At 38.8% G+C, this 280,491-nt stretch overlaps 1 protein-coding gene across 2 annotated transcripts; it reads right to left on the bottom strand.

Moving 5' to 3' along the window:
• Nucleotides 1–66,831: 66,831 nt before the first annotated feature.
• Nucleotides 66,832–178,981, bottom strand: FUT9 (fucosyltransferase 9). 2 transcript variants are annotated; one of them, XM_054818811.1, is made up of 3 exons: nucleotides 178,839–178,911; nucleotides 85,523–85,602; nucleotides 66,832–75,915 (listed from the first exon to the last, which is right to left on the bottom strand). In XM_054818811.1, the coding sequence occupies exon 3, from the start codon at nucleotides 75,905–75,907 to the stop codon at nucleotides 74,828–74,830; it is 1,080 nt and encodes a 359-aa protein (XP_054674786.1). In that variant the 5' UTR covers nucleotides 75,908–75,915; nucleotides 85,523–85,602; nucleotides 178,839–178,911; the 3' UTR covers nucleotides 66,832–74,827. The 2 variants fall into 2 exon arrangements, with proteins under 2 accessions (XP_054674786.1, XP_054674787.1); XM_054818812.1 differs by lacking the exon at nucleotides 85,523–85,602 and having other exon boundaries at nucleotides 178,839–178,981.
• Nucleotides 178,982–280,491: the final 101,510 nt, after the last annotated feature.

The raw sequence follows: 280,491 nt of genomic DNA, 5'->3' as shown, positions 1-280,491 counted from the left end.
CTGCAGCTCAGCACTGATAGTACAGCTTTTAATCCCCAAACCTTTCAGAATCTCAAACATCTGTATTATAGAAAATAAATTCACAATAGAGAAGACTGATTAAAAGTAGAGGAAAATTGAAATAATTTATAAATTTATAAGTTAATTCTGAAATAAAAAGAGTTATCCACTTAAACACGTTTGCTTTTCTGCATGAAGTAACATCTACAAATTGGAATCAAAGCTTGGATTCTCATATTCTATGAATCTAAATAGCATTGCTTATTTGTATAAAATGAAAGATCCCTGAGGTAGTGAACATATTTCCTTCTGGGTTTTTGTTTGCTGTTTTTATTTTTTCCATGGCCAACCAGCTGCCTTAGTAGAATGATTTTGAGGTGAGTAGTATGACTGACAAATCAAAGGGACTGACACTGTATAAGAAGAATAGAAAGGGAAATCTGAGACCACAGACATTGGGCAAAACCGTACATTAATGTGATGGAAAGATTTACATCCCCAGAGAACAGATGAAAATTTTCTTAAATCTTTTAAAATGCGAGATCTGTCATAGAAATTTGTTTGGATCAGAAGTCAGAATTTGTAATTCCTGCAACGGTGTATTTTGTCCATGCTTCCCAGTGGGAGTGAATTGATCTGGATCACGCAGTCTACAGTTACCCAAGATGTATAAGAGATGCAAGAGCTGTTTGTTTCCTTTAGTACTGCATTGTCAGAAGTAGTAAAGCTGTGAGTGTTGAACAGGCACAGCTGACCTGGAGCAGAAAGTTGGTCATCCTTTTTTATGTATTTTAGTTCTTGACAGAGTGCTTATCAGGAATATTATGCTGATCATCTCAGTTCCCCTAACTGAGCCCAAAAGACACTAACATTGTTCTACTGTTCTCCAGTTCTCTGTTGAATAAAGAATCAAAGCAAAGGTGAACATGAAGAAAGGATAAGCGTGCTAAAATCTTGTAACTTTTGAAAGTATCTGGCATGTGAGGTAAAGAGCAATTCAAATGCTTTAATAAGGACATGTTTAGAAAACAGCCCTTTTTGCAGTTGAAATAATGGCTCTGTAAACCCAGAGAAGGATTTGCCTCTGCTTTTCTAGCCATGTGGACAGTGAAGCCCTTTCCTTGAGGGTAGGGTGCAGAGGGAGTGTATGTCCATGAAATGTCCTCATTCACATAATGTGTTAATTATCTTTCTGAAGAAAACAATGATGTTTTCTCTTGTATGCCTGCAATCCCACTGAAATCACCTTCCAGTCCCATGAAAATGCTGTCTGCCTCACCCTATTAACTGAAAGTCAGATATCTTTCAGCTTCATTGAATCAAGGGTAAGTTCCAAACCGTAACTGCTGAAAATCCCCAGCTGTGCATCCAAACACCAAAGTGGCTGTTGGGTTAGCTGATTTCAACTGCTGGTGAAAAATACGAGAACAGCAACAATGGCTTCTAACCACACAGGGAATTATAGATCAAAACTGTTATCTAAAACAGCTCTAAAAAATGATGCACTGAAATAAATATGGGCCTGAAGAACTTCATTATACTGCCACATGGAATACAGCAGCACTGCCATTGCTCAGTGGAAGCAGAAAAGAGTTGCTGGGAACACAGACCCAATACTCTCTTCCCTGATCCTGTAAGATGAAGGGAAATTAATATTCCTTCCACTATGCAATATTAGAAATACATTCTATTTTCTTTAAACAAATAAACAAAACCCCAAACCCCCCAAATCCACACACCCCCAAAAGCCACCTAAAACTTTAATATACTCAGATTTAAAGCATTAAAGCTTTTTTTGAGGAAAAAAAAATGTTTTGAGAATATACTACTGCTCTTAACTGCTGGTATTTCATTCTCCCAGGCAGCTACCTTTTGGATTTTACATGTTAATTCTATCACTGGGTGAATCCCATCATATTTATACTTCCCTCTTAGTTTTAACTCTGGAGAAAAGGATTGAATATGAAACATCTGTTATAAACAGTGTGCAAGAGCATCTATTATAAACGGTATTGCAATGTAAATTAAAGTCTTAGGAAAATGCTAAATAAGAAATATGAGTTTGGAGGGATGATGAAGAGGAAGGGGAGTGGAAGAGTGGTCCCTCTCAAAACTCCCCCATTGACTCCACAGCTTCTCATCTTTCCCTGATGATGTGTCAGTGTTAAGACAGCTTAGTTTAAATTGGATGGAAGAATCACACAGGCCAGTTAAGGCATTCTCTGTCAGTCTGCTGGTTTCCTGAGGCGCTCTGAACTTACTGGCCACACTACATAGCAGCACTCACCTTTGCTACTGATCTGTGAGTCTTTGACATCTTTCTTCTGAAGGGTATCTGTGAGTGGTGAGCAGGATGCAGGGAGGGCTAAAAGGAGGTAGGGAAATTGGGCAGAATGAAGGATCTGCAGGTCAGGTTTCAGTTTCAGACATAAGTGAAATACCCTCTGAAGGAAACGCCTTCAGTGATATCATCTGATCTATTTATATTTAATTAAATATTTATCCAGTCTCTTCAGGGGCGTGGGCAACTGCGCATTGTCCGGATCATAATAAACCATCTCCTGCACAGCTAATTCCCTCAGAAATTGGATACCTCTCTCCATGATGGTCCACTTGCCTGGCCGACATACGACATCTTTGCTGAAAGGATACCTTTCCCTCACACTTGACAGAAGTCGCCTCCAGAGGCTGAGGGCCTGTGCCTTCTTCCCAGTTACCTTGTCAATACCCCCTTCCCTAGACAAGGAACCTAGCTGCTTGGCCTCCCTGCCCTCCAGTTCCAGGCTACTGGCCCCGTTATCCCAGCAGTGGAGCAGCCAGGTAATAATGTGTTCCCCTGGAAGGCGGCTGAAATCTTTCCGCATATCTCGCAGCTCACTCAGGGACAGGGATGGGGTGATCACTTCTGGTTCTGGCTCTTCTTGTTCTCGTGATGGTCCTGGTTCATCATCATCTTTCACTAAGTGAACCGATTTCTTTGTGTATTTCTTTTTGTGTATAGGGGCGACTGATACTGGTATGGGTTGATCTTCTTAAAACAATTTTTGCTAAATGTGTGTCCCGGTGTTTGAGGGTTCCACCACCCATTGCTCTCAGGGTAGTTTTTAGCAGTCCATTGTACCTTTCAATTTTCCTAGAGGCTGGTGCATGATAGGGGATGTGATACACCCACTCAATACTATGCTCTTTGGCCCAGGTGTCTATGAGGTTGTTCCGAAAATGAGTCCCGTTGTCTGACTCAGTTCTCTCTGGGGTGCCATGTCGCCACAGGACTTGCTTTTCAAGACCCAGAATAGTGTTCCGGGCAGTGGCATGGGGCACAGGATATGTTTCCAGCCATCCAGTGGTTGCTTCCACCATTGTAAGAACATAACGCTTGCCTTGGCGGGTTTGTGGGAGTGCGATGTAGTCGATTTGCCGTGCTTCCCCATATTTATATTTCAACCATCGTCCTCCATACCACAGAGGCTTTACCCGCTTGGCTTGCTTGATGGCGGCGCATGTTTCACGTTGATGGATGACCTGTGAGATGGCGTCCATGCTCAAGTCTACCCCTCGATCACAGGCCCATCTATATGTCGCATCTCTTCCTTGATGGCCTGAGGTGTCATGGGCCCACTGAGCTATGAACAATTCACCCTTACGCTGCCAGTCCAAATCTACCTGAGCTACTTCAATCTTGGCAGCCTGATCCACCTGTTGGTTGTTCTGATGTTCCTCAGTGGCCCGACTCTTGGGTACGTGGGCATCTACATGACGTACCTTTACAACTAGCTTCTCTAGCCGGGCAGCAATATCTTGCCACAATGGGGCAGCCCAGATGGGTTTGCCTCTGTGTTGCCAGTTGCTCCGCTTCCACTGCTGTAACCACCCCCACAGGGCATTGGCCACCATCCATGAGTCGGTATAGAGGTACAGTGTTGGCCACTTTTCTCTTTCAGCAATATCTAAAGCCATCTGGATGGCTTTCACCTCTGCAAACTGGCTCGATTCACCTTGTCCTTCAGCAGCTTCTGCAACTCGCTGTGTAGGACTCCATACAGCGGCCTTCCACCTTCGATGCTTTCCCATGATGCGACAGGACCCATCAGTGAAGAGGGCATATGGTTTCTCATCTTCTGTTAGTTTATTATACAATGGGGCTTCTTCAGCATATGTCACCTCCTCCTCTGGCAACATTCCGAAATCTTTCCCTTCGGGCCAGTCAGTTTATATTTAATTAAAACTTGTTTTGCTTATGGCCTCTGACAATCGTGTCTAAAGTAACTCTAACATCATGTGCTTTGTGATCCTGGAAAATGGCATACAGGTGGGATCTTTTCAGAAACATACCTATATCTTTTAAAATTTATTTCCCCTGTGGACTGAGTTTCAGGATAAGTTAATCTCATCACTCACTCTTGTCACTGCAACTCATCAGCTCTTTGTCCTCCCATTCTCTCATTTGCTGAAGTAATCAGAGATGTCTCTGGGATATAGTTAGTTCCTTCCTGCCACAGTTAGTGATAATTCCTCATGTGAATCTGCTGTGAGGCTTTGGAAATATTTCCTGTGTGTCTCACTTTCTCTTGTCCTTTTTCCCCCAGTGAGCTTTCCATTTCTCTATCTAAACTTCAACTTTTTTCCCAATGTTCTTCTGTATATTTCAAAGAATGAAATATACACTCAGACTAGGAATCCATCAAATAAAGGATTAGCAAGGGACTAGATGATCAGCATCTAAGTGACTGCATAGTTTTATGCTGTTCTTATAGAAGAGGGGTTTGATCTTAGTAGTCTGCTCAGTTCCATGGGTTGGTAATAGCTGTCCCGAACACTGTTGTAGAGGCACCAGATCTTGCCTTACTCTACAGGATATAAATAAAATAGTGATGAACATACTGTAACTAGTGAACAGAAATATGTGAATGGAATGAATGGGCAGAATTTGTCATATTTCCTTTTAAATTCATCTGGTCTGGAAGACTGTTTGCTTTCCTTTGCAAAAGAGAAAGCTGGCCTGAATATTATGGCAGATGCAACAAAATTGCCAATACATTGCCCCATTTGGCAAAAAATATAACTAGTGCATTGCCTGTGAATCATTTCCATACTGTTTGCGCCAGCGTACGCAAACGGCATTTTCCAGTACCATGCAAACTGCTGCAGATTGGTTCTGTAGGTTGAAATAGAGTCTGAGCATGTGCAGCCCATTGACTGATTATGTCAGACCAGGCCAGGTGTCTATATAATAATAGACATCCCCAACCATTGCAGTGATATAGGAAGAAAAGAGATAACTGTACCCAGATATGTGCATTAATCATTGCCCGTCAAACCTGTTCTTATTTCGTTTTGTCTCCTGTCCATTCTCTGGGGTGCCTATTATTTGGAATGAAGAGTCTGCTAAAGTAAGACTTTTTGCCATGTCCTTTAAAGTTTCTTGTGTGTATTTATACACTTTGTAAGGAAGGAAATTATACACAATATAATGTTATATTATAGCTGGTCACCATCAAGTAGTGAGGAGAAGAGTGGTTCAGGTAAGTGATGTAACTAAGTAGACACATCTGCGTGCTTCAGGGTTTATGTACAATTCAAAGTGGGATGTGACTGTCTGAAATGGCAGTGGCAATATTGGTTTTGTCAGGACCATAATCATATATATTTATGCATTTTTATATATCAGCCTGTATGATTTCTTACATTTAGTAGTCTTAAGGAGCTTAATTTTTCAAGAGATTAGGAGGAATGGAGGAAGATAAAGGAATGGCTGCTGTCTCTGATATCCCATCTTCACCCAGGTCCCATAAGGAATATATCAGGTAAATTGTTGACAGTTTATTAACATAAACACCTACCCTCCTTGTCCCATTCCTAGCAATCCCCAGAGGATATTGTATGGGACTGATTGGATTTCCTGACAGCATGCCTGTAAAACATATGTTACAAACTTACTCTCTTGCCTGTCACAAGTGATTATTTTTTCTATCAGTAGTGGTTATTTATAAAGCCTCTAGAAGGAAACAGGCAGAATAATCTGCTTTGCCTTGTTCTCACCTTCTCCATTCAGCATTCCTATTTTTTTTCACAGGAGGAGTCAGGGCACTTAACAGGCAGTTAACAAACAATATTTCTTAAAAAAGGAACAGCATCCTATTCAGGAACAGTTTAATATCTACTTTAACCACTGCCTTCAGTTCCTGCTCTCTGAGGACACAAAGCTACTTAAGACCACAGCATAGATCCAAAGTCCAGCACTATTAACACTCTTTCTAGCATGATTTTTGTCCATCTCAGGTAACAGCTTCTCAGACTTTCTGGGCATGGTCTGGAGAGCGGTACAGGCCAGGGAGTGTTTCCGTTTTTGAATGAGGCCATCCTGTTTGGTGGAAAGAAAATTCAGCTGCATGATTGCAAGTTGTACTTTGGCATATGCCTCTGTGACAGTAGTCTCTCTCTAGTGCAGGCAACAGAGGCTTGAGTCCACTCATTAGGAGAGAGCTGACCACAATCCATGCTGTAAATGCTCAATTTTACACTAAGGGGCCAAATCAGTCCAAGTTCTAGAGCTTCCTGGAGAAGAGAGAATCCGAGTGTGTGTGGTTCTGCAGAATGACTCTTTTAGGTGCAGTCTGACAGAGTAGGTATGTGAGGCTCAATCACCTATTGAGCGGGAAGTATGGGGAGCTGCCTCTTCTTCAGCTACCACCAGCTGTGAGGATCATGTTGCTCAGTGAACAGACACTTTCTTCTCAAGCCTGTTCTCCACCTCGCAGTGTAGACAGAAGCCCAGGTAAGGGAATGGTGGCTAGTTCAGTCAAGCAGTACCCTGGCATAGAAACAGCCTGAAAACAACTGGCTTAACCCTTCTGCCTCAGCAATCAAATATAGTAAGGATTTAGTCCTGTCACTCACTAGCAGGCAGAAGAGCTGCAGATCAGCCTGTTACTGGGAGCATGGCCATGCTGAGAGCTCAGGGGAGCTAGAAGCCACAGATTTGACAACAGGACATCAAAGGGAAAGGAAAGAAAGATAAGGTGATGTTGGAAAAAAATAGTACTTGAGTGTGAAGAAGCAGTAACACTATTGTGGAGGGGAGAAAGAAACGGGAGATTTTTCCATCATATTCCTATTTCTTGTCCCAATTCAGCTTGTTAAAACATGCATGAAAAAGTATTACCTTGTAATGATTGTTGCTTACACCTAATTGAAATCTATAATCCCATTACAAACGCATCCAGACACATTTAATCAAACCATATCCTGTTGCGCAAATTGAGATCCAAGTTCATAGCTCATTTCTAAACAAATTACACACAGTATGAGAGTCCAGGCACTGAATTAGGCATCTTGTAGCAAATGGTGCCAGCTCCTTCAGGTTATCTGAGAAACTGGGTTGCTGCTGTTTGCAATTTCTAAAGCATAGCAGGATAACTCATTTTCCAGGCTACCTTGGATTTCCAGTTAGGCTACCTCATGGGGATATTTTGTCTTCTGCAATATTCTACTGATGGAGAGAGAGAAGCTTAAATATACTATCTTTAAGACTTTCTTGAAAACTGTCAGGCTTTATCATCAAAATTGAAGGCAAGGCTGCTCAGCTAGAACATCTCTTACTCTGCTGACCATTATTTTGCAGACCTGGAAATTGAACTGGAAATAAATATGTTTTTAAAGTATTCTTATAAAAGTACATAATATCAGCTCCGACTTGCTTTCCCATGCTAAGTTCCACCGTTCCACCTTTCAGCATAAAATCCGAATTAGTCCATTACAGATTTTGTAAGGAAGATACTTACAAAATTCAAGTTGAAGATTACCTGCTACTTGCTTGTCTGCTCTCTCACCTTTTCCTGCCACATACTCCCCTGAATACAAACACCTCCACCTTATTCTACTTCTTAAAATAACCACACGAATAAAATAATTTTGCTTGAAAGTTAGTCTATTATCCATGTTTTCATAATGTCACAATGTAGAACTCTAGGTGGCAGCATATGTGAGTGAATATTAGATGTTTGTGCTAACTACTAGTTTCAAACGTATCTCAATCAATAACCATTGCAGACTAGTCTTCCTTAAAAGCACTTGATTCTTTGCTCCTTTTAGTCTTTATTTTCATCCTATAAAACCTAGTAATGTACGTAGCATACAAGTGTTGAAATAGTTCAGATTGCCACGTTAACAGAGTGTTCCTGATGGCTCAGAGCAGACTCCTGTTCTTTACTGCAGCTTGAGGCACAGATGAGGGACAGCAGCACAGGACATTCAGCCATCCTAGTCTGGAACTGAATGGACAATGCTTGGGTCAAAAATGTGCATTTTTACTGCTGTCATAGAAGGTAAGGTGCATCTCTGTGCCTTGGCTCTTCAGTAGCTGCTTATGCTGTAACAGATGATGCCTTGTCAGGGTTATAAAAGGCTGGGGGCATATCTATGCAAGTCTTTTCCACCACAAAAACTAATGCTTAGGGGCTTTTCTAGCTGTCCCTGTTTAAGTGTACTGGAAGTGAAGGAATGTTAGAGAATGTCTGTGAACTATTTTTTGCACAATGTCCTGATGTCAGATTGGACAGGTGGATATTGATCTCCTCTAAGAAAAAGCCTTAGGGAATATATAAAGGATTAAGCTGATTGGCACTGCAGAAACAGGGATCTCATTCCATGCTCATTCTTTCCTCCCAGTATGCAAAGCTTTTTCTGGGATGGGAAGAAAGTCTCCATTTCTTCTTAGCTCCCACCAAGTATCTGGCTAATCTGATACAGAACCAGGTCTGACTAGTGAAAGGTGTACTCGGGTATCAGCAGCTAACAAACAAGGACAGAACCATTTTTAAAGACACGCGTTGAAACTAGAACAGTAGCAGTGTATTGTACTTGGGGTACGTGACCTTTCCTTTCCGCCTACAGTGGGTTGACCCCAGCCAGAAGCTGAGCGCTCATGCTCATAACAGCAGAGAAAAGTGTTAAATACTAGAAATTCATTTTGTCTAAAATAATTCTGGGTCTACTATGAAAAAGACTGATGTAGTACAGTAAGGGAATAACAAGAGTGGGGCTGTTCCACAAAAGAAAACAAGCCAGGAACAACAGTGCGAAGAGGGGCAGCATCCAATCCAACAGAGGCATAGACCTGAGAAATGTCGGGATGGTGACAATCAGAAGACCCATTTGCAGTCTAGTGATGATCTGAGATACACAAAGCAACAAGCCAAAACAAGCCAGGAGCAGAACTGAACACAAACATATCTACAGCATAATTCAGGCAAGGAGCTTAACCACAGTTCCTGGACCAATGGGTATGGGTGGAAGTCAAAGCAATTAAAACCTGTTGATGCACTGAGGGCTGTGACAATTAGTTATCTAATTCAGACTGTTAAACTACTAAAACTTTAATTGAAATAAAAATTTTTAGCTTCATTTATATGGTGTTACCTTTTGCCCACAACAAGAGTTTGAGTGTGACAGCATCTCTTTTAATCCAGCAGCTACACCTCTAATTATAGCCCTGTTGCGACAGGGCAAATACATGGATAAGCCTGTGCCCTGATATAGTATAAACATGACCACTCTCACTACATGGGTAAATCTCTTTTGGGCTGTTTCCAGTGATACTGTGTAGTGATTAAATCCCTTATTTAGAACATTTGTACAGATATTGCCTTAGGCCTGGACGATTGGATCCCTGGGTGCCATGAACACAGCCTCAGAATAGTTTTTCTGTAGGAATATGGAGTTACAATGCCACACAGCACTACTGGCACCCAGGAAAAAAAAAAAAAAGGAAAAAAATGTGTAGATAGGACAGCAGTCCAAACCCTTATCCACATGTGTACACACACACATACAGCCACATAAAATAAAACAGATGATTAAATTTACTTGCTTGATGTTCCAGAATGGGCACTGAGAAGGGAGTGAGCCTGATATGTGAGCAAAATCTGTTGAACTTTGATTACCCTCAGCCAACACTCCTGCTCACCTACCTCCACATTTATGTAAACAGAAAGCTACTCTCTGCAACCTATAAAACATGAAATATATCATCTGCTAAAATTCATATTTGTCCATAAAAATTTCATTTGTCTCAGGAAATATCTCTGCTTTTCATTAATACCAAACAGGCAAGGACTTAAAAATGGCACGGATACTTTTTTCCAGCTGTTAACATCTGTTCAGTCTTTCCATCATGATACTCTTGCTTCTGTGATTAGCATATGGCTGGGTGTGCATAGATTTACACACTAGAATCCTCAGGATTCCTATGCAGGAGGAACAACAAAATATACCACATACCTGTGTTTGCCTCAGTCTTATGCTGTAGGCAATAAGCAAACAATCTGATGAACTTTTCAATATCATCTAGCTGAATGCTGCTGTATCACGTTTTTTTGTTCTGTAATATCTTCATTGCAATCATTAGGAGTATGCTCAGTGATACTGTGCAATTTTATAGGATTTATTTTGTACATGGAGCACAGCGCATATACATTATATTTTCATTTGAATATATACAGTATTGAATAAAAGGATGTTAAATAGTTTGTATACATGTATACATATATTTAAATAATAATTAAAAGAGGTTAAATGGGGAGGTTAACAGCAAGCATTTCTTGGGAAGTAACAAGCTCATATACTTTATTCAAAATATTTCTTTCAAACTCTAAAGATTGTCATGCAGAAGGTGGAAGAATATTTCAAGTGATGCCTGATGCAGAATACAAAACATTGGTCTGAATTCTGACTTGATAAATGGATACTATGCTCAAGGAAGCAGTAAGCAACATAGGCATAAACTGGGTCAGCTTCATAGGAAGAAGTTAGTCCAAAGAAGCAAACCAAATATGAGCTGTCAGTGCAATACTGTTAGGATTATTCCCATAACCATTACTGCCATAACCATCCTTATTTATGTCAGAGCCTTTCACAGAGGCTCCTTATTTCACTTACACTGATTTGCTCATACCTAGACAAGAAGGTGAGATATAGGTCTCAATCAAGTCCTAGTATGAATGCACTAACCTATTTGGTCATATTTGGATGTGGGTCTCTGTTGCTCTTAATGAAATAAACTAAAAACCAGAATCTGAGCTCCCTCAAGTTATGAAAATCAGATTCTGGTTCTTACTGAGGAGAGCCTAAGGCATAAGCCTCTCCCTGAGAAAGGAGGTTTTTATTACAAAAGACCTCCTAAATAGACACGCTCAGGCTAACGTTGCTCAGTCATCCTCAATTTGTTTATGGAAGATTATCCATGCAGCCAGAAGCAACAAAAAAGTTATAGTTAATGTTCTCTCAAATATAAGCTATGTCATGTGTGCTAGATTTACAGTCCTAAAGCTGTTGGTTTGGTGCTTTGCTGTAGCATATAGCACACATAAACACATAGATTCTGTGATGATGAGCATGAGTGAAACTATACAATTAAATAATTGTGTAGAGTAATTATATAGAATTTATTTATTTCCTTGAAAGTCACTGAAAACACCCTCAGTTGCTTCTAACTACTGTTGATAGTTCTAAGGCTTTTTAGCTGTTGCAGAGCTCAACAGAAAATTCTGGACCAGACGTGTGTGTGTGTGAGCACGCATGTAATGCAACAGAGGGTCAAGAAAACAGTATGATACAAAACGAGAACGAGTTGGTTTTTCATTGTCAAAATAATACTAACAATATGAAAGTATTTGCTGCTGTATGTTGGAAAATGGGAAAAAAAATCCATTCCTTTACAAAGGACCTTGCAACTTTCTCCTCCACACTTTTTGCACTTAGTCTAGGTAAATATATGCCTGTGTGGTTAGCACAAGGAAGCCTTACTGATGGTACCATGCAAACACATGAATGCATTATTACTCTGCAAGCTATTTAAGGCTAGTAAAGATGTATGCATGGAAACATCTTACATGTTCAAACAAATTACCGTGTTTCTTTCAACACCAACCCTAATGCAAGGTGAGCCTCAGAAAAAAGCATGCCAGCCCAGTCATGAAAAGTTTCTCAGGGGAGAATTTCATTTTATTTCGGCAGTCCATTCCCAGTCCCCCTGCAAGCGCAGTTATGAAATTTCTTTCTCAACCCTAGCCTTAGACAATAACTCTAGTTTGATCCATAGGACAGGGCTAACACTCCAACCAACAAGAATCAATATTCCCAGGAAAAGGATTTTCCCATTAGTCTTTACTTAACTGTAAAAGATGCCTCTGAAGTGTCATTCTAGGGTTTCTCTTTCTCACAACAGTAACCAAAGCCCTAACACCAAATCCTACACCTCAGCTGAGTGTCACAAAAGGCCAGATGGACCTTATCCATACTCACAATTGGCCAACAGAATTCTTTTTTAGAACTCCCAGTTCCCTTTGGCAACTCCTTTCCAGTCCTTGTCCCTCTGAAGCTCCAGGCTGCTTCTTTTCCTCAACAAACCTAACCTTAACTGTATACCCTAAGCCTAGCCTGGAACACAGGAGAGGAAACTCTTTCCATTCAGAAATATGCTTAGATAAATATGATGCAATTCCACAGTTGTGGCACAAGCTTTTACTTAACAGTGGAGGCTATGTTGCAGTCCCACTATAATTTCATCTCTGGGTTCCCTTCTTCTCTAAACCTCCTCTAGCTCGAACACAAATGCTTGGCTGATGCACATGCCAAAGACAGTGCTCCATGCAAAGATTCAGTGTTTTTCTGTGGAGGATATTAGAGTATGCCCATGGGTTTCTTTGTCAGCTGCTGTCCAGATGCAATCAAACTTAGCTGTGGACTTTCAGTCAAAAATAACCTTAACCCAAACCCTAAAATGAACCTTAGCAAAAACATGCCACTGAAGATGAAAAATTCCTAAGGAAACAATTATTTTTGCACCACTCAGTTCCTTTAACAGCTCTCTAATGATTGAGAGAAAGAGCCTAGAGCTACAGCTTGAGTGGTGCAGGAGAAGGACTGTCTGCAAAAAAATCCTGTAGGCTAGATTTCCCCCTTGAGTAAATCCTTTTCTGGGTAACATGAAGGAGGATAGTGTCTAGGCTTGTTTTATGGTTGAGATTATATTTAGGAATAAAATTACAGTTAAGAAAAAAAGAGAAACTGTGGCATAATTGTGTTTAGGAGTCTGGAAAATCCTCTAAGACAACGAACAGCTGATACTTGAATCTTTCTTTCAGGAATGTGAAGCCTCTGATAGGAGCAGGAACCAGGGCCAGGGCGGTCAGCCTATCACTTGGAATTCTTAGGATTCAAGAAAAAAATAACTACAGAGATTGAGTGGGAGTGGAGCTGCAAAGGGACTGCCACAAGAAAGATGTAGGCTGCAGAAAGACTCGTTCCCTGGAAAACTTTTTCATCTGGGCCATGGCACTGGTTCTCAGCCAAAACAAAAGCCAAGGCCAAGGGTTTGAAAAGGGAGAAAGCCACAACTGGAGTGCAGCTGCAAAGGGCTGCCCAAGGAAGGTGTAGGCTGGAAACAAAATTGTCCTCTGGGAATCTATTCACCTGAACTCTGGCTCAGTGTGTTGGGATAGGATCCAGACAAGGCCAAGGTCAAGATTAAACTTTAGGATTATGGTTAGGAAAGAGAGAAAACCTAGTGCTGCGGTTGGAGTGGTGCAGAGGGGCTGCCAAAGGAAAGTGTGTGCTGGCAAAGAGTTGTCCCAGAGAACTTTTTCATCTGGGGGATCTTTGGCAAAGGTTCAGCTGATACTAGGATTAGGACTAGGAAAGAGACAAACCATCAAATTAAACCATCCAGTTTAAGATGATCCCTATGCCAAGACTCAGTGCTGTGACCCAGATGAATAAATTCTCTGGGGAGAATTTTTTATGCAGCATACACCTGCAGGCCCACTGCAAGTGCACCTCAAGGCTTTGTCTCTTTTCTAGCCTGAACCTGAACCCTAAACCTAGGCCTTGGCCCCATGACCCACATCAACAAGGTGTGAGGGGAGAATTCCTTCTGCAGCCTATGCATTCCTGGGTGGCCCCTTTGCAGGCCCACTCCAGCTCCAGCTGTAGGACTTGTCTCTTTCCTCACCATAACCCTCTGCCTTGGCCCAGGCCATATCCTTGGCTGAACCCTAGCTCAACACCCAGTGCCACAGCAGGGATGAGCAAGTCCCAAGAGGACAACTCTTTTGGCAGCCTCGTTTGGTCAACTTCTCTCTAAGCACACCTGTAGGTTTGTCCCTTTCCTAACCAATACCCTAAACCCTGATGCTGGTCCTGGCCTCAGCTGAACCTTTGACCAAGACCCAGTGCTGTGGCCCAGATGAATGAGTTCTTAGTGGACAATTCCTTTTACAGCTTTCCCCCTGCTTTTTCAGCCTGTTTGCAGCCCAAGTCCAACTGGAGCTCTAGGCTTTCTCTGTCCCCTACCCCTAAGGGAATCCTAATCCAAATCCTAACCTAGCCACATGCTGTACTTTATATCCATGTTCCCAGACAAAGCTGAATTTTCAGGGAATTTACTAATTCTTTTACCCACCCTTTCCCCCCTCCCCCTTTATTTTGGCTTTACTTTGTAGCCCTGTTACAACAAGAGCTCTAGATTTTCTCTCTTTCTTAGACCTAACTCCTAACCATTGCACTTGGTGATGGTATCAGCTTTGTCACAAGTCATAACCTGACCGTGTCCTGACCTTGTTGCTACCGTTTCTGCTCTCATCCCAGACTCAACAATTTCCATACCAGAATTCTTGCATCAAACTGTCCTTTTTAGTTTGCTGGAACTTTTCCAGAGCCCTTAAAGCTGTACCTGTGGGGTTTCCCTTTCTTTCCTTACTTTTACGGACCGAGAGACCAGTTCCATCACAGGTGCTGTATTCATCTGAGGGCCGTTCTGTCTATTCAGCCTCAGCTCTTATTTTCCATTGTAGGATCTTCTTCTTGCCAATGTAGCTTTGAGTTTTCTCTTTGTCTCAAGTCCAACCTTAACCCTAAGAATAGAGGGAGATTATGGCAAGGAAATTCAACCCTTGCCCAGACAAAATTTTCTCAGTACAGAAATCATTTTGCAGATCACACTTTTATTTGTCAGCCCCTTTCCAGACCCCTTCCACTGGAACTCTGTATTTTATATTTTTCTTTTATGTGTACTAATTTGTTAACCTACCCCCAGCTAGCCAGTGTGTGTGCCGTGTCCTAGTGTGCAGTGTTTGTAGGTATGAATTCTATGTGTTCATAATTTCTTTCTCCAGCTCTATCATCCTACAGTTGTATCTCTAGGTGTTATTTTTTTCTTTTAACATTTTACTTCCATTTTAAATGCTACCTCTGTGACATTTTAATAATTACATGTTGCACTGTGACAGCATTGTATGTCATTAATAAAACCAAATGATAAAGAAACATTTGAGGGAGAAGCATGGATTTCTGTTCGGGTTTGGCATCTTTGCTCCTAGGGAAAAACTGTCTTTGAATTCCACTGTAGGCTGCGCTCTGTAAGAAAGACGATCATGCATGTAGGATATTTGGGAGCCCTCAACAGCTCCAGCCAGGTCCTTAAATCACTTAGTTGTAAGGCTAGCACGCTGTAGTACTCAGTTATAAGAACCATCATTGAGATGTGGAAAGTGATGCTGGTTTTTGGGTAAAATTAACACTCTTTGCTGCCTTGATATATGGGTAGAGAAGTATGCAAAATGTTTTTTCTTTCAATAAAATCTGTTCTTTTCTTTTTGCTTCTTTTGTTATCTGCTTATGAGTGGTTTTCCACTGCTAAATTATTGGTTAATAGCACTTTTCATTTAACTCCCAGCAAGTTACGTTCACATCTGTGGGAAAGTCCAGACCTGTAGGGCTGTCAGTACAGAACAAAATTAAGTATCCATAAATTTGAATCTGTGATATTTTCAATTTGACTTGAGGGGATGAATTTTTGATGGAGTAAAGAACTGCACAAATATTTTTTTTCTTTCTGAATTGCATAGAAATAATGTTATGCAAAGCACTTTTCTCTGGTTAGGCACCTTATTGATAGTATTTGCATAATATTTTTATTCTTTTCCTACATAACTAACTAGAATGTCATATTTTGTTTAAATGGCTTGACTATTTTGAAGCTTAGGAGAGAATTATGGGTTGGACTGTGGCCGTTGGCAGTGCTAGCTGGCATATTTGAAGAAGCTTTCCTTTTAACCATTAGGTATAGTCAGTGGCAGGAATAAAATTCTGTTAAAAGTTTACTGAAGGAAGGGTATAGTTTTATCTGTGTTTGAGTCTTCAGTAGTGCCCGTGGGAGGTTTGGTCAAAACTCTTAAGAGAATATAGCTAATAAAACAAAGAATATTTTCCTTTTTCCTGCCCCCCCTTTCCCATCTCTTCCCTGTCCCTTCAGATTCCCTCAAAATATAATCTTTCTATCTGGAAGTGGTCAACCGCCATAGCTGTAAGGAAGCTGGGATTTCAGCAACAGTGAGGTGACTTCTAAATGATAAATTAGTTACCTTTTCACCCAATGCCTCAGCTTGCGTAACTTGTTCAGATACCTGCATATTTTCATGCATGTCATTCCTCCCAGGTGGTGTTAGCTTCCTGACAGAAGTGATTATTTTGAGCAAGCAGGTGTTTTCTCTGAATTACGTAGGTCCTTGCAAGTGTTATACACTGTGTGCAATTTCTCAGCTATGATGAGACAGAGTTGATTTTTCCTTGTTAGCAGGTACATGAAAATACAGAAAAATATTTCAACATTTATCTGAAGAAAGCTAGTTCAAGGAATACAAAAGAAGCCTGGACTCTTGCCATTGGAAACTGGGCATGCTGTGCATCTTTCTTCCATGTTACATTTCCAAATAATTGCATTTAAGGATTCTCAAATGAAAATCAAATCTAACTTAAAACACATATATCTGTGTCCTTTATTGTCTTAAAGATTTCCTTTATTTATAAACTGGATCAAGCACTTGAGAAACAAGTAGGACGATCTGAATCTTTCACCAAGTGAACTTTTGCTGTGACACTTTTAATATTAGTTGTGATTTCATCATGAAATAGATATAACTCAATGAAAATTTGCTATGTTTTGAATCATTGTTCAAGAAAGCAAACTAAAACTGTATATTGTTTCCCCTTGCAAAATGTTTCAAGATTTTAATGAAAGCTCCATATCGCTGTGGCACATTCATTCACTTGATATCAAAGATCTACACTATGAATTTCATGTAGTGTCCAGAGATGAAAACTTAAACTGCTTTTGATTAGCAAGGGTTGCACTCAGAAAAACTTGCTTTTTTACAGAGATTACTATTATAATTTTAGGTAACATGGCAAAAGGGGATTTCAGCCTTCTCGACATTCCATTTTGTTCCTCAACCTTTCCCAAAGATCAGTACAACTTTATATATTTGAATTACCTATATTCTGCAACTTCTGTTAATACAAAAGGGTTAGTAATCAAAATTGAGGTAGATTCTTAATTTCTAACATAATATGGAGAATAATTATTACACTAATTATGTTCATATAGTAATACATACTGTGCTATTCATTTCTCGTGGTCTGAAATATTAATTAGATCTTATTTGTAGAATTACAGTTCACACATAAGATGACTCAAATTCTTAAATGGTTTCAGATAATAGATGTCCAACAACATCTCTGTATCTATTAAAAATATACTTCCCCTTAAGAGCTGTATTTGCAAAGAGTATCTGTTGAGAATTTTTTGTCACAAGCCTTTGGTGTAAATTCATACATCCTGTTACACAGGAATTATGTATTGTATGTCTATATGATGTATACATATGAACATACATACATTTGAGCAAAGATAATGGGGTTTGGTTTTGTTATTTATCGAGTAATTTCACAGGAAAAGTTCATTAATGACTTCTGTTACTAAAACCGACTGGAGAACTGTCCAAAAAAAGTGCCTTGCATGAGCACTGGGAGCACTATCTCCTAATGGTGTTAAGTTCTGCATGTAATTCTCCTAGGTTAAGTTACCTCTTCTTGAATATGAAAGAGTGGCCACTGCAGCCCTTTAAACCCAAGCCTGTCAAAGGTCTTTACAGTTTTCTGTTTCCACAGCAACATACCTTATGCTCTTTAAATCTTTAATTTAATTTCAAATGCTCTTGCTTTTCTATGAACTCCTTCAAGTTTGTCAGCACCTCTTTTTTTAAAATCCTGGGAGATGAGCATGGAGTACACCACGTGCTATCAAAATCCCGTGCCTTGTTGTTCCATAATGTGCTGCATTTGCGAATACAACTCTGAATTGTATAAATCTGTTTTGCAGCCATATAACACTGCCAACCCCAGTCTCATTCACTTTCAGCTTTCACCCTTGGGACTTCTGTATCATTAATCTTACCCAGACCTCTCCACCAGACTAAGTATTCTTGTATCCGCTTTTAATTGGATTTCCCCAGGTGTATGAGGTTGCATTTTTTTTGGAAAAGGCACAGTTTTCCAATCTCTCTAGGTCTCCTTGTGTCATGTCATTTAACTCATTGCTTTTCACAGCTCCGTTCAACAGGACTGTTTTCAAATTACTGTCCTGTTCACGCTATCTACCTCATCACCCGTGAAGAGCTAACTGAAACCAGCACTAACTGATCTCCAAAGCCAATCAGTAGGCCATTACCTTTCACTCCTGTTTAGAATCTGTTAACCCACATGACAACCATTTTTATACTACCCAATTTTAATGATTCCTCAAAGCAAATTCAGTTTAGCTTCCCCCGCTCTGTATTCTTTCTCATTTCCAAGTATGAATGAAGCCATTCTCTATCTGTCTGCCGAAATGAGCAGCATGCCTCTAAGTCAGTCTTCCAACATGGGCTGAGAACAGTATAGAGCACATTTCAGTTCCATTACTGAGAGTTTTACATGTGCTCTGGCTTCCATACCTGGTTTGTAAATATGCATCTGAAAGACAGTAAGATGAGTACAATGATGGAAACAAACAATGGAAGTTAGCAATCATGAATTTATTATCTTCATTATTAGTTTATGACTGCAAGTCATGATGAAATTGCCAGGTTTTGCAGTACTAAAATGTCTTCTGTGTCCAGAATATCCATTATGTTATATGTTTGTAGTTATTCCTGGATGATTAAAATATAAATGGGGAGGAAATAATCTGATTTGCATAATAACATGAATGACTGATTGTTGGTTTTTGTATATCTGTGAACGGTAATGGTTTTTTATTTATTATTAAAAATTCATTTTTTCCTGACATTTAAGTGAGACAAAGGTTGAATGCGAAATGATGCTTGTGCTCTTCAGCTGGAACACCTACAATATAAAGAACTTATTAGAAGGAGGAAAAATGTGGAAAATTTATTTGATTGAATAACTTAAATCTTTTATCTGATTAATATTAATTGCTCATCTTATTTTAATTGGATACATAGAAAGAGGTGAATAAAATCATGTGAGATTTGAACTAATAAAAGGTATCTGTCTTGTAAAGTAAAATTTTAATTAATCTGTTAGTGTACCAACCTTTTCATGATAGTATTCTGCAGCTTTGGAGTTATTCACTTTACCCAAAAGCTATATAGGCTGGTTTTCATCTGTAAGTGCTCCAAATCTGCAACACATCACTTGGTACTAGCATTCTCCGGTTTAATTCCTGCGCTGGAATGAAAAGCCACAAAATATTGCATTGTGCTATACAATAATGCGGAAATGATATCAGATGTTATTTGCAATTTCTTTTTTCTTTTTTTTTTTCTTCTTTTTTTTTTCATCTTTGGAGGCATGGTTTGGGTTCTGACCTGCTGCAAGGCTGTGTGATGCCTTGTTGCCATGCAGACATTAATTATAGTGAAGATGGGTTGCAATTGCATTGAACTAGACTGCCCATATTCACTTTTGGTTATTATCTGCATGTGGAGTGTTTTCATTAACTACGTGCTGGAAACATCCTGCTTGAAATACGCATCTTCTGCTATTTGATTTGTGCCTATGTATGTGTGTATGTATAACGATTACTGTGGTACTTAGAGGAATGCCACAATAGCATGTAGTCAAATGTGAAATTCACCTCAGAGAAATTATATACTGTCAAAGAAATCAGTTTCTGCAAAACCTTTTAATTGCCAAGTAGTCAGAAAGAAACCATCAAAACATCCATAGCAACCACTGTCAGGGTTGCTGACCAAGTGAAAAAGTCTGCTGTGAGCTCTGTTACTATGGATATATATGAAATACATGCAGGAGTTCCTAGTTAAGTTTCATTTCTTATAAATTTCAGACTGCTGGCAAGTTACTTATAGCCAAAATGGAGAGCCAGATCTTTGATTGCTGCATCTGTCTCATTCATCAGCTCCACAAATCCAACAAAAGGGCACCAAAAAGGAGTAGGTGACAATTCACAGGGAGAGGGGAATTCTCCATTAGGATATGGTTTGGAAAGGTACAGAAGGGAAGAGGAAGCAACTTAAAGGTTTGTAATAGGCAGAAGCAGAGTGAGACCTCAGATGAAAGTAAAAAATGGATAGCTGTATGACATTGCTGGAGGACTGAGACATGTGTCCCCCTTAAACACGGCACAAGTGTACTCTTCACACCTGTGTGATACCATATCTGGAGAATACTTCTCAGGTACATACAATGTATAGAGGAACAAACTGGTCTGCTTTTGATACCAGGAGGCTTGTGAATGCTGATGGATCTGTCCTTTGGGAACTGAATTTACTAAGAAGTCCTCCTACAACCAGCAGCCTGCTGCAAATAACCTTGCATAGGTCTCTCAGCTCTGTAGGATACAGAGAGTCTCACAATTTTTGTAAGGTACTGAACAGATACATCAGGCTTTTGTGTTATGAGGTGGCTGGAAAATATTGGATGTATTAATGATTTATATTTTCTCGTCTCTGAGTTCAATGTGTGAAACACTAATGCATTAGCAATATTTATGGATGGTAATAAAGAAGATTAATTCACTTGTAACGACCACTGATGAGCTGTTTTTCCTTAATGCTTCCTTTTTAATAAGAAGATTTAAGTAGCTAAGACTTTGTATTCTGTGGAGAAAACACAAGAACTTTATTCTCTTCTTGTATTATTCAGTATGGGCATGAAAGAAGGCTAATGGCATCCTGTGCTGCAGCAGGCAGAGCACTGCCAGCAGGTCAAGGGAGGTGATCCTTCCCCTCTACTCAGCACTGATGAGGCCACATCTGGAGTACTGCATCTGGTTCTGGGTTTCCCATTAGAGGAGAGACATGGAGATACTGAAGAGAGTCCAGTCACAGGCTACAAATATGATTATGAGACTGGAGCAACTCTCCTATGAGGAAATACTGAGAGAGCAGGAACCGTTCAGCCTGAAGCAGAGAAGGATCAGAGAGATCTTATAAATGTATATAAATACCTGAAAGGAGGGTGCAAAGAGGACAGAGCCAGACTCTTTTCAGTGGTGCCCAGTGACAGGACCAGAGGCAATGGGCACAAACTGAAACACAGAAGGTTCCCCCTGAACATCAGGAAACACTTTTTTGCACTGTGAGGATGACCAAGCATGGGCACAGGTTGGCCAGAGAGGTTGTGGAGTCTCCATCCTTAGAGATATTCAGAAGCTGTCTGAACATGATACCGGGCAACCTGTTCTACGTGGCCCTGCTTGAGCAGGGAGATTGAAAGAGATGACCTCTGGAGGTCCTTTCCAACCTCAGCTGTTCCATGATTCCATGGTTAAGCTACAGCGGTATTGGTGAGGATGGGGTTTCGGAAGAATTACAACAGACTCCTACCCAAAAATGATAAGCATACACGCTGAAATTCTTCCAATGGGACGTGGTATATGGCTTCTGCTCGTCTAAAAAGAAAGTCACAAATACTTCAAAGAATAAAATGTTAGGTGTGGCTTTGTATGTAAATATTTGCCAAAACATGAGGAATTTCCAGTATGTGTGAAAAGCCTTGCAGATCCCACTAATTTTGTGAATTTTACCACAAATATTCATTTATGCTATGTCCTCTCATCAATTGAAACTCTTCTGTTTGCTTTCTTCTTTTTCACCAACCAAGGAATGAAAAGTAAAAATCCCAACAACAGTTCACCTGCTTTCTATGAAAAATAAATTCAACTACCCACTGTGTTCAGCTGATAGATGTAGCACTTTCTATTAAGATTTGCCCCTTGTTTCTCTTCCTTTATAAATCCTGCCCAGAATATTCATATAGTAGTCAGTAACCAGACTAAACCAGTTAATAGCAGACTAAAGCAGGTCATACCAGAATAGCTTTATCACTGTTCATATGTTGAAAGATTTAAGCAGCTGAAAGGATGCCCAAGTATAGAGGTAGCTCACAATAAGAATGCACATAGTGGCCAAAACAAAAGACCGGCTGGCTGGAGTCCTGTTTTTGCTTTCCAGTAGTGTATGACTAAAGCAAAAAATTATTAGAGACTGTTCCTTCTTCATGCCTTCTCTTAGTCAGTAGCGCTGCAAGCTTCCTGAGCTGCAAATTCCATCCAATTCAATGACTTTAACAGCTGCAGTGAGTCAAATATCCTTTAAACCCAGTATGTTGTAAACCAAACTGGTTTGCTGAGAGCCCTTGCATAAAATTACTTGTCCAACTACTACGGATGATTTGATAACCAATACTATGGCTGGATTCTTGATCTTCTTTGCATAAATTGGAGCAATTCTTATCAAGAACACAAGAACAGCAAATAAAAATTAGTACTGCTGCCTCACTTGCACCTCATTTATATTTTACATTGCTAAATGAATGCATGCAAAATGTCTGCTTGACCATAAGGGTTCAGCATGCTCCACACAGGCATATGTGGTGGTAATAGAACTGGCCTTTGATGAGTTACTGACGTTACAGAAGACAGCCAACTGTCTCGTACTCATTGCTAATTTGCCCTGAGAAACCTGGAAAGGCATATAATTTATTAAAAGGTTACTGACTCATTTAAAACTAACTCTAGGTTTGAAGGGTCCTAGCTATTATATTTTAGTACAAAGCCCTCTCAGTTCAGACAGAAGAAAGAGTCTCCTTGAGACTACAAGTTTGTGAGCATAAAGACGCAGGTTCTGACAACCTGAATTCCACTTCAGTCTCATTGTACAGTGCTTCCTATTAGCCACTCATCTCTGAGGACCTTCCAGCTGGGAACACAAAATGCTGGGCAGGAGGATTTGAATGCAATTTATGCCACCAGAATCTGTGCTCATGCAAAAGTCGCAATGCCTATTGTAAGCTTTCAGAAGTCTTAAAAGACATAAAAAACAAAGTCGACAAAGTGGAAAATCAGTCTTGGGAGAGATGCATGATAGAATAAGACTATCTCAGAATAAATATGTACCACACTTGTTAAAAGATCATTTCTCTTGAAGAGAGAATATCAAACAAAAACTTACTTCTGAGGGGAAGAAAGGAAGACAGAAACATCATTAGCAATCTATGTTTGTGATTTGTGGGTTGCTGGAGGCAAAAAACAATATTTTTAAGGAAAGACATATGATGTGACAATTTTATGATAAAAAATGGAGTGAAGAGAAACAGAACAAACAATACATCTTGGTTTTTTCTAAAACCTATATCTCAGGCTCTGTTTCTGTCACCACTTCTAATAAGTTTGGTGGTCCTTGTTGAGCAAGGGTCATTGATGTGGTTTCACTTACAGAAGAAAAAAAATCATTGCTGAGCAAAACTGAAGAGAAGACAGACAGAAAGAAAAGAGATAGGGCAAGGTCTTACCACTCCCGCTGCTCTACCCATCTTCAAACAGGGAAGTGTGTAAAGCTGAGGTATGGAAAAGAAGCCCAGTATGTTTTAATTTCTGGATGTGAAAGAGTTTCAGGGCTTCCAGCCACTAGTTAGAAAACAGGATCTCAGAGAAGGACCATCAGTGGCTTTTCCCAGCTGAGGAGCTGGCTTGCTGCATTACTGTTTTCAAAGTTTGGTGAACAATTTAAAGGTGTGTATTGCTGTCTCACAGCTGTACACCCAAATGGGCAGCATCAGCTTGAGAAAGGGTGCTGACGTGCTGAAGCAGCGATTTGCATATATGACTACTTGTTACATTCAGTGAAACATCCTTTGCCAATGGGAGCTCCACATTCCTCCTAACTGTTAGTACAATTTTATGAACTCAAATTAGATCCTACCTTTGAAAAAACCAACACTGTTCCTGGACAATTCTTAATATTTTAGCTTCAACTCCCCTCTGGTACTATTGTGGGTTTTTACTACTAATCATTTGTGCTTACTGTTTATTTTCTTCAGGTATCTGAGATATGTTTTGTTTTGTCAGTTTGAGACAGGGACTGAGAAAATACTGAAGATGCTTTGCACTTATTTATAGTGCCTTGAGGTACTTTGCAATTATTAGTTAACACTACAAATAGTAAAGATTCGAAATGTTGGAAGTCTCAAGCAGTCATATGAGTTTCAAACACTTGTTCAGTAATTAATTACCTTACACATAACAACCTCACAAGTGTTTACTGTAATCATATATCATTACATTCTTATGTCTTCTGCTGGTTTTGCAGTTTAAAGTTGTTTTACGAATTATTCCAAATTATCAGTGTCCCAAGTGCGGAGATAGCAAGAGAAATTGTAGGTCCACTAAACGATATTGAGAGACTGATTTGTGGTAGACCCTCTCATCATAAATTTCATGGATGTCTTGTTTTGGAGATTCACAGTTCCCAATGAGTTTGTGGCATTTCCAGGAAGGTTCAATGACATTTTTCCTATCAATCAGCTGCTATTTAGCTGCTATTACAGAGGGGAAGTCATGTACTGGTAATGTGCAGGGGATTACTAAATTACTGGTCCAGAAGGAGAATCAAAGCTACTGAATATTGGCAACACTGCTGCTTGCTCGTTTACCCTCTAGTAAACTTTACATTAATTAAAAATTCTGGAAAATTCTTAAGGAAAGAAAGCATCCAGCTTGCAGCAGCAAGCTGTTGAAAGAGAGACTGAGAAGCCAATGTGTGGCTAGATTGCTGGCTACAGTTGCAGAGTATCTCTAAGTTTTAATAAACAGACAATGGGCCATCAGAAAAATGAAACTTCTTATAAATTACTTAACATTCAGTGCAAGAAAAATAGTAGCAATATTCAGTTTTGCGATATTCATGCTAAGGAAGAGACTGTGATTAACAGCTGAATGCTACAATCCTGAGAAAAAAAGTCAAACAGCTTCAGGCTGAACCACCAAATATCTGTGCATAAAAGCAATGGATACAAGAGTTGAGTCTGTACACAAAGCTCCCTGTGATAAAGATTTTAAAAAATTGAGATAATACCTTTTAAATATTTTGATGAGAGAAAAAAGAAAGCAAATAAATGGGATACCATTGTTAGAAATGGTGTCTGAACACAGGAGAGTGCAATTTGATGAGTTCTGAGACAAAAACTGCAGATCAAAAGATGTTCCAAAAACTTGCACAGTTAAGAATTTTTCCATTCCTGTATGATTTTAGAGAAAAGAATCTCTAATCAAAGGCTGAATCTTTTGTGGAGTGTGTGAATCCAGCCTACCAGGGAGATTTATGAGAGGAGCAGCTTTATCTCTATAAAGATGTCTCCTATTGAATTTCAGGGAGAGCACTGAAATAAAATAGCCGTCAGTTTGGAACAAGTGTATCAAGCTAAAGGAAGACAAGAAATAGCACAAAGATAGAATAATGGAGAAAACAACCCTCAGAAAGAACAACAAAAAGTTCAGGAAGAGAAAGGACTATCCTCTGGGCTATCGCATAGAGGAGGGAGGGAAACAAATCCAAGTCAGATCCTAAACTGCAGGTAGCCCAGGGATAAAAAATTCTCTATGTACACCAACTGAAAATGCGGAGCTTTATAATGCACAGAAGTGCATGTCTAGCAGATCTATATGTTCTCAGTGCACAGACTTTGCTGCTGGCAATTCTACTGACGTATTTAAGATCAGTCCAGTGATCAGTTAGATTCTTGCTGGATAGTTCAGCCAGCTCTAACATCATCTCAGCGATAATGGTAAGTGGTAATGTTAGCTTAGAAAAATGTGATGAAGTGGTGTTGATATTTAGAAAGCACTGTTCTCTGGACAAATAAAGATATCAATAAGAATTTCATATAATAATAAAAAAATTGCTATGCTTTGGGAAAAGTTTTTTATTCAAATTTCCTTACAATAGAAATTTGTTCAAAAAATTCGGATGTCAGCTACCTTAAAATATGCAGAAGCTTTTCTTTTAGACATAAAAATAAAAGAGAAATTAAAAATCAGACATTTTATGTTCAATATGCTTTCTTTGTTTGTGTACTAATATGGCCTTTGGGGTTCTGCTGTTCTCTGATAATTTTTTATACACTTGATGATGACTAGCATTCAGAGGCAATTCTCAACTGAAGAGTTTATCTTTTCATTCCTAGCAAAGAAGTGCTCTTAAAGCAGCTGGCTAAATTCCCTGTAGAGTTAAGACAGAGGAGCAGGTGCCTTTAGAGATCACTGTGAGGAGAGATCTTGATGACCATAGTTTGGGCATGAAAGTTAGTTGGACAATAAGTGCTTCTAAAAGCCTTCAGAAACACCTACTTCATTCCATTCAGTCATTATTGTGCTAAAGCACTTAAACAGCATCACTAGGTACCTAAAACTGAGGTGTAAATGACAGGCTTGAATTTGCTTGACTAGAGTGCAGGCTAGTTCTCCAGTTTCATGAAAATAGGTGGATAAGTGACGGAAAAGCACTTTGCATATGCAATACCTGAGGCAAAAGCACCTCTAGGAGCTCACCCAGTGGAGCCACTGGACAATCCATGTGGGAAGGAGATTGAATTTCCATCTGAATTCAGTAGTTTTTTACATACCAAAATCTATGATATAGGTTAAAAATTCATGGGAAGCCAGGCTTCCTCAGTGCTGGAGCCTGTGGAACTACATGCTTGTTTGGAGTGAATTTTTACTTTGTCATAAGGCTGATCCATAATGTAGTTGACACCGATGATGGAGTATGGCAGAATTACACATATCGGTAATGGGAAAGTACCTATCCAGTGGAGCAGCTTGAGGTGCTACATTTGTCACTTGAACTGACTGCTGAAGCACATGATATACTTGAATTGTCTGATATACCTCAAAGAACTGAACCTCATCAAACCTTCTGTATTTCACAAACTAATACATTTCATTTTTCTGGAAATGTTGAAGGCTAATAACTTGTTTTTAGCTATGTCAGTGGTTCCCAGGCAATCCAAGATGAGATCATGAACACAGAAGCAATGTTACCTAAGGAAACTTTGGAAACTGTTGGACTGAAACATTATTTCTCTTGAAAATGTCAAGTCTTCTGAAGAGAGCGAGGGAGGGTGAATTCACCATTTCCCTGCTGTTTAGCATGTTGCAAATGTAAGACTTTTTCCAGTTTGAATGTGACTGGATTTTTCTGTTAGATTTGAGAGATCTTTAGTAAATCAGCATCATTCAGAAATGCAGATACAGCCTGAAACAGTCACCTGCCATCTGAACAGGGTCTGCATCCACCCTCTACTGCAGTAGTTGACTCAGGCAGTGGGAATCCTAAGCCCTGTTCACAACTGCTGTGTCCGCAAAATAGTCCCTCCTTCTGTACTTCTGTACCTTCTGTATTGCACCTCCTACACATTTTAGTGTAACATATCCTGCCTGAATGGACTTCAGTTTACTGAGCAATTTATCGAGTGCGATGGTGTTTCTTCATCATTATTTAGCATTCCACTTACCTCTGCATCATTTGAAATGATTTTATCAGCAGTGGTTATATGTTATTTCCGTAACACCGAAGAAGATACTGATTAGTGCCAGCTGTATTGTCAAACCCTGCAGAATTTCCATAGAAAATAGGCCTAGACAAGTATTTTTAAAGGTCTTTTTCATTAGATTATATCAATATGTTAGAATTAGTAATCCTTCATAGATTGTGCTGGTTTCAATGAGAATTTTGCAGCGAGATTTCTCAGGCTCAGGAGCGTGTAATGAAAATGAAAGATAATAGAATTGCCTTCCAGAATAATGAAAAATACACCTCTTCAGAATTTGGAAAGTCTAGGTGCAGATTTCTCTTTTTCTTGACTCAGTCTAAGCACTGGATTTCAACCCAGATTACCCACATCCCAAATGAAATCTCTTACCACACGGTAGTCATTCTTAGAAGCATCGCAATACCTCTTTTCTGCTTTATATATATATAGCTGAATATTCACTGGGTGAGAGGGACAAAATCCTCTCTGGTGAGAAGTCTGTCTAATTTTGTAACAGTTTCTACCACAAAATGCTAATGCTTTTTACTTCGCAATTGTCAGAGATGGGAAAGCCTTTCCTATTCTGTTCCAGTAGAAGCACTAAGTGACGTTCTCCACTGACTTTTGGGCATTTGTCAGTTGGATGATTCTTAATTCATTGATCATAATAAATCATAATTTTTAAAGCAGAATTTTAGATGACAATACTTAACTATTCAATTATACATCTGCAGTTATCTTCATCAAACCTGTAATCTCAGCCAAAATGAAATCTTATTCATTTGACAAGACCTGTTTTCCCTCTAGCCACACAAAGTGACATTAAATGTATTCTTATCCTTTAATTCTTTCTTAACTGCATCTTGTTCCAACCTTTTCATAATAGCAAAGGCAAGGGGCATGATTAAGAAATGATGAGCTACTTTATTACATCAGATAGGAAACATGATGCAGTAGAGGATGAAATTGCTAAGAATAGAATGCAGTGTAACGAGAGACATGACTCTCACATTCTCCTTCAAATTTTCCAAAACAAAAGGAAAAAAAAGCAAGAAAAATATCCTGTAAAGTGTGTTTTTTTATAATTAGAACACTGCTGAAAGTTTTCCAGGAATTGTCTCATTTTTGAGAAAGAACTCTGGTGTTAGAAAAGCAAATGCATAGGAAAAGTATCAAAGAACATAAAAAGACCTCTCATCTCCAATTTTCCTACTGGACTGATTAGAAGATTATTTTTCTCTGTCTTTTTTGTTAAGTGGGGATAAAGCATAAAGCAACAACTGCGTGACCCTTTGTTCTCAACATAGCCTCAATTTTATTATGCTTTGATATGTAATAGTTCTTTGCTGATGTGATTCTATAAAGCTCAGATAAATTGATTGCTCAAGTGAATTAGCTGCTTTAAATCAGTTAGTAATCCAGCCTGAAATAGATCATTTCGGTTACAGTTTTCAAGCATCGGAATACTCCAGCCATGTTGCCTTACATCATGCCATCTGAGTTTTTTTTAATAGTCCAGCTATTAACACCTGTCCTGCCTTTCTGAGACAGTGCCTCACGTAGAGGTTCTACACTATTATTTCCTGCCAGAATCAAAAGGAATAAGTTCTTTCATTCTATATAACTATCTCCTATTCTCCTGCATAGTCTAAAATCATCAACTTGCATCACACCAAGAGACGGCCAGGAAATTTTTGTTTTGTTTCTTTTAGGTAGAGGAACACAACTTATACAAAGCATAAATTTTCTATAAACCCATGTTTTTATGTTTGTGATTAAAAAAAAAAATCCATTAGGAATACTTTAACACTTCTTTTTGCCAAATTTGAAATGTTAGCTTCAGTTCAGCATTAGCCTGGATCTCCCACTGTCACTGAAATTTCATAACATCTGTAGATTAGGTGCTTAGAGTCCTGCCTCTAGACAGTCTGTAATCTGTGTTCCCCAGATGGATTATAACTCTCATGATGCCATATAGTAGCCTTTTGATTGAAACATGTGAAGATTCATAAGTGTCAGTACATTGTGAAAGATGGAGTCCTGACACTGAGCACTGCTTATGAAGTAGATTATGAGCTGGTGATGATACAGCTCCTGTGAGACCATGTGGGATAGCAGATAATCCAATTTAATGTCAAAGTGACTCATAACACAATATTTAGCTATTTCTGAATCAGAGTTTTTCTGAACTTTTTGATGAGGAAAAAACTCAATATTTTGACATTGATTTGCAATGAGAAGATGCTTTTCCAAAGGATTAGAAATTCAAACTTTTGCTTATATTACTTTTGCTGTATAACGTGATACTCCAAGGGCTACAAAATCCTACTGAAAGGGCAACCTGACTCACAGGCTCCCTTAGATCATCTTATTCCCTCCTTCTCCATCATCCCACTAAATCTTTTTTTTTTCTTTCTTCATATTATCTTCCTCCTACTACTTAAGTGATGAATTTTGCAGGCATCAGGAGTCATGCCTTTCTTCCTTTCCTTCTTCCCTTTACCAGAAAAAGCTTTGGTCAGTGAAAGTAACACAGCCACATTTGAAACACTGTTAAGGGAACCTACCAGCCTAGGTGGAGAATATATTTATTTTTTTCCTATTTGAAATATGACAGACCGAACTTAATTCAAAACTACTACTCTCTTTTGCTTCCTAACCGGTAACTCTTAGTGGGAAATTGGGCTTCTGTGGTAATTCCCAATTGAAATGATGAATGAGCTACTGCAAACAGAAAAAATTTAGTACAGCATAATCACAGAGAAAGGGTCCAAAAAGGTCTGAAGAGCCTTGCTGCAGGATAATGACTGTCAAATAGCGATAACTCTTGCTGTCAACAAATAACATTAACAGCTCCTATTTAATGAATAGTAACATGAACTAGAGTGTGACACTGCAGAGATTAAAAAGCTGAACAGTTGCGCAGTCTACAGTTCTGTTTTTGTAACTGGACTGCAATTTGCAATTTTGACTGCTGGATCAGGCCTTAAGTTGAAAGGATAAAGGTTTCTAACAACAGTAGCTTTCTATGGTTTGGGTTAACAAAGGGAAAAAAACCCACCCTTTAAAATGAATCTGCCATTTGTTTCAGGCATCGAATAAAAGAAATTATATGTTATATGGAAATTGGAGCATTTGGATTTTTTCCTAATGTTATTTAAAAAAAATAGAAATTAATTCCATCATCTAGCATATGTAAAGCTTTAGAGTTCCTGAGAATATTATATATTTTTAGATGTTTCTATCCAGATTCCATACAGGAAATGCTTAGCTGTCAGCTGCTCTTGGCCTCCCCCACAAAAAGATTGTAATCTCTGTGGCCAATTTTAACTAAATTTGACAGACAGATAAAGGTCTGAAAGATATTTGTTTCCTATAATTGCAATGAAATAGAAAGATAAGAAGAAAGTGAACCAGAGTAGTTCTCCACTAAAGGAAAAGGTGAAACCAAAGATAAACTTTACTAAAGACGCCAAAGGATCTGTATGGGAGAAGGAGGTAGGAATTAACTGCAGGAAAAGCTTTTAGCAAAATTCACATTTTCAGTACATGTTGGCTCATCCAAGGACAGGGCATAGAGCCACAGGAAACCACCATGCTCACAGCTACCTGTTCTGGTTTCACGTTGGTCATGACATAGAAAAAGCTGAAAAAGTTTTACTTGGGCTTCTGGGACAGCACTTAGAAATTTGCTGTATAAAGTTATTCCAGTTAGTTTTGCAGTTCTCCAAGATGGAGGAGTGAGGCAGGAGGTGTTTTACAGTGTATCCTGGTCAGCAGCTGGGTATTACTGGGGGAAGGAGGAGTGGGTCTTCATGACAAGAGCACCACACTGTAAGGGATCCCCACAGTTACAAACAACTTTCTCATGCCTGCCGTTTTAAAAGGCTGATTAAACCTGAGGCCTTTCATACCAGCTGCCAGAGATGACAGTTGCTCAGCAGCTGAGGTCTCAGGTGCCAAGATTTGAGTTTCCAAGGCTCATCGTAAAAGCATCAACATAAAAGTGAAAAGCCTTCAAGGTGTTTTATCCCATCTATATTATCTTACCTATTGTCTTTGCACACTACACATCTCTATGGCACCAAGCTCTTCATATATCAATGCTAAATCAAGCACCACAGATGGAAGTAGAGCTGAAATTAAAGCTCCCCTCCAAAAAACCCCCCAAACTAACACCACAACTGCCTGCAGATATCCATAAAGAGTTGGAGTGCATACCCTCATTTTGGAAAAAAACAAACAAACAACACACCACCATGTGAATTCTTGCATATCACATTCTTGCAGTCTCCTGTCTGTGCCTTCCCATATGGAAAGCATGGTGCGTTAGGCTTCCTTCTCCAGTATTTTATGTAAAACAATTGCCACTCCATCTATCAAGAAGCTCATTTTAGTGGGGGTTGAGGGCACTCACCATCTCAGTGAATCAGGTCTTTGGTTCTGCTTCTACCTTTTACTCTGGGAAAGTCCAACAGGAAAATTATTTAATAATCTTTTTATTTAACTCTGTTGAAAGGGAAGTCTTGGAAACTGAAATTATGAAGAAATAGAACCTTTTTTTAAAAAAAAATTTGCACTTATTCTCACACTTTTCACTTGTGTAACTAAACTGGTATTTTGTTGTTTTGTCACACAGTACTAATTCTCTCTCTTTTTTTTTTCCTTTTTCCACTTCAGGTTTACATTAAGGAAGCAGTAGAACTCAGACTGGACAGGTGATATTTTACCAGTTTCTTCTGATTTCTTCTTCTTCTTGGCATTTTTTTAAAAGGTGAGAAGTTCTGACACATAAAGAGACAACTCTATACTTGTTTAACAGAATGAAAATTATCTGCACATGGTCAGACAACATCTGCCCTCTCAAGTACTTAATATTCTGAGATACATAATGCAGCCTTATGAGTGATTTTCATGTCTAATATTCTTTTACATGCTAATAGTTTGATGGGAAATGCGAAGTCCTGCACCTGGGGAGGAACAACCCCATGCCCCAGTATATGCTGGAGGCTGACCAGCTGGAAAGCAGCTCTGCAGAAAAGGACCTGGGGGTCCTGGTGCACAACAGTTTGAGCATGAGACAGCAAGGTGCCCTTGCAGCAAAGAGTGCCAACAGCCCCTGCATTGCCCACAGGTAGAGGGAGGTGATCCTTCGCCTCTACTCAGCACTGGTGAAACACATCTGGAGTGCTGGGTCCAGATGTGGACTCCCCAGTACGAGGGACAGACAGGAGAGATTCCGGCAAAGGGCCATGAAGATGATAAAGAGATTGAAGTGTCTTTCCAATGGGCAGAGGCTGAGGGAGCTGAGGTTGTTCAACCTGAGGAAGGGAAGGCTCAGGGGGATCTGATCAACGTGTGTAAATACCTGATGGGACAGTGTAAGAAGGCAAAGCCAGACTCTTCTCAGTGGTGCTCACAGACAGGAACAGAGGTAATGGGCACAAACTGAAACACAGGAGGTTCCATTTAAATGTAAGAAAAATCTTTTTTACTGTACCTCTGAGTGTGACTGGCAATCAAAATACCACTCTTTTATCCAGAGCTTGTGCCTATGCAGACAGAGCACAAAGGAACTACTAGCTATTGCAGGGCTTTCTGAGGGAAAGACCTCACTTGAACAACCAGGACCGTGTCTATGTTAATGACAGGAAAAGAATAAGACAACTTTGAAAAAAAATCTGTGATGGAAAGCAATTATTCTGCAAGCATGAACACTGCTTAGCATAACTGCTTGTGTACCTAATATTGCCCTTGCATGTTGTATATTCTTTTCCTCTGTTGCATTTAGCTGTGTTGGGACATACTCTCAGGAAGTGCTTCTACCAGAATTTAAACTGGCCAGAGTAGGGTGCCAGGGTCCCATGGTCCCATCTTCTGCCTACAGTCACATAGTTCCCACATTCCCCTCTGGGGCCACTGGTGCTGAGGAAGCTGTGTGGAAAACTGACTATATAGCTGGTTTGCCCCCACAATATATACCTATATAAGCGCAGGCTGAGTTAAATCAGATCACTGATCTGGCTCCTTGTTTTCATGAATGCCGGTGTAAGGGGTGGGGAGACAACAGGTTGGGGAATCAGGGATACTGCAACTCACTGATTTAAATCAGCTGGAACCGCACTTGAATCCATTGCCCCAACCCTTTAAAGTCATGTTAAGTTGTCTGTCAGTCTGAACAATGAGATTTTGATACCAATAAAGACTAAGCAGGCAGGGAAGTTGACACATGATGTAAAGCCAGTCATAGTCCTTCTTACAAACTGTCATTGCATGCTGGTATGGGGAATGAACCAAATCTCATTTTTCTTCAGCTGCCTCTGACCTCTCCTTGCCTTTCTGCTGAGGCTTTTCCAGCCCATAATTCTCACACAGGACCTGCACACTCCATAGCTAAGCCATTGCTTGCATATATAAAAAAATGAACTCTAGTGCAATGTAATATACATTTTTATTATTATTTTCTAAAATACATTACTCACGAATGTGGTTTTTTTGCATTGTTTGATTAGTACTAGCCAGGAAATGTTAGCTCTCAAAGGAATAAGCAGTGAACTCACACACATATCTTCTAGCCACTTCTTTGTTTTGTATCTTTTGTATCTTCATAAAACAAAATCCTGCCTACTCTAAAGCAGGCTGGACTTGAATTTTACTGTAGGGTCCTTGGTTTTTTGCAGAATTCATACCCTGAGATTCCTGTTGCAGAGGCTGGCAAATATAAACAAAGGTTTTATTACCACGAAGAGAAAGACTATAATCCCTCGTATCTCTTTTGTTATGTACTTTGTGCTAAATTACCACAGTTCCCTGCTCCAGTGAAGAAAATTAGTTCTCTTTTGCTGGTGACAGAAACTTCCCTCATGAGAGCAGTCATGATTTCCTACGGATTTGTTTCTTTGTTTTGACATCTAATAAGGGGTGAACTTCAATGCGGTGGAAACACAAATGGGAGATGTCTCCTCTACTTGGCTTGTCCTCAACCCCACCCCCAAGCATGTCAGAAGTGAGTATCTTTGAGCTTTTACCTCTTTGTCAAGTTTGGTAGAAACTGGCCTCTGAGTTCAAATACTTTCAATGATAGATACGTAGATCAACACAGAGACAAGATCACATAAGCCTTTTTTCCTCTGAAAATGAAGATGAAAAATGGATGAATCTTGGTGCAAAGGAAAAACCCACTCTTAGAGACTGATCTTTAGGACTAGAATAATCCTAACAGCAACATGATGATTATCCTAAGAGCTTTGACAGGAAGGAGCTGATAGTACCTGCCTAAAGAGGAAAAATCTGACAATGGGCTAGTCCAGGTTGCAAAGCATGCTGTGAGAAAAAGGCAAATGAGAGGTGGATAAAAGTATCATTTCCTTCATTCTTTGGTAGAATTTCACAGAAAGACAAAGCATAGTGAGAGAGACACTTCTGAGGCTGGATCTCTCTCTTTCTTTCCTGGGAAAAAAGTGAAAATGTCACTTTCTCTGTTTACAGTCTTCTCAAACCACTTCAGATAACCTATGTCTCTGTGTGTGTGTGTGGGTAAGAAATACCTGCCCACACATGCTGATATATGCATGTGCACAGTCAGACTTACATATAAGCATGTGGTATGTTCTTCTATGCCAAATATTGCCAGTGACAGATTGCGATTAAAGATTGACGAGGCAAAATGATGATTAACAGCAACAAAGAATATGTTGGCTCGTTCTCTTTTAAGCCGAAGTGTTTGATGCTTTGCAGATTTTCAGTTTGTCTTTTTATTGAATTTTTCATTGCTAATAACACTAAATTCAATACAGTTTTCAGGTATATATCTAATAAGATATCCCAGTGATATTCTCACTATGGTGTCAAGCATCGTATGAACTAAAGAACCTTATTTTTTAAGGTACATTCAACTACGTGAAATTAGCACTGAAGAACCAAATTTGATTTGCCATTCATGATCAGAGAAAGCAGAATGGTGAGATGAATCCTTATTCCTAATATATTAATCTCAAGTTATATGCCTTCATCTGGATTCTGTTTAAGTTTTCTTGAAAACAGCTTTCCAGATGTTTAAACAGATGAGTATCTGTAACTCCAGGGACAGAAAAGTCAAATTTTTAAAGCTTCATAATGTGATAGTTTAATATAAACTAGAAAGATGCACCTAACATTTTCCATACAAGGTTAGCACACATTGTTCTTCACATGGAATCATTAGCACTACTGGGAGACTGTCTCACTGCACCTATGTCTGTTTACTTTCTTTTTCCCTTGGACAATAAGATCATTCCTCGTTGGCATCTAACTCAGTCTCTCTTCTTTCCGATTCTGACCCAGAAACTATGCCTTATTGCCAGATTATGGGCTTAGTGTGATGTTGGCCTCTTGTATTTGTGGTAAACAGTTGAAAAAAGAGCCAATTCAAGATAAGGATCAGATGGAAATTTTTTGACATTACATGCTGGTTTGGTGAAATCTAAATGTTTCTCAAAAATAGTTCTTTTCACAGAAGTTCTAATGAAACTGTGAGATAGATCTAATGACCCCTTCTTGACAGATAGCCTTCAGCTGGAAATTTGCCAGGTTTTGCCAGTTTACTTACCTGATGGACTCCAGCTCTCAGGCTCCTCAGCTTTGGAGCACAATTCCTCCAAAATAACGGACTACTGTAAACCTGAAGCTGGCAACAAATTGTGAATTTTCTTTTCCAAGAGGGGAAAACAGCATCATTTGAAATATATCTAAATGCTCTTTTGTGCTTTTGCCGTCTGTTAACTGTACTGAGTCCTTCTCAGACTGATGTCAGCTTATGTCTTTAAACTTAGAAGTCCCTGTTTCTGACATACAATGAATAAACCCAAAGCAAATGTTTATATAAAAAGAAGGAATGCATACATAAACTTCAGTTTTGTCTTGTCAGTGTCAGGGTGCAATGAGGGACAGCTCAGGAAGCTGAGGATGACACCAGCCCAGGCAGTGTCCTCACTGATGGGGCACCATCTCACAGGGTCTGAGTATGGTGGGGCAGAGCTGGGTGCTGGTAACAGGGTCCATCAAGAGCCCCCAACTTGGCAAACAGAGAACCAGGTCCAGGGTCCAGCCAGAATATCCAACCAGGAACAGGAGACCAGGCCAGAGTCAGGACAGCTACACAGCTACAACGTACAGCTGAGGGGTCCAACCTAGAAGCAAATTACCTACAACACAGGGCCTAGGTTCATCCAGAGGCCTAGGACAGACACAGGGGTGGAGACTGGTGCTCCTGTGGCATTGCTGGGGCAGGGGCTGATGACTCCAGACTCAGGAGGAATGGGGCTCCTGGGCCTGTGGGCAGGGGATACATCTCCCCTGAATCTATGTTAGAAGACTGTGCAACCTATTAGGATCAGATTTGTAGAGCTGGTGCCCAGAACCCAATCTGCAAACTGTTTATGTACCAGGGGATTTCACATCAGACTAAGTGTAGTCTGGTTGTGTGTACTGACTGTGCTTTAGTGGATAGAGCACTTATGGAGCTCATCTCCTAATTTAATGTCACCTGAAAGAAGTCCTGTTCCTGTATTTTGAGTCTGCTTTGCATTGTGAACTGGAGCATGGTAAATGGGGACAATCTGGAGATTTTCTTCAAAAATGCACTCCTGACCTAAAATAAAATGCTAAAGTAGACCACCCAAAATCCCTCTTTAACTTTCTCCCACCAAAGTTTTATCTCTGGCAGTTTTCTTCATGGAGGAGAATGGATAAAGCTTTGAACAGATCCACTAGCTTCTCTTATCTCCCGATTACCTCTATTATTTGAACTTCAGAAATACCATAGAAGAGCACCCGGAAAACTAATGCTTAAATCATACTAATGCAATCTCTGAGACATCTTGTGCTGCCCAGACAATGCTAGGCTGAAAAGCAATTCCCTTTGTTGTAAATATCTTCAAAAGGCAGACCAATTAGAAACCAAAAAAGGAAGCAGAAATACTTAACAACGATGCAATCAGGTAACGGCAGGGAGAGACATAAGTGGTGTCTGTTCCTTGCTAAAGGTTGGAACTGCTGCCACCTTTGAACCTTTTAGCTCAGACCTCAAACTTAAAAAGTGAAGAAATGCGCACAATGGCCCTCAGAGGATTTTAAATTCTGTGGGTCTCCTGAAGCTCATGCTGAACTTCACAGGCGGAGGTCAGGTGTCATCCTGCTTACTTGGCATGTCTCTCCCAGACCTGCAATCCAACAGTGATCCATCTGGGTGGGTTGTTTTGCAGGCAGTGTGACTAACTTATCTTTTCCATCCCTATGTAATTTATTTGAGTCAGAATGAACTTTATGAGTTTGGCCCAGAAACAAGGCAAAGATTTGGGCCAGCTTCTTCTGCTGTAGGGGGTGGCTCACCTCTACTCATTTGCAACCTAGGAATTTATTAATGGATCCAAATATAGCCAGTGACCTTCTGTGACAGATGGTGAATCATATCTTACTTCCAGTGCATAAATTAACATTTTAAAAGGATTTTTAAAACACTGTTGACTTTAGCGAGTGAAACATAATAACAAGGATTTGCTGAAGTCTGATGCCATAAGTTTGGATACGTTGAAAATTCATTATCTGAGGAAAAATCTAGTATTAATGTGCCATTAACAAGGACATCAGAAACTGCCATTTGTTTTAGAATGATGTATGGTTTATGATGCTGAAACTGCCATCACAGACAAGACACGATGATTTGCCTTGAAGATGATTTATGAATCTTGACTCTAGAGGAAATAACTTCTCTCACATAGCTAGTTGGAAGTCAGTTCCCTTGGCATTTCCTTTCATCAGGAAGGGTATCTCATGGCTCTCACAATTTTGATCTAGAACCTCCTGAATCGCACCCCTTTGATTTAATAAAAAGTAATTTCCCCGTTGATTTGTTCATAAAAGGGTTAGTTACACTTTCTTTTAGCTCATTTTTTTTCGTACTATGTTTAAGCAATATTACCAAAACATGGTAACGCACAATGACCTAGATAAGATGTAGATAACTGTGAGGAGCTCAAGTTACGTATCTAAGCATGAGTGTGAAGTAGAGGATCTGGTAAACAAATATAAATGCAAATGCCTTGCAGCATTTTCTCTCCCCTTGAAAAAAGTTACATTTGCACAATAAGAACAATACATACAGACTGAGCCCTAAGCAGCTATTCAAACCACAGGGCACAAGTGTTATATACAGCTACTATAGTTTTATTATGTTGTTTCTCCATTTATATCATATGTGGGATAATGCCCATCATTGTCCTGTCTCATACTGGAACAACAGCCTGCTAATTTTGAATGCCAGCAAGAACAGAGAACAACAAAATGCACATTCTTGCCCTTCCCTCACTCCTCTTCCAGCTGCAGGTGGGAGGATCTTTCTCTTGGATATGGAAATGTTGTCTGATGAGATCTGGATTCTTTTTCTTCAACTTAACTACATCTTTGTCTGAGTCACTGAGATACTTTCATGAACTGGTGATACGTGAAGCCTGGAGGAAGTGCAGAGGATGTTAAGTATTTTCAATTTAAATATAAGCAACTCAGATAAAAATTGTATTTGGATGGATGTAAAACTATTCCGTCCCTCTCTTTGTTCTACATCCAAAATCACAAAATTCAAATTATAACAATGAGCTTGGAGATCTAATTACATTGCAGAGCAAGAAATCCCAGTAGAACTGGAGTACATTGTATATTGTATATAAGATGTGGAGCCCCCGAGAAATCCTCACAAATTCCTGCACTCCTTTTCCTTGGTGAAAGAAATGCACCTATGCCAAATTGTCAGGATGCTGAAGAAGAAGCGACAAGATCTGACCTAAGGCAGTTTGGTGCTGTTATTAGTAAACATGAAGTAATGACAGAATATGTATGGACTTTTGTGGATTACAGTGTAATTACACTAAGCAGATATAAAAGTAATTAACTAGTAAGCTGCAGTGCTGTTTAGAAGACAGAAAAGTCATATATTCATCTCATAGTCAGATGGATACCACAAGAAAATTAATTATCATGTAATTATATGATCAGTATTTGCCATATTCAGATAGTATTTGTGCCCCTTTAATTTGAAGTGCCACTTTAATTTTAAAATATTAAATTAATAAACCTCCTGTGACCGTGATCTAAATCTAGACTAGCAATCGCTGTGTGTGGTAAAGCACATAAGAAAAAAAGTCACTGAATGCCGAATGACCCAGTTCACTTTCTACATGCACAAGGGAAAAAAACTTGTGGCTGATGGAATTTCACTGAGTGTCCCTATTTTGGATTATTTTTTCATGTTCTCTTTAAAATATTTCTGTTTTGACAGACCTAGAGGTTTAATCTAGCCTAGCTCAAGACAGCAATCAAGCATATGCTCAAACCCAGCTAATCTGCTTGCAGACAGGAGGTTTAGAATATACTTTAAGGTCAGGGCAGGATTCAGTGCTCTGTTACACAGGGGTAACTCATGGCTCTCTGCTTATGTTTTCTCAGAGGTAGCACAGCAATGTTCAGCAGTGCTGGCAAAACTCAATACGCTGCTCTAAAAAGGAGGTTCAGGTTTTGGCCGACCCCAGGTTACTCCTGCCAGAGAAACAAGAGGAACAGAAGAAAGGGGACGGAGATGGATGAGGAGCTAAGGGACAAATCCTGGGGAAACTGACTTGCTGTTCTAGTCGTGACAAGAGGGATGGCAATGGCAGACCACAGGGTTTGAAGCTTTTATGGGGGTCAGAGCACCAAGCAGTGGCCTTCACCTTTCAGCCTCTCCTGGGTGGCAGCAGCAAAGCAAGATGATTTTTCAAGGCTCTGAAATAGTTATCGTGAGCAGTGAGCCATACCCAGGTCATCCTCCTCAGCAGTGTTCTGCCCAGGGCATCTGCCTGCTTTGCCTGTGCCTTGGGTCTGACCTGTCTTCTTGGAGCGAGAAGTATTTTGGCTTCATGTTGCTACCGTACAGTTGCTTTGAATTTGAGATCCTGGGTAGTGGCCTGTTACCATGTCTTGGCACTGGAAAGCAGAGGTTGCTTTTGGGGTTGAGAGGAAAAACTAGTCTCTGTTGTCACTGAAATTTAAATGCTGTGAGAATGTGTTTATGATGAGAATATCTGCCCTATAGTAATTTCTCTGACACCATCAGCTATCACTGATATTTGCAAGGTGATAATATCCAATCATTCATCAACACTTTGGGTATAGGACAGAAAGTCTTTGCCCGCCCTGAAAAAACTTTGAAAATTAATACAGCAGCAGCACAGAGCAAATCATTGACTTGGATCAAATGAAAACAGATGAACTAAAGTGGAAAAGTCTGTAACACTGTGTCTGAAACTTTATAAGATTTCCTCCTGCTCCCCTACTTGTTCTTAATACCTAGTTACAAGTGCTATGTTCCATCAGTGCTTTGCATATGTGGACACTTGCATAATGTTCCACACAGGTGAAATTTGGATGACTGCACACAATGCAAGGCAGCAGAGAATGAGGAGGATGCCTTTCCAGGATTCTGAAGAAGAAATGCAAAATTCTTCATTGCTCATTGTTCCTCTAAGGCATTATACTGTTCCTGACCTCTCTTTGAAATCTACATCATCCAGAGCTTCTGGAGAGCAAGTATGAGATGTACAGAAAATCCAAACCTAGATATGTGTGATATTGCTGGCTACTCCTAAACTCTCTTGATCTTTGGGAACTGAAATTCCAGGTCATGATCTGAAATCTACTTTCAATAACTGCAAAATCAAAGGCTAGAGAGGACTGTCATTTTCCAGAGCCAGCTAGAAGTGATATCACCCCTGAAGCTCCACTTTAGTATACTTCACATTTTGCTGGTTTTAACTTGTATTTTTCTTAATCGTCTCTTTTTCTTGGACATATCTTTTGAGCATTTTTTCCAGTTTGGATATAGTATATGGAAGTAGCTATATGAATGGCATTATTCATTATCCTTTGAGTAGCTTATGAAGACATCTATTCAAACACATGGGTAGGTCATCATTTTTGTGCTGACAGCATGAAAGGAGGTACAGTGCTGGGCAAGAAAGCTAAACTTTGTATGGATATTCATGGTTTCATGTTTTTTTAAAAAAGGAAGAATGAATGAAACCCCCTTCTCAAGCAATTCTGAGTGTATGAATACAGAGTGTCTTTCACCCCTTACTTTTTCAGCTCAGAGTCTTGCAATTTCCACACTCAACATTCTCCTGTCAAATGAGATTCATTTTTCATACTGGCAACTAACAAGCATGGTAGATCAAATCCTTATATAAAATCAATAACTTTACTCAAGTTAGACCAAAATTAATTGATTTTACTTACTGCTTGTGGTCCCAAACTCTCCTAGCTCTCAGTGGGGGATTTGTTTAAATAAGGCTTGTTGTATGCCCTCTCCTTTGCCTTTCACCGTTTTAATTATTCTCTGCTCTGAAAATCTAAGTTATTAAGCCACTAATTTCTACGGCCTTTCTGCATTGGACTAAAGAATGTTATGTTTAAAAAACCAAAATGCCACTCATTAATCATCAATAGAGTGAGAAAGTGGCTTCCAATTACCTCTAACAATGAGCAATGAGTGGGATAGAAAGAATACTTTGAAATCACACTGTGGCTTTTAAATATAAACTCTTGTTTACTCAAAAAGTACTTTGGGATTAATCAGAATGACAGTTTCTTTACGAGTCCTTGTGCTTGGGAAATTATTTGTTCACTTTGTTCTATTTATCACAAGCTGATCAAGGGGTAGAAGCTGTTCACAGTTTTGTTTTCTGAGTGAAATTTTGGAGGACCAGATCAAATATTCAGTTCGGGTGGCCATATTTAGATAGAAATCCAAAGGGATTGCTGACTGAGGATTTACGGTAGGTTTACAGCAGTACAAAGAGCAGAACTGTGGTAGGATGGGGAATCTGTATTTGTATGTGTATGGGAAGGCATTTATCAAATGGTGTACAGTATGAACTGGCACATTCACATACTGATAATGAGCTAACAGATGTGGACCTCTTGCTAATTTTAAGTCTTTTGCTGTTTAACACAGCTCAGCTCAGTTGCTTATCTTTGAATATTAGAAAAAAGAATGATTTTGAAGCATATATGCCATTTTCAAATTATCAGTTAAAAAAATGAAATGTGATTAAGCATATAGGTCAGGACAATTTAAAAATGAAGGCAGGCATATATTTTGGCATTCTTGATTGATTAAATCCATACTTGTGAAGGTGAAACAATCTGATATGAGCTGTTGATCATACATTAAAAAGACCACATTATATGGAGTTGATGTGGGATGCTGAAAACTCTTGCTGGAACCCAGCCTTATAAAAAGTGAGCAGCAGGAAGTGATGTGCTTTTTCAGGCTCTTATACAGGCTCTTGTTTTGCAGTAATGCACACCACTTTTCTCCTTCAAGTTCTTTTGCCTGTGTTCTCTAGTACTTGCTAAGGCATCTACGTAAACTGGCAGGATTTCCAGGTGGAGCTGGACTTTAAGGGCAATTACTATTCCTGAGTATCTCTAAAAAACAGGACACTTAGATAGTTCCGTAATTCTTATTGTTAAGGCTAATATTAAGATTGAAAAACTTTCATTACAGTCTTTTGGAATTCTTCAGATCGACAATTATATTCCCAATTTTGCTTAGTTTCTATTTTCTCATCTAGGCTTCTTGAACATAGGAACTGCAGGTCATAAAAATACCATCTGCTGGGACAAAGAGACAGCCTACTTAATTTCTGAGAAGATGGTGCAGCTACTGCCAGTACTGCGACTGTGTCTTACTCTGGGTAATGTGTGGCAATTAAGGATATGCGCTTGAAAATGCCATATAGCCTTCTGGTGGCTTTTCCACAGACATGATAAGAGACAGCTTTTACATAGAATTACAGAAAGGTTTTCACTTAAAGTGGTTTTGGAGACTGCTGTTTCTGGAGCTGAAAGACATCAGAATTACATTCATTTTATGTTCTTGACACCGATTTTATGCACCCTTATTTTGCTGCTGCTTAAAAATTTCAACAAAAGCACAGCAACAGAATTAAATCACAGAGGAAGGTAATATTCATACTAGAGAAAAATACGTATGTAGTGACACTCAGGGTGATATTGTTGCCAAAGATTGTATTCTCATTTGCAACAGCATCATCACACATTTATTAACCTAATAATAATATTAAGGACTGTATCAGCAGAGTACTTTGACACTCAAAGCTTTGGCTGTGTGGAACATACTGCTCCACAAAAAGAAAATGTAAACCACTTTTACGGCATAGCAGAAGGAGTCAGTGTGAGACAGCACCTTTCATCTTTAAAACACTTCATAAACAATAACAGACACTGTAAATATCACTACCCCCATTTCTATAGATGACGAGAATATAATTTACTTTCACACTGTTGTGAGTCATTCTGAGCAATTTCAGGACTGCTCAGTTTCAATTTCTGTGCCCTTGACAAAAACAACATAGTGACGAACAGACTAATATTACAGCCTCTCGAACGTAATTATTTCAAGCTACAGTCTACTTACATTGGACAATGTGAGTTATGTGTATACAAAAAAATTAGAAGGTAACTCAGCACATGTACTACGTGATATTCATGCACATGTAAAACCTAGGGAGAATGAATTAGATGTGTAAATTATTTGTTCTTTATCAGAAGCTTTAAATTTCATATTCACAATGTTAGTTATTTAATCCAGACGTTTAATGCTATAGTTATACAAAGAGTTACATTTAACTTCATATTTATTTAGTCAATTATATTTAAAGATAATTAGTCATATGAGGCATATAGCATTTTTAATCTAGTCCCAATAACATTACTGCCCTAATAAAAATACACAGATGATATCACAGGACAAAAACTGACTCCTACAAAAGAAGTTAATAGCTTGCTTTATTATTTATTGACGCATATATAAATGATCTTTAACCTCATTATCTTTCTAGACATGGTCAAGGTATCCTGCACTTCAATATGTTTTTATGTTAAAAGGCTGGAAAACCAGGAATATATTTATGCAACCTTTTCATATGGTAATGATTTCAGATTTTCTAATAATGAATTGTGCAAGCACTATTAGTTGAACAGATAATATTAGTAAATCTAATGTTAGATAAACTGATTGAGCTAGCCAAACACATAACAGCTAGATTAAAAAGCTTGCTATGATACAATATCTGTTACTTTTTTTTTTCAGATCAGTAGAAATTACAGTAACGTAAAGTTCCTCTTGAAAAATCTTTTTACTTTACTTGCTTTATTCCAGGCCACTTCTATGCAATTATTCATAGGGTAATTTCCCAAAGTTGAGTTAAGGATAGGTTGGAAGCAGGGATACTCTAGTTTATCTGGATTTATTAAGATTAAACTACTTTCTTTTTAGAATTTTGGTTGATTTCAGAAGAACGTTTACTGCAATAAGATGACTGTGCATTTTGAGTAGAAAGACAAATGACTGAAAAAGCCCGTAAGACTTGTTGAGCATAGCTAAGTATTTTGCTACATAAGTGGAGTGCTTCATAAGCAGGAGAGGCTGAGGGTGATTTCATTTAGCCACATTTAGAATTCATGACAGGTTCACTTTACAACACCAGATCTCCGATGGCAGTTCTGGCTTCATTCTGGGTCTCAATTCCCTTTTAACAAAGGCACAATACCTGTCATGGCTTGATGAGAAAAGAAAAAGTTTTAACAATATGATCGCTTCACAAGGCTACAAATGATGGGATGTTTTATTCTTTGAAAGATTTTTTCTTACATCTAGATCAGAACAAAGTGTGTAAGGAGACTACACTGTAGCATGATGAGGTCTATAAGGTTTTAGCAACATTAGTGTTGGAAGCCGACATGAGTAATCAGACTAAAAGTCAATCATTCAGGTCACGCTGTGTTTTGATACACCAGACAAAGAAAAAAGCTTCAAAGATTTTTAGAAGTTTTAAGAAGACTTATAGGTGCCATTTTTATAGCTATCTTCACATTCAGGCCATCCAAACTAATCACTCAAAATGAAGCTGGGGAAAAAAAAAAAGGAAAAATGATCAAAAGCAGTACGTATGCTCTTAGACATATAATAACCTTGCATGTTTCATTAATGATGTTTTAATTTTATTTTTTTTAAAGTATACTTATATGTGTATGTTAGAGACCAGAGTGAGTAAAAGAACCAGAAAATGTGATTCACTGTAACCAATGAAGAATTCTATGACTATTTAGATCTATAAGTTTCTGTAAGTTTGTTTCTTCTGTCTTCCAACCAGTCTAATACAGTTGCTTTCATTTGAGTAGAAAGCTTTAGAGGTAAAGATATATTAGAAAATTCCACTAAAATTTTGAACCATATCACAAATGTATGCATGTGTTATATATAAAATATTCCATTAATACTGCAGCAGATTGTTTTCAAGACAGGTTTTTGTATCTCTATAGAAACTTTATAACAGTCATAATTAATGTATAGCAAGTTATAAGGAAGTCTGCAGTAGCCCTTCAGTCTTTCAGTCTGGATATATCGTAGTGAACTAGAAATATCTGGTAAGAATACAGGATTTACATGTTAGTCTACAGTAGAACCTAGAAGCTGACATAGCTGGCCAGATAGTAACTCATCTACCCAATCCATTGACCTGTGTCAATGGAGTCCAGAGCTGCAAAGTCCACGCAGATACTAAATAAATCTGTGCCACATTTTGGAAATTCTCCTGCCTCCTGAGATACCTCCTGAAAAACCACTGCAAGAATGCTCCTGTAGGCAAGGAGTATGGATGAATGCAGATGTGGCCATCAGCCTGACAATATAGAGACAGCCATTGTACTCAGATAAAATACATACCAAGTAGACACCAATTATGTTTTTGGTTTTTTGGGGGAAACTTGTCTGCAATACAAGTTCTGTGTTCACGTGAGTAAGGCTCCATATGACAGCTATAGCCCTAAACTTGAGCCTCAGGTAGGATTTTAAAATATCAGTAAAATCCTGTAGCTTGACATTGTGGCTTATCACGTTAGACTATAAATATTTCTATACATACTTTTACAGACATATTTTTATACTTTTACAGACACTTGTTCTACCTGTGCTTTAACCCGACAGGATACTAGCCAGCTTTAGACTGAAGGCACCATGCTTGGAGTGGTATTATCAGCCTTGCTCAGAGCAAAGTGCTGCCTAACGAAGCTATGGGGTTTCTGGATGAGACCTTGCTTACATCCATCCAGCTCCAAGTATAAGCAGAACAAGCTCAGAGCTGTCTGCAAAAGGTCTGGCAGATCCCAAAATAAGGCAAATTACAAACTCTTTACTGAAAACTTGCATAATGGCTAACAACTCCCCGGTTTTGAGAGCAAGAATAAGACCAAACTGTATTTGAGAAACAGTAAACTTAAGCCAGTATTTTCACGTAATTGGGGGTCCAGTGCTGCATCCTACTGCGTGAATACAGCATAGATATAACTGAGGGTGATGAACAGACTTTGGTTTAACAAACATAATTTTTGAATTATTTTTAATATTTTTAGACATCCCAATTGCTGTAATGTGGAAGGTCTTTTTGGGCAGCAATATGGAATTTATGTATGTCTGTCCTTGTGTGTATGTGTAATGCATCCATGTATTTGTACTTCTCCTTGCCTATATTTGTTCTTATTCATGGATGCTCCAGCAGAAAAATAATGAATGCATTAGAATAACAATTGGGAAGTTAATGTAGACACTGGAGGCAGAAGGCAGAATGCTTTTAAGAGTGTCAGGCGAAGGTAAAGCTAACTTCCTGATGTAAATTCTGATGAATAGTCCATTATTTGTTTTTCAGTGTTCACACTTGCATCATTCATCAGATATTCTCTTACTGCAGGCAGAAATCATGTGGGGAGAAATCCTAAAATCCTTATGCTTTAGCCAAGCAAAACTGTCAGAGTGATCAATTATTCCTGACCGGATTCAGACCAGGAAAATATGCTTGTTATCTGTTGTTTTCCACAAATTCCATAGGATATTAATATGCTGAATGCAGATTTTGGGCATGATTAGGTCTTGCTGTGCAGAGAAGTGCAGCAGAGGGGGTTGGACTCTTTGATGCCCAAGGCCTCATCTCTTCACGCCTTTCTCCTCTCCACACTGCATTAGCGTAGGGCAGCTGATGGAAGGGGAAGGGAGAGTCTCTGTGACTAACGTGCTGATTTGGTTGCTTTCTCCCAAAGCAAGACAACCACCAAGGATTGAATTCTCATTCTCTGAGTCTCAAGATGCAGATTGCTGTGCTCCTGGGGCAGTACAACTGCATGCTGCTGGCTATTCAGGGCTTGTCATAAATCGACAGTCCCAGCCTTAAAAAATGCTGGATTTTCCTAAAGTGAGGAAAAATACTGTTGGAGAGAAGAGGGACACATTTCAAAGTGCCATAAATAGCTTAGCTCTGTTAAACTTGGTGGAATTTGACTGCTGACACCAGTTCAGAATTTTGATAATATTTTGGCAGAAAGGAGCCTTGAGGTTCAGCCATAGTGAGTTCATTGTTACTGTTATTTTCTCTCCAGGTTTCACAGCAGGGAGAAATGAAATGAGTGTGAAATCTTGTTAGCTATCTGAAAACCATCTGTATTTTCTTAATGAATGCTGCACTCCTCTTGGAACCATGAAATATGCAATATAGTATGTTGATTCTAAAACAAATTGTGCAGAATTTAAACTTTACATATACACTGAGCCTTCCTTTATTCAGCAGATTCTCCTGTGAAAGCTACCAATGTGATATTAATCATTTAGCAGCTGCTACAAGACAGCTCTTAGAAGGCTTGGCTTAATGTCTTGCATTGGAGTAATTACTTAGTGGCTATAGGCACTTGATTCTATCCAGTAAGGAATTCTGAATTTTAGCTCATTACGTTTTATGACGACTATGCCCTTTAGTGTAAACCTTTCATTGGTTGTAAGCAGCCTATCCATACTACAGCTATAAAACACAAGGATGGGGGAGGAAGAATTATATGTGCAGCCTACCAGAAATCCTTTGAAATCCTTTGAGGAAACCTTCAAATAGTACCAAATGTTAATGCAGATTAACAGTAAAATATTCAGCTGAGTTTCACAAATGAAAATGGGTATTTCGTAAGTGTCCCAGAAGACCTATGAAATGTCAAAGCTTATAAGTCATTAAGTATTAGGCTGCTTAGATTCTGAATTCAGAATTGGTGGGGTTTAATTTTTGCATTATGATTAACACAATGATGCAATACATCGAGGTTTCACAGAACCTTTTAAAAAAACAAGATGGCATAGAATGCGGTTGGGGGGACAAGAGACAGGCTGTGCCAGAGAATCTCCACTGCTCTCACCAAAACAATTGACACTTCATTATGTGAATATTGTGGGTTCTGGAACAAGTTCGCAACTCCTAAGAGCAGATGCACATCTGAGCTGCAGCCTCACTCCGTGCTGGAAAAGGAGACAGGCATGAACCACCCCTATACAGCTGCTTGACTGTGGTTTCTATGAAAAGAAAGTTTGCACTACTGAGTGGAAGACGACCTCTGCTGCACTTTCCCACAGCTGGACAACGAGGGCTCATGGGTGAGAAAGGTGCCACAAAACATACCTGCACTGTGAGTTAGGTGGCCAGGGAGACAAAGAACTTTTTGACAAGTCAAATTAAATTCTTTGCTCTATGTACCTAACACTTGCTTGACCTAGTCTACTCATTACTTGAAGAAATAGGATAGAACAGTTTGGCTTTATAATCTATAAATTGCCAGCTTTATAAGAAACCACCAGCTATAAATCATGTACGGGAAGGAAAAACTTATATGAAGTAAGGATTATAATAAAACCTGTCAGGGACCATTAACTTTAGGCATTGTTACTGCTCTATGAACATTGCAATTAAGCATCTGCTTAACTTTGAAACATTTAATGGATCCAAATCAAATGAACTAACTGCTTGCATACGCAACACTAAGTCTGAGTATAAAATGTCTGCAAAACTAGCACCACAGTGGTGAATGTAGGCAGCTAGTTTTGGTTATAACTTTTTCTTACATGATGAAGTGAAACTTTTCTTATTAATTTGTATTCCTGGACATGGGACCAGGCCTCAGAGGAAATGCCACATCTGCTTCTACATAAGTGGAAGGTATGGAGATTAGGGCATCCTACAATACCTCTGCATAACAGAACATTTAATTCTTGAAGAGACCTTACCATTTGATCCTTGAGAAGCACAGGTCCCACTGATGAAGATCCATGGTGACGTTTCTATAGTAAAACATCACAGAGAATAAAAAAGGAAAGGAGCCAGGGGTTCCCTGCTTAGCCATTTGACACTGATAATCAATAAAGGAGTAAACAAAATAGTGGCAAGAAATAAATAGTGTGTGCTTACCCTCATTTGCTTTTGATGTCATAGTCCTTTGTCTTTGTGGAACTAAGCACTGTTTCTGACTGTAATAGTGTTGATCTGAGAATTTTATTGTAATGACAAATAGAAAGTAGATGTATATAAGGATTTTTGGAGTGAGATGGATCTGGGAGACTCCAAAATTTTGTATTTTTCAAGAGAAACCTTTATATGTGCTTGCACAATAAAGGATCTGTTAAATATTGACTTGTGCGATACATGCATTCCACAAAGAAAGCTGATGCATTTTGGAAATGTAGGTGTAGAATTTGGATATGTTCAAATGAACTGCCACATTTGATAATTACAACTGTTGACATCTCTGCTTGGGCTATATATATAATTGATTTTTTGTTCAATAACCAAACTGAAAAATTAAAAAAAAAAAAAAAAAGAAAAAGAGGAAAAGAAGATGCATGTGGATTTAACTGAAATGAGCATGTTTTCATGTTTCTCACTGAAAACAAAGCCAATGCAAAGTTTGCATTTAATGCTAAATGAGAGATTTAGTTCCCTAGTTGGGTCATATTTGGCAAAAACAAATCAATGGAAATGTCAGGTAAAAATTAGCTACCAGGTAAAAGCTCTGCTCAGTGTGGAGGCATTCCTTTTACTGAATACAGTAATCTTCTGTTGCTGCTGTCCTCATGCTTGATCTCTTCTCTGTGATGAAACGGGATAGGGAACAGGAAGGGGGAAAAGAAGCATCTCATATTTGAGTAGGTCTGGCAGTTCCTCCTCCTTTTCCTTCTCCTTATCTCTGTTTGACCTTGAAATTCTCCTTCACAGAAGTCCCTCACTGAGAAAAGGAGTGCATGAAAATCAGACAGAAACCCTGAGGTCCCCTGCCACACAGGACACAGCACACACCATTTCAGAAAAGGACAGGATAGAGAATTTGAAGACAAAGGGATAAATTTCTGTCAGGGAATGGAGACATTGCTTGATGGGAGGAGTGGATGAGAGGAATCTGTAATTGACTCATTTTCTGGTGAGCAGAAATGTTATATGAGAATATAGACTTCAGGGATAGGATCCTGACTCACCTCTGTGCTCATCATCTCCAGGCACAACCTGAATGGCAGCACTCCTGGGCCTCTCAACCGGAAACTGAAATCTGAAGTTGGCTCTAATTCAGAGCGGGGTCTGCCTGGTGACTCTCCTTGCTGCTGATCATACTCTCCAGTGTGGCTGCAGCAGGGAGGAGGTGCCTCACCACAGCTTTGGTAGGTGTGTATGCCTCTATGGTGACGTTACCTGAAGAAAAAACTGCTGCATGAGACAGAAGTGAATTTCCCCTGTTGGGCAGCCCCTGGTTCGTTCCGATACACAACTTTCCAATTAGCTGTGATGGTGTTTTCAGAATTGGGAGCTATTTCACTCTGCCTCTCCCTGGAATTTCCTGACAGTGCTTAAAAGGAGCATTTGCGAAGAAAATCTGAATGCTTTCTGTGGCTTGACTTTTCATCACACACTGCAATGTGCAGGGATTAATCTCTTAAGTGAAATCCTGTGTAGACAGGAGATCTGTTTAGACTTACCCACAACGTGTATATTGTAATATGTATAAGCTGGGGAACTGTGTCATGGGATGTTGTTTAGACCATACATTCATTTCTTGTGATATGTGCATTGTTAAATTCAATAATATTAGGTGCTTGAGGGTAGATAGGATTAGTTGCAGGCTTGCTTTTTACAAGCAGGAAGCAGCTACTTAGGATGTATACGTGTGGGTACTGAAAGTGAAATGAAAAGTAACAACTGGTAATGACAGCAGTTCACACTGAACGAGAAAATAATATCCAGTGAGGCTTTGTTGAGTTTTCTGTTTGAATTAGCCTTTCCTTTTAACTGTTTGGACCTTCCCAGGGGGTATGGGGGTGCTGGTGCAGACCTGATGGTCTCTGCAGACCATACAAGGGGCCCCTGTGAAGTGGGCTTTTGTACCACATACTGGCTCGATATCCTTTCTGTAGAGTTCAGAAATCCTTAGCCTTCCGTACACCTTATTGCAACCTGCACCTTTCCCCATCCCCACAGGCACACATGTAGCAGAGTGATGGAGAGATTTATTTCCACATGCTAGGAAGGATTTCATCTTGTGAGCTGTTGGATGTCTATATCTCGTCTCAAAGTCAATCAAAGCTGAGGGCACTCAGGCTTCTCCAAGATCAAATAAATAGAAACCACAATGTCTTCCTGTCTTCCAGGAAGGGAAACGAAAAAAACCTCCATATTAGCCCCAATCCTGCTCTGTTTCTAGGGTTAGTAATTCTTTTGAAAGAGCACTGGTGCTGTTTTTGTAATTTCTAATTTACAGTAACAATATAATTTTCCCTCCTAACAATTCATTTGGAACTACTCCTACTAACAATGTACAATTTTGAAATGAAACAGGACTGTGAAAAGTCACTCTACTTTAAACTGAAAGCTAGGAATTAAATCAGGCCAATTCAAAACTATTGATGTCATTCTGAAGGCTACCCCTACAGTTAAGGTGATTCAGATGTTAAGCCAACTGTAGTGTTTCTGCCCATAAAATGTCAGGTGAAAATCTAACATGCTGATTAATTTGTTATTTTTGCTCTCCATTCACAACACTGCAAAGCCAGGCTGTTTTTAGAACTCTGATGTTTTATTCATAAATCCACCTTTAAAACAAGAATAAATTTTAAATGCTGCTAAAGCAAAAATCATTTAAGCTAGAAGCAGCTATAACTACTTCCTTTCGACCAAAAGAATTAAATAGAGATTACAGCATTATTTATTTTAACATAGTTGGAATTATGTTTTCCCATATACAGGCTTTTCCCATTGATTACCTGTATTTTAAGTTAAAGAGAAAACAACAAGAAAAGATAAAAGTCAAGTGCCCATCAGACAGCATAACTTCGCATAGAGTTCAGAGCACAAAGAATGAAATGGAAACCATCTCCGCGGGAAGAGTGCTTCATACTTTAAAAGTGAAGTATACAAAAATCAGCTGCTGTGTGTTTACTGCCTCATATGCCATATGAAGGATGTTATCACTCACACTTTTTAAATAGCTCTTCAAAATGGGCTTGTTCTGTATGGCTTGCAGCTGTTTGTATTTTTATAGGTCTGGAGGAAATGTACAAATTCTGGATGGATTTGCACCCATTCGGCTTTGTATCTGAAACATTTTTTAGAGATAAGGCCAATATAAAAACAATTCAGCAAGGAAAAACAAGCTCGGACATGCTTGACTTGGCCTCACAGAAATGGTACAGCAAGACAGCTAGGTTCCCTTTTCATCACCATTAATTTATCGGATTGTATGTTCTGAAAACTCAGTGGATACTGATAAGAACATGTACACAGAAATTGGGTAAGAACATTAGGTTGGCTTTTATCACCGATGATACAGGAAAGGGAGAATTCAGTGCTCTAAAACTCAGTGCAGGTCCTGGAAGAGGTACTTAACTGGTTCCAGACACCAGAAGCAGTGTAGTTTAGCTAACGCAATGCCTTTCAGCAACTATTGTACTATATCTAGTGACAGTACACTTTGACTTTCAAATCCCACGCTGCATTTGTCAGTGAAACCCCAGCCCCATTTGACTTAGAAGACATGATACAGTGTCAAAGTGAAACACACCTAAAATGCTTCATTTTGCAATATCTTCTCAGACTGCAGCCTCATCTTAAACATTATAATGGTAATTTTGAGTTCACTTAGTTTCCAAATAGCCCTCAGGTACAACTAGTCATTTCACTTTTACCCTTCAAAACTAACAAGCAGAAAGCTGTTTGCATCTTGATTCTACCCCTTGCTCCAGAAAATTAACATTCCCACAGAAAATCTTCCTCTCCAATTTACTCTATGTTCCACTCACATCATAATCCCTTTCCCGCCCCTTCCACTCATTAATCCTCTCTGCACACTACAACAGTTCTTTGATCATTCACCACTGAAAAGTCTGTGCAAATCAAAATGATGATATTTCATGCTGGACTTCTAAGGCAGGATTTGCTTCATCTAATTTAACTGCCCAGAATTTATATATTTAGACTTTCAGCCATTCATCTAAACTTCATTTACAGTCAGTGGAGAGAGACCGGCATCTTCAAGTATGTATTCATCCTACATATCTAAAATACATATCCTATTAATCATTCCTTGGCAGTATTTGAAAGGAGAATGTCTAGGTGACAGGATCGACATGTAAAGCTGCATGCCCAACCTTTAGACAGCTACGGTTAGGTGAAGTAATTTTACCAAAAGTCTAGATGGTTCCTTCCTAACTACTCATTCCAGTTGGGAGGCCACTGATCCCTATACATTTCCAAATTACTTCCTTTTTTTTTTTTTTTTTGTCTTCTAAGCTAAATCAATTTGTGCAATGATATTTCCAGCCAACTTCTTTATTGCTGACTGTTGAGATGAGAAACAGTCAAATTCACATCATAACATAACTAAGGATTGGCTAGAATAGATAGCTTCTTGTTGTGGATAACAGGAAAGATGTTACACTTTCAGAAAAAGTGATACCTTCGGGGTTGCTCAGATCTACGCAGCTGCTGAGTGTTTATATTGCTTATGACCTAGAATTTTTTTTAAGATCTTTGATTTTTAATAATAGTTGATGTTTAAATACCCTTAGAAATTTTGAGTGCAGAACAAATACTGGAAATAGCAAAGGTACTGCCTGTATATTATTTATTCCTTTAAAAGAAATGGAAATAGTTTAATAAAAATGCAAGACTTCTATTTAGACAACAAAATACAAATCATTATTTTTATTCTTGAAGGATTTCTTTCTTTTGCTTAACTACTGCCCCGCCCAGCTGAACTGGTAATTTGAACATAGCAAATTTTATGGATCACAAATTGTCATTTCTAAAAAGGTTTTAGTTGGTTTACACTTCCCTGTTACATGCTTCTGTTTGAACTCGTCCAGGTTCTATAATTTTTAATCATTTTCACTCCTGTCTTTTTCCCATATATACCTATTCCCCAGTGTTGCTTTCTTCTGCTTATAGTTCTCCTATAACCAGCAACGAGAAGCTCATAAACTGTCTCGTCCCGTGTTTCGCTGCTTTGACTCTGCAGTTGGTGTGTTCCCAGTCCTCTCTTCCCGTGCAAGAGGCAGGGAGCTGGTGCTGCGCGGTGGTGCTGCAGGAAGAGGTGTCTTCTCTCTAGCTGCAGCTGTGCTTCATAACCCCAAAGGTTGAGGGAGGATGTGGTAGGCAGAAGTGTTCCCTTGCCACGTGGTGGGACATTAGGAAAGATAATTCTTTATTACTTTACATACTTGCAGCTATTCAGTCTTATTCGTATTTCTGCAACAAGTACATTTTTGAAAACTATACGGTCTTTGGGTTTAGGCCCATGCGCTTCCTCAGCTGTAACGCTTCCTTTCCTGGAGCAAACTGACAGGTGATGGGTGACAATTCTGTTTCACCCTTCCCACCACACAGAGTTGCTAAATTCATATCCACATCTCCTGGGCTGAATCAGGGCCAGAATATTCATCAGCTCATAGGACAGATCCTTTGATGAATGTACATGATGAATACAGCATCCAGCCCGGCTCACCATATTATCATACAAATAACTTCAAAGAGAAAGTCATGATACTAGCTTTCCAGTTTTAGTTGCATTTGAATTTTATCAGTGAAAATCTGCCGAATTTAATAACACAGCAATAAATAATAATGTAACCAAAGAGAGAGGCCAGATTGCATTAAATTTTGCCTGTCCTAGCTGCTAAGATTTGTGGAGCAGCCTGTTAATTTCACACTGTGATGCAATGCATATTTAATTGTCAAGCCTTCACCACATCAAGCGATACAGAAACACAACACAGAGAATGGGCTATTTAGTCTGGGAGGACAGTTCAGGTTGGGTTCCTCAGCCTTTTCCTGATGCTGTTAAAATAACCTCATTAATGATCTGGATAACAGAATAAAGAATAAGCTCATTTAAATTTTAAATAATGCCAAGCTGGATGGTTTAAAAGCACTTTGGAAGAATCAGAACGATCAGAATTCAAAGGTTCTTGATAAATTGAAGAAATAATCTGAAATCGAGGAGACAAAATGCACTAAACACAAGTGTATGGTTCAACACTTAGGAAGGCAAAATCAAAGGTGTAAGTACAAAATGAGTAACAACTGAGTTGTCAGAGATACCGCAATGAAGGCCATGAGAGTTGTAGAAGATCACAAATGAAACATGAATCCCCACTGGTATGTTATAACGTGAAAAACTGTATCTCATTCTGTGACATATTAGCAAGAATAGTGTATAAAGGAAACAATTGCTTCCTCTGCTAAGTGCTGGTGAAAAACTGGAACTTGGGCAACACATTTAAAGAAGGATCTATAAAAAAACTAGGGAAAGACCACTGAAATGAAAGAAAAAAGCACTTTTGAAGCAGTTGGGCTTATTTAATCTAGACAAGAGAACAGATGGGAACATGGCAGCAGGCTGACTAAAATATTAGTATAAGGATATTCTCCACAGTTATTTTGCAGCAAGGAAGATTCAAGGCAACTACTCAGGGGGAAAACCAGGTTTATCCCCACTTTGGAGTTTGGGAAGGTCCTTCCTGTGTGATTTCTGGCTTTACATTTGGCAGAGATAATATAGTTGCGATCAGTTTACCTATAGATACCACATTCCATTCTTAAGTTCCCTCTCTGACAAAAAAGCTTTTGATTCTATAACATAATGTGTGAAAGTAGTCAGCCTTTTAGAACAGTGGCTGTTTTATTTATTTACTGTGAAAAATGTTTTAAAAGAGATGAATATAGATATAGAACTTGAGAGACAATGCAAGTACAAACAGAAATATATGGAAGCTACTCATAATTTACTGTGGGATCTTGCCAAGGTGAATTACTTCCTTCCAAAATATTTAGTTAAAGGATGAAACAGATGGGCAGGGAATTTTTCTTGCTATGTGTCTATTAAATTATAATTTATACTTACCAAACTATGCACTTTGTCCAACAGGGGACCCATATATGTGCAGATTCAATTCTACTCATAGATCATATTCTTAATAGATAAGTAGGTGGATATCAACCGAAAATCAACACAAAAGAACTTAGAAAACTAAGACCAGAAGATATGCTGACATAATTTTGGAACAAAATTCAGTGAAATTATCTTTATATAATTTTGGCACCACAATGGATTTTCTTCAGCAGACTTTTTTTTAAGCCACATGGATCCTGTGCTATTGCAGGATAATCTAGTGTGTGGTAACAGTATGCCCTCCTAGCGATGTTCCTCAGTGAATGAACTACATATTCACTTAAAAAGGCTGCTTACCCACAATATCTTGGATAAAGAATTCTGTTTGAAGGTACTGCCAGTGGTTTGAGAAGCATAATACGCCTGGAAACTGAACAAATACACACACAAAAAAGGGACTAAGTAGAGTATTTTCCTTGATTAATTCAAGAGAAAAAAAAAAAAGTAAGCAACCTGAATTACAATAATCAATTATCCTCCAGTCTCGCCTGCAGTTGTATGAGGGTTTAATATTATGTGGAGGTATAATCCTGCTGCAGTCACATAAAGTCCATTCAGGAAAAAAAGTAAGTAAATACATCCCTACTCTCAGCATCACCTCAGAGTTTATGAGTAGTGTGGGCACAATTGACTGTTGCCATCCCAAGAATGAAATAGAAGGCCTTTGTCACTGTATTGAGGTTTCTGCCAGAAAAGTGAGGATAACGATGGGATCTGAGGCAGAGACAAGAAGTATCTTAAATAAAAATCTCAAAATATACACCTTTCATTCACATGGTGCTAGATATCAGACGGTGTCATCTTGCTGACATGAAGCTGATTCAGAACAGCTTGGGATACTGGACATAAATTCAGCTCAGCATAACGTGATTTTTTTATAAAAGCAATTGTTCTTCTAGCCAGCTCTAACCAACTCTCATATTTAAGCGGAAGCTGTGTTGTGATGCAGATTTCTTTTACTGAGTTTTGATGATAAAGTCATAACCCTTTATGACTTTAGAGAAGAATCTTGTGCCAGTGAAGAGTTTTGGACGGATTTTTTTTTTTTTTTTTTTTTGTACTGTGAAAATTGGAACATAAGGAAATAATAGTGAGGTCATAAACACACTAGCACTGCATTTCTTTTGTGCGTAGCTTTTAGATCTTAACTTTTAGATCTACTAGATTTTATATTCCTTACTCAAAACTGCAAACAAACAAAACAATACAATGTATGTTACACTGTTACAGTACTATTGTAATCTGTATTTTTGGGGATTTTTGTGTCAAAAGGTATGACATTTTTTAAGGACCTTTACCTGGCTAATGAATTAATTTCCTAACTTCCTTTTCAAAAGTGAAGTGCAGTATGTGAAATAATAGGTGAATTTAGAAGGGCTCTGAACTTCCATTCAGTTATGTTTGCAAACATGCAAATGTTCATTTGATTCATTAAAATCCTTTCATGCAGGGCATCCAACCTGCCATGGGGCATCCTTTTCCTGTGCTTTATAAACATATTCAGTCCTCATTTGACTCATTAAAAAATATGTCCCCAGATTCAAGGAATTTCAGCAGATTCTTATCAGAGGAACAGAATTTCTTCTGCTTGCTTTTGTTATTTCTCTTGCTTATCAGTTCCAGTTTTATGTAGCCCATAATTTGGAATATGAACAGAATCTTGCCTTCTGTTTCAATTATATGGAAACTATCCTTTTTGAGAAGGAACAAATTCTATGAATAGATATTTTGTGGTGGGGTATAATGAATGAACTCTTTAATCAAGAGCTATCTAATCTCTAAATAACAGAAAAAGATTGAATTCACTCTTACACAGTTGAACACTGCAGGGGGACTTTTGCAGTAATCAAGGGAGGGAAGGTGATGAAACAGGACAAAATTTAGACATAAATTAAGTTCATATTTTATGTAATACTGGTTGTAAAATTTTGTTTTCATTAAGAAGAAATTGCCACTAGAAAGGGGGTAAATTCACAGTAAATACAGGAATGTGAATTGTGAGAATGCTGCTGCCAAATTGATCATCCACTGAACTGTAACGGCAAAAGATTTTTTCCTAAATGAGTTTATAGCTCTTTCAGTGTAACATGATTACTATCCCCAGAGAATATGACAATGCCTTTTTGCAGGTGGTGGGATTTGATACTGTTTTTATTCATGAAAAAGACTTGGTACAAGAATTTAAATAAGCATGTAGTATTAAATGCTTAAATCTGTACTTACCTTTAACTGCATTTTACTAGTGAAATACGTCCCTGGCCATTCTCTGGGACTAGCCAGTGTACACACTGGTCAAGTCTATCCTCCAGAACAGAATAGTCTCATATTAAGTGCCTCTTCGCAGGAGATGACTCCTGAAATGTGCTAGGGAGGTACTGGGAGTGCAGCAGCTGGCCTGAGGATCACTCCAGCAATGTCATAGTATACATCAGATTGCAAAGTCTGGGACATGATGGAAAAAGTGACCTTATATATCTAATTCCTACTGCCTGTGTCTGCCTTTAAGTATTTGGCCCACAGTTTCACTAAAGGCAGATTTCAGAGAGATTTGAGCATTCCCCAGTCCCTTTAAGGGCAGGCGAGGAAAGCATTTCCGTGGGGCTGAAAGCTGTGGGAGTGCACACACCCAAACAAGGACAAGTCTTCTGATGTTCATCAGAGAGCACTGACGGATCTGTATTCACTCTTTCACTCATCTGTGGCTACCAGAGGTTAATGCTGGCTCTGGAATTAGTTAAGGGAAACACGTCTATATTTTGCAGAGAAATACGGTACCAAAAAAATCTGCTTGTGATTCCACATAGTGTCGTGATGCTGACAGTAGTAGTGATATAGCTCTATCCACACGCGGCTGCCTCTGAGGTGTGCAGCTGGCTTGCGCATCCCTGGCAGCATGTTGGTTAGCACTTCTGTGAGTTAATGTAGGTACAGCCAGATAAGCTTTCAATTAACTCACACGACAGACTTACTTTGAGAGAAACGATGCCGTTAGACAGCCTGCCGCCTGCTGCCATATCTGAGGCTGGCTGAAGGAGTTGCACGCCACTGGGGTTGCCTGAAGAGCACACACAGGCTGTTGGGTATCTAAGAAAGGGATTTTAGAAGTTGGCCGGTGAATGTGGTGCTGCCGTTGGTCTCCAGGAATGAAAAGCTCTGGCACCTGTGAGTCAGTTTTCAGATGCTGTCATGGAAAGCTCATCATGGCACTTCTGTGTGAGGACATAGGAAGGATCAAACTGGATTAGACTAGGGGTCTATCTAGCCTGGTGGTCTGTCTCCAAGAGCAGACACAAGCAGATGCCCAAGTGTGCAGTATCGTAGCCTGCCTAAAAATTGTTTTTTAATAGCTGTTTGGCTGCATGCTTATTTGTGAGCAGCTTGTGTTTGAGCGAACAGTTGGGGAAGGGTTGTTCTGTAGCAAAAACTCTTAGCTGTCATTCTCATGTTTAAAAAAAAATTATCTGGACACTTGGGGAATATAGTCTTTGTAGGTGAGACAAGAAGAGAAATACTGCATGGAAGGAACTTAATGTGATTCTTACGAAATCAAGACAGTCTGAGGAAGAAGGAAGAGGTTTGAAATTGGATTAAAAGTGAAGCAGTAGTTGTTTCAGCAGAGAGGCTGACTTTGTCATATTTCTCCATGGAAAGTGAAAGGTTGAACTTATGTTTCTCTAAGGGTGTGCAAATGGTACATATTTATACTGATGCATATTGGAAGGAGATATGTATCAGATATTTTAGACATTTCCTAAGGATATGAGGCCTAAGTGATTACTTTCCATCTCTGCCTGTCTCTACCTCTGTTTTCCTTTTTGGCTGTCTCTTTCAGACGCCATAACTTACCAGCATATTTCACAGAGTGTTAGTAGGTGCAAAGATAATATGTTCACATAATGTTCATCAAAATGGGCAACTAGATAGTTCAAATAGACCTGTAAAGTCTCCCTTCTGAAAGAAAACCAGACTTATGAATGCAACCCTCCAGGGACATCAGGGAATCCACAAGAGAGCGCTATTATGAGTGTCCTGATTGTGAGAAAAGCTTTAATCAGACATCACGCCTAATTATATGCTAAAGAATCCAACTACAAGACCTGAATTCATAAAACTAGGCTTCATTGCTTCCTCTGCTAAAGGATCTTAAAAGAACTAAATGTCTATTAAGAGGATGGGGCTCGTGATGAACTTCACAGAAAGACTGCTGTGGAGAGGCATTGTTATGTTTAGTAAATAGAGTGAGAAAGAGCAGCGTGTTGTCTCGGTTGAAAATGGTGGTGGAGAGGGATGTTTTCAGAAACTTTTTAAAACCAGAATGCATTGTGAAGCAAAAGCCACAGAAGTAATTAACTTCAGAGGAGATAACAAAGCTTACTAAGCATGTATTCTTCTGTCTTGGGGGGTGTAATATAATACAACGGAGATATTACTGCAAGTATTAGAACAATGCAATCAACAATGCCTTGAAATTAATGTTTCTGGACTTCACAAGCAATTTCAATTATATTATGTTAACATGTTAATTAGGAAAACAAAAGTTATGTAAGGCTTTTAGATAACTTTAGGGTGCTGAGCTGGTAAATGAATGAAGGGAATTCTGTAGCGGGAATAAGGGACTGAGAAACAGTTAAGGGAAATGCCCTCAAACTGAAGCAATCAGCTATCAGAAGAACAATAAGAAATCACTATAAGACCAGAGACATCACTAATAAAGGTCTCTTTGGGGAGGAAGATGGAAAAGGGATCCATCATTTTAGAGAAGTGCTATTGAAGCTGCTACTACCAAGCATCTAAAATACTGTGTAGCTGTCTAGTCACTCAAATTCAGGAAGGATAAATTCCTTCTGACAGCTAAGGATATAAGGGCATGGCAAACCCATGAGGTGAAAAGCAAATGGAAGAGCAAACTAAAAATGGAGAAGGGGTGCAACAGTATGAAAGCACATCATGAAGGTAAGCTTAAGGGAGAGAGAAAAGAGTTTCTTCCCTCTTAAGGTGAAGAGCAGTGCTGTCACAAGATGAGGTGGGCTTCCATGAGAAGGAATAGTTTACCTACTGAAACACTGAGATTTCAGAGAAGCCAAACAGTTTCACTTTAAGCTTAAGTATGAAGAGTATGCTCAGGTTTGTTGAGAGTTGCTAGTTCTGAGTGTTCTGGCCTAGAATGTGTCCTTTCCAGTCCAGTCTTAAATCTTAGATATCAGGTTGGCAGAAACTGTAGAAAAAAGACAGAAGTCTATAGAGTAGAAAAACAATTGGTAGGGAGAAGACAGGTACCTCTGCAGTAAGGATTTTAGTATTAAAAGTTTTCCAAAACATCTAAATGTTTCACTGAAGACGAGTTGCAGTTGCCTTAAAATGATTGTGCTGAGATTTTAAGAGAAGAATCTCTGAGACATCTCTATTAATGATGTGGTCATCTGTAAAGTCAACTGCTTTGTAAAGGTATGCATTAACATCCACCACAGGGAGATGCTCCCAGGTAACTTAGTCACAGGTTTCATTACAGGATTAGGAAATTTAGAAAACCGCCTAAGGCCTGTTTTCTGACTAACTTTCAGGGAGGATTCTAGAGATTTCCTGAGCGGAAAGGTTTAGCAGATCCCTGGCAGAAGTGCAATGGCTCGAAGTGAGCTCGCGCAGGTACTGGCACAGTGCAGGCAGGTGCTTATATTGCTGTACAGCATAGCTGTACCACTGCCGAGCTAGTTCATTCTGCTCATGACGACAGCAGACAGCACAGCTAGCTAAAGTGCAGCGTGTCATTCATAAACTCTGCCTCACTTTTTTAATGTGGAAGATGAAAACATGAGTATTTATGCAAGGCACTAGTTTGTCTGGAAAGTAAAGGCCTTGATTCTGCAGACACTTGTGCAGATGCTTTACTTAAGTATGGAAGGAGTCTCAAAACCATTTAAGTCTACCATTTGCATCATCAAGGAAAACCATTTTTATAAATGCTGAAGGGTCAGATTTATTTCACTAACTCTTTGATCTCCTTGGTTAAATGGGATTGGAGCAATGAGAATTATTATCATTATGGTGTACCTTCCTGCATATTTTTGCTGATAAGATAGAGCTCTTGAACCGTGTTTTCATTTGTAAATACATATTTGAGCCTTGCAAAAAAGGTAAATGAGCTCTGTCTTGCTATACAATAAGTTTATCTGTGAAAAGCATTCATCTTGAACACGAACGAAAATGTAATGCATCAGAGACATATAAAATCACTTCAAAGATTAAGGTTTTGGTTCTGTAATTTTTGTAAGAGGTTTTGGGTGATAATATTAAGTGCCATTGCATTCAGAGCTAGTGGGAAAGAAGATGCTTTTGAATATCAAACAAATGGAAGATAAAAGAATTTTTCAGACATGCGACATGAAAGACATGAAAAAGGACAGAGACAAAGCAAGCTGCACTTTTCAACACACTCTCTTGTTGACCTAGATCTTGTATGGCCAATGGGCGACCTATAGGCTCACTCCTGCTTGCCAGGCAGTGCTATCCAGCTCTCGGGAATGCTCGGAGGTGTATCTGCACTTTATTATTGCCGGGCAGCTTGTCCAGGGTGCCGGAGAGCTCTGCGGGTCCATATGGTGCTCTGCGCTAGCCAGAAGCCAGGAGGCTAGGTGCAGGCTCAAGGGCTGTGCTGAGACAGAACTGAGAAACCCTGCTGAACATGAGCTGAGCCTGTGCAGGCAGATACCACTGTAATAAATTACATGGTATGTCTAACCCTAGCTGGGTTTTTTCCTATTAGTCAGGGCATCTCGGATAACAACTAACTGAATGGTTATCCTGTGCTATTGCTCTGTCCCCTCTGTATCGCTTGCTGTCTTTGAGCTCAAGACTGGGTCTAGTACGGTATAACCACATGACAGCTTGGAGCTATATTAGAATAAAAGGTTTCAAGGGTAAAACCGCCACTCTGGGTGTAATTGAGACATCCAGTTGATTGCATTACAATATATTTGGTTGACAAGCAGAACTAATTAAAAAGCACCTGATTGCCCATGTACCTTGTTACATTTCATTTCAGTGCACTTACAGTGAATTAAATCTAATTTAGTGACAATGAGGGGGCAGTGGCGTGAGGGTGCAGGGCTCACTAGTTCAAGATTACAGAGGCTTGAATTATTCTAGCTGGAAGTAGATTTTTTTTGGTCTTATATCAAAATGCTGATGGAGAATGTAAAAAGTTGGTGTAGAAGGACAGAGCATGGTATGGCTGAGGAAACCAAGAGGACATAAGGTCGAGACAATGTCAACAAATGCCAGAAACTGTAATGGTGCTAATAACAAACCTGTGCAGCTTAAAAACCAAAATGGACTTCATAACTTGAGAGTACGTGTCTGAAAGATGGCAATCAGCTGTTAGATGGAATAACATGATTGTGGTATAGCAGCAAGTCTGTGACTATATAGAAATTATTTTGAAACCTTTTGCAACATCTTTTCCATTTTGATTAACCACATCCCACTTAGTATGTCTTCTTCACACATGACAGAATTCAGATGACAGAAGCCAAGAGAAGAAAGAAAATGCAGTTGATGACATTTTCCTCATTCAGGAATCCTGTCATTGAAAAACAGTGTCCTTTGGGAAAAAGAAACATCTCAAAAAAAGTGTTGAAATTAGTTTGCAGTTTCCCAAATTAATATTATTTTAGCTATGACTGAAATCTTAAGTTTTTGATTAAAGGCAAAAAATTTGGAAGTGATTTTGGTCTTTCATGAAAGTATCAATTAGAACATCACGAACAACTGAAAAAAATGGAACCTGATAATTTTTCACCTTTCAACACAAGCAGCTTTGTTTTCTTTCATTTTTCTGATTCATTGCACATCAAAATCAATTGCAATAACAATTGTCATTGAACTGGTAGTTAATATGTTATTTTTTAATGTGTTCTATAGGCAGGATTAAAGATGAAGACACCCCAAGTAGGTGAGCTGAGTTGCTCCATTTACTTTTTAAACTTGTGAACTCCTTTGCATGTAGTGGGAACTCAGAAATTCACCGCACCTCTATACACCTACGTGTAGATAATCTGCTCTGAGATATCTTAAGCTACAGCCAGGTATTTTGCCTAAAGACTTGTTATCCTATCCAAAGACTTTATTGGAATTAAAATATACGTTGAGACAATATATTTCTTGAAAGGAAGCTGCTGTTTTAGTCAGTGTGAGAGTTGATATGGGATATTTTGTGGTGTGGTGAGCCAGGATGCAAACAGCTAACGGACCCAGCAGTAGCATATCTGTTTGTCTGTCTCACCTTCTCCATTAGCCTTGCTGAGAGGTGCTAGCCTGCCCTCAGACTCACACCGGCTGCACGTTTGGTTCAATGAACTGTTTGGTGCTGAAGGACCAGCCTGTGTAAAGCTTATGTGGGGCTTATTGCTTGTTTCGCTGCGTGAGGAAGTTGTGCATGCAGCAGCCTTATCACCCCCAGATGTGGTTTCAGCATCTGTAATAGCTCCCTATTGCTGGCAGTGTTAGAAACCCGCACACCTTCTGTGCATGACCTTTTTTTTTTTTTTTAGGTTTCACTTCAGTGCTGTGCTTTCAGAAGCAGATTGGCTGCTTCTGACATTCAGGGGCAGAGAGGTGGCTTTCCAAACACACGAGGCTTTGTGTCCAGTAGGTTGGTGTATCCAGGGGGAGCTTGTAAGTGGGAGGAAGAAGAAATGGATCATTTCAGAAAAAGAAAAAAAATCTGCATTAAAGACAGAAAGTTGCATGTTCTGTCCTAAATTGACTTTTTGATGTGATATTTGAATGTAAGAAGGAGAAATGGGGGGGGGGGGGAATGAATGAAATGTGGCAGGGACTCCTTTCCCATGTACTATTAAAAAATCAGTCTGTCTCTCTACTTGTCAAGGATGAGTTCAAGATGTTGATAAGTTTGGTTTGAGTAAATGGCATAAATTAAATAAACTTTTAAAGAATGTATCCCAATTAGCAAAGTTTTATTAGCTCAGGAGAAATGCAAATTTGCCTGATAGAAAGGAAAAGGATTTTTGAAGACCCCAACCCATTCTTCAAGCTGCACAGTAGCCAGGCATAATATCCTGTCTCGGATAAACTTTGCGATTGCTGGGACCAAATGTTCTGCTCAACTGGGAGTTCTGCATTATTTATTACATTTATTTCAGTGGCAGCTATTTCAATGTTTTGCATATATATTTAAAAATAAAACTGACACCATTGTTAACCATTTACTATTTTAAATACAGTTAAGCTCTGCAAATGTAGGTTATTTGTACAGTAGATAAAGCAATGAAATATGAGCATGTAAATTACTACTCTACTCCTCTGAGAACTTTTAGATTTTTTTTTTGGTAAGATTACCTTGACCTAAAAAAGCTCATTTTCCCGTAGAAAATATCTTGTAAATTCAGAAAACTCAAATGAATGCTCAGAGTGCTGCATAATTATGTTGCTAATGCAAGGCAAAGTAACCTCAGCTGTAGTACCATACCGATTCAGCTGCGTTGCTTGCTGTACACAGCAAATTCATGCAAGAGTCCATATAAACTCAGTCTGACCCTGAACACTTACAAGAATTTCATGTGTAACAGCTTAAAAGGAACTAAAATGTTGTTTGTGAGATCTCAGCCAGAAGTCATGGGGATGACTAGAAACAACCTTTAGAACAGGCTCTTGATGAGAACTACCACAAGAAGAAAAAGAATGACATTGGACCTGTGAAATAATGATCAAAGACTATAGTACACTTAGAATGTTCTCTTTTTATTTTAAATATACCTATTACAATAATTCGTTAGGCTTGTATAGAGCACTATTATTTACATAATTCAGTGTTTATCCTTTGGGGAGAATTCCAGTGCTCAATAAATAAGAGTCAGTGAGCTGCTTGTTAACCATCTTGGAATCAGAGTTCTGAAATATTAATTTCACATAAATGATGAAAGTCCTTGAAATGGTTACAGTTACCTGTAGTTTTATACAGTAGGTGTCTTCTGACTGCAGTCAAATTGTGTTGAAAACTCTGAACATAGCTATAGGTAATCAGAAGAAAGTTTAACAACATCAAATTAAAAAAATGCTGAAAGACATCAGTGGTTGAAACTCTACATTTTTCTGATGCATCTCAGGGTGATGATATTGTTCAAAGGGAACAAAGAAATGGTTTGGTAGAACCCCTGTTATAAAATGTCTATATTATGGGGCAAAATATACAATCATTAATAAATTAAAACCACAACTTTTTACAAGATCTCTTTTTAACATGGCATCTTAAAATGTGCCTGCAGGTAAGAATGGTTTTCATTATTTTTATTAAAATCTAATTTTCCATGGTTACTATTTCTACACATGAATTTATGCCTTATATGAATACACTATATAAAACACATAAAAGATTAAGTTGTCAGTACAAGGAATATCATTAGCTGAGAACATGAAGCAAGGCTTCCTGTCTGATCTCACTCAACGCTAGGTGTGTAAGCTCAAATACTCAAGAAATGGACTTTGGTCCTGATCTTGCACCAAGAGAGTAAATGTGGTCCCATGTTTCTACATACAGAACTTACTACCTTTACTGAGACCGTACCAGTTCTACGCGCGTCAACCATCCCATTTTCACGTGACCCACCGCAGAAAGTGGGTTTGAATCAAGACAAGCAACTTAAGGGTTTTTCTCCTATTTCTCATCAACGTATTTCAGAGGTCAAGTCCATGGCACATTATGTGAGTGGCTGAATATCTATGACATTCAGCTATGGCACACAGTTTCATTTCCCCAACATACAGAAAGATAGAAGGGAAACGCAGCTTGTAACTACCAGGCATTTATCCTGGTAGCGAATGTAACATTATCATCATCATCATGGAACAGGAACTATCATTTATTGATAGTGTGTCTGCTTGTTCAACAAAACATCTTCGATTTCAGTAGCATTACAGTTTGGCAAAGAATAGTTTCTGAATGATTTTTGTTACAGTTTTGAATCTCTGGCACATTTAAGACACCCACCCACCTATTCAAATAATATTTTAAAGCAAAATTAATGTTTGATATAAAATAACAGTTGTGTTGTAAATGTGGAAAAATAGTCTACAAAAAATAAGTATAAAAGTGATCTCAGATTTATGAATATGTTTCATATAAACAAGTCCAGGTGACTAATCTGTGTATTTGAAATGATCCTTGGTAGGCTGTGTCACGACAGTACATCAATCACATTTTTCACAGTTTACAATAACACAGTTAGATTCACAATGTGATGACACCTTATATAAGAAAAATAGTATTTTACAAACTATACATTTGGCATCTATTTTTAGATTTTTTTCTGTTTCTTTTTCAGTTCCTTTTTTCTTTTTCCTTTTTTCTTTTCTTACAAAATAGTGCAAAATTACAGTGCGTTAATAGAAGATTTTGCAAATCCTAATAAAAAGTCAGTGTATTTAACTGTTCTGTTCATCCACTGGAAACAGTTTGGCACAATAGGATTTTGTATAGATGGAAAAGCTTCTCACTTTCTTCTCTTCAGTATATCCACTGAATCTTTAAAACATTAAATCGCACCAAGGGAGTTAACTTTCCCAACTTTTTAATCTCATCTCTTAGAACATGTTTGTTACAAAACAAAACAGCAAAGGAAAATGCAGATTTTATGGTTAATTTATTTGCCAAACAGCATTTATCAGACTGGCTTTTCCTATCATGTTATAAAGAAAAGGATTGATGGGACCATTTTTCATCTGGCGACTGCTAAAGTGTTTAGTTACAGCTTCAAGTCTCTATGGGAAATTTATCCCAACTCTCTCTCTCTCTCTCTCTATATATATATATGTTGGTTTACCGTATACCTTTCAAATTTTGCTGTCATACATGTCCCTGTATCTGGAACCAAACAGGCTGTATCAGGTCAGGGGGATAAGGTTTCATCAAAGCCTGTCTTCCACTGGACTAATTCATACAAAGAATAACAAACAATTGCTTTTGCTGCCAATTTGCAATGATTAAATGATTTTCCTACTAATTATTTACTTAGGAATGTTAATGAAGAGTTCCCTCATGTATGAATACTTCATTTGCACAGACTGGCACAATATGTCAAAAAAATGCTAATGCTCTTACTTCTTGGAACAGCCAAGTCTTCTGCGTAATCATAAACAGGCATGGTACAGGCTGCAGGAGTGAGACTATCCTAAGCCACCCCGTGAGCATGCCAAAAAATGCACAGAAGATGTCAGATGAGTCTCGGTTCAGTTCTTTGCCTCCTTGGCTGAAAGCAGGAGTGAGAAACCTGACTGAGATCACCGAGTCATCTACTAGAAGTTGCCAGACAGCGGTCTGTACCAACCTACTCATAATTCAGGCTATTAACCCGGAGGTGAAAGGCTCTCTGCCACTTGAGCAAATCTCTGAACTATTCACTGCACAGAAGCTGTTGGTTTCAGTTAATTGCGTAGAGAATATGGTGACATAAAAGATTCCCAATTAATTACCTTTCCAACAGAGTAATGAAGTGACTTTTTCCAATATGAAAACTTCAGGGTGATGTCCCTAGGCCTAATTATTTCTCATGAGTTTATGGTTTTATCATCTGTATCACTCTGTGGCATTTGTGCCGTGAATTAAAATTACTACTGCATGGTTTATTTAATCAATTTATTGGCATTTCTGTACCTTTTATGAACATACCTAACCAATACGAATTTTACACTGGTTCTCTGAAGGTAGAATTGGCAATAGCACTAGAACTAGTTATTCAAATATTAGAAGGGAAACATCCATGAATAAGAAGGTTGTTTTTTACCCCAGCTATTCCACTTAATTAACTTTCACCATTAAGTTTAAATAGGTCAGGAGCCTGCGCAGACATACCTCTTGTGCCCGCTTCGCACTCACAGTCTCATGTAGACTGAACCAAATAATTTTCCTCCAAGAGGAAAATCAGGTATGGCTGAGACTGACCCTCTCTAGGGCACAGTCAGTCCAGATTAAAAGGATGCACACATGACCAGGTTTTACGCTTCCTTCCTAGGACAGTCCTTAAAGTGCTATCTCAACAAGCCTCAGCTCCTTCTGCCACACGCACGTTCGTTCACCCTGCACCGCACAGGGATGCTGTAAGGAGGAGTGCCGCGCTGAGTGGATAGCATGACACAATGGTGGCGCACGTAGCGTGCTGAAGCAGAAGAGAAGGGTCAAGGTGTGTTGGATAGACACTAAGCCAGAATTAGTCCAGTTTTCAGTAGCCAGTCCGCTCACAGGATGGACACACATGATGCAAAAGAGGCCATACAAATTGGTCTCTGTTGGCTATAGGTTGTGCTGCCTGGCGCAATTCCCAAAGGCAATAAAAACATACTGGTTGAAGCCCCAATGCATTAAAGCAATTAAGATGCTCTTAAATTTAAACACGTGCTTGAATCTCATGGTCATATGCATGTGCTTAAGGTCTTTCTTGAATCAAGCCCAGAAAGTATTGTTGCGTGAGGACATGAAGATTTACTTCAAAATCAGAAAAGAAAAGAAAAGAAAAGAAAAGAAAAGAAAAGAAAAGAAGAATAAGGATTGTTGAAAGCAGATAAGAAATATGATTAGCTTACTGTCAGACTTCACTCTTTCCCCCAAATATTACTTTTTATCTAATAAGAGATAATACAAGGCCAACAGGAGATCCATGCTTGAATAATCAGCAACAGTTATTGGTTATTTAACTGAAGCTTGCTTGATTAGAGATGGGAGAAAATTTTGTGGGGTTTGTTTTTTTTTAAAGTCCAGTTTGAGAGACAAACATGAGTAGCTAGAAACAGTAGGTAGCTGTTTACTGTGCTCAGTGGTGCCAATTTCCCATATCTTGCTCAGCCTGCATGAACTCTACAAATCCCCACGTTCATGCTCTCTCAGTCCAACTTTCATTTTATTTGAGCTGTTTCTTAAAAGACAAATATGTTGCCGTCTGTGTCTCGCACATTCTGTGGGCCTCGCGCAGGCTGCTTGTTCATTGTGAGTACAGCCATCTTGGATGGCAAGAGGTATTCAAAGAAACTGGCAACCAGGATTCACTAAGGAATGGAGATCTCATACTGAGCAAGAGCTGCTGTGGTCCTTGAGTGTCTGTGAAATGAAAGGAAAACTCTGCTTTAGAAGGATCTGCTGCCAGTTTTGTCTGATGGATGTTCACATTCAGTGGGGTAGCAATGCATCTGCAGTTAGTATTTTATCTGTTTTGGATCTTATTTTCCACACTGAGAAAGGCAGTAATGTTGATATCTCAGTGCACGACAGAGAGCCTAAAAACATCCAAAAGAAGCCATTGTAAAAGAAAGAATAATGATTACTCTCTGTCTTCAGTGACTGCCAAGTTAACCTGTGACAAGTGCATATGCAAGGTTATTGTGGGCTGGCAAATAAAATAAACTGAATGCCTGAAATAAAATTGTTGAGAAAATAGTAAAAATTGGTGTGATTTCTCATCTTTCATTTCTATTGTCTTGTACAACTATCTTCTTTTGCCGGTGGTACCAAGGCATAAATAATACCTTGTTCTTTATTTTAACTAATTCCACGTAATTTACCCTTCCATAATTAATTGTTTTTGTTCATTTTCCTTCACAGTGATTTACTATTTGAGTCTATTTATGCTAACTGTTCGTGTAGGGTAGCTCACTGACAGAGCAGAGACATCACAATGCTTAATGTTATGTATAGACTAGAATCAATCTTCTGTGAGTTAGGTGTATAGGTCTAGGTAGATTGCCTTTATGCATACATGGAGTTCAGATGTTTTACATCCATTGCTTCCCATCATTTACCACCTAGGCTGGACATGCCTGAAGACACTTCATCTTCTGTCAGCAAAGCTCTTTATATCCAGAACAGCTTAAGACTTGATACTTGTAGATCACCTTAAACTCTTCATAAAATGTCTGGCTCACATAGGATCCAGCCCACACTCTTCAAGACTGTCAGTGAAGCGTTAGGGTCATGTCTCTTGCTTAGGATTTGGTCATGATTCTTGGTCATTTCTGTCTGGATTAGATTTCTCTCCTGTTTTATCAGTCTTTGAAACAATTTTAGCAATGCATCCTGAATGCAAAGTATACAAGCCTTTTGTGGAGTTTTTGTGAAGAGAAAACTCTCTTGCCAGTTCCTGCAAAAGACTTTCACATTTCTTAAAATTCAGCACAAGATTAGCCATGCTGACTGGATCCAGTGCTCACAGAGGTAATGACATTACTTACAGGCTTAAAATTTAGCATGTATTTCAAAACTTTCCTGTGTATACACCAATTAATATTTGTAGTAACAAGTCATATATCTTATTATTGTGCTTAGTTGTTATTAATACAAAAAATTATTGGCTGAATCTTGATGCCAAGAAACCAGTCTGATTTACCATAAGGCCTTGTAACACTCAGCACAGCTCCCATTATCTGAAATGAGGAATGAAATAAGGGGCTGTGCACGTTCACCAAGGGGTCAAGGTACTTCCGCTGAGATCAATACAAAGAACTTCCAAATTCCAGCATCAAGGGAATCAGATTATCCAGCCAAAGCAGTGGCATATTCAGTGACTGAGAATTCCACAGCCCTCCCGAAAACAAAAGATATGATGTCCTATAGGACAGACCATAGGCAATAGCCACTTGCCTTCAAAATGACAGAAATACTACTCACAATACATCCCTGTCAGCAGGGGTTTTTTTTTTAGAAGACTGGGTTTCATTATATTGCATGAATTTGCAAGGTAAGCTCATCTTGTTTCGTACTGGAATGCTGGTGACTCTAGGAGGTTCACAGTATATTGCAAACTAGCTTTTAAAGACAGCAATAAATAGTATAAATAAACATCTGGTTCGGAAAACAACTTTTGAAGCCATAGGGAGAGCACAAGTGTTTCTATAACCTTTCCATGGAACTTCCTGTTTTAGAAATGCAACTACATTACTCTTACAGCCTTCTGTGTTTCTATTCCAGCCTGGGGTAAAAAAACCCCAAACAATCTGACAAATCGTCTTGTCTTTTGCTAAATGTTTATCACTTTTTACCCCTTATTCCTTTACTTCAGCAATGTTGTTGTCTGCAAGTTTAATCTTAAGTACTTCATCAACAACATTGCTTCATCAAGGCCTTACACATCACATAAGCTGATGTTTTTCCAATTAATATATTTTTTTTCCTCCAGTAGAAGGTGTGATTTGTAACATTTTGACCTGAAAAACCAAGCTGATGATTGGCTTTCTCTTGATACCAAAACACATCCAAACATTTATGTCATTAAACTAACTTTGTACACATGAATATATATACCAATCAGGTATTTAAATCTTAGCTGGAAGAAAAAAGTAATAAAATCAAATGACACATTTTAAAAGAAGACATTTTAAACAATCATGACAATCATCACATTTTCATATTTGCTATCAGAGCAAATTTAATACTTAAGAATTTATTTATATATTCAAATTTTGATAGTAACTGCTGCTCTTAAGAGTGCATTTGTTTATACCTGTCACATATAAACTATTTTCAAAACCTAAAACTCATTAGCTTGAAGAGTTGAATGGTTGAATATGTCAGCGTGATAACTTATTTACTGAATTTCAGCATATTTCTTTCAGAAAATAGACTGTTTAGTCACTTTTTTTTTCCCACATTCGTGAGCCATAACAGCAAGTTATCCAGCTACAATTAAAATTCAACAGATCTTTATAGAATTGGGGGTAATTTCACAGTTTCACAGAAATTATATGAAAGAAATTGATAAAATTTTTTAACAAGCTATTTCTAAAAATCCATTATTACCAGCTGAATTCAGTGCATGAGGCTGATGTAATCAAATGCCTATGTTAAAATCTGGTTATCTCTATCAGTGTAACACCACTTACAGCCCTGGTTCAAGTAAACAACACTTGAGACACAATGAGACTTAAAGGACATGCTGCATTTAAATAAACTCAAAAATGGGATGAACCTGGGCTTTAGTCACTAAGGTTGTTCATCTTCTCTATATCTGACTTCTTTATTCTTCGGAGCATGAGAACAGACATATTCCTAAAGTAACTTCATGGAGCTATTTGTTAGGAAACATCTTCTTTTTTAGAAACAAAGACTGTCTACTGTTGTAATACCTTTTAAAAACTATATTTCTAGGTTGTTCACCCTTAAAAAGGGGTGCAACTGATCACACTGGAATAATGGTACTTATTGAACTTTACTGTGTTCTTAAAATGTAAGACGAACCATAAAAAACTTTACTGTCTTTTGAAATATTACACACATTTCACACTGGAACAGTAAATTATGTTCTTAAAATTCTCTCTGGCATTTAAAAGTTGTGTCCTCATTTTCCAAATAGGTTAAACAGCAAATGTAATGTTAAAAATAAAAAAGAAGTGTTAAAAATGGCTACTTTAAGTGTACGACTGGGACATATTTCACAGAAAACGTGGAAAATCTTGTTTAAAAATTATAGTAAACAATCAAATATTCTTCAGTGCACATAATTAGTATGTACATTATAATTTAAAACTGAGTATTGATGACTGCTGCTGCTGATCTTTTAAAATCTCTTACAAAATATATATAGGGTAGCCAACAGAGGATAGTTGATAAACCATGACATAAAGTTCTCTTTTTCCTCCTTTTTTTTCTCTTTTCCTTTTCTCTCCACTTGGACTGAAGTTTCTTCTGGCTTCTTCAAAAAAGTGTGTGTGCGTGTGCGTGCACACACACATATGCACACACACACACGTGCACACACACTCACACGTGCACACACGCACACACAAATTAATTCCAGAACCAGTTTTCTAAATTTCCAATGGACTTGTATTCCTGGTGTCTTTTCACATGATCACAAGCGAGACATGCGTGTGATTCCCAGAACCTAGGAAGATGCACTGAGAAATCCTTCTTCCAATTGAAATAACTAAGGTACATCTTGTTATTTTTGTCAAGCATCAGAAGATATTCTGCCAGCTCTCTGGGGGAGAGAAAATCTTCGACGTGTATGAAAGAGTCTGCTGGAATGTAATTCTCATAGTTTTCTCTGGAAGGGCCCAGTACAACTGGTACCGATCCGGCCAGAAGAGCATTGTAAAGTTTCTCAGTAATGTAATCTTTGTGGATTGAGTTTTCAAAGGAAAGGTAGAATTTGCAAGTGGAGATAGTTGGAATCAAGTTTTTATCGTTGACGTAGTCTCCAAAGGCTTGTCCATAGGTATGGATTTCAATGTATTTGCTAAGCTCATTGTAATACTTGACTCGAGCATGCTCAGGGTTCCAGTTACTTACAACCCAACAGACCAAATTCTCCTTACTTGGCACTTCAAATGTAAAGGAACTTGTACCGACCATCATGAAGCCATAAGGCACCTGAATATCTGAATCACGCCGATAAGTCAGGGTCAGGTTAAAGAGGTGTTCAATGCCACTCTTTTGTGGAGTATGAGTTGGAGACTCCAAGTTCATCCAAATCCACTTCTGGAATGGTGGCCTGGCTTGCTGAGGTAAATTGGTCAGATCCCAGCTAATGTCCCTGTGATGAATGAGAACAGCATGGGATCTGTTATATAGTGAGCGGTCAATAGTCAGATGGCACCCATGGATATTGAACATTGTTTGGCAGGATGTTAGATCGAATGTCTGACCAAATGGCCAAACCCAGATCAAAATAGTAGTCTCATTAAGATTATCAGTTTTGGAAGAAAAGAAGCTTTTCATTTTCAAAACTGAGCTGGCTGATTCTATAGGACCAGAGATCCAGCTATTTGTTGGTTTGATATAAATCAGTATAAATGCCATGAAACAACCAAGGACAATGAAGATAATAAAAAATGGCCGGAAAATTCCTTTAGATGTCGATGTCATAATTTGTTCTAAGAAAAAAGAGAGGAAGAGAAAGAGAGAAAATAATGTCAGGCATTAAATTACATATATATGTCCTGTTAAAGCAATCAGACATCAGACATCAAAATGGATAGAACTTCAATATCACTGAGCTGTAACCTCGGAAATTTCCTTTGAGTGGAGAGGGTATGGGTTCTTGCATGCTATTCATGACAAACTGACAATATTTCTCCTCTTCACATTAAAAGCTAATTGACATAAATTAAAAGCAGGATTTTAATGCATCTCATACTTGATATAAATCAGTACATATCTTGAGGACCCTTTGTGCTTAGAACCTAGGCCAAGAGTTTAAGACACTTACAAGGCAGATAAAACTACACTTTGATTCTATCCTTCTGTCTGTGTAAGGGATAACATGCTGCAGATTTGGTCCATTCATGTTTGTGATTTGTGATAGGATTAGAGGAATGAAAAAGGAAGGGAATGGAACTTTAGTTCTGTAATCAATAAGACTGTTAGAAAACTAGTTCATGCCTGATGGCTACATGGGGATGAACATTCATGCCTTCTCGAGAGGACTCCTAAAATAGCAAGGGAAGGAAAGCAGCGATAGAGGTCCTCAGCTCCTCTGTTCCCATGTACAGCCTCCCATAGTTCTCACATAAAGAAAAATGAGTAAAAAGATATCCTTAAATATTTGATTATGTTTTTATCCTACAGCTCTGTGTTAAAAATTAGGAAAAGTAGAGATATGCTGCATCTTTGTAAGGTACCATTTTTAACATGGGGAAAAAGGGGTGAGGAGGTCATACAGCTGCCTTTGTCCTCCCTCTGATTGCCTCTTCCTGAAAGAAGTGATAAATCTCTTCCCAGACCTTCTCTTCCATATGGTTCTTGTAAAACCTAGCAAAGTTAGGGGTTGCTTATTGCTAACCTTTGCTCCTGAATGTAGCCCTAGAAATCAGAGGCGTTCTAAACATAAAAACAGTTAACCATGTAAAGAGCACTATGACATAGGAGGGAAAAGGAGTGGAAGTTAGTTACCAAAAAGAAGTGTTCTGAATATACTAGCCTATTTTAGAAAGGTAATTCTGCAATGCATTTCAATCACTGTAAAATTTGTCTGGCTTTCTTTTTCTGCATTTTTTTTCCAATTATTTGGGGTTTTTGTGTGATCTTTACTAGCTGGCTCCACAAAAAAATGTGTAAAAATCTCACCCCTAAATACATACTTAAAATATATAATATAAATAAATAAATAAAAATTCAAGGTCGCAGAAAGTAGAAAGTGAAATTCAGTCCTTTTAAGCCCATTTCATAGCTCCTCTCCTCTAACCTGTGAAATAAGTAGTCAAATTCAGAATGAATACATGGTAGAATATGATTCAGAGGTCCATTAATGCAACATAACTCTGCTGCTTTGGGAGTGTAAAAAACCTGATGTGTGAGTATAGCACTGCAATTACAACAAAAACATTTTCACATTCATTGTTGAGGAAAGGAAAAAGGAGGGAATGTCATGCTTAGCTTTACTCTAACATTACATCTTGAGGAAAAAGGAATTTGCCACAATGTCTCCTTCATTTTGTGAAGGCAGATGGTCTTAATTCTGGTTTTAGCTATTGTGGTGGGTTAACCTTGGCTGGTTGTCAGACACTCACCCAGCCGCTCTCTTACTCCCTCTCCTCAGAAGGACAGGGGGAGAAAATAAGATGAAAATCTTGTGGGTTGAGGTAAGGACAGGGAGATCATTCACCAATTACTGTCACAGGCGAAACAGACTCATCTTGGGGAAAATTAATGCAATTTATTGCCAATTAAAAATAGATTTGGATAGTGAGAAACAAAGACAAAATTTAAAATAATAACTCCCCCCTCAACTTCTTCCCAGGCTCAGGTTGGGGAATGGAGGTTTGTGGTCAGTCCACAATGATTCCTCTCAGCCACTCCTTCCTCCTCACACTTTTCCCCTGCTCCAGCATGGGTCCTTCCCATGAGATACAAAACATTCAGGAAAAAAATCTCTGCTCCTGCGTGGGCTCTCCATGGGCCACAGTTCTTTCAGGGCATAGCCCTCTGCTCTGGCATGAGGTCCTCCCTGGGCTGAAGTGTGGCTATCATCTGCTCCACTGTGGTCCTCCATGAGCTGCAGGGAATCTCTGCTCCAGCGCCTAGACCACCTCCTCCCATCCTCCTTCGCTGACCTTGGTGCTCACTGGGCTGTTTCTCATCCTTTTTTTCCCCCTTATTCCTCACTACCTGTGCCTTTCTTAAATATGCTTCCACCATTGTGGCTGCGGGGCCTAGCCGTGCCCTGTGGTGGGTCCTCTGAAATGGCTGGAACTGGCTGTGGCCGTCACGGGGCAGCCCCGACCTCTCCTCACAGAGGTCACCCTGCAGCCCCCGCTGCCAGCACCTGGACACCCAGTACAGTTATATAAAATACAGTGGTATGTTGAGTCTGACTCTTGTCTCGGCCCCCTTCTTTTGGACATAGTTTAGCAGGTCCTCTCTGCTTTCAGCAAAATGATCCTGAAGGGAGTAAAGGGGAGGAACTGTTGTGTCCATGGCTTTTCCATTTATCCTCATCAGTTTAAATTCCTCTGAAAGAAGTAAGTGGTTTTACAGCAATGTCACACTGGCTTTTTTTAGCCTATGTTGATTTTTGCTGGAAAATATGTCTAGAGGGGAGGTTATGACCCACGAGAGCAGAAGGCAGCTTCCCTGCCTTACTGCAGCAAAAGTCAGAGCGGCGTCTCTGAGGAAGAAAGGATTTAGGTTGAGCAGCTCTAGGAGATGAAGCTCAAGGCAAAAACAAGAGACTGAGCTGATCTTCATGTAACTCTGTTCTTTGTTTCTGTGCTGCTGAAACCAACACACGGAATAGGTACGGCTTTTCACTGAACGGATAGCGTGAGCTGAGTTTGAACAATAGGTTGGGAAACGTGTCTATTCTCAGAGACACTTCATTTTCTAGGGACTGAAGTGGATGACAAATCAGAAAAAGACCTTAACATTGCACCTTATAATTTAGTCGCCCTCCAGTTAAAAGCCCTTTGACACAAGTGTCTCTGGTAGGGATTATTTTACACTAAGCTCTAACTAATAAACCCCTGCATCATCACATGGCAGTTCTTGCTGCATAGGAGATGACCAGATATTATGTAGTCTGTTCTCTGCTTGAAATTCTGGTCTGTCCACGGTGTTGCATTTGCGTAGGAAGCTTTTGAATTGTAGTGACAATGTGAGGATAAACATTTGCTGATTGTGTCACCCAGAGTACCAATATTAACATCTCACAACATTAAACGGGTGATTTTACCTATTTTATCCCTTCCAGATCTGCTTCCTTGCATTGCTTTGCTGCCCTGTGAAATCACGTGCCCCCTCCTGATCTGGGATCATGGTTCTTAGATTTTGCCTTTCACCAAAACACTAGCTGACAGTCAGGATAGTCCTTCTTAGTTTCCCATCCTTTGGATTCAGAGAACTAACTGTTCATTACGCAGACACATACATCCGTTGAATGTATAGGCATCACTGGCATTCTTCACTTTGAAGCTACTGCTAATGGGATGGTGGAAAAGGGTTGTAAAAGCAAGACCCATTAAAAGCTGGAATGAGAGGCTTGCAAGGAAGCAGAAGACCTGAGCAGACTCCTAAAAATACCACTTACCTATACCCCAAGAAGCTGGACAGGATTTTGTCATGGAAGTCTATTTTTCTATTCCATTTTGTGTTAACTCCAGTAATAACTATTAAGACGTGCACTGGGAATAGCAGTAATTTTTCAGGATGAAGTATTAACCTCAGATACAAGAACATCTGTGCTTCATAAAGCAGATTGAGGAACCTGTGGAATGGACCAGCAAACTCTGCCTTCATGGCTTTTGGGACTGAGTACTGCACACAGTACAGTGAAGGCATATGGTAGCACCTGTTGACAAATACTATTTTCTTGAGAAGTAGCTTGTCCATACTGCTAGGAAGTATAGGTTGTGTGTTTTCGTTTGTCCACTAGAATTCATGAAATATTTTTTTCACAATATTCTGCAAAACGTGAAGTCTTTTCCACATTTATTTATTTCCTTCTTCACTTTTGTGCCTAAGACAACCATGGATCTCCTGCTGCGATTCTCACTGTAAAGGTGACACTAAGGAGACATTTGTTACAAGACATCCAGCCAAGTAACCTTAGCTCACCCTTCCTCTTTCATGGCTTTCCTTCTACCACAAAATCACAAATTTCCTTTTTGTGGATCCCCTCCCCCATCAATCTCTGGCGTGCCAGACTCTGAAAAGAAAACTTTGTCAAAGAAATGTGTTTACTGAGACTTTTGCCAACTGGAAGAATTTGGTACTTTTGATAGTTTTGTTATAAAGTACATTTCAGAGTGTTGTGACATAGCAACTATTTTCTAGGTGCTTTTTTTCCAAGTTGAAGGTATAGTATTTCATCAGTACAAGACTATTGCTCTTGGTACAAAACTTAGCAAGACTCCTTTTTAAGTGCAAAACTTGGCATTCCATCAGCAAGCAACTCCATTTAGTAGCAACACAAACAGGCAGATAGTAACAGGGTACCAGTAGCGTTAACTCCAAGTACACCAGGCAAGGCTTGCAAAAAGATATCTATTTTGCAAATGCATCATGTTCCCTAAGAAATAAAATGGAATTTTATAGGAACTGTTTTATCATGGCTTCATTACAACACTGACTTCTCAATCACTCCAATAATTTTCTGGTTATGCAACACTGCAGGAGGGAGAAAATGTAATCTTTTTGGTCAATAATACCAATGCCTGTTTCCCTGGTATATTTTTACATTACTTGCTCTGGTATACCCTCAAGATTTTGCCAGTAGCCCAAAATATATCACTACTTGCAGAGGTATAAATTTCATTACTAGTGTAGTACTGAGATTTTCCACAGGACAAGGACGGTATTTTAAAATTAAGCTGGAGCAAAGATTTTTGAAATCATGGACACTGAATAATGAATAAAAAAATCACTTGTTACTTTTCTCACCTTAGAATTCTTAAGTGTTCAGTGCTAACTCTTATCTTCATCATCACTCAGTCTCAGAAGAAATACTTAACAACCTGAAGACAGATAGTCTCTGAGGATCCCTCCCGGGATCAGACTGGGCATTTCTGGCACACAGAACTTACCAAGATTGAGGAGCAGAGGAGGCAAACAGAGGTGTCAGAGGTATGCCCATTCAGAAGCAGAGAGCTAGCTAGGTAGATACTTTGGGACTATTAAAAGGACAGTGGAATGCAGTGGGAACTGATAGGAATCATGAGTGAACAACTTATTGTTAGAAAGAAGGCTCATTTGAAATTGCTCTCCCTGTCCTCTGGCATGTTTCACAGCCTCAGCCATGGCATATCTGCATTTATGCTAAAAGCTGTGTTTTCTTAGACCACACTTCCAATTAGCTGGAGCTTTTTCACCTGCAGTATTAAAAGAAAACTGATTGCCTCAGGATAGCCTGAGTGTGACTTCTTATCTCCAAGTCACTGCTATGTGGACATGCCCTAAACTGCTTTTGCTTTAGCTCTCAGAGACTGAAGAATTCTTCTTTTTATTGGAATTAACTCTCACGGCTCCCAGTTACGCCTCCTCTGTAGCAAGGGGAATGGTGGATTTTTTTCCCCCCACCATCCAAACATGGGCTTGCTTCCACGCCTTTCCATGCCTGTCCCACAGATTTCTGAAAGCAGCCCAGTATGAAAAGGCTCAACAGAGCTGCATACAGTTAAAGGCTGAAAGTTGAATGAGCTGCTAATCTCAGACTGCATATTTTTATTCCATTGTTTGCAAGATTCTTTTTCTTCCCCTCTCCACCTCCTTAGTTTTCGGGTTATTTGCTCAGTTCCTCACATTCCAGTTCTGTGTATTTGCACTTTGAGAACAGTATAGTATCGTTTTATTCAACAGTGGATATTTTTATTTTGAACAGTTTTAGCAAAATGATCTAAGAGCACTCCGAGGACAGGTAGCTATTAAGACAGATTGCTTAGGGATGGTGCTGAACCTATGACTGGAGACTGCAAAGAACAGGTTAGACAAGCATCACTCAGCAATGAGAGATCAGATTCTGCCTCCAGGTCCTGGGGCTGGGCTAGATGACCTCGCTTGATTCCTTCCAGCCTTGTGCTCGGTGAATAATTTTAAACACAGATTCTTGTAAAAAGCACCTAATAAAAACACAAATAGGCAGTCTAAAACTGCAAAGAATTGCTGAATAAATGAGTAGAAAAATCCCCCATCTTGAAACTGGTCTTGCAAACTGTGAAATAGTCATACTGTACACAGTGAAAATGTGAAGGAAACTGAAAAATCGCATGGACAACAACAAAAAACTCCCTATTTTCAAAGGCAAAGCGTAAAGCTTCGTGTCAATTCCTAGCTGGGGTACTGCTGCTTTTTTGAGAATGTCTGAATCTTGTCCCCTCAGGCCTTGCTGAGGAAAACCCTATTCTCAGCTCCCTTCTCCCAGTTGCTGTGCAATGCACGGCGTGCTGCTATGGCTCAGCAGCCCCCAGCCTTCCCCTGCGACTGCCATCTATCCTCTCCTTCTCCCCATGGCAGGCACACGCTGTCACTCTCCAGCTGCTTAGGCAACAGCTCGGCCGTTCCTTTCTGCAATCCGACTGTACAGCAAAAGGCATTAGCCAGGGACGCGGAGTCTCTCAGAGTGACAGAGGGAAATGGCCGCAGCGTTGCTGTGCGTACTGGAGCGACCCTGTCTCCACCCCCACTGCCAGATATGGAAAAAAGAAAAGAGAAGTGGAATTACCCCACAATCCTATCGGCAAGGAACTTTTCCAGACAATCTGGCATTAGTGTCAGGACACCCCACTTCACACTGCGGCTGTGTCACCTTCTATTTATGAGCTTTTATGTTTGTCTCAGAGGGAACGTGGGTACTATTGGTTCCCTCCATGGCACAATTGGAAAATACATGCATGCAAAGCTATCAGAAACCTCAGCAGCATTGCCAGCCTTGGTAACATGCAGAGACAAGACCTTTTTTACCTTAACTTCCACGTTGACTTGTCCACATCACAGCTAGTTTATGACCGATGGCTTTCTGTGAAAGGGGTAGTGGCTTTCCATACTGTGCTAGCTACAGAAAAAGGAGTTCTTCACCACTGTAGCTTAGCAGCAAACTTTATCTGCCTTGCCTGGAAAGTGCTTTTTATCTTCCTGAAGATAAAGCTCATCCTAGCTATGCATCACAAGCCAGTCCACACTTCTTTGAAAAGCCCTGAAGAGGCCCTGCACCAAATGAAGTTGATCAAAGAAAAGCTGCTCCAGAAGCAAGTGGTCTCTTTCTCCCTTCTTTCCATGTGCTTTGGGGACAGCAAACTGCTGTTCTCTCCGATTCTGCCAGAACTGCAGAAAGGGCTCTTCAGTAGCTTTGTGGCTGGCTTGTAAAACTGCAGCCGACCAGCTGAAATATGAATAACATACCTGCACAAGCTATGTGTTTGGGATGGCCACCAGCCCGCCAGAGAGCCCTAGTTAACTCACAGTAGCTGTGAAAACAGTGTGAGCTAAGCCAGAGATGGAGCATGAAGTGCCAGAAGAATAATCATGGACTTTACTGTGCATGTGTCCTAAACTCCACACCCCAGAATCACAGTTGCTTCTGGCTTATTTCCTAGTGTCCTCTAGTACAATGGAAAAACACCTCTCCATGCAAAGCAGACAAATCAGAATCAGAATCAGCAGAGAGTGCCTGCTTAAAATAGTGAACGCTTACTGTAGGGGCCATTACTTCTGTGGCAAAGCAAGACTTTTGGAGCTCTAAGCACCAGCTGTTTGTGTAGATATGATTAGAGGCTGTGTGCAGTAGTTACACTGCTGAATCTTGCTGCATAGGCAAGCTTGAAAATTTTAATTGGGATTTAATGCTGCTTTTTTTGCAGATACAACTGCATGATGTGGAGGATTCTGCCAGTGGCAGCGTAACTCCTGAGGCAGCTCTGTAGCCTAGAAAGAAAGCCTGAGCAGCCTCTAAAAAATACCATAAAATCCTCATAATCTGATCTCTACTTAACATTTCTCTTCTCTGCCTGCCTAGCACCTTAAGAAACTCATTATACCTCTGGGTTTGGGATCTGTACTGGTGTAACTGTTTGGTTTTTTTTTTAGGATGCAGGTCAATGTTCTTGCTTTAATTTGCAAAGTCTTAACTGCTATGGATACTAGTTGCCAGAGAGACAACTGCCCTAATGAGAAAAGAAAGCAACTGAAGTGCTCAAATCTGTTACAATCTGCTCTGTATCTGAAAGGGAGAATGACATTTACTAAAACAGTCAGAAGGAAAGTGGAGAAGAGAGGTGATGATTTATAGGCCTGTTTTTTTTAAATATGCCCATATTCTTTGCAAATAAGCCCCTTTTTTTTTTTTCCCCCCCTTCCTCTCTCGGAGTGGAGGATCGACATTTGTTTTAGAAATCCAGGCAACTGAATTGGATTTCTTGACTATTCTGAACAAAGAAGTCAGTCAGTGTTGGTCTACAGGACTCATGATGGCCAAGAGTCCTTATCCAGATTCTGCTAGTTGCTGTCTGCATGATTTGAGCAGAGCTGCTCACTGCTCTAGCTTTCATGAAAAAGCATCAGTGACTCAAAGATTCAGGTACAGTCTGTGTATAGAAAATACAAAGCCTTCATATCATCAGATACTGACTGCCGAAAATGATAGTTTATTTTCCATCTGGGAAAAGTGCAATTCAAGTAAGTGATATAATGTCGAGCACTTGTAAGTGTAAGGACATCAGCACTAAATTCATGGACAACTGGAAAAATGGAAGAATAGTACCGATCATTTTCCCATTGCACACCAGCAGCTATGTTTTCAAGGTGACTCGTGTTGGTAGTGCTAAACATTTTAAAGAAAGAGGCTGGTAGGTGTAAGACAGAAGGTGATTATAAAACAAGACTCTTAAATGAAGTGCTTTGTCTTGCTAGAGCAAACAAATTAGTAAGTCACTATATAGATTAGCCAAGTTTGGACACTGAAATGAAGATCAGAAGACTTTTAAAAGTCCAATCCAAGTGGCTTCTTACTCATGCACAGAGAGAGAGGAAGATCCATACAAAGTAAATTCAGAATCATTCCTAATAATATTCTAAGAAGTTTAAACATATGCACACACACAAAAAGAAACAAAAACGTAATCCCCCTCAAACCTAAAACATTAAATAGCAAGAATGAAAGTACATTTTAAACAGAACATATATTTTAGATAGCATATATTGTACAGCCAGCAAAAATAACAATCCCTAAACCTCTCAAACTGCACACTCCTCTGAGAAAACAAAATCACAGTTGAGAGAAACCAGTGGTTAATTTCTTGGAGAGTCTCTTTGTGTGCATAACAAAAGGAAGAGCAGAGAGCTGGAACTACTAGTATAACAAGCTGAGAAATACAAAGCTTAACAAAAAGTCACTGAAAAGACTTTTTCCATAGAAAAGAAAAAAAGAAATCCTTCAGTCAGGAAATAGCAAATACATAAGAGGAATGGGTTGAAGGAACAATAATCTGAAAAAAACCTCCAGTAGTTACAAACACCCTACATGTTCTAAGATTATGTTTTCTTGTTACTACTTACCGTCTGGGTTAACATATGCACCGATGACTCTGAGAGCAACTCAAGGTTAGAATACGGGAATGAAGAATATTCTGCACAGGCTGTTGAAAGTACATTGTACAAAGCAGATCAGTAGTTAGTGCAGAAATCATACTTAATTTGAAAAGACTCAGGCTTTTGCTATTTCTTAGCTTATTGTCTTCCTTTTATGCTTGTTAAAAAGAGAATTTAAATATTTGCAGTGTAAGTTAAAGTAGTTCATTCTGATGTTCAATTACTGGATTTTACTGTCATACATTATTCTACTCTTAATAGAGCAAAAATTCCATAATTAATTAATAATTTTTTTACCACTACAGTAACAATTTAATGTAAAATTATTTACTATATCTTGGAAATACAATTTGTCAAGCAGTCTTTTTCCCATCTTAAGGTTTGCAGTCTTTCTCTGGTACAACCCTACTGTGCATATTAAAAACAGGTATTTAAACAGAGGAAAGAAAGAGTTTTCATTTGTTCCTACTACATGAGGAAGACCTTACTCAGAAAGTAACTTTCTAAAGAAAGTCAGAAGAGATAGGTAGCAGAAAACAGAAGGAGAAAGAGAGAGAGCAAGGGAAATAAATTGGGAAAGGGTAAAAAAAAAGGAGCTAGATATGAGGTCAGCAGCACTCTATTTAATTCTGTATTCCTCTGCTTTAAGGACATTGGGGTAAAGAAAACCGGGGGCAGGCAGTTGCCTTTGCAGTCTGTGAATCCCTGCAGTTAACGCAGTTTAGCAAATGTGGGTAGGACTAATTTGATGCCAAGAACGGTAAGAGGGACCTAAATCCCTGGTTGGTTAGGCTATCCCAGTCCTAGGGAGCCCCGAACCAGAAACAGGCACTATTAGTAGGAAATGCTGGTATCTGGCTCCAAAACTGCAACCCTGAAAAACCTCTGTTCTTCTGTCTCTTAATGCTGGTCATGCCTAAACTCTCCCTGGCCTTCTGCCTTTCAGGCTCCCGCGCACTTAGCAGCCTGGTGCCAGCACATCCCCAGAAGGGGCTCATTCTTCACAGGGAAAGGCCAGTCAAAATCGATAAACTAGCTATTCCCCCAGCTCTCAGCCCTGAGGATGTAGATGTGCCGACAAGAGCAGCCTCCATCTTAAATGCGGTGGTAGCGTCTGCTTTTTGTTTGTCTGATTTTAAAGAAACAGGCATAGGATGAAGTCCTTTTATGCAGTAATTGAAACGATGACCTCTTAGATATGAATCCTACTTCAGCCTGAAGTGATTCAGACCTAGATATTTCACTTTCCTTAAAGATTTCCTGCCTTCCAGGTGACAATGGCTGTCGATTTTAAAATGTGTGAAGAGCTTTAGGATTAGAGGTGAAGAATCCTTTCCTCCTTATCGGTGCCCTAGCTGCTAATCGAGACACTACTGTTTTCCCTTGACCTCTTTCTGTCTCTTGCCTATTGACTCCCTAATGATTTATGCCCGGGGGCACATCTGCAGCAGAAGAGGGTGGAGTCGGCTTCCTTCCCTGTGCCCTTTACAACCTTGCAAAGGGAAGGTGGCCAGAGGTGGTTTGAATCTCCTTTGTTGGAAAGATCACAAAAGACCCGATCTCAATTCTGGGTGAATCCTCCCCCGGCTGTGTTTCAAAAGGTGTAATTCCCTAATTTCTTCATAAAAGAAAGGGGCTAGCTCCCTGATCTTGAGGGAGGATTCTCAGCTCTGAATCCCAAGAATGACCCACTCGTTCAGAGCGCTGGATGTGCCTTGGTGAGGGACAAAGACACATTCCAGTTCTTTTCTGGGCAACCACTTCCACTGCTTGTGCTGTGTGTCTCCATCCTTAGGTGCCTAACTAATTTCCTGCACTAGGTATGTGGTCTAGGCACCCTAACGAGGCTTTTGGGCTGAGAGCCAGCCATGCTAATGCTCGGTGCACAAGCTAGTTTTCGAGCGCGGCCTTTGGTCCGCATGATCAGATGCGGTCAGATGTCACGCCAGAAAACCCCCAAATACCACAAAGTCTCCATCCCAGCCAAAATAAATGTGATTTCTCCTACTTTTCTCCTAAGTTCTCATAAAGGGAGTGAAATCCAAAGCAGTAATAATAATAGGAAGTCTTGATCTTACTGAGCAGCATCTTGATCTAACGAAGGACAGCGTAGTTTTGCCAGGGCAATTGGAGCCTGCTGGTGACTAAGTCTCATATATGGGGCAGAGAATCAAGTGGTAGGAGGGCTTCCTGGCTATTCTATCAGTTTTACTCGAGTTTAGTTGAGTTGAATTTAATTTGTGTTAATTTAAGTGTTAATCACTTTCCATCTCATTTTTGACACCTATAGCATGAGATTAATGATATTTTTCCTCCTTTAATAAAATACTTTCCCTCCTTTCATAAAATACTCTAAAATCTACAAATTAAAAGCACCATACAGCAAAATAAAATTCTGCTCTAGTAATAACAATGCTTCCGCTTCTGAAATGCCTTCCCTTAAAGAATCTTTTTGACTTTTACAAGCATTAATTAAATTTTAATCACAGCACAGTCAGAAATTATTACTAAAACTGCTTTACGGGGAGTAAAGGAGGGATGGAAATGAGGTCCTAGAATCATAAAGTGATTTCCATAATATCCTAAAGATTTTAACAGATATTTGACAACGATGACTTCAATTTACATCAAAACAGTTGAGTCAGTGGGATAGAATATTTTCCTTCAAACAAATGTCACCAGAAACTAGTCATATCACGTTTATTCAGATCAGATATCTCTGGCATGTATCTTTGTTTCAAATCTCTGAAAACACATCCTAATCTTCCTGATTGTAGTAAGTTAGCAAAGAGAAATGGAGGATTTAATCAGATTAAAGTCAGTGACCCCTTGATCTGTACAATAAGAAAAACCACAACCCTTTTTCAGAACTATGGTTGAAACTCCTTCAGCAAAGCTGGATTTGCTGAAAGACAAGAAGAATCAGAGATGAAATCTTGCTCACAGAAACACTGGAAAACCTTCTATTAATTCCAGTATGGTTAGGGTTTTGTTCTTTCAGTTGATTGCAGCAACATGTAGGAAGTGAGAAAAAGAGCTCAAAAGCTATTCCTTTGTGATTAAAGTTAACTTAGAAATGAAAAACCTAAGGCAACTCAGGAGACAGCAAGACAGATGTAAGGCAGAGCTCAGGGAATCTAAACACTGGAACAAGTTACAAATAATAAACACTCTCCCATGTACACCATATACACAGACACACACAATCTGTAACCTTAGGAAAGAATTAGTCACCTATGGAAAGTGTGTGTCAGTTTTCATACCTACAACATGTTATACCTATAAGTATATAAATATGTATACATACATACACATATATATACACACACTCTCTATTTATGTCGTATTTGTGACACACTTCATTTCTTCGATTCCCTGAAACGTGTCTTATCAATTCTGCTTTATACATCTTTGTATCCATACCCTTACATACACCTGTACGTATGTAAGTACATACACATGCACACGTATGCTTATGGATATATAGGGAACTACTGCCAAGCTGCTGGGCGTGGACAGAGGCAGTGGTCCTCGTGAGACATGCTACAGCTTTGCAAAGTGACAGCCAGCAGGTGCAGAAGGCGATGGAGCGACTGCTCCTGCCATGCTGGCAGACGTGAGGGAGAGAAACAGAGCGCTGAATTCGCTGAAGCGCTGAGCCAGGGAGGGGTGGATGGGAAGAGGCGATGCAAAGTGGAGACAGTGATTACTACAGATGAGAAATAAAATCTTTTTCTTTCTTATATACCTTAACCCTTTTGTCAGAGAGGACATGAAAGACAGCATTGGTCTTAAATAGTTCCTTCAGCAAGAAGCACAGCAGCAAGCTGAATCAGTCTTGAAATCCTGAAGATTATTTACAGCATGAGATGCATGAGACCTTTGTATACATATCTGGAGATGGGAAATCTGCCTTTACACTTTTGGAAAAACTCTGGCAAGGAAGAGAAAGCAGTTGCTCAGACTAGGATGCTGATGAAATATGTCATGGAGGAATGGGGTGGATTTACTCAAGAATATTTCCTAATAAGCAAACAAGCGTGTTTATTGACATAGTTAATATGAATAGAAAGCTTTAAAGATAAAGGATTCTTAAAATCCAATTTAGTTTTCATTCGTATTCTGCTCCTTTTTGCATTTTCAGTGTCAGCAATGATTATCAGCTTCATTTTTATTACCAGGCAGTTTCTTTCAAGTTTTCTGTGCTTTTAGGTTTTGAGTCATGAATATGACAAATATGATAATTGTTTTCAACCAGTTATTTCTATTGGATTAATTTTAACTGCCAATACAAAGGTCTAAGATTTATGTGTGTGTGTGAGTGTTTTTTATAAAATAATTCTAAGGACATTTTGAATAAACTCTTTCAAAGGTTTTTTCCCACATATCTTCTGTTTATTTTCTGAGCTATTCTGTTTAGGTTCCAATGTCATGCCTGACACCTTAGCATCTGGTTTTGTTATTTATTGTTCTGAAATTATGCTCTGCAATGCCAAAAGGGAAGATTAAAATGTAAGTAGAATACATGGGAATTTATTCTATTTAAATGATTCTGTACTCAAAGAGGTGGTTGCTTTGCTCTGTTTGGCATGTGAGAATGAGAGGAGGATGACCTGGGTGCACACATTCAATTTGCTTCCTTAGCACTGCTGAGACTAGCTGCCTGGCTTGGAAAATGTATCTTCAGCAGAACTCAGCTTCTGCGTCGGACCAGTCTCTTACTGACTGGCTCCTACTGCGGGACCTTCAGCATTAGAGAGGGTTTCTTTTGCAGAGCTTTATTCATCCTGCAGACTGATTTACCACTAGAGAAAGTTTGGCCAAGTCAGAAGAAGGAGGGAATTGTACCAATATATATGAAGATGGGAGGAGATTTTGTAACTCAGTCTTTGGGATAATCAGCAAGTGGCAGCTAATGTGTGCTTATGTGATAGACACTGTATGTAATGTACATATTAATATGTATAAACTGTATCTTGCTTCCTTTAAACAACTAGAACAAAAAATGCTTGTTTCAAATTGTTAGAAGTTAGAAATATTCATTAGAAACCAGAGGCTGAAAACCTAGCTGTGAGTCATTTCTACCTTATGTCAATCTCTTTGAGCACGTATTTGAAGTGAATTCATGATTTTATTTCTCGGATGGTGAAGGAGTGGAAAACAGAAGACATAGTTGCTGGTGGCAGCTGGCAGTGAAGAGGAAAACATACCTAGCATGTTGTGAAGTGGATGGTCCTTTATAAAGCGTGAGAACCAGAGCAGCTCTGGCTGTTTTGGAAGCCCTGTTGCTGAATGCAGGTAGGGTTCATGCTGCAGCACCCCAGGGTGATTAAGCTCTTGCCTTGGTTTGGAGCTGAATATCCTTGTATTTGGTTTGTGTGCCAAGGCGGTGGCTTCTGCGAGGAGCTGCTAGAAGTTTCCCCTATGTCCAATAGAGACAATGCCAGCTGGCTCCAAGATGGACCCACTGCTGGCCAAGGCTGAGCCCATCAGCGACGATGGTAGCACCTCTGGGATAACACAGTTAAGAAGGGGGAAAAACCCTAGGAGCAGTTTTTTGCAGCCAGAGAGAGGAGTGAGATGTGAGAGGAACAACTCTGCAGACACTAAGGTCACTGAAGAAGGAGGCAGAGCAGGTGCTCCCTGCAGCCTGTGGAGAAGAGCATGGTGAGGCAGGCTGTCCCCCTGCAGCCCATGGAGGATGATGGTGGAGCAGATATCCATGCTGGAACAGGTAGAGGACCCCACACCGGGGCAGGTGGATGCCCAAAGGAAGCTGTGACCCCCTGGGAAGCCTGCACTGGATCAGGTTCCTGGCAGGGCCTGTGGCCCCATGGAGAGAGGAGCCCACACCGGAGCAGGTTTGCTGGCAGGATTTGTGACCCCGTGGGGGACCCATGCTGGAGCAGTCTGGTCCTGAAGGTCTGCACCCCATGGAAGGGATCCAGGCTGGAGCAGTTCGTGAAGAACTGCATCCCGTGGGAAGGACTCACATTGGAGAAGTTCAGGGAGGACTGTCTCCCGTGGGAGGGACCCCATGCTGGAGCAGGGGAAGACTGTGAGGAGTTCTCCCCCTGAGGAGGAAGGAGCTGCAGAGACAACGTGTGGTGAACTGACCACAACCCCCATTCCCTGTACTCCTGTGCTGCTGCAGGGAAGGAAGGAGGGAAATCAGGAGTGCAGTTAAGCCTGGGAAGAAGGGAGGGGTGGGGAGAAGATGTTTTTAAGATTTGGTTTTATTTCTCATTATCCTACTCTGATTCGATTGCCAATAAAGTAAACTAGTTTCCTCAAGTCGAGTCTGTTTTGCTCGTGACGGTAACTGGTGAGTGATCTCTCCCCGTCCTTATCTCGACCCACAAGCCTGTCGTTGTCTCTCCCCTGCCCAGCTGAGGACGGACAGTGACGGAGCAGTTTTGGTGGGCGCCTGGCCTCCAACCAGAGTCAACTGACCACAATCCACAGGAAGCTCTGGAGCAGTTTTGAAGCAAAGCCTCTGATTATGTCTTCTTGGAAAGGAAAACAGTTTGTGCACGCCTAAATCTCTTTAAGAACTGAACTAACAGGCAGTGAGGGGAAGCAGTCAGGAAATCTGTTTCAGAATTGCAATATGGCTTCAAAGCAGATCACTAACGCAGAAAACAACCACAGCAACAAAGTCAAAAAAATAATTAACCATGCTTGATTCTTTTTTTGCAATCTCAACAGCAAAATATGCCCAGACCTGGTATGTTTACCAAAGGAACAGAAATAAGCTGACATATTAGCTGTATGCCTAATGGTCTATTAGCATAGTTAGTGTATCTGCAAGTAATTTCTGCACTTGTTTGTAGCTCCTAGCGAGCTCCCAATCGCACCTATTACTAGCAACTGATACAATAGAAGAGGAGAAAGACTATGTTTAAAGATCAGAGAAGGACTACTTTTAAAGATTGAGTTACTCTGGATTTTTAGAGGTGTAACTACATGCAGAATAGTTTTTCTATATTCCAAATAATGTAATATTAACTGGAAAATACAGTTTTTCAGGTACTCACAAAATATTTAGAAAATGCCTTACAGTTTAAAGGAAGTATTCCTGCTTTAAGCTGTTTGTTTGAATGCCAAGCAAGCATTTATTCAATGTCCATGGTGTAAGCATTTAAACAGAGAGTAAAAGATTACTTAAAGGAAGTTGTGTGCAATTGACAGATATTGGAATTTTACTGCACTTCTGTGCTATTTAAGATGATAACAAATGAAATGTGTGCATCCGGAAAAGCTGGTTTTGGATGGATGACCTTTACTTGCTGATGAAAGTAAAATGAAATAAATTACATTTCAGCTTCTCTGAAACTGGTGTATAATGCTGAACTGAACTGTAAGTATTTCGCTAGGAGACTTCTAATAGGTTCTCAAAGATGTTTACTTTTTTTTCTAAATAGAGAATAAAATATGATAATCTCCCAGGAGACTTCTGGAAAGATACTTTAAATTGTCATTTTGTGCAAGGAAGCAAGAAAGAATTTTGCAGAGCTGATGTGTTGATAGTATGATTGCTCTAGCTAGATTTATTTTTCCATTGGGATTTTACATCACTGTTTTATTTAACTGCCACATATAAAGGAAATTACATATAAAGGGGTAGTGTTCAGGCAAATGTGGCACAGAATTTAGGTTTGGAATACCTTGATTTACAAAACTTAAGAACAATAGAAATGTTTCCACTGCTATTATTGTTTGAAATGCAGAGGAAAGTTTTTTGTTTCTTTTACAAATTCTGGCAGCGTATAAGCTGTTGTTCTCTGCTACTGGAGGATAAACTCAGATTTACTGGACAGTAAGTATAAACTATGGTAGAAATAACTTTCTTGTTTTCATTGGACAAGATGAATTAAGTGGCCTTTGTTTCCCATTCTTTCTCCGTATATTGGTTGTCTAATGATTTTGGATCCTGATACATTGGGCATAAAAATATATTTTCATCTATGAAGGTTCAAGGAGACTTGATCACAAAATGTTTAATAAAATTTCTTTCGACCATTATGTTTATCAAAACAAAAACTTATCTCAAGAATGTTGGTTTTGTTAACATTTTCTCAGAGTTGGTTTTTTTTTTTTCAGACTTTGAACCAATTTTCAGGGAAGCTCATAGCTGCTTTAATACCAGATGACCTCATTAGGGAGGAAATGGGTTGAAAGATTTCAAATTTGCCCTGATAAATATGAGAACATTGTCAACATCACAAAAAATTTGCAGAAAGAAAAAATCATTCCGTCTATCAATTTCTGATACCTTTCATGGCTGGAAGATTTCCCATCCTCTGTCAAGCCTGGAGGACAGGCACACACTGTCACATGCTGTCAGGGTGGGATATGACAACAGCATCACAGCGTTCTCCTGAGCTGTACAACCAGATTACCTTCTAAAGGAAAGTAAGGGTGGAAGAAATACATGTCCTGTTGATGCAAACATAGCCTGAGTAATTAGTAGTTTCCATCAGAAGACAATCCAGCAACTGTTGCTCTAGCATCAAGCATCCGGAGAGTACCATGCTTCCCAATGTCCCCTAAGCTGTTAGGTAAGGATACCTGGAAGGATCTGCCTCAAAGAGATTGTACCTGTAACATGCACATGTAAGATGTCTTACAAAAATTTCAGTCTCCTCAGTGGTCCTATACCAGTCATGTCTACTAACAGCATGACTATGGTGAGAGCTTCATGGTCTCAGTCTCAGACATCATGATTCCTACTAAGAACAGCCTCAACCCACTCCCTTCTTTTGTTCCTTCTACTGTTCCCTTTACTTCATCTTCTGACCCTGTTTCCATCTTTACTTTGTTCCTTTTGGGGGCAATATCACACCCTTTCATTTCTCAGAATTAGCAACAATTAGGGGAATCTGGCAGCACCAGGAACATCCTAACAAGTTATTGAACCAACTAAATAATACTGCCAATGTTGCTTTTCCTGTCCTTTGTCCTCATTTAGAATTCACTATATGCTATGTATTTGCCTATTTTAAGGCAGATTAACAGAACTTTGAGTGTTCTTGATAGGGCCCAGCATGTTAGTCCAACAACAATTATTTACATAAATGGAAATTGCTGAATAAAAGCCCATGAGAAGACTGGGAAAAAAGCACCTGGAAGCAGTGCATTTTTTCTTCTGGTACTCTACTCCTCTGAGAGAAGGGAAGGATTATCAGTGCTCAGACAACTAATGCTTGATAAGGAACTGGAAGCCTTAACACTTCAAGTGTGTTCAGGAAAGGCAGGACCTCCAGACTCACCCAGATTAAAGTCTGCAGAATAGAGGCAGTTTCTTGATAGTATTATGTGTTTGTTAAAGACATTTTTATTATATACATGTCCTACTGTGTTATTTAAAATGGGTTCAGACTTGAAGAACCATGGCTTTACCATGTTATCTGCTATGCAAAATTAATTTCCATGCCTACAAATGTATACTTGACTAAGGACGCTACAGTTACTTCCATGGAGACATGGTACAGCATGTATTACATCCCTGACATTTTCTGGAGACTTCTTAATCTCACATGTATTTCATACCAGCCTCACTCTGCTTTTTATTCACTACCAGAGTTATTCCTTGTTCCCCCAGCAGCAGACACTCTGAATTAAAAAAATCTGCAGGATCCAGATCACTGATGCTTTCAGGTGAAACCTTCATACGATTAATAAGCATGAATTAAAATCCCATGAATTTGGTTATAACACTGGTGTTTAGCATACATTTTCTGGACCTATGATTGCAGGCTTCATGTAGATTACTATGTAAATATCTCATTTCATATAAGGGGCATTATGTTCTTCCAGCTGTGTTCAGCTCTGTCTGCTCCCAGTCCCAGTTTGCTCCCTGTCCTGCTTCTCAGGTCTTCTGAAAGACTCTGGATGCAGGTGACAGCACTGCCACCAAACGATGCTGCTCTGGACCACCAAGTCACTCTTTCCCATGCTCCAGGGTATGCCCATTCCAGAGCCCCGCTCTGGCCCGACATCCAGCCGACACAGGTCCTGCTCTGATGTTTAGTGGGACTCCATGCTGGGCCTCACTTTTGACATGCTTCTTACCTTATCAGTTGGGAATCACTGTTCTTGGAAGTTTCCCTAATGGTTCATCACAGTATAAATATGACCACTAAGCTATCAAGATGTCTGTACTCCAAACCAGTCATGCTATAATGTCATAAAAAGCAGCATAATAAACAAAGTCACAGCATGATATAGAGAATAACTAATACCAAACTGAATACAGTACACTAAAGTCATTCCTGCTGTAGCTGCTAAGGAGAAAAACCACTTAGATAAAGCAAAGCAAGGGAAGCTTGGTGGATAAATGATACAGTGAAGGCAATTCTTAGTCCTCCGTCTTTTGACTTTAATGGAAAAGCCTCCTAAGCAGAATAATTCCAAATGGAGGGTTGAGGAGGGGTAACAGAAGGACTTTCTTCTAAGGGCAAAAGGATACAGGCACATATGCCACAAATTTCCTGGTCCTCAGTCACCAGCATGTTGCCTTTTGCTTTGCAGCTTTGAAAGCTGTTGTTATTCCCTGAATAATAAGTCCCACTTTATCTTAATAACGGTGGCAGATGTTTGCTACTGTGCATCATAAGTCTGAAGGTATATTTCCATTGTAAATACAGAGTATGAAACCCAGTATTTGAATGTCATTCCCACAGCTCGACTAACGTTCTGTCACTGTCATTTTAGCATCCTAATTACATCAACATTGTCCTTTGTGACTCATACTGCAGATTTCCAATCAAAATGTCTCTGATGAGGGAAGTAGCATTATGGCAATCAAGCAGCAGAACAACATCTCTAAATAATCCTAGCTTGTTCAACATCCCAACTGCACTGTAGAACATAGATCCGAACAGCTGAACATGGCAGGAAAGTACACGTCACTGTAAACTGCTCTGGCTTAGATAGCTATTAAGGAGCAATTAAATATGGATGAGAATTGCCAGACATCAGTGCACCTCACCCCTGGAACCCCATAACATTGAATAATGGTAAAGAAACAGCAAAAAAATATAACTTGTGCCTGTTTGTATCTTCCCTGTATGTTTGTATACATGCAGATGAATTCACACATAAAAAAATTCTAAACTTATTAGAAATGTTTTCACCAGTTGTTTCTCATTCAAGTGTGCGGGAAGCCTAAACCCAGGAAGCCTCAGGTTCCTGGCTACGTCAGCATTGTGAATGCACAGAGCTTCCATTTTCCCAAGGAATGACAGCTGTAGAGCAAAGCTTGAAAAAGTAACCTAGTGTACCCCAAAAACTAAGATGAAAAAATACAGTACCGATTACAAGAAATTTTATTCTGGGACTGTGGGAAAGCAGCTCCTGAGTTTCGCTGTTTGGTACCTCCAATAGAGTTTACAGAACTCGCTTCTTTTCTCTCAAGACAGAGGACTTTTAATGTGGAAGGTTTGAAACAGTGTCAAACAAATGCCCCTTTTTTTTTTTTTTTTTTTTTACTTTTTTTTCCTTTTCTTTTGATGCCACCTGGATCTGAATAATGACTGCAGACTACTTTGTGTCTGGAGCAAAATTATGCTGAAAACACTTGTCTGCAATGCTTCATTAGGAACTGGTTTAGTAATTGAGTAGGCCCAGAGTAGAAAAATGTTTGGGTGATATTTTCTGTATTTTGGAACTTATCAGAGATGTGGAATGGATATGATCTGAAGCGCTCTAGCTCTATTACTGTCACAGGATGACTGCTATAATTTAGAGAAATTTGCCATTGATTAGATGCTCCCGTGCTGTTTTACTGCATGTTAGGGCTATGCTAGTTAGTATGTGCTGTGAGGTATTTTCTGCAGTTTTGGTTGGGTTTTTCTTTGGTTGGTTTTTTTTTTTTTTTTTCCCTAAAATGATAAATGAATATTGGTAGTGGAGAGTCCCATCCTCTTTTCGGTACTCCAGGACTAGGACACTGGTAAAACAAAGAATGCTGCTTAGGCTTGTCTCTTCGCTGAGAATGGTATACCACCACTGTCAGTAGAGGATTGCCATTTGGTAAAGAAAGCAATGATTGTGGTTTGCCAGCAACCCTAAAATTGCTGTCCCCACTGCTAAACCATGAAGAAAGATGAAGAACAGGTTTATTTTGTGGTACTGCAAAAATACATAGAACTTTTATTCTGCTGGGGAAAGATATGCCAAAAAGAAAAAAAGAAATGTTTCAGAGCTACTTCTGCTATAAATAGCTAAGTGTCTCTTTTCTTATTTTGTTCAAAAAAAAAAAAAAAAAAAGAAGTCGTCAGGATGCTTACAAAGCTTACAGATCTGGGATCTGTTCTTGGGCAAGAACCTCATCCTCAACCATCAGAACTGTCTGTTCGGAACAGGACGTTGATCTGCAGCAAGTCTTCCCAAATGCACGTGTACTCCCCACTCACATTCTAGTCTCTTCCACAGATTCTCCTCTGATTCTCAATCTTAATACTTAATGAAAGTATCAGTTTTTAACATTGCTTCCAAAGGACTGAGGACTGTTACAGCACAGGTTTGGAAATGCCGGTATCTCTAAGTCATAGTTAGACAGGGCTGTTGCCTGTAAACAAGCTTCTTTTTCAGAATAACTGTGTAAGGCATAATGACTGCGCTGGTATTAAATTTTACTATGAATGAAAGATTTATCTTATATAAATAAAATCTTCCTCTAGACCAACAGGGAGAGTTATATCTCAGTGTAAACTCATTTACACATTAAAATATCATTTAATCCCTTTACACAGACAAGCACACTTTAGACTACCATAAAAGAGAAGCTATGATGGTAGTTTTGACAGATATTGGAAATGAGAGCAAACTATTAGGAGGATACTCAGAGTTTCATTGTGGAGGACATTGTATCATCTGGTTTGCTTTAGTGGTGGGACAGGACACAGTGACACTGGCAAGTCTGATCTTATGCCTGATTTAGTTTCCTCAAACATAAAGTGGAGTTAAAGAGACTCACCTTCTTTGTACAGTATTCTGAAAGTATGTACAGAAATTATCATGTAACTAGGACTGGTTTGCTTGTACTGACTGAATCCACTGTTAAGTGAGTAACTAGGATCTGTGATGGCTTTGGGCTTGCAAATCAGCACAGACGAGATCCAGCAAACTGGAAAAATAAAAAGTGAAATGTGATCTATCAAATTTCTTCCTAATATCAGTGTCACGTCAAGTGCATGATGTAGGTTGTACTGATTGCAGAAGAAACTCTGATTTGCACCACTGGTGGGTCCGTACCATCAGATTATAGCCTTGGTGTGTTTACCCTTGAAATAAACCCAAAGTAAGCCATTTTAGTTCAGATATCATGTGAGCACAAGCTGTAATCTATCATCTGAGCTAATATACCCAACCTTTCAGCATGACTTTGGGAGGGCTGACTGCACTGATGCCCTTAAACACAGCCCAGAGTAGAACCGGTTCATGCCTTGAGTTCGGCCAGAGCAGTTATATAGCATAGATCTTATGCAGCATAGACATTGTGACAGTCCTCAGAACTTCAGTTCATTAGCACTTCTATTAACTTGTGCAAAAGGCCAATGAGGTCAGAACTTTGCTCACACAAGGCCTGTACAGGTATAATACACTGCATAGCACTTGTGTGTAATGTAAAGGCTTCACCGTCTGAAAGATTGCTGTGTACTTTCTTTGATGGACACCAAGCTTTTAGGTTGGTAAAAACCAACTTCTATTCTGGTATGACTTGAGTACCTGGAAGAAGCAGTTCTTAGTCTCAAGATGATATAAAGAAGAGATGGATGGAACTGATGGATACAGAGGAAGAGCAGAGTAGGTAAATACACTCCAAGCTGATATGCAGTACAGCTATTATTTTTACTTTTCATCTTCCTTTGTATATTGTATGCTTAGAGACTTTGTGAAAAGACAATCAATATGCTATAAAAAGTAAATGTTAAGTAAAAATATATTAATCAGAGGAAAATGGCTGATTCTTTCATTCCATTTTCTGAAATACAGGAGTAGGTAGTCTCTGTTCATCTGTTCATTACTTTCAGTGATGTTTCAAATACTTTTTACCTGGCTTTAATCTAAAAAAAAAATGAAAAAGAAACTAACAAAAAAGAGTAGACTCTGAGAGTTGTACATTAGTAAAAAAAAAATATTTATGGAGGTCTGTCCCATGTTAACTCCTTACTGCATGTTACTGTTGTATCATGCCATTGTAGCATGTTGCTATTAAGACACAATAACAAAGAAGTATTTTGGAAAGGATTATAAAGTTTCTGCTTGTGATGGACTCTACTATCCCCAGGTAAAATTTACCCTTACTTCCATCCTTAGTTCTCTTCTCTCAGATACTTCAGATTATTTTCCCAAATCATGATTTCCAATTCAGAGATGTTTTGTTATGACATACGAATTATAGCTGTGATCACAGGTAACCCCTTTTTCTATACAGTAATTTTGAAATTGTCCATTGCAAATCTGTAAGAGCATCCTCTTTGTAAGCTCATAATATTGTTTTATAAACTTAGTCATAGTGACAATAAGGATGACAACCAGAAGATTAAATATTAAGGGTCAGCAAGTGTTTCCATTCCTCTCTGCATAGACTTATATATAAAATTAGCTTTTTAAAGCTTCTTACATAGTATTTTATAACTGTTTCGCATAGTATTTTATAACTGTTTTACACAGAGTATAAGCAAATCACTGAAGTTTAGACTAGTAATTAAATAAATATAATGAATTTTAATGGAACTTCTCTACACAGAAAAAATTGTTAACTCTTACAATTTGCATCTCATAATGATGGCCAAATTAAAATTCCTCATTTAATACACCCTAATGGTTTTGAAAACAGGTATAATTTAAGCTACAGCTATACATCTTAGTTTTCCCATAGAATCCTTCCTTGAAAAATTGAAATACTGAATTTAGCTTGCAGAATACGTTGCAAAATTCTGAAAAGTACCAAGTTAAAACAGTAAGGTCAGTGAAATGCATTAGGGTCCTATTTGCAGAAGTGCTAGGGGCACACTTTCCAAGAGCACCCGTCGTCTATATGTTTTAGAAATCCATCACCATTTTCAAAACTAACCTAGGCATTGTAATTGGGACTTCAATCTCCTAAAAGTTAGGTGTCTGTTCTAAGCTGGTTGCATAATCTACTTCTCATATTAAAGGAGAGAGAGAGACATCTCAGTAAATAATTCAGCTCATCATAAGATAAATGTCTGGGAGGGAGAGTAGATCCTTATTTCTTATTTTCCTTTGGGATGCAGAGTCTTTAATCCTCTTTTGGAGTCAAGTGGATGAAGCAAGGTCAGTCCTTTCTGGGTTGGCAGGTGGGGGATGTAAGAGGCAGCTATCTATAACTCTGTTCTGGAAAGCAGGAGAATCAAATCCAAATCCCTTCTGTGTTTGATCTGTTTTTCTGTCTTCTAGGAAAGAGGCCTAACTACTAAGCTGTAAGGAGGCATTCAGAAATAAAGGTCTTTGGCCATCCCAGGGTGAAATTTAAATACTTGACTACTGTAGCAGAACATGAACTTGACCAAAACACTGTGGTTGTGCAGACAAACATTCTCTGTTTGTGATGCATCCTAGAATGTAGCAGCTTCACATGAAAGCCTTCAGAAGGTGTACATCCCTGCTTCAAAACTTCCACCAAAACACATTTTAACCGCATCTTGCAATATCGTAGGTGAGTACTTTCAGCTATACGTCAAATAGATGTCCTCCCCCTGTCTCCATGCTGACTCATGCGGAGCTCAGGCATGCTTGATGGGGTCCAAGTACGCAGGTACCGCAGCAAAACCCCCTTTTGATTTTAGGATCCTATCAGGGTAATGGGCCAAGCCCTGGGCTTTGGACAGCTCAGTCATGGTAGAAAGCTGCGTGGTTTCCTCAGAGCTTAGGAGACAGTCAACTTCTATGCTGAAGACTTCACTGACAAAAACTTGGATGCAGAGGTCTCCAGACATGGGAAGCCTATCTGGCAGCTGAGAGGGTTTACTGTCTCACAGGTACCTAAATGTTTGCATTTAAGAACGTGAAGCAGACACCTAAGTCCCTGTGTTTTAGTTTTAGAATCACTCATTTTCAATGAGACTTTGACTCTTTAGGCTCTACATGAAAAATTTCCATAGTGCCTATAGGTCAAATGTGTTCCTTCTATGTTGGAGCCTAAAAATTCAGTTAATGTGCCAGGGGAATTTTTGAAATTTTCTGGGTACTGTTCAGTGATTAACATTCATATCTTCAAATTCTACCCTCTCCGTACCTTGTACTTGCTTTTGAAAATGAGATTTTAGAAATTGTTATTTAAGGTGCTTTTAAAAAATACCCTCCCTTTTCTCTAGGAAAATGCAGAGTTTTTGTTGGTTCAAACAGTGCTTTAATTTTCATAACAACAGGTTTGCTTAAAATGTTATGGATAAGAAATAAAAAGAAGGAGAATGTAAATGTTAGTCTTTTAGGGCTTTGATATGTTTGGAAATGGAATCCAATTAAACCCCCATATTTGCTAATCTTTGTCTTAATAAAGTTGCTGTGGGTGTTATCGGCTGTTTATACCATGAAAACATGGAGAAACAGCATGATCATTTTCAGATTTGTGTTTAGATTTTTTTGCCATCATAATCGCATGAGAAAAACTGCTTGAATGTATTCAATATTAAAATCAGCAAATAGTTTTTAAAGGAGAGAAGGTAATTAACTTCACTTCTTAATGATGCATCTAATTTAGACTATGCATGAGCTGTATCGTGAGTGAGAGAGATGTTGCAGAAAAAGACTGTTCTGTGGCTAAAGAACCAAACTGGGAATCAGCGGAGTTTGATTCCATTTTCACATCTTCAGCAGACTTACTGTGTGACCTTAACCAAAGTATTTAATTATTCTGCTCTGCAGTTTATCTATAATATGGAAATAATGACAGTCAACTTGCTGAGAGTTTGTGGGGATTAATTATTTAATATTTATATCTTCAGATAGAATTGCAGAGTATGATGAATGATTAACATTATTTTGCTATTACCAAACTCTGAGATTATAGCCTGGCTATTTTATTGTACAAAAATCTTCACTGTTTATAGTGCTGCATCTGACAACTACCCTGCCTGAAAAGTACTGAGCAACAAATGTAAAGTCCTTCTCTTGGCTCTTAAATCTATTAAATGCCCAAATTACTCTCAGAAGCAACAGAGAACAATAATGTGCAAGTGTACCTTTGTTGTTCACACCTGCCAGTTTCTCAGAAGGATGAGTAAAGGGTATCTTCCAGATAATGTGTATTTATCATATTCTAATGGTTTAAAACAAAACCCAAACCCAACACAGAGCACACTGACTGCAGGCTTAGCATGCAGGTCCTGGAGAATGAAAAAACCCCAAACTTTCTGCTTCTGGTTAGAGTTGGAGAGTATACTCATGGGCAACCAGAAAGATTTGTTTTGAAGGTGATGGGCTCATGAAGCACAGATCTGGCCTACACAGCTGCTGAATCAGGCTACCTCAGATAGGATATTAAGCAAACCTCTCAGGCAGTAGTTAAAAGAAAAAGGCTGCTGCATATATGCCCCAGAGGTGTGCCAGTGCACTCTAATTGATGCTGATAAATTGCTCAGAGAAATTACAGAGTAATATTCATGATGTACAAGTACTGCCATTTTGAATCAACAAGTAATTACCAACAAATGTCTTTAAAAATTTCCTACATAGTTCTATTCACTATACAGAGGTAAATGGTCTTTTTAATTCAAACACTTTCTTGCCATTATTGGCTGTACTTCATGAATTATTACTTTGAATTGGGGTGTGCTGACAAAGGTCTTCAACTTCTTTAAACATCTGATACAGCTAAGCAAGTTGAACCTCCCACTTGATTTATTTGTCACCACAAACTAGAAGGCGGCGGCATGTATCCTTTCTGGTATGAAGAGGAATGAGACGTTGAGTAGATGATTGCTGTCCCTGTGACCATATCCTAAGATGAGTCCTGCATGCCAACCTCTGCTCCTGATCACAGGCAGGGCACACAGCAAAGCCCGGGTTAGCTCACGGCTCGGCTGTGGTCTCTCCCTACATATGTGCAAGGAAAAGTGATTTTAACTGTAGAGCTGAGCCACAGTTTGGAGAACAAAGGCCTCATGCAACTACTCTGGATGAAAAAAGAGAAAGCAAGACTCCATTCTTTCCTAGCAAGGCACCCAACAGATTTAGAATGGACAAGAGACAAATGCAATGATTTTATCTATGCTACTGTTATGTCTGAGGATGATGCCACTAAAAGAAGAGTATATCAGCCTCATAGCTTAATATGAAATTTCTACAAATGCATTTGATTCATGTCTTCATGAACAAAGAGGTCCCCTGTGAAAGGAAGATTAATTGCATGAGCCTTGGGAGACCATCCACTGTGGTGTTTAACCCAGGGGTAATAGCCATGAATTAGCCTATGATCTTGCAATGATGCTGCAAGCAAACATTACATTATGCGAAAGAAGCAGTCCGTGAAGGTTCTTGAAGCTTGAACAAACTGTCTAAATGACTTTTCCTATTTCTTCACTTTCTGTGAACTTAGTTTCTGAGTGTGGCAGTATAAACACAGATAATTTTTAATGCCTTAACCTGCATAAATGCTATATAGGAAAGATCTTTCACCTGTGTCTTGAATCTCTCCTGATAACTCTATATATCCGTATCACCTTTGGAGTTGGAAGCTTTGTTTCTGAATAACCCTAGATCCTGCCCTGCAGTAAACAAGCATTATCACCCCAGCTGCCTGGGGAAGCTTGTATTTCTTGGTCTTGATGAGCAAATGAGAGTCCTGCTAGTTCTACAACACGAAAAAGAGTAAAACTAGGAATAGCTCTGAAGCAGCTCAATTCTTGTATGACTGCTGCTCAGATATAGAATCATACATTAGGCAGCCAGTAAAATTAACACAAAATTTCACTACATTTTCCTCACATAAACCAGAAATGAATGTTTTGAGGGCAGCTAAACCCCCACAGAGCCTTATTCCAACTCATAACAGCAAAAAAAAGCACCTGATCTGCCAGTCTAAAATAAAAACAAACTCACTCAATTGTCTTAAATGACAGAACCAAGTTTTCTGATCCGGCTGTTGGTCCCAGTCAATCGTAGAATCACAGAACCATAGAGTGGTTTGGGTTGGAAGGGACCTCAGAGATCATCTAGTTCCAAGCCCCCTGCCATGGGCAGGGACACCCTCCACAAGACCAGGTTGCCCAAAGCCCCATCCAACCTGGCCTTGAACACTTCCAGGGATGGGGCATCCACAGCTTCTCTGGGCAACCTGTTCCAGTGCCTCACCTCCATCACAGTGAAGAATTTCTTCCTTATATCTAATCTAAATTTATCCTCCTTCAGCTTAAACCCATCACCCCTTGTCCTATCACTACATGCCTTTGTAAACAGCCCCTCTCCAGCTTTCTTGTAGGCCCCTTTAGGTACTGGAAACAGCTGCTATCACCTTACAAGATCTTACTATGGCCTGACAGGATATATAAAAGGCAGGGAAATCTGAGGATCAAAAACTCATTAGGTATCTACCCGCTCTTTACTTCTTGAGAACAAGATCCCGGATGTGGTGATCCCCAATGTGAAAAAAAGTCATCCTAGGGCTAAGGTCTTTTTGTCCAGTAAAGAGAAAAAAGGAATTCGCATGTTCATGTAGAAAAGTCTACCATCATTATAAAAAGCATTTTCTTTAGCATGGAGAAAAATCTAATGCTATCACACAAAATATGTAACAAAAAATAAACCCAGTGGATTAGGATACTTTACTTTCCTATCTATGTATAATCTCTGCTCTGTGGAATTCACATAGTTGTATTGTAAGCATATGATGAGCAGTAAGTATGAAACGCAATGACATCAGAAACATTCTACACCTCATCTATAGACTAAGTTGAACTGTATGTATAACCTGAACTGGTATAAACAGGGTGCAGGGCAGCATATAGACACCTCTTGTCTCTACATATCTTCTCTACCTTCTTTCAAAATAAAAATCTAAAGGACAATGTCACCAGCTAGGATGTTGCAGAATATGAGCAGCTTTTTATTGGTCAACTGCCAAAACCCATCCAGGATGTAAATTCCATCATGCAAACTGGCCATTGCAAACATGAAATTACAAAAAAAAAAACCCAAAAAAACCAAAAAAAAACCTGTCCACAATAAACACAGATCCAAATATGGTTTATGGTTATGGTGTTTACTTATTTGGTTAAAATGATAATTTCATCTTTGGCATTTAAATGGTAGTATTAACATGCAAAACAACATGCAAAATTATAAATAACTTCTACTGTGATGAAGAAACCCAATGTCTTTTCAGGACAGAATTATAATCTTTTTTATCAAGCTCAAAGAGAATTGAACATTTGTCAGTGTGAACATTCCTAAATTCACAAAAAATAATATAAGGAGGAAAAAAATACAATTTCATGTTATTGAGTGACAGCTATGGACATCACAGCCACTGGCCATGACAAGTGAAAATGACAGATCTGAACCATGTAATAAATAAAGTCCAAATGTGTTGAGTAAACTAAGAATGCAAAGAAAAAAACACCACTATTTCTGACTTACAGGTCAAAAAATTGAGAATGCCCTGAGGAGGACAAGATGCAGATACATCAGACCAATATGATTATATTTTTAACACATGTCAATTACATTTACAGCCCTGGATACACATTTTCAATCTATCAGATTAATCTAACTAAGTAAGTGTCAGATGTGATTTGAAGCAACAGAAGGAAGCAACGCAATTAGAATATCAAAAAGGCACAACATGTTTAGCCCTTTTTTGCATGTCATTCTGTCCAACTTTCCCATGTGTTTGTCACACCTTTCTGGTCCGAACCCCAGGAGAAACAACCAGACATGCAGAACATGACATATCTTATTTTGTAAACTCATAGCCTTTTTTCCCCTTTCCTAGCCATTTTGAACCCATTAAATATTTCAGTTGTAGTTTAGGTCTTTTCAAATTTAAAGAGTTTCTTGTTTTGTAAAGGTTACAAATGTTGAAAAAAAAGCTGATTTTTGTATGCTTCATGTACATAAGATTTCACTTAGTTCACTGTCATTGACTATCTCAGTAAATGCCTCAGTGCTACTCTTGATTAGCCTCTAGTTTTCTCCGGATTATGCCAAATTCTCCTTCAACACTGAGGTCAAACCCTTTCGAGTATTCCCAGCTTGCTGCTGTGTAGGGCGAGGATTTCAACCGAGTGCTGTTGCTTGTGTTAAAACTGGTCTGTTTGCTCTGCTAAGGATACAGCGAGGCCCATGCCATGTACACAGCAGGTTTTGGAGCGCGACTCCAGGAGATAACGATCATGCTGCATACCCTTACCTTCAAGCAATTGAAGAACTCTTGGGTTAGAGAATTTATTAGATATGTGCTTGTAAGGCCAAAATTGTACCGTGGGAAAACATACTAACTTAAAATGGAATTAACAGCTACTTGCTACAGTGAGATTTCCCAATGAGGGACTCTCCTGGATACCCTGAACAGCTTCTTACAGAAAATATTGAAAATAGATAGCGCAAAACCTCTCAACTCTATGCACTTACCGGCTGCATTTTTTTTCCACCCTCTCTCCTCCAACAGACATTTCTCTCAGTGTCTCTGTTTACCCCCTCAGGGAAATCAAAAGTGAGTGTGTGTCTTTGTTCCCTATTGCTCCGTCTCATATCGCATCAGCTCTCAGTCACCTGCATTCTCATGAGCTCTCAGTCTATATCTCGTCTAGGAATCATACTCATTAACTCAGCTGAAACAACAGTTTAGAAAGATATCACAAGTATAATGTATGTAGTACAGAGTCAAGGTCAGGTTGCTCAACGTATGCATTTGTTCGGGTGTTTTTGACTTCTTGCAAATGTGAGCTTGGGGACTAGGTTAGTAAGCTTGATACTCTCAGAGATCATAAATGGAATAATTAAAGTTAAATTTCTTCAGCTGAATCTGTGAAACTGGGTTTTCAGACCGGGCTTTTAAGATTTCTTGTTGCTGTTTTAAAGACCTTTTTTTTTTTTAATGTCAGCTAATATGTAGAGAAAAGACATAACAACAGAATGAATAAGGATGGACAAGTTCCAAGGTGATGTGCAATGGGAAAAACCCCAAAGGCTGACTCTAATGTGGTAGGAAACTCTTTCCTATCACAAAGTAGGAAGGTAGAGCTTCAGAACAGAGGAAAGCATTCCATAATAACCGACATGACTATTTTGGCAGCTGTATTTTGTGTGAGCAGAAGAATGCAGTGAGGAGACTGGTTAAAAACCCAAGAGAGCAGATCAGGGCTTTAGCAGCGATAGCAGAAAAACGCTGTGTAAACCCCTTTGGAGGAACAAGTGGCCACAGATGGCCTTATCATGGCAACAAAGGCAATGGAAAAGGAGGAACTGAAAATTTTCTCTAGCAAGTTTTTTGTACCATTTGGCTTGTCCAAAGGCTGCCAGTAGGGCCTCATGGCAATCCAGTCTAATGGTTGAGAAGGGGTAGGCCATCTGGGTAAGAGAAACGTAGAATATCCCTGTGCCCACGCACTATGTCAATGTTTTCACTACTGCTTCTCAGTTTATTCGCTTTCTTTCCAGTGTACTTTACAATTTTTCTATTTAGCAAATATTTCCCAGCATGGTCTTAAGTCTCCCCAAGCTGATTTCTATTTTCTCAGTGCTTGCTGAACCCCCTGAATGATCCAAATTCTTTAAATCTAATTGCATTATTTATTAGCTTAGTGCTTTTTGAGTAGACAACTAAGTTTGCAATAGCCTCAGAGGTGTTAGAACTCATGAGGATACTGTCTTAGCTGCCACGGAGGCCAACATCATCTTCTCTCTTCCCTTCTGCAGTGTGGCCACCACAATCAAGGTGCTCTCACCTTGACCCTTTCAATGAAGGGACTTTCTCTGCAGGATATGCCCTCTTTGAGCACAAGTGAGGAGAGAGCTTTATAAAATGCATTTGAACTCCGCAAGTAGAAGTTAAAAGGCACATATTGCCAACCCCAGGGATGCTGCTAGTACGAATTATGTCTCAATAATTGCATTGCTCCTGAGTTAAATCATTTCCTTATCCATTTTTCCATCAGCTTTCTCCATCAAATCATAGGTACATTATCTAAATGCAAAATAGCCCCAAAATTACCCTAGCATACTACAATCCTTTCCCAAACTGAAAGTTTCCATCCCAGATTGCATTTCACAAATCAGCTTTCCATCCTGCAACCACTCACTTCTCTTCACTTTAAACATTAATCTCTGAGGTGAAATAATCTTAAACACATTTTGAAATAAATCCTGCACAGGAGTTAAGTGTAGTTTCCTCTTAGAACTCATATACATCTTCTATGCATTTTTTCAGGCAGCAGAGTGGCCACTTTTTCTGGCTTTTTCTTTCAGTAGTAGGTTGATTGTAATCCAACTCTCAAGGCAATTTTTTGTCATTATTTTTTTCTAGCGAAAGGGAAAACTGGAGAATGGGAGAATACAGTGCTCAGTGTCACTTGTCTTGAGAACTGGAAAAGGGTGCAGGCAACTACATTTTAATGCTGCAATGCCTACTACTTACCCGCTCAGAGCCAGGAGTAATGTTTGCACTGAAAAATGCACTGTGCTAGTGAGAAGTGGAGCACCTGGAGTGGGATTTGCAATATAAAGTCAGGTGTCTGTGTTCCCTTGAATGAATGGGATGTCTGGAAGCCTACAACAGGGATTTGCACCTGTCAGCAGGTGAAACACTTTGATGCTTAAATCGGTCCAGAGGAGGCTGAATCTACAACTCCATTTCTGTTGCAAGTAGGCATCTTAAGGTGATGATAGGTAGTCATGTCTCTTAAACTAGAATATAGACCCTGACGCCCAGCTCCTGAACTTGGCTACCAAACTGGGTGTTGACTGTCGTATGATGGGAAGGACAAATGACTGAGTACAATACTCAGTTGCAGTGAGTAGTCTCAGAAGATTGTCCAAAATAACAAGCAGTGACTCATTGTGGAAAGATGTTGGTGCTATAACATTTCTTTTTTTCCCCTTTGCAGCTTGTCACCAACAACGTGAAAGACATGGAGTCAGTTCAAGACCAAAGCCTGAAAGGCTTATATCTTGCATATCTTGGGAGCACAGAGCTTTGTTTACAACGTTCACCCAAGAACGTGTGCTGGAGGTCTCCTGCCAATGTGCTTAATTGTAGTTACTCACTAAATATATTGTGTGACCTGGAGATGATTGAAAAGATAAGAAGTAAATTCTCCCTGTTTTGAGGAGGCCTAAAGCCAGCATTGTTATGTTACATTAAAACATTCATCTTCAAAACAGAAGAAATCTTCTGTGAAGCTTGGATGCTACCTTCAATTTAGACTTGGAAATGTTCGGATTTTTTTCCATTTGAACCTTCTGAGTGTTCACACTTAAACTCAGCAGAACTACCGATGAACTGAGCACATGCAAAGTATTTGGAAGGCCACGGACACAAAATCAGGTATATGATGGTGCCTAGGTGCTCAGTAACGGAGATGGGATTTTCAGGAACACCTATCCAGATAGCATAGACTTGTGTCCCTTACCTTCTAACTCATATATACAGCTGGCATGGCTACTTCAGCTCCACATGACAAGGTCCCTAGCTGCTTCTGGTCTGCTGAGAAAGCCCTTCTCTTCGGGAAAGATCTTTGCAAGTCTTGTATCCCTTTCTAGACTTTCTCGAGCTTCATCCGAGAAAACCTATTTGGTTTTGATCTTGACACTATATAAGTCCTCTTGATGGGAATCAGGCTGCATGATACTTTCTATAATGGGACTAGTCTGAGACCTGAAAACCCTTCTACAATGAAGTGCTAGTTGTTGATCATTTCTTTTTAGGGTCGCAGAGGCACAGAAGTACCAATGAACATCTCTGTAAATTCCTGTAAGGTTCTAAATACCATTGAAAAACTGATCGAGACTTACAAGTGTTTTATTAAAAAAAGTTACACTATACTACAAGATTGTATTTATTAAGAACTAAAATGCTTCACAACTGTCTAACATTTTATCTCCTTTTGGTGTCTTAAGTTAAGCTGGCATATAAAATTAAGTCATTTAAGAAAAAAAGAAAAAAGAAATTTATGACTAAAGTGAACGTATAGTCATTTTATAAAACAAATCTGCCGCTTCAACCTCAGGTCGTTTCTCTTTCAGCATCTTTAACCTGATTGACAGCCAATCCACATTGTTCATCAGAAAAGCTGAGAGCGCCATTTCCACCACAAATTCTTCTCTGTTACTTTTAAAAGATCAAATAACTTCCTTTACCTTCCTATCTATCTGAAATGGCATTCAACATATCTAAGTTTTTTTTTTTTTTTGCACTTGTTATACACTGGTTATCCTAATGGGATTTTTTTTTTTAGTCAGTTTTCTGCTTCTTTTCTATTGTCCCAATTTATTGTGATTCTGCTGTTGTGTTTTTTTTTTTTTCCCCTAGAAGTGATCTTTTTGCTATTTCATTTAGTCTGTAATATATTTTTTCTTATGTTCTTTCATATGCTTTTATTTAACTAGCTATGATATAAAACTACTCAGCTTACACAAAGCCTGTTTAACAATACTTTCTTAGTTAACTTACTTCAAGATACAAAATAGATTCTAATATAGTTTGCAATATAAGCCAAAAATTTTGTATAAATAAATAACTAGAATCACTCTGTGTTTCTCCACTGTTCAAAATACTATAAAGATGCTAGTATTCCTTAATGTACTAAGTTTCTAAAAGAACTATAACAATCATTTTTGTTAATGCATGTTGGTAATTTTACTGAAGTGTTATTCACATGTGTAGAGTTAAGCACGTGCAAAAACATTTCACAAGGATAATTTTAAGACAATAATCACCTTTGTGTAGATATTTAGGGAGCATTGTTCTGGAACAATTTGGATTCAAGTGCCAGGTTTTTGGTATGTGAAAGGCAAAACTAAGACACGTGCACATCTTTCTTCACACCTGCATATGAGTACTAAAATTTTTGGCACCTCCATCTAAACAAAATGAGCATCAGTTTCAAAAGCTATGTGGACCATATCATTGTAGCTTTTCTATATAATATATTAAAAAAAGATATGTGATTTCCTTCTGGAAGTTCTGCTTGAATGAAGAATTCATGATCCATTCCCAAATCAAGGCTTGTAAGAATATTGGCCCCAGCATACGAGTTTGTACCCCATGTCCTTTGAATACACTGCAGCTATGTGTAGGTAAATATGATAGACAGTAGAACAGGCTTAATAAAAAACAACAACAAATTTGTTTGAATAAGGATTGCACAATCAGGTTATTTACTAGCAGACTGGCAACTATCCAAGTCTATGGGACCTTAGAGGGAAAGAATACTCCATGCAAACAATGTAGACAGGCTGAAATTTATGGAAAATATTATTTCAGAATTTGAGAACTGTTGTCTCAGGGATCTATTTCTGCTATATTTCTGCACTGCTGCACACTACAAGCCTGACCTGTGCTGGCCCTAGAATTTTCATCTGCATGTATCAGGGCAAACTATATACCTCACAGCTATTCCCTGCTCATTGTTTCCTGTTATTATTCCTTAAAACAGGGACATGTGGCACACGAGTTGGCAGTATTAGAACTAGCACAAGATAAGTGACTTTTGCTGCTTTTCTCTCTCATCCACCTAAGAAGATTAAGTGATGTAGCATAGATTTTGTATGCAGAAGACATTTCTTGCAGAGAATTATAAAATGCTTAAATCCACTTGTATGAAACTTTTCTCTGAAGTGAAATGCTCTTAATATTGCAAATGGGCAGTTCCAACCTGCTCATGTCTGTCCTTTTGTTAGTGTGTCCTTCACATAAAAGTGATTTGTGCCACTAAAAGAATGATATAGCTAGTGCAGCCTGTAACACTTATCCAAACAAAATAGTTGCATTGCAAAAAGAATCTTTTTCTGTGTATATGCATAGGAATTAAACTATTCCACCGCTATGAAAACTATGACAACCTTGTTCCTTCCTGACACTATTGCACTATCAAAGATACTATTGCCCTATAGAACAATCCAGATTCAAATACATGAATAAAATGAGTAAAGAAGATTATCTATAATTAAAAAAAAATAAAATAAGTGTTCCTTAATCTTTTGGGGAAAAAATACATTGGTATTTCATTATAATCTGGCAGTGGAGGATGAGAAAGGGAGTAATGAGGGAGAATAAATAAATAAATACATAAACCACTTAACATTATTTATTGTTTTAAAGATTGTTAATTCACTTTTAAAGTTACAAAATTACAAAAGTACGACATCAGCTACAAGAACTAATAGTAAAGTTCTCTATGATTCAGCTTTGCAGTTCCACCCACAAGCAGCACTACTCTGTATTTGCCAGCTCTTTCAGAGAGGGGTTGCTTAGTTTTAAGTAAAAGAATGAAATAAAATTAAAAAAATCCCGTTAGTTTATAGATCATCTCTTGATACATTTAAACTCACCAGTATTTATGATCATTACTAAGCTACAGATTAATAATCTAAAGTGTTTAGTGGTTGTATGAAATGCTGGTTTGGACCTCTTTGTAGTTATATCACTCAAGTCTCGTTATCTTCATAAACCAAGATTATCACTTAACACTTCTGCCAGTTAAGAAAACAAAGTCAAAACACAAAACAAAAGCAAAAGTCTAATTTCACTAGCACCAATATGTGTTTTTCCACAGACTTGAGTGAGAAAATTATTTGGCTTGGCTACTAAACCTTTCCTATCTGCTACCTTTACGATACTGAGAAATGATCAGATGGAAACAGGGAACTACAGAGACTAAGCATGGTCAGAATCAACGCTGTGACAACCATTGCCTTATTTTCGCCAAAGTTCTTTACAATAAAAAAGACTCCATTTCTTGAAAGCAGAGCTGTTCATTTTTCTCAATGATCCAAAGCCCACAAGAGTAAATGGTTTGCCTGATTTAAATTAGTTTTGCATTAATTTCTGTGGAATGAAAATTAATGGTTAAAAAAAAAATCAAAAGCCAAGTTGTAGTGAACAATTCTTGCGTGGAAGTACATCATGAAGGGTGATGGTCTCTGAAGTACCATATTAATTTTTTTTTCCTTCAAACTTGGCATTTTTTATATCTTTAACAAATAAAATGAGCTGAGAACTACACGGAGTTCAGACTAACGTGATTTCCATTGCTTTCTCTAAAAATTATTAAACAGTGAAGCTGCAGCCTTTCATGTGAAGTTTTGGTTATGGGCACATTTAGGCTACAGTGCTAGAAAGGTTTATGCACCTGCTTGCCATTTTGCATTGCAAAGAGCCTCATTGATTTTAGTGAGTTAAACTAAGCCTCTGAGCGTGCCTTTGCGGGATCAAAGCTTAGCTGCTTCAAATTTCGAAAAATAATAGCATGACATGCCTAGGTCAAACTTCTCTTCTGTTTCAACAATCTGTTTCTGTAGGTTTTTTTTGTTAAAAGTACTCTGTTCTTTATCCTACCTCACATAATTAAAGTTGTAGCTGAAACTCGTACTCAGCGATATATTAAAATAAAACTGAAGCTAGCTATGCTAAGCAACAGGTTTTGACAGAAAAACGCAGAATGATTAAAGCAGGTCAAAATTTTTGCAGGTAAAATAAAACAAAAACAGGTCAGGTAGCAATAAAGAAAACTTGAAACTTAATTAAAGGCACACGCATAAGAAATCTTAGAATGAAACTAGAAAGACAGAAACAAAATAGTTTTCTCCCAGATTAAGTGCCTACAAATTGCACAAAGATTGCCTAGCTATTTCAACTTAGAGCAGAACATAGCTATTTTTCAAAGCCTGAAATAGCTCCATAACTGGACATAAAATAAGTAATGGAGTAATGCAGTGAAAAAGTTTCCTTGTTTCCCTCTAACAGAGTCTGAAATTGCAGGCAACTCAATGAGAATCACTTTAAATCATTTGCAGGAACCTTACCACATGACTCTCTCATCTCGGAAGATTTTTCTTCTTTTCATTTAGACCTATTTTGTGTGTTCATATCATACTCGTATGCTAGGCAGAAAAGTCAATGTCTTTAAAACCGACTTTCTGATTTGGGAGCTTTGCTTTGTAGATTCAAGGGACAGTAGTCAGACTTTATGTCAGGCACTCATGAATCAATTTGACTAGGCCTGTCTATGACGGAGGTTAAACTGCTGATTAATTACAGATAGAAGTAAGTTTTACTGGCTGGCATAGCATCTAATAGGTTAGAAATGTCCAAGAAATCTCCAGTTTATGAAATAGCTATAATAATCTAAGGTGGATTAATCTTGTCTCTTTTTTAAATCCAATCAGTCTTCAATTTGATTATTAGCTTGGAGAATATTACGCACAAGAGACAGTCTTTGTGTTCTTGGTCCCCGGTGTCAGAGGACAGTGACCTGTAGGATCTGGGAGAAAAATCTGTAAGGAGAGTCCTTTTTAGTCTGCACAGGTCTGGCATGTCACATTCTCAGATTAACTAGTTTTTTTTTCAAAGAAATTAGTAGCTACGCTATTGACTTTGTCTGAACTGAAACACCTAACACAGAAAAATCCAGTTCAAATGACTGAAATTTTACAAAGTGACAAGGAATGGGGGGGGGGGGGGGGCGGAATCTTTTACCTGAATATATCAAGTATCAGAAATGACATGACCTTGAGACTTTGGAAGCTGACTTTTAGGCCACTGCTTCACCTCTTCTTTTGCCTTCCGGGAGACATTGTCAAAAATCCTGGGTGATGGCACTGATTACTTTTGATTTATCCAAGATTTCTTCTGGAGTGAGCGAGCTACATACTTGGCATTCTTTCTCAGATCCTGCCTCCTGTCTCCTGGTTTTGGTGATCTATGGACTCTTCCAGATGGTGAATAATCTTCACAACATAAGGCAATAAATCATAATCAGAGAAAAATACCTCAGTCTGAGGTTGAAGGGAGCCGTGTGGTTTCCTGTGTCTAATAATTTTCCAACTATGCTCCATATACTGGAACTACCTGCTCATCCACAATATACTTATCTTACTGTTGCCATGCTCTATCTTCCTAGCACCGAAATTAGCAGCACTTTTGTTTCTCAGCTGCTCTACTGACTAGCAATTAAATACAACTAAAGCCAATTACTTACTTTATAATTTGTCTGTGTAACTGGGCTGTCTTATCATTTGTTTCAAACTGTGTATGATAATCTCTATCATCAAATACAATATGGAGGAAAATTTGTGGTGGTGCAGAGGAATTTAGTTGTGCAACTACTATGGACGTTAATAGAAGTCACACAGCTTGATGCTTTTAAAGCTTGCTGGAATTTAGGTACTTAAATATTCTAAAATTTTTTTAAGATAACAGCAGACTTCCAATCAACTTCCATGTCAAACATTTATCACTATTTAGACACTGATGCCACTCCTAAGTATTCGCCCACTTCACCTCTGTATAGTGAAAATCAATTTCTCTCATATCAGTTTTGTACTATTGGTCAAAAAGTCTTTAGCTTTCTTTCAGGATAATACTGCCTTTTGAACAGCTGATCCTTTATTTTCCTCATTCACTGAGGACTTTCCAACTTTTGTGTTGAGTGAGCCAGAGGTCCTTTGGGAAAAATTGTATGTGATCATGTAATTAAAAGGCACATTCTCATGAGGGTAGACTGAAGACTGACAAACAGCCTTCTTTCTGGCATTTCCTAGCTCACAGTATTTGGCTTTCCAACCCAAGTAATGTTTTTCAGCATATTTTTTGTTTGTGAAGAATTGATCTATGTGAGTGAACATTTGTAAGAAGTGTGATTCAAATAAAGAAAGGGATTGTCTGAACTAAATTCAAATGTTGCACAACTTCCCAAAGAAAGTGCATCATGTAGACTAAGAAACTTTTCCTACTTTGCTCTCAAAATGCGTTAATTTGACATCATCTTGTTACTTTATATCCTTTTGTGCCTCTGAGGCAAGTGCTCTGTTCTTCATCATAGCGTGCAAATATTTATCTTCCTCCCAGGTATGTTTATCTATGGCTATCTATATATTCAGCTTGCAGGTTAAAGAAGCGACTTCATTCAATTTACAAGTTAGTCTACAGTAGATCAGTATTTGAGCTTTGTAGTTTAAAGACAGGGTGACAGCAGCTTTATAGGCTGTTACTCAGCTATGCTAGTTTTTGGTAGATGAGAGCCTGTTTGGTGCAATTGGCTGCATTCTGAAGTAAAAATATACTCCTAGAAATGTCTATGGAAACCAGATCCTAAGAATCTCCCATTCTTTTTTCAGTTCTTGAGAGAACTGAGACCTTTTCTGATAAGGAACCCTTGCTCAGTTCTCATCACTCATCTCAGCAGCTAGATGGATATTAACTGAATATGAGTTCATTAGCTGTGAACATGCACCAACAGGATGGGATTTTTTGACTGCTACCATTCTGAAATTACATTTGAGTCTGCAATTGTCTTATTAAAATTAAGTGGAAAAATAAAAGCATACAGGCAATTGCACATATAAACCCAAGCGACTGGGTCATAAAAAGATGACATATTTACCATAATTTTAACACAGTATGAAACAAGCAGCAGATATTGGTCTCAGTGAACAAAGCTCCATCTTTTTCTTAGCATCTGGACCTGTAGATTTCTAAAGCAACAATACCATAATAAAGACAAAGGTGCCTGCCATCTGTTCTGTTTTATGAAGATTATTTGTTGTCCTTGTAATCCTGGAAAGTTTCCAGTAAATGTTCCAGCAAATTTGAGCATAGAAGTAATCAAGTATGAGGCATATGACCATTATCGTGTCTGATGTGCTATAAAACATGAAGCAACAAGGAAATACAAAGAAGATAAAAATAGAGCACCAAGCGGAAGAAAACAAATGTTAATAGAGATAAAGGATATTTGACTTGTTTTCTGTTTTCACTGAAAATTAATAAGTCTGTGCATAGAAAAAGGCAATGTTAAGGTTGTGATTTCAAACACTTAAAAGCTAGAAAGTATGTTGTTGGTGAGCTCCTGATCAACTGCACAGAGGTCCCTGGTGGCTTTAGGAGAAACTGCATTGCCTGAGAGGAGCTCAGGCGACTGTGAGGTTTGGAGCTTGTCAGAAAGATGACAAAAAGCACCAATGTCATGTGTAAAAGGGATGGCAGCAAACAGCTTTAGAAAAGGAGATGGAGCGAATATATGGATGACACTTTAAAGTAGGAAGAAATTATTGTAAAATCATTAGGTTTCGAAGAAGAATTAACAGCAGGTTAAGACACAACATTTCAGTCTCATTTTGTGAGACACTGCACAAATTGTAGCTTTACTGTATTCTCTTGAGAGTCTGAGGTTGTTGAGTCTTCACTATGAACCAACGAGGTGCTCTTACCGTCGTCTGTTCAAAGATGCAGTGGGAAAAATTTCAGTTTCCAATGAAACATCTTCTAGAAACAATAATAAAAAAAGGACCTGATGCAAGTAGATGTAGCAAAACCTTGTTCTGGCCAGTAGATCCAAATTAAGAGGAATGGTGTTGTGAATGAAATAGAGAACTAGCAGTTCTGATTTCTATTCAGAGCTTCAGCACAGTCTTCCCCTTTGATCATGGAGAAGACTTACATGAGCCTGGATAGTCTCTCAGAAGTTGAACATCTAAAGATGACAGTGTTCCTCGGAATCTTTTTCATTTGGCCACTTTTTTGTTTGTTTCTTTGAGTTTTTTAGTTTGATTTCTTCAAAATTTTAATTGGAACTCTATGAAAAGACAAGACTTTGAAAATACCAGGCACTCCTCAAAACCTGAATGGAAAAAAAAGTTTCAGGTTTCTTTTTCAGTTTGTTAGAGTTTTGTGAGCTGACATTAGATGTTTGGTTAGTAGTATTAGAGTCTGGAATAGAGCTAATACAAGATCCAGGTTAGAATGATCATGCAAAGTCAACACTGCTATCTCAGTTCTCCATTAGTATAACTATGCTTACTCTTGCAACATTCTCCTAAATTGCTATTAACATGTTTGACCAGCCAAAATGCAAATAAAGTGTTTATTTTGAAAAGAAAATGTCCATTGTGAAGACAATACAAGCTGCCAGAATTTTCAGGTTTACCAGAGCACTAAGAAAATATGCTCCAGTTCAGAATTTCTTTAAATGTTTTTGTTTTGTAGTTAAAGCCTCTTTCCATGTTAAGATATTCGAAAATAAACTAAAAAAAAAAAAAAGTACCAAAGGGCTGCTTTTGAAGGTGCATCATAAGAAAGAAGAAAAAAGAGACAATACCTTTCTGTACCACTCAGGGGAGGACGCAGTCTTGGACATGAAGGCTTCAGAGGATACTGATGAAAACAGCGAGACCATGAAATGGAAGCGATAAAGAGTCCTGGGGGAATTGATTTATGAGAGAGATCAAAAAGGCAAAACAAATCTATAGCAAAGCAGTGACTAAGGATAAAAGAGAGCAATAGAAGTTGGCATGCTTTATAGCCATGCAGGGAAATGTTACTGGAATAATATGGGGTTTTTGGGGAATGGTAGCCCTGTGAACTCATTCCAAGATGAGCTGGTAGAATAGCTCAGTAGACTGACTAACATGAGAAAAACAATGGGGGAAAAAAATAGGTAATGATTGGATTCAGATGACAGAGACAACATAGATTTTTAATTTCAAATTCAGTAGCTTATTAATGTTAAACTGGAGCTGGGAGAATGAGTTGGTGGTGCTGGCTGCTATAGTGGCTGGCCTCAGCCTACATCATTTGCCTTTTTCAGTGATCACCTCTATCACACTGTGCAAGGAAAACATAAGGATTGTGTATACTTGTGTTGCTGGTGAGGCAGGAAAGACACAAGGCCTTCATTCAGCCTAAATTCAGTGCATGGGGCTGTGGAAAGAATTGAACCTTGCTCACTGTAATTAGTGTCTGACTCTCTGAATTCATCTGCCATAATTGGCTATTGCATGAGGACATATGAATGACCTCTCACTTTAGTGACCACAGATGGACTGCCATCCACTTGGAAAAAAACCCTTTTGAGGGCTTGAAATGAAATACTGAAGGGCTTTTCTGGTGTGTGAGTTGATGGAAAGGTCTTGATACCAAGCTCTAAAAGGGCACTCCTGAGTTTATCATATGAATTACAGAGCTTGGCAGGTACATCTGTAAGGGAAAAAGGCCAGGAGGAAGGTGTTCGCTTCTTTCTCTTTTGTATGAGATTAAACTCCCTGTATACTCTGGTAAGAGAAAAACACAGCAGGTATATAAATGGACCTGCCTGCCCATGACAAGCCTGGGTCCAGGATTTCTTGCACTGACAAACCAGAGTGGGATTTAGCATATCAGGAAAGAGAGAAAAAGTATTATCTGACGATTCAAACAAACTTGATACTGCTTTCAACAAAGATGGTTCAGATCCTGTGTTCTTCTGAAGCAGCCCTATTCAGAAGCAGAATCCAGAGGGATCTAAGCAGGCTGGAAGAATGGACCAACAGGAAGGTTTTGAAATTCAACAACAAATGCCGAGTTCTGCACTTGGGAAGAAGACCACTTGCAATGATATGGGCTGTGGACTGTCTGGTTGGGGAAACACTCTGCTGAAAAGGACCTGAGGATCTTGGCAGACAGCAAGCTGAACGTGAGCCATTAGCATGCCCTGGCAGGAAAGAAGTCCAGCAACATCTGAGGCTGCACGGGAGAATAGCCAGTAGATCAAGGGAAGTGATTATCCTCCACTACTCAGCACTTAGATGAGACCTAGATTCTGTGGCTAGGTTTTGGGTCCCCCAGTACAAGACTGATAAACTGGAGTCAGTTCAGTGAAGGACCACCAGGATGCTCAGGGAGCACTTGCCCTAAGAGGAGAAGCTGAGGGACTGGTACTTTCTAAGTCTGGAGAAGAGGTGGCTTTGGGGGCACTTAGCAGCCCCCCAGACCTATGAGGAGGTCATTGAGAAGGCTAAGCCATGATCTTCTGTAGTGGTACATGGTGAGAGAACAAGAGACAATGGGCATAAACTGAAAAGCGAGGTTCAAACTAGATGTAAAGAGAAACTTTTTCATCCCAAAGACAACCAAACAATGGAGCAGGCTGCTCAGAGAAGTACAGTCTCGATCTTTGGAGGTTTTCAAGACCCAGCTGGACACAACCTTGAGCAACGTGGCCTGACTTCAGATCTGACACTGCTTTGCGCAGGAGATTGGACTAGAAATGTTATGAGGTGCATTCCCACCTAAATTAACATAAAGGATTCTTACTCAATAAATGTCGAGGAAGTATGTGAAGCACAGGAAGGATTAGGTGAGAATATTTATGGTAAAGACAGAAAATAGTCTGTAGGTTGACTCCTATAGTCAGGTGAAATTTCCAGTTCATTTAGGTCATCCTGCATGGTACAAGCAATTGGAATCTACTGAAGGATTTAAATGAGAGTACTACATTGAACTGAAATCAGAGAGGACTGTAGCTAATGATTTTACTAAAGCACTAGATTTAATACCCAAACCTGCTGAAAGGTGTCACAAACTTCTTAAATAATTTCAGCAGGACTTCAGTTCTACCTTATTAAAAAAAAAAAAAAAAACACAATAGTGTAAGCTAATTTCTGCTCACAGTTACACTGACTTAAGTGCTTCCTTTTCCACATTTTTACACATGCCAAGAGGAGTGTGCTCACTGATATCCCATAACAGTAACAGCTAAAATATAATGGTTCAGTGTACAATCAAGGGAAAATAACTTTCACATGGAACTGATACTACTATTTTCTGGTTTACCTGTATGATTCATTAGATCTCTAAAAAGCAAAACAAAAAAGTGTTAGCAGAAAGAAAAAAAGTATACTTTTAAATGGATTGCACCCCAGAACAAGATTCATCCCATTAATTCTATGTTTTATTTAATCAAGCAATACAGAACTCTTGTTACGCTACCAAGCCGTTCTAAAAAGCAAGTTAATCATGCTCAAGTGACTGACAATACAGCGGCACTTTCCCCAGGCTTCATTTTGAATCTAATTTATTTAATCCAACAAGCATAGCAATGCAGCAGGCAAGGTAGTCTTTTCTAGTTTAAGTGAAGATGTAGTGAGGAAGAAACTGTACATACTTCAGAAACTTTTTTGCTTGGTTTGCCATCCACAAAATTATTTTAAATAGAAGGACATCAATTTTACCCTGTAATTACCTTTATGAAGGTTTCCTATTTTATACCTAGGCTTTGCCAACAAAAAGCTGCTGATTTTTTTTTTCCTGATTATCTTCTCTGCTGCCAAAGATATTATATTTGAAATGAAAGGCATTCATAGTACACCTGGAAAATTTAAATTTAAAATCTGTACACAGTATCTATATTAACCTATATTATTACATAACAAATGTACAATATAAGCAAATTTGTTATGAATTGAATTAACTTGGTGTAAGAGTGGACGCAGATTTTCATTATGTGCTGGGTTAAAAGTCTCTGTACCAATAATAAATATGGTTTTAAATTATCTTTTTGTGTATTCACGTTCCTTTTACCTTTCAAATGCTTCCTTTATTATGTGTGTTTTCTCTTTTTCTCTTTTCTCTTTTTCTCTTTCTACCTTCTGGAAGTTATCCAATTTATCTCTATATTTGAACATTTCTTTTCTACTTATTCTCTAACTCCCTCCTCCCTTTCCTGTTGGTACAGATTCATCTCCCTTTTATTCCAGTCCATGACTTGACATTTGTTACTCTTAGGAGTGGATGTCACGGAGTCTGTAATATCTCATGAGAGATAATAGCACGGAGCAGGAGAAGCGTGCAACCAATTGTAAAGAGGAACGGAGAAACATTCAGTATAGGAGGGTGGCTGAGCTGAGAAGAGAACACGCAGGCAGTCCTCACTGTCCCGTAGATATCAGGAGTCTAAGACTGGTAGATGGATCAGTTGTGTGATGAAACATCAGCAGAGAGCTGCTGTTGATATGGCCTTGTGCAAGACAAATAGGAGGAAGACAATGTCATATTCTAACAAAAAAATGTTACAGCATATATATCCTATCATTGCTATTATGTTTCCTTTCTTTGTGTTTCTTGTTTCCGAGCTAGAAAATCTCTAATATTCCTTTCAGTATATTTTGATATCAGTATTGATCTCTTTTTAAACACTGTGTTTCGGTTATCAACTGCAGGCTTTCACCATAGGCTGCATAATTAAGAGACTATTATGACTATCCTAAAATAATGAGTAATGTGTAAATTAAATTGTCTGTGGAAGATGTTAAAAATTTCTAATTATGGAATTCATCCCCTTGGAATATGAAAACATAAAAGTAAACAAGTCAGAGCATTGCTTAACTTTCATTCTAAGAAAAAGATTGTGTAATTACATACAAGTTATACACAAAAAACAGATATCAAACTATTTATTACAGCTATGTTCAGAAGTCATATTAGAAACATGCATAGCTTCTGAAATTATATTCAAATACAAGGGTATATACTTTTAAACACAAAAGATATGATATTTCAATCTGCTGATGAAACAGTTACTATATGAAATCACCTGCATTGTAAAATGACAAAACTTATCACTTTTCTTAAACTGAAATTAATTTCACATTACATTAAAGATGGTGACATCTATTTTTTTTAAAGTTGAGTAGTTTCCAAATTATGTGTCTTAGGATTTAAACAAAAAAAAAAAGAAAAAAACAAAAAAAAAAAGAAAAAATCAAGCAATTGATGATCTAATGAGTTACCCTCACAAGTTATGAGGATATTTTGACTGCAAAATCTAAATGTTTACTAAGATTTATTCAGGATAGGAGGAATAGATTTTTACAGGAGGTGAAGTGAAGACAAAAAGAAAAAAAATACTTTTTGTGAGGACTTGAAGTACTTATATGTCATACACAAGTTATTACAGAAATATTGGATGCTTTCTGATGAAAATATTGAAATAAACCAAGTGAGAGGAAAACAGGTTGTATCAGTCCGTATAAGTCACTGTGCGTGATTTCTGTCTCAAACCAATAGTTTTTAAAATAGTGACCTGCTGTGATTTTGAAACATGGAGTGTCTTCTTCCAAGTTTAATATTAAGGCACAAAGACTTGAATCGTCATTTTTACCAATTTAACAGAATAGATGGTCATACCCTACTGCCATGGGTATAACATAAAACCCTAGGTCTAATGAGTTATATTAGCCAGACTTCCAAAGAGAATTTGGTATGATGCTTCAACAAAATTAGAACAATAAGGTGGCAAGCGTGTACCTGAAAGAAAGAAATACTGCCCATTACAGGTACACTGTGTAGGCCATACGGTACTGAAATTTCACAACAGGAATGTAATTTGATTTTAAAAATGAAGAAAAAGAGTGGGTGTGGGATAACACATCATGAACAGAAAGCTTTTTAAGCATGAAATGCTCAGAATAATGAGGAAGTTACAGCTCAGAATGGAGAAACACAACATAACTCCACAGAGACATTTGCAAACAATTGCCCTGCACAGTAGACCTTAATCAAATATGCTGTTAGGCTCTTGTTTTTAAGATCCCTAATAGCCATCTTTTTTCATTCATTAATATTCTATGAACATCTTTGTAGAGAAGGAAGATGAGACATCAATGTGTGCCATCACACACAAATTATCCCAGACTCTCAACAGCTTCTTCACTTTCTGTGCTGCGCACAGGGCTTTGATGTTCTGGCAAGAGCTGCTGCTTTTGCGATGGTCCAAAATATCTCAGTTTCTCTTTCTTTCCACGTGTTTCTTCCCTCATAGCCACTAGGGATAACAGACTTTTGACAATGCAGGGGAGGAAGGGACAGGTCCTGTCCTGCTGACAGTGATTCTGCAAGAGCCATCCCACTGGTAGCCCACGCTAACAAAAAGCAGGTAAAGAAGAAAAGACACGTTTGTTGTGTGACTCAACACACACTTTGCTCCTCTTAAAATTGCATTCCTGACACATTTTGGAGTATGTGTAGGCACAGACATTTTAATTAGGGTTTTGTGGTCCCAAAAGGGAAATACCTCCATGAGATGAACCAGTATTTCAAAAGCACTTTTACATTTTGAATTGGGTTCTTGGAGTTAGATGCTAACACTCCCATGGTTTTCCCCGAAGTGCCATGATAGGTGTCTTCCTTTGTAAGATCACATGCCATTTCTCAGATAAAATGCTATTATATCTCCAACCCTGCACAGATGATCTTGTAATTATGTCATTTATTTCTCTTGGTTGCTTTTTTCCCAGTTTTTAGGCTTGTGCCACATTTCACAATTCTAAATACATTTTATATTGAACCAAATTTTATCCATTTATATTGATCACACTTTTATGTAATCTTCCCTTTGTTCTGATGCATGTGTTTTCGTAATTGTCACTGTGTACGTTTATTACACCATTAGCAGAAAATGTTTCTCTTTGGCAGAGAAATCCCTATCTGACCTGGAATCTATTCATATACCATTTCATAACCCTTTTTCTGTAGCTCAAAGCCTGACTACAATTGTTTTGTCTTTTTTTACTGTCTATTCTTTAGGCTGAAAACAAGTATGATATGTCTTCAAAATATTATTAAACTATTTAATGAAAAGAAAGCATTTAAAAATATATACTTAGTACCATATTTACAATTCGATGAATGCAAATATGGGGAAAATGCACTTTTTCATCTTTGCAAGTTGACATGTTTGTGTATCCAGTTGCAAAAAGCTAATTAATATTGTAATTTAATGATGCTCAATAACCTTCAAATATTTGTGCTGAAACACAAGGATCCTTACCTAAAGAAAATACATCAAATTATTCTGCAGGTAACATAGTGAATATGAGTATAAGGAGTAAGGGTAGAAGGATAGAACAATAGAAGCAGAGGAGTTCCCTTCATACCAGGATCAGATCCTTGTCACTACTTGGCTAACGTTTGGCAGGATAGATCCAAGTCAGGATTATTTATTATGCTATCTAGGTAAATGGATAAAACGTATTTAAGTAGATCAATGACGAGATTCTTGTGAGCATCCCAGAAGAACAGGCTATTCAGAAGGGATTTAAAGGAAAGGGTAGAAGGTGGGTGGCTATTTCTAGAATGATGTATAGGCAGAACACAGAAGAAGGAAAGCGTCACGGGAGAAACAGGAGCAAGAAGCTGAGGGTTGAGGTACCCACATTGAAGAAGTTGAGGTATCCACAGAGCGTGCAGACAGAATTACCACTAAATTCTGCAACAGAAGGATTGGCTAGTAAGATGGAGGGAGCGTACACTTATGTATAATCCTAATGGTGGTGAAAAAGAGCGCAAAATTTGGGAATGGTAAAGAAGAATTAGAAATGGAAGAGTAACAAAACCTAATACAGACAGTAACAAAGGCTGGTAGATTTTTAATTTGCATGACAAAAACAGAAATGGAAATAAATGGTGCAAAGACAAAATAGGATTTAATTTTTCAGGTTTTAGGAAGAAAGTTGTATCAGGGATAATAGCTCCTGGAGAAGATACAGTTGCAATTTATTTCTAAATACATTGCTCTCTGTAGTTAAATTGTGCGGCCAAAAAGATATTGTGTTAGCGGTCTATATGGTGACTTGCAGCTGTGTTTCACTTACAGACTGATTGTCGAGGTTTTTCACATAAATGGTTTATTGTGCACAGAATAAAATAGTACTCCAAGAACATGCACAAGAGACTGTCTATAGGATAAAGAGGAAATTGTGCCTGAGATAATCTTACTCAAATGCAAAGCATTACAAGAATACACAAATCATGTAATGCAGTAATTCTTCCATGCATGAGTAGTTTTAGCACTTTTTTTTCTGTGCAAGACTACAGAATCTTTATGGTTGTAACATTTAATTTCAAATAATTTAGTTTCATCTTCTATGTTAATTTACCGGAGAAAAGAAACCTAAAATGTATCCAAAGAAGGGACTTTATCTAAGGCTGCGCTACTTCCTGAGAAAATAAATATCAAAGGGACATAGTCCTGTGGTCCTGCAGGTCAAAAGCTGTGAATGCAAACAAGCATCTTCATACCCATCTGGATTCTGCAATTGCCTTTCCTTTGCAGCTAATGGGGAAGAAGTTATTCGCCCGCTCAGTGAATCCCAGGTGCAGCGCCAACGCCTGGTCCCTGTCCCAGCCCTTCTGAGCTGTGAGCGTGGAGTCTAACTTGTGCACCTGCCTAAAAACTTTGGTTCCGGAAAGTTCTATTAATTGAAACAACATTGTTAAAGAATTTAAGAACACATTTGCATTTGCTAAAAAGCTCCAAAATCCTATTTCCTCTTTAACTCTGGTTCTGGGCCATAACACGTCACAGGGACTGAGCAATTTACTGAGCACTTAATTATTGAGTGCAAATTTTCTCAAGTGTCTAGCTAATGAGGTTAGCAAAAACAAGCAAAGGAATAACCGGAAAGAGGTTCAACACAGGCTGAGTTTTATGAAAATTAATGTCAGTGCCTTAGCCAATTTGCACGTAGGTAATACCTGCCTATATTGCTTTGCAATTCCTACTGGAAAATATATGCTTCCTTTTTCACCTTTGAACTTTTTAATTTTGTTGCTATGTGCCATTGATCTGATACTGCATTTTAACTCCCAGCTGATTTTTATTTTTATTTTTTTAATGTGGCTTCAATTAACTCAGTGTACATTGAATAAAGGGCTTTCATCTTCAATTCACATCTATACTCTTTATTAGATTCACATCTATATTTTTCACTTATCTGGGCTATCCAGTCATAAGAGTAACAGTTTGAAAAAAATGACCTTTATAACTCTAAAGCACTTTTAGATAAAACAGGAATTACTGTTCTATAGCAGTTTCCTACACTCTCTACTGCAATTTGTTGCCTGTTTTTGTAACCAATACAATAATACATAGAGAAACATTTCAGAAACTCCCATTGTTTTTCTAAATATGTTTTCCTCACTTAGGTCTTTTCTCTACATCTCACCACTAGAGACTTGTTTAAGCCTCAAAACATCAAGTCTCAGGACGTTTCATAATGTTTATAAGTAGTAATGGTAATAATTATAGCAGGTCTTCTTTTTATTCCCTTTTTATTGAATAACACAAGATATAATGCAAACGTAGAATCATAAAATCATTTAGGTTGGCAAAGACCCTTAAGATCATTGAATCTGTTATGGTTTAGCCCCAGCTGGCAGCTGAGCGCCACATGGCCGCTTGCTCAGTCCTCACCCCCCGTGGGATGGGGAGGAGAATCGGAAGAAAAAGTTAAAACTCATGGATCGGGTTAGGACAGTTTACTAGGACAGCAAAGGGAGAGGAAAATAACAACACTACTTATAACAGAATATACAAATTGCGGGTGATACACAATGCAGTTTGCTCACTGCCCAGAGCCTGATGCAAGGCTGTCCCCAAACAGTGATCCCTCGTCCCTGGCCAGCCCCCTTTATATACTGGGCATGATGTCATATGGTATGGAATACAGTTTGCGTCAGCTGTCCTGGCTGTGTCCCCTCCCAGCTTCTTGTGAAAATTAGCTCTATCCCAGCTGAAAACTAGGACAGAGTCCAAACACGGTCATCTCTGGATTGTTCTCACAGTATTACATCTTGTGTAATCACAACTCTGCTAAGCTGGTGTAAAAACATACATCAGAACCATGTTCTGGAATTACTTTGCACTGGTAAACATGTGCATTGATAAAGGTGAGGGGGGAGAGAAGACAGAGAATCAGACCTTCCCAGTTTAGACAGAGTTTAATTTTGGATCATAACTAAATTTCTCTAAGTTATGATCCAAATAAGCTAAGTGCCTAAGATCCACTAAGCTAAATGCCTACTAAATTCTGTTTCTTGGATGAAATTTGAGAAATTGATTCCATTGTGCTTACAATAGAAAATATATATTTCTAACTTGATAGAAATAAGATTCCTTTATAATGTGGATTATTGAAAATTATTTTAGACTTGTTGTCAAATAGACTCACTTAACTATTCAAAAAGCCCTGCAATTTTCATTCTGCATCAGGAGAAATAGTCTTGAACAGTGAAAAGGGCAGGCAGAGAGGGAAGCACATTAGTTGAACATGCCAAAGGGTAACCGACAGAAAAAAACTACTCACTCTTTAAAATTAAATCTTACTGTGTGTGCTTTACTGTATTCTATATCCAGGGTTGTTCTTTTTGCTGTTCTTGAAGTTCTCTTCCAGTCCAGAGACAACAGCTATTAGTTTAACTGATCTGGAATAATTTACATCATATTTCATAGCATATATGTTGACAAATAAGGTTTTTATTAAAATAATCCATATCAACATATAATTACAAATCACAACTTTCTCCTGGAATATTACCAGTAAATTTCAAATAAACTGGCTGCCTGAGAAATAAATATAATTTAATCTCTAAATAAATATAATATAAGCTCTATTTCATAAAACTTTGAGATCAATACTTCTGAGGCTGTGAAACACTCTATTTGTATGAATATGATGTGAATGAAGTTACTGCCATGACTGATGTGCTGAAATGCATTATTTATTATTTCATCCCAGTCTCACTGAAATCTTTGTCCTGTTCTGACATGTAACTTGAATTCTGCTCATTTTCCCCCAATTACTAACTGACATAGCCTACAGAATTCTTCTCAGGAGAGTCTAAGGCAAAACTTAATTTGCTTCGCTAGTGCAGGGTGAATTCTAGCAGCAGTCTTAAAATAATAAACTTGTTTAAGAACATCAATTTCTAATTGATCTCTTTTATGCTTAAGATATATTCTCTGTAAATGCATGTACTCATAAAAGACATGCATATGAAACCAAGGTATGTGTACTGGTAAGTGTATTATTTGAATATGAAGATGGGATTGGAGTTTAAATATGAGGTACTAGGGTGTGTCCATAGTTCTCTATTTCTAGGTATTTTCTGAAGCTTTGAGCCCTGTGTGAATATAAATTCCATGATTTTTGGGTTGGGAAGTATCAGAGCTAAAGCTGATGCAGATGTGAAAGTTGATAAGGTTCCATTTCTATGCTAGCTATGCTATGCTACACTACACCTGACAGACCACATCTATTTACCAGGACTCCTAAATACACTACTTTTACCTATAAAGAAACTTCAAAGGGACAAAGATTTCAGCTAGGCCAGAAGAAAGCAGAATCTGGAGAATAAAGGAAGAACTGCTCCAAGGTGATGGTACTGTTTACTTGGTGGAGATGATCCATAGCGAAAAACATGTACAAGTAGAACCATCCACAATTATCTATTTAATCTTTTTAATATCATGGAAATTTAGGGAAGGAATGAGGAGAATGTCCTGAAGTGGAGGAGGAGAAGTGTTCCTTAAGAACCAACATTATGATCAATGTTGGCTGGTAACCTAGGGAGTTTAGGTTTAGTTCTGAAGCATCTAGACTAGAACTATATGTTGACTGATCCTATAGATCCACTGTATAACTGCTCTAGATCTAGATCTAAACTGTGAAGTTACCTTATTACAAAAGGTAGAACTTGATTTAGAAACAACTTAGCATAGATTTTGCGATGTCCAAACAATTTTTAACAAGACTTGCCATGAGTAGTAGAGTCTAGTAAATCCTGTAAGGCAAAAGGAAAGAACTAGTAGATAAAAGAGATGGAAGGGTAAGAACGAGAACTGCTGGAGGAGATATGAAATACTGAGTTACCTGAACAAAAGAGACATTAGAAGACAAGGTATGTGTTACTCTAGTTTTGGATGTCATGTATTGCTGATGCGTGTTGTCTTTAGATGTTTACTCAACAATGAGCGTGTGTAGAGGAATGAGCTCTGACTTCAATATAGCAGATTAATGGAAGTAGCCGATATACTGGAACATAATTTTCCATATTTCTTACATTAGAATCATACTTGGCAGGGCACATGTAAACATATACCTATGGCTTCACCATCCTGGGTTTTAAATTAGGATGTGGTAGTGTTGCAACAACTTTGAAAGCAAACTTCTGACTGTTGGGTGCGTATAAATGCTCAGTCATAAATTAGTATTAGTGAAGAGTTTATGTATTTTATTTCCTTTTTCAAAATGATGAGCTTAATACTTAGAATAATACTTAGAAATAAGCGTGTAGTGCTTGATTCAAAAATAGATACATAGTGTAAATTTTTTCTTCCTGTGCACAATGAAACTGGAGTGAAAATGGACAGAGAAAAGAAAGAACTTATAATTCAAAGGTAAGTAATGTTTTGCTCTTTGAGCAAAACAGGAATGTCTTTGTAGCAGATTGGGATTCAATATTTTTCTATAAGAAAATAATGAGTTGTCAGAACCACAACTGTTTGGGGAAACACCACATTCAATGAAATGTTTTTTATTAGGGAAGTGCTTTGCAGTCTGGAATGAAATCTCTGGTCAAAACCATGCTCATGAACAGATTTCTCCTGTCTAAATTATCTTTAATCTAGGATGGGAGGATTAAGGTCAGATATTGAACACCCAGTTCAAGTATCTCACTCAAGACAGACAGCCGATGACAATGAAACTAAGGTCACAAGTATAGAACAAAAACCAAGCCAGAGCCTAAGGATGGCTTATGCCCACATGGCTATGCACAAACCTATTTCTCCTGAAACGGGACAGATTTATCAGCAGAGTCAGCTGAACTGATTCTGTGTGTTTTTCCAGATCCTGAACCATGTTTTGGTATTTCTTAGCACCAGAGAAAATCACACCCAGGAACGTGCTAAAGGCTGAACAGTGCGAGACGATGCTAGTGCCTTGCTTACATTACTAGCGTTGATGTAGCCATAGTGTGCTGTGTTCCAGTCTTCCCTTCATTTTCAGGTTATTATTTTTAGGAGTTCAGCAAAATGTAAATAGTCCCTCTCAGTAGAAAAGGGCATGAGAAGATCAGCTCAAGACACTTTAGTACAGTCACTTCTGAATCCTTGAGTACAAAGGCATTGGCAACAAAGCATATGAAGCAGGAGAGAAGAATGGTGGTGTTCATTTTGACCAAAATAAGGTCAGTACTGAGAAAGGCCTTAGCCTAGTTTTCAATGGCTGTTATAGAGAAATCTGTGGCAAGTCATCAAACATCTATGTGACTTACCTCTCTCCTTTATTTAGTGGTCTTAGTATGATGCTCTCAATAGCAGAGAATATCCCCAGTTTTTTTTTTACTCTTCTGAGTCTGAAAGCACTGTAGTATGTTTAAGCTGATGTTACTGTTCATGCTTATAGTGAGACAAAGTGTTCCCATTAGTGTTTTAGGTACTACTTTTAGATGCATGACCACATCTGAAACTGCTTTTTAAAAATAGGTATCATATTATAACATATTCAAATTATTGACTACACGTGTATTTTGTTTGCACAACTTTTAAAGTGTTTCCTCTCCATGAAGTAATCTCATCTGGGATTATGTCTTCTTACATCATACATGAATTTACCTTGATCTTTTTAATGCATTTATCAGATTTCACAAGGTCTAGGTTTTAAGTTGCTCTCTTGATACCCTTGATAGCAACAGCTATATCTTTTTGCAAAGCATTATTACAGATGTTATGTAAGGTTACAATTACCAACAAAGTTTATAGGAAATATTGGACAAATAATCAAATAATGCATTCTTGCTTATTCTTTTAATTTGAACTATATAGGTTCATAATCTACCAGGACAAAGACAGCATTTATATACAGCTTTTTCATGACTCTTTTCTTTTATTTGCAATACATGTTGTGGAAAGAAAAAAAGTTTTAAGACTAAATGAAGGCAAAACAATTCTGCCCAACTTTTCATGGAGTTCTATGAGTTCTTTTGGTATGAGACCAGGCAGACAAGCTACATCTTACTTTGGCAGTTTAATGGCATGTCATTCTATGTAGATAGTAACAGCACAGATTCTTACAATACTATGTAATCCTTAGAAGACGACCTGTCATCTTGTACTATAGCAAAGCATATGATTAAGAATCATTTAATCTACAAATCTCTGATACAATGCCACAGAATAAGATTGTAGCATTTTACCTGCACTTCTGTAATTCTTGTCTGAATTGTCAGCTCTTTTAAGACTGACAGGATTTGGGTTTGATTGTTATAACTGCATATCATGATAAGAATGTAATTTAAAGTAATTCCTATGCATGTACAAGATCCTTTTATACAGCTGCTTGAGAAAATTTTTTGTGAAGTACAAAACATGAAAAGATATCAACTCAGAGGGGTAGCCCATGTACTTAAGCTTATTTTTTGAATGTGATTGGGACAGGAACAGTCTTACCCATCCAGCAACATATCGTCACAAAGGCATATGAGCTATTCTTTCCCCTCAGGATCCTGGAAATATATATGTGTGTGTATATGAATATATAATATAAATAAAATAATCCATCTTCCACTGGCATCTTGCCACAGTGCTCTGCACTGATATTTATCAAGAAAACAAAATAAAGGTTCCTCACAAGTAGCATCCAGAACTTATTCATATTTTTAAGAGACACATTTTCCTTAAAATCCATGCAATACATAGTTCTGATGAGAAAAATTGTTTTGGAGTAAATGTCTCAAAGGAAGTTCAGTCACTTCTCACCAGACAGCCTACTGTAGAATATCTAAAGAAGACCAGAGAATTTATTAGTATTCTAGTGACCTTTGAGACAGACTGCATGGAAATCCTGAAGGCTAATTTACAGCTAAATTAATTAAGGTAGCACATAATATAGAGGGTCAGACTGTAGTCTTTCCGGAGTTTTTCCATCTGAACAAGACTAATTCTTAATTTTATTCTTTAAAAACAAACAAACAAACAAACAAAAAAATAGTACTTCTTTGTGTCCCAAGACAAAAAGATTTAGGAAAGCAAAGAGTAATGAATTTCAAAAGCATTTTCATTCCAACCTCAAAACACAAAAAGTAAAAAATTCTTTCATTTGTTTCTTGGAGAAGCTATTGGTATCATGTAGAGTGCAAAGGAGATCATACTGAACTCATGACCATGAGAGGTGACGGGTTCTGTCATTCAATAATTTTTTTTTTTTTGCTATCTTTTCAGCCATCTTTTCCTTAAATCATAAATAAATCTATAGCTGTTAATGATGCATTAGTCCAAAAGTTAGAGGGAAGGTGTGAGAAAAAATGAGAAACTGTATTCAGAGGGAAAGGGTCAGACCAGAAAACAAGTAAAATAATGCAGTGATCAGGCACTACAGGAAGGAAAAGCACCCATTGTTTAATATACATAAAATGCCAGTCCTATTTCAGCACTTGTTTCTGTTTCCATGAAATGAAATGACATGTTAGCTGAACCCATTACATTCTATGCAGGAGAGTGAAAATTATAAAATACTGGATTTTAATCTAAAAGCGGAAAGCACAGATAGATATGGTCATTTTTTGCCTTATGAGTATTGGAAACCTCCATAGGCTGGTATTGACTGAATTGGCCCATCAGAGCACGTGGTGTCTCCCTTTCCCTTCGAGCATAAGTAATCACTGCTTTTTTCCATGGCTGCGGTCCTGTAACAGTCATTGATTACTTCATAGATTTTAAGGCCAGAAGAGAACAGTGCAGTCATTTAGTCTGACCTGCTATGTGACACAGGCAGTAAGACCTCACCCAATAACGTCTACATGAAGTCCAATAATTTATGGTTGAATACAGTACACCTTTTAGAAAGAAACCAATATTGATTTTAAAATGTTGTATGATGGACAGAAAATCTACTACTTTCCTTCATAAATTGACCCAATGGTTATTTTCTCTCGCCGATAGAAATGTGTCTCATATTTCCACTTTGAATGTGCCTTTCTAGAAACTGTAAGCAGGGTTTTTTGTTGTAGTTATAAATAACATGGAATCCATTAGCCCTCTCCTGTTGCATACTCCTATTTTATTATTATGTTATAGGTCAGTCTCTTTACCCCTGATAGATAGATTACTTCCTCAAATGTTTCCCTCAAATGAAGGAGGCTTTGAGCCTCATGATTCATTCTTTTGACTAACAGAGCTAGAAGTTGGGTTTTCAGCCTACTCCTTGGAACTGTGAACTAGAGATCTTTGATGTATAGAGACAATATAAGTTTTTGAGTCCTGTTTGGTACTTAGCTGTAGATACACAAATAATTTAACCCAATATGTGTTCTAATGATATTATGAAGATGATTGTGGACCTTGCAAACATCTGTCTTAACAGGGAAACAGCACCTGCAGACTGGCAAATGGGATAAAATTCACCGACAGCTGAGTATGAGGAAAACAAACTATCTTAAAGTTATATAGTCCAAAGAGGTTCCCTTACCTGTCTGAACTATCCAACAGACTGTGGAAACAGAGATTCCCAGGAGGGAAGAGTTTAGAGAGTATGAAAATATGTAATATTTTCTGGACCGTAGTGCCTACTGCATTGGCACTGGCAATCATTCTGATTGCAGCATAACTTTGTCTGTATATAATATTGTTAGAAATGCAATATATATATATTTTAATTTAGTATACGGTTTAAAATATGGAGTTTTTTGTAGTATTATGTGCTAGAAATTAGGTCTAAGCTTGAAATGTTCTTAGCAACTCCTCAGATAAATGCACTGGATAATTTTCTGTCCTTATACTCTCCTCAAATGTATTGTAGAGGTCCTATTCCACAAGGGCCAATAAATTCTCTATTTTGTATTTGGAAATTACTTTATAGATTTTTAACAGTCTTTTCCTGAGTAAATCTTTCTCTCTTCTTTCAGAACAACGCAATTTCCAGTTTAAGCCACTGTTCTCAAGCACCTCAAAACCAAATGAGACATGCAGGATTTTCTGAATTGTTCTAATGACATAACCTAGTTTCCACAAAAGGCAATGGGAGCTTTATCAATTGTTCTAATGGAAGATAAAATGGCAAACTTGAAAAAAATTCTAACCATAACTAATCGGCTTTTGTGTCTATGCTAGCTAGCTCTGCCAAGTTGAGTTGTATTGAGAAGCCAACCTAGAACTGGCAGGATACATGGTGCTGCAGTTGCCATCCACTCTGCCAGAAGCCCTTCTCTTTTTAAAGTAATGCCACACTTTTATCACTTGAAACCTCTTTATTTCATTTGCTGTAAGAGCTGATAGACTGTTCAAACACTTGGTGAGGAAAACAGTCCTGTGTTTACAAAGGACAATGTGAATAAAAATTTCTAGAACTATGAAAGACCAATTTTAGGATTTGTTTAATCTTAATTTAGCAGTATAAAAGCATCTAATCTAAGCAGTAATCCATGTAAACTTTAGGGCTGATGGAGGGAGATGGTAAATCATGCGTGACTAACCTGATTGCCTTCTGTAGTAAAGTAAATGGATCTGTGGACAAGGGGAGAGCAGTGGATGTCATTAGCATGGGTTTTGGCAAGGCTTTTGACTGCCTCTCACAGTGTTATTGTACCTAAGTAAGGACATTATGGTCTGTTTGAGTGGAAAACTGTATGGATAGAAAGACGGCTGGAGGGTTAGACTAAGAGGATGGCATTTAATAGGTCATAGTCCATTTGAAGGCCAGTAACAAGTGAGCATCACGGGCGTCTAAATGAGGACCTGTCCTCTTTAACATTTTTATCTGTGACCTGGAGGAGGCGATGAGGTGCACTCTCACGGAGTTTGCAGATGGCACCAAACTGAGGGCACAGGTCAATTCACTTGAAAGCAGGGCTGCTATCCAGAGGGACCTAGACAGGCTGGAGGAATGGGACAGCAGGAACCTTTGAAATTCAATGAAAATGTTAAGTCCTGCACCTGGGAAGGAAGAACCCCTTATGATGATACAGGCTGGTGACTGACTGACTAGGGAGAAGTTTTGTGGAAAAGGACCCAGGGATCCTGGTAGACAGCAAGCTGAATGTGAGACAGCAGTGTGCCCTGGCAGCAAAGGCCAACAGCATTAGAGGCTGTATTAACAGGAGCTCAGCCAGGAGATCAAGGGAAGTGATTACCCTCCTTTACGCAATATTTAATAGGCAACATCTAGATACAGTGTGCATTTTTGAGGCTCTTCCTCCTCCCCTCATCCCACCCCCCCTCCCAAGTCCAGGAAAGGCATCAGTAGTGTGGAAAGAGCCCAGCAGAGGCCACCAAGATGCTCAGAGAGCTGGAGCACTTGTCCTGTGAGGAGATGTTGAGGGAGCTCAGCTGGAGAAGAGGCAGCTTTGGGAGGACCGAACAGCAGCCCACTAGTAGGGGAGGTCATTGAGAAGGTGGAGATAGTCTCTTCATAGTGATGAACAGTGGAAGGAGGAGAGACAATGGGCAAAGACTGAAACAAGAGAGGTTTGGACTATATATAAGGAGAAATATTTTCTGCTGAGGACAGACAGACAGTGGAATAGGTTCCCTGGAGAGGTTGTGCTGTCTCCATCCTTGGATGTTTTCCAGGCCCAACTGGATAAAGCCTTGAGAAACGGTAGGTTGGACTGGAGATGTTCTGAGGCCCCTTCTGTCCTGAATTATCCTATGGTTTTAACTCTTCGTAAGAGTTAATTGCCCTCACAAGGTGCCTAAACTGCTATGGAAAGAACCTTTCCTGGGTTAAGATGCCTGATTTTTAAGGTGCCAATGTTAAATAGGAATGTCATCCTATTAGGCAATGTAAACGCAGCTAATGAACTGAGTGATAATACTAATTATAAAAAAGGAGTCTTAAATGACAAGCCACTTCTCCAGTCTCATAATAGTGACCAAAAGTCTTTTCCCTTGCAGAAGCCACTTTCTGTAAACTCCTATCATAGGTATTTATATATCTTCCTCCTTCACCCACACATTCAGACATACCCTAACAATGCAGCAGCAATATCAGCACTTCCCCCTAGTTTCTGAACTGCGTTTATCCCTATTTTACTTACCTCAGCGAGCAGGAGGTTACTATAACTCCTTGTTTGTGGATGAGGACATGAGACCCAGAAGGACTTTGCTCTCCTTGTTTCTATGCTTCTTCTATAGACAGTGGACTTCATCTTTATCAGGTGCTCTTCCTTGAAAATTATCATCCTACATAACAGTCCAATCAGATGAAAAAGCCAAGGACCAAGGTGCTGCTGGTTATGCTTTATTCAAACAGTGCCTATTTCTCCCATATCTTATATGCTAGCTTCCAAAGCAGTACTTGGCTCTAGGACCAATGTTCTTAGAGATGTCTCTGACTAGCATTTGGCTTTTAGCCCCTTACAACTATGAGCTATTAATTCATTCATAGAAGAGTAGTTAAATTACAAATGCAGTGTCCTTTGGTGTCAAGAAAGACAAATGTCTTAAGTGACAGCAAAGTCAAGAATAGTTCCATGGAATATAGAGAAAGTTATTGTCTGGAGTACATATGTGAGATGATGAGATGAACACAACAAAGGGAACTGATAGTCTGAAGGGAAACCTGATAGACAAGGATAAATTATGCATGTTTAATTCTTAGATGAATATTTTCCTAACTCTATTAAAATGTAGGATAAATAGATATAAGATGGAAATTGCCTTGAAGATCTCTGTAAAGAGGCTAGCAGGAAGTGGCAGGAGCAGACATGCAGCCTGCCTGTTTTTCTTTAAACTCTGAAATGAGTAGGGGGAACCTGGAGAGCTGGAAATGTCTATGAAAGTTATGAAAATTTTGAAGAAAAAAAATACAGACTTCTTGTTCATAGGAATAGAAAAAAAGTTATGTGTGTCTTAAGCCTCATATCTCCATTCTTTCCCTTCAGCAATTAGTACATTAGTAAATTTAATTTGTAAATAATCAGTGAACCTTTCATTCTAGTATACATACATAAACAAATTAATACAACTTTGAAGAACTCTGTCCTCTTGTTTTTAACCTCCTAGTCATGCCATCTGGTCCTGTGCAATGGCTGCTTAAATCATTCATTTCCTTTTTAAGCTGACCTTGGGTTGACTTCTTCACATTCTGCATAACTGATTAAATATAGTGGCAATTATTTTCAGATATTCTAACATACTCTCAATCCTTTTTCATGTACTTGTCAGAAATCTAATTTAAAAATAAATTTGCACATGTAACATTTTTGCTATTTGCTTTATGTGTATAATTATACTTGCACCACTGTGCAGGCACCTTCAGTATGTTCAAAATAGGTGTAAAGATCTGCCTGGAACTGTATTCACAAAGGCAATTTTGGTATCATCTGTCAAATGTACAGGTAATGATGGAACAAGGGCAAACACACGTTCTTTAAAATTAGGTCTCTACTAATACATATGTTCCAATAGATTAATGTCTCAAGTAGTGTAATGTGTAAATCTCCATCTCAGTCATCTATTCTATGTTGGAAACTTCTTGAATCTTTGCCATACGCTGAGGCAATCCTAATTCAGTAGGCCTGTTGAATTACTGAATAAAATTCAAATGGCATGCAGGCATTTTGTCTCAATAACTTCATTTTGTATTGTCATTTAAACTCAGAAGTTATTATAAATTAATTAAAAGACCATCTGAAACCCCTCAGGTAATTTTCAAACACAAGGGGAACCTCTCTTGTAGTGATACTGCTGTCCCTGTCAGTCTGTGAAGATATTTTAATCAGACACATTAATTTTACTCCACTAAAATGAAAGGGGGAAATATATGATTATGGTCTGTGCCTACTGTCAGTAATGCATAAATCTACCAGAATAAGTAGGATGCACAGGGTGTAAGTCAATGGCAAAAACCCAGTATATTATTTCACTTGAAGTATAGCAGCCGATAACAAAGTAAAAACACATTCTGTGTAGGCTGTCATGTGTAAGAAAGCCAAGATGCAGAAGGATTTATTTGACACCTTTGGCAATTAATATACATATGTGCTATGATAGCTCATGGAAGCGGTTGGCAACAGTACCTTCTAAAATAGCAGTTTAGCTGAGATGCTCAAGGATTTCAGGAAACCCACTGATGACAAAAGATGTCTGCCTGAAAGCTGCTTCTTTCTCCACATCTCTCTCCCAGTCTTACTCCTTGAGGTTCTCGACACGTATCATAGTTCATGAGCTGTCGTACTGCTGGATTGACTGGAAAATGATTCTCCTTCTTCTCAAGGTTTCTCTTGTTTTGGTTTTGCGAATGTGAGACACCCACTGCTTCTCCTTCTCCAGGCAGTTTTGCTCCCAGATGCCCAATATCTTCTGCTTAATAAAAATATCATTCATGGAATGGATCTTTCACTGCTTTCCTGCACATGCTGACTTCTATGTATTAATAATTAGCCATTGTAACAGTTGCTTGAGCCTTATTTTCATTTCATCCTATCAGTATGGAGTCAAGGCTCTAACTGATTAACAGTGGCTTTTTAAGATGTTATTGTTTTCCTGTATGTATTGACCTACTGCGGGCTGTTATTGCTAGCGAAAGTGAAAGTGCATAGTCTTCTGAGTTGCCATAGTTCACAACCTATGACAGTAACATAAAAGACATTCATTTCAGTTTCGGATGATATGCTGAGCCATAGGGTGTCATGATCAAAAAGATAATATACATTTACTTATACTAAGGCAGAAAGTTATCTGGAGCAAATAAATGAGGATGGCAATTTCTTGAAACATGTCACTAGGAATCAGGAGCTCTCATCAGTCACAGTCATCTGAATTTTTCCTCCTGAAACTATTCCATTTTCCACAGGTTTGGCCAGAAGAATTAATTTTTTTTAGGAGTGGTTCTTCTAGAATTGAGAATGACAAGGAATCTCTATCTCTAGCAGCTTGCAAACTAAGCTGGAAAGAAGATAGGTTTTCATTAGAGTTGGTCCATAGTTTGGTGGAAGCTTTTCAGATCTTTGCAGGAAGAGATGTTTCTTTAAATATACCTAATAAATTATAATTCTTATCATTGAAATCCTGATTCCCTGCCATGGGTGTTTGAATCTATAATCTTGGTAAGTGAGATAAAAGTAAAGTAAAAAATGACAAAAGTTCTCAGTTCACTTATGTGCTTTGCAGTTTTGTATTCTTATCTTCATAAATTTTTTTTAGGGCAAAAATCCCAATGTTTCCTGTTACCCACATGAAAATGAGTATGACAGTAAGTGTTAGTGAAATGCTCTATAGAAGAGCCAGTACTGACTTGGGCTTTTTTTTTTTTCCTTCTGTTACTGTACCGAAACTGTGCAGAAGCAGTGCAGAAAATGACAGAGAGCAGGAGAGAAGGGGGCTCACTTTTTGAAAGCTGATCAAATCAAATAACTCTAACACAGTTTAGTGTTTGAAGGAAAGCATATCTCTTCCGGGCATGGATACAACAATTGGAGTTCTGGTTCTAGGCTCCGATACCATCTTTAAGGTAGGTGTAGATGTTTCTAAGGTCAAAGTGCGGCAGATAGCAGCCGCTTTAGGGCTGCTCCTGAGGCTGAATTCCATGCTCACTCAAAATCAAAAATACTTTACTGTAGACTGGACAAGCAAAGTCACGTCATTTTTGCTTTAATTAGCCTTTAACCACTGGTTTTTAAACTTAAGAATGTCATTTTCAAACAAAGGACTACAGCTATTGCCTGTAATGTGTGTTTAAAATTGAGCTTGAGAGGAGTCTGTTAAAGAGTCAAAAATAAAGTAAAATAAAGCATATATCACATATTTAGATGTCTACAAATTAAAATATCAACAAATGCATTGTTTTGGATTTTTTTTCCTATTTATTTAATTATTGTTTATTTATTTTTTTAAATTCTGCATAATATCTTGGTTTGGGTCTCAAAACAAACATACATCAGATCAGCCAAAAGAAATATCCAATTATGAAGAATGCTGGTGATAGTGTCTGTCTCAAAATCTTCTCAGGCAAGTTCTATAACCAGATATAAGACCACAGGAGTTTTTGCATTTAGAATTTTTGACTGGTCAAACAAAGCTGTAACCTGTGGAATATAAAGTTGTTTTATCCTTTACTAAAGAGAAGAAGAGGCCCTACAACATGCAACCAATCCACCATAAATGGAAGAGAAAACAGAAATAAATCTCTGATAAGTACAACACATCACACACAAGAGTGCTTTAAATTTGGGTCTGGACTGTGAGAATCTCAAGCTTGTAATTAACTCGCATTTTGTTTGCCTCAAAGAAACAGGAGATCGATACTTTAAAAACAACGGCTAGAAACACAAAAACAAAGTATGACCATTTCTGTGATCATGCACAAGAGCATTTCCATGTATCTCTGGCAAGCTTACGGCAAAATTAGCTGAGTAGGTCCAAATTATACTGCTAATAAATTTTCTCACCAGATACCCTGGAGAGAGACAAAGAAAATGAACAAAGGCAAAGGACAGAGAAAACAACATATGGAGAGAAAAGAAAAAAAAGAGGACACATAAGAGCACAAAGGAAGTTGGAGAGGGAAACAGAGAAAGGAGGGAGGTGGAGGGAGAATGAATACATGTTAGAAACAGGGAAGCTTTTGATGACACTATTCCCTGAGCTTGAATTTGTTCTTTTGTTTTGCTCGTCAAGGATTGAAAAGTATGGCCTCACATGGAGAAGAATCATTCTATTTTTTCAAAGAGATTTTATAACTTTTATTATAATTTGCACAATCCAATAGATATATAAGGCACTGTGTAAACCAAATTGATGTCGGATTCTATCTTGAGTATATATGGAACTGCAGATGGAAATACAGAGAAGAATTAAGCTTAGCACAGCATATCTAAGCCCACACTTAATGTCTTCCATGGCGTGACTGTTCTTTCGGCGGGGCTGAAGACATTCATATGAGCCTATCATTTACCTGTGCAAAGTTATATAGTTCCACATAAATGACCACGAACAACATGTAAAGCCTAACAATTTGTGCACGGTACCACTTTGGATGCATTCTAGTAGCTTTGGAAGCAGCATCAAAGCAAGCATCATTGTAGGGCTCACAGGCTATTTAGAGGAATACCAACCTACTGACGGTGCTTAATTTTAAGAAAGGAAACTGCTCAAACTGCCCAACTGGGAATTCAGTTAATTATATCTTGTGGAAGTCAAAATGATGAGAACACTTTTCTTTTAAAAAGCTCAACTACTTTTTTACTATTTACTCACAAAACACAGCACTGGAAGACGGCAGTACTTCCAGGCTGAGTCAATTCAAGTATAGTTTATTCTTTCAGGGACGAGTGATGCTCCCATTATCAGCGAGAGAAATTAATTTTTAAGAGGTATTTTAACAGCCTCAATTACTCAGAGGAACTGATAGTATAATAAGATGCTGGTAGAACACCACTCCTGCTAAAGGAAAGTTACTTTTAAAGGTTAACAGCATATCATTTACAATAAATTTCTTTTCTTGACTGTAGCAAAATGTGCTGAGCTCTCCCAATGTTCAGACTAAAAAGCATACTGATTCACAATTTTTTTTCCCAGGTCTTGAAATTCCTTCATCACTCTACTCACCTAGAACTTCTGCTCTAATGGGACATGCTGGGAAAGCTACATTAGTGAATCATATTAGCTATAGCAGTACTTACAATGCAGTCTGAGGTTACAGTCTTAAGGAAGTATTGGGTCATTTTAAAAATACATTCTGTTGCTCTGCCACTTTTAGAATAAGATATTAAAAAGAAAAAAGGAAAAAGTTATGCATTTTCATTCTTAAAATGTAGTTTCTAGCAGTGAAATAATCCAACTGAAAAATAATTTCTTTTAATCTTGGGGACAATTTAAGTGTCTGCACGTAAATTTAGTGAGTAGGTTAATGTCCCTCCAATTGGATCTCAATTACATACACTTCGGTTCTTGCATTTAGAACATTGGTCTCCTTAACAAATCAATAAATAATTCAGCTCCCTTGGGAATAAACTATTAAGATCCAGTGGACTATAAGAGAGGTATATTTGAACTTTCTAAATAATATTGGAAGTCTTTCAACAATTATTGTGCAAAGATTGTACAAAATGATGCTGTTAATGAGACCACCTTGCAGTTACATTGACATCACTTATTCATTTTGCCAGTACAAGCCATTCTCTTATAATTTATTTTTTCTCAACTACTTATTTTGGTTTACAAAAATGAAATGGTATTGCTCAATTTTCCTCAGCTTGAGTGAATGCTCTTTTACTTTGCACCAGCCAGTTATCATTATTAATTCATGACACATCCCAAAGTTGGATGGGTGCCAAAGAGAGTCCTTCTCAGGGCTGTGAGACCATTGGTAGACTTGACTGTTCCTGCCCAGATACTCCAGGGCTACCTGCACTCTGCTCACAATGCAGGACCCCATCTTAGCACACTCTAGAGATGCTGCAGGGTCTCCAGCCCTTTTCCAGAACAATCCAAATAACGGATCTTCTGGCTTGTCCTTGGCTCTGGATCATTACCTTGGCTTTGACTGATGTTCATCAGCCTGTCAGCAGGGTCTGTTGCCATCACCACCCTGTTTGGTTCAGCTGGCTTGGGTGCTGTGGGGCTGGACCCCATTATTGTGGGCACTGCCACCACGCACCATGGCTGCCCTTGGCCTCCAGCAACCTGACCCTGAGGAAGGCAGTGGCCTGCACAGCACCCTAGCAGTGAGCTTAGACCTTCTTGAGCCCTAAGCTGTGCACCATGGAGACTGGTCTCCATGGTGGTCTCATAGGCCCTGCTGTCCTCCAGACTCCAACTCTGCGCCCTTGACCCGCACCGCCCCCAACCCTTCCACGCTGACTGAGCAAGGGTATGAGGGTTTCTCCATCAGATGCAGGTAATAATCCCTGCCTTACCCAGGGGACAACAGGTATCAGCCCCCCGGCACCATTAATTCCTGGCTCTCAGGAAAAGCCCTAAACTGTGTCACCTCCTGTATGGAGTCAATGGCTGCCTGTGACCAAGCCGCAAACTCTTATAATGGAAGAAGGCTCAGAAGAAATGAGTATGGACGATGTGCTCGCAATGCTCAGCGAAGAGGGTAGAAAGTGACAACAGTTATGGTAAAGGAAGATGAAGTTGACCAGGGAAATTGGACTAAGTGTTCTCAAGAGGTCCTTTCCAATCTAAACAATTCAATGATTCTGTACAAGAGGCAATTCAAAGTTGTGCTGCAAAGCCAAAGACAGTAATAAAACCAGAACTGGCAAATGAGCAAGAGAAGTCCAAGGCTGTTTAGCCTGGCCTACAGATTTCTACAAAACTTTATTCAGAATTTGCACCTTCAATATAAATAATGTATACAAATAAATACAAAACTAACTGAAAGGTAAACTTAAGCCTAAAATTTGTGACTCACTTTGTGCATTACAAGTGAGAGGTATAATATTTTACATACTGAAAACTTGAATTACTGCTTTTCAAAGAGAAGCATTAATTCTGTGGTGCTTGAGATGACTTGATTAAATCCTGGAACTATTGAAGTCTATGGAAGGTTTGCCACTCACCGGCAGAGTTTTGCATAATATACTCTCTAGCAAGAGTCATTATGTATGTATGTTGAAATTCCTATGGTGCACCTGTAAATATTTTAATGAATTGATTCCTGCCATTCCCCTCCATTTTGAAGTTGTCTTACTAGTGTGTGCATCTTCCCTGGTGGAGAGTACACTTGCTGATCTGCTCTGTCTTTTCCATAGCCTCGGGAAAGCTCTGGCCTAGTCTGTACAAACTCCTGTGTCACCACTATAGCACCACCAGCACTGCGATACTGAGTAATTTACTGAACACAGCACAGCCTATAGAATTCAGCACTGAAATGAAGCACTACAGCTGCATGATACATCTGGATTCTTCTTCATACTATGGCAACAACTCTGCCAAGACTCCTCAACCACTTAACAAGGTCAAATAAGCAGAATCAAACGGGTGTTGGAGACCCTGCATAAATTTCTGCAATTCTAATCTATGAAACACAGGCGAGCCCCTACACTGTGCAGTGAAAAAATTAGGTCTGTATCTCCAGGGCGTGCAGGGTGTGCAGGAATGTTTAGAGAAGCATGCTTGGCTGCATGCTGCACAGCCCTTGTGTCTGGTTCTGGGGACGGCTCATGGTCTCTGTCCCTATACATTATGACAATAAGATACTGAATAACTTCCAGTGGCTGCAGTGGAACCCACATCTGAAGTTAAATTCTATTAAAGATGACACCACATGAGCAAGTGTTAAGAAAAGTAGAAAACTGTGACAGATTGGATTCACTCTTGGCAAGATGTGACATGCTTCACCTTTCACCACTTTACCATTATGTCAGAAAATTTAATTCTGACAGCAGAGCACAGTTATAGACCACAGTGTCTACCTGTAACCATTGATGAATTTTCAATATCCTAGGTTTGACTACTACATACCTGAGACCATTAATTTGTCTTGGTGTGACAGAGGAACTCAGGATAGTGACAGGTTTATGTACTCTCTCTATTCATATGGCTGAAGAAACATGTTACAATTTTCAGTACTAATCTTTCTGAAAGACTAATGCCCACCATACCAATTGTACTGTCTAATTAACATGAGGTATAAAACACTTGTGTAACTAGGGCCAGCCCATTATATACGAGGTTGGAAAGGCACTCCCCAGACCAAGTGGAGAAAGTAGAGGTTTTATTAGTGGTTGTATCTAAAGAATATCACAAGCAAGTAGTGCTTATAATCTACAGACTGCAAGTGATTGACCGTAGATATGAACGTTCAATCAGAAGTGGAAGCTTCACCTGTGTAGCGGCAAGTATTTCCAAGAACTTTCTTCTGAGCATGGATGTAACTTCTGACTCTCTTCAGTTCAGATTCCACTGGATGCTCTCCATTCCAAGGCAGATTGTGCCTATGTGCTGCAATTATTAACTGTTCCTGCTTCAGTCCCTATGAAATGGAAATAAAACTGAGATGGTACTAAAAGGTTGCTAGGAAACAGCCAGATGATGATGATGAGGACAGTATCCTGGCCTCTCTTCTTCAGGATATTCCTCTACTGTTTGTCAATCAAGATTGCCTTTAACTATTTGCCAGTTACAGGTGCTGCTAAGGAATTTTATGAAAAAAAGATCAGGAATGCTTTTTGTACCTGCGCTTAGTAAGCGAAATGCAAAATTTTCTTTCTGACAAGATTTTTCTGCTTTCCTCAACTGTACTTGGAAGTACTCTTAAAATTCATTTTAACTCAGGCTGATTCAGAATGCAGTAGATTATCTGACAAGTTATATAGTACATTTATTATACTTTATATATCACTTTATAGCATACTTGCAATGAATATTTGAGTGTCTTCCAGTAGTGCATTAAGCAATGTGACTAATGCTTGTTACGTGTTTATTCTTTCATTCTTCTCCCCAGGGGAAAATGTGCCTACTGTGCAATGTTTTGTTTTACAACATATAATGCTTGTCTGACTGTTTGTCTAAATGTTTATGTTACAGAAGGAAAGGTTAGGAAAATCCAATTTGCACTTGGAAAGGAAGGTGGCACTCAAACTTGTGCTGGTCCTTGCCTCCTGGAGAAGTCGATTTCTCAGTCTAAAACTGGCCCCAGCAAAAGGACTGTTTTCTATTTAATAAGATTTACTGTCCTTGTAAAGGTTTCCCTTTGCCCGTAGAACAAAATCGTCAATCACTGTTTTCATTCTGGGACTTCAGTTCAGATACCCTGGGCCCTGGCCACAAAAAGACTCAGAAAAACAGTGCAACTTTGAATGCAATTCAGTAGCTGATGAGACTGGAAACAACACTGTGTAAACTACGGCAGCTGCTTGTCAGCTGGAAGAGTTCAGAATTCCCCATAGCTCACCATTTTCCGACCAGAAAGACTGTTCCTCTTGCCAGACAACATTGCCGTGACCTGCAAGGGCACTGCAACCAGGAATGATATTTATTGGGAGGGCGGTTCTGATGGAATATGCTTTGGGAGTAAGGCTTATTTGTGCAGGAACCTTCTGAATATGAAAACTATAAGGATTGGCAGCATCTAGACCCCCACAGGAAAATCAGATTCTTGGAGAAGATAATAGATGGGAAGGAAAAGAAAGGATTTGTGGTCCTTTTTGTTTTGATGTATTGTTAAAGTGGAAAATCTTTGAAAGACAGTATACCTTCCCTAAAATATCTTTTTTGCTATTTTTTCAATACACTATATAATTATTTAATGATTAATTAATGTAATAAACCCTACGCCACTAGATTCTGATTTTAAACTTTTGCTCTGCTAAGCTTCTAGTGAGCTGCAAGCAATTTTGTAAAAAAAAAGTATAAAAGAGATATTGATTTCAGTTTTATCTTTGTTTTACATGTACCCTATAAATAGTAGAATTTTGTCATAAAATTCTTACTTCATGTTTTATGGTATTTTTATTCTTTAGCTGTATTACTGTCATTACTGTATAATTTATATTTCAGAGAATACAGTGTTTCTGAGAGCAATAGCAATGTCTTTCCCAGTAACAGGCAGTATCAAAAAGGCCCCTGAAGGTATGGCACAACTTCTGGAGATCAGCTTTGCAGCAATGAACACCGTGTGCCCAGCCTAGAACATCTGGACTGGCCACGAGGCTCAGGCTTTGCATATTGGTGAAATGGGAAATAAAGGGTTTGAGCAGATGTTAGAAAATTCAGGGAAAAAGGCTACCTGCTTGCAGCAATGATTGGATCAGTGTTTCTTTGTTAATACACGTCACTCTTATTTGTCTTCCTTTTCATATGGCAAACAGCTTCTAATTTTCTTTTTCTTTCCAACTTGCAATAATCTTTAAAATGCAAGAGAGAGTAATGGATCAAACCTATTTTTACAAGTATTTTCCAGAGAAAAATGTGATCACTACTCTAAGAGATTAACATTTTCTCTTCTCTGTTCTCCCTTTATATTTTAATGGATATTAATTATAGTTTGTCAAAACTGTATCTGAAATACTTGCTCTTCTGAAAGACTATAAAAATAAACCTTTTGTCTACTATACTCTACTACAGAAAAAAAAAGTGCATTCTCTTTTTATGTCCTGTGTTTAAAAACATAACACCAATGGGATATATGTAGGCAGATTAAGATTCTTTTTTTGCATTCTCTTACACCGTGAAATAGAATTTGACGTTGGAAAATGTATCTCTCTAAGAATGCAGCTTTTGTGATCTCACCAGTTAGTTATAAGTAAATTAAACACGGATAAGAAATCTGACCCTGATTCCATGGGTGACAGTGAGTGCCCTATCATTTACTACAGTAGGGCAGATGGGTCCCATGGTTTAAATAACGTTACTGTGGGCGGTAGGGTTGAACAAAGTGTTGGAAAGGGTTTACTGCAACTTCAGTGCTACAGAATTTGCTGTGGAAAAGCAAAGTGCAAAGATGGGTACTTTGGAAAAAATGTAGGCAAAAAAGTCAAAATTACTCTGTACTCTATCTTTGAAAAAGAAATCTATTGGAAATCTGGAAATCTACTGCTGTTCTTGTACTACCTGACTATCCTCATCTCTGCTATTCCTTTTACTTAACTGCATTCTTAGCTGCATGAATGAAAATAAGTTTCTTTCAGTTTTCTCCTATCTCTTAGCCGATTCATATCAGTCATAGCAACATCAGTCTGAGAGGAAAAAAAATCTCTCTGTACTGGGGTCTGTTTTACAACGTGCACCTTCAAAAGCTTCCTTGTAATAGCAGCTTTTGTAACATCTGTATAACATCTGACACTGCTTCATTTTCCCTTTCTAGGGACTAGAAGAACTAGAATTGAAGATCATCTAAACCTCCTGTGTTTATTTGCCTGTCATCTTTGGGTTTCATCCTTTTCAGGGGAAACCTGCCATCCTATTTGTCCCAGTTTGGAAAACAATTAATGATTTTTTTTTTCCTGTTTATATCAGGCAATATTTGTATCTCAGGAATTAAAAGTCTCCCTGGTAAATTTCCACACACAATCATTTTGAAATTTGGTAGACATTTTGATGTCTCCCATTTAGGTAGAAATTATTCAGTCAGGAAAAGGATGTGAAAAGCCTTACTATGATGATCTGAAGAGGGCTGGTTGTTCTTCAGGAAAAGCTACAAGGCCCAACAAAGATGAGAGTGAGAGTGAGAGAGCTTGTGGTTACTTTTTACAAATACAGCAGAGCAAAAATGGGAGATAAAAGAACTACTTAAACTGAAGGATGATAGACATATTGATAATCTATTTAATGAATTCCACTAAGTACCTTTTATATCCTTAATTCAAACAAGAAAACTTCTGCTTTTCTGTTAATTGAGGTTCCAAGCTTCTTCTCAGTTCAGCTGGGAATTGCATTATGACTTTGGACTTGGGTCATGACCTCTTGCTGTGAAAAAGGTCTTGCAAGGACTCAGTCAAATACTATTAATTATAACATACGTTGTGGTTTATTTTGCTATTATGTTTATGAATAAAAAGTTATATTATTATTTCTGCATGTGTGTCTTGTTTTCTCCTACACATTCCTCAACATTAAAATAAGATTGTCTCTTTCTGAAAGAGGCTATGGATATATGTTGCTCACTCTGAAAATTTAAATGTATGCCACAATCAAGCACTATGAAGGTATTTTTCAAATCAAATGGAAACCACATAGAATGGTACAGGCACGATATGCTACAAGCAGCAAACTCCTGCAAATCCTTGCAGACTGCAAACTCCTAGAATGATGTTAGCTGTGAAAAGTAGTAAAATAAACCAACAGGCATTCTGTTATTTTCTAAGTTATCCAGTTTTCACACATTTTAACGGCAATGCGACTATTTGTGCATACAATTATATTCATGATTGCATGCGGTGACAATTGATATAATTAAGATGTTAGTGGAACATTTATTCATCAACCAATAATATCTCAATTTAAAACCTGCACGCAAACTAAATGGGACAATTACTGTCAAGAGTTATAACGATGGGGACTAAATCTGTAACTGCTGCTACCTGTAAAAAAATAGTAATAAAAAGAGGTCATCAGCACTGTCACTGTACTTGTTGACTGCATCCTAATTTAGTATTTGCTCTGCAAATCTCTTACGGTGTGTATGGGCTTCAATTTCAATAAGAAAGAGTGTGAACACAATTTTAGATTGTTGGCTAACAGCCAGCCATCTCTTTTTTGGGTTTGACTTCATCAAAGCATTGCTGTTCCTTGCATGTGCTTCGAAGTGCTACAGAAAGTGATTTACCCCTGCAGCCCAGAAATGGAGCCAAAGCTGTGGTCACCGCCTCGGAAATCATGTTACCATTATTAACCCTTGAGAGGATGAGACCAGTCATCAGTGGAGTAGGTTTCACGATCATTTCTACTGTGGGATTTACCAGAATTTCATGATTTGGAAAAAGTGGAAACAGTAACAACAGATGTGAGTAGTGAATATGACCACTATGTGAGGGACTAGAAGAAACATGAAAGAGCATGGAAGCTACATGATGTGAAGCAGAGAGAGGAAGAACTGACAGATAAGAAGGACAGAGCAGAATTAATTAATTAATTTAATGGAAAAGTGGGATAGAAGGAAAATTCCAGAAAGTTACAACTAAGTAAAGTTAGCATTAGATTCAAAATGAGTTGGAAGAAGTTGTTGACGAGTTCAGCAGGAACTGATGAAATATATTTAACTGATGAAAATAGAATCCTGAAAAAAACCTTGAAATTAGAGTGTATGAACCACTTAAGTTTGCTTTGTGTTGGGAATTAATGAAAATTATGGGAGGAAGTGACCTTGAACTTGAATTTTGAAGAAGAAAAGTGATCTGTTCTACATGAGCAGTCAACTGAAGTCTATCCTCAAAATCATTTTATGCAGAAGACAGAACAGGCAAAGTTTGATCTGTGGAGCTCAAGCCTAAATTTGAAACATGAGAGAAAATAGCGTGAATTATCTACAAACTATTGTTCCATACTGTCTTACTTTTTTATTTTTATTACTTGTTATAAAAGGCAGATGGATGAAATAATACGCTTCATCTATAACAGTCGATTTTGGGTGTAGGGCCTCGTAAAAGCTATGTAAAGTCAAATACATCGAAGGATCACTACTTAGAGCCTGGAAAGTTGGGAAGCAGAGCTAATATTGAGCTTCTAAATATCACCATTAAGCAGGAAATACATATGCAACTAGATCACCTAAATTTATGTACCAATTACAAGCAGCGTTTGCATGCTTAGCTGGCTTTCCTCAAAGGCTTACCCACCTCTTTTTATGCTCCCAATTACACAGACAATCGCTATTATTAGGCAAGCAGTACAGATGTATCTGTCAGAAAATTCATCTTGCAAAACTTAAGAGAAAAAGATTGTTGGGAAGTTGAAGGCTTTTTACATTCAGTCTCAGGCAATAGGCTCTGCAGGTTTTGAAGCATACATATCCTCTCCTATGTATCGTAACTGTCATAGAATTTGGGTTCTTCTAAAAATGAAATCTTACTCCATTGAAATCCATGGGAGCTACACCACTTGCTCCCTGTCTTCCCAGCAGCAAAGAAGGACCTTCGGCAATGTCCTAGTGTTTGGCTAGGATAGAGTTAATTTTCACAAGAAGCTGGGAGGGGACACAGGCAGGACAGCTGACCCAAACTAGTCAAAGGGATATTCCATACCACATGACATCATGCTCAGCCTATAAAGGGGGCTGGTCATGGAGGAGGGGCCGTGGCTCGGGGACGGGCTGGGTGACCGGTTGGGAGAGCAACTTGCATTGTGTATCACCTGAAATTTGTATATTCTAACTATTGTTGTTGTTATTTTCCTCTTCCTTTGCTGTCCCAGTAAACTGTCTTTATCCCAATCCATGAGTTGGACCTTTTCCTCCTGATTGTCCTCCCCATCCCACTGGGAGGGTGAGGAGTGAGCAAACAGCCACGTGGTGCTCAGCTGCCAGCTGGGGCTAATCCATGTCAGGCAACATTCTGCTGGAGAAGACACTGAAAACTGAGCAATAAAGATAACATCTTTTGTGTTAGCTTTTGTTGATCTTTATGCTATAATCAAACAGGACTATAATTTTAAACTTAAATATATGCTAATCACCAAAGTGTTTAAATGTGGTACAGAGATATTTATGAATGGGAATATATCTTATAACTTTTTGTATAAGATGTGATTGCTTCCATTTCCAGTGAATTTGGAATGACTTCTATAAAGTATGGGAAAGGAAGAATTCAGGGCATTTTGGAGAGGATGGCAGTTCGTTAAAGAAAACAGTTTATCTGGTCTTTTTACATTTATTAGATTAACTTTGCACTTACATTGGTTTATTTGAAGAGCTTCTCTGCACAAAAAGATGATATACAACAGTGTTTCCATCTGTTTAGAGAATCAGAGCAATTGTAATTTGGGTCAAAGATGCCATATTCAGCTTATATTGCACTTAGTAGCAAGGGGAGCGTGCCGCAATGCTACAACAGGCTAAAGCAAAAAGCCAGTATGTATTAACTTGAAAAACAGATACAACATATGAGCACTTGAAAAGCAATAATAAAAGCTAAGAAGCAGAAATAATTTGTGGTATTTTCATACTTTGTTCTTTGGAAAAGAGCAATCAAAGTGGAACTTGCCTGAGAGATTGTGTTGGTTTCCTGGCCGCTTCCAATCAAAACAAGATGTTTATTAGGTAGCAGTAGGTAAGACAGATATCAGTTGTCTGGACCATTTTCCCTGCTTATTCTCTTCCCAACACTAGTTTGACTTGTTCCTTTCTTCACTGCCAACAGCTCTTCAATCACTTTTCCATTTCATACATTCTTCTGTGCTATAATGTTTCCTGTTGTATCATGGACTTTGCAGCGAGAATACATTACAATCCAAGAGAAGGAGAAAGCAGCCAAAGGAAGCAGCCTAGGCAATAACACAACAAATCAGGATAAAGCCAGCTGTTCTCTTTTGACTTCCTCATGTAGAAAGCCATGGAGGAATAAGAAGCGAGAAGGCTTAGTGGGGAATGGTGAATTTGGTGTCTGTATGTGTACCTGTCTGTTATGTCCCAAATCCTTCCCCTTGTAATATCCCCTTATAATATCCTTCCCTTTCCCCTGCTAAATACCTCCTCAACACTCTGGTCTTACTCTTGCAGTAAAGAGCCCTAATCATCAGCAGATAAATCTCTGCCTCTCTGGCGATGTAGACCCAAATTCCCATTTAATGCCTATCACCACCTGAAATGTGTTTTCACCTTGTCCTTCCCCAGCCTGGGCATCGCACAGGCTTTTGATATGTGAGAGCACACGGTTGTGCCAGGCCTGCTCATGAAAAGGGACAAATCATGTCTTAGAATGAGATAAATATTGCAAGTCACTTGACATCCACTTGCACCAACCCTAACCGCAAACCTCCATTCCCAGGAGACATGCTTTATATTAATCATCCTATGTTATGGAGCCATTGGTTATAAAGATGATGAAAGTTGTGGTCTTTGCAAGGTTGTTATTGACAAGTTTCACTGGGCCTCGGTGATGAATAGCTCTTTTTTTTTTTTTTTTTTTTTTTTTTGCCTCCCACATCTGTTTCTAGACACACAAAACAATATTTAACCTTCGGGGTATGTCATAGATTCAGCTATGATTCTCTGTTAATTAGATGCTGTTAGTATTTATAGGAATGCCCCTTTTTATTGGGTTTGAATATCTTTGCTTAAGCATGCTTTATGTAGCAATTATTGAATTTGAGTTCTCTGCAAGCTAGCCATAATTCAGTTTCTCTCCTTTTCTGTGCTTACATAAAATACTGTAAGTAGGTTCTTTAGGTAAACAGAAAAATGTGTAAAATGTATCATTAGTTGGGATATAAAAAAAAAAATGAAATGTTTCTGTAGAGTAACTAGTTTTGATTATGCCTGCTTTTCTCACACATTTTTCAATCTATTTTCAGCTCTTTTCTCAGAGGCACGAGGGATTCTGCACTGTAATAGCTTCTTCTCTATCCTCAAAGGACATAAAACTGATAACACTCTTTTCTATTAAGCAAGTAGCGAAGTCAGTATGCTGACAAGATGTTATTTTTTTAAAGTTTTCTCATTTCCTTTTTCTAATGCTACTTCATTGTAGATAATTGGCCTTGTGTGCATGTGTTTGTAGTTTTAAACTCAGCAATTGTTCTGTCGCTTCTTTTCCCAGTTTAAAATATTTGTAAATTCATCCATTAATACTTCAAATACTCATTTATGTAATTTTCACACAGGATTATTATACACTTAGGTTTTATTCATTTAAAAAGGTTATGCTGTGTTAATTCTTCAAAGTAATGCCAAATCATTCAATTATATCCTTAAATGTAGCTTTTTCTTCTTTTGGAAGAAAGCCAGTTTCCCACCCTTTGCTCTCTCCTTCACTGTCCCTGTCCACTAATTCCAGTGGTCATGAAAAGAGTTTTTCTTTCGTGACTGCTTCAACATTGAGTGCTCCTCTCTTCTTAAAGAAGTCAAGCATTTCCTACTAAAAATTAAACTGACATTTTTATTATCCTGCTGATTTCGCTGAGTGAGAAGACCTCAGACAAAGGGAGCTTGTATAAGGGAACTATTCACAGGAGGCACTTCGTTTCTTGGGAATGGGAAAAGCTTTACCTAGTGACAACTAAGGGCAGCAAAACAGAACAAAACTGAATGCAGGAACAGCGCCTCAGATTTCCCAAGCTGAAAGCAAGAGTGATCGGTTACAGGCTCTAGCATTGACCCTTTAAAGGTGGGAGATAATGAAGCTGAATATCAAACAATAAAAGAAGGTGGGTCAGGCTAGATGATGTGGTATTTCCTCTTCTTAGCTTTTAATGCTATGATCATTAAAAAAGGTACAGAAAAAGGAAGACTGAAAATGCCATGACTGCGAAAGAGACATTAAACAGATTGCTCCCTGGTAGTAAGAACATCAGCAAAACTCAAACTGGGATGAAAAAATGTATGTGTCTTTGCTAATAAGACAAGGCTTAGAAATTACTATTTTGCCTAATTCGGTATTCAAACACAGCCCCCGCCTTGAGCTAATTTGGCTGCTCATTTAGGATTAAAAGGAAACAATTCTCCACCTGCTATATTTGGCTTTAAATAGAACTAGTGGAAATTATTTTTATTATTCATTAATTTGTTTGGCCAGCTTTAGTCCTATAGAGTTAGACGCTGTTGCAAGGAGCTAAAGGATAAAATCTCACAGCGTCAAACGTGATCCCTTTGTTTGGAGATTTCCCTCCCATGCCCCCTTCTTCAGCCAGCCTAACATTTTCCTGGTGCTCATGACCAGGACACAAGAATTACAACTCTTGGTATCAGCTACCTCCTGTCTGACAGTGATGATCCTTAAATTGAAGCATAAACAGATTCTGTAGATTCTCTAGAGAGAGGACTGCCTCTTCCTCTTAACTTTATCTGTGCAATTTAAGTTCCGCTCACTGTTAATGTCATCAAAATGGACAAACAAATAAAAATTATAGGTTTTTATGTAATGTAATACTTCAGCAACAGTTTAGCATAGGATCTGCAAATTTGGTTAATACCCTTAATAGAGAAAGTGATGCCTTTGACCACTTTCAGAAGTAATTTTGGATTTACTATGTATGATTTCTTTAAACGGACTGGAAGATGGGCATCTAACTGGAAATTATATCTGGTCCCATCCCCTGACGGTGCCCACTTCCTTGATTTCCTAAAGAACAACAACCTACTTATAGCATAAAACAGATTTATTTTTTCCCATTGAAAAAGAGAAACAAGTAATGCATACAGAGTGAGGTAACTAGCATCCATTCATTGCTTAATATTTGAAATAAGTGTCATCTCATGCATATCTTGGGGGAACAAATAAGACTATCCTGTAGGTTACGAACCCCTTCTCAGAAGTGGGAAGGGCAATGGGAAAGTGAATTTCCCTCTTAGAATAAGGTAGCCTGGGTGAATCTGCCATAAATGACATGGACATGACCAGTTTTGCTGTCAGTCATATTGGTTTTCTCCCCCCCCCCAAGCAAAGTCCAGCTCAGTCTTTTCAGGTACTTAGTATGTGACTACCCTCAGAAGGAGATTTTGGCTGGAGTCTGGGGACATTTGCACTTCTGTACTTCAGAAACCAGGCTGTATAAGCTAGGTATGTGGCACCTCTCTGTAAATCATTTGTCCCTTAGAATTTATGCTAACAGATCAATTTTTTTTATAGACCTATGTTCCTTTCTTACTAATTTTAAAAGCAATTTCTCTCTCTCTGGCTGGAAACATATTTAGGAATTATTTTGGTAATTCAGCGACTGTGTTTTCAACAATTTCTCTGCAGTGGTTGTTGCAGTCTTCAATATTTCTTATTCCTTCTCTCTTTGCTAAGCATAAAACTGCTTTATTTCATTTTTTCTGTCTTTAATGGTTTTCTTTAAGACCCTTCTGTGGATGAACATTCTCTCTCTGTAACATGCTGCCATTATTTGTAGTCAGAAAAAAATCTTTTTATCCCTACATCTTAGCACAACATTGAAAGATCATTAAATTACCCACTTTGAATGGTAAGTTCACTGTAATTTCTTACCAATAAAAATGTTTAATCATAAAGAGACAAACTCTCTTGGACATAGAGCTGTCATTTACTAACCAAGTTTCAAGCTTCTCTAAAAAGCAGACAAATGAAACCAAACCTTCATCAGGCTGGGTTCACAGGGAAATGCTGCTTCCCTGAGAAAATGGCAGAGCAGGCATGTTCATAATCATTCAACTATAGTAAAATTTTAGGAGTCCAAGTTAAACTACAGAGATCTGAAAAATAAAAAGTCACATCTTAAACTTGTTTTTATTCACTACAAATTCTGTTCCTTGGAAAAAAAAAAAATACAAACCAAAAACCCAAGCAAAAGCCCCCCACAAAATCTATTCAGGACAGATGAAGAGTAAGAAAACTTTCATTCTTTTAATCATTGAAGCTGTATTTGCTTTTGTTCTATATCAGTCAGTGGAGTTTAAAGGTCTTGGAAAACAGCCTGTGTGAATAGCAGCATAAACTATCATCTTAATTCAAAAGGAACTCTGTAAGAAAATGTTTGGGTTTGGTTTTTTTTTTTAAATGACAGTATCTGTATAAGTAAGAAAGTTCTAAAGTTGAGAGTTAAAAAAATGGATTCTTAATCATTAGCACAATAATTTCACCCAGAAAACAGATGTCTTACATTTAGTATCACAGCAAGAGCTTTTTATACTACCTCCAAAAATATATGCTGAACTGAGTTTAATTACTTTGTTAAATAACTAAAAATGATTTATGCTGTAAAGAGATAGTAAGAATCAAAGCCAGAATAAATTTAAAGTGCTGATAAAAAATAGATTATGCTGACCATACCCAAGCAATTTTCTAAAATTAGCATTAAAGATCTAATTATATCCGTGCAAAGTTTAACATTACTTAAAGTAAATACATGTAAATTCAGCATAATTCAGTTTCATTTAGCACTCACTACGCATCTATATGAAGAAAAACTACTTTTATATCCAATGAAAATATCTTGACACAGTTTTAAAAATAATCTTAATTTCCAAGGACTGAAATTTATTGCTTTTACTAAGACTTGGCAAGTTCTGGAGAAAGGACTGATAACTATACTACGGCTATAATACATAGAAATCAAATGACATTGAATGCAACAGTTAAAAGTCCCCTTAAATGATGTAGTAACAAAGATAACAAATGCCAAGTGTGGAATATTTTGCCTAGGAATTTGGGGATGGAGTTTCTTTTGGTTTTGGGAAAAATACATTTCCTCAATTAGAAAATAGTTTAGAAAGGAATTTTATTCAACAGGTGTGAACAGTGGATGATCAAGATTTCTTGGACGACAGGTGTTACAGGAGCCTTTTCACTCCCTTTGAAAAGAGGCGTATACACCAGGGCTGGTTCTGCGGTCCCTGTGAAGAAGCATATTTATCATCCCAGACCTTCCAAGATTATTTTTGGAGCCTGACATGGTGTTGGTGAAGGACTGTGAGGTTAAAACTTCTCCCTTCATCTCTGTGGTGAGTTCCTCATGACAGCTCCCCAGCTGATGGGTGTTTGCAGACAAGCCCTGGAGGGCACCCAGAGGAGCTGTGCTGGCTGCTGTTGGCTGCCGTTGGCTGCTGTGACCCAGCATTACCAGCTTCAAAGCAGCAGGGAGTAGCAAATCTTCAGGACATCAAGGATTGTTTCTTTCTCTGGATGTTCCAACACATCTGTGATGCTCTGCCCTTCCACAAGGCAATTGGGTCACACAGAGCAATGGGAATGATGCTGTGAAGGTGTTTCTTAGAGGCTTGGCACTTATTCTATGTGTTTGGAAGGCTCCCTAAGTGAAAGACCACTAAACTGATATAACAGGAAGAGTAGGAAGCAAAATATGCTTCCTTTGATGCTATTTGCTGATGTCCGGAGCAAAATTATGTTAAGTGCAAACCACAACTAGCATCCAAGAAGATAAAATCTTTCAAAATACATATTGAAACTGAATATTCTCTCAGTTACTCTGAAGGCCAGTCTTCTGAATCTCATCCACTGGCATCTTATAAGAATTGGCTCAAAAAAGGATGGTAACCTGATGCTCAAGATTCTTCAAGGACTTTCTCAGTCTTGTACCGGAAGTAAAAGGGTGAAATCTATCTAAAAATCTGTATTTCTCTGCATAAAGTCAGTTGATGATCCTTCAATAGATATAATAGGACAAGAGCACAGTGATCCCTGAGTCATGTAGAGGATACACTATTAGGCTACAAACTAGTTAGGTATCACATTAAATGAATTAAGTTTTTCTGTTTTGAAAATCCATTTGCCAAAAAAAACCCAACCCAAGAAACCGCCAAAAAACCCCAACCTGTGAACCAGAGCTCATTTTAATGAGACTGCCACAAAAAACTACAAAAAATCACACACATTTTGACCTAAAATCCAATAATCTGGATAAAATACAACAAAAAAAGTTTCCCTGAAAATATTAGAAAGAAACAAAATCCTGTATTTCATATTGCCATGAAATCACTGATTTTCTAAGAGTTTAGAATACCATGGCCTAGAATGTAGTGCAGGAATGAAATTCAAAATGGAAATGATTACTGTTTGTGGGTATTATTACTAGGAAAATTAATACTAGGAAAAATATGAAAATGTCATTAATTTCTAAAAATATCAAGTAGTTAATATATTTAATTTGTTACAGTACAGCATTGGTAACAAATTAAGAATATACAGATGCTTATGGAGTGACAAGTTCCTAAAACAGTAAGAAAGAACATAAAGCTTAGAACTCAGATACAATCCATTGTGATTAATGATAAAAGAAATTACTTAGTAAACATGAAGCGTGACAGAATTACTACTACTTCTTTTTCTTAGGCAAAGCTCAAACAAGAACCTCTCCTGTGAAAGTTGGAAATCATCAGATACACAAGATATTAAACAATATCTTCTCTGTCCATATGGAGGGCTCAGAATGAATGTTGGCAGTACACTGCCAAGGGCTGGAGTACTTTCCAAGTGAAAGCGATAGTCAGAGGAATAATTTCCAGTAAGTGGCGTGTGCTCATGTGCAGACTTTTTCGCTCTTCATAACACTGATTTAGCTCTCAAAACTGCAGCAAAACAGTGTATACCTCTAGCATTCTGCCCCCCGCCCTGCTATTTTTGTTACAGTTGAGCACCCAGTGATTCAGACCCCTTTCTCCCATTATCTTCTTAAATTATAATTTAAACCTGCATCCACTCACGCTGATCAAAACTTTCAGCAACTTCTGCAAAAGCAAATTAGAAAACACAGATGAAAATACTTGACCATCTGGGAACATATAGTAGAATAAGTACAATGAATGAAGCAGTAATATACAAAGAGCAAGACCTAATGAGCAAGTAAAATATGCAGAAAATCAAAGGCCTAGTGTAGAGCATTATGTTTGTCAGAAAAAGCAGCTGCTCTGGGAAAGCTGCAGCTCATGGCATCAAATCATAATGAGTCAGCATCACCAGCTCCCCACACCCTGTCCCATAACAGAAAGACACACAGACTAACCAAAGATTCAAGTGAAAGGCTTAACTTTAGGTGTGAAGCAAGAAGATGAGCAAGGGGAGTACTACTTTGCAAAAGATTATAATTATAGCATTAGAGGTTTCCATGCCGATTGCTCACCCTGATTTCTATTCCTACTGGTGAGTAATCACACTGATGTCAATAGTACTACCTGCCTAAGTGTATGATCATCAAAGTATGGGAGGTAAATTGGGATTAAGATTCACCAAGGTTAAGAGAGTTCAAGTTATATCTAAAAAAGATAATGTCTTAACAGCTAGCCCAAGAAAACTATTCTGTGTAGAAGTGCGGTGGTTTTATTCCTACTGGCCTTGCTTTTTTATCACAAGAAGTAAAACTTCTATAAGCCAAAAAGGATGCCTTTATTTCTGCACAACTTCATAGATCTCAAAAGGCATGAGAAAAAAAAAAAAATTACTTGGAGATTTGTCAAATTATATAAAGAGTATGTGTAAAGTAGAAAAGTCTCCTGCCCCATTTTTGAAGCACAAATTTATCTGACTTCAGTGGATTCACTCAAAATCATTGCCATTCTCCACACTCCATCTTAACCGTCCCGGTGCTACAGATTTTTTTGTGGAACTGCCAAAAGAGCTCAAAAATGGTAACTCAAGACATATGAGACTATGAGATGGGCATAAAAATTACATGATTAAAAAATAAAGATAGGTGGATGCTTTTAAAATACGCTTTCCTCTTGTTTTGTTATGGGATGTATTTTGAAGCTATCGTCTACACTCATGATATCTAGAAACTTGGGATTTGGAAACACATCATCCTACAGCTCTGGTTACAGATATGATTAACTCTGTTAACTTCCACCCACCCTCATCACCCTGGCAGCAGAAAGTTATAACATCTGTGATCCAGCAGTTCAACTCCTCACATCAGTATATACTGATATAACTTGCTCATAATCTTTTTCAGGCTAAAATATCTAGTCTAACCTAAATACTTTAAATAGTATCTGTTTGCTAACAGAACTGAAAAGCCAATAATATTTAGTAGGCTCAGAAGCTGGAAAGGATTTTGCATAGAAAGTGTACTGTGTATGTTCCTAGGCTTCCTCTTTTTTTTCTGTCTAATGGCATTTGAGATTTTCATGCAATGCTCTAATTTTCTAAGTTGGAGCATTAAGAGAAAAAATTCACAGCACATATCATAAAATAATGAGATTAGGTATCACCAGCCCTTTCATGTGCCCATAAGCAGTAGGGAAATTAAACAGTGAATTTGTAAGAGTAAAGTGAATGTAAAGATATTGCTGCTATAAACCCAATATTAGTTTGGGGGTTTTTTTTGTATGTGTGTGCTTTGTTACGTTTAACCCAAAAGTCCAGAAAGGCACTTGTGTATATATGAAAGAACTGAAGTCAACTTTCTAGTCCAAGAAGACAGAGCTGGATCTCAAATCTGCTGTCTCCATGCTCTTCTCTTGGAGTTAGGGAAGTACAAAAAGTTCAAATGCTCATGCTGTTCTGACAGATCACAAGAAAGGGCACTCACAACTCCCTTTCAGCAGACTGTGGTGGGTTGACCCTGGCTGGAGGCCAGGTGCCCACCAAAGCCACTCTGTCACTGTCCATCCTCAGCTGGGCAGGGGAGAGAAAATATAACGAAAGGCTCCTGGGTCAAGATAAGGATGGGGAGAGATCACTCACCAATTACCGTCACGGGCAAAACAGACTTGACTCGGGAAAATTAATTTGATTTATTACCAATCAAATCAGAGTAGAGTAATGAGAAATAAACCCAAATCTTAAAAACATCTTCCTCCCATCCCTCCCTTCTTCCCGCACTTAACTTCATCCCAAATTCTCTACCTCTCCCCCCTCAGTGTCACAGGGGGACGGGGAATGGGGGTTGTGGTCGGTTCATCACATGTTGTCTCTGCTGCTCCTTCCTCCTCAGGGGGAGGACTCCTCACACTCTTCCCCTGCTCCAGCACGGTGTCCCTCCCAAGGGAGACAGTCCTCCACCAACTTCTCCAACGTGAGTCCTTCCCACGGGATGCAGTTCTTCATGAACTGCTCCAGCATGGGTCCCTTCCACGGGGTGCAGACCTTCAGGAGCAGACTGCTCCAGCATGGGTCCCCCACGGGGTCACAAGTTCTGCCAGCAAACCTGCTCTGGTGTGGGCTCCTCTCTCCATGGGGCCACAGGTCCTGCCAGGAGCCTGCTCCAGTGTGGGCTTCCCAGGGGGTCACAGCCTCCTTTGGGCGTCCACCTGCTCCAGCATGGGGTCCTCCACGGGCTGCAGGTGGAATCTCTGCTCCACCATCATCCTCCATGGGCTGCAGGGGGACAGCCTGCCTCACCATGGTCTTCTCCACAGGCTGCAGGGCAATCTCTGCTCCAGCGCCTGGAGCACCTCCTCCTTATCACTGACCCCGATTTCTGCAAAGTTGTTCCTCTCACATCTTATCACTCCTCTCTTCCAGCTGTAATTGCTGTTTCACAGAGGTGTTTTTTCCTCCTTCTTAACTATGTTATCCCAGAGGTGCTGCCACCATCACTGATGGCCTTGGCCTTGGCCAGGGGTGGGTCCATCCTGGAGCCGGCTGGCATTGGCTCTGTCAGACATGGGGGAAGCTTCTAGCAGCTTCTCGTAGAAGCCACCACTATAGCTCCCCCGCTACCAAAACCTTGCCATGCAAACCCAATACACAGATCAACTCCCAACTCATCTTTGCTGAGAATAACAGTGATAAAGTTATTGATCCCTACATTTAATTGGTTTAGGATTTCCTTACATGTAGATTTTAATTTCCCAAACTAGAAGGAATGCTAAGTGAAACAACATACAGTCCTTGTAAAAAAGAGTAATAAACCAAAATGGGGAGTAGTCTCCATCCTAATTTTAAAGATATATCCTTTGGCAAAACCAAATTTGATTCTACCCAGTCAAAATGCTTCCTCTTACAAAACAGTATGCAGCACTAATATTACAGGGTCTAATGTAAATGACATCCATTCAGCTGGCAAAAGGATAATAACTGCACAGAAAGTCAGACTTGCTTTGCAGGCTTTCAGAGAAGATTGCAGTTTTATCCTCCATAGCCCTGCAGTTCTAAAAAGAAGTATTGATATGTCGTGAACAGCTTCAAAAAATCTTCTTTGGAATAGTGCTGTGAGCATTTATTGCCAATTTTAGGTTGTGTATCCTTTCGTTTTAGCAGTAATTAATAGTATGCACTCATCTATTAGCATTCAGCTTGTATTCATTCACAGAAATTAATGAAACGACTTTTCTGTAATGAAATTATGTTGCATTACTACTACTACTCCAGAAATTAGTATCAGGATGTTCTCACTTTTTCCCTGATTGGCATATTCCTTAATATAGATGTACATACATATAGAAAAGGCAGGGCAAAACAAACTATTGTACGGCTGCTCAGGAGAACATATCTTCTGTAACAGAAAACGGCTTGTACAAGATGTCTCTAAGCTTGCTGAATTTTTGTGATGATTTATTCAAAACCAAGTAAGAAACTGGAAGAAATTGGTAAACTGGAAAAAACTTGCTAAATATATAGACCATTCTACTGGTCTATTTGCTACAAACACATTTAATATAAATTCAGGTATTATGCAAGTGAATTAAGCTGGTTTCAGCAGCGTTTCTTAATGAATTCAGTGTGCAGTGTCATGTGAACATGGCTGTGCTTCTCCTAGCCCCAGAATGGCTTCTGTGCTGCCAGCTCAAGCATCTCTGTACCATACTCTTCCACTTCCCCAGCTGCAGGGGTAGCACAGCAAGCTCATCTGGGGCTCCTCTCCTGCTCTCCACGCACCGCCCAAGTCAAACACAGGTGACGATATTGGAAACTCAAAGTCCTATATAAAAACAATTTATAGTCTTAAATAATAATATTTTAAAATATTTAAAAAAATTTAATGATGCCATTTTTTAAAAAAAGTTAGACATACTCTCATGGTACTCACTGAAGTTCCTTTATAGTCTCTCTCCTATATAGAGGGAGGGACAAGTACTTTCACAGTGTATTTAGTCCCATTTTAAGAGAGATGTCCAGAAAGTGTAATGAATTGCTCTCTGGAGATGTCTTCCTCTCTCCAAACTGCAGAGGAAGCCTTGAAGGTTAGCTTAGTTTTTGGTGGCTAAAGCAAAGTGAGAGGAAAACCACCCATGAGTACATTTTGAACTTCTCCAGGCTCACAACTTTGGGTCGATTGTAGTATTACAAGTAGGATCATGACCCTGAGTGATAAAATATGGCTAAAGAAGATGGGAAAATACAGAAGATGAGAGGCAAAGATGCAGATTATTAGTGACAAAAAAAAAAAAAGAGAACAATTACAGAAATTAAAATTCATTGCCATATCTGGACTTAAACCTAAAATTTTAGGTGGCTTCACATGGAAGGGTAGGCTGTCTTTTAAATTAGTTAAATTCATTTAAATTATATTAGTTAAGTGCTAGTCAGAGGCACATCTCTAGCTTCACTCAAGAAAACTCAGTGATTTCAAAATGCAAGTATTTAAAGTTGGCTTTCCCAGGCATGTTAATGTGCAACCGATCAGAAGCTGAGGATTTGAATCTAACAGGAAACAATGACGATTCTGGCATATCTATGTTTCAGAAAGAAAAGCTGGCCTTTCCAGAACTCAGAAAGAGACATAAACCCAAGAATAATTTGTACCTTTAAGACATTGTAGAATAAATGTATTCTAGTCACTGGACTGTAAGTCTAGGAAGAACCCAAGTCAGAACTGGTCTATCAAAGAACTGCAGGCTAATCATCCAAAAGGAATTATACCTACAATTATGAAACTACACAGTATAATTAGAAAAATAATATTTTCCAACTTGTTACAATTTAGATTAATTTTTTTCATGAAAATGCTTTTCTTTGGGTTGGAAGAGGTCATAAAATATTAACAAGGAACGACAGCTTACTGCCTGCCTACCACCAACAGATTTGCAGCCATTGACAAAATAATCATCTGGGAAATATTAATGATCTTGTCAACTTACTCCTGCTTCAGGAAGGATTCAGTCTAAACAGGGAGTAATAAATTTCATTGGTTTGTTCTCTGCCATTATCTGTACCAGAGAAGACTTACCACAAACATTAGGGCTTTCACTGAAATTGTATCTATGATTTGATAATGGCTCAAGAAGCATTAGGAAGTATGAATGCCTAATTCGACTTGAATAAATCAGATTTTTAAGGACTTCAGCAAAGGTTTTTTACCACTACAGAAATCTATGTAAGGGTTTGCTTTGTAATATAAGGTGTAAAAGCTAGATTAGATTAAGTTCAGTTGTCATGTGAGTACATAGTTGCTTTCAAGGATACAGGAGCAAACATGATAAAAGTCTCTGCCACAAAGACTTAAAAAATCTTAAATAGGAAGAGCAACAAAGTACTGGTAAAATAAAGATCTTTTTGAGTAAATAGTCTGTCAAAAATTAGTATCTATGGGAAAGTAACAAATACCTACTTTCGTCCACAGCATAATTCCCTGAACTAACGCATTCTTCTCCTCCCTTGGACGTGTAACTTATTTTACGCCTTTGCCACAGACTTGAATACCTTCTAACAACAAATGGAGACAAAGTGGTGAAGTAGTGTGGGAAAACTATATTATTATTCACTGCACTATATCTATTATGTGAAAGGAGAGAGGTCTTCAGTTTCCCAAACTGGCTACTAAGCACTTTTCATAAAACTTTAAATGGAAGGTTTCTGTTATTAGTACCTCTCTGTATTTCTAATGGCTCCTAAGTGTTGTTTTTTAACGCCCTAAAATGAAGCATAAAGATAAAGCCTATAAAGGGATTTAGTTGGCACTTTGGACATTGCTAAGTTGAGCGGTCAAACACCACTAACACGTACCAGCACTCATGCAACTGCAGCCCAGTATGTCCAAGTTCATGGTGCTCATGTGCCGGCTCCCTCAAGCCTTGACCCTGCCAAGGTTCTAGGGGCATGAACTGACTTGCAAGAGACAGAAATTTCACGCCGCAGAGAGCACCAATACATTTTCTGAGAACATGCTTATGAGACCAGATGTCACATGCAGGGGATAAAAAAAAAAAAAGTGAAAAATAAAAATAGCAGGAATCAACACTTTCTGAAAGCAGAGTAAATGAAATTCTCTCTTGGGACACAGGCAACCCCATTGTATCTGATCTATAGAAAGTATTAGATTCGAGACTGTCTGCCTCCCAGGAGGTTCCCATTAACCAGAAAGTACTTGTTATTTGGCAAGACAATTTTTTCATTTTCCCCTCTTGGAACTGTTCAGTTTGCTTTTAAATATTTTTTCAGCCAAATAGCAATCAATTGGCTCCACAGACCAATGTTAGTCCACTCTTCTGTGAAGGAAGGGGGTCAGGTTTAAATTCCTCCTCCATTAGCTACTTAATCAATTATCCAAATTGGCAAAGTTTCCAGAGGAGAAAGTCACTCACTTCATCCCAAAATAACCATTCAGTCAGTAGCTAGGGCACATTTCTGACCTGAAAGTGCCTGTGAGTGATTTTTTTTCTCCAACTCAGAAGTGTGGGTACATTTTTAAAAGGTCATCCACCTAAATAGTAAGTACTCTAATTACTGGATATTTGGGCATCAATTAGCAGCATGTTCTAATTGTTTCGGAGAAAAGGCAGGACTAGCTTAAATGCTTACTTTCAGGGGACAGCAGGCACTTCCCCAGTCTTGAAAGCAGATGCCTTTAAGGTGTAGGTTGTACATGTATTACTGTCCCACCATAGTTCCTCAAAGCTATGCCTCTTTCTGCTTGCTGATTTCTCTGGATCCCACTCTTACTCATCTACCTCCTATGCTTTGCACGAGAAGCCTAACTCAGAGTAGAAACAAGCCAATGACTGACAGTTGCATCCAAAAAGAAGTTTGGGTACTAAAAGGCAGAGCGATTCATTACTTCACTTTTGGTGTCTTGTCCCCACATTAGATGAAGCATCTGTATTTAAGTGTTTATGAGCTGGACACCATCCCCCAGGAGGTTAAGTGGTACAGACTGGGTAGTGGGCAACCTGCACACCGAGCAGAGAGCTATGTTCAGTCATGACACTGAACAGGCAGTCTGATGCAGTGGGGAATGCTAATCACAAAGTCCGTTTTACATTTCATCCAGCCAGAAGTTAAGCACCCTGCTTAGGATTTGAAGGATATGCATCTATCTGTCCAGGCTTCAGATTTTGTTAGCAAAGTAGACTTTTTTTCTTTTTTTTCTTTTTCAAAACTGGAGGGAAGACAAAAAGAAATGAAATAAACCTTTTCTTTTAAAATAAAAAGAAGAGATGTGCTGGTGCTCCTCTAGTAACACTGTGATTAGATTTGCTGTCTAAAATGTTTCCAGACTGGGTTCAGTTCTGCTGATTCCCTGCTCTGGCCACGGCACTGCAACCTGGTACTCCCAGAGACTGTTCTGAGAGAAAACACTGGCCACACCTGTAGGAACCGTGTCACTACATGGTCAGAATGGAGGAATTAAATATTTATTTGCTCACACTGAAGTCGTCAGTGACTCCTTAGCCTGGTGCCTGATGGAGCTGCCCAAGGAATGGGTACCTGGTTGTAGTATTTGGTCCATGAGCTGGCACAATGAAAGATTTACACAGTCCTTGAACTTGTTCAGTCCTCAGAAGACTTAAGGTTCTTCTGGGGGACATACACAAATCGAAATTTGAAGACTACAAACTGAGTTAGGAATGGGCAGCTCCAGGGCAAGGTGGTGGTGGAGTATGCTGTTCAGAGCCTAGGACACTGCCATTTGACTGGGAAAAGTAGTGTGGGTCTGCAGTGAGTCCCAACCACCATACATTGGTTTGGTTTGCAAAGTGCGCATGAATTAGATTTCTTTTGAAGCAAAGTAAATTGGAAGCTCTGCTGACAGTCTGTACCAAATGTACTATAAGCCACAGTGGGGACAAAAGGATCTGAACTACTTAGTCCTTTGAACAGACTCAGACTACGTGCAGGATAATAACATTTGGTCCAAGACACCAAACTAAATCTAGTCAATGGTAAAACACATTGATCACATACCTTAAATATAAGGACCTCAGCGCCAGCTGCTTTGATCTACCGATCTGCTCCTATTGTGCTGAATTACTTGCTAATACAGACAAATACATCCAAGTCACATTTCTGCTGCCTAAAACCCTTAATGTATTTAGCTGTAAGTCTCTGTGTGGATTTTGCCCTCAATCATCACAGATAATAATTGTTAGTGAAAACTTCAAATACCCTCTCTTTTCCTAGGTCAAATAAAGTAAATTTTCAATAATTAAGTAAGAAGTGACAATTTGGGAGACGATGCAAAGGAAAAGATGGAAATTAAGAACTGACATAAAACAAATCTGAGGAATAAAAGAAACAAAGGCAGGAAGAAAGTGTCACATAAGTTAAGGAAAGATCAGTAATGACTAAGAGGGAACAGACTACAAAGAAAAACAGGTGGCAATGAAGCAGGAGGAAATACTATTTTGAAGCAAGGCTTTGTAGAAAGCTTAAAAAAATATACATATCAGTAGGTAGTGTTGTTTACTATTGAAACTGATCAGTGAGTATTCTCCTAAGTCTATACCAGCCTTTTCTCATTGCTGCTGAAATAGCCTGTGATTATCACATATTACCTTCCCTTCATGGCATCAAAAGTATTCTCCATATTTTGGGGAAAATCTGTGCTAAAACAATTTTGTACTGTAGGAAGAGGCATGGCGGGAGCTGGGGACTGGGAACTTAGTGCCTCGGCTTCCATTTCTAGTTTCGCGTCTCTGACCTTCAGAGAGGCGTAATTCTGGAGTCATTTTTTCTACTTACCTGAAAACTACAGATAATCCATAACCATTACACAGCATTAAGCTCTTACAAAAATGGGGCACAAACATCAAAGTGACTTATTCTATAACAACCCAGTGAAAGGAACAATATTATCTGCATAGTAATGTGAGCAAAAAGAATTACAATTTAGGTCAATCCAACAAAGTTCAAGAAAAGAGATAAATTTGTAAATCCACCACAGGAAATTGCTCTATTATGTTGAGGGAGGGGGGAAAGCTGACTTTCAGGACGGAGGATTTTAACCAGGTAGGGTGCCTGAGGAGCTCAGCTGCTATTGGGGACCAGGAGGAATAGGAGTATATATGTATATATGTGTGTGTATATATATATATGTACATATATTCCTATGTAAGTATGTGTGTGTGTATATATATATACTTAAAAATTATATGGTTAAGACACAGTAATTCTGTTCAGTAGATTACAGTATTTTCTTTATATACCTTAACACAGAAAACTGAAGGTTTTCCTGGTTATTATTTTCTTTCCTATAAATCTAGAGCTGCATGAAATTTTTTCAGAGGAGAATGAAAGACAATTTGATGTTTTTACATCAAAACATCTCTTGGAGTTTTGCAAATTTCAAGAAAAAATTGTTTTGAAAAAGTGAAAAAGGTGTATTTTTCAAGTTTCTATTCTGAAATAGCTTTCCACTGCCGTGGTAGGGTTTTTTCATCATACAAAATAACAAAGTATTTTGGTTTTATCATGATCAGTCTTCTAAATTTATCTACAACTAGATTGTCCCACAAGTATAATTATTGACTGAAAAACATAACTTCTTAATCTGTAGAAAGATTCAACTTATGGTTTTGTTCTTTTCAGAATAGAAAACTAGCAAAACTGTAAAATTTCCCCTAAACAAAATGATATTTTCATATGGCCGAGTGCTTCATTACTAGCTATGCAACAGACTAATAACTTCTTTTTTTCCCTGTGTATCTTAGGTGTTCAGGAAAACAGAATTTTTTCCTCAGCAATGAACATTGTGCATAATATGGTCACAAAATCATTATTTGAGAAAGTGAGTTGTCTCCACAGCTAACCAGTTTTGCCTGACTGAGAGGAAGGTGGTGGTGTGAAAGCTAATTAAATTTAGGCTGATTTGAAAGTGTCAAGATGATGTGGGATGAAGCAACCTATTTTAATAACAGGTAGCCTCCCCGTTTCAGGTTGTACTTCTAAGACTGGTATTTGTCTCCATATTTTGTAATCAGATCTCAGAAATGTGAAAAAACTGTGAGTGCTGGTACCTTCTTTGGTTACCCACTGCTGTAGTTCACCGGTTTGGATCAACTATTTATTTCCTGTTACTGAATTGACTCATTCATACTGTAGTTTATACATACATACACATACCAACCATTTTCCTATTTATTCCATTGATTACATGAAATTAAATTACTCCCAGGCTTATGCTGGGTATTATCAACTGGGTAAAAATTCCCAGCCCTGGATTTCATAGCAGTGCTGCTTTGTTTTGCCCCAAAGTGCAATTAGCTTGGAATTCGTTCCCATCGATTATTGGTACCACTTGTCATGCAAGGCTTAAACTTCTCTTGTCTGGAAAGATCTAAAAACCAGATGTACTTATTGCTATTAATGTTTTTGTTTGTTTAACAATACAAATGCTCTCAGCTGCTTGCATTTGCCTGCCCTAGGATACCTGTGGAAAGAAGACCCTTCGTCTTAGTGGGGGCCTTAATAAACACACTCTATTTAACTATGTGCATTCTAACTCCCAAAATATTTTAAATGCTATTTTGAAATCTTCTCATTGCTTTCTCCTTAAATATTCTTTAATTAGAATCTCAAATACTATCAGCTTGCTGCAAGCGGGCACATGGGCCAGTGCTGGAGGCCCAGCGGGTGTGCAGGGAAGAAAGTGCAGGGAGGCAGGTACCGAGCATCCGGGCTCGGCGAGGTCGAGTCATGGGGAATTTTGGCCGTGTCCCCCAGGAAGCTTTGCTGGGGAGGCAGCTGGTCATTCCTTTGCTCCCCACGCGTGCCGTGTGGCAAGGGTGGCTGGCAGGCGGCTGGAGGGCAGGCGCGGAGACCACCTGGGAAGTGAAGTTTGATTCCTTCCCCGAGCTCCTCACCTGCAACTGTGCTGATATCAGTGCTGATATTTAAGATAGGACACCAGTTGTCTCTTAGGCGGTGGTTGACATGAATGTTGTCTGGGGCAAGCATTCTTACTTAAAACTCTCCTAATTATTGCAAGTTCTGGAATTAGCAAGTTTGTTATGCTCCAGAATGCCATTTGGTGGATATCATTGCATTTTCTTTCTCCATTCAGCTAAACAGCATTGCTTAAAAACTCTTTTCTTTTTTAAGACTGGTAGTTGTAAGAAACTAATTAGCATTTGTGACAGACCAAGTTTACTTCGTTATACTTAAACATTGGCCTTTAAACTATGGGTATTTAGAACTGCTGAATAATAGTCTTAAGCAGTTAATTTGTGCAAAATCTTGTATTGCCAGCTTAAATAAATCGTAAAATTGGTACAGCCTAGGTTGATAGTCTTGTCTGTTTAGCTGATAAATTTTATTCCAAACATAACAATACAGGCAATAATAATAACCTGATTGCTTTCTAAGCGTAGTTGGATGTCCTCCCATTCCAGTTAAGTGCAATATTTCGCAGTATTGACCATGAAATATTTCCCATTACAAATTCTTAATTTCAAAAGTTTATTATTTTCCTTCTTTAAAAATAAATTAGGGATCTTCTACTATTGACTCATACTAATGCCACTTCTAATTTCAAGGCATGAATTATTGATATTGAAGAATAATTTTGATGGAGAATTCCAAATCAAGTTCTACCATCACTCTTGCCCTCTCCCTCTAAGCCAAAACTTCCACTGCTTTGCCAAAGAATAGTGAAGTCTCAATTCAGATATAGTCAGAGTACTTGTCATGAGTAACTTGATGTACACAATTGGCCAATTTCTTGGAATATACACACTCCTAAAGCTCTGCATCTACATAAATGATTTCAGGATTGATGTCTTCAATCAGCATAATCTTAATTTTAAAGAAGGTCTTTCTTCTTCTGTAGTTTAAGCCATTGAAGAAACTTCACTGAAATCGTATTCTGTCAGAATATGCAGTTCTACTAAAACCACAATGCCCCACAAAATTGAACCAATTTTGCTGAAATCTTGTTTTGAAATAAAAACCTTATGAAAAGAGAAATATTCTGATTGTTTCTGAGATGTTAGGATGTGTATGACAATATTTTACATTTCAGTCTATCCAAATCAATTTGGGGAAGAAACTTTGTTTTCTGAGGATTTCTAAATTTATGTCTTTCCTTTCAAAAGAAGACATTTGTAATTTCAAAAACCTCTGAAATGTCACCCTGATAAATAGAGAAAACTGGTTTTGTTGCTTTATGAACCTGCTTCACCCCATGGTGTCTGGCATGGTCTACTTGCCACCTGCATCCATCTGTCCTTGGTTAGTAATCTGCCCTGGGTACTGCTGTTGGTACCTGACTTCCTAAGATGTGGTGACTCATCTGAAGAAAGTCTTTGAATACACGGGGAGTTAATGCTACTTAATTATTTAAAAGCTATTTTAAAATATTTTGAACTCTCACCCAGTGTCTCCATCTGGGGTGAAAAAAAAAAGGGTGAAAAAAAGCTGCAGGAAGAACTGTGGGGAAATGTAAAGACAAAAATGTAAACAAGATCTTTAGTGATTACTTTACTGCAAGTACGAGCAGTTTTCAATCAAAGTAATTTAAATCACCAACTTGAATTGTAGTTCAAATCAGTAAGAAAGACATCACATATTAAATGACACTATTTAATCATGGACTATTTTTACGCTTTTTAGTTATTTTCTTAAAGAATACCTGAGCATCGCTCACTCTTAATCATTAAAGCATACTAATCAACAGTCAAATATAAGTGTTATACAAAATTTGATACCATTTTTGGTTAATCACAGAGAAGTCAGCATCTGTCATTTGTTCAGATTTTTAATTTGTGCATTTTAATATGAAAAATGATGATTAACGTTTTAATGTTAGCTAGATGCTTTGGGATGGAAGTTGATATACAATTAAAGTGCAGAAAATATTCTCTAGGATTGTTTTATTAGGTAAAAAACCCCAATAAGGTGCTAGATAAATACAAAATTTTAAAAATGCATTCCATATTTAAAAAGCCTACACTGATTTCCTAAATGAAAAAAAAAAAATTTGAAGGAAGTATATGTTTTACATCATTGTGTTCTTCAAAGTTTAGATCTTACAGATCTCTGCCTCTCACTTCCATTCTAACACTGAAAAGAGAAAAGAGGCTTTCCCGCAGTTTCAGTTCTAACACACTTTCTTAGTTTGAAAGTGCTGTAGTTGCTGTCCTGGATAAACTAAAAAGAAGAAGATATCTGCAGAAAAGACAAGAGACCTTTGAACAGCTGGATTATCACTTAAATATTCATTTTCAGGGTCAGTTGGTGGTTTCCCTTAGTTCAGTAGCTTTATTTAGGTAGCGGGTATAGGTTGTAGTATTAAAAAAATTACAATAGTTTAAGTTGATTTTTTTTTCCAAACAAGTAGTAGGCTTTATTTATACAAAATAAACCATTATACATAAAAATCCATTATAAATAATAGACTTGTATTTGTTATTTATTCCATTTCTTTTCTGAGATTTTCTGCTGCCGAGTGGCAGACACTAGGGGGAAAAAATAACACCCCAAACTTAGTATTGGCATGTTTTAATTTAGCCAGGTATGGGAGTGCAGGCTTAAATCACTGTCTACTGTCAGATAAAAATGTAGCATTATGTGGTAATGAAATATGAACAAGTATGAGGCAGTTTCCCCATGGATTATATATGTATTTCAGAACCAAATATCTGACAACATGGAATTAACAGTCTCTCTACAAAATTTAAAAAAAAAAAGTGTGAAACCTTTCTTTAAAACAAAAGAAAAATATTTGCATGTTATTAATTCATTTCTCTCTGTTCCAGTTTGTGAAATACAAACACGTACTTCCAGTAAGATATCCTTGAAGGACTAAATGTCTCAGGGGACTGGTAATCACATTTTTGGAGCCTTTCACCTCTAGTTCACTGATTCAAATACAGCCAACATGCAGTAGTGACGGAAAATCATTGCGATTTGAAAGCTGGTTTGCGGCCTGTGTGAAATGAACTGGTTATTTCACTCCATTTCTTAGAGGATCTTGGAAACACACTTGGCACTTTGGAAAGCACCAGCGCTGAGAATACTGAGCTCCATGCAGGATCCGGCCAGGTCCCCGCGGACCCACAACTGGGGCTGGTTTCTCTGAGGATGGCAGAGGCCAAGGCTAACAAATAAAATCCCATTCCAGGCATATTTCCCGAGTACGTTGACCACTTGGAGCAAAGAGGTCCTTAGCCACCTGGAAGATGTTGGTGGGCAAAGATGTTCTCCATGTCGAGTACCCAGCCAAGCCGAGGTGAAATGGCAGCTCGGTGTGGGGTCACTGCACTGCTGCTTTCTACGCTACACAAATGCTGGGTATAAACAGAATTTCATTTTCCATTTCTGCCAATCTGGTACTTTGCATTAGCATTAAACATACTTAATTTAAGAGGAAAAGCAGCAGAAAGACACCACAGAAATGACTATGTTTTTTGAGGGTGAGAATGCATTAGGTTCTTTTTTTATACAGAGGTACATACCTACGTAGGAACAGTTAATAAATTGTCCTTTGTCAAGATCATACCTAACATATTCTAGAAAACCTATCTGACAATAGTTTTTCTCATTAGCTACAAATTATCTCAGTTCTATGTTTCCCAGTGAAGCTTTAAATTGTCTCCTTTATGATTTCATTTCCTTTACGTTAGGGACTTTTCTTCACAAGAGGTATATCTCCTTTTAAGAAAATATACACATCATTTTTTTGAACATTTAATATGTTGTATTAGGAGCTTCCCCAGAGGAAAGAAATAAAAGTCTATCTTCATTAACTGCTAAATATAAAGTGGGGAAATTAAAACATTCGGATGTCATGTCAGCTATATACATTGCCTTCTATGATGTCACATTTGATTTTCTTTTTTTATGACTTTGACAGCATCATATTAAAAATTTGATTGCACAATGACAGTACAGGTTTGAATTATTCAGTTTATGAGTGCACTCTTACAGGAAGACTATTTTGTATTTCTTGCCATTTCTGAAAAATTGACATTTAAAAAAATGTGAAAGGAAAGGGAAAATGATTGCTAATAACTAATTAATAACTCGAGCTTGGCAAAGGTAACCTCATTTTGATAGAATATCACACAAATTAAAAACAGATTAAATATAACATGCAACGTATTTCAAAAGCCACTTGAAACATAATTCTCAGGGTAACATTTTGGCCCCAGTAAACTCGATGGCAAGACTCCAATTCAGTTTCGGTGGAGCCAGGACTTCCTCCTAACTGAAGAAAATCCATACATTTCCAATCTGGTTTTAGTAACTATCTGTCAGAATTCTTGTGGTACTTAATTAAATTTTCTTTACCCATCCCTTCTCTTCAAATATGCTCCAGCTATTAATGCTTACTGAAGTCAGTGGGGCTTTTCCATTCAACTCCCATACGGGAGTCAGACCCTCAAAGTTGGAACCTCTTGGGTAATTTTTGCAATAGTCTTTCAGGGTTTATGCTGTGTATTTTCCTATGATGACTGAGTTCTGCCAGCTTTTTTTGCTCCATTTTACCACTGTGTAATGTTAAATAAGTGTGGTATGTTGGTTCATTTGTATCAAATAACTTCAGCTGTAACCCTTTTCAGAGTGACCAAATTTGTCTTTTCTTCATTACATTTTAAGGTTATTTTTAAATCACTAAGGATATTTTTAAATCACCAAAGTTGGAAACATCTGCTATCCAGCTTGATTAAATTCAGCTAGTCCTTTCATATCAGAACCATAAAACAAATAATGCCTTTTTAAGAAACATGCTATTCCCACCACCTAAAATGAAATTTTAGTGGTATCAGATATGAAAATCTCATTCAAAGTCAACCCCTTTTTCCAGTAATCATGACTATTATTTAACTAGTTGGGCCCAATAAAACTGCCCATAGCTATACATACATTGTTCACTCTCACAAGAATTATTTCAGCTGAGCTGTCTGGGCAGGTAAGAACTATAGGCTTGAGTACAGCTCGGAAGGGTAAATTGTGGAATATTCCATATGAGACATGAAATAAATCCTTCCAGCTATGGCAATGGGGAGAAATACAAATGATCTTTTCACATCCTGGTTCCTCAAAAAGGTTTAGCAGAGATGTCTTTGATTCGGCTCACAGCAGTGCCTGAGGAGAATCTCATACTGATTTAGCTGGGATCAGAATCATGACCACAGTTATACCAAGATACGTGCTTGTATTTCCTCAGAAATATCTCAGGTTTATTCAAGAGTTTAGTTTGTCATTAAAAAAAATATATTTTGTTGTTCTTCTTCTCCTAACATTTCTCTATTCCAATTTGAAGATGATAAGAGTGCCTGTTTTCATTATAAACGATGAAAATTAGTTACGGATCACTTACACTACATTATTTTAGTTCACTTATTTAACCTGAAACTAGTCTGTTTCAACACATGAATCATCCTGGGACAGCATTTTTTTCATTCTCAAATGAACAGTCACACATTCACGTTGCTTTCCTACTGATAAGCCAAACTTATTTCAAAATGTACAATTGGAAACAAGATATCACAGTTCAATAACATTTCATCCTGTAATATCAATATCGGTCTGCAAATATTCTGCTGGAAATAAAAATGCGGGAGCTTCCAGGACAAAATCCTTCTGTCCTTATCATTTACTGCTCAATCTCTACCCAGGCAAACTCCATTTGAAGACAACAGATAGTACCTATACAAGTGCAGAGTGAAAACTGCAAAATAATATAGCCCTCTACCAATTTCATGTGTTTTTAACATCCATCCTTATTAAAGACTTCACAGGTTAAACACTGTTTCCAAAAACCACTACTGGCTAAACTGAAATCAGAATCAGAGCATTTCCCTTACAACTATTTGTGGTTTGACTGAGAACAGGCTGACCGTTACAGGTGACAGAGAAACTTATTTCCATAATAACCTTTAAATCTTATTGTTTCAGACTGCCACCAACCGTGGCAGTTAAGATGTGATGAAACATTTCTGATGAGTCTCACACCGATTCCTCTCTATTGCAAGAATAAAACTCAGCATCCTGTAAATTGTACAGAAAAGATAAATCTACAGAATTACAAGCTTTCCCTTCCCACAAATGTTGTGCATTACTTGTTTGTAGAACTGCTTGAGTCCCTTTACCCAGTGTAATGCAGGACTAAGCGGTCCTCTGTAAGTGAGAAAGAATACTAGGTAAAAAGTATAAGTGAAACACATTAAAAAAACCAACGCAAAACCAAGCAAAAACTCCAAAAAAATTTAACAAAAAGCAGGAATTGTGGAAAAAATTGACGTTTTCCCCCAGCATCCTTCAGTCTTAAGTGTTATCACAGCACCAGCTTCTGGAGAAGGGAGTGAAGATTTAGTGTGAATCTTATATTCGTACTTGTTGGCTATTTGGCAAAGAGGCAAGAGGTTGCTCTTTTTTTTTCCTTTTTTTTTTTTTTTTTTTAAGGCAGTTTCCAGGTCTTTAACATTACTCCGAGCCAGAGACGCTAAATAAAAGAAGGGGAAAGCACTGCTGCCATAACAACCCTTCGACTGGGAAGTATTGGGATACAGATAGTTACTATACTACCTACAACCAACCGTGTGCATCATGACACACAAAAACCAGAAAACGCTCTTCAGCCACAGCATCCCATCATTTGCACTCTCGGCTCTGGGCAGCGAAAGCAAAACAAGCACCGACTTCTTCCCCCCACCCCGCTCCTCCCTACCCCGAGCTTTATTGAATTAATTATTTGGCGGGGGGAAGGTGGTGTGGTGGTATCAGGAAAGTCCATTTGAGGGCTGAGTCCTGCCCGAAGCCGAGCCCCGTCCCCCGCGGTCGCTCCGCGGGAAGGGCCGAGCTCCGTCGCTGCCGCCGAGCGCGGCGGCGGCCCCGGGAGGGGGACCGGGACCCTCCCCCGTCACCAGCCAACTCTGCTGAGCCGGGTCCACCCCACCTTCAAATGGTCCCTTGCAAAAGTTAAGGTGCTGCCCCCTCCCCCGAGCCGCCCCGGGCGGGGGCGGGGGGTTGGCTACGGAGGGCAAGGGGTCAAGGGGGTCCTGGCCCCGCTTGGGGAGCGGGGCTGTCGGGGTGTCTGTGTACGCGTCTGTGCGTGTGCGAGACCCCCGTGGGAATGGGGAGCGGTGCCCGGGAGGGGCAGCAGGGCGGAAACCCCTTCCCCCGCAGCCCCCCCGGAGCCCCGGGGACACCCCTGCTGCCCCGCGAACCTTCCGCCCCCGCGGGGAGGGCGCAAGCCCGGGCCGGGACCCTCCGTTCCCTCGGGGGCGGGGGCAGGCGGGAGCGCGGTGCCTTCCCCCGCGACCCCCCCACTCCCCCAGCGCTCATCCCCGGGGCCGCTCCGGGATGGGAGGCAGGGGGGGAAGGAGGGGGAGATGCACGGCAGGTGCTTTTTGGGATGGGGGGGGGCAGGGCCCGGTGACTCACCCGTCCGAAGCGGGGGCTGCGGGTGGCGCGGCGGCGGCGCTGCCCCCGGGGCGCGGGGGGCGGCGGGGCAGGAGGAGCAGCGGGCGCGGGAGCAGGGGGGAGCGGCGGGGCCCGGGCTGCTCCTGGGCGCGCTCTCGCTGCCCATCCCCGGCGCTGCCGCCGCCGCCGCCGCCGGAGGAGGATGCGAGGGAGAGTCAGCCCCGGGCGCGGGCACGCGCGGCGGTGGAGGGGGGGCGGGGAGCGGGGGCGCGCAGCGGAGGGGGGAGCAGCTGGGAAGCGCGGGCGCTCGCTCCTGCAGCCCTCCGTCCCTCGGCCCTTCATCCTTTCGTCCCTCAGCCCTAATTTTCTCATTCTTCCATCCCTTCTCCCTCCATCCCTCATCCCTCCATCCCTCACCCCTCCATCTTTCCATCCCTCCATCCTTCACCCCTCCATCCCTCCACCCGTTATCCCTCCATCCTTCATTCATCCATCCATCCCGCCATTCCTCCGTCCCTTCGCTCCCCCGGCCGCGGAGCTGCGGTCTTCCCCGGGGGGCCCCCCCCCCCCCCCCCGCCCCGCCCTCCGCCACAGGGTGGCCCCGGAGCCCCCCGGGGCCGCGGCGGGCGCGCAAGCAGCGCCGGTGGGCGCGGGCGCGCTGCTGCCCCGCCGGCGCGATCCCGTGGTGCTCTCAACACCCCCCCCCCCCCCCGCCCCGGGAAGGGCGACCTGCTCCTTTGAAGGGCAGGAGGTCCCCAGCCCCCCTTCCTCGCTACCCCCCAACCCCGAGGGGAAAAGCGCTGCTAGCGCTTGCCTATCCTGCTCTTCCTTTTTTCTTTCTTTTTTTCCCACCCGGCAGGAGGAAACAAAACCGTGCTGCGGTAAGGAAAAAAGGCGGTAAACAAGAGGGAAACATAAAGAGTACGATAATCATTGAGAAATGTATGAGAAATAAACCATACACTGGAGTAGTTCTTAAAAGCAGTCTTTCAAGCCTGCTCCTGGAACCTAAAGGACTCCTCGGATGTTTATTTAGGATCAAGAGTAATTATTTTAACATTAAAAATAAAAGAAACAACAGCTCAAAGTGCATTGTGTAAACAGGAGACCTGTAAATCAAGTATGTCAAATAAACAAGCACACCAAAAGCTGGCTATCAACTCTTTATCCTTGCTCTGAACTCTCCCTGCATTATATAATGTTGATAAACTGCTGCGAGTCTGTTTGAGGAAAAGATACAGCGATGATGAGAACATAGCACTATTTATTAGAGTACATTAGTAGCCTTACCTGCCAAGTAGTTGTTTCAGAGGTTCATCTGTGCGTTTCTCATGAGCCCTCCAAGTAAACAATTTACTAGATGCTCAATGCAGACATATGATTCCTTGGTGTCAGTGTCTCTGTCCTAGACGTTTCTGAATAGCTTGTGGATTATTAACTTACTATGCTCTTCTGCTCTGCCTTGTACCAGGAGCTGTGCAGGTATCAACAGCTCCCACTTGTGAAGCCAGGGAAGAGAGAGATTGGGTAGATTTCCACGTAGCTCCACATTTCAAACTGCTGATTTGCTGTAAGGGCTACAGTCAGAGAATTGGTCTGGTCTTCTAACAGGTTTATTCCAAAAGAGAGGCCTGACTCAAAGGTCACTAAAGACAATACAAATATTTCTATAACCATAGTGGGAACTGGTTCAAACCACTGTGTGCTCACTGTTGGCATGAAGGCATTTCTGAGTGCTACTATTCTTCAAAGCTAGTAAGAACTCCCTGGGAAAAACAAAAATTACTAACGCGCATCTTTTTCATAAAATTGTTGAGAGAAGGTCAGGGACCTGCTTCTGCTCCCCTGCAGCTCTCGGCAAAAATATGTACTAGAAGGCAGGTTACAGCCCCTGGCTAGAGTGTGTCCTCTGGTCTCTGTAGGCTCAACCAAGCCATGAAACCACCAAATACAGTAGGCGAGGGGAGGGAAAGAGGCGACATTGTAAAATTATTAGGTCCAATTCTGGGCACCTGTAAGGCCGGTAGGAGCAGGACTCAATGTTTTATTTTGAGCCATTGCTGCTCGCAAAGAAACCCTCAAAAATTAATCTTTCAGTGTTTTTCTCTTCTCTGGTCTCAGTCCTGAGATTAGGTCTGAGCACCCCTTTAACTCGCATATTTCTGTCATCTCCGCCTGTACTGGTTGTCCTCCCATCCCTCTTCTGCCTTCTCCAGCACGGGCTCTAGGCTATCAAGAGAGACGGAAGTAGTCACGGAAGGGAAACTGGGCAGTGGGAAAGATTTGGGCTCTGCATAGATAATGACATCTTTGAGGAATAACTGATCTAGCATTATTGTCACAGAAATTTGCTTATATCTTTTCATATAGTTAATACAGAGGTTTTGTATACTTAATACAGTTTTTAACAGAATTTTTGGCTCCAGTGGGGACAAGTGAGCCCACTGTAGTGGTAGCCTGGTAGGTAAAGCGATGCCTGAGAAATGGGAGACTGAGGGTAAACATTTTTTCCTCTGAGATTCAGAATAGGAAATGAACCGCTGAGGTCCTGTCTGTTCTCAGATGAATGACTTTAGCCCTCTCCTGGCTTTGACTACAAATTTAGTCTGTATCAAACAAAGCAAGCACATATATGCCCACAGAAATTTTTTTCCCCAAAATTATTTTGTTGGAAATTTGTCAGTTCTTCAGGAAATTACAGAGCTCACTTCAGATTCTTGCATGCTCTTTCTGTATATGAACAAGGATTTATGTTTATGTACAAGGATTTATCAAGATTTTGTTTTTAAATTATAGCAACATTTTGTTTATGAAGAATACAAATATTAACCCTTACATTTCAGAGTCATTGTAGTGAACTGGTTTATTCTTAGATATGAGGTTGCATCTCTTCTATAAAACCTTTGTGTAAGAGCAGTAAACTTTTTTTTTTTTGACTGGACAGAAAATGTAAGCTTTTTGTGATTATAACATTGCTACATAAATTGCCTTTGCAAAAGCTGGCTGCTGAGCTTACCACCTTAGACTGGAAGTACACTAATTTGTTTTCTGAAGGTTCCAAAATATTTTCTGAGAGCACAGTTTGATAAAAGTTTTCATTCACATAATGGAAAACATGTGGATATTAATAGATGTTTTAAAAGTAAAAAAATGTAGATAGACGCTGATTTTTTTTTTTTAAGCAGGATATTGTAAAGGTCAAAAGAAACAGAACAAAATTACAAAAATAAACCAAAATGAAACAATCCCCTCCCCAAACAGCTCCCCAACCCCAAAACTAGATGTTTATCAAAATCATGTAAAAAAAGATGAAGATTTATTTTTTACCTAACATGGTCTGAACATTTATGTGAGGCATGTTTTTAAAGAAGTAAGAACATTGAAGCACTTACTAAAAATTTACATGCAGTACTGAAACGTATGCTCTTCCACTGATGCTGTTTCCATAACATTAGTCCCACCAGTGTTTGCAGGGGCAGGCCGCCTCTTTTCATCCGCATTCATTTTGGAGGACCTAGAACTCGTGCTCATGGGAATCCCGTGTGCATTTTCCTGCTTGTAATTGATTGTTGGCTTGGGGATTAACTGCGTCATTTAAAAATCTGTCATCCTTTGGCTTACTGTTCTTGACCTTCATCAGTTATGGCTTGCCTTAAACTTGACCCTGATTCTACAGCTGGGTTGACTAATGCCAGTACCTGGTGCTGTGCAATCGGCCTTAATGACCTTGATGAGTGGTCCGTTGCAGTTTGCAGGGTTGTGGGATGATCCCACAACCCTGATCCTGCAAATGCATAGCAGGATCCTAGATCTGGACACGAACTGTGTTGTACCAGTGAGAGCTGAACCCAGGCTGAGGCTTTGGATACGATTAAGATAAAAAATAACACAAAGTATTACTAATATTTGAATTTGAGAAAGAACTACATGTTCTCAGGTTTTTCTTTACAGCAGCTTCAACACATTTAACTCTGATATCTGAGTGGTTTAAGTCTCGATTCTTAGGCACATTTATAGCATCTCCTAAAACCTTTATTTTAGAGAAAATAAAATAAAACACTTATTAAAATATGTTCTATATGGAAATGTAGCTAGTGGGCTTTATTATAGCTTTCATTTATTCACAGAATATTTTGTTTGCTCAATATGTTTTATCAAGGAAAAAAGATTAAGTGAGATTAAGTAATCTATGGTAAACTAGGGTAGTTTTGGTTTTGGGTTTTTTGAGTGTGTGTGCGCATAATGCCATTCTTATTGAGTAAGGATCTTTGCTAAAGAGCAGCTTCACGTTATATAGGACAATCAGATTTAAAATTTAAAATTAAATGCCTTTGCACTATGGCTGATTGATAGGACTGATCCTGAAGAAGTGTTTTGCTTTAACAGGCCAGGATGCAGCAAGGTCTTCACTCATGAAGTGTCCCTGCCTGCAGCAGGGGGGTTGGAACTAGATGATCTTTGAGGTCCCTTCCAACCCAAACCATTCTATGATTCTATGATTCTATGACTCCAAACTGGTCTGGAGTACCACTATTTATGAGACTTGCTTTGCTACATCCAAACCTCAGTCTCCACTGAGCACAAAAGATGGCTGTGAAAAGTACAACTTCGCTAGTTCAAGACTTTCTGTCATGGGTTCCTTGCCCACGGCAGGGGGGGTTGGAACTAGATGATCTTTAAGGTCCCTTCCAACCCAAACCATTCTATGATTCTAATTTCTTAACAAATTTGATCATCTTCTCATACCAAACACAAAGAATTTTACATGTAAGCTTTATATCAGCTGGTGAAAAAATGAGACAAAGTGTGAGAGATGAAATACAGTTACCCCTTTTCCATTACAGGAACAATTTAGGAGAGGGAAGATATCATCAAAAGCCAAATATATAGGTACTGGTATAACTTTCTTCCTATTTTAATCAAATGTAAAAGGGACAAATAATTGAACTAGGGAACTTCAATATACTTACAGATTCTCATAATATGCAATAAATCTTTACAGTTCTACTCTCCAAGGAGATTCTTGAGTAAATAATAATGACTTTGGCCTCTTGGATAAATGAAGATGGATGTACTGAGAAAAATCTAATTATGGATTTCTCCTGCCTTGACTCCTATCTTGTGTGCCAGTATAATATTGTTGATATTTCATATATATTCCAGCAGTGGTGTACTAAAATGAAGCTTAATACAGGAAAAAAAGAGCATAAACACATCAACAGATTTGTTTCTTTAATAGTTCAGTATCAAATCTGGTGATTTTGGAAACAAAGAATATACTAATTTCTTTGAACACTGGCTAATGCTACCAAGTCAGTACAGCTATACTGCAAACCCTATTCTACTGTCACCAGAATTGTTCACTAAGGGCCATGTCTTCACTAGCAATGGTTTAAAGGCATTCTTACAGTAGTATACCATAGCAGCAATTCTTTCCTAGTAAGGATGCAGCTTATCTTGTGAAAGGTATATATTGCATCCTTTATCTGATTACCTCTGAGTTAAGCTAAGTGGCTAAATGAGTTAAACAGCTAAAACCTCTGAGATTTTTTACTTTTTTTTTTTTTTTTTTAAAATGCAAGCAGGCTTATAACAGGAACTTCTGGAAGACATTGTGGCTCACAAAGCTATGCCAGCAGAAGTCTACAATGCAGGCATAGCTTAATTTCAGATTGTTACAGACGGCAGAATATTGGAAATGTTATCGAGTGCATTACTGGAAGAAAATATCTAAGGTCCCAGCCTGTCTGGCAATTTTTACTGCTAACACCGAGGGGAATAGAAATACACCCTTTTCATGTTAGAGCCCAGCCTGGTTGTGCAGAGCCTACAGTTAGAAAAATGAACATGTTTTCTATTTGAAACATGGTTCTGTACATATAAGATCAAACTAGTGGAGACAAGCAAAGCATTAAACTCCATAGTAACCCTTTTCACAGTGTCCTTTCAGGGACATGTTAAGCTTTAAAAGTCTTTTCACCTGTGTGAGCGTTAATCCTCTGTTCTCTCTGAATGTTTTTCTTCAGTATCCATTACAACTGTTAATGATTAATTATAGATCTGTCTCTTTTTGTTGAGCTCCTAACATTTCTGACTTCATCCTTTTGTCTGGAAGGACCATAAGCTGTCTGGAGTCACAAACCATCTTTTTAATCTCACATTTTACAGTATGTAGGACAACAGTCATGGTCCACCAGTATGGTTCCAAATAACAGCTAGCAATGATCGTGTATCGGCTCCGAATCCTGTATTCACATAGGCTAGACAGCTGGGAGATGTGAAAAGCCTCAAACTCCTTTGATGTTAGAAAAATATGCAACAGAGTGGGAAGTTTGTGTATGCAGACGAGCCAAAGTTAGTAGTCCACAGAGGGATTTGAGAAGCTGCCTTCTTGCTGACTGCAGGAGATGTGGTGAAAAAAAGGCCAGTCGGTGCTTTGGAAATTTCCACCTCAGGTATGTATACAGTCAACGGTTTTAATTCCAGTTAATGATAATTTAATATTCAAATCTTCCGCAAATTTGCAGAGCAAGTAGGAGAATACTTCTAATTGTTTATGCTGGTTGAAGTTAAATACGTAAAATCATTCATATACTTTATAAATCATTAGAGAAGCAATAGTCACAAAATTCACTTGCATATAATGGATTGAAACTTCTAAGAAAGTACATTTGGAAAAGTTTCAGCTTTTTGGTGAGGGCACAAGATTGAAGAACAAGTAGGACAGCCATTACAATTGTTGCTATAAAGTTCCACTTGAGTAAAATCCATACAGTAATTAATATATTTTGAGTACAGACAAACTCCAGAACTCCATTGGTGCATTCAGAACATGATTAATCACACTGGATGTCAATATTCACAAGGTCCAGTTTAATTCACTCTTCTGAGAAAACACTTTCTGGAAACCTAGCAGCTATTACTAAATGCAAAACCAGAAGATTAATTGGAATATTCCAGATTACAGTCAGAAAGGCAGTCTTAAAATATATTAGTATTTTAATCTGAGGCATGAATCATGGTATTGATTAGTACTATAAATTGGTTTAAGATTATTTGTTAGCACTGAGATGTTAAATCATTTTTTTTTTTTTAAAGTACTAATTTGAGTAATTACTGTTGTGGCTGTGATGGTCTAGGGACATGAGAGACACAAGGTCTGTGGAGAGAGGAAATATCTCTTTCAAAACTGGCTGATGAATTTGGAAAACAAGCAGTACTCCCATTCCACCTCCAGTTTATTACCTTCCCTTTATTTGAATAATATTGAGTATATAAATACTGTGTCTGATGAATCTGAGCCATGTGACTGCCACAGGACTATTTCCAGCATTAATAACAAGCGGCAAGATTAGGTCCTGTCATGTTTTTTCTAAATGCCTAACTGAATAACCTATTACAAATCAGAGTCTAGATGCTACTGCTTGAATTTATATAAACTCTAAATTCCTCTCTGCAATTTTATTTAGAGAAAAACCAATGGATAGGTGCTTTTTTGAAAGGCGAGATTTTCAAAGTGGCTATAACAAGAAATTTCTCTTCCCCTTTTTACAGTTGCTACCATCTCAATTATGATCACTCTTAATTGGCTAACATGTCCCAAACTGAGTGTCCAACAGAAAGTGGCTTGTCCTCTGTCAAGGCTTTCCAGCCACCTTTTAAGAAGCATTGAACTGTAGGAGCATAGAAATTGGGGTGTAAATTCATGGCTGATACAAAAAGATACAACCCCTTCAAAACTAATGACATACATTTATTTATATATTTCTTTATGTTTAAGGCTGGGAAAAAAAGTTACAAAATCTATTCTTATCGTCTATATTACCCTTGATGGGGAATATCGTTTCTGGAACATGTAAAAGCTTCACATATTTTGAAATATTGACATGAAAGCAAATGCAAGCAAATAACAACAAAAGCAAAAAATCAGAAATGTCATTGCATATGTCTGAATGTAAACAATTTTCACACTACAATGTAGTTTACTCTCTCTTTCTTCTTTGAATCTGTTTATTATTTAATTTATGACAGAGCTGAAGTCCTGGACCGTGTTTTAATTTATATTCATTAAGGAGCAGTGCAGGTATATGATGTTATAAAAATGATACATAATAATTACCTGTCATTAATTTTTCTGAAAAAAGAAAGGCACACTACATGCCCCAAAGATAGCTGCTGTGTGTTTAGTTCAGTGACTGCGTGCTGTACATTCTTATGGTATGTGCCCACCTTTGGTTCATCATGAAAGGTAGCCAAGTATAGATACATTCATTTTAAGTCCAGGGGATATGACACTGCCTTAGTCTGGATGCCTGCATACTGCAGGACAGACAATGTGACCCGGTAGTTCCTCTGCAGGTCAGAATTATTCTTCCCTTTTGCTATGTAGCACCAAAATTTGTTGTTTGCATCCCATCATTTGGTATGATAAATTTGCCGCTTCCCTTGGCAAACTGCACCAATGATTAATTACCCTCCTTGCTAAAATTTGTTTCTTCTTCATAATTTTTACTTTTCTGTCTCCAGGTTATCCTGAAACTGAATCTTATTATGCTTTTGTCTGTCAGATTAAAGTGTCCCAAACATTGGAGGTCTTCTCCTCTGGGTCCTTATGAACCATGATCAAGTTGCCTTTTAAACTTCTGTTTGATACGTTAGGTAGATTGTGAATCAGGATAGCAGACCTGATGATGAGTCCAAGAGGTGCTGAAGTCACTCTTTGGCTCAGACAATGATGTGACATTCAGAATAATTTTTTAAGGGTGTCTGCATATTTTTTAATAATTTCTTTTAATTGTAATCACGCATTCTTAAAAAAAAAAAAAAGCACAGATCCCATCCCTCAAAATTCTCTTAGCAGGTGTGATTCTCCTGCCTAGCTGTAGCTTGAGCTGTGTTTTGCCTACATTATCCAAACACTGCACTGTGGGGTAAATCTGCACATGATCAGATGCTAAGATGTTTCAATAGCTTTCTCACCCTTGTTTCTGAATGCTTTAGTTCAATGTATCTTCCTGACAGCCCTGTGACACAATATAGTATTATTATCTTTTTTAAACAAAAGGAACTGAGGCATAGAGTGACTTAAACATTGTCAAAAATACAAATTCATTTAGGCTGCCAACTGTCAGATACTCAGAGACAGATTTTCTGAAACCTTAAAAGTGCAGGCAGGAAAATTAGTCCAAGGAGATCATTAACCTAAGGAGATGCCAACCCCTCCTCATGGGTGTTAGGCACCTAACTTCTCAGGTCCTTTTGAAAATCCCTGTAGACATGATTTTTGTAATTTCTGGTGCCTAAATGTATTTTAAAATATGATCCCTGGTGACCTTATTTTCAGAGTACTTAGGATTGCTATATCACTTTGTATATCCAGAACACAGCTCAAGTACACTTTGCGTGTACTTCAGCACTTTTATAAATCAGTCCCCGTATGTTCTGGGATGAGTATTTACAACATTGTTCTTACTTATCTTTCACTCATTAATTCATTTTTTCTCCAGTCACAGTATACCATTCTTTACCCCTTTACTGCAATACTCCGGTTACTGCAATACTCAGCATGTCAAGCCCTTTGACAGGGGGAGAGTGATGATGGCTTCTTCCTCCCCACCTGAAAGTACATTTGGGGCTATCTTGGCTTTCTAACAAAGCCTACACTGAGCTCTTTCTTCACTGTCCTGTAATTTCAAATTACTTCTGAATTTATTCTGTATGCTGCGTATTACATGTGTCAGATACTTGTTCCTTTGTTCTCTTGGTGACTCCTAAAATCAGTTTCACCCAGCTCCACGAGCTGCATTCCTTTAGTGCTCAGTAGCTGACAACATGCAAATTGTGTACAGCCCTGAAGGCTCTGGGCTTGGGCCCATGCTTGTGTGGCTCCTGCTTGTATTGCACTACACCACATTGCGATTCAGGAGTCATACATAATTCATACTACACAGAATAGCTACCTGTAACCAGCATCTATAACAGGAAATATATCAACAGCAATAAGTGCTGCAGCACAAAATTATACAAAGCTAAGCAAGGCTAAAATAAAATAGGTAATGTCCACCAGGTCATTAGGCAATTGCAGTTTCAACTGAACAAGCTGAAACAAAACTTGCAAGTCCAGACAAGGAAAGTCTGAAAAGCCCCATCCTGTGTCCTTGCAGTTATTAAAAAGCTTGTAGAGTGTTACTAGCCATGGTGATACTGCATTTACTTGGCTACAGAGACACACTAGTTACCTCATTTGGGAATCTAAAACAAGATGAGGTCGATCTAGGCTTTGGAGACCAAGCTACAACCAGGCTACTGCTAGCAGTGTGGAGCAAAAAGGTGTGTTCCTCCGCCTGCTGTTCTAATCATGGTAAAGATACAGCCTCAGCACTCTTTGGGTTGTACCAGTCATAGAATCAACATGGTTTGAAATCCTAAAAGAATAAGGAGCTTTCCAACATTTTCATTTTTAGTGTTGAATAATTTCCTCTACATTTCCAAGAGTTAAATTATTATTGTAGAAGTTTCCAGGTGGAATTGACTTTTTTTTAGTCGTAGTCTAAATTCGCTACTCAAATGAATGATTCTGTTGATTGGCTAAATATGTCTCTGCTATAAATTAATATGTAAATGCAGGTTGGACCATGTGGATGAGAGGAGGAGGGTCTTTGCTAGGCAACTCGCAGGGAGGAACAGAAGCCTTGCTGGGTACATCTGGGTGGTTCCCTCTTTGGCATGGTGTGGGCAGACCCTGGCTCCATGTTTGCATGTGGACCATAGTAATAGTGTATAATAGTAATAGTGACCTCTACCAGCACTGTGAAATTTTAGAAGAGGGAAACCAAGCAACATGTGCTCTGAGGTGTTGCCTCTACCTTGCAGGCCGTGATTTGGTGGATCTGTGGCATCAATGTTCCCAGGTGTAGTCTTGTCCAGGCTGCATGTGAAGTAGTTTTCTTTTTTGATATTCACTTCCAGTATGTCAAGTGTACTCCAGTACTGGAAAATGTCTGCATTTGGGAGCTAAGGTCATGAGGATACTGATGGAGCATTTTGATAAAACAGTTTTGCTGCAGCCAAAAAACACCTGAAAACATGATCTAGGTCTTTGGACTTCCAGCCAAACCATTAAGCAAGAGACTAAAACCAAACTGCATAGAATTAGATTCTAGGCTCAGGCTCACATCAGCTCCTTCTTTTAAAGTCACTGGCAGTTACCTATCTATATCCAGAGGCAGAAAATGGTCTTTAATAGTAATTAAATGACTCTTGTTTATTGCCATCAGTTGATTAGTGTGGTGAATTGATGCAACCTGTGGGAAACCACTCAGCAGGCACCACAAAGCACTCTGTAAAATGTCTATGTATGTCAAATCTTGCAAACCTGCAAAACCCCTGAGGATCACACAATCTCTAGCAAACCATTGAGCTGGGATCAAACACTTTCCAGCTGACGGCATTGACTGTAAACCATCTTATGCTGTAACAGCATACAATTCATGTAATGTGTACTGCTCTTGAGTAATGAACAGATATTGCAGAAAGCACAGAGGAATGTTTAAAAGTACTTATATTTTACACTTTCCACAGGAATAACAGAAGGTCATCTTTAAATACATGCAAGTGTAAAATAATATCTTGGTATACATGGTAGTAATAAAACATGATTTAAAGTAATCAGTGATTATTAAGAAATTATTTTATTTTAATTCCTTAGGAATGGGTTGCAAAACTACGTACAGAAGATTTGGAAGTGTGTGACAACCATTGACTGCACGTCTCTTAAATCTGTTCATAGGAGGGGCTGGAAGCACATCTTAAGACTTTCTTGGGGTTTTTTGAGGATGGAAGATAACATTTTCTTCTCTTCCTTTAACATATTTTAACAAAAAATATTCATACCACAAATGAAACCTTAATGAAAATAGCCTAGGTTCCTAGCCGACGATAGTGAAAGAATGCTCTCTGGCACATCTAAAAAATGCAAATGTGTTTTTGTCGAAGAAAGAAGGCTGTTATCTACATTCATCTAACATTATCTGTTCTTTGTGAGCTCTCCTCTGGATCTTCTGTTCATTGTACTGTTTTCTGTTACCAATCAAATCCCTTTACTCAACAGAAGACCATCATTTTACCACAGAACAATGATGCACTAAATTAGGGTTCACTTTACTCAGAACTACATTTCTCCACACTGAAACAATTTAGGTCTGCTCTACTCTGCTTAACAGCCAAACCATGAGGCATTTCTGATACAAAATATCATCAGGCATAAATTTTTTCAAGCTTGTCTAAAGTTTGATTGCTTTCTCCTTAGCATTTCCTAAGGGCTGGTTGGGTGGCTCCCAGCTCAGGATATAGCAGGATATAGCACATGACTTTTTGCTTGGTTTGAAATGACCATATATATACTGCATCACAGCTTGTGAGCTACTATTACCAATTATGACATATCAAAAGCCAAGGATGGTCATGGGGGAGGGTGGCATTTTTTCCAATCAAGGAGACCAGAGATTATTTTGAGACTCAAACATTTGCAATTTAGTTCCTAAACCACTCCATGGAGGAGGTAATCAGGGATAGATGGCCCTGTGCTACATACCAATTATTTTTCCTTCTATATTGGATTATTCATGCTGATTAGAATGATAAAGAAGAGTCAATGGATAGACGTTTCTCGCTATCTTACCACAGACCATTGATGAGGGAGGTTGCACAGGGGTGCAATATGGTAGCTGAAAATTGAGCCTTAAGCTTTGATAAAAAAGAGGTCAACGGTTTCTTGAATGTACTTAGATTTTGTTAGGCTATCTCCAAGCTTTTGATACTCCATTTATTTTTCAACTCATTGGAATGAATTCCAGGAGGGAGTCAAATGACCTCAGCAATTTTCTCTGACATGTCCTTTGGACATGTAACCTCACATCACATCAGTTCAATAGACCAAATTCTCCTCTGAAACAGTCTCAGGACTGTACCTTTGTGACAAAGGCCTATCCACTGTATCTTCTGAGAGGCACTGAAGTGCTAATATAAAATATACTCATTATTAGTTCAGATCAAGCTAATATATGTATTACATATATATTTGCAATATGATTTTGATCCATTTTATGAACAGTCTTTGATTATCTTAGCATTTTCTTTTCTGTACTTATTTCTTTCAGTATAAATGGAAGCAGAAGGAAGCTTCTTTTTGCAAAGTTAGGTACCATGTACTAACATTAAGGTTTTCTCTGTTATTTTTAGTAGGATGTAAACTGAGTTTCATGATGCCACTTAGCTTTAATACTTAGTTATTGATAAGTGTAAAATTAGCCATAAAGGGTTTGTCTTATAGCTCATTGTGGGGGTCAATATCTTAGAGCATGTTTTAGACATTGAGTTGGCTCTCCAAAGCATGTCTAAGACAATGAAAGATTTCTAGTAGTTTCAGTGGGTTTGGAATATATCCAAAGCTATATTGACCGGAATCACTACGAAAACCCTTTCAGCCTCTAGAATTGACCCACTTAAAAACCTCAGTGATGTATAGAAGAATAAAGGAAATAAACAAAGAAATACATCTTTGGCTGACAGTGGACTCGTACAGCTTCTGGTGCAACTCACAATTTTGTAATTCAGAAAAACACTGTCCTTACTGTTTCTTTACCTTCCAACGAGAAGCAATGTGGAGACTTGGGGGTTTTTTTATATTTTCTTTGTTTTTTTTCTTAATATTTGGAAAAGGGTTTATTCAAGCTTGAAGTGTTTAAATCAAAACTGGATGCCTTCGTAAGGGCTACATTCTTACTCAGTTACAAGCTAAAGCACTGAGTAATATTAACTTGCACTGTGGGGAAGAATAATTCTGTTCATTGCAGGAACTATTAGATTAAATTGTTTGGCCTGCACTAGGCAGCAGGTCAGACTAGATGAGTTTAGTGTTCCCTAGTGGCCCTAAAATACGAGTCCGTAGCTTTCTTCTAGTTGCCACTTCAGTCCATTACTTTGAGTAATTTATAATTCTCAAAATTAGTTCCATCAGTCTGAAATTACTGCATGAAATACCATTTTAAAGGGGTTTTTTTTTTTCCCCACTTAATGACAATCTCAGAGGCCTGGACTCATGCTGGGAATTTTGACTCAGTGCAGCAGTCAGCCAAACTACTTCTTCAGTTCTACTCAGCAGCATCCCCAGCCACAAGTTAGGTAAGCACATTTTCCACAAAATGATTAGAGAAATACTTTAATGACCAGGAAGATACCCTAGAACAGGATTCACAAAATAGTGTATAGGACTGCTAAGGCAATTAGGAGGACTTGCTGAAGTGAAGAACTTGGCTTAAAGCTACTGCCTTTGTGAGACAGAGGTGCCTAAATCCAACCTGGGTAGATACGCCTTTGTGCACTCATTAACTTTTTCCTGGGTTTAGGTACTGATCAGATCATTTCAGTACCTTTTTGTAAAGGGCTAAAACACTTATAAAGCAGGTGGAAGTTTCAGTTCCCCATTTGTTATACCATCTTTTCTATCCAGCTATAGGATATGGTGCGACATAATTATATTAGTCTCTGGTGATTATGTCATTCTTATTTATATAAATACTTTAAATATTTATTCCAAGCCAAAGCTCAAATTTACAGTCTAGTAATTCATGTGTACAGTCTCTGGCCCAAGGTCAGTGCAAAGTGAATGCGTTGACTCTTGAGTGGTCAGGGATACCTCCTCCTGTGGGTTTATACCATGTGGTTAGAACATATGCCCTAGAGTAAAAACCCACAGCTAAGGCAGAGTAAAGGTACTTGTGTGTACCACTGCGATTTAGGCACAAAAGAGACACAGAACCGTTTGTTGTGGCCAAGCGTTAAGTAATAGGAGCCACAGGGCTTTTGCTGACAGAAAGGAGGGTCTTTAAGTGACTCCCATGAGGCAACTTTGAAATTAAGTGCCTGAAGAAACAGCTGTTTGACCAAAAGCCTTATTCCCGATTCTTGAATTATTTTTTTCCCCCAGAAATTTTCTTTTAAGCTCAGCATTTAAACCCTGAGATAAGTGCTGTACCTGTACCATCTCTGTTTTGATGAGGTGCCAGAGTGCTGCAGGTACAAAGAGGCATTGCACTAGAAACAATTCCCAGACACATCCTTCCTGAGGACAGAAGTAAGAGGAAAGGCTCTGGAGTTGCATGCAGAGAAATGATTCATGGGTCTCATTATTAGAGATATCTCTAATGTCCAGTTTGAAACATTGGCTGGGAGAATAAAAGGCATCCTGCTGTTGCTGCAACCAGCCATGCCTTTTGGGAATGTTCAGTGATGCTAGTAGTGTGCCGAATCCCTCTCACTTGAGAACAAATATCATTCTGACTGCTTATACATACATATTTTCACAATGGGATAGTATATCTGTGATCTCTGATTCCTTGAGAAGACACATATGGGAAACTAGACTCTGGGCCATCAAGTAGAATTTGGTGGCTTATTCCCATCTTGCCGGCACCAATTCCAGGAACTTTACTGCAGAATTTAGTACAATAGAATAATAAAGAGTGTGAACTTGAAAACTTTTCTGTTTCTATTCCCTGGCAGAAAATGGAAACCTGTATCTTAAACTCAAATGGAAAAAACTACAAGGAAAAAAAAAGTAAGTTAGGAACTTTTTTTTTGACAGAATTACGAGAAACACTAGCAATACTCTCAGTCAGTGCATACTGTCACTACTCTGTTGCTATGACTGGCAGCAGTGAAAATAGACTGACTTTTAGCAATGGAGACTCTGCCCCGTCGTGCTTCCTTTTAATCAGATTTCTGACTGTGGCAAATACAAATGACACATTTACTATATAATGGGTGTATGCATATACGTATGTGTGTGTATCTGATGAATAGAAAACCAAAAATCTTTTAAGGACCAATTATTTCTAAACTAAACAGAACATGCTTCTAGCTCTTTTTCTGGCACAGACATCCATCAAACAATAACAGGGCATCTGTTGAATAGATATGCACATGCAATGCAAGCAGGCTTAATTTTTATTTGTTGCTCATAAAAGATGTTGCCACAGTTTAATATATTCAATTTTGTATAAACATTTAAGTGAATAAATGAATAAAGTACAGTTACAAGGAATAAATGCCAATAAAGATTGTGATTAAATACAAAGCAATGCAGCAGGAATTTCAATAGATTGAAACTGTAGTCACATCTACTCAAAAGGGTGTTAACAGTATGCTTCAGACTCCCTGCCGTTGGTTTGAAGCAACAAGAATGACTGTTGCCCAAATCCTTCCCAAAGCAAATAACTTTATAGACTGAATGTCTTCCTGAGGGAAATTCAAGTATTGATTATTATCGTTAACATAGAACTCTGCAGCATGGTTTATTTGAATAGTTTATTCGTTATTGGTCTTTTAACAGTTTTCAGGGGGAAAGTTTTGATGCATTAATAAAGAACACATGTAGAAGGGATAGAAGTACGGCTTGACTAATATGTTGGGCATTACACTGGTTTTGATTACAGACTTACTGAGTGCAAGAATGGAGACTGGTCCTAATCCTAAATTTATGGGAGAAATTACAACCTATATTGATGTAGAAACACCATGTTCTTTAGGAAAATATAGCATGATTTTTTAGATACAAAATATTTAACCATGTTGTTGCCATGTTGTCATTCAATTCCTCCAAAAGTATTTCCCCCCGCCCCCAAATTATCCTAACTACATTTTACTACTCAAAAATTCTTTGATGTATTAGTTATCAGTTGATTTCAGTGTTTAATATATAACAGAACATTCACAACTGAATCCTACCCGGCTGCTATCTCCAGCAAGCACCCTAGCTCCCCCAACCCAGGGAAAGAAACAAGCTGGACCATACTAGAGCAATAGAGAGGCCCTCTGAGCTCATATAGAAAAAGATGCATTGGGTCTCTTTGTTGTGTTAATATACTCCTAAATCTTATGTCCTATTTGGCAATTACATGCTACTTTGACTTTAAGATGCTGGTCATCAGTCATTTTAATCAGCTGCTGCCAGACGCTCAAAGAGAAAAGTCTGATAAGTGTTGGCAAATTCTTACTAAAATACTTACATACTAAAAAGTGTAGCTCAGATAGCCAGTCCACAAGACTATCTCTATGCAGAGGAAACTGGGTGAGTGGCACCCACATGCTTTAGTTTACCACAGGTTAAACATTTCCTCAGCAAATTCTTTCCATGTTCTCATTGCTTCTGCTTCTATGCCTTGATGGTCAATTCCAGTGTTTCTTGTGTTAAATGCCCTACAAACCCTTTCCCATCAATTGGGTCAATTACAGGACGACTCATCTATTCCTTGCAAGAATTATGGGATGTTTTTCAAGAAATAATGGCAGCTAATTGATTTTTCCCATGTCCTCAGTTCATAGTAAATGTGCTTCTGTCAGAGCATAACTCAAGGACTTTCCCATCACAGTCTTTCTAGCTAGTCAAAGTTTCAGTTAGCACAGGTTTAAATCACTTCTAAAAGTAGATTAAAGGTTATTATTTGTTGATAGGAAATAGGCAAAAGCCCCAGTTAACCCTTTAGTGAAGGAATCACTAAGCATGGGCAGGACAGTAAATGTCATGGTGTATTCGCTAAATGGCCTATTTATCTCACCTGAAAAGTGCAGCTGAGAGAAAAAAAGTCATTAAATACCTCCCACCTGTGACCTTAAAAGGATCTTCTAGTAAGTTCATCACCTCTGTGCCCAGCATCATCATGGAGCAGGTCCTCCTGGAAATATGCTCAAGCACATGGAAAGTAAGGAGGTCATTTGTGACAGCCAACATGGCTTCACTAAGGGCAAATCATGCCTGACAAATCTGGTATCCTTCTCTGATGGGATTACAGAATTGGTGGGTGTGTTCGGTTTTGTGTGGCAAGCTTTTGGTAGCGGGAGGGGCTACAGGGGTGGCTTCTGTGAGAAGCTGCTAGAAGCTTCCCCTGTGTCTGATAGAGCCAATGCCAGCCAGCTCCAAGATAGAACCCTCCCCTGGCCAAGGCCAAGCCAATCAGCGCCTCTGTGATAACATATTTAAGAAGGAAAACAAAACAGCACAAGCTTTTGCAGTCGGAGAGAGGAGTGAGAAGATGTGAGAAACTCTGCAGACACCAAGGTCAGTGCAGATGGAGGGGGAGGAGGTGCTCCAGGTGCTGGAGCAGAGATCCCCCTGCAGCCCGTGGTGAAGACCATGGTGAAGCAGGCTGTCCCCCTGCAGCCCATGGAGGAAGGATGAGGGTGTGTAGAGATTCCACCTGCAGCCTGTGGAGGACCCCATGACAGAGCAGGTGGAGGCACCTGAAGGAGGCTGTGGCCCATGGGAAGCCCACACTGGAGCAAGTTCCTGGCCGGACGTGTGGACCTGTGCAGAGGGGAGCCCACGCCAGGGCAGGTTTGCTGGCAGGACTTGTGACCCCGTGGGGGACCCCATGCTGGAGCAGTTTGCTCCTGAAGGTCTGCACCCCGTGGGAGAGACCACACTGGAGCAGTTTGTGAAGGACTGTAGCCTGTGGGAGAGACTCCATATTGGAGCAGGGGAACAATGAGAGGAGTCCTCCCCCTGAGGACAAAGAAGCGGCAGAGACAATGTGTGCTGAACTGACCGCAACCCCCATTCCCTGCCTCCTTGTGCCGCTGAGGGGGGAGGAGGTTGAAGCCGGGAGTGAAGTTGAGCCCGGGAAGATGGGAGGGGTGGGGGGAGGTGTTTTAAGATTTGATTTTATTTTCTCATTGCTCTACTCTGTTTTGCCTAGTAATAAATTAGATGAATCTCCTCTCTACGTTCAGTCTGTTTTGCTCGTGATGATAATTAGCGAGTGATCTCTCCCTGTCCTTATATCGACCCAAGCCTTTTGTTACACTTCTCCTCCCCATCCTGCTGGGGGAGGGGTGAGTGAGCAGCCGCGTGGCACCCAGCTACCGGCTGGGCCTAAACCACGACAGTGGGTAATGGAACAGCAACTGATGTCATATATCTGGACTTGCGCAAAGCATTTGACAGTGTTCTGTATGACATCCTTGTCTCTAAATTGGAGAGACGTGGATTCGAGAGATGGACCACTCAGTGGATAAGGAATTGGCTGGATGGTTGCACTCAAAGAGTTGTGGTCAATGGCTCAATGTCCAAGTGGAGATCAGTGATGGGTGGCATTCCTCAGGGGTCGGTATTGGGACTAACATCTTTAACATCTTTGTTGGCGACATGGACATAGAGCGTACTCTCAGCAAGTTTGCAGAGGACACCAAGCTGTGTGGTGCAGTCGACACGCTGGAGGGAAGGGATGCCACCCAGAGGGACCTTGACAGGCTTGAGAGGTGGGCCTGTGCGAACCGCATGAAGTTCAAGGCCAAGTGCGAGGTCCTGCACATGGGTTGGGGCAATCTCAAGCACAGCTACAGGCTGGATGGAGAATGGATTGAGAGCAGCCCTGAGGTGAATGTTGTGTTGGCAGATAAGCTCAAAATTACTCAGCAATGCGTGCTTGCAGCACAGAAAGCAAACCATCAAAAGAAGCATGACCAGCGGTTCGAGGGAGGTGATTCTGCCTTTCTACTCCACTCTTGTGAGACCCCACCTGGAGTACCGTGTGTGGTTCTGGGGTCCCCAGTACAAGAAAGACATGGAGATGTTGGAACGAGTCCAGAGGAGGGCCAGGAAGATGATTCGAGGGCTGGAGCACCTCTCCTGTGAAGACAGGCTGAGAGGGTTGGGATTGTTCAGTCTGGAGAAGAGAAGGCTCTGGGGAGACCTTACAGCAGCCTTCCAGTACCTGAAGGGGGCCTCCAAGACAGCTGGAGAGGGACTGTTTACAAGGGTGTGTAGTGATACCTGATCTAGTGGAGGGTGTCCTTGCCCATGGCAGGGGGGTTAGAACTAGATGGTCTTTAAAGTCCCTTCCAACCCAAACCATTCTATGATTCTATGATAAATGTGCAAAGTGCAAAAGTTACTGTCCCTTCTCCAAAACCAAGGTACAATTTGAAGAACTTTTCTTGCTACCAGGCAAGTCACAGCTTTCCATATTTTTTTTAGCCAGCAAATCCTAAGGAATCCTTGCAAACACAAATAAAATTGCTTTCCTTAAAACCTGTAGCTCTAATATCAGAAATGTTAATGATCTTATTATACTCAAAATTTTGTACAACTTGCAGCAGTACAACATATACCTCCATTATGACAGCATAAAAAGTCTAATGTTGCTGCATAATTATTAAAATTAACATATTTTGAAGCCTTAGCTGAGAATAAGGACAAAACTTCTTGATGGTGATAGAATAAATTCTAATGGAGCACTTCCTAAACTAAAGTTTCATTGTGCCGTTATTTTGATTACTTAAGGAGGATCTGCCCATGTATGTTGTGCTACAGCACAAGGTTCTTTGGAGTGAAAATGTCTCTGTGTACATCTGGTGCAAAACAGCAGAAGACTCCCCAAACAAGAAACTAATGAGTGGGGACCAGAGGAAAGAGAAGTACAACAAAGATCCTGACACTCGTGCCTAACAGAGTTCTCAAGGGAGCTCCTCAGTAGTATGTATAGGACTGCACATCTCCAGAGAAACTTGCTCTGCTTGGTAATTAGGATAATATGAGCAGGACCTGTGCATGGGGTGACAAAAGACCTAGACAGATGCTGAACTAAATGAAAGTATAACTTTATACATAGGAATTTCTTCCCTGAAATCTACATTTAAAGTTGTTGCATTTAATTTTAATGTTACTGGAAGTTGACAATCTCTGCATGCCTGCTGGAATTTGTTTTGAAATAAAGCTCTAGAGACAGTGTGAAGTAAACAGTGTAGCTGAAAGGAAAAGGTCCTATTAGTCCTGGAGCAGAAACTCCTGTAAAAACTTCTAAATGCAGTTCAGAGATATCTCAATGCCATTGAAAGCCACCAGAAAAAGAAATAGAAAATGTCATGTACATGATTATTTCCCCTAGTCCTTTTTATCAAAATGCAAGGATTATTGATCCTCATATTTGAATTTCACATGCACAGTATAGCAACAATAACGTACGAGGAAAGCAACACAGGACTGAGGTTTTGCAAGGCCTCATAAATGAAAGTGAAAAATGTAGGCCTGAAGAAAAAACCTTCAGGAAAGCAGTGGAAGATTCAGCACAGAAAAATAGGTGAGGAATACTGGTAGAGCAGGACAGCGTGTGTAAAACTGTTGCAGGGTAAAAAGAGTTGCTCTACAATCAGGTAAGAGTTTAAGCAACATCAAGGTAGTGAAAACTGTGAAAAGAAATTGCCTTTATCCTTACAGAATGAGCTGTGAGGTGAGATGAGAGAGAAGCTGTATATTATATCTAGGCTATTCACAGAGGATCCATCACCCTGCCTGTTTCCTCTATGTGTTTATTCCAAATCTGAGTATGAATTGTTTCTAATAGGAGTAAAAGCCCCGAAGACCAATTTGACACAGCTCAATTAGTTTATTGATCACAGCTATGAGCCCACAGCGAATGAAAACCATAACATATGTGTTACCAACCACTGCTGGGGGGTTCCAGCAGTTTGGGTGAACCAAAGCATATTTTTCTTGTGTTGAGTAATATTCATATCTTTTTATGAGGCAAAATTGCAGAAAAAAAATTAACATCCTTTTGATACTTATCAAAAAATGACAGTGTTGTCTGCAAATGTTGTAGACAACTTAAAGATACATTGATATTTTATCATCTGTACTTTTTTTTCCTTGTCATTTCGACATACAAAACCCTACTATAAATTTTTGTGCTAGAGCTTGGGAATTGACAATTTACCAACAACAGCAGAAAGATCTTTATCAATCAATATTTAAAAACAGCTTAGCTAACAAAAGATGCTATTTTGTACTTGTAAATGTGCAGGTTAGGCATAGATAGTTTCCTTGTAATTTTTGCATTTGTCAGTTTTAGTAATGAGTCATTTCCCCCTTCAGCATTATTGACAAGGTTATACACCTGCTAATGATTAAAGTTTCCCAGCAATTTCTGAGCCAGGACTCCTTCTAGTTGCTGAAAAAAATCACCAAACTTTAAACATTCGTGTTCATGTTATAAGTGGATTGGTTTATATAATTATTTTTTTCAGGGTAGTTTCAGATGAAATAATTTGGAAATTTTCAGAGGACATGAGTAATATTATTTTCCACATTTTAAAGGCCTTCTTAAAGGTAACTCATTAGGTTAGGTCTCTGTGCTATGGAGCAAGGACTTGATATTTGGCAGGGTGATTTCTGAGGTAATAAGAATATGAGGTTTTTGCTGATTTTATGGAAAGTTCTCCAAATTTGAATAAGCTATAAGCTTTTGAACTATTATGCATGACGTGGTAGAACTCATTGTTTCTGTCTCTGAAGATGTTCTTGCTTCAATCTGCTTCTTAGTTGCCTCCTGAGGTATGGCCCTGTGTCCCGTCCCACTCAGGGGGTTAGGGTGATGTTAACTTTTTAATTCAGAATGGCAATCAGAAGTAACGACAATTACTTTAGAGGTTCAAACCAATCATAAATTTACTTAAAACTCAGTGGAACTACAAAAGATAGAGGCTTGGCAAAAGTCATAACAATGCTCAAAACTTAGCAGAACTATGAAAGGTAATGGTTTAGCAAAACGTGTGACGATATTACCCTAACGTGCCGAAAATTAAGTTAGAGACAGAGTGATAGAGAGGAAAAGAAAGAGAGAGAGAAAAGATATCACCACCCTTGGATCCAGCGATGTTCTCTGCTCATAGTTCTAGTCTTCAGGTGGTGGGCGCGCGCCGAAAACTTATGTTTCCCCTTTTTATAACCTGATGTGCCCGCCCCATAGGCGGGGGTCTGTCATCACTGAGCAGGCGCAGTATGTGCTCAGGAATGTTCAGAAATGTTCTAGAAATGAGTCGGTGGGTTGTGGGGGTCCTGGGGGTCTCACTGTCCCCCCCTGCTTCGGGGCTGACCAAGTGAGTGGTGATCTGTCGCAGGCACATGGCGCACAGGGCACAGATGGTCTTTGTTTACGTGTTTCAGGAATAGAGGAGTGGGCTCACGAGACGTTATCCTGCCTCCGCAGGCTCCGTTCTTGGTCAACACTCCCTGGTCATCAGGCCATCCCTGCCCATGTCAAGACGGATGTTTGCAACTTTCACTTGTTATCAGGGCCTTACACCCTGCCCCTGCCACCCTGCATGGTCCAGCCTGGGGACCTAGATGTTTAGAAGGACATTCCTGCTTAGGAGAATATTCCTGTGTCTGTTGTTGCTCCTGCCTTTTCAGCAGCGGTGCTGTGGCTCCAGTCTGTGTAACTGAGTTCCCGTGTTATGATCGGCTCTGAGTAATGAGGAAAAAATGTAGAAAATAGGTTTAACTGACTAGACACAAGGAAGGAGGGAAGGGATTAGGAGAGATTAATAAAAAGGGAAAAGAGGAGATTACAAAAGGAGCAGGAAAAGAAGAGACAGAAGAAACAGTGGAGGGGAATAAGGATAAACTAAGCAGAAGACGAGAATAGCTCAAAACCACTCTCCTTCAGAGGCAGAGCTGCTCTTTGATCACGCTGCTGGATATTCCTTTGCCATGTAACAAATTGCTGCCACACTGCCAACTGCATGTTTCTGTCCCTCTCTGCATGGTGACCCATACAGAAGAGAACAACCTTCTGCAGCTACTGCCTAATCTTTTCTTTGAAGTGTTAGAGGACACCGTGCTGCATATCTGCATCCTCGCTTGATCCTATGAAGAAGAGGCTCATGAGGCAGAGTCCTTCAGGAAAACCCTTTGAATAATATATACACAGGCTTCCACAGGAAACCTTATTTCTGTCATCACTTAGCTTTTGAGAAACTCTGATTTGCAATTTTAATATTTTTTTAGCACAGAATTTTGGTCAGAATATATGTATATCTGTGCAACTATCTGCTTTCTTTCTGAAACTAGCCTTAGCTATTTTTTTTCCAAACAGCTGAATTTTAAACTCTTCTGTCAATTAAACTAATTCTGACTTATTTTGTGATTGAAATATTATTCTTTGCCAGTATGCCTGGTTGCTTTCTACAGCATTCAGTTCTAATAAACATAGCCTCCCAAATTTATAATTTCTCTGCTGGGCTGCTTTCAGCTTCTTGTGTGAATGCACAAGCTGCAGTCCTGCTGTAACAGTTAGATATGCATTTTCAGGGGATCTGACACTGAAGAGAGATAATTGTGTTTAATTTCAGCTTAGGAAAGTCTATTGTAAAAACTGGAATATAATCAAGTCACAATTAGAATAACAACTGGCTAAATTTCTTCCATTAAAAAAGCAATAAGGAGGCATCACATGGAAATCCATTATTAATGAACTAATACATACAGTACAGAACAGTAATTTGTAAATTGCTTTTAAAATTTAAACAATTTCATTTATGGGTCAGACACACAGATCACTTTTAAAAACAAATACTTCAAAATTTAAACAAACATAAAGAAAAAAGAAATAACCAACCAAGGTTTTTTTACAGCAGATCATGTCAGCTAACAGGATTTCTCAGTATCCAGTGTAATTTCAAGGATGCAACAGACAAATGTTGAAGGTAGAGTGATTTAGAAAACATTATAATAGTCAAGTACACATCTCTTCTGTATTATTAAAGAGAGGGTTATTATTTGCAGTGCCATAGTAATAGACAAGGAAGAAAGAATGGTAGACTGTCAGGAATGCTAGGGACAGAGGATGTCATTCAATTATCCGTCTAAGGCCTATGGGATTGTTTTTTCCCTGTTTTGTTGTTGATGTCTGGTCCCTCCAGCTGTTCCTTTACAACTTTGCCTCACTGTAGCACTTTTAGATATTTTTCTGCATGCCTCTCCTAGGGATCAGGAGTCTCAGAACAATCATAATCCCTGGCATAATGCAGGAGTTTCAGAATGAGGACAGAATCGTTGCATACAAATCAGGATGGCTGGTAAGCCTGTACAGCATCCATCTATCATGCTGTGCTTTCACAGGACTGCACCATATATCTCACGCTAACCACGTTAAAGAGGCTTTGTCAGCAGTCATGTTAAAGATATTTTGCCTATGATTTTGAAAATATAAAGAGTGGATATTAGTCTGAACCACAAAGCTTTTCAAGAAAAGTAAATTAAATGGACTAACTAGGGAAAAGACCTTAAAGTTCTCAGCAGTTTTAGGCAGCAAAACATGAGGTATGACTTCTGAAGCAATAATGATACAGCCAAGTTTCTCTAATGTTGCACAATTGCCTTCCCTGTTATTTCTGAGAGAAAAGGCTCCTTCTCTTTAGCCAGACAGTGTCGACTGGCAGCATTTTGTGATACTTGAAATTTTTCTGTTGGCTCCCATTTTGTTCTGTTGTTCCTTGAGATCTTGGACAGGGACTTTGTAGAAAGAGAAGGAGGAAACCTCCTAGTATGAAAATCTCCCAATCTTTATGAAGATTCCAGAAAGATGCTGAGGTGAATCAGGGTACACTAACTTCACTGCCACCTGCTGGGAAGCAGTCATTTTAATTGCTTTGTTTTTGTTGACTGATAATGTTAAATAGTTACAAGTATTTCATGCAGTTCTGTCCTACGCACGCTTATGCAATTTTCCCTGATTGGACAGAAAGCTTACTGGTCTCCAAATTTTTCAGATGTATTCTTTCTCTTTGATAAAATAAACTATAACATCTTCATATCCAAATGCCATATTTGCCCATTATTTTGACTTTTTCTTCCTCACCGATTCACTCAATCTAGCGGTTTTATTTTTAGGAATGTTTATATGCATTTTTCTTGCTTTGTTTGATACATGTCATTCTCATAAGATGTTTTTAATGAACCACGATAATCCATTACGTATATTTTCCTTGCTTAAACTGTGTGGAAAACCTAATGTATAATTTCCTTTTCATGTTTCACTTGGTTTTCTGTTTTCCCCTAAATGTCTTTATTTCTTTTCTCTACCCATTTTTTTTTTTTCTGCAGGTCATATAATTTTCCTGCAGTTCTTATAATTTCCCTATATGAAGCAGGCTTTTGGCATCTTTTGGAAAGCAAAGCATTGAATTAGACATGAGAGGGACATATGTCTTTCCTAATAGTCCCTGAATGCTACAATATAATTAACTTCTATACTATATACTATAACATAGCACACTATAAGGAGAAATCACTTTTGTGTAGATGGCGTCCTGTGCTAACATATTATGGTGGAAAAATATAAACTCCATTGTGAAAGGACGAAGGGAAGGTTGACAATCGGCCTCGGGGTACACCAGGAACTTGGAAAAAACTGCAGTGGTTTATCATCAGTTCAAAGAATCTGAATTCACATCCAAGTTTGACATAGGACTAGTTTCCAAAACTACTGTCCTGTACCTGCAGTCCTAGTCATTGCATCTCAGCTGTAATGGGAAGCTTTGCCAGTACGGCGTGGTGGAACCCAGTGCATTGTGCAGTCGATCACAAACAAGCTACCTCAGAGACTGGACTTGCATGGCTGTGTTAGCAATACTGAAGACCTGGGACGGTTGAGCCCAGGCAGAACACGTTCTAGTCCAGCTGTACTGCTTTTAGTATCTGCTTTACCCAGCAACACGGTTTAAAGGAGAGCATAATCAGAAACAGTGAAACAGAACAACAAAGGGAAGATTTTCCAGTTGAATACATGCCCCAATGAGTGCTGCAGCGCTATGACAGCAGATGTCTGCTGAGGATCCGCCGTCAGCTAGTGATTACTATGTTTTTCATCCTCAGTGACAGTGAGATTCCTCATATCTTTAAATGGAAGCAATTAAATCTCAGGTGTGATCAGTACAAACGTCTTACAAGCATGCCATCATCATAGCACCCTGCTGTTCTTTTGCTTATTTTAGTACATCATTCTTCCTAAGAAAAGACTATTCCTTTTACTGTTGATCATATCTGAACTCAGATATTCAAGGTGGAGTGGCTATGCTCATAGAGTTCTGTGTTTTGGGTTTTTTTTCCCCTTATTAATGAGCTTCTGTACCATAGCAAGATTTATGACATATCTGAAAATGAGAAGGGAGTGTTCCAGTGATTTGGTTAAGCTACTGTATTTATTCCCATTATTCAGGGATATCTGCATATAATAGCATGCCATTTGTCAAGTAAATCCTTTGATACTCTGTCCATCAACCACTGACCCTTAGACTTGCAAAGAAACATTACTTAGCCAGAGGAAACGATGGTATTTTTACACTTGGAATGCTAGTTGAAATATTTATAATGTTTATGGATTCATACATGAAAATATTTTAAAGTTACATAAGGCATTTCAGAATTGGAGGAGTATTCTGTAGCTTGCTATTAAAAACAGAGGTCTAATATTTCCTATTTACTCACAGCTTTGGTGACAGCAAGCACAATCTTTCCTAATTCCTCTAGGTGACTAGCTCATAAACTGGATTAATCTAGTGACATGGCAATTTATGCTGGTAGACTGGCCTAAAGAAAGAAGATTGAAAATAGATACTTCCTCCAAATATTACCAGTCTGAAATCTACTCTTTTCCAAAGCCACTTCCACAATTCCTGAATCTATAAATTTCTAACATTTAACATTCTCTTCTTCCCATTGTACATAAAGTCAAGCTGTTATGGATTTACACAGCTTTCTAGCATTGCACTAGTGATCACAAGGATGGGAATATTTCATACTAAAGGGCAATCTTGTGCCTCAGACACCTGGGGCCAATTACAGTGAAAATCACAGCTTACCGTGATTTAATCAGGAATCAAAGTCACTGAACATTGTACGGGGTCAGGGTCTTTGCTGATAATTCATTCAGTCTACAAGTACTATTTGGTATTTTCTCCTCCACTGGATCTTCAGAGTCTGAATTTGGGAGACCTGAGTTGGCTCTAAATTCAGTTAAAAATGGTTTCAAGAAATGCAAAGAGGATCATTTTCCCTGGCTGTTCAGAAAGAGAACGCAGTAAAGGTTTCACCCGAATACCTTTAATATCAGCTTCTACCAGGATTTGTCAAGAAACCTAACTTTCATTAACACAACAGGAACAACCAGAAATTCTCCCTGAATGTGAGAAAAAACAGGTAACTATTTTTGCTCTATCATCTTCTAACGGGATTTGGATGAGATGATACATTTTTTGCTATTAGAAATTATGCTTGTCTGATAAGATGTAATACGATTTGCAGAAAGGTGCAACCACAGGTTACAATGCCATCACAATTTTCTTACTGTTATTCAGTCAGCTTGTTGTGTGTATGTTCTCTATACGTCAAAGAACATCCTTTGATTATAGCTTGTGCAGCTGCTTGTACACGGGTACCCTAATACCCGACTGAGATCTCTAGAGCTACCACAGCACACTTAAGAATAGAAAAAGTTAAACTTTTGGGGTTTTAAATAATTACCGGTGACACTGTATGCTGAATATTCGTAATGATCTTTGCTGAATGCTAGTCACATTTCCCCATCTGTTTGCCATTTGCTGTAAAAACTGGTCTACTTTAGCAGTACAAACCTCAGTGGGCTACCAAAGATCAGGTTCAGGCCTGAACTGTGACACTCGGCAGGTTTTGCATTAATCCCTTGGATACGCTTGGTATTCATCTCAGGCTGCAGACTCCATACTTGTAATATGTGCTTGGAAACATTAGTTAGGTTTGCGACAGAGCGGGCAACTGTGGCTTCAGGCTGGTTTCTTTTTTTAAGTTGTAAGTCCTTTTTTATTTTGGACAATGGAAATGACAAGTACAAGTGTACGTTTTCACAGACTGAGCCTTAGACATGCTGCCTCCATCTTCTTTGTTTACTCTTTATATATTCATTTTTGCTGAACTGGAGAATCTTAAAATCTGAAAGTAAAAAAAAAAATAATAAAAAAATAGAAATTTGCCAAAACCCATGCAATTCGCTCTTTCTGGCTTGGCCACTAGAGGAAAAACCCTGAGATCTTCTCAAGTCAGATGAAACACTTGGCATCACCAAGAAAAACAGAGAATAATACAGCTTGTCCAATGGTGGACATTGGACTTAGAGCTGGAGTGCATGATCTGAAGCCATTTGAGCAGCTGCTTCTGGCAGCTTTCTACCTGTAACCAGGTCATCTAAGTAAGGGCACAGTCTTGCATAGCATCACACGTCCAGCCCTGATATACGTGCCCAGAGGCATTTGGGAGGTATAGAGGATAAGATTACTGCTCCCCACTCCAGCTCTCTTTAAAAAAAGCTGTGCCTCCTTTCCAGCAGCATAACTAGGTAGGAGGATGTATTGGGTTTGCATGGCAAGGTTTTGGTAGCGGGGGGGCTACAGGGGTGGCTTCTGTGAGAAGCTGCTAGAAGCTTCCCCTGTGTCTGATAGAGCCAATGCCAGCCAGCTCTAAGACGGGCCCGCCGCTGGCCAAGGCCAAGCCAATCAGTGCCTCTGTGATAACATATTTAAGAAGAAAAAAAACCAGTTAGAGGAAGCTTTTGCAGCCAGAGAGAGGAGTGAGAAGATGTGAGAAACTCTGCAAACACCAAGGTCAGTGAAGAAGGAGGGGGAGGAGGAGCTCCAGACACCAGAGCAGAGATCCCCCTGCAGCCCGTGGTGAAGACCATGGTGAGGCAGGCTGTCCCCCTGCAGCCCATGGAGGAAGGATGAGGGGGTGTAGAGATTCCACCTGCAGCCTGTGGGTGATGATGATGGAGCAGAGATTCCACCTGCAGCCCGTGGAGGACCCCATGCCGGAGCAGGTGGAGGCACCTGAAGGAGGCTGTGGCCCGTGGGAAGCCCACGCTGGAGCAAGCTCCTGGCCGGACCTGTGGACCCATGGAGAGAGGAGCCCACACCAGAGCAGGTTTGGTGGCAGGACTTGTGACCCCATGGGGATCCCATGCTGGAGCAGTTTGCTCCTGAAGGTCTGCACCCCGTGAGAGGGACTCCATGTTGGAGCAGGGGAACGATGAGAGGAGTCCTCCCCCTGAGGATGAAGAGGCGGCAGAAACACCGTCAGATGAACTGACCATAACCCCCATTCCCTGTCCCCCTGTGCTGCTGACAGGGGGAAGGTTGAAGCCGGGAGTGAAGTTGAGCCCGGGAAGATGGGAGGGGTGAGGGGAGGTGTTTTAAGAGTTGATTTTATTTCTCATTCCTCTACTCTGTTTTGCTTAGTAATAAATCAGATGAATTCCCTCTCTAAGTTCGGTCTGTTTTGCTCGTGCCGATAATTAGTGAGTGATCTCTCCCTGTCCTTATCTCGACCCACAAGCATTTCGTTATGCCTTTTCTCCCCTCTCTAGTGAATGAGGGGAGTGAGAGAGTGGCTCTGGTGGGCACCTGGCCTCCAGCCAGGGTCAACCCACCACAGAGGAATATCTGCCTTTTAGCTCTTGCAATTTGCAGCCTATGATTTCGGTGCGAAGAGCAATGGACAGGATTGTGGAATAACGAGGTAGTCTGCACACTTCAGCAGCAGAAGTGCACCCTGTGCAGCTCTGCCTGCATCTTTCCAGGAGTGGGGCTGCACAGAGCCCTGATATGGCTCAGAGCCCTAATTAAAACACTGTTACCAGTAGCAGTTTGAAATATAGCTGCTATGACTTAAAAATACTTACTGTTGAACAGATTTGATAACAGTTTTACTGCGAGAGCGGGTGAGGCCAGATCATTTTCTGACCATTCTTGAAAGCAAGTGTGGGAGGGACCCAGTGCTGCATTGAGCTGACCCAGTGTCGGGAGCAAAAAGCAGCTCCTATGTCCATTCTTTGGGTTGATCATATTTCCAAGTAAAGGAAGAGCTACAAGATGATGAAGCAGGTTGATTTTTTTTTTTCCTTTTTTTTTCCTTCTGTCTGGTGAAACTGCTTCCATTTTACAGTGTTTTACAGTTAGTCTAATTCCACTCATGACTGATCTTTTATAAATAAATTGGTGTTTAACAGAGCTGAAAAATGTTTTCAAACTCACTGATCACACTAAAGGCCCTGTTTTGGGTGGCAGCTGAAAAACAAGCAATTGTGTTTTATAATAATAATTACTCCAATTCTGTTCTACAAGCCTATCAGCCTATTTGGGGAAACTTGGAATGCCTCTATCTGCTATTTGGTCAAGACATTATTTGACTGAGGTCATGAACTCTTTCAGCCATAGTGGCTGCACTTCTGCATTGCCTGACCAAGAGAAAAAAAGCCACTAGAAATCCTGCCTCGAGGCAGAGAGAGCAGCTGATCAGCACCTATATTTGACTTCTTGGTGGATTCGAAGTATTTTAAGTGTTCAGGTTGGTAAGTTTTCAGGGAAGTTCACGCTGCCAAACCTCATTGCAAATATTTAACATTTCATTGCATATTCATGAAACCCTAAATATATTTTAGGTCCTGATGCTTCATTAACAAAACAAGAAAACAGGCTGCATAATTCCCCGAATATTTAAAATAAACCCATCAAGGTATTTTACATAGGTTTTTTTTCGCCTTACTCATTATTTTTAAAATAATCTCTTCTCATGTTTGCATATTATTGTATTTTTTTTCTATTTTGCATATTTTTAACTTGTTTTGAATTTCTGAGTGAATTTCTTCTTTCTGGGAAAAAACAACTTAAAAAAATGTTGAGAACTCTGTGCTTAGATGCCCTCATTACCAATACCAAAGTTCATGTTTTTTCCCAGAATTGATAATCATCTGAAAATCTGACTTTCTTTTATATTCCTTGAAGAGAGAGGTTTTGATTAAAAAAATATCAGATTGATCTTTTTTCCTTTCTCAGTTAAAGTTCCTGAAGCTCAGAGTATTTGGCTCTTCCGTTTGTTAATGCAGGAACTGCCATCCTTCTTTGTGGATAACGGGGTCCTCTTTCTCTAACCCTGACTCGCGCTGAAATCAATGAGCCACCTGTTTAAGCATGACCAACCATATCAGCTCTCACTGAAGAGACTGAAGACCTCTGTTTCAGAATGATTTAACTGTAGTTAATTATGCATTCCTCTCCTCTTGACCATATCAAGGCAGTAGAGGTGTATTGGAGTACAAGGTATGAAGTCCTCAGTGTTAATCATAAGCAGTACAAAATACTGCAGATTATTTTCCGTACTAGTAAAGGCTTCTGCAAGCAGCACATAGCTGTTGTGTGGGCTATATGGTACTTATTTGATGCTAGATCTCTTTCTACATCTTCAAGAATTTGGTGCAAAATTCTTCTTTTCTTTTGGTACCAAAGTACCTAAATGGCCATGACAGAATATTGGGATAACACCATGATCAACAAGCGTACTTCTTCAACACTTTGCACTAGTGACGAATTTTTTCTATCTGAAGGTCAAAACTTAATGGTTGGTCTGAGACTTTGGATTTAACTCCTCAGGAACTACCAATTTCATCCAAATGGAAAAAATTAAGATGCTGATTACAAAAATATGCAGGAACATGTACCATAGAACAAAGAGTGAAACAAAAAAGGGAAAATGCTGCTAAAGCTTGACACATCTCTGGACATGCTTCTCCTCCTGCAAAAAGACTCAGTGAATGAACAAACAACACATGACAGATGTATAATACACTGAGTGTATTAGTAATCACAAGATGACTATTAGTCACTGATGTGATGTGGTCATGAAAAAAAAAAAAAAAAGACAGCTGAAGTTCCAAGATGCAACAGGTCAGGTATTTCCAGGAGAGACAGGTAAGACACCAATAGAGACAGCAGTAGGACTTCCTCGGACACAACATATACAATTCTGGTCTGCAAAAGATTATTTTAAACTACAGCAGACACAGCAATGGGCTGTGAGATAATCAGGGAAATTAATTTAGTTTTTGCAAGAAGGAAAATTATAAAAATCTGGATTATTTAGGTGAGCAAAATACTACCAGATATGATTGCGCTCTACAAGTACATAAGAAGGTCAGCCACCAACTTGGGGAAGGTAAAAGTATTTTAGGCTATGCTAGCACAAGACAAATGTGTCAAAAATGGTCAATCAATCAATTTGTGGTAGAATTTAGGAGCAAGTTTCTAGGCTTCAGAGCAGCGAATTTCTGAAGCACCCTTTTATGATAGAAAAGGGGAAGCAAGAAGCATAATCATTTTTAAAAGGGATACATTTAAGAAAGGGATTACCTGACAAAATGATGACTGGACTCGGTGACCTGGACTGATCTAGTTCCATGCCTCTATTTTGTAATCATATTTCTTGACAAACTAAAACCAGGCTCTCATATATCACAAAGATGAGTACAGCGTAAGGCAGCAGAATAGACAAGGACAGACTATCAATAGATGAACTCATATTCGTGTCTCCCCGCCACCCCCCCCACATTTCTTCTTAAGCATTGTTATTGTTTTTATTGTTTTCTTTTTATTTTTCCCCTTTTGTTACTAGTCAGTCATTACATTTTCAAAAATTCCTATTTTAAGGCATTCTGATCCCCACATGTATCCCTTTTTTTCCCACCACTCCATGAATTGGTCTGACAGAAAATACTGCCTCTCCTAGAAAATACTGCCTCTCCTTATAACCCTCGTCTCTCTCATACCCTTAGACTATTACTGCTATAAAAGCACTACTACTCAATAACTCAAGAGCATAATTCAATTTTCAAGAGATCCAGCCGCTTAAGTTATGTCTGTGCTAGTGAGGCTTGCTGGGTAGCTCAGAGGGTATCTGTGAGCGGCCAGCACCCACACCACCAAAACAAAGCCAATGGTCTCTGGGGTCTGCTTACTTCAAGTTATGTCTAAGGGCTGCTTAGCACTGTTATAGTTGGTCTGAGCCAAAACTCTGCCAGGGACTATTTTGTAACTGAAGAGTATAGAGGATTAATTTCTGATGCCCTGACACATTCCCTTGCACTGCTGAACTTTATGGAAGTTGTGGGTTTCTCAGCTGCTGATGCAATGTCACTGGAAGCAGATACTTTTTGTATACCTTATCCTCTAAACAATTGTATTTCTTTGCATCTTACATTAAAATAAAACCAAAAACAAAACCCAAAAAACTTTATACTCATATAATGAAAGTGATAGTGAATGAAAATTACCATCTTCACAATATGCTTTTCAATATTCCAAAAATGAGCCAGAGGGATGTCCTTTTGCCACAGAAAAATTAAAACACTCTGACAAGGATAAATTTGGTGTCAGGAAAAACATACACCATACTGTTCTCTAACAAAAGAAGTCACAAAGTTCTGGAACATCAGTGACTACTATTATGGAAAAGAGGATGTTGAAATGCACATTATAGTTTGACTGAAATACAAATGCTCAATATGAAACACTTTACAAGAGGCTTATCTGTAAGGCAGGAATTCTCACACTCACAAATGGGATAACAGTTTGATCAAATTGTTTCAAATGAATGGAACCAAACATATCCCGAATTCCAAATCTTAATCAAATTAGCTCTGGATTTTAATGAAAGAAACTAAGTTCTCCACTGGGTTCACCTAGGAGAGACTCCCATTCCTTCAGCAAAGCACAAAGGCATCTCTGTTAATCCTTTCTCTTCACACTTGCTGCTTTTGCTGATCCTGATGAAGACATTCTTTTCTGAATAGAAATTCAAGTAATTCTTCTGAGGATGAAAACCACTATTTCACCTCACTCACTTGTGGATTTTAGCATCTATGTCATTGGTCTTTGTGCGAGACTTAAACTTGCCATATAGACATCTTGAACAGTGAAGAGTCAATGACCTAACAGCCATGTGTTTAAGCCTAGCCAAAGCCCATCAACACCTTCTGCAGTGGATTAAACACAACAACTTTAGCTCTTCCACAGCGCAGCAACAGGTTAAAGCTCCTTCCCTAAAACTGAACCTATGTTCTCGTCTTGCATCTTTTGCATGACATAACCTCAACTGCTTTTACAAAGTCAAACTTTGCATCAAAGCCTTCCATTTATCAGCTACTATTTCTCCAAATGTGCTAATCCACCCACAGATTTGCTACGAAGTTTTGCATTATTCACTTGTACGGCAGCAGCTATAGTATAACTGCTAAATGCAATAATAATACGCCATGAGATTTCCCCACGTTACATCATTAGTAGGCTTTCCTCAGATTGATGGATTTGATTGTCACCTTTATTATAAATAGTTATTTTAGGTCTTGATTTTTAGGTATCTTAGGCAAGTAATTGCATGTGAAACATGCAAGTGTAGTCAAATGTCTAATTTGCATGTGAAATTACCACTGTGGCCCGTGAAACCTTCACCTGCAGATGGTATATGCAGAATGGATAATTGCACATGCAAATGGATGATGATCATTTTCACATTCAGAAACCCAGCGTACACATCAGTAATTATAACTGCATGCTTAACTTGTTTAAAATCAAGGACGTGGTATTTCATACAGACCTGAATTTATTGCACAGAAATGATAAGCAACAGATGAATGAAGACAAAACTGGACTTTTAAAAATTAATTGGACTCCTGGGCAGCAAATGAAGGGCAATGTAAGTAAATGTCAGACAGGAAAACAAAAGGTAAAGGCATTAGGAAAGTTATTGCAGCACAGTAATTACAAGTGAATCCAAATCCAGCAAGTCGTCTCTCCAGCAGGCCGCTGCTGTGAACAATGACAGAGTGCTTAGGTCAATAAGAAAAATTAAAACATAAAAAAGAGAGTTTTGAGTAAAAAGCCACAACAAATTACTGGATGTTAAAATTCTCTTGAATTTCAAGACTGGTACCCAACTACTGGCTCAAATAGCGTGTGTTGAACATGCCCTGCATAGATTGGGAGGCTCTACATTTTTTGCAGTCAGTTCTTAGATGCCTGTGAAGGGTTGAGTCTTGTCATCAGCTGGCAGAGATACTCAGTGGCAGCATTTATGCTGGTGAGAAACACAGAAATAATTACAGACTGCGTATGAGCAAGCTTGATACATCAGTGGATATTTTGGTTTTCTTTAAGAATTAAAGCAAGACTTAAGACAATGCTGTACTAAGGGCAAGTGGCTTTTATTTTATTTTAAGAAATTTGCAATTCAAGGCATTTGTCTGCAATACTGATCAGGAAGTTTTTTATATTGATGTATGCATTTAAAACTATGAGGAAAACATAAAAATGGAAAAAAACCCAAACAAACAAACAAAAACCAAACCTCAAACCCCATTTACTGCAGAAGAGCTCAAATATTTGTTGATATTAAACCTGTAAAGATCTCCATAGAGTAAAACTGTGAATAGCTGAAGAAGTAAAAGGAAAAGCTTGCCCTGTAAAAGTGACAATTTAGATTGGGCAAAATATATGGATATGAAAAAGATATGTTACAGACTACCAATGCCACCAAAGGAATAGATGTATGAAAGCTTTAGTTTTTAAAAAAGGATGCTTCATTAAAAAGCCATGTTGAATTTGATTAAATTCTCAATGAGATGACAGAAAAGAAGAAAATTTTTGATTGCACATGGTGGAGGTATTTTTTCAATCCTCCTCAAAAAAGGAGGCAATGGATTCTCACCTTATGGCAATATTTGTAATAATTTTTTCTTTTGTTCTGAATTCATGCAGACGGCAGTATTAGCTGCTGAGGCTGATTTGGCCAGCGAAGCCCGGGCTTCTCAAGCCCTGCATCGTCAGAATTTATACCTTTGCTCAGCTCCCTCTGGTGCTAGGAATGAAGTTTGGCAAGACACAGCATTGCAACTCCACAAATTTCTTGTTCTTAAACAGACTGCTTCCTTTTTCATCTTCACTGGTGGTTGTTTGTGGTGTAATCTCCTACTCTCAGAGAAATAAAGATGATTTTTCGTATCAAATTAATATTCTGGACTTCAGATCTTTGCAGGGATTTAATAGAATCATGAAGAAGTGGGAAAGGCTGTTGGCAACATCAGCGCCTTGTGGAGACTGGAACTGTAAAGCACTGACGGCTTGTTTGAGGTGAATTAGAGAGACACAAGTATCAGATGTCCAAACCTAAGCAATTCATAATTCAAAATAGCAGACTTGAAAATTGTGATTCTCAAATGCCCCACACAAGCTGCTGCCTATAGAGAACGGACATAAGATCTGCCCAGATATTTTATGTAAAATACCTTGAGCCCTGAGTTGGGCTCCTAGCCATGCTCAAAGTGCTTAGTTTTGACAGCACTGAACTGTCTCCCATTGACAAGATCCACATTGCCTGCAGAAGCGCTCTCCCTCCACATTCGCCACGTGTGGAGCCCGATTTGGCAGCATTTGCACAGCATGATTACCCAATTTAAATAATATGACAAATATGAGTGGCAGAAGGGACAGATGTGCTAGCTCTCTTTTGTCCAACAAGTCAGCTACTTGAGCCTGTGTTATGCCTGGATTTTAATTCCTTTATCTTCTTACAATGATCTCAAAAGAAAACTCTAATTAATAGAGGATAACCTGGCTGGAGCTGGTGGTGGTAGCCAGCATGCTCATCAGCCCTCTTGTTGAATCTACTTAAGGTTTAATACCATGGTAGGAAGAGATGAACCTCTTCCACTGGGTATTTATAAATAAACACTGAAGTATTTAAGAAATTCAGCCTGAAACACTCCTGCACCCCCTGCGCCCCCCCCCCAGGTGCCGAAATCCTTTAGGTGATGATTATTTAATTCAGGCAAGATTGAAACTTTTCCAAAGACACTGAAGTCACTCTCCTTGCACCAGAATAGTCCTGTGGCTTAAGGAACTCGTCTGGAGGAGACGTGAGAAAAGGTCTCAGTCCAGTTGGAGCAGCATCCAGGGGGGTCCCTGAACATTGCCCTAACAGACAGGAGGGGCTGACAGTGGACAGCATCTTCCCTTGGTTACAAGAGCCAGGTGTTGTGAGTCACACCTGTAGGTACTCCCACATCATATGCCTGGAGCTAAGGAGCCCAGCAAAGTAGACAGGAGTCACCCTTGGGTTGGGGGCAACCATCCTCAGCTCTTGTGGATCTGGCCTGAGGTAGGATTTAAACTACTACTTAGAGCTCCACTCAAGGATTTCAGTCATATGCTGTCTTGTCCTTTGAAAGTGGTTTTATGAAGGGAGTACTGTCTCATATGACCTTCCCACCACAGTTTTAAAAGTTAAATTAATGGGACTGTGAAATCCTTGCTTTTGATATATAATAGACTCTTAACTCCATTCTTCCTTTCACTCCTTTTGCTGTCCTATGACTGTATGACCCATATCTCCTAAGTTGTTTTTGAAGTGTAAGAAAAGCCCTGTCCTCAAAGGTGAAAGGATAATGAAAAATACACCGTGGCAGGAAAACTCCATTACAATTGTACCTGCCCATGCTCCCAGACAAAACGCAGAGGTATAGTTCTAATTGTTGAGTAGGAGGGAAAGACAATTTTAAGGATATGGAGAGAAATAGGGTTGTGAAGATAAGGTCCTTTTGTTCTAATTCTCTCTTTCTCTCTCTCTCTCTCTCTTAGCCAGGAGAGATTCAGATTTTTAGCAGGATGACTGTGATCTTTGATGGGATAGACATGAAGGGGTTTTCTTCCATTCTGAAACAGGTGCATTCACAGGGTAAGATTTCTAATAGATGAGGCAGAATAAAATGTGAGATAAAAGAGTGAAAAGTTGAATTACAAGGGTGAAATTCTGTAGTGATGGAGTCAGATGGTGAATGAGGTGGCTGGGTGAATTGTTGAGCGTGCTTGTGGACTCGGAAAAAGGAGGGTGTTGTGGACAAATGGAAGAATGAAAGGATACATAAAGAGAAACTATTGTTTACTTCCATTAAGATCTTTGAAATTAATTATTTCAGTTTTCCATCCTGAAGTGGGCAGAGGGATATTTCTTCCTCTCACTGCTCTGAAAACTTCCTTCAAAACTCTTTCAGTAACAAAACCTCAGGTTTCTATCTTCCCATTTCAAAATAATGTGATTAGCCAGCTGAGGACTTGTGGATCTTTGGGGAAGAATTAAGAGAAACTTGTAATCGTCTGCTCTCCCATTTAACTTGTCTGTCAGACATCCCAGGATAGCAGTTAATGAGGGAGAGGTATGGCACTAGTCATTAACGGTATTGGTAGTGAGGTACCGGGGTGACATGTAAGTATGGTCATATTTTACAGTTGGGTTTTTTTTATATTGGCTACTAGATTAAAATATAGTACTCATAATGAATAAGGGTATCAGAACGTGTACTTAAAGGAAAGATGGAAGAAGTCATGGAATAATTCATGAACAAATAACTCATGATAGACCTAGATTTTACTTCTTTAAAATAGTGACTCGTAGAAAAATCACTTTGAATGTGTTCCTGTTGCTGCAATTTTTCCTCTGGTATACAACTGTAAGTAATGTTTTTAAAAGATGCTGCCTGCTATGAAATTTTCAAGTACAAATAACCCTTCCTAGTCAAAACCGATTACTTCAGAGAAGAGAGGTGGACTGTTATTCACTGAGGATGTTTCCAGCTAATTTGGAATTTTAACCCAATTCATTTTTGCCTCCAAAAGTAGTGTTATTCTGCTGTTTTTTTGGCTTGTATTTTTTTTTTTTTCAAAATGGCAAAAATAATGATAAGGGAAGAGACAGGTTTTTTCTCACTTAAAAATTAATAAGCTATTTCTGTTCAGAAAACACCTTGGGAAAGCAAAAAACCAAACAAAACCCAAGCAAAATTAATATATGTGTTTGAAAGATACAAGTTTCAAAGAGCTCTGAATGCGTTAAAATAAATAATAATATGTATAAAAATTTAACAGTAGCAGATTGCAACCAAACTCCGCATGATGATTTAGTGTTTTTATCTCCAGTCACTGTTTAAAGAAAACAAACACAAAAACCCCAACTTGCCGAGAGTAATAGTTTCAAAGGTAGCTGCCAGTATCAACTCACTTTCTAATTTGAGATAAAGAAATAATTTTGTGCTTTCTGCACTTTTAAGATTTTCTTCTTTTTACTTCTTTAGGTTAAAGAATTTTTATCTATGACATCACATAAATCAATAAATATGCATGTATGCAAGTGTGATGTAATGCATATATATTAAACATACACATTTTTAATAAAGGACTCTGAAGGGTATTTTGTAACACATTGGTCTATCAGATTTAAAACAACATTCTCTCTACTTTTATGATAACTAGGTGGTTACAAGCTGGAAATTTCACATATGCCTTTAGTTTCTTTGTAAATGTTGTTCTAAAACATAGATATCTGATAGAGGTTTGGTTAAAATTTGGGGAACCTTTATTTTCTATTGAACTTTTGCAGAAGCTTAGCGTTCACTTTTCTATTGTCGTCTTGTGCTGTTACATTCATCATATTGATCATGATAATTGATAACGTCTGCATTGCTTCAGCTGCCTTTACCATTACTGATTCCTCAGTAAAGATTACTTAGATATTTTTCAGGGTTTATTTGTTCATGTTCTGTAACAGAGGTAGAGCTGGCCAATGAAGGAAAAAAGGAAAGCTAGGTATAACACGACTTCAGCTGCATGACATCCCAGCCCTGATGGCAGCCATGACGCTGTCCTTTACACTTATGAGCAAGAACAAACAGGAAGAAGCAGGGCTTGGGTATAACTCAGTTACACAAATCACTCCCTGTCATTTCTTTTCTGGAGTCGTGAGGGCCTGGGAATGCTGGCAGGGAAGCAGAGGGGAGTTTTCTACAGTTCTGTCAAAACTGAGGTAAATCACTTTCCACTCTCCCGGAGTCAGCGGGTGAGTGTGGTTGCATGCACACAGCTCAAACGAGTGGGACCGACGCTGCTCGGAGTGGCAGCTTCTCCCAGAGCTGTTCATCACCAGGAGGTTAGGGGGAAGATGCTAGTGGTGGGTGTGGCAGAGACCTTACTCACAGCCATGCCAAAACCAATGATCTGGTCCTACAGCAAGGGCTTGGGATGGATGGGGTGCAGTTTTGTGGCATTTCAGTGGTGCTGTCTGCAGCTGCATGAACCTACACGTTTGGAGCTACAGTTCTACACCGGGGTGGTAGGATGGGCCACAGGCTCAAACCTCAGCTGCCCTACTGCACATTTAACTCCATTATACGTCCCATGAGGAAAATACACAGAACTGCATTAAACAAGCAAACCACCCCCTCCCATTCTCCAACTTAACACTACATTTGCAATGCTTTGGCCATGACTCTGGGTAGCTGGTATGGTCATGGTGAGAATATATATTGAGGTGAAATTTTCCACTCTTATTTATACCAATAAATACACCATAAATGAAGAGTATCAGTTTTAGGGTTTAAGATTACAGTTGGCAGAGTGTTGCCTTGCCCAGGTTAGTCAGGGTTACGTTGGCCTCCACTACTGTGTTAGGTTCCCACGAGCAAAACACAAACCTATGGCTGTTATTTCATATACGTGGCCTGTTCAGTCAGTTGAAGGGAACCCTGTGGTATTTCTTTTTTCTTTCAACTGTGCCCTGACACATTTGTTCCTAGGTGACTTGAAGAATAAACATTCTTTCCTATTATAAGTCAAATACATTGAACAGTAACGCAGAGCTGAAGAGAGAGGCGTAGCGTAAGGCAAGCAGTGCAACAACAGGCCGCTATTCTGCCTTCTCCCCACCCCCAAGCCCTGTGATCTTGGCGTATTGGGATATGGAGCAACATTTGTACTTGAAGAAAATGGATGCAGATCTGGCTGATAGCCAGCTTACAGTGTGAACAATATCCAGTTTAATGTGTGGTTCACAGTGGGTATTCAGAGAGCAGGAGACAAAAGGACCACATAGTGCACAAAATAAATATTAATATTGTACAGATTAGATTATTTTACAATCTCTAAGTAATCATGAAGTTTTAAAGCTCTGTTTGAAGAAACTTCTAGATGCCTTGGGGCCTTTGACAAACAGAACTGATAAAAGAATTGTACAAACTGTGCTTTCTTTGTAAAGAAAGAGAGTATGAAGAAAATTACTGCAGTAATGAGGACAAAATGTTAATAAAGGTTTAAAATTGTAAATGACGGTTTTGATTCTGTAGTAAGTTCTCTGCTGGCAGAGAGAACTTCCATTGCTACAGAGTCCAGCTATTTTGAGCAATGATCCATGAGAATCAGTCTTCAAATTTGTTGCAAGGTCTGAATTTAAGACTAATTTTCCTCAATGAATATATGCTTGATCCTGTTTGTGTGAGTGTATGTATGTGTATTTTAGGTGAAATAAACAGCCACAACTTTCTCAATATTACTTTCAGATTATAAAGATGTTTTTTTCAGCATAATTAAAAGTTTTTTACCATATTTTGACTTTTTTTTTTAAACTTTTTTTTTAAATTTCCATATAAAAATAACTTTTGGAAGCCAAAATCGAAACCTTTCATTGCAAATGTTAACATTTAAAAGTGAAACTTATTTTAAATATTGTGTTAATATACTCACTTCCTGATATTTTAAAGAAAAATTAATGTTTTGCATATTGATGGTTTATAATTACTTGGTACCCACAGTTAATGCAGGTATAGATCAGAGAGCATACAGTTAATTTAGTGGGAACAACCAACTTCTACCTCAGTTAATATGATATTTTCTGATGAGTTTTAGATTAAACTAAACTGAACAGGAAGCATACCTCACTCACCACTGTCTTTCGAAGATGTATTTAAAAAAGATGGGTTCAGTCAGTTCATACCATATATTACAAAGAAAACTGTAAGATACAGAGGAATAATGGGAGCAGCTGAAGGACAAAAAAAGGCCGAGAAATGTTAATACAGTAAGAAAGATGTTTTGATGCAGATTATGACAAGAGATTTCTGGTCTAGTACTGGTCTAAAGTCAGATAGAAATAAGAACTTTTCAACAATAACATAACAGAGGCAGAATGTTTATTAATTAAAATACTACAGTTGCTGCTTTAGGAAAGAGGTGGTTAATACTGGCATATCAGTGCATACTGACGGCGGCGAGAAGGGGTAGTTGCCCTTCAGGACCATATCTGGGATGTGTTCTGTATCTTGTGATAAGAAAGAGGTTGCACTACCGTACAGTCTCATATCAACACTGCAAACGTTTGTAGCCTTGAATTTAGTATGATATAAGGATAAAAAATTTTCAGTTCAAAAAATGTAAGTATATGTTAAACAAAGACTAATAAAAGCAAACATTTCAAAACAAGCAAGTCCAGGTAATTTGCATCCAAGACTTTTAATAGAGCTGACTGATGATCTCTTTGAATTGTTAGGCTTGATTTTCAACACTGAGTTTCAACACTTGAAGCATTTTGGTGGCCCCAGAAGTAAACAGGAGATCCAATTCTGTACCAACATAAACAACAAAAAGTGTAATTATAGATTTGTCAGCCTGATAATGATCTCAGGCAGAATAATGAAACAGATGATACAGTAATCCTTGTTTGTTTATAAAGGTAATAAAATTGATGGAACACACTTAGTCTTCTATAAGGCATTTCATTTGGTAGCACATGACATGTTGATTAAGAAATAAAATCAACATGGCACATACTGAATTGATTAAAACCTGTGCAACTGAAAGATCTTAAAATATTACTCTAAATGAAGAATCATCATTTTTCAGATGTTTGAGCTCCACGGGGATCAGTATTTGACTCTATTATATTTAATATTCTTTTTTCAATGCTTGGAAGAAAACACACAGCGATACTGATAAAGTTGCAGATGAAAAATGTTGTGAGTGTAGTGAATAATAAAAAGGGAAGTCTTTGATCCAAGGTGATCAAGACTCTCTGGCAAGGTATGTGCAAACAAACAGCTGAATTTACTTATGGCCAAGCATGAAAGGATGGTATTTCCAATAAAGGAAGAAAACTTTTCTATTCTGTGAAACCTTGACTATAAAGCTCAGGTGAGCATTAACTGCGATGTTATTGCTAGGAGGTTTTGTATAGAAATAAGGAATTTGTATCACCTTTGAATATTACTGCTGTAGAGCACCATGCTCACATCTGATGCTATAGACATGGGAATAGTTTGGAGTGATTACATGATAATCCTTGGGATTATCCTATTGGGAAATAAACCCATATAGTGCATAACTCTAGCAGTTCAATCTCATTTAATCTAGTTAAATTTATCAAGTAATTAATTGTTTATCAAGATTAAAAGGTGATTTATTTGCAATCTAAAGGCATTTACATGGAAAGCAAAAGTTTGAAACCAAGACAAAATTATTTGCAAGGTCTGAGAGCAAGATGTTAAAATGAGACAAACTCAGATCAGAAGCAAGCTATGGATGTTTTTCAAGCAGAAAAAATTTGCAAAGGTTAGTATTGGGTTCTCTACAGCTGGGATTATTGAACGGGTTGGACTGCACCCAGGACATCCTATGGCTTGTGCTCAACAGGAGGTCAGACTCTGTGTTTGCAAAGGTTGCTCCTGACCTTGGAATCAGTAAATTTATATACAGAGGCAGACATTGAATAACTCCATGGGATAAGCCACTGCTGTGATGATGCACTGCTGTAAAATATAACTGCCATAATAGGTCTCCTCTTTCCTCTGACACCTGTCGTCTTTTGGTTGAAAAATTCTTAAGTGTTTATCAATTTTTGCAGTGTATCTGGGAAACCATCCAAAACTTTATAATAAAAGATTTTTTCAACACGATGGTCTCCTAAGGGCAAGAGAGCTTACTAACGCTTTTCTGCCATGTCCAGCTGCTAACTCTAAAGACTCATAATTGCATTTGGTCTTATATACTGCACGTAGGCTGGTGCTACATGGAAAAGGTAGCGAAGATAAAATCAATGTAGCTGTGTCATACTCTTGTTCTGTAATACTGCATTACAGTATGGAACATCTGTTACCTATAGCGTTGCACTGACTAATTGAAGTAGCCCAGTATAAATTAATTTTGAACCAACCTCACTGTATTACTGTTATGTGTTCGCGGCAGTCAGAATTATTGGTCATAGGGGTACTGTGCTGCAAACTAACAATGAAAATGTGACTTTAATGGTTTTAGAGGAATTTGATTGCTCCTTCTGTTATACATCATTCATAGCTTGGATTCAAGCCACCACAACGTGAGTGTTCTCGTGTGCGTGTGTGCTGGGAGCAGAGAGAGTTATCAGGAAATGAGGAACGTACCAGTCCTTTACGTCTCAGTAATCAGCAGGGTTCAGAATGGTCCATTTGGGCTGAAACCAATCAGTTCAAAAGAGGAAATCCTGAGGTTTATGCTAGATATTTGTTGACCATCATATCTCTTCAGTATGATTTCTATACAATGCCTCACTGACTGTATTCATGAAGCTCTCTGTAATTGGGAGCAGTCCATGAAAGGTACCCAGCTGCATGTGTAGCTTTCAATCTAATTTCAAATTAGTTAACTTATTTTAGCCCCGTTATGATGGTATTATGATTTTGTGATTCCTCTGCAATAACTATTTAATATCTAACATTAATTACATTTGGATTCAGTTTGGAAGAGTTTTATAAGATGCATGTAAAGGACATTGTAGCATGTTCTTTTGTTTCTGAAAAAGTCATCTGTAATTGTAGTCTTACAGAAGCTTGGGGCTGAATTCTGTCCTAAATGATCTCCTTTGAATTAATTTCATGCAATGTAAGTCAAACAGATTTTGACCTTTATTCAGTTCTGAAAAGGTATTATGTAAAAACGCACCTTCCTATTCAGCAGATCTGCTCTATATTCAGTCACATTTGAATTCAGTGACAAAAAATAAATGTGTTCTACATCCTGCTGATAGAAGCAGGGAGCTGATGCAGATGTGGGAGTGTGGTACGGGTTCCCTTCTGACTCACCGTCATTAACAGAACTGCTGTATAAGGGCTTGATTTGCCAAAGTCTCCAAACGCCCACACCCCCAATTGACTTCAGCTGGAGTAAAATGGATGGGGGTCTTTGATACATAACCCTCCTTATTTGTATTAAAAGGCAAAAGTCCATTGGGACTCTAGATGGAAATGACAAAGGATTTTCTCTAACATAGAGTCCTATTGGTGGCAGCCCAGCTAGAAATATTTGAGTTTCATTTTTAATGGCAAAGATGAAAAATCATTAGCCAGAAGGAAGAAGGCAACATGTTTAGTTGTAAACAGAGCCAGTTTGATCCAAAGTTATTGAGCAAATAAAAGCTGCTTCTGTTGCAAATAAATAGCATTGCAGAAATTCTATTTCTGTTGTCTGTGCTAAGGGGATACACTATCCCCCAGAGCTGTGGGCTGACTTCTGTCATCACGGTTCAGGACTAAGACTTTCTGGAGTGCAGTGGCTATATTCCGTAGCTGTGTAGACACTGAAATCTCTGAGAACTCTTTAGGTGAGAAAATCCTATCCAAAATACCCAATATCTAAGAATTTAGAATTGATTCAGGTTGTAGATCTTGGGGAAATCCATTACGTTGTTGATTGTTGATGCCAAGAAATTCCTTACTCTGAGAAAGCTGACCTTTACTCTGATTGCACAGTGCCTTTATGCTAGAGGAATATAGCTAATCATTGCAACTTTAACCCTAATGTTTAAGGATGTAGTTTAGATATTGTACAAACACAGCTGAGTAAGAAGGTACTTCCCAGGTCATTGAGTCCAACCTCTTTGTATGATAAGCGACCAAAAGTGGTTACCTCCTTTATAAACTTTAGAAGTGATTAGGTTTCTGTTTTAACTGCTTGTTTATGAAAACTATTTGGGAACCTTCTGCTTTAAGGCACATTCTTCTGATTTCCAGCCTACATGTGTGCATAATCAATTGACATATATATTTTTATATATGTAGAGAGATATATTTCTGTGACAACATTATTTTTTAAAGGACTTTACCACTTTGGTATTTAACATTAGGATTTACTTATAGACATTAGGCATATTGCCTTACAGCCTTTGTTTTGCTATACTAAAAAAATGTAACCTCTCTTCTCCCTTTGAACGATAGGCTTTTCATATAGACCACTTTGAACTTGTTTCAGTTTGAATCCATCTTTTTTAAATATGGAAGACTAGAGAAAAGTGGTGGGAGGGAGGGGGGGAGAAGAGGTCAAACATGTGTTTCATATCTCCTGGAAAGATCTTCCTGATGCATTCAAAGATCATATTTGCATATTTTAGCATTATACTATATTAATACTTCAACAGTCATGGCTCTTCAGTCATTTCCAATTCTTAACATATAGCAGAAGTGCTTATTATCAGTTCTCACATTTATTCCCTTTCCTATTTCTCCATTCTGCAAGATCACCCAGTTCTTTCTGCATGGTATCCTGAAATTTTCTTTTATTAGTGAGCAGTCTCAGTCTTTTATCATCAGCAAACTTCACAGCCCACTCCTGCTTAACACCATTAAAACCTAATTGCATCATTAATACACATTTAAACAAGATCAACTTCAAGGAGGAGTTCCACTAAGAATCAGGCTGGTGTAACCTCTTTTGACACTACCAATGCTATGACTACTTTAGCTCATTCCTTAGACATTATGCAACCTCTTTACTTTCCCAGGCAGTGGAACAGCTCTTTCAGGACATGAAATGCCTTGTAGATTAAGCCGTATGTCTTACATTTCTTTTGCAATCCCCTAGAAATCCAATATAGTCAATATTTTGTATCCTGTGTGTTGTATTCCTGGTGAGAATGCAGCTGAGGAGATGCACTATAGCATGCAGTGGTACTTCAGAGTTTGTGCGTGCTTCAGTTGTCACATACAGGATTTTGTGTTGGTATAGCCTGAGAGTTTTCACCTTGAATACGTGACACCAGTTCATCCTGACCGCTTGAGATCAGGATGCATCAGGTGTCCTAGTCAACTACAGGTGAAAGAAGGAAGTTTTGGGATATTCTTTTTACGTGGTAAATCCTAAAATATCCATAAACTATGTGCTAGATCACCAAACAGGAGTAACCTCAGCTATGAACTTTTCAGAGGGTTCCCTTGCCCCCATGGTGTGGCTGGGACTCTGAGCTGGGTGCCACTTGTCAGTGAGTCAACACCATGGGCCAGGCAGTGGCCTTCAGAGGCAAAGGAGAGGTAGGGCTGGGCATTATCAGCACTGATGATGGCAGTTCAGTCTATGCTGTCTGACCCGATCACTTACTATTTCCATATAGCGCTCAGAAAAATACAGTTTTCATACTATCTATATCTGTACCATCTATATCTATCTTTATTTTTAATCTATATCTATCTTCATTGTTATAACCTTCATATTATTATTTGTTCATTCCATTATTCATTATTTTACGATATTATTATTAACCATTTACTATCTCAATATAAATTATATAAAATAATAGATGTATATGTTATCTATATATAATATAGATAGAAGACAATAAAAATGGCCTAAAACTCTCTAAATATCTGCTCTTTCCAGCTATTGCTTACCTAGTAGGATGAGGAAATCAATGTATTTATTATAAAGTCTACCCAAAGTTAACCACTTTAGCAGTGGCACACACTTAATAGCATTTTAAATTAATAAAGACAGAAACAGACTTAGGTACTTATATATGTGATCAAATTAGTTACCTTCAGCATCGATCCCAGTGAGATGTACTCATATGAAAAAAATATATATTCTATCAATGAGAAGAAATAATTAAATATTGACTTTTCTGAAAAAAACAATTTTGTTTGTTTTTCCACATTTAATATTGAATATTTACAGGAGGCAAAGCTTCTATCACTAAAAAATCCTGTCAAGAATGCATAGGTTTGTTTCCATACAAAATCAAATTTTGGGTTTTATTTCCTGATGTTTTAAAACTTAGTCCATCTTATTTAATTTAAGAAAGTATGATAGTTTCTCCTTAAGTATAATGTAACAAAAAGAAAATGGAGAGTATTCAGGAGATTAACTCTTTTAAATGAAGCTGAAAGCTTCAGTAGATTTTAATTAGAACTGCATGATAAGTTTTACATATAAAGCATATCCATTCAAATTTGGCTTTTGGCCAGTTCTGCAGAAGGAAAATAACATTAAGAACTACCCTTTCACTGCACATTTTATTTTTACTTTTTTTTTTTTTCTGAGAATATGAAGTCTGTGCTATCAAGCCACATAATAAACTATATTTTTGTTTGCTGTATTTTTTTAATTAGGCTGAAATTATGCAGAAGGCTGAATATGTTCATTAAAAGACTCATTATTGTTTGGTAACTTCCTGCTACTCTCCTAATCAAAAATGGGGTTTGATTTTAAAGAAATCCACTGGCCTTTTTTTATTCCCCTGAAAATGAACACCCCTATCATCAGGTATTCAAACAGACTGCCAACACAGGAGAACAGTCTCTCTCAGGTTACTTTCAGATGCATTTCTAAGCACCTTTGCACATTAAGTGACATTGCACTTTACAGAATGGCAGGAATCACACAAAATGTCAAATTGAAGTTGAAGATCCTGATAGGGAAGGGCAATTTTCAAATATCATTGCATGGGTTACAGAACTGTGGCTCCCCTGTTGTGACTCTTAGATGAATACATTCGTGTCCTTCATATGGGCATTGGGTGTCTCAGAAGTGGTGATTTTTAGCATCGTAATGTGAAACCCAGCTCCTTACCTCAGGGCATGAGTTGGAAACTTGGTAGTCTTGGAATAGATTCTTTCTGTTCTCCTCGCCGCAACGGCTAGTACCCTACGCTAGTTATTCCACTAAAACACTTCCGTCTCACAAAAGGTTTCATCCACAGATGGATCAAAAAGCTAACCAGAGCCTGGCTGGTCCATCAAGGAAGGCTGGTATCATTAAGTGTACGCTATACTTGGTACGCATCTGCCCACCTTTAGGTCCCTGTTTTAGATGGGTTTTTGAGAAGTGGCTTCACTGGAAGCAATTTTAGCACATGTCCAGGGAGGCTTTGTTATGCTTTTGTGTGCACTTCTCTGCATGGGGTAACTTGCATGGCAAAATGCAGCAAATTACCATCCAAAATCCCTGAAAACTTAGAAGTAGTAATTTCTAGTGTTTTGATTATAAACTCATGTTTTCATGTTTAGCATCTACATATATTTTCATTATGTTTAGCAATTAGCTAATGATTCTGCTCAGGCACATGTTGATGTCTTACAGTCCTACTTAGTGCTTTTCTTGCAGAGTTCAGTAAAATTGCTTGCAGTTAAACAAGTGTAACCAGTAAATATAGTAAATAAACATAAAATAGTAAATGAACATTTGTTCTGTGAAATGTGGATATCTTTAATATCCCTTACATCATCAAACTATTGACTGAAAACCCCTTCTGTTTATCAGTAGAGGTTAATTGTAGCTTTGCAGTGCACAGCATTATGATTTGCAATAGACTCTAGAGACATCATTCTACTTATCATGAAGGCTCATCCAAGAGAATGATCTGATAGACCACTGCTGATTTATATCAAAAGTTTATTTGAAACATAACTGCCATAAGTACCTACTTAAAGTATTTCACTTACCCCGAGGTCCCCTAAGCTTTAATGTGAGGACATTCCTCTCATCATTATTCTAATTCTTAAAAGCTTTTCGTCTATAAAGACACTTATCATTACATACTACAGATGTGATTTCTTTGCTTCCTAATTAAATAGACTGATGGATATTGTAGATGTAAAGCCTTGGACAGATTTAGGAACCTGTAGAAAATGTGAAAGCACTGCATATGGACACCCTACTGGAATTGTTCAAGCATTTTACATTAAAAAAATACAATAAAATAAGTCTCTAGAGTTGTAAAGGTTCATAGACACTGATGCAATTCAATGCAACGTAAGATTAGATATTGCTGGATGTCATTCTTTTCATACACTCCCGTGTCAATTAGGAGTAGCACCATTCAAATAGATGGTACAGTTTTGACACTATCTTAAGAATGAAGAACTGATTAATCACAGTATATCATGATTCCTAAAAAAATAGTCTATTCCTATAAAATTTGTCTTCTGTGTTTTACTGTAGAACTGTATACACAAATGCATTTTCCATCATATTACAAAATAGCATTTGAATTACATGTTCATTTTAGGCTTATTAATTATAACCTTTATATCCTCCCTTGGAAAACAACTTTTATGTTGTAACTCGTTCTTGAAAATTTTAGCTAGTATTGGTAGCATACATTCTCTTTTACTCTATGGAATTTACCTGTTGAGATAGATGGGGGATGGAAAAGAGGATAGAAGTTATAGAAAAGTAGCAGTAGAGTGGCCAAGGTATCTTTGCGGTCCTGTCAGATTGTTTTGCAGCGTAATTTCATCACGTTTTGCATACACTTTGCCTGTGGCTTATGCAATTATAAAAGTGCTAAAATGGAATTTACAGCCTTCATAAAGAACATAGCAGTTGTTGAAATTGTTTTAAAGCAATGACAGGTAAAATTTAAATTGGTTTTATTTTCTTTTACTGAACTTTTCCTTTTCTCCATTAGTATAAAAAACATCTGGAAGAAATTAGATCTGACTTCCAATGAAAAAAAAGCCAAAAAAAAGAAACAGAAAGCCTGCTTCCCCCAACATCATGTTGGTAATTTCATTATGAGGAACATACCTTGAGGTGTACATTCTGGTTCCACAAATCAATGAAAAATAAACATGCTGGAGAGGGAAACGTTCACGGTTTTCATTATGAATGGGCCAAGGACACAGGTGTCACAAATTTGGAAAAAAATAAAAAGGTGATTCAAAAAATAAACTCTACCTTAATTCTATCCATTACTGCAAACAGTGATATTGAAAGAAAAAGTGGGTAGGATAATGGCAATTCATTAAATTACCTTCTTTCTCCCCGGCTGGGGATGTCTGCAATGTAACTGGAATTTTAAGGAATGCATTGCTGGTTTAATCTTTTCAATTAATTTATGACTCACCAAGGCATTGAATTGGAAAGACCACACATTCTGAAATGCAAGATTGTTCTGTATGTTAGATTTTTGCAGTATTATTTTGTCCCATATTTTATAAACAACATCTTTATAAACAACATCTTTATAAACAACATCTGGAGGAAGTAACTGTCTTTTCTGCAGTTCCTCGAAAGCACAGAAATTTCCCCTTCCCTCTCCCCTTCCCTTTCCCCTTCCCTCTCCCCTTCCCTTTCTCCTTCCCCTCAAAGTCTGGCTGCCCTCAATTCAGCAAATTATTGAAATCATAGGAATATTTTTATTCCAAAATATTTTTAATGCTGTCCTCTCTAGTCCTCAGTGTGGAGTGAAAAATTCTTATTAGCATTGTCAATAGCTCCAGTTGTATCAAAGGAAAGAGAAAATAATAGACTGGAAAGGGAATATCCTCATATCCTTAACAGTGCTCTTTAAACATAGCAAGACATTACTGTTATATCTTAAAGAAATGTACTTCATCTTATCCCTAAGTTTCTACATTGCTATGAAGACCCAGAAAATTTTCCATCAAACTTCGACAAGCCAGTCAGAAGTCCATCCTGCAGCTTTAAGGCCTTGCTATATGTTCTCCTCATCCACTGACAAACGGGCACAACTTTAAAATATTAATCTGGCTGTAAATAAAATGGAAATAGAGAAAATCGCAAGTATGCAGGGAAAAGCATTCTTACAGCATGCTTTAGGAGAACCGGACTGGTACCTACAGACGATTTGCAAACGATGACTCCGTAGTAGAATATTAGGTACTGTTTATGTGTGAGGATCCAGCTCAAATGCTTGGTGTTAAAAGTATAAGTCATGGGGGGTAATTTCCAGATATGGATACCCCAAAGCTTTTGCCAGTTGAAAAGGATTGCAGTGGATAGACATGTGAATGGCACGCTTCCTCCCTGTTGAGATACGCATGTAACGCAGGCAAGCAGGCTGCTGCTGCCCGGTGCTTTGGCGTTGCTAATCCGCAATGGCATTCAGTACAACCCATGGTGGTACTTGGTTTCAATATCATTCTCCTTTAATTTACTCGACTAAGAATTTTATCTTAGCAATCCATTAGTTTGCTAAAATGTTAAGGAGTAGAAATTTAAGAGATTCAGTGAATATACACGAAAGGAGATTTAATCACAGAGGAATCTTGGGTTAAAGGCCTTATTTAAAACCCACAGAATGAAAGTGAATATTCAATGAGATACTGCAGCTTTAATCTATGCTGTTATATCTGTTATTCAGTATGAAATTCCAGCTTTCATTTTTTCTGTTTTCTATCTCAGTCTTTGAAGGATACCTTCTGCCACCTTCTATTCAATGCAATATTTGGACATACTGGGGTGATTTTGAGTAGGAATGTCAGAGGATTTTCTTTTTAAGCTTTGAGTTTTCTTCCCTCTGTCAGTGCGAAGACAGACCTTTAGCTTTTCTTTTGTGCCTTAATTTATGTACAAAGTAGAGCACCACAAAATGAAGGACTATGTAGAAATGTAATGCTATTTTTAGATAAGACATTTATTCTATGCAAGAGGCTCTACACCCTCAAACATCTTCAGATCAGGTGATATTTAATGTGTTAAGCCTCAGAATGAAAGACATCTTTGCAAGTCCTGCACTGCAGACAAAAGCAGATAAGCAACTAAGTATAACAGCTCTCCCGGTATCTAGTGAATCCTTAGAAAACTGATAGGCAAAGTTGTTCCAGGATACTTGTTCCAAGGTCCCCAATGCACTGAGTTAATGCTGTTGCCTGTCTCTAGGAACTCTCTTCTTTGTGGGTGTTTTCCTATGTGCAAAGAGCACAAGAGATTGTTCAGAGCAAATGATTAAAGATCACATCTTTCACAGCAAATAAGTCAATATGCAAATAGCTTGAATATGTTAAAATAATGTGACTATATGGACAAGTTATGCAGATAGCTGGAGTGCTGATAGGTTATCTGTAGAAAGAGCTTTCATTTAAAAATGTAAAAAGCCTTATGCTCGCAACAGATATCACTATGAATGATGAACAGGAATAACAGCAAAAGCTTTGTTTGGGTCAATAAGACTGTATTTTATCAAACTTTATTATGAGTGCAGACACATCCATTTCAGAGCTGATAATAAAGTTGTTTTATGGGAAAAGAGGCAGTTTAAAGTTGGTGTTTCTCATTTCTTTTTTGGCTGAGTAAATCAGTAATCCGAAGAATACCTGTTAGTGATTTCTTTCTGGTAAAGGTTGTTTGAAATGATGGGAAACAAAGCTGCCTTTCTGTCATCACACAGCTCAGAAGATGGATTTTCATGTAACATAAAAGACTAAAAGCAATTACATGGGTCACCAATGAAAGCTGGTATGAAAATGCTATTCAGCCTTCTAAAAAAGGCTACGTGGAAAATGTAACAGATAACGGAGAAAGACTGTGAATTATATTGATCAAGCTAGACTATGACTCTTTGAGTCTAAATTTTCTAATTTAAAATACAAAACTCTGTTATAAGTTTTCAAGAGATTTGAAGTTTCTTAGAAAAGTAATGAGACCCTTTTGTTTACAGAAGATACTCTGAGCAATATAAAACTAGTTTTTGCTACCTACAATCTGGCAAAAAGAAAATGCCTGGCAATCAACTGAAGATGACTTCTGAATTCACACAGATGCTCCAACCTTTCTATCTACCAGCTTGCTAGATAGATTTGCCCAGTTCGCTATCCCCCGCTTTTTCTCCATATAGAATTTCTGCTAGATGGGATACAAAAAGTATCACGATGCTCAAAATGCTTAATAAAGGCTGATCAAAATGCTTAATAAAGATTTGCCATAGCAAATAAATTAAATTGAATGTAGGCAAGCTATTTAATCTCATGGTATTTCAGATCCTGATTTTTAACAGAAAAATGATAAGATCATAGAATATTTCGGGTTGCAAGGGACCTCCAAAGGTCATCTAGTCCAACCCCCCTACAATGAGCTGGGACATCATCTACTAGATCAGGTTGCTCAGAGCCCTGTCCAAACTGACCTTGAATGTTTCCAGGAATGAGGCATCTACCACTTCTCTGGGCAACCTGTTCCAGTGTTTCACCGCCCTCATTGTAAAAAATTTCTTCCTTATATCTAGTCTAAATCTACCCTCTTTTAGTTTAAAACCATTACCCCTTGTCCTATCACAACAGACCCTATTAAAAAGTTTGTCTCCATGAATGAAGATACTCTTTTTATGTCTGTTTAGATTACATATTTTTCAGATCTAGCCTTGATTCCGTCTACTTCTATCCCAGCTGCTCTGGTTATACAACTGTGTCTTATGTTAGCTGTCAAAGTATAGTCACAGGATGTTCCCATTAATTGTGTTTTGAACCATTGCTTTTGATTACATTGCATTGATAGTGAAGTGGTCATTGCAAATTTAACTGTATGTTCAACCACATAGACATCTTCTCCAGTGCTTGGAGATTTGTCCTAACACTTTTCTGTCTTTCCAGACTTTCCTTGCACCATCTTCCATCTCAAATTCTTCCCTTAAGCTTCTGTCTTGAATCACCTCAAATTACCTATCCTACCTCTAGCATTTTCCTCTTCCTCTTTCTCTTTTTTAATTCTTTCCTTACCATCAAGTATTCCTATTATAATACTTCGTTTATATTTCTATCACTATTATTTAAATTTCTTTATCTACTGGCTCTCATTCTCTTGGGCACCAGTAAACACAAAAGGATACCAATTGTAGTCAATTAGGCTTCTTCCCACTAAATTTTAAGGGAAATGGAAACTCATTTGAAGACTTCAGAATATTGCTACAGGAGACCATGAGAAATTTTTTAACGCACATGTCATCAAAATTTGTTGTGTTATTAATAGAGCTGACAGCACTACTTGCTGTTTCCTAAGATGAAAGATATATGACAAAATAGGGGAGGGGTGAATATTCCCCAATTCCATCATTTCTTGTGCGCAGCAAAAGATACAACATAAATCCTGTAGAACGTAATGTTTCTGTCCACAGATCATCACACAAACTATACACAAACTAATAATTTAACCTGAGAACTAACAGGGTTTCAAACATGATCATACTCCGTTATGAGTGCACACCACGGTTTTTGGACCTCACCTTTTCTAAAATACCGACATACATATTTTAACATTTTCCTGCAGAAAAGCTGGTCCGGTAGGGCAGCTAATCCTGCACTAGACTTATGACTAAACAGCAAGTGGCACATACGTAGTCTCCAGGCTTAACATACACCAGAATAATACGGTGATCAATACAGGCTAAGAACACCTGAACATATATGAAGCAAGACAAATGGACATGAGTGAATAATGTGACCCCTTTTAATTTTCAGACAAGTGCTTGCCATTGCTACCACCAACTAGGCTTTGAATATAGTCAATATGCAGCCTAGGGAAGCAGTGCTACAACTATAACGCCATAAATCATTGGCTCCTCCTTATTTTTATCTGCTACACTGAAGTAAAAGAAATGGAAAACATAGTATACTATCCTAATTCTATTTCCTATCTCTACAATTGGTAGAGATGCCCCAGAGATGTTATACATTTTTAGATGAGAAAGGAAATGCTGCGTGTGCTTTTCAAGTGGGGACTTCACAATTCATGTACAGAGAAATGTGCAAAACTCTGGTGTGGAATTTCTGGCAAATACACAGGCATGGTAATCTAAGCTAATATCAATATCTTTTGACTCCTTTGCTTGTAAAACAGTTATCATGGATTGTAAAAGCTTCAAGTAAAAAACCCAAAAAGTGTAGCATATGCATTAAATTTGAGAAAAACCCGTAAGACTGTACAAGTGTCAAATGAGTTGAAGGGAAATAAAAACAAACAAACAAAAGAAATGCAAAAGAATAGAAAATGAGTATGATGCACAGAGGTTGTCACTCAGGCTAACTGGAAGACTAATAGCTTTGATGAAGAGAGAAGGCAGTAAGAAGTTACGCGTTTCACAAAAGGCATCCTTTCTGCCTCTCATCTGTAATCTATCTATTTGCAGCTGAAAAATCTAACTGCTATTGTGTAACTGGCACTGTGTAACGGAGAAATGACAGACAACGTGAAATAGGGCAAAATAATTTTCCTCATGAGAATGAATACAAAAATCAGGATTAGAGAGGGTATCAAGAAGAATTCACTGTGGTGCCAGACCTAGCAAAAATATTTCAAGAGAGAAGATTATTATTTAGTCTAAAAAAAAAAAAAAAAAAGTACCTGTATATATGTTACTAACTATTGTAATCCAGAAATGCCTAAATATCAAAAAAGAAAAACATAACTCAGTATTGTTTACTGAGTATACAATTGGTCAGAGCAATCAAATCCTACCACTGTTCTTGGGGCCTTGACACCAGCTTTTTGTAGCTCATTTTTCTTCTTTCCAACAGTTTAATTTCCTTAAAACATTCTAGAAACACACAAATCATTTTCCTAATGTCACTTTGCCATACATGCAATCACAGCTGTTCTAACAGTGTTGTTAAGACAATTATGAAAGGGGGGAAGATAGACTATTTAGTGATAAAATGGAAATGTAATAAAGAAGAGAATCATAGTATGAATATTTCTTATCAAAGAGTCTGACAGGCTCTTGACAAAGGGAGGGAGTTTGTTATGGACTATTTTCAGAGGAGAAGAGTCATCTCCATAATATGTCATGTTTGTTATAGCTTTGCCAGAGTTTTCATAACTGAATTTTTTTTTTTTTTGTCTAATTAGAATATGGTAGGATGGTATCAGAAACATGAAAACATTTTTTTTAAAGGTGTTTCCTTGGCCAAGGTTAATACTGTAATTAATAACAGAGATGTGATTATACTGCAATATTCTATTCATTAGAATGCACAGACAATCTGAAAAAAAATTAAGGTTTTTTTTTTAAAGCCACACATAGTTTTGATGTCTGAGTATCTAAAGAAATGTAATAGATGCCTAACAGTATCTAATAGCTCAGCACTAGAAGTGCTGTTATAGGTAGCTACTCAAATTCTACAGACAAAGCATGTAAGAATTATTGTGTTTCTACTTACCTTTCAGATACATTTAGAATGCCTAAAATATATTAGGCTGTGCAACTGCCAACTAACAGGTATCCCATAGGGATTTTTTTCCTGACTTTTAGCCCTTCTCCAACACACGTCCTTCCAGTCTGGCCCCTACAAACAGCTCCGAAAGGATGGAGAAAGGCTGACTCCTAACGAGTTCCTGCTTAAGAACTGAGAAACACGAGGTGTCTGGTCACTGTGCAGGTCTCGGGATATGACGTGGTAGGGAAGAGCAGCTCACATGAGTAGTGCAAGGCAACTCAAGAAGTATCTTAATTATCAGTGTGGTCAGTCCCTGGGGTCAGAGCTCCGCAAGGAAAGTAAGTTACAGTACCTTTGTTCCTCCAGCTGGTTTCTGAATCTGCCCAGCTTGCAGTGCAAGTGAGAATTGTGCTATCAAAGTGAGCCAGAGTCCTGGAGAGGCCTTGGCTGCATCCTCCGGTTAGGGGGAATCAAGTTCTGAACTGAATACATATGTCACTAATACTGGTATCTAAAATCAATTTCAGTACTTCACTTCTGCTAGACATTCACGGAATTATCCCAGATGAGAGTTTGTCCTGTATTACTGGTGCAGACCCCTTAACAGCCAAATGTCAGCACAGATTCAATATCATTTGTAATTTGTCTCTGACTAAAAGGTGCGATGAATAAAACAAAGGAGAGGAAGTGAATGTGTACAATCAATGTAATGTCCATACCCTTCAGAGGAGTCATAATGTAGTTCTGCTGCATGATTCATTATTTTTGGTTCTTCCAATATGAAATATGGATTTCGTATTGTGCTTTTCTTCAAGGAATGTCTCCATTGGTCTTATATCTATTATGTATTCATGTATTTGTATTAGCAAGAAGTAGTATAAAATAAATGATACTTATTTTAATGTTCATTGCATTAAAATAAACCTTTATAAGTATAAGATCTGGTGGACAAGTTTCTATGATTTTATCTTTTGTTCTTTTATTCACAGTGAAGATACTTAAGCCTAAATATTTGGTGCCTAAGGAAAAACCTAACTAACGGCCAAAGTTCCTCATATGATTAGTGGAGAAAGATACGCCTCAACAAACTGAAGCACAAACATTAAGCTGAATAAAACACGATTACTATTTTAATTAATAAAGATATAAGAATAACTTGCAGTTGTCTAAATATGGGCACCTTGTGCCATTGGAAGCACTCTGAGCTTTCAGCACAGGATGAGCAAAGACTTGTGTCTTTTGGAGGGGTGAGCAGAAGCCAGGTTGGATGTTGCAGTGCACCCAAAAGGGTATGAGGTAGTTACGATTAGGCAACTAAGTTTAGTTCTTTGTTGATACAGCTGAGGCAGCAACTCAGTTGATCAAATACTGGTGGCTATTGAAGCACTAGTTGAGTCATTGTGATTCCTTTGACTAGATCTCTGCCAGTGAGGGGCACAAACATTAGCTCATATGCAGACACCCATGTAAAGATACCTTGATGGCAGTATCTTCACCTGAAGCCAAATCCCTTCCTGGCACTTAGGTTCAAGTTAGGGACACAGACAGGACCACATTCTTGGCTTTTTATACTGTGGTTTTCAGCACAGTTATATGCTGAATGACATTTAGAAGTAGTTGGATATTATTTTTTTTTAATTGAATAATATCATACCTATAAAATAGCAATTTTGTTGCAAGATGCTGCTGTAGTTGTGGCTGTGAAGGAGTACTTTTTTCTCTGCTACATGCCATTACCTGCTTATGTGCATAATTTTGTGTTATGTTCATCACTTCAAATGAAAATTTTAATATTTGAGGCATTGATGAGACAAACATTTTGGGGCAATTACCTGATCATTCTTTTTACATCACCGATTCTTATACAATGAGGAACTACAGTGATACAATTTCCTATTACCTTCTCCACAGCTTTCTTGAGTTTGAAAAGACATAATTACAAACCCTTTGAAGTACAAGAATGGGCATAAACGTGCAAAATGTTGTTCGACTGTTGGCTATTCATTTTTTACAACCTATATGCTCCACTTTGTACAAAATAAGGACTAAAATGTGCAGGCGTTTTCCTGAAAGAGTTAATGTCTCTGCAGACCAGGCAAGGATACTGTGTAACACTAACAAGATTAAATGCTGTGAAGCATTAAGATCAACAACATTAGTGGTAAACAATAGGAAACGACAGCACAGGAGTCTGTCTGAACTCCTAATAGTAGTTTGTCTCCTGGCCCTAGAAACAGGATAGCTGAGATTCAGATCACTGCTTGACAAACCTATAGACTATGCTCCACACTGGATGTTCAAACCATAAGGCTGTAGGCTCAGGCTGTGAAAAAACAGGGAAGGTGAGGTATGGACTTTTCTGTCCTCCTTTTATGCTGTATAGAGAGGGCAATTTTTGTTTCTCCAGGTAATGGTTTCCTCGTAAAGAGAATAGTTTTCTATATTAAAGCTTCAAAAGGGACAAAAAAGCAGCTCCACAACAGATTTTGTTACACGGAAAGCAGGTCGACAATGTATGCCTAAATCTAAAATGTAGAAAATTCACACCTTAATCCAGTAGTGCTTTATCCGGAAGGTGCTTGGCCTGAAATGATCCTTAATTTTTGACCTAGAAATTTCCTGCTTATTTGCAGTTTGGCTTTCTGTTGTGTTCTTAGGCATGCCCAGTCTTAACAGTGCAGAAAAACTTAATAGTGGTGTTATGTCTGTGAGTAAATCCCATCAAAATTTACAAAATAGGTATGTTTACCCTGATACTTACTCTCTGGCATGAGTATCTGGTTCACCTGCACTCTGATAGCAGCCGGTTGTACTGTGTGGGTATGGATGTACCTGCAAAAGGCAGGTCTTCAGCATGAGGAGGACATGTGAGGTGGTATTGCAATAGCTTGTTTGCCTGGAAAACTGCATGAGATCATGTTAGGTAGCAGAAACACAGTGAAGAGTTGCAGTGCCTCTCTTGTTTAACAGATATATCTGCCAGAGGTAAACCATAGTTCTGCACTGCAAAACTATAGGATGCAGACATTTCGATAGCAAGTTTGAGATCCCAGAAAGTTTGACATTCACAGTGTGAGTGCTGTCTTGCTTGAAGACCTCAAGCTCATAGAAATTCCCAAAGAAATCTTATGAGGACCAGTCTGCAAAGCTTTTTATTTCTGCTATGGCTTGGCCTGTTGCAGTGGCCGAGTTGTTCCGGCTGAGGTGGAGTAAACCTGTACAAAGTCATAGCCAGTGATGCTTGGGACACTTAAAAGTGAAAGTGCAGGGTCATATAAGGGGAATATGCACATCCAGGATAAGGCAATATCTGAATAAATATGATTCTCTGTGTTTGACTTTATTACCTTTGGACTTTATATGGGAATCTACATGGAATTTGGTGATTCCAGCCAGTTTCTTTGAAGATAACCCACCCGTACAGTGTAGTACTGCATCACAAGTGGCACTAGCTTAGCAGGCTCTGCAGGAGGACTGAGTCCTCTGCAGGACGAGCAGTTTTACTGACCTGCACACTTTGAAGTGGTCTCTCTAGGATAAGGTCAGGGAAAAATTAGAAGTACTGTAGAAGAGATGCCACAGACCCCCTCCTGGGTGAATAAACCTAAGTGCCACTGTGATAAATCCTACAAGTAGAATTTTAGCAAGTTTTCAAACTGTGCATGTTTGGTAGGATGAACTATCCTCCCTTTCTTAAAATCTTGCAATTTTTTGAGCCCTTTGCTGATATATGGTTTGGAGAGCACCAACAGTATGCACATACCAAAAATCCCCATGAGGAAAACTATTAGCTAGGCTGGTAACATTGATTGAAGTGAAGAAAAAGAATATGTTAGCTTTAGGAGATCTTTGTTATTGTAATTAATTTTGGTTACCAACACTATCCTTAGGCTTTTAAGGTATATGGAAATGTCCTGGTTTCAGCTGAGATAGAGTTAATTTTCTTTCTAGTAGCTGGTATAGTGCTGTGTTTTGGATTTAGTAGAGAGATTAGAGAATAATGTTGATAACACACTGATGTTTTTAATTGTTGCTAGGTAGTTGTAGTGTCCACACTAAGCCAAGGACTTTTCAGCTTCTCACGCCCTGCCAGGTGCACAAGAAGCTGGGAGAGCACAGCCAGGACAGCTGTCCCAGACTGGCCAAAGGGATATTCCCTACCATAGAACGTTGTGCTCCGTATATAACTGGGGAAGCAAGACAGGAGGTGGGATTGCTACTCGGAAACAGACTGGGCATAAGCCTTTTTTTTTTTTTTTTTCCCTGTATGTGATGAGCAATTGCATTTGTGCATCACTTGTTTTATATATTATTATTGTTGTTATTGTTACCACTATTATTATTATTATAATTCTCTTCCTTTGTTCTCTTATTAAACTGCCTTTATCGCAACCCACAATTTTTTTTTTTCCATTCTCTTCCCCATCCCTTTTGCAGGGAGAGCTGAGGGAGTGGCTGCATGGTGCTTGGTGTTAAACCCTGGCAGGAAAGGAGAAGGATTTTCTGTAATTCTTTGAACTACAAACCGCTCCATCTTTTGCAAAACTGGAGTCTAAAATGTTGTTATGGTCACCTAGTTGCATTTTCTGCCCACTAATTGTTCACTGCTCTAAGTAGTACTTGGCCCGGCATAAGGCAGAGGAGATTTAGTCTTAGACTCCTTGCCTTAAAACACTGATTCCAAGCCAACAATGTCTAAACAGGGCTCTAGGATGCTCTGAGAAACAGTATTAGAAAAAAACTAATCTTGAGCTTTTTGTCTTGAAGCAACTAGTATTAATGAGTACATGATGGTTTCATCCCTTTTTCTATTTGAGATGACATACTCAGCATTACAATAATTATTTTTAAAATAATACATTTTTTAAAGAATGTATTTATACTACATACCACTTTGTGTTCATATAATACAAATAAAAATTATGATAGATAGTGGGTTACATTTCTACTGGGAATGTCCACAAAAGTCACCACTAATGCAATAATATTTTGAATTACTATGGTTGCCAATAATGTAACAAGACAAGGAGAAAACACTGCTAATATTTTACTGCTTTGAACATTTACTATGCAGTTTTACTCAGAAACTTTATTTGATATCTTAATAAGATTAAGTAAATTTGAATGAATGATGAAAGAATGATAGTGAGACCAACTGCAAGAAGTAAATAGTCTGCTAGACCCAGCGAGCAGAAATACACCAAACTGGAGGTGAGTAACCAAATTTGGAGATCAAAACTGCTTGTCTGAATATGACAAAACCCAATGAATATTACCATTTTGGGGGCAGAGAAGAAAGAAAAAACACCTCCCATTTGACTCTGGATCTGCAATTTATAACAGCGAAATGCAGTTTGCCCTGCTTATATGAATACGCTCCACAGATTAAGAAAATCTCAAGTATGGGATGATGTTTGTGCATCATAAATAATTAATATGAAACAGAGACAAGCCATTTGTGACTATTTGATGGCTTTGACATCTGCAAGGGGTGTAAAATGCCAAATGATCCTCACAGTAGGACATGGAGAAAGAGAAGGAGATGAGATTGTCAGCGTATGATCAGGAAAAGAATAATGGCAACAATATTAATAGGCATCAGTGAAGAGGAGTTCAGTACTGGGGAAAGTACAGCTACTAAGCGTCTTCAAAAGCAGGGAATATTCTTTTTTATTGCTACAGAAATAATTTTTCAGTCTTGTCCTTTCTTCACCATATATATTTCCCTATTACAAATATTGTTATCAGGTCTTTATCTGTGAATTAATTATTCAGATATTCTGTTCACATCTATTCAATATCTGAACTTTGAAAGTGGTCAGGTGTCTTCAAGGCTTCCTGACCCCGCAGCTTCCAGGAGCTGATCAGGTAGGTAGAAGTAACAAACACGGGCTGCAGGAATGTCACGACCTCAACTGTTGCTCATTGCAGTGACGTTTTACCTCTCCTCATTTTTGTAATTGACAAAGATCAGTCACTGACGACTAACTAAGATGACCTCTGTTTTCTTTCCCTAACAAGACTATCAAAACACTAAGACTCCTTTGATTCTGGCAAACTATTTCTGTTTCCTGAGATTCCCCATCAGCAATGTGTATCTGCAATGTCCCGCAAGGTTTTTCTTATATTATACCAGTTTTAGTCTCTGTTACCTCTTGGAACAGGTAACATTTTGGAATCTTCACTGAAGTTACAGACAGCAAAGAAAAAGAGCTGGTGTATCAGGAAATGCTTGTTTTCTTAATCCTGCAAAGCTTTTAGCTATAGACTTCACCCTGTACAGTATGAAGTGAGCTAGACCACACATAGACTCTGATTCAGCAAAACACTTATGGGGAACATTTTCAAGGGCACAAAAGGCAGTTAAGCGATAATTTGCAACTGAGGATGAAAGTAGTAAGTATCCGGCTGTCATCGGTGACCTTTAGATCTGTGCCTACAACCTGTGTAGCTGCCACTGCCTCCTTAAGGGCATAACGATTCAACGAAATGAAGAAGTGCATGACTTGTGTTTTAGGAAGAATTACCACCAAATCTTATACACGGTCACCTGTATGCAGCAAAATGCATAAGCACATCCACCGTAGGACTTAAAGGACAAAAGTGTTTCAATAGTTGCATTCTGCACACAGTGGCTCCCTTGGAAATAAAAGAACTTCTCTGTTGGTGAGATTAGATCTTAAAAGAATACTAACTGCAAAAAAGAATTAATATTTAATGTATAAAGAATTGGATACAATTCTATAATTTTCTTTCTATTTAGTCTCTGACAGAACAGCTGGAGGTCCAATAAACAATCTGTAACTGTGCTGAAATGCTGTCAGTCGGCACAGTTGTAAAAGTGTCTGGCAGTGCAGTGAAGTCTGGAGTGATGGTATGAAATGATCATACTGACATTGTATAGTTTTTGATGTTTATTATTTCCTTCTCTGCCTCTGACTTGTCTGGAAACATTTTCTGCCTTCAAACAGCTCTCTAGGCTTTTGTACGCAAGAAGAAAGAAAAAGTATAGACTGCATGAAGCAAGAAGAGTAAAAGACAACAAAAATTATTGCATTTGTTTGTCTCTCAGTCACAAAAGCACAAGTCAGGAACACACTTTCTGAAATCGGTAAGGCAAACTCTGCTTTTGGAACATGTGGAAATCAAGAGTAATTTCCTTATCAATAACTGCAGTGAGAACAAACCTAAAGTCTCAAGTTGCTGTTTGGAAAGCTTGTGAATGTAAAGGTGCCTCTTTCGGTTCCTGACCAGCCTAGGAGCAGAAACTCTAGAAATTTCACGGGAAATGTTCCTCTCTCTGTCACTGCATTTTGCATACTCAAGCAACAGGGAAAGCGATACGAATACTTTTTACAGTCAAACATTATAGATTTCCAAATACTCTGTAGTGTTCTCTGGTCTGTTCCTTAAGGCTGGGCTGAGGGTTGCTTTGGTTTAGGGGTAAATATCACAAGATGAACAGATTAAAAATATATGATGTCCCTTATTCTTTATGACTGAAAGCTCTAACTACTTGCTCAATCCAAAAGATCTTGCAGAAGAAAAATACTAATTTTGAGACTGATTCAGGGTCTTTGGAAATCATGGTAAATCTTTCCAGGTATGTTAGAGCAAGTCCACAATACAATTACTCATATGAGAAAAGGAAGGAGGATTTAGCCATATTGTTTTTCATTAATGAAGAGTGATGCTCCCTGGAAAATATGTAAATCAAAATTTAATTTTGTGCTTGACATGCTTATTCCATTTTGAGAATTTGATATTTTGCAACGGGGAGGAGATATAATTTGTATTTGAAAGTGGATGGTATTTTCCATGCTCTTGGTTAATAAATGAACATTATGAAGCTGATCCACGGGACTCCTGAGTATCTGTGTTAGTTTTGAGATAAAATCTAGCAACTTATATAAACTCCTGTGAAAGTTACCTTACAGACTTTGTATAGAAGATATAACTAGATGCCATAGTTTCAAATGAAATGAAATTAAATGAAAACTGAGCATTGTAAAATAGCTTAATGCAATAGTTCACTGAAATAATTTAATCACGTATCAAATCCCTTGTAAAATCCCTGTTACTACGTACTTTATTAATATGTGAGGGTTTATTATTCTAAGGTCAAAGGAACTGAGCATCGTGTTCCAAGTGCAAAGAAGGCTGAGCGTGTCTGATAGTGAAGTTCTCCCACCCCTGGGCTATCCCTGTCAGCAGACTCCCACCATCTCCATTTTCTCAGCTCTCGTGCAACCTCATAATGAGCTGGTTTAGAGTGCTAAACTGCAGAAAAAATATTCAGTATTTTCATTAGATTTTTTTCCACCAATTTGTTGGTGAGCCAGCTAAAGGTGGAGTCAGAAAAGATCCATTTCTGGGGAAAGGGGTGATGGGACCTAAAGGCCAAGGAGAAGGCAGGCAGATCCTTCTGCACCCCTGCCAGCAGCTCTCAGCTAGATGAACTCCACCGTATCCTTACTCAGTGTCCTTAGGCTCCTGAGGCACCGCTCCCAACAAAGCACTGTCACATAACAGGGCAACAAAACCTGACGTAAGGGAATTTGTCTTTCCCTTCACTATGTTCTCTGGAATCAAGGGAAAAAGGGAATTTGGATCAACCTATGAGATAAAAGATCATACCAAAATTTAGAAAGAAGGCAAAGCTAATTAAAATAAAGAAATCTCGGGGCCACCAGGGAGACGAAATACTAGGGTGAGAGGGAGTCCAGAGAAATACCAGAAAGGGGAATATGTACAGGCTGGATCAGCTTTGCAGGTGTTGGGAACACTTTACACTGTTAGTATGTGAGTGAAAACTGAATTGCATGCCCGTCTGTAGGTCAGGGAGACCTTGGGTGGTTACTAATAACTTTGTGATTCCTTGTCAACTGCCTAGCTGTTATGTTCTTTCTATGGGAAAGGGAAATAATCTTTGTATAATAGGCAACACTGCATTCATTCAACCGGGCACAAACATCATCACAAATCCTTCAAGGACTTTGTTCTTCAAAGGTAAGAGGATGGAGCATCTGTAATCACCATGACCCTAATATAATTCTCAGTGAACAGAGGATAAAGGATTTCTTTGAAGTCCTCCAAAGCAGTAATTTTTTTGTCTAATCTTTCTCTGTTATACAGTAGATATCATTGGTATTTCTGCCATAAATGGTCACTGAAAGAGGCTAATCAATTCAGGATGGTGCATCTATCAGTCTAATTACTATCGATTATTATAATTCCTAAAACCATGCCGGTCATTTCCTGAATCATTAGCTTTCATTTCTTGTGATTTAATATAAAAGTCTCATCAAATTGCTATATGCAGATATTTTCCATTGTAGCTAAGTTTTCTAACAGCTGAAAGCATTCCGGAAAAGAGACCAAAGAGATTTATCTATTTACATCACCTAATATACGGTGTCTCTCTGTAAAAGAAGGAATTCCTTGGGTCCGTAAGGATTTTGCAAACCTAGGCTCAATATGAGCTTCCATTTGGGCCTCTGGATAAAGTCTGAAACATCATTATTTTATAATCAGAAGCAGCAGTTAGAATAGAGGAGCAGCTAGATGGAGAATGCCCTGAGCAGGCAGTTGTAGGTTTCCAGACAGTAAAATCCTTGTGGATGAAAGGCAAAGAAAAAGCCTACTTATAGTAAGAGTTGGTGCTGGTTGGAAACAACCCCAGTCTCTGTTAAACTTGACATTTGTGCCCCTCAGAAAGCAGATGTGTCTGCCCAGATTGGCCATAAGCTATGCACAATGAGTCAGCACTGCTCTCGCAGCCAGGGTTTTGTAGATACACATTATGAATTAAAATAGCTTCTCATATGAATCCTGAACATACCAAAATAAGCTGATATTCCCACAGTAGGAGCTGTATTTTACACCTTTTTGTGTTAGCTAAACTACTTCTTCCTTTCCATGATCTAAATGAGAGATAGGTGCTTTTAAAGATCATTTCCTTAATGCAAGTTAGTATTACTGTTTCTGCAGAGAAGCCTTTCCTTTTTACCAGCACTCTTGGTAAAGAAAAAAGAATGCACAAACAATTGTCCTTCTGCAGAAATAGATGACTGCAAAACTGTTCCATTTTCCAAGGGTTGATTAGATTAAGCTATAACATGAACATTTGTATTTACCATTCTAAAACTAACAAATGATCAAATTAACAATACTAGCTGAAAACTTCTTTTTCCCAAGCCTCTCTGGTTTTGTGTTCTTTTCACCTCCTCAGTCCAAATTAACAGGAGGACAGCAGTAAGCTACACAATAGCAAATAAAGAAGTATCCTTGCCATATTTCTAGGTGACATGAATGTGTTAGATATAATATGTACCAGGCAAGGAATCAGAGTGATCTAAGATATCGACCACACTTTTTTGAGAATGAACTCTCCGTTCACTGGTTATTTACTCATTCTAATAAACTTCCCTTGCTTTCCTCATTTGTTCAAGTATTCGAGAATAGATAAGTAATCTGGGAAATTTTCCAGTTTAAACTATAAAGCAATAAATAATCGAGCTCCTTGGCACTTAATGCATGAAATAGGATCCTTGTGGTCTAAAACAAAGACTGAATTCAACAGTTTCACTCTGGAAAACTCTATTTTCACAATGGAGTAACCAGTATGAAGTTACAGTTCTGTCTGCAGGAGACAGAGGTTTCTCAGGGGCTGTTCCAGCACTGAAATGAATCGATTTAGAAACCATGACCTGGTCATAAGTGTCTGCAACTTTCACTTAAAGGGAAAAGTATTTTGCTTTTACCAGATAGGAGACATTTGACTGCTTATAAATCTATTCCAGGGAAGAAATGAAGAATAAAAGAGCTGTGTAAGATGAGTCCTAGCCGTATCAGTTAATAACCACCTAGAAAGTGATCAGACACAGCAGCGGAGAAAACTGGCATGAAAGAAGACAAAAAACAAAGCCTGGCTTCTTTCATCTGAGAGCATCCCTCTAAGTGCAGGGAGCCCTGTTTCTCACATTGGACAGTGCCTGCTACAAAAACAGAAAAGTCAAAGGAGTGGGAACTCCATCTTCCCAGCCAAATGCTGTAACCGTGAGGCTCCTGTGGTTTTTTTCTTCTGGTGCCCAAGGTTCCAAACCTCCCATGGAGTCAGATCTGCTCCCAACAGCTAAGGAAACCTGGAGAAGTTAAGCTTGCCCTACAGTAGGCGCTCAGAGACAGGCCAACTCAACTGCTCTCCAATTCCACTGACAGCAGTGGAAATGTAAGCATCTGGTGTATATGGACACCTATGCATGGACGCCTAAATCTAAGAATTGTAACCTCAGATAAAACCTCTCCATGCACTGCTTGCTGCCTGGAGGTGCTGCTACCTCTGTGCTGTTAAAAACAGGAGAGACAGATGGCATGGGCTTGGTGTCTCCTAACCAACTTTGTGTTGAGGAACACACATATGTATTGCGTAAGTCCCTGAATCCCTTGAGGCTGAGGAAGGCACAGAACATCATCACCTGTGGCAATAACTTGTTTTATGCGTATTATCTCTTATTCCTAAGGAGCAGGAATTCTTCCTAAAAAAAAGAGAGAACATACCATTGCTTTGACTCATTGACTCACCTAATGTAATGCCTATTCCTATCCATGAGGTGTGGGTAGCAAAAGGAGCAGCTGCAGAAATTTGAGACATAGAAAGGGAATTTTCAGATCAGTTGGGGAATGGAGGAAAAGGCTGTAGTTTTGGACTCGAGTACATGCAATACTCAGAAGTCCTCTCCCTTTGTTTGCATCTAGCCTATATCCTTCATCTGGGAGAAACTTGCATCTAAAAGGAACATAACGTTTCTACTATTGATACTATCACAAAATTGCATTCCAAGCAACTAGACCAGCATTTTGCCTAGTTCGTTACCCATAGTAACCTTCTGCCAAAAAGAAGAGACAGAACAGCTTTCTGTGTCAGAGGAAGGTTAAACAGTCTTTGCTTTTTATCAGTGGTACAAATGATTTAATAGGTCTTTTAAGCTGTTCTTTGTTTATCCTGGTATTTTACAATGTGTTACTAAGAACACAGAGATTTTTTTTTCCCTTTTTGATTATGATATATGAATCTCATCAATAGCATCCGTAGCTAAGGTTTGGCTGTCTCTCAGAGCAATGAAGAAGGAAATGCTGGGATCACACTGGGTTTGTTTTGATTTTTCAGTGAAGGGGAAAAAAAATCCATCCCACTGTGAATTGCTATCGCTCTTGAAATCGTTATCCACAAAAATAATAATCTGAAATGTTTGGATACAACAGAAGGATCAGAAAAATGAGATACCAAGAGCATAAAAAATTTCTGATTTTCCCCTTGTGATTCAGCCAGTAACAACCCCAGTGAGATCAGAGTATATAAGTGCACAGGGTATATTATACACTAAAAGACAGGTGAAGATGTTCCCATATTTGTTTGTTATATCAACAGTCTTTCACTTTTCTGTACCCCACAGAGTGACTTTTCCTCCTCTCCATCATGTTGAAAGTTATGGCTAAGATTTCACCTTGCTTTGTCAGTAAGGATTGACAAAAGCATGACACCATTAAAATTGTCCCCTTGCCTGCTATATCACTTGGTTTAAACTTTCTAGGAGCTGTCATTTTCCAAGGACAGCACTCAATCTTCCTACCTCTGGCTTACTGAAGTGTTACTGAGCATCAGTGCTTTCACCTGGGTACAGGTGAGTAACAGAGGCCTCCAAGCTTTGCTGCTTGTGTGAATGAACTCCCGTGTACTCCTGTCTCTGATCTGATGAAAGCAACACAACCAGCACTGTTCATCTGTGCTATGAGTGAGAATTTATGCTTTATGTATCATCCTATCTGAGTTTACCCCTCCAAGATCAGGCCATGAATTTCTGAGAATGGGTGAGTTTAAGGCACAAGGTCTTTGCTGGCCATAATTCTGTCAAATACAACTACATACATCTGAAAAAGCTGCATTCGGGAAGGAAAAGGACAAATTCCAGACCCAGACTACGACATCTCTATCTTCACTGTGCTTGGCAGCTGCTGATGGCTGTACGCAGCATGTACTCTTCTTTGATCGCACAGTGGTGTGAAGATACTCTGTATAGAAGTTGCAGTCCCTGAAATCTCCCATGGCATTCTGTTCCTATACTAATTGTGTCTTTCCTACATTAGTTGCATCTACAAGTTCTACCTTTAAGCAGTGATGAATAAATTGAAAGTAACAGGCAATTATTTAAGTATTGTTAATGGCAATTTTGAACTAATGATACTCTCAATAGGAAAGGTCAATTCATATTAAATATAAGAATTTTTTCTTATGAGCTGAGTCATATTTAAATATCTCTGAACATTGCTACTTTTTAAAGTATGTATTTTCTGTCATGCTTCCATTTTTTCCCCTGACAAACTGCTGAGAACTGTTATAAAACTACAGAGCTTATATCCTTCTTCTCCAGTATATAAAATCTCTCCATTTATAAGAAATACTGGCAGGAATCACATATTGGAAGAAAGAAAGATTTACAAACATCACTGCTAAAAAGTTATTACAACACAGAGATTCAAAAGAAATGGGATCTTCTATAACTTAAATTTATGCTAAAAATGCTCATTACTCTTACGTGGGATGAGGTTAATAGTTGTTCTTACTTTATAAGGCACGGTATGCAAACCAGACTGCTGGGCTTGAAGCAGTCTGGAGTTTTATGATGTGCTAATTCTTCACTGGAAGATATTGAGCCTGATTTATGTCTTTCGGTGGAGTTTTTTCAGAGTGATTTCGTGGAGGGAAATGAAAGAACTGGAAACACATACAGACCAAGCAGGAGCTGCAGCAAGGCAATCATAAAGCACTGCTAGTCCAGAAGTGTTGGCTGAAAATTGACAATTTGACTTTGCATGTCCTCTTTCATTGGTTGTCCTGCTGTTGTAGAATTGGGAAATATTGTATACTTTCACATCATCCCCAGTGATCAGCTGATATTCTCTAGCCATCTGGCAAATTGTACTTTGCTAATATTCTGTATTCAAGTTTAGAAATTAGTAGATAGCTTACTTTCCAGTCCCTGAAGAAATGACTGACTGCTTTAAAGGAAGAATAGGGAATAATGTCTTCTGATAAAATATTATGTCAGTATTTACTTATAAGCCTTTACTGCCTGGTTATCAGTCAAATATTCACAAACAGCAAATTGTAGTAGCAAAAGAAATTGAAACAGCATGCTTCAAACCCAAGGCTTTATCATCATGATCAACTCTTCTGTAGATTAGTGTTATCGGTTTACTTTATTTGAAACTGCCAATGCATTTTAAAGCTGTTAGAATTCTGGCCCATCTCATTTAGATTTTTCTGTATGGGGGTTAAGTGATACAACAATTAAAGCTGCTGCAGACACTGCCATGACCTTTACATTAATATTAAACTTATTGACACCTTTTTAAGGACTGAATCAATGAAGATAATATCAAGGACATCTCACATTCATGGGGAGACAGTCCTGAACAGGGTGAAAGATGCTGAGCTGTCTCCGAGGAACAGAAGGGCACAAATTGGAAAATGCAGAAGTAAATCCCATCACATTTTTAAAGGGGATTTGTATAACCATTGCTCAGTTTAAAAGCAGTGAGGGTTAAGGAAGGACTTATTCTTTCTTCAATTCTTTTAATTTTCCACTTAAGGCTTTAGAAGTCTGTTCTCTTGTTTTTTGACTATGTCTACACATATAAGGCAGGAGTTACACCTCAGGATGCTGGGGATCTGCTACATTACTTTTAGGGGCAGAGGGTAGTCAGCAAGGATTTTTCTTCCTTGGAATCAAAGTATCCGACAGATGATAGGATTTAACACCATTTCTCACAAAGGCAAGGGCTCAAAGTTTAGTTATATAAGAGCTAGGCTTAGAAAAGAATATCCATGATTTATAGAACTGCTTGCTTGTCACAACCTACAGCTTCTAATCAAGCTGGATAAAAGGCCATAGGTTTAATTTCCAGCAACAAAGACAACAACAGAGTTCTTGGTGGATCTGTGATTGTAGTAAAAATGGATATGTCATGTCCTTAAAAGCTGAAAATCCTTTCCTAGAGAGTCTTCAAAGGACTCAGACTGACCTGAAACCCAAAACTTGGCTGAACAGGACCTGCTCTTACGTTATGGTTTATGCTGCTTGCTATGACCTACATGTCACTACACACCACTGTCTCCTAAATTCAGATTTGGCAAGCTAATAAAATTGCAGTTGGCTACTGGGATCTTCCCCTAGCCAAATCACACATCAGACTTCTGGATGGGGATTAGGAACTCCACTGCAGATACGCTTAGTGATGCAAATCAGTTCACCAAAGGGAAATAGGAAATGCGCACACCTCTCAGCTCCTCATGCGGAAGGGTGCTGGTGCAAGATGAGCGAGAAGCAAATGTGGGCGAAAAGGGTGATTTGGGGTTTTTGGAGAAGCCACGTTCCTGCAGGAGCCGGGCTGCTCCTATCCCAAGGGGACGGGCAGTGCATGTTCTGGCTTCTGCAGCACGCCAGAGCAGAGCCAGAGGCATCCTGCTTGTAACACGCTGCTCTCTGAGCTGAACTCGTCTCCAGCTGCTGCCTCGGCAAAGCAGCTCTGCAATGGCTATTGCTGCAGGGAGAAAAACATCTCAGTTCATATGGCTTAATTCAAATCATGATCAAAGTTTATTGACTCATTAACGACATATAATTAACTGGCAATCAGTGTACTATATATTCAGGGTCAATATTGGCAATACAATGGATAAATGATGATACCAGCCACTCACAGAGCATTAGTAAACAGCTACACATTTCCCGGCCCCTGTAACGGATCCCCAGGAGCAGACACCATCGCCCGAACCCCCCAGCTCCCAGGTAGCACCCCTCTGCCCCCGGCCCGTGGGTCACAAGCACATCCCTCCCGGCGTGGGTCCCCGCGCGTGTCCCCACGGCTGCACGGACCCTGTCGGGGCGGGGGCTGCTGCCGGCACCCGCGGGGCTGCGCTGCCTGGCCCGGAGAGGAGAGCGGGGGGCAGCTCCCTCCTTATGGGCTGCCAAGGGGGAAGCATGCAGGCACCCCAAAGCTGCAGTCTAACCTGCAGGACAAAAATCAGTATGAACATATACAGATATATACCCACCCCAGCATACATACAGACTTATGGATGATTTTTTTCTCCTTCTGGCTTTTGGAACAGAAAGAGTTTTTATCACTTGTAATGGGACTGACAGGGAAGTAAACACAGTTAATAACCCTTAAAACATTTCAGTCTTTTTATCTGAAGTGCATTTTCTTTTTAAATGAAAATTTCCTGTTTCTGCCAAACCTACAAAGATAGGAAGGATTCTTATCTCCTCACTAACTTACAGGCTACACTAACTGGGAACCAATCAGCTTTTATAGCTGCCTTCCTCTACAGAAATGAAAAAAAAATGTAGCTATTGAAAGGATAAAATCATTTTTACTGGATGAGGTTCTGAGAAAGAAAAAAGGGGGTTGGGGATGTTGAGAAAGAGGGGAAAAGAGAAAAGTGATGATACCAGTGTCAGCAGTGAATAGCCGTCACCAATTAACTCCATGAAAGCCAACACTCTTAACACAGAACTCACCTGATTTTCTGTGAAGGGACTGGGAGGTATCAAGTATCCTCATTCAAACAGGACAATCTTTGACGTGTGCTCTCAGTGTTTCATGGCTCACTTATGGGTCACCAGAAATCTGAGTTAAATGGAAGACTATATAACACCTGTAGAATAATGGGGCTTCAAGACATAAATATTTTTTCACATTAACCAGGGGAAAAAAAAAAAATCCACAGACTCCACTCTGCTTCCCCATTTGTAGAGAGTTCATTTTAAATTTAAGACCTAAGAGCTTTCAGATGTACAAAGTACAAGCTGAATTCAGCAAATGGATGTGGCTCAAGTAAATCCTTTTTTTTCTGGATCAACTTAAGAAACCTGTAATTATGCCAATCCCTAGTGTAATATCTGGTAACACTTTCATAGAAATATGACAGAGATGGCTCTGATTCTGCATACAGTTGTCTTAATTTCGTGCCCAGATATGCATGTCCAATTGATTTTCTGTATTTTTTACTTGCAAATTGTTGTAATTTCTCTTTCATCAATTCACACATACTGTCTTTTTCACTTTGTTGACCTTTCCTAGCAAGTACCATGCTACAAAGCCAACCAAAAATTCCACAACAAAGTTCACAGGTAGCATTGCGTATTTCAGAAGTGAAGTGTGTTTCTGGGGGAGAGGATGCTATTTCCTTTTCCTCTGCTTCCAGCTCTGAGCGACAGAGGTGCTGTGCTGATTCCCTTCTCCTTAGGTGCTGTGTGAGACAGATATTTTTCATCATTCTGTCAAGTTAGTTCCTATTGTCCTTCAAGATCCTTGAATTTTTAATTTTTTTTTTTTTTTCCCCTGAGAAGAGGATCTGACTTCCCTGGATCAAACACCCCCAGCAGCATATTTGCAAACTGTTATTCTTCTCTTAATTATAAGAAAAGGAATCAATACATTTTCAAATGCACATAACTTTATTGTAGCTGCAGATACACACAACACAGTCTATTATCCTTTCCCTCACAAAATCTTGGTGAAATTAAGGTACGTTATCAGAGATAGAGTGTTGAGAATGCCTCAATGCCCCGTGCTAACAACCTGCTAACAGCAACACAAGGATGGTTTTACAATCATAGAAACTTTGATCTGAAGGGATGTCTGGAGGTCACCTAGTTCAGCCTCTCTCTTGAAACTGGTCTTCAAGAATATCCACTTCTGTGCACAGACCTAGCAAGTGAGAGAAACATACATACTGTATTTCTAAAGAGGACTACTTACCATGCTTGCCCTTATTGAGCAACTGTCTGACACATATATCCAAGTTCAATTTGTCAGTGTGAAGAGGAAATTAGGATTTGGAAAAAATGAAAAAAAAAAAAAGAAAAAAGAAAAAAGAGAATCTGAAAAAATCCAGTGCCAATTCCAATCAGTGGCAGCAACACAGCATTTTTTCTCCTTTCAGTTACCCTGCATTTAGTTTCTCTAATTGATTGAGATGCTTTTTATACCTAATTTTCAGCTCATATGCTTTCTTTTATTTCCTATAATATGCTCATTCATCTCTTGCTAGAATATCTTATTTTTTATTTCTGTCTGAATCTCAGTTTTTGCTGAGATAATTGGCTTTAGCTGTGATTTTTGAAAGCACTCGGATGCATTTTTCCAAATGGACTTAGAGCCCAAGTGACATTATAAGTCACTGAGCCTAAGGGTTCTTAAGTGCATAAGTAGTTTTTGAAAATGGAATTTAAACTCTTAAGCCAAGTAATTGTTTTTGAAAAGTTATCCTTTATGCAATGTGTGCAAGCCAGTGAGGAAACCAAGTGAAAAGAAATCTCAGGCTTGCTTCAGTCCCACCATGCATATATGCAACTGTTGGTCAGTATGCACATATACTTGGACAATATATATTTAACATAAAATACTTATAAATTACATCTTTGAACAGAGTTATAATTTGGGAAAAATACATTTAGGAACACAAGACTATAAAATAGAGTATGAGAGAACAATTAAAAAAAAAAAACAAAAACCCCTCAAACAGGCCAGAAATGAAATGTCATCTTCTCTGTCAGACCAGACTAAAAAATCTCCAGAAAGTACCTACAGTTTTGCAATTATATCCTGCTTGCTTCCACTGAAGCTGATGACAAAGCTCCCAGTTTCTTCTAAATTATTGTAGCTTCAGAGTTTTGCATGTACTTCAGAAAGAAAGTGTGTCTCTCTCCCTAAAACTCAATATAATTCAAGTAATTCCTTCAGCAGGGCAGGTTATCTATCTGCAAATTAAGTGAAACTTTATCATCCCCAGCTTGTATATTAGGACTGTGGTAGGTAATTAAAACAGAAACAGATATGATTTTAACATTTCAGCCCTTATGAATTATTTTCTGTTGTACCTAAGGGAAACACAGCCCAACTGGACTGGACTTCAGAAACATTTAGCAAAGTTAGTACCTTAAATGCAAGTAGCTCCATCAAAATCTATAAAGCTACATTTATATTACTGAGCAAGATTAATGAGCAAGATTTGGTACCTGATTCAAGAACTTATCTAAGAAAGCTCTGAAAATGAGGTACCTTTGAGGTAAAGGCTTGGTGGAAGCAGGGTTGTCACAGCTAACATTGCTGGTGAGGAGCAGAAGGAGTTCTGTTATGTCAGGAATAAGCTCTGTGTGGTGGTTACCAATGGGAATGACAAATTATTTCTCAGAGTAGTAAATGGAATCTTAAATGGATCTTCAATAACATGCTAATTTAGTCTGGTATCTTGACTGTGGAATTAATTTTCTAACTGCCAATTTCAGGTGGCCATGCAACTGCTTCTCTAAATTTCAAGGTGACCTTTCTATGGCCATAGGAGACATTTTAGCTCGGTGAATAACAGTGTTGGGTCCTTTATACATCTCTGTTTTGATTTTGTGATAAGTTTTTCTCAGTGAATTTATCAAGCATAGGAAATATTAACCAGATGGCCTTGTAGAGCATCTCTATTCGCCACCAAAAAACCCCATGTTTTCAGATGCTAATGGGAATTGTTGTTGCTGTTAACACTGAGATGGGTGGCTCTCATATATGAAATCTTTATTTGTACAGAAATCGTAGACAGTCCAGTGGAGAAGAGGGAAGTGATGGCAAAGACAAAGGGTATTTTTGGTGTAAAGTGCTGGACAGGAAGACACCTGGAACATCACGCAAAGGTGGTTGCTGGTTGATTTTGACCATGATCAAAAGTAGGATGTCTAATCCTCCTTTCTAATGATAGCAAGCTGCTGGACCCAACATTGGCTAATTAATTGAGCTGAAAATAATATGTTCTTGACCAAGGAAGACTCTTTCAGGAATAATATGATTTTTCATAAACATAAAATCTGAATGAGCAGCTAATCTGAGCTGTTCAAGCAGAGCCCAAAGTAAATTAACTCTTTGCTTAAGATCGTGAAAACTGATGTGAGTTTATCTTTTAGCCTTGTGCTGGTTTTGGCTGGGATAGAGTTAATTTTCTTCACAGAAGCTAGTACGGGGCTATGGTTTGGATTTGTGCTGGAAACAGTGTTGATAACACAGAGATGTTTTCGTTACTGCTGGGCAGTGCTCACACAGAGCCAAGGCCTTTGCTGCTTCTCACACCACCCCACCAGTGAGTAAGCTGGGTGTGCACAAGGATTTGGTAGGGGACACAGCTGGGACAGCTGACCCCAACTGACCAAAGGGATATGCCATACCGTATGACGTCACGCTCAGCATATAAAGCTGGGGGAAGAAGAAGGAGGACATTTGGAGTGATGGCGTTTGTCTCCCCAAGTAACCGTTAGGCGTGATGGAGCCCTGCTTTCCTGGGGATGGCTGAACACCTGCCTGCCCATGGGAAGTGGGGAATGAATTCCTTGTCTTGCTTTGCTTGCGTGCACGGCTTTTGCTTTACCTGTTAAACTGTTTTTATCTCAACCCACGACTTTTCTTACTTTTACTCTTCCAATTGTCCTGTCAGGACTCAGTGATACTTCTGCAAGTAAAGACCTGGCAACTTCACACAGTTCGTATCAGGACCAAGCAGAGCAGAAACCTTTGCTCTTGGGCAAGCACTGTTGATCGCCATCCTGTAAGAAACCTGCCAATTAAGGGTTAGAAACAAACCTCTACACCCCTCAATTGCCAGTTAATTGGCTTAGCAGTAAAATCTGAATATACTCCAGCCATCTAAAAATGTGTATCAATTATTTTCCTCTTAATGCAACCAGGCTGCTTTGAGAGATAACGCAGTAAGGAAGGAAGCATCTTTTTCAGCCCCACAAGGCAATGCATCTTCACACGGCTTCTCGCAACAGGCTGTGCCTGAAGGCACAATTTTGTACTCTGCTGAAACAATCAAATGAACTTGTACTAAAATGAAAAAGGCTGTTTAAATAATTTGGTAGGATGGGTTATAAAATCATTTAATAAATCTGAAAGACAAATCAATTAATATGTTTACTGCATCAGAAAAACAGGACTGTGTGCCAAAGCAATACAGCTGTTTCTCTGCTTTGGGGACCTGGCCTGAAACCTCTTCTGATTATTTCACAAAGAGCTCCTAAAAGCTCCACATATCAGCACACGTATTATCTGAGAGAACACCAGATCTGAGAATGGAAAAAACAAAAAGATGCATTAATTTTTTGTATCCTCGAGAAAGAGAGACTTTCCTCAAAACTAATCCAAACACAGTGAAGAACCATGCAGTTGTGTGACATACATAGTCACAGTTTCAGAAAAAATAATCTGAATAGTTTTCAATTTAGTTTATATTAATACAGCACAGAAGAAATGTACATGTTTTAAGTGGTTATAGGTATACTTCACCTAGGAATCTGCACCCCTGTCACTTGACATGATATGCTTTGCTCCAAGGGCGGAAATAACTCTAAACAATACCCCTTATAGTACTACTCTTCTTCTTGAGGATCAGCCCTCTCAGGCAGAGAAAATGTAATAATAAACAGTTTTGGCTGAATTCCTTCAGAGACAAGAAAACCACCCCAAATCCGTCTTCAATTAGGTGACAGAATTTATCACAAAGGACCCCTAGACCTCCTGTAAGCTTCTTCCAGCACATCATTTAGTCTGCCTGACAGCATGGTGACTTTGCAACTATAGCCTATTTTATTATTTTCAGACATTTACCTTCAGATGTCTCTAAAGGCTTTCTTTAACACCCCCCCCCTTTTTTTTTTTAATTAAGTAAGGTTTTTCAAGCTTGAGGGCTGATTTTTTCCAACAATTGCTCAGCAGTCATGAATGGGGAACTAGGCTAAACCTACTGCTTCAATTAGTTTAATTGATGGAGGCTGCAGTGTGTGGATTTTCTCAGCTGAGTCTAATGAAAGAAGCATTCAGTTTACAGAGGATATTTTATGCTGCAGAATGTAAGTTTGAGAGTGAGGAGACTGTAATTTTCTTCTCAGGTCCTCAAATGATCTGTAATGGGATGCTGGCCAAAACATTTCACTTCAGTGGTTCAGGGCTCAGGAAAAATGACTTCTACTGAATTTTGATGGGGTGGTTTAAGAAGTCACCAGCTTCAGCTGACTGTCTCCAGCCCTGTAACAAAGCCTATCACAAAGTATGCCAATACTTCAGCTATGCCAGCGCCTGGCTCAGCAGGATAAACTGCAGAGAAGATTGATTTGTGCCGATGCTCAGTTGTACCCAGGAGAGGCAGATGAGTAGGTTGCTCTGCTGCCCCTGCCAAGAGAGCACACGTATGGCTGTGAGGCCAGGCTCTGGATGGAGAGCTGGCTTTGGTGCAGCCCTGAGCCTTCCTTACAGGGCTCAGGAGGAGAGGTTTGCCTGTAAAATCATGTTTTGTGCTAATGACTTTGCTTGTAAAATGATGGTGGATCTATGAATTAAAAGTGGTACATAAAGTATTAACTGCTTATTTTTGTTAAATCAATACTTAATTTCCATTGGTATTTTTTCTTCTCCTTCGTCTAAGAATCAAAGATATTTTTAGCTTAAAAGAAAACTCTAGTTGTTAAACATTAATATTTTAATGCAATCATATATGATTGATTTTTTTTTTTAATTTCTTTTTTTTTTTTTTAGGCTGAACTTTTCAGTGACTTCAGTAGGGATTTCTCCTTCACATTGATTGTACAATATGGCCATATGTAACTAATAAATATTTTGCACATGAGATACATTTAAAAAAAGACAAGACATTAGAAAGTATCTGTGTATAAGGCCTTAAATTAACCAGAGCTATGGGGTGGAAATGCCTCCATATTTTCGTCTTGTTAGTGAGACTATCAAAAAAACCCAAAGGCTTTCAATCTCCCAGGCTATATTTTATTAAAATGCAAAATAATAGGCTGGGACAGAATAACTCTTTCATGCAGGGAAAGGGTTTGCAACCACTGTATGAGACAGACTGAAGAAAATCTTTGAAAAAAAAACCCCAAACAACCCCTTCACAACATATCTTTGCAAGCTGGGTCATTTCTGTTCAAAAGGCTGTATGGTGTGACTCAGAGGCTGGGACCTAGGTATAAATACAGTCTTCTTTTCAGCTTCCTGTTCTCACAATATTTTAAACAAAATATATAGTGTACAATAACTGTACTGATATCTGAAAAGGAACAACGTATATAGATCCCTTGTCTGTCACAGTCATTGCTCAGTGCTAGGCTGCACTTCCAGGATCAGTTACCCTTTCAGGTTATTGACTGAGAGGGGCTGTGACTTCATGGTATCTTCTAGGACATGATTCCTTTTTCTGCCTTAAGGAAAAAAGTATGCAGCAATTTATTAGCTTATATAACTCTTTTTTTAATGACGCAGGTCAGTCACAATGTTGCCCTTTTTCTTTTGACTCTTAAGGTTAGAAGAAAATATTGGATAAGCTGTAATAATTGCCCTATTTCTGATCTTGCAAGCCAAGACCCCAGAAGATGTTATGTCTTTTACTTGAAAAGCTTTATGTCCCTGTTTGACTAAGCAGCATCAAGACTGCTAGCTTTCCACCTGAAGAATATCCATCCCGTCTATCAATATTTCCCAGGACCTGTTTCATTTGATTCCCTCAGACTTCAGATTTCCCTAAGACTGGAAAACCGGCCCAATCCAGTAGATAGCTTTGGGTATTTTGGAACCCTTGCAAGCAGCACTGTAAAAGCACTGGAAACATCATGAGGTGTAGATCTAAAAGTTTTCAGTTAATCAGTAATATGCTAAGTAGAAAAAAATAGAGGGTTAAGTTTCTACTGCAGAAGTTTCCACCCTCTGATGTTTGTGGTAGGAACATAGACTTAGACTTATTAAAAAAAATCAAGGTGAGGCTTTCATTTTTCTTTTTAAGTTGTACTTTCATTGCTCTATTTTGAGATATTAAGAAAATGACCTATCTGAATTTTTCTTCAATATTAATCCTGATCTTACTGATTAAATGACCTCAGCTCAGATTCAGGTTTCCAGTAGAATTTGAATGCCCTACCACCTTGCTTGTCTTTCATATTAATTGTAAATATTAATATTAACATAGACTAGTTAGATGTATGAATAGATGCATATAAGCAAATACCTAGATAGATGTAAATAGATGGATTTATAGCTAGATTCTTCTCTAGACTTTATGAGAGCTTGATAGACCAGAAGTAGTCATGGATCATGAATTTTATTGTGCCTACGCAAAAAGGTACAGTCCCTACCTTCAAAATTTTTCTAAGTATGTATAAGGCCAGGGCAACAGATGAACTGGGCAAGAGGAGTTAAAAACCAACTCATGATACAAGCTTTGCTCTCAAAGTCAAGGCCAATATCTGTATCAAGATACCTGTAGTTTAAATATTGTCACTGTGGCAAAAGAGGATATTAAACAGCTTTGCAAACGTTATGAGAAGTTAATCTGAAGTATGAGTTTGGATAAAAGGATCAAAGTTCTTTTTTTTTTTTTTTTTTTTTTTCCCCCCAATTTAACAAATGTTAGAGAGAAGCTGACTTCTCGGGCTGACTGCAAGTGAGAGCTCACTATTCAGCAATGAGCGAAGGCTTCATAGGTAAGGTGGAGATACCTGCAAAGGGCCTTGATGGTGAAGGCCTTCAGCTTATCTTCAGTAGAAAACAGAAAAAGAATGATGTATCAAGAGGGGTGACAAAGTTGGTGTGGTGGGCTGGGAAAACAACCTGCCCATCAGAAGACCAAACCTCATGGGAAAGGAGCTGTTCCTTCTAGGAATCTTCTGGGACACAGACTATTTTACTGTTCTTTTTAACAGAGAGTGTTCTTCACCAGTGTTTCCAGTCCCTGCGGGGAATTTGGGCCTATTTAGATCCATTTTGATACCACTTGTTCCTACCAACATTCAAGGTACCTGGAATAAATCCTAGCAAAAAGATGACATTAATCACTTTGTTTCTATAGACCCCATTTAAGTACAGAAGCTACAGTCTTTGTAGATTACTACGTGAGCTTTCTTCAGCTCATACCATCTTTACCAAGATGTCCTTTTTTTCTGTTCTGGATGCTTGCAGTCTTACCTATTTTGACTCTGATGGTTCAATGTCCGACAAAAGCACCCACCTGGGGCTGTCTGGATGTTGCTGAACTGGAGGGAGGAACACGGACCAAGTGATCTCTTGAGATCCCTGCACACTCAAAGGTTCTCTGGACAATATGTGTGGGGATGGAGTATGAAAACACAAGGAAGGAAGGTGAGAGGAGACCACCGAACCCTGTGTGAGATCTCAAAGTTAAACTCCAGGTGGGGGAGAAAGACTGAAAGTGAGTGTTAATAAATGACGGTAAGCGCTCTGCAGAGAGTGGTTTTACAAGGCTAAACAGAATTAGGATACCCAGAACTGAAGCGTGGGAGCAAGGGATATCATTCATACAAATAAGCCGGATGGTAGCTTGAGGAGAGAGGTAAAACCTTTATAAAATCTAATGATGTGTAAATACCACCTGCATTAATTACGCTGCACTATTGAATGTTAAAAATCTGAAGCCCGGAGCTAGAATAATTAATCTGCCCTTGTGATTGCCTTGGAAGAGAGAGAAAGGTACTGTTCCTGGCAGCGCGAGCTAAAGTTACAAATGAAGAAAAGGGAAAGTTTATTGTGCTCAAGGCCTTATTTTTGACTACAGAGATTTTCTCAGGGATGTTTGCTGAAAACCTAGGGGAGAGAGACACTGTCCTTTCATTTTCTTTTTTTTTTTCTTCTTTTTTTTTCAAAGGAGCTGAGTCATTTCAGCCTGAAATAGCAAACTTAGGGCAAGCCTTTTTATTGGTGTTAGAGATCTGAGGAGCTGAGCTCCACACTCTCCAACAAACTCACCCACAAAGAAAATCAAATCCCTATGCTTAATGTATCCCGTGAAGGATGTGGTATATTAAGTATAGGTAGAAACAGCAGTGTTCTGTTTCACTGCTGGCCTAGAGAGCTTGCTTTCCTGTAGTGCAATTTCTTCAAACAGGGTCTTTTAAGCTGTGTGTGACAAAATGACATTTCAACTTAGGCTCAGCTGTTTACAGTCTATCTTCCTGTCCTAAATTTTTAGAAAATCAGGACAAGTTGCCTTAGAGATGGAGGCACTGTTAGGGGGACTTAATACAGTGTCACCAAGAGTCAAAGGAAAATTCACTCAATTATTCAGAGGCGTGTATGAACAAATGTACCACGATGAGAGATGTTCTGGTTGCCCTACTCGTAATGAAAGAGAGAGACAAGCCCCGGCTGCTACAGCTGTCATTTCCTTAAACTGACATTATATTATTGTAAATAATGTTAAGAGGTGGCTCTGCTTTAAAGAGGAAAACTGTGGTTTAGACTGATTGGCCTTTCACTGAATCTAATATGTTTGCTTCCAGGTATAGGTGCTCAAGGAATATAAAAATAAAAATACGGAAATGTATAAATATAGATGTACATCTCCATGTGGGAAATGGTGTTAGTCCCACTTTTTTCACATAAGTCATAAAAGTTTGCATGCCGTAGAGAAAAAATCATCTTCCATCTGTACTTTGTTGATCCTTCTTTCTATAGACAGCTTTATAAAATCTGTCTTTTTAGTATGTTTTAAAGAACAAGACAGTTGTGAACCCTTTGGGGAAAGAAATGCCAAATTAAGAATCCAGTGTGAAATTATCTTGCAACTGTAGTCTACCTCTAACATGTTGGAAACATTGTAATTTGCCAGTGTCCCGTTATATGAAGCAGAGGCATTTTTTATGTTTTTCTTTTAATGGGAATAACATTTTCTGATAAAGCGTTTTCCAATCATTTTACTTTGTGGGAGGAGGGTTTGGGGTTTTCTCCAGTCTACATGATGAAAAATATACAGGTTTTTAAAGTCTGAATTTAGTAAATTGAAAATTAAATATTGATTTACTGTGAGAACAGATGGAAATAAACAATAGGGACTGGAATAAGTATCAAGCTGCTATTGCTGCTTTCCAGGAAGTTAACGAAATTACTTTTATTCTGGGGCAAGTCTGTAGGGAATAAGGCATAGCTATACAGGTCCAGATTAATGGACTTTAATATCAGTTTTCATGGAACAGTTCTGTAAAAAGTATAGTGTTAGCCAGCATTAGGGGTAGTGTATACAAACATGCAAGGCATACACCTTTTTCTGAGTGAAGCCTCTTTAATTATGTAACATTGAGAGTTTATTTTCTCCCTTTATCATTTTGCTCATATATGTCTTTTTTCTTGATTTATTGAGGTTTTTACCTCTACAGGTATATTTTGAATTAAATAAACTGTAAGCATCTGTAATAGTCTGTGTATATTTGTATTACATACAAGTATGGAAGCTATTCATACTACAGGACGCTTAATAAATATTGATCACAAAACCACTTTAAAATATAGATATTTTCAGGAATTTCCTTACCCTAAAATGAATATGATGTCATTTAAAAGTCTCCTGAAATTTATGGAAGATTCTCTTTGACTCCGTATCACTTGGTTGGGAGTCATTATCTCATAAGGTGTACTGGGTTTGCATGGCAAGGGTTTGATCATGGGGAGGGCCACAGGGGTGGATTCTGTGAGAAGCTGCCAGAAGCTTCCCCAATGTTCAACAGAGCCAATGCCAGCCGGCTCTGAGATGGACCTGCCACTGGCCAAGGCCGAGCAGATCAGCGACAGTGGTAGTGCCTCTGGGGTAGCGTAGTTAAGAAGGGAGAAAAAAAACCACAACGCACCAGCAGCAATTATAGCCAGAGAGAGGAGTGAGAAGATGTGAGAGGAACAACTCTGCAGACACCAAGGCCAGTGCAGGAGGAGGGGGAGGAGGTGCTCCAGGTGCCAGAGCAGAGATCCCCCTGCAGCCCCTGGAGAAGACCATGGTGAGGCAGGCTGTCCCCCTGCAGCCCATGGAGGTTAATGGTGCAGCAAATATCCACCTGCAGCCCGTGGAGGGCCTCATGCGAGAGCAGATGGAGGTACGTGAAGGAGGTTTGTGACCCTGTGGGGGACCCACGCTGGAGCAGTCCGCTCCTGAAGGTCTGCACCCCATGGGAGAGACCCATGCTGGAGCAGTTTGTGAAGGACTGTAGCCTGTGGGAAGGACTCATGTTGGAGACGTTGGTGGAGGACTGTCTCCCGTGGGAGGGACCCCATGCTGGAGCAGGGGAAGAGTGTGAGGAGTTCTCCTCCTGAGGAGGAAGGAGCAGCAGAGACAACATGTGATGAACTGACCACAACCCCCATTCCCCGTCCCCCTGTGCCGCTCAGGGGGCCGGGTGTAGAGAAATCGGGAGTGAAGTTGAGCCTGGGAAGAAGGGAAGGGTGAGGGGAAGGTATTTTTAAGATTTGGGTTTATTTCTCATTACTCTACTCTGTTCTGCTTGGTAATAAATTAGATGAATTTTTTTCTAAGTCGAGTCTGTTTTGCCCATGACGGTAATTGGCGAGTGATCTCTCCCTGTCCTTATCTCAACCCCCACGCCTTTTGTTATACCTTTTCTCCCCTGTCTAGTTAAGGAGGGGGACTTATAGGGCAGCTCTGGTGGGCACCTGGCCTCCAGCCAGAGTCAACCCACCACAAGTGTCTCTGATGAGCATTTCACTTTCAAAAAACCCGTTTGAGATTTCTCCGTGTGAAATGGTCATATCTCAAATGTTTTTACAAATAAAGTATTGACCTTGAGAAGAAAAATTTAGAACAAGAATGGAATGCTAAATATTGCAGAAAACATAGGCTGAAATAAGCTATATTATTTCAAGTCTCTGTTGCAAACAGCCTATTCCTTGAAAAATATGAGTTGTTTGGCCTGGCCTTCTCAATCTATTTACGTGCTCACTATTTATATAGTTTCCTTTTTTCAAGATTACATTTCTATGTCCAACGTGGAGTGTGTAGGACCCTCCACCCTCTCTGACTGTTGAATCCTTTGAATACTTATGAGAAATCCTTCTTCATATTTTTCTTCTGCCAAAAGGAATATGAACCTGCCTCTTTCGTGTTATAGGGCATCCACCAGGAGAAACTAAGAGAGTCTCTCCTCCTTTGAACATCTTCTAAGCTAGCACTAGAAGGCTCTCATAAAAACCAACTGCCCTCGAGCCTAAGCCCTTCTGCGCTTAGAGCTGAGAGTCATTTGAATTAAATTCTCACATAATAGTGACTGAGCCATGAAGCCATGGCTGATTCATTCCTTATTCTTGAACTGTTCCACCTTGAGTGGAATAATTAAAGACCAATTCAGTTAGAGAGAGAAAGAGAATCAGAAGAGCTGTGTGGGATGCTGCCTGAGGGATTTCAATGAAGAAATACCAAGAGAGAACACTTAGCTTCCAGTCACTGGTCAAAATCACTTGTAAATATTTTAGACCACGTTGACCAGCCTGAACGTGAAAGATGGAGAGTAGCCTACTCAGCTCAGCAAGTTCTTTAGAAGCTGAGGCATACTGCTTGGAAAGTTATATCTCCTGAGGCAGAGGAGAAAATTAAACTTGAGCTATGCGCACTGTAGATAAGTGTCCTTGAGTAAAAATTGAGGGTCTGTTTCTTCTCCTGTCTAGTTTTGTGAGTTTTTGCTAAATCTCTTATTTCCATTTCTTTGCTTTGACAAAGTTACCTGAAATGAAATTGAAATTTTTGATTTTATAATCACTCAAAAACATATTCCAGGTTTTAGTTTTTATCCAGTTTTTTTCCCTTTAGTATTTTGGGTTTTTTTTTTGGGGGGGGGGGGGAGGGAATCATTTTGGCTTATCTGATCGGATTTTTCTTTCAGTCAACTCACCAGAAAAATAATTATTCACACAGACTACATTCCTTATTGTTTTTGCTCCTTCTACTGTAGAATTTATTTCTCAATGTCCTTATGTAGCCAGGCTTCTATAAAAAAATTCCCTAACTCAACTCATACTACTAAAAAGAATGATACATCAAACAATGCTCTTGTTGATTTTTCAGCAACTTAGTAAACGGATCAAGTGATTTAAATAATGTTTGTCTCAGAGTTCTTCCGAATGAATTATTACTGCGGCTAAGACAACATGATTTGGAAAAACTTAACAATTGTGGGAATGAATAGAACTTTTACATAGTGTTCAGGTAGATGAATACTTCAGACAATTAGGATATCAGTTGATAACCTACTTCATTAGTGCATTAAATCTTTGCACTGCTTAACTTAAGCTTTCTCAATTAACTCCTCAATAGGCAAGGATTTTTGAAAGATTCAGCCAGAATCAAAAGGCACCACACAAGTGGAGGTGGTTCAGCAATGCCGATTCAGATGAGGATGGTCAAAACCATCAAGGTCAAGGTCAGACTCTGTCCTAGAATTTTTATTCAGGCCTTCCACCCTGTATCACTTCCGTTATGTCACTCCATTCTTCAGCAGCTGTACTTGTCTTCTGCTTTAGTCCAGGCCTAAGGAAAAGCATTACAACAGTTAGTGGCATAATTTTAAACTTCCAATACAAATATGTATTATGATCTTTTGAATCAATACATGAAAAATTATTGCAGAGCTGTAACTGAAACTTGTTTCTTTTTTTTTTTCTTAAAACACAGTTATATCTTTTTATTTGTACACAAGTTAGTACTATGGATTACAGTTTTAGATGAGATCAAGGAACATAATATGTGTTTGCAATTAATGCTTCCACGGTATGAGGAAAGACATTTAGCATTATTATTAATTAAAGCTGTCACCACCAAACAGTGAATATCTAGTAAACATTAAATTTGATTGTTTTTATACAATTCTGTCAAGTACACAGAAATTTCCTACAATAAGTATTTTGCAGATTCATACACAGCTGCTCAGTCTGATGCTCAACAATGAAGGCAATATAATCTTAACTCTTCAGTATAGGTAACAAGGCTTGTCTTATTGTAATTCTTTCCTATGAATGGGCTGTGAATGGGCTTCAGCTAGTTACTCTCATATGATAGTTCCATTACATGCAAAAAAGATTTGGGGATTAAAGGGAAAGGTCTGATACTCCCTTATGCCTCTGTGGATGAAAGGAAAACTTTGAGGGCGATTTCATCCCTTCTCTTTCAGCACTAAGGTATGCTCACCTGGGAATAAAATACACATTTTGGAAAATTATAGGAAAGGAGCATAACCCAACTGTTTTAAAAAAATGCAGAAAAATTCACTGCTATTTTGCTATATATATATATGATATATATATATTGCTGTATATATATGATCACAGTCATGACTAAAGGCAGAATTGAGGCATCTCCTTAATAAATTCTATGTATGATAAGCCAGTTATTATTCAGTTCTCTGCATCTATGCCAAATTCCTTGGTCTATGATTTCCTTTTTCTTTCTTATTGCAACAGCTTTTCAAACAACTCACCATATCTTATACTATAAACACAGAACTAAATTGAGTAATAATAACTCCAGTATTTTGTTCCAAATCCTGAAGGCTTATATTGCAGTTTGATTAAACATACTTATAAATAAAAAAATAAATCCTCAACTTAGTGAGCAAAAAAAAGCATATGGAATTACATCTTCAAAAACGTATAAAGTGCCCAGACTTTGGTTTTCAGGGGACTTTGTGGAATAGGCTTTATTTATCGGCCAAACTTTGCACACTTGCACAAGAAGACTTGCTTGACTTCAGTATATCATGCCCACAGTTCATCTGCAATTCCTATCTGTGTCTGCATACAGCATACATGATTTTCAAAATATGTTTCACTGTATGCAAATATATCTAAAGATCAGATATCTTATTTCAGGAATTACAGCACACAGTTACATTGTGCATATGTTTTTTGAACAGCTAAATTGATAGAGGGAAAAGAGTGAAAATAACAGCGTATAAGGACCCATCTGACCTCACAGCGTAAATATAATGAACTTCATGTAAGTCCACTTTTAGCATTCTGCTATTTTCCATTTGTTGAGTCATGGGTAAAATTTTAACTTTGGTCCTGCAGTTGTTCATCTAGATTAGTTTCAGCACGTAAGTGGCCTCAATAATTTCAGTGGATTACAGTATCTGGCAGATGGCACTAGTGCTAATAACAACTGGTTTAGTCTATATCTGGTCTTTATACCAAAGATTTACTTCAATGATCAAGGCATCAATAGAATACCATCAGAGGAACACAGAAAAACTTTCTTTGCCTAATAAACCACATAATTTTCCAGGGAAAATAGGCATATCAGGTGCTAATTTGAGCCAGTATCTTGCCTTGCAACATGGAAAGCTTTCTCATTTATTTAATGAAAAGGATCAATGATTTAAAGACTGTCAGCACAAGCTAGTAAAAACAACATTACAAAGTCAAAAAAAGCAGTGAAAATAAACAAAATAAGGTCTACTGTGTTGGTGTTAAAGTAAAATTGCATAAAAAAAATACTAATAAGATAGAATATCACCTACCTCTGCAGGGGGCATATCCAATAAAGGATAGATATATGAACACAAGGCACAGAGGGAACATTTGTGCCTAACTTCAAGACTGCAGAAAATAGTGGTCTGTTTAACTCGCTTGTGCTTAAAGTCACGAAGATATTATATAAAATGTGAGCAGCAGCAGAAGATAACATTGCTCATAAGTGAGGCTGTGAATAGTATGGCTTGTTCCCTAGGTGCCCAAAATTTGGTACCTGTCAATGAACAGATTGAGGAGGACTCTATTAAGCTCTTTATTCTTTGTCTATCTTTGAATAATCTGCAAAGCTGCTTTTTCTTCTTGATCTGCAATGCTCTGTGTCCACACTTCTGTGTAGCAGCTTAGAAATTTAAACATTAAGAGTTAGTGTTTGGAAATAGGAGATCCAGATTGCTAGTAATTACTTTGCGGTGATTAGACTAACTAGATGAACCAAAGTATTCTTGTACCACAGGGGTCTTCTTCCACAGCCAACTTTACCCTTTCAGCTCACTAGTTTCTTCCTTCCCTCTCAGTATTGTGCCTCTATTATCCTACCTAGGCATATGTACCATGCAGAGGGACACTTCCTTCTGTTGTACTATTGGGCAAATATTGCACACATATTGTCACGCTATCACTGAAATGCTGAAATTTGCAAATCTAGATTGTCTCTTTGTCACCATGTTAATTTTTGTCCTTTTAATATAGGATCCGTAATAGCATGACTGTTGACACATGAAGTTTACGTGTGGAAGCATATGAGCTCTGTGGCTGAGGTTATTAGGTCAATTAAATGCCATGATGCTTTCCAGCACTAAGAAACAGATGCCAGGAGGAATGTCCTCTCATCCCTATAACTTTTAATTGTGTCAGTGAGAAATCCAGTACACTTGATTTATGTGTCTGGATTAAACAAAATGCTTAAAGAGACAATCAGCTCAAAACTACTAATATGCTGAATGCATCTGCGCCTAGAGCTAACTACTAGGAATAGCCTCACAACTACTGCCTTCTTAAATCTTACAGTTCTGTGGATTTAAGCTTTTGCTTGGTGTTCCAGAAAGACATTTCCTTCTTCTTGGGATGGAAGACTTCAAGCCCAATACTGAAAACAGTCAAACAAATTGAGATCACTCATCATGGTTTAACCCAGCCAGCAGCTCAAACAGGGACACAGCCATTCACTCACACTCACCCCGCTCAGTGGGACTGGGGAGAGAATCAAAAAGGAAAAAAAGTAAGACTCGTGTGTTGAGATAAAGACAGTTTAATAGGACAGAAAAGGAATATTAATAAAAATAATAAAAATTATAATAATAACAAATTATGAACAGCATAATTTCTCACATGTGAAACCGATGCTCAGCTAGTTCCCAAGCTGCCCTGCCTCCCGGCCAACTTCCCCAGTTATATACTGAGCATGACATCATATGTTATGGGGTATCCCTGTGGCCAGTTCTGGTCAGCTGTCCTGGCTGTGTCCCCTCCCAGCTTTTTGGGCACCCCCAGCCACCTCGTTGGCAGGGCAGTATGAGAAGCTGAAAAGTCCTTGACTGCTTGGCAACAACTGAAGTATTAGTCTGTTATGAATATTATTCTCGTCCTAAATCCAAACCACAGCACTACACTGGCTGCTAGAAAGGAAATTAACTCTATCCCTGCTGAAACCAGGACACTTGTTTATTACAAAGCACGATTACCAAGTTGCCAAAATGGCAGGAGGTAGGAGGTGAAGTGCTCTTCCCACTTTTTATCCAATACCTCCACAGTGTGCCAAAGGAGTGGTTTAACCACCAAGTTGCAATTTACTTAGTGATTGGGATGGCAGAGAAACATTCCCAGACATTCAAACTCTCCTGCTGAAGTTTTCCTTTTTGTAGAGAGGAACTCAAGCTTAACTGGGATAGAGGAAGACAAGGGAAAGACGAAGAGAGAGAAAGAGAAAGATTTTAATTCAAAATTCATAATAGTCCTGAGAGCAAAGCCCAGAGCCCAAATGTTTTCTTTCTTGTATTGGTGTTTAATCCCTGAACACTCTTCTCCCACTTCCTTTTGCCTTTTCTCTGCCCTTTCTTCTACCACTGTAGTTACTAAGGTACTAAATAAAAGGCTAGGGTTTTGACCTTTGAGATAAAGGAGTAACTACCACTGTGTTATGTGATCCTTCACCTGTGCAGCAGATATTTTCAGAGCATGTCTGTTAAATCCATGTAGGTCTTCTGGGAAGTCAGAGGACTACCTACCACACTCTAGAGGAATTCAGTTCTGACGTGCAGGTCTGGGCAAGGGTCAAGAAATGGCAACAGATACCCAAGGAATGTAAAAATCAGAGGAGTCTCTTCATACCTCCAGATGTGGCAGCTGAGAGGACAAGATGTGGAGGATGACTCAAATCTGACTCCCTGGTAAATTGCTGTGGGAGATGTTAGGAATCAATGTATTGTTTCTTTAATCATAACCTGCTAAATTCTTCCGTATGGATAACTGTAAAACAATGAAACCCCACAGACCTCTACAGTCTATCGAAACCTGTGGAGATAATCCCAGTGCTGATGGCATATTTGAATTAAGACCACTCTGAGCAGGTGCTCTGCTCTTTAAGTCATGATAATACAATTGATTTTAATGGTTCCATAATGTACTGTATAATATATCTATATAAAGATATTCATATGCAAGAATAAAGTCTTAACATACGTACTTCCATAGTTCTGAGCGTGTCCTGTTTTGCTGCTGGTTTTAACTACCTAACCCCACATTAGTAATTTCAGTGAAATTTAATTCATGATGCAATTTTAAACTGTTGAAGTTTCCAACTGCTCTCCGGTATCAGAGACTGAACTTAGACAAGCCTAACACAGAACTCACACACAAAAAAAAAAAAAAAAAGAGAACAGTCTTGATGTCACAAACTTCTGTAGCTCTTCTGGATCAGAGATTTTCTTCCATACGGATTAAGAGGCTTGCAGAGGTTTGTTCTACACTGTCATGTATTTAGTACTTAGAAGTATCTCCTGAAATTCTACCAGTAAAAGGGCAAAATGTGACTGGCAGCAGGGTGGGAGAGCAACAAAAATTGTGAGGAAATTAGGAGCTGGAAATCTACTCCTCCTGCTGGTCCCCAAACCAGAAGACACACTTGTTTCTGTCCTGCTTGCCAGTCATGAAATTTGGGGGTTTATTCACTCCCACAAAACTTGACATTTCTAATCTCTTCAAGCTTCAGCAACAGTGTTAGATTTTATGTCCAAACCCAAGCTGAAATGGAAGTGTCAGGAGAAATCTGCAGCTATTTGCCGGTGTGATGCAATGTATTTTAAAAGTTGCACTATATATTTTCTTCTTACACTACCTTGCATGCACGCACATGTGTGTGTATGTGTATAGAGATGTTTTTTACATGTCTGTTTCTTTTGAAGGAAACTGTGATAAGAGACCTAAAGATACTGTAGAGGAGGACAGATTTCTACTAAGAGGCTTGTTGAAAAGGAGGAGTGAAGCTAAGACAGTGCTCAGCTGATCTTATCACCTGCAGGGTTGGAGACTACTTATGGACAGGGAGATCCCTTTGAGTTCTGTGTTCCTAAATCTTAACATCATTCAAATAAGTATGAGAAGAGGAAAAAAGAGATATGAAGTAAATTATGGATGTCATAACAAGAGAACAGGAACTTGATTATGGAGACAGTTGGAAATCAGTAGTGAAATGTTTTGAGGACCTCAACAAGGTTGCAAGGTTAATAAGGGTTTCAACATCAAAGCTTTGAATGATGATAAGCAATGAAGCATCAGGAGGACAAACCAAGGAATGATAAAGCGCCCTTCAGGCATCATCAGACTTTAGAGCTTTTGGTTTTGTGATATGAGTTATTCAAAAGACATGAATGTATGTCTAAACAGAATAGAAAATACTGCAGTATGCTCTGATATCATTGATTTCACTGTGTTAATGTGTGTGTGTATATATATACACACACATATGCACACATATAGCTGGCAAGCAAAGTGAGTTTGAATGCTGAGCCACCTAGAGCAATTACACATAAGCCATCTCTTTCTGAAGCCAAAAATAACAGGAACAGACATGTATCATTGGCTCTGTAACAGTTCAAACTCAAGGGTATTCAATTACTTAGTGACAGCTGATGATTAGATTAGATATGTCCAATAGAAAACTAAGGGTGAGAGAGGTTTTCATGGAAACAGAAATGCTCAGAAGCAATTTCACTTCTAATTATTTTTCCTGAATTATTATTTTTTTTGCTTTTCTTTAAAGAGGGTGCTATGTATTATGGGAGGAATGAGAAGATTAACAGCATTTATTATCCACTGAGAAATGGGCCCCTCTTTTCCAAGAAAAGCCAATTATAGAAAATGTTACTTCCATTCACTCTGATGGAAGAAGAGTTCTGAAAAGATCAGCTAGGTGGATGCAAGACAACCCTACAAGCGAAATAACATTGGAAAGAAGGCTAAGAGCTATAGTGCTTAGTGCTTTAATGAAAAACCAACAGCAGGATGTTAAAGCTCTCTACGCTGTATCTCAAAGACAGCAGTAAATATGGGCCATCTAAATCTTGACTGATATGGCAGAAATGCAGAGATTCAGAAGGGTCTGATCTTAATAAATATACCATTTTTCAAAGAACTTTCTGAGCTGCCAACTAGATAACTGGTTCTAAAGATGAAACTGTATTTTAAGTCATTTCTAGTTTAAGAGTAAACACAGACAATACTTTGACAGTTTTCATGTCTTGTCAGAGTTCGAGTTAGAGAGTGTCTGCCAAAGCAGTCAGATTGTCATGTGTGATGTTTCTATTTCTTCTTAAACAAGAAGTGACCAGATATAGTATGGAAACACCACATCGGTCTTAATTCCGTACTAGTCCACTGGCATTCTGATATCACAGGTAAATCTTGCGTTTAATGCCCAAGATAAAAATCCATAAGTATAAGTGATTTCTAAAAGGAGTCTTTTATTCTTGGATTATATGAAAAACAGTTTCTCCTGGATTGTCAAACAGAACAAGAGCCAGCCCCAGCCAATATGAAATTATTATCAAGCTCTCTTGAGATTTGATTTTTGTATTTGAAAATCCCATTAATATGATAGGATTCAAAAAGAAAGCTGGAAGGATGCCAGAGTAGAAGTGCCACTGATAGGTTTCAGGTTTAAATATGTTGATTCAGTAAATACTTTATGAGGAACCTTCAAAGCCAGAGGCCTGCTAGCTTCTCTAGACAGTACCCTGGGAGAACTGGGTTCATCAGAAGGGTGATTCAGATGATACACAAGAGGAACAGGGATAATCTTACAGGTAGCTGACAGGAAAAACAAATACAGTGGGACTCAAGATTCAGGCAGACTCACTCCTACCTTATGTACCTGAACATCTATGAGTATCTGAGCCTTGGCTGCAGATTAGATGAGCTATGTAGCGTAAGATCCAGTTTCAAAAGCAGGTGATGCTTGTGTTTCTTTGCAGCAATGATACCTTATCTTACTGATCAAAGGTAAGGCTACAAAACTTAGGTAGTCAGCAATGCAGGTATTACATTACCAGCAAAACTGATATTAGTGCTGTAAAGTATCATGATCATATTGCAACAGCCCCATCCAGGTGGTGAATACATGGCTATTGAATCAAGTTCAGGTAAATACAGGTACCTCGTAATACATTTATGCATCTTTAATTCAGCTTGCTTTCTATCTTGCAGTGAAGAGTAATCCCTGCCATTGGCATTTATCCACAAACATGACTTTCTAAGAGACCTTTTAAGACCCTTGTTAGCTAATGAAGCTGATTTTCTTGTGTGTTCTTTGCATACTTTACTTTGATCTCTAGCAGGTGTTCTGGCTTTGGGAAAATATATGCATCTACTGTGGCCAACAATTAAATTCAGTAAAAATTATACTTGCTCTAAATGAAAATATCTCAGAACACCTTAATATCCACTCAATGCTCCCTTCTAGCCTCACATGCAAAACTTGTCATTTGATGATCCCTGTCTCAATAATTCTTCCCTCTTGTGGGACCACTGGCATCTGAGGGATACATCTTGGAGGCTTTGGAAGCAAAAATTAAAATTCTTCCCTTAATTTGCTCTGATAAAACAAGTTCCTTTGTTTTTCTTTAAAGTTCACAGTCCACAAAGTATTTGCAGAAGTACGTACCTGCAGGTACAACTTCCAAAAGCAATCCTTTACTGCGTTTGTGTGTCAGCCAGGGAGAGTTTCACTGAGACAATAGTGGGAGCAAATTGAAAGCACCAACAAATGTTTTTTCCAACTCATATTTCTTTCAAATATCCCCAATATGCACATAACATCAGCCTTCTAAAGAATTCAGAGCTAACTTATTTGTTCAATATTTATTTTTTGTGTGATATCACTCACCTGCATTTCTACCTCTAGCCAAATAATATAGCATACATTGTGCTTTAATCATGATGCCAGTTCTCTGTTTGAAATGAACATCTGTGAACTTTACAGTACATCAAGGAAACAACAACCCAAAACTTTATTTATTTATCAAGCTTTGTACTTTCTCCTGATGCATGAACAATTAAAAAAATATTTCTTGCTAGTTGGGTGGCATTATTAAAGCCATGAAACCCAAAGGCTGTGAAGCCTGTTGATCTGTATCGTATTGTCATCCAGACTTAGCAAAGAAAATGCTTTGAAGGAATGCCTTGTCTTGCAGAATGCTGCTATTGATTTTGTCAAGCATATTCAGATCAAAAGTTTGCATTTTATATGAAATACAGACTTCAGCAAGAAAGTAAAATTGTCATTGTGCCTATGACTGGGCACTGCTGAAATGACAGAAGAAAAATATATCAGGATATGCATATTCATGGATATACATAATTATACCCATATTGTGTAAGCAGTTGATTTTTTTTTACTGTAAAGTTCACTGTAAAATTATTTTATTACCTTAATAAAATAATATTTTTCCTCTCCTCAACACTGGTGAGGCCATGCCTGGAGAACTGTATGTCCAGTTCTACGCTCCCGGTACAAGAGAGATGCCATCTGTCTGGATTGAGTCCAGTGAAGGGCCAGTAAGATGACTAAAGGACTGGAGCATCTCTCCTGTGAGGAAAGACTGAGAGGGCTGGCACTGTTCAGCCTGGAGAAGTGAAAGCTCAGGGGGATCTCATCAATGTATATAGACATCTGCAGAGAGGGTGCAAAACAGATACAGCCAGGCTCTTTTCAGTGGCTCCCAGTGACAGGACCAGAGGCAATGAGCACAAACTGAAACACAGGAGGTTCCATCTGAACATCAGAAAACACTTTTTTACTGTGAGGATGACCAAACACTGGCACAGGTTGGCCAGAGAGGTTGTGAAGTCTCCATCCTTGGAAATACTCAAAAAACGTCTGGACATGGCACTGGGCAACTGGCTCTAGGTGTCCCTGTTTGAGCACTGGGGTTGGACCTGGTGATCTCCAGAGGTCCCTTCCAACCTCAGCCATGCTGTGAGTCTGTGATTCTGTAAAGAAAATCAGGGAAAATATGTAAGTGCATTTGTTCTTTTTTAACTTGTATACTTTTTGTCTGGCTCTTTATGGTAGCAATCATCTCAGATAATAATATTCCTTAGTTAGCTCCAGTTCTCTGGAATCTCTGCTTAGATTACCTGTAGTTCTGGCAATAATGCTGGTTGGAATTAATTACCTTTGATTATTGAGACATTGTCCTGGTTTTCGGCTAAAGTTAATTTTCACAAGAAGCTGGGAGGGAACACAGCCAGGACGGCTGACCCAAACTAGCCTAAGGTGTATTACATACCACATGACATCATGCTCAGTATATAAAGGGGGGCTGACCGGTGAGGAGTAGTCACTGCTTGGGGATGAGCTGGGCATTGGGTTCCAGGCAGTGAGCAAATTGCATTGTGTATCACCCACTTTGTATGTTCTTTTATAAGTAGTGGTGGTGTTATTTTCCTCTTCCTTTGCTGCTCTAGTAAAATGTCCTTATTCCAACCCATGAGTTTTATCTTTGTCTTCCGATTCTCCTCCCCATGCCACCCCAAGGTGAGGAGTGAGCAAGCGGCCACATAGTGCTCAGCTGCCAGCTGGGGCTAAACCACGACAGACATCACCACTCATCATCGACAATGATGTGAGCTACATCTGAGCCTTTAGAAACTACAGATGCATTTCTCTGCTGGCTGTCTTTGTGTCACTAGATCAATGTACAATATTAGAATGAAGAGACTGGTATTTCCATTTCACATAATATTAAAAAAAAAAAGAAAAGAGTATTTTGTATTGATTACTCACTGCCTTTTTTCCCAAAGGTTCAAACAGCTCTTCTAAAGCTGATATGCCATAGAATTGCAGTGGAAAGGGATTGATATTTGATTCTCTTATTAATTAAAAGACAGAGTGTTTCCAAGTAGGAGCTTTTCCTTACTCTGCTTTTTGTTATTACTTCTGTTGCTGCTGCCTTCTGTGTCATCCTTCTTCCCTGACTGAATCTTCCCACAGCCCGTACATTTTTGTTTAATACAAGTAGTTTAATCCCTAATGTCTGTGTCCCACATAAAAATCTAGCAGTGATGCATTGTTTTTCTGTCTCACTTTAGGCTTCATGGCGGTAGCAATATGTATAAGCCACCATTTATCATTGACAGTTGTTTTTTTTTCTTTTTATTACTATATTAGAAGCTAAAAACTCTGTTGTCAGCAAACAAAAACAAATGGATGTTTTATTTTCTCAGCATTATTACTGCAGTATCATATGTCAAAAGCCTTGGCAAAATTTGCTTGATTGGGAACATGTTACTGAAGGCCAGAAGTCAATGGATATATATTTAGGAATGTATACTGGGTATACATGTTAGAAACAAACCAAAGACCGAAAAGTTAGGAAAGCCTTTAGCCTGTCCTTTAAAGTTTTGCCCTCTCTGCATAGAAGAACAAATAACCTTTTTTCCTTCATGTTTTAACTTTAATATTCATGACCTTCATTCATAAATCAGGAATAGTTGTGAGATAGAAGTCTAGAGCAGGGCATATTTCTACATTTCAGGTCAATAGTTTTCAAAAAGCAGAAATACACTGTCCTGATAGTTCTGTGATAAAGGCACACTTCATAGCATCATCCAGTTATCCTAAAGCATTTCGAACAAGGCTTCAATATCTGCTAGGCTTTTTAAAAACTAAGCATCTGTAGATCTGGATAAAAAAAAAAAATCTATCATTTTTCTCTCTTGATTTATGTAGGAGAATCATATCTCAGATAACATGTTGTACCATGGTACCCTCTAGCTGTCCACAGCTGGAAAATGAGTACCATAGAATCACAAAATCATTTAGGTTGGAAAAGACCCTTAAGATCATCAAATCCAACCGTTAACACTGCCAGGTCCACCACTAAGCCATGTCCCTAAGCACCACATCTACATGGTTTTTAAATGCCTCCAGGGATGGTGACTCCACCACTTCGCTGGGCAGACTGTTCCAATGATTGACAACCCTTTCAGTGAAGAAATTGTTCCTAATATCCAATTTAAACCTCTCCTGGCACAACTTCAGGCCATTTCCTCTCATCCTATCGCTTGTTCCTTGGGAGAAGAGACCAACACCCACCTTGCTACAGCCTCCTTTCAGGTAGTTGTAGAGAGTGATAAGGTCTCCCCTCAGCCTCCTTTTCTCCAGACTAAACAACCTCAGCTCCCTCAGCTGCTCCTCACAGGACTTGTGCTGGAGACCCTTCACCAGCTTCATAGCTCTTCTTTGGACACACTCCAGCACTTCAATGCCTTTCTTGTAGTAAGGGCCCCAAAACTGCACACAGTATTCCTTATCTTTATGCCTCCTAGAATCTGAGTGTCAGTATTTACTGTCTCCTGAATAACCTGTCCAGTAGACATAGGCATTTCCAGTAGAAATACTGAGATTCTTAGAAAGAGGTTGAATGTCCCAGCTAAACAGAGACACACCTATATTTGGGAAATGGAAAAACAGGTATAAAGAATTATTAGATGATCACTGGATGAGCAGTATTATGCTTAGTTTAGCTTACCATATACAAAAGCCAAGGGAATCGTGGGATGCAACAGAGTAACCAGTCTTGTTTTCTAAAGGCTATTCTAATCCCAGCCTGATACCAATGTAAGACAACCAGAATGTTTTCTCTTGTAAGCAGTTCATGATAAAAAAATCACAGCAATGCACATGATTCATGAAAATAAACAATTTTAAATTACACCATTGACATCTATTTGGCAGATGTCATCACTGCTGATGAATTTAAATGCCTCTTCTAAGTGAAAAACATCAACAATGTAATCATCTTGTAACCAAGGAAGAAATCCTTTTCATAGTCATCTAGAGATGTGCCTCATGTATGATTTTATGAAGCCTAACTACAACATTGATACCTCTACCCACTACGCTTGAATAGATACTTAAACTAGATTCTTAGCATAGTTTTCAAAAAGTGACATCTCAGACATAAAATTGCAGATGTTGCTGAAGCCATTAATTCTGAGAATAATGTGTGGAGACATATTCCAGAGCTCTCATGTTACTCCTTTCATCATTGCCTATGTCAAACGTACAAATTTCATGGGTAGCTTCAGCTAGGCTTTGATTCATAGTGAAGATAGACAAAAGGCATCTTTGGTGCTGGGATACTGAGAGCTGGTGGATAGCCTATTCTGTCTCCTCTGACTGAGACAAGACGATAGATCAGAATGTAAAATGTAATCCAGTCTGGATTATTTTTAATGGAAGCAAGGAAGGATCTGTAACAGATTCTACTCCTTTATCCATGAACCGTGGTTATGGAGTCACCTTCCTCCTCTTCATTCTCACTCTGTACTGCACTGGTGCAGCCCCAGTGTGCAGTTCTGGGTGCCTCAGTGTAAGAAGGACACCAAACTATTAGAGTGTCTCCAGAGGAGGGCGACCAAGATGGTGAAAGGTCTCGAGGGCAAGACATACGAGGAGTCACTGAGGTCACTTGGCTTGTTCAGCTTGGAGAAGAGAAGGCTGAGGGCTGACCTCATCACAGTCTACAACTTCCTCAAGGGGGGCAGCAGAGGCAGGGTGCTGATCTCCTCTCTCTGGTGACTAGAGATAGGACATGAGGCAACTGAATGAAGCTGTGTCAGGGGAAGTTCAGATTGGACATTAGGAAGAAGTTCTTTAGTGAGAGGGTCTTCAGTCACTGGAACAGGCTCCCCAGGGAAGCAGTCATGACACCAAGCCTGTCAGAGTTCAAGGAGTGTCTGGACAATGTTCTTAGTCATATGGTTTAGTTTTTAGGTTGTCCTGCGAGGAGCTGGGAGTTGGACTCAATGATCCTTATGGGTCCCTTCTAACTCGAGATATTCTATGATTCTGTGATTCTCTGTCTTTCTAGATCTGTGTTGCAAGCATTACAGGCTTTCTGTGACACCAGAGACTGGTTTGGCAAAGACAACACTATGATGCTTATTGCTCTCTGTTTAATCATCATAAAATTAAATAATGGTGTTGCAGGCTGCAGTCCAATGAACACAATCTGAGTACTGGGTTTCACTTACATGGCGGAATGTTTTCCCTGCAC

Source organism: Grus americana, chromosome 3, assembly GCF_028858705.1.
Source record: "Grus americana isolate bGruAme1 chromosome 3, bGruAme1.mat, whole genome shotgun sequence".
Lineage (NCBI taxonomy): Eukaryota > Metazoa > Chordata > Aves > Gruiformes > Gruidae > Grus > Grus americana.
The sequence above is the reverse complement of the archived record's forward strand: the minus strand, read 5'-3'. Positions and strand labels throughout refer to the sequence as shown.

Excerpts from the sequence above, each read along its gene's own strand:
- FUT9 (XM_054818812.1), bottom strand. The coding sequence starts at position 75,907 with ATGACATCGACATCTAAAGGAATTTTCCGGCCATTTTTTATTATCTTC.